This window comes from Elgaria multicarinata, chromosome 23 (assembly GCF_023053635.1).
Source record: "Elgaria multicarinata webbii isolate HBS135686 ecotype San Diego chromosome 23, rElgMul1.1.pri, whole genome shotgun sequence".
Taxonomy (NCBI): Eukaryota; Metazoa; Chordata; class Lepidosauria; order Squamata; family Anguidae; genus Elgaria; species Elgaria multicarinata.
Window position 1 is genome coordinate 4,204,963 of NC_086193.1, and position 286,278 is coordinate 4,491,240.

At 46.6% G+C, this 286,278-nt stretch overlaps 7 protein-coding genes and 1 long non-coding RNA gene across 15 annotated transcripts; 4 read left to right on the forward strand and 4 right to left on the reverse strand.

Moving 5' to 3' along the window:
- Window positions 1–18,718: 18,718 nt before the first annotated feature.
- LOC134413052 (uncharacterized) lies at window positions 18,719–24,609 on the reverse strand. Its single transcript, XR_010026451.1, has 3 exons — window positions 24,434–24,609; window positions 20,312–20,441; window positions 18,719–19,331 (listed from the first exon to the last, which is right to left on the reverse strand). It is a non-coding gene; the product is annotated as an uncharacterized LOC134413052 (long non-coding RNA).
- Window positions 24,610–33,254: 8,645 nt separating this feature from the next.
- On the reverse strand, window positions 33,255–33,518 carry TINCR (TINCR ubiquitin domain containing). Its single transcript, XM_063147225.1, has one exon. It carries the CDS (start codon window positions 33,516–33,518, stop codon window positions 33,255–33,257), a length of 264 nt encoding a protein of 87 aa, XP_063003295.1.
- A 17,825-nt stretch (window positions 33,519–51,343) lies between these two features.
- On the reverse strand, window positions 51,344–91,625 carry LOC134412979 (scaffold attachment factor B1-like). Of its 6 annotated transcripts, none has more exons than XM_063146991.1 (21): window positions 91,263–91,625; window positions 88,184–88,271; window positions 86,430–86,494; window positions 86,127–86,337; window positions 83,130–83,188; window positions 81,603–81,630; window positions 80,143–80,677; window positions 79,585–79,631; window positions 78,280–78,380; window positions 75,451–75,600; window positions 74,934–75,037; window positions 72,800–72,948; window positions 70,850–70,941; window positions 69,459–69,595; window positions 62,445–62,738; window positions 60,257–60,394; window positions 58,215–58,254; window positions 57,257–57,378; window positions 54,706–54,818; window positions 53,389–53,452; window positions 51,344–51,686 (listed from the first exon to the last, which is right to left on the reverse strand). In XM_063146991.1, the coding sequence occupies exons 1-21, from the start codon at window positions 91,473–91,475 to the stop codon at window positions 51,560–51,562; spliced, it is 2,877 nt and encodes a 958-aa protein (XP_063003061.1). In that variant the 5' UTR covers window positions 91,476–91,625; the 3' UTR covers window positions 51,344–51,559. The 6 variants fall into 6 exon arrangements, 4 of the variants coding, with proteins under 4 accessions (XP_063003061.1, XP_063003058.1, XP_063003063.1 ...); XM_063146988.1 differs by having other exon boundaries at window positions 83,130–83,192; window positions 86,059–86,337; XM_063146992.1 differs by having other exon boundaries at window positions 51,597–51,763; window positions 83,130–83,192; window positions 86,059–86,337.
- Window positions 91,626–94,244: 2,619 nt separating this feature from the next.
- On the forward strand, window positions 94,245–136,352 carry LOC134412980 (scaffold attachment factor B1-like). The gene is made up of 21 exons (XM_063146994.1): window positions 94,245–94,504; window positions 100,146–100,233; window positions 101,281–101,345; window positions 101,457–101,654; window positions 102,658–102,720; window positions 105,233–105,260; window positions 106,138–106,681; window positions 107,200–107,246; window positions 110,239–110,339; window positions 113,525–113,674; window positions 113,787–113,866; window positions 115,729–115,859; window positions 115,956–116,047; window positions 117,741–117,853; window positions 126,044–126,346; window positions 128,223–128,360; window positions 129,405–129,447; window positions 132,091–132,203; window positions 133,326–133,438; window positions 134,577–134,628; window positions 136,207–136,352. Exons 1-21 carry the CDS (start codon window positions 94,298–94,300, stop codon window positions 136,295–136,297), a joined length of 2,760 nt encoding a protein of 919 aa, XP_063003064.1. The 5' UTR covers window positions 94,245–94,297; the 3' UTR covers window positions 136,298–136,352.
- Window positions 136,353–139,526: 3,174 nt separating this feature from the next.
- On the forward strand, window positions 139,527–169,950 carry LOC134413185 (disintegrin and metalloproteinase domain-containing protein 10-like). Its single transcript, XM_063147314.1, has 16 exons — window positions 139,527–139,593; window positions 141,519–141,666; window positions 144,182–144,300; window positions 145,669–145,830; window positions 146,767–146,858; window positions 148,842–148,964; window positions 150,664–150,756; window positions 152,866–153,025; window positions 154,769–154,929; window positions 157,984–158,155; window positions 159,947–160,091; window positions 162,336–162,519; window positions 164,193–164,292; window positions 167,155–167,375; window positions 169,130–169,349; window positions 169,811–169,950. Exons 1-16 carry the CDS (start codon window positions 139,527–139,529, stop codon window positions 169,948–169,950), a joined length of 2,307 nt encoding a protein of 768 aa, XP_063003384.1.
- Window positions 169,951–172,330: 2,380 nt separating this feature from the next.
- Window positions 172,331–177,830, reverse strand: MICOS13 (mitochondrial contact site and cristae organizing system subunit 13). The gene is made up of 4 exons (XM_063146995.1): window positions 177,743–177,830; window positions 175,273–175,429; window positions 174,541–174,592; window positions 172,331–172,828 (listed from the first exon to the last, which is right to left on the reverse strand). The coding sequence occupies exons 1-4, from the start codon at window positions 177,769–177,771 to the stop codon at window positions 172,731–172,733; spliced, it is 336 nt and encodes a 111-aa protein (XP_063003065.1). The 5' UTR covers window positions 177,772–177,830; the 3' UTR covers window positions 172,331–172,730.
- Window positions 177,831–179,864: 2,034 nt separating this feature from the next.
- On the forward strand, window positions 179,865–195,926 carry HSD11B1L (hydroxysteroid 11-beta dehydrogenase 1 like). 3 transcript variants are annotated; one of them, XM_063147065.1, is made up of 9 exons: window positions 179,865–179,937; window positions 180,066–180,157; window positions 181,563–181,661; window positions 186,355–186,485; window positions 187,401–187,512; window positions 189,222–189,313; window positions 190,092–190,185; window positions 192,234–192,399; window positions 194,627–195,926. In XM_063147065.1, exons 3-9 carry the CDS (start codon window positions 181,577–181,579, stop codon window positions 194,817–194,819), a joined length of 873 nt encoding a protein of 290 aa, XP_063003135.1. In that variant the 5' UTR covers window positions 179,865–179,937; window positions 180,066–180,157; window positions 181,563–181,576; the 3' UTR covers window positions 194,820–195,926. The 3 variants fall into 3 exon arrangements, with proteins under 3 accessions (XP_063003135.1, XP_063003134.1, XP_063003136.1); XM_063147064.1 differs by having other exon boundaries at window positions 179,880–180,157; XM_063147066.1 differs by lacking the exons at window positions 179,865–179,937; window positions 180,066–180,157 and having other exon boundaries at window positions 181,607–181,665.
- A 50,600-nt stretch (window positions 195,927–246,526) lies between these two features.
- Window positions 246,527–262,132, forward strand: LOC134413186 (vomeronasal type-2 receptor 26-like). Its single transcript, XM_063147315.1, has 6 exons — window positions 246,527–246,573; window positions 252,356–252,647; window positions 254,937–255,245; window positions 256,509–256,718; window positions 259,176–259,299; window positions 261,231–262,132. Exons 1-6 carry the CDS (start codon window positions 246,527–246,529, stop codon window positions 262,130–262,132), a joined length of 1,884 nt encoding a protein of 627 aa, XP_063003385.1.
- Window positions 262,133–286,278: the final 24,146 nt, after the last annotated feature.

The following is a 286,278-nucleotide window of genomic DNA, read 5'->3' on the forward strand; positions in this document are numbered from 1 at the left end:
CGGAGCCTTGCTTTCTTCCTCGTGCGTTTGGCTACCGCCATTTGGCTTTCATAATTTACTTTTAATAACCCAGTGCCAAATGAGGTGGAGATGGAGGTCCGTCTCTTCCTGAATGGTGCGGAACACACTGTGTTCCATAATCACAGTGCTTGCTTCTCTCTCTCTCTCTCTCTCACTCTCTCCACCCGCTACTCTGCCTCGGAGGCATCTCGTAAACCGTAAAGGAACGTTGCGGAAAAACACTAAAAACTCTTTTATCTGTCAAGATTCAAGGATCAGTGCCGGGAGCGAGTCAATAATTAATGGGGCATGTTTACAATACATCACTATGGCTAGGCAGCGTGGATTCTCACTGGAAGGATTTCCAGGTTTTTATGGGAGAGAGGGAGGTCGGAGAGCCAAAGCAAACACCTTCTCTGCCACCTGTAGAGAGTACAGCTGCTGTCCAAAGCACCGGAAAGCCAAGATGTTGTTGCAGACATGCCATGGAGAACTGGGTTCAAATCTCTGTTCTGCCATCAAATTCGCTTGGGCCAGTCAACATCTCAGAGCTGAGCTACGTTCCAGGGTTGTAAGAATAAAATGGGAGAGTTCTCCTTTGTCAGGGCTGGGCTGTGTCTTGAGCCGGAGGCCAAAAACCATGGGACAACACAGTAGGACCGAAGAGCAAGTCAGGGCTGAGAGGAATAACAAGGAGGCAGCATCACACGAGGAGTCAGAACTGGATAATAATCAAGAACACACCAGAGCTCAGGAGGGAGGAAGCAGCAGCCAGGCACCTCTCCATCATGCCTGGGTCCAGCTCCAGCTGAGAGCCCCCTCCCTCCTGCTGTCAACTGTCTCTGGAGAGGCCACCAGTGAGGGAGGAAGCAGCAGCCAGGCACCTCTCCACCATGCCTGGGTCCAGCTCCAGCTGAGAGCGTCCTCCCCCCTGCTACCAACTGTCTCTGCAGAGGCCACCGGTGAGGGAGGAAGCAGCAGCCAGGCACCTCTCCACCGTGCCTGGGTCCAGCTCCAGCTGAGAGCCCCCTCCCTCCTGCTACCAACTGTCTCTGCAGAGGCCACCGGTGAGAGAGGAAGCAGCAGCCAGGCACCTCTCCATCGTGCCTGGGTCCAGCTCCAGCTGAGAGCCCCCTCCCTCGTGCTGTCAACTGTAACTGCTGAACTTTGCAACTAAGATTGTAGTGCCTGAATTTGCTTTCCTTTCCGCCCTCCTCCTCCTCCCTCCCAATCCCCTTTCCTTTTGTGTCATGTCTTTTAGATTGTAAGCCTGTGGGCAGGGACTGTCAAGAAATACTTTTGTAAGCCGCCGTGAGAGCCTTTTTTGGCTGAATGGCGGCATAAAAATCCTTAAATATAATAAATAAATAAAATAAAGACCTTGCTGGCCAAGCAAGGCTAGGCTGGAACAGGAAGCAATTTTATACTCCATTCCTGTTCAGGAGGTCCAGTGGCAAGCCTGTGGGTGGAGTCAGTCTGGGTCTTGCAGGTATTTAAGTGAGAAACTGCCACCTGCAATTCAGATGTTTACCACAAGGGGGCAGCTGCTCACAGATCCAACAGCTTCCAACCGGCGAGTTCCTTGGACAAAACGTTGGGATGTGACTAGAGTGTTGGCCTGAGACTTGGGAGATGTAAGTTCTAGTCCGCACTCAGCTGTGATGTTCACTGGGGGACTTTGAGCCAGTCACTGATTCTCAGACTGACCTACCTTACAGGGTTGTTGTGCGGATAACATGGGGAGCAGGAGTAGGACCATGTAAGGTGCCTTGGGTTCCCTCCCAGAGGAAAAAAGATGGGATATAAATATTATATAAAGAACCAGTGAGCCAGGAAGTCTCCTTATATGCCTTCCTCCCAGGAAGGAGCCACTGGTAAACCTGGGCAGGCAGAGCCCAATCAGAGCTGGAATGTTCTTTCCAGTGAGGCTGTAGTTACGCAGCCCTCCCCAAGGGGGCAGAAGACAGCAGTTCCAGAGTGGCTGCAGTTACACAACTTACCACAGGGGGCAGAAGACAGCAGTTCTTGGGTGGTTGCAGTTACACAGCTTACCACAGGGGGCAGAAGACAGCAGTTCTTGGGTGGCTGCAGTTACACAGTTTACCACAGGGGGCAGAAGACAGCAGTTCTTGGGTGGCTGCAGTTACACAGCTTACCACAGGGGGCAGAAGACAGCAGTTCTTGGGTGGCTGCAGTTACACAGCTTACCACAGGGGGCAGAAGACAGCAGTTCTTGGGTGGCTGCAGTTACACAGTTTACCACAGGGGGCAGAAGACAGCAGTTCTTGGGTGGCTGCAGTTACACAGTTTACCACAGGGGGCAGAAGACAGCAGTTCTTGGGTGGCTGCAGTTACACAGTTTACCACAGGGGGCAGAAGACAGCAGTTCTTGGGTGGCTGCAGTTACACAGCTTACCACAGGGGGCAGAAGACAGCAGTTCTTGGGTGGCTGCAGTTACACAGCTTACCACAGGGGGCAGAAGACAGCCGTTCTTGACACTTGGTACCCTGCGACATTTCATAGTAGGAAAACAGGGACCAAGATCACCATTATTTTTAACTATTTATTTCATTTGCACACCACCTTTCTGTGCTAAAATGGCACTCAAGGCAGCTCACAGTCTGAATTAAAATTGTCTGGAGAACATAACCTATATTAAAATAGAATAAAAGCACAAAAATACAAAATTAAAAACAGCACCTAACATTATAGGGTTGTTCACCTGCCTCTTGCTGTTGGAAAAAGAATAAAAGAGTCGGGGAGGGAGGGTCCGATGCTCCTTCCATGCGCAGTGCGCTTTAATTAGCATCGGTGAGGAAGAATTCACAAACACAAAGCAATTGATTCGTATTCTATATCTGTACCGTACAGGCAAGGCCTTGGAGAGAACTCACTCCAACTTCCCCTGTCATTCTCCGTGCAGTTTCATGCGCTGCCAGATGAAGCGCACAGCGCAAGGCAAACAGCCGAGAGCGGTCGCTCTGAAGTGCGCGAGCACACCAGGGGGCCAGTGATGGGGAGTTTTTTTTAAAAAACAAAACAAAACCACAAGTCACTGAAGAATGTGGCCAAATCCAGAGACGCAGAGGAGAGGCCCTGCCGCTTCTCCAGTATTCGAGGCAGTAAGCCTGTGTGCACCAGTTGCTGGGGAACATGGGTGGGAGGGTGCTGTTGCACCATGGCCTGCTCGTTCATCCCTGGCCGAGGGCTGGTTGGCCACTGTGTGAACAGAGTGCTGGACTAGATGGACCCTTGGTCTGATCCAGTGTGGCTCTTCTTACATTCTTATGTTCTCTGGGCTTGCCATCTTCCATTAGATGCTCCTGGGGGCAGGCAATTTCTTTACGGAAAAGAACCCCTATTTGGCACAAAATGGCGGCTCAACAAGAGATTGTTTCCTCACACCGAGCGGAATAATTCATCCTTCCAAGGAGCTGCTCCTCACATTTCCGAATGAGTCTGTGCAACTAAAATGATCTAATGAACACCTCCCTTGTGAGGGAAGATTACAACAGCTGGGATTGTTTAGCTTGGGGGGAAAAGAGGCTGAAGGGAGACATGACAGAGCTGTACAAAAGCATGCATGGTGGGAATGTGGAGAGGGGGGGGGCATTTTTCTCCCTCTCTCAGTATGCTAGACCCCCAATGGGGTCAATCCCATGAAGCCGATTGGTGGGAGATTCAGGATAGATAAAAGGAAGAACTTCTTCACACAGCGCAGGGTTAAACTATGGAACTCACTACCACAAGATATAGTGATGGCTACCAATTTGGATGGGTTTAAAAGGGGGTTAGATGCGTTCCTGGCGGAGGAGGCTATCCATGGCTACTAGTCCTGATGGCTGTGTGCTACCTCCAGTACTTGAGGCAGTAAGTTTATGTACACCAGTTGCTGGTGCCATTCTTCCTGTAATTCGCATATAGTAGTCTTGCCGTTGTTGTCATATATTTCTTCCTGTAACTTGAGACTATGATTCCATGTCCTGAACTCTGGGAGGATTCAGAAGAGCATCTAGTGTAAGCAGATGAGCTCTTGCAAAGCTTGTGATGTAAGCAACTGAGCTCTTGCAAAGCTCCGCTCAGTAGGGTGACCATATTTGGGAAACCAAAAAAGAGGACACCTAGTGTGTGTGTGGGGAAGCAGCTTTCTGAGTCCTGCAGAAAGTACGTTATTCCCCCGCCGCCTTAAAGAACCCGATTGGAGTGGAGGAGGGGAAAGGATTTCATTCTGCACCACCACCATCCACTCCAATTGGGGCCTTTTCTATAATGTCCACGAATGACCCACTTTCCCCTTTAAGACCTCAATTGGAGCTCGGGGTGGGGGACTGATGTGCCTCAAGAAAGCATGTCACTCCCTCCTGCCATGCTAATGGCAGCCTTAAAGGGGAAGGTGTGTCATTCCAGGACATTATTGAAAATTATAGAAAATCCCCCCTGACACCATGGAAAGAACAAAAACCAGGACAAATCCGGGGAAATCCTGACGGTTGGTCACCCTACCGCTCAGTCCCCTTAAGGGCCCATAAGAGTCAGGAAGTGGGGAAGACAGTCCTAGTTGCTCTTCTCAGTGGGCCCCTGCTGGCATGTGGGCTCATGGCAAATGTCCGACAGTGCCTACCCTTGACACCAGCCTGTTGCTGGTGCATATTATTATTTATGATCTTTTCTGAACATCAGAGCTCCCGCTTGGGATTCTCAAGCAGTTTGCCCTGCCGCTGGAGAAAGGCAGTGGGCCGCTGTGTGAGACAACCCTTTGGTGCATGGAATGCGATGCGTGGTTCTTTGGATCAGGGCCCAAATCTCCATTCCCCCCCTCTCTCCACCTAGAAGTAAGAGTGGATCCGGCTTCCCGTCCAGTCCAATTGTTATTCTCCAATGAAGGTTGCTACTGGATGCAGAGGGCTAAATGAGGTCAGACCTGGATAGCATGCAAAAGGGGGAACAGGAAGGAGGGGGAGCAAAAAGGATTTCAGATTGAACAATGCTAAGCACCGAGTACTATTACCGCCAAATGAGAGGTCAGGTCATTGGCTGTACAGTAATGGGAACATTTCCCAAAGGGTTGCTGAGCCAAGAGATGGGGGATCAGATTTTCCCCCAGTGCAAAGCCAGTCTTCCTTGAGATGGTGCAAAAAAGGAGAGAGAGAGAGAGAGAGAGAGAGAGAGAGAGAGAGAGAGAGAGAGAGAGAGAGAGAGAGAATCTGGTAGTTATGTTAGGGTGACCCTATGAAAAGGAGGACAGGGCTCCTGCATCTTTAACAGTTATATAGAAAGGGGAATTTCAGCAGGTGTCATTTGTATGCATGCAGCACCTGGTGAAATTCCCTCTTCATCACAACTGTTAAAGCTGCAGGAGCCCTGCCCCTTTCCCCCAAAATTACACAAATCCACATTCGCACAAATTCACGCTTGCAAAAATGCAGAAATTCTAACAACAACAACAACAACGTCAGCTAGTGCTTTTTTTAATTTCACATATTTTTCCATGAAAGATTATGCCTAAAATTCTGGAAACTAAAAAATGGTCCACAAGTCTGCAGGATCCATGTGGAATCCATGAGTCAGATCCATAGAAATACGTTTGCTTCCCCTGTTGATTTCTCTGACATCCCAAATTTCAATCAGCATTTTACTAAAAGTGTTTGCCTCAGACTTGCAGATCGTCGTCTTTTTTTGTCTTCTTTTTTTACTTTTCAGAATTTTATACAAATTTAGTCCTAGAAAAATATGTAGAATAATCCTCATAATTAACTGGCCAAAAAATGCACACTTCCCCCAACGTGAAAATGCGCATTTTGGGTGATATTTCTGCATTTTGTGAGGATTTGCGCATGCACAAATTTGGGAAATTGAAAAAAAAAATCTGATTCCATTAACGAGAAGATGGCAGAATGACTTTTACAAAAGCCATAAACCCTACCCAGAGATACATTCCCATGGAAGCCTTATTTAACCGTCAATGCTAGTAGCCATTAGGGCTGTGCTCCGCTTCACTTCAGAGCATAGAAGCAATCGTGAGGTGGCCTGATTCACCTTTGACAAAGGCAGAGACGAAGCGGGTCGGGGGGCTGCGGATCGAGATGAAGAGGATCGAGACCAAGCGGATCCTTCACCTTGATCCGGAGCTCCGAAGAAAAGGTAAGTGAGGGCTTACCTGGCACTGCCGCAGTCCATGTGGCCACGGCGGCAGAGCCAGGTAAGGGGGCAGAGGGGAGGGGGGGCTTACCTGCCTCTGTCACAGTCCGGCAGTGGCTTCAACTGAGCTCGAGGACTCAAACTGGAAGACCAGGCTGCAACAGCCTGGTCTTCTTGTTTGAGTCCTCAGGCTCAGGTTTTTTTTTTTAAAAAAGAAAAGCCATTCCACCAACTACAATGAAGGAGCAAGAAGACGCCACCACTGGATTAATGATTAAGGGGCTCATTCCTCCAAATTTTGTGGATAAAAGAATCGCCAATCTATATTCAGTAATCACAGTGAGTGAGGGAGTTTGCTTCCTACTTAAAACTGCCCTCCTTCCCTCAATCTTTCACCAACCTTCTTGAAATTTTCAGGGTATGTCAAACCAACATTTCTTTCTGGCATATGTAAATTTCAGGAAGATTGGTGAAACATTTTCAATTTTATGAATGTTAGAATGACCACCCCGCCGTTACCCCTTCATATTGGTATTATGCTTTTGCACGGGTTCATTATGCCTGGCCTCAGTTTTTCTACCTGCCCTAAGCTTTCTGTGACCTGGCAAGTCGCTGAAGGGTTCATTAGCCCTGCTACTTATTATTATTGCCACCACCACCATCATCATCTGGAATATCTCCAATGAAAAGCCTTCAGATTGCACGGAAGGGGCTTGGAGGCAGAGAGGTTTGGGAGCAGCAAGTGGATAATCTAGTCATTGATTTTAAAAGAGCTGTTTCAGAAAACTCCGCCAGGTCACTCGCACATGACGCTCTGCCCGTTTATATCCCAAATGGATGGGGCCGACGTTTTGAAGAATCAATTTCTGAGCAAATAGTTTGCCACTCACAATGACCATGTTCCCATGCCCAAGGTTTTATAGATGACTGTATCTTTACACACACACCTACCCAACTCCTCCAGTGCGGAAGCGATCAGCTGAGATGCATCAATGTGTCATAGCACCGGAAATTACAATTCAAACTGACAGCTCCTGGAGCGCGATGGTGAAAAGCGTGAGCAATGAACCGCAAATCTTCAGCCCAGGTGTGGGGCAGTTGTGAAAAAAGAGGGCACCACGAAAAGGCTATAGGCAACTAGCTCTGGTGCTATGAAATGTCAAAAAGGTCTCTTTATTTTTCTTATATGAAATATAAAAAAATGTTCTCAAAACTTTAAACCAAACTTGTACAACGCTCAACGTTTCGGATCTTGTGGGTCCTTCGTCAGGAGCTGTACAACGAAATGAATTACTTTTCTAAGTAATTATACATTCGAAGCCTTATAGATATTTTTTTTTTTACAAGATCGCAGTCATGTTCAATCTGTCTCCGTCAGAAGTCAAACCGTTCTGGTAGACCCCTTTGTCAACTTGTAGGATGTGAGCCAGGAACCGCAGGCCTGGGGACCAAATCCACCCTCTGAATTTCTCCAGATGTGGGGGAACAAGATGTAAACCTCTTTCTGTTTCTGCCAACCACCAATCTATCACTTTTGTGAAGTTGTCTCTTCATTCTGAAAAGTTGCAATGTTTCTCCTGAGGCTTAGGGTTTTTCTACAAGAAACATTTATTGCGCACTTTTAGTTCTTTAGATCCTCCAGTTTCTCTTGTTTTTTTCAGAGCACTTCTCAGATTATTATTTTTTTAAGAGTGGGGGAAACAGGGTGTTACTTCTGAAAGCGAAAGAAAGGGTATTTTCCCACTTGCAGAACTGTGATATTCTGCTAACGCACACTGCCACCTAGAGGTTATGTAGCAGAAACGCAGGGCTTGCACGAGAGGTTCCTTTCCTTTCCTTTCCTGCTTCACACAGCACAGAGTTAAATTGTGGAACTCACTACCACAAGATGTGGTGATGGCCACCAATTTGGATGGCTTTAAAAGGGGTGGTGGTGGTGGATCAATTCCTGGAAGAGAAGGTGACCCATGGCTACTGGCCCTGATGGCTATGTGCTACCCCCAGTATCAGAGGCAGTAAGCCTACATGCACCAGTTGCTGGGGAACATGGGGGGGAGGGTGCTGTTGCACCATGTCCTGCTTGTTCGTCCCTGGCTGATGGCTGGTTGGCCACTGAGTGAACAGAGTGCTGGACTAAATGGACCCTTGGTCTGATCCAGCAGGGCTCTTCTGATGTTCTTCTTATACTTTCTCAGCCTTTCCTACCTCACAGGGTCGTCATGAGGTTTTAAGGGTGAGGAGGACTGTATCTCCCTCCCCCAGCTCCCTCGGAAAAAGAGCAGGAGAGAAATGTCTCACACACACACACTCCCCCCCCCCCCCCCCCGGAGTAAATAAAGATGAGGAAGGATGTTCAACCGCAAACACAAATCCCCTCTGAAGCATTTGCTGAATCTTCTCTTTGAAACGGAGCTAACCTGTCAGGCTTCATCTGCCTGCATTTGTTTTGCTTTTGTTTTTTAACCTTCAAGTGTTCACTGCAGCTATTAGTATTAGGCTTGCTAATCGTCTTTGCTCTTTGTGTTTAAGAAAGCACTTCGTGGGCTCCCACAATGCCCTGCTCCTCCTCCTCCTCCGGTTCCATCTTGTTGTTTTTCAAACAAAAACAATCATTCGCTGATTATCAGGAGAATGATGCACCTGCAGACGGAAAACCAATATTGCATTTGGCTAAAGAAACCAAGGCGTTCTCCCTTGGGATGCAGCGGGACGCTTCCCCCAGGATGCGTCCCCAGGAGGCTGCCAACATCCCAGTTCTGGGAGATGCACAGAAAAAATACAGAAGCTCAACTATACAGCTTCTTTAACCTGTGTTAAAGGCGCATTTTCCCTGCTTCTGTTATTATTATTATTATTATTATTATTATTATTATTATTATTATTATTTATTTATTTATTTATATAGCACCATCAATGTACATGGTGCTGTACAGAGTAAAACAATAAATAGCAAGACCCTGCCGCATAGGCTTACATTCTAATAAAATCATAATAAAACAATAAGGAGGGGAAGAGAATGCACCAAACAGGCAGTATAAAAGTCAGAACAAAATCAAGTTTTAAAAGCTTTAGGAAAAAGAAAAGTTTTTAGCGGAGCTTTAAAAGCTGCGGTTGAACTTGTAGTTCTCAAGTGTTCTGGAAGAGCGTTCCAGGCGTAAGGGGCAGCCGAGGAACACATCTGGACACATGACGCAGCCGTCCATTCGCCACAGTGTCCGCTTTTGAATGCTATTATGCACATATTCAAAGCTGGGATTTAACGCGACTTTTGAGCAACATTGAATCATAGAATAGCAGAGTTGGAAGGGGCCTACAAGGCCATCTAGTCCAGCCCCCTGCTCAATGCAGGAATCCACCTTAAAGCATCCCTGACAGATGGTTGTCCAGCTGCCTCTTGAATGCTTCCAGTGTGGGAGAGCCCACCACCTCCCTAGGTCACTGATTCCACCGTCGCACTGCTCTAACAGTCAGGAAGTTTTTCCTGATGTCCAGCCGGAATCTGGCTTCCTGTAACTTGACCCCGTTATTCCGTGTCCTGCACTCTGGGAGGATCGAGAAGAGATCCTGGCCCTTCTCTGTGGGACAACCTTTCAAGTCCTTGAAGAGTGCTCTCATGTCTCCCCTCAATCTTCTCTTCTCCAGGCTAAACATGCCCAGTTCTTTCAGTCTCTCTTCATAGGGCTTTGTTTCCAGACCCCTGATCATCCTGGTTGCCCTCCTCTGAACCCGCTCCAGCTTGTCTGCATCCTTCTTGAATTGTGGAGCCCAGAACTGGACGCAATACTCTAGATGAGGCCTAACCAGGGCCGAGTGTGCATCGCATTAAACCTATGTGTCCTTGGAGGGGTTGAATCACATTTTGACAGGTGGGCAGACCTTGCAGGGCAGGACAGAGTGATTGGCCAAGCGCCCGCCTTCCCACCTATCCCGTCCTCTTCTGCCTCCCTCGGCCCTTCGCGCCCTTTCAGATTGAAAACAAACGGGGGAACGGCCAGCCAGAGGCAGGGGACGTATTCTTTTAAATGCTCTGCTTTCCCCCTCCTCTCCTATCCTGTGTTGGGAGTAACTAAGCATCCTCTCCCAACTGTGCCACCTCGTTCCTCCCCCCAACCCACTCGTTCCTTTCTTCTGGAGCAGTTTTAGTCGTCCCTCCTCCGTTGCAGAGGTGCGCAGCATCAAGCACACACAATAAAAGTATAAATCGCTGTTGCTGCTGTATTGTGACGCTCATTGACTAATTCGAAACAGCTAAAAATCAGGTTAAAATTTAATGAGACGCAATCCAGGTGTTGTATAGATGAGGGCCCGGACGTATTCAATTCTGCTTCCTAAGATTCTAGCTTTCTTTCCATCCCAGCTCCTCCGCAGGGCCATCCCTTGTCTACTCAGAGGTAGACATGGGCTTTCTATTAGGAGGGCTTTGTCCGCTGTGGCACCCCGGTTGTGGAATGAGCTCCCCAGAGAGGTCCACCGGGCACCTACACTGTACTCCTTTCATCGCCAGCTGAAGACCTTTTTATTCCCTCAGTATTTTAACACTTAATTTTAACTTAAATTTAAATTTTACTGTTTTAACTCTGTATTTTAATCTAATATCAATTCTGCTGCATGGTTTTAACCTGGTTGTGCTTTTTATACTGTATTTTGTAATTGTGCTTTTCACCTGTTGGTTGTTTTATTGTGGTTTTAATTTTTGTGAACCGCCCAAAGAGCGTCAGCTATTGGGCGGTATAAAAACGTAATAAATAAATAAATTAAAATAAATAAATAAATAAATAATTCCCACTGAGTTCCAGTTGGGCTTGATCCCAGGTAAGTCCATATACGATCAGCACGACATCAACATCTTCCGAGTGATACCTCTGAGGGAGACTTGGAAGGTTGCAACAAAGGAGAGGACCTTCTCAGTGGTGGCTCCCAACTATGGAATGAGCTCCCCACTGAGGACCGCCTGGGGCCGACACAGTCCCCTCTATGCCCAGGCATTTAATGGTACCTGATGAGGCATCTATTTCTGCTGTTTTAGAACAGGTCTATTAGGAAAAACTTTAGTTAAATTGTTTTTAGCTGGTTCACCTTGTTTTCATTTTTCAATGTTAAAATTTTTAGACTATTTTTATTATGCTGTATTTTGTATTTTTATTATGAATTGCTGTAAACCGCCCAGCGAGTGGTATAGACATGAAATAAATAAAATATAGGATTGCAGTTGACGATCGCAAATATATATCCTTGAAAATGGGTGGACAATGCTAGGTGAAATCTTAAGAGCAAAGGAAGCTAGGACAGTTGTCCTTCTAGCCCAGTACTGTCCATTCCAAGGGTGGGCAAAAGGTAGTTCTCTGGATGTTTGGGTACTTCAACTCCCAGAAGCCTCTTCAAGCTTGACCAATGGTCAGGAATGCTGAGATGAAGTCTGAAACATCTCTACTTTCTGCCTGTCCCTGGTCTGTTTCAACATTCCCCAACCTAGTGCCCTTGAGATTTTTTTGGGCTTCAACTCCCATCATCCCCAGGGCACTATATTGGGGGCAACTTTTTAACACCCCCAACTGGAGATGCTGGGGTTTGAACCGGTGACCTTCTGTAGGCAATCCCTGTGAGCTACAATTCCTTCTCTTCCTAATGTCAGCCCTGAGTACTATATAAACACGAAGTACTATATATTTTTTTCATTTTGTAAAGGAGGGAAAAAAGCATCAAGCTGTTCCTTTTAATTTATCTTCTGCACAGGATTATTGTTCTCCTTGCAGTGCAATTTGAAAACGTATTATGCTTCTTTGGTATCTGCCTCTCAGCTAAAGAAAAGAGGCAGGGCGAGGGGAGAAAAGATACTTCCAGCACAGTTCTAACCACATCTACTCAGAAGTAGGGCTGAACAAATCAGTCTAATTCCATCAACTTATATTTCTGCATCCGTCTGCCATTTTTTAAAAAACCTACAAAAATTCACTTTTCTTTTTGTACACAACTTTCCCCAATACACGCACTTTTGTAAGCAACATTTGAACTGGGAATAGTAAAGCAGCAGTTTCTGCAGGTGAAACTCTCCCCACGGTCTGAGTTCGATCCCAGCGGAAGCTGGTTTCAGGCAGCCGGCTCGGGTCGACTCAGCCTTCCATCCTCCCGAGGTCGGTAAAATGAGTACCCAGTTAGCTGGGGGAAAGGGAATAACGGCCGGGGAAGGCAACGGCGAACCACCCCGCTATAAGGCCTGCCAAGAAAACGTCAGCGAAAGCTGGCGTCCCTCCAAGAGTCAGTAATGACTCAGTGCTTGCACAAGAGGTTCCTTTCCTTTCCCTTCCAATTGAAAGGATAATTGTCTTCTGATCCACCTGGGAAGTGCAAACTAGAGATGCAATCCTACACATATTTGGACTAGACAGTCCTTTTGTCTGACACAAAATGGCTCCTCTTATGTTCGTATGTAGAAGGCTCTTCATTCAGATTTCATCCCCACTCTCGGATTTCCAGGAAGGTCTTAACCTGGCCATTTTAATTACTTTTAGGGTGCAATCCTATACAGGCCTAATTTGAAAAGCCCTCTGAAAGTGAACAGATCAGAGCAATAGCCAGAGTGATCAGTCTGCCCCCAGCAACCCCCTGGGAAGGAAGGAATTGAGAGAAAGGAATAAAAAGGTGGGTCTGAAAGAGAGAGAAAGAGAGAAGGGGTGACAGAGAGAAGGAGGCATCAAAGAGAGAGAGAGAGAGAAGGGGTGTTAAAGAGAAGGGGCATTAGAGAGAGAAAAGAGGTGTTAAAAAGTGGCATTAGAAAAAGAGAGGGGGTGTTAAAGGGGCATTAGAAAGAGAGAGGTGTTAAAATGAAGGGGCATGAGAGAGAGAGAGAGAGAGAGAGAGAAGGAGTGTTAAAGAGAAGGGGCATTAGAGAGAGAAAGGGGGTGTTAAAAAGTGGCATTAGAAAAAGAGAGGGGGTGTTAAAGGGGCATTAGAAAGAGAGAGGTGTTAAAAAGAAGGGGCATGAGAAAGAGAGAGAGAGAGAAGGGGTGTTAAAGAAAAGGGCATTAGAGATAGAGAAAAGGGGTGTTAAAAAGAAGTGGCATCAGAAAAAGAGAGGGGGTGTTAGAGAGAAGAGGCATCAGAATGAGAGAGAGAGAGAGAAGGGGTGTTAAAGAGAAGGGGCATTAGAGAGAGAAAAGGGGTGTTAAAAAGTGGCATTAGAAAAAGAGAGGGGGTGTTAAAGGGGCATTAGAAAGAGAGAGGAGTTAAAAAGAAGGGGCAAGAGAGAGAGAGAGAGAGAGAAGGGGTGTTAAAGAAAAGGGCATTAGAGATAGAGAAAAGGGGTGTTAAAAAGAAGTGGCATTAGAAAAAGAGAGGGGGTGTTAGAGAGAAGGGGCATCAGAATGAGAGAGAGAGAGAGAGAGAGAGAGGAGGGGCATCAGAATGAGAGAGAGAGAGAGAAGGGGCATCAGAAAAAGATAGAAAAAGGGGCAAAGATGCAGAGAAAAGTCATCAGAGAGAGAAGGGAGAGAGAGAAGGAGGCATAAGAAAGAGAGAGGAGAAAGGTGATCCCCCCATCCACTTTGGGCACTTATTCTACCTACTTCCAGCATGAACCCCCTGACAGATTGTGCCTGAGGCAATATGACCCCCAAAAGGAAAATCCTTTCCCACCCCTGCGCCCTAGTTTTTATAAACATTGAGGAGGAGTCTGCACCGCTGTGTGTGGAACATGCCCTATCCCCTTGAACTTTCCAATTAAGATGCTTACAAGAAGAAAGAAAGAGAGCAGAAAGAAGAGTTAGGAGGCCCTTCCAGGGCTGGGCTGTGGGCAGCAGGAGCCAGGAGTCATAGGGAAAGCCAGGAGGCAGGATTGAGGAGCAAGCGGGGCGTCAGGACCAAGCAGAGATCGGGATGACCTTTGCTGCTCCAGCAAGGCTCAGCTAGAACAGGAAGTCTTCTTCTGCTCCTTCCTGTCTGAGGATCCAATGGCCAGCCTCTGTGGGCGGAGTCAGGCCTCGCTAAGAAGCTGCTAAGTGCAGTTCAGTGATTCACCACACGGGGCAGCTTCACACGGACACATCTAAGCAACTCTGGACAAACTCTTGGGATCTACACTACTGCTTTAAAGCGCTTTATAACAGTTATAAAGCGCTTTAACTGCTTTAAAGCACTTTATAACCGTTTTATAGCGCTTTAAAGCAGTAGTGCAGATCCTCCAAAACGCATCAGGAGGAGAAAGAACACACCGCTTAAAGAACCCACCAAATAAAGGCTCTCGCCTGCCTTTTAAACAGCTAACCCAGAGCACATCCAAACAACTCCATATATTATCAATATTCAACCCAGGAAGCTTTTCTTTCAAGGTATCAAAAGAAAACCATTTAATCAAAGAGCTTTTTTTGTCTTTTTAATCACTTCTACTTTCGGCGCCTATATACAGTAACAGACCGGAGACAAAATAACCCACAAGAGTACTCTGCAGTCAGACACACCTTAAAACACACACGCACGCACACATTATAATGCCGTTGGGTTGAAAAGCAGCCCAGAAATGTGAAAAAAACCCCAAAAATTCAATGAAATAAACAAATAATACAACTGTTGTTTTTAAATGGATACTGTTGTTTTTATGTTTTTGATGGTTTAAAATTTTGTATATTTTTAATGTTTATCGATTTTAACTTTTGTAAACTACCCAGAGAGCTTTGGCTACAGGGTGGTATATAAATGTAATAAATAAATAAATAAATAAATAAATAAGCTTACCTTTAACTGGTTAAAAATCAGCCAGCTAAGCCACTAATATGCCTTAGGCAAATCAGTTTTCTCACCCCCAATCTTACCCTCCCTTTAATACTGGCCTACCTTAAAGGAGTGTTCTAAGCATTCTTGAGATAATAGACGTTAAGGTCTTACATAAGGCAAAACTCACCATACTTATTTCTTTGATTTGCATCCTGCCCAATGGGCAAATAAATAAATGGGCAAATAAATAGCTTCAGGGCAGTGAGGGAGGAAGCAGCAGCCAGGCACCTCTCCATCGTGCCTGGGTCCAGCTCCAGCTCAGAGCCCCCTCCCTCCTGCTACCAACTGTCTCTGCAGAGGCCACCAGTGAGGGAGGAAGCAGCAGCCAGGCACCTCTCCACCGTGCCTGGGTCCAGCTCCAGCTCAGAGCCCCCTCCCTCCTGCTACCAACTGTCTCTGCAGAGGCCACCAGTGAGGGAGGAAGCAGCAGCCAGGCACCTCTCCACCGTGCCTGGGTCCAGCTCCAGCTAAGAGCCCCCTCCCTCCTGCTGCTAACTGTCACTGCTGAACTTTGCAACTAAGATTGTAGTGCCTGAATTTGCTTTCCTTTTCCCCCTCCTCCTCCTCCCTCCCAATCCCCTTTCCTTTTGTGTCATGTCTTTTAGATTGTAAGCCTGTGGGCAGGGACTGTCAAGAAATACTTTTGTAAGCCGCCGTGAGAGCCTTTTTGGGCTGAATGGCGGCATAAAAATCCTTAAATAAATAAAAAAAATAAAATAAAAAATAATAATCATAAAAACCAAGCAACAACAAAATAACCATAAATAAATAAACATAATAATATTACAATGCAAGTATCAAAATAATAATGACGCATTAAAAACATTCAAAAAGAAAAAAGAAAAGTCAGGCATTAAAATTAATAAAGCAACAGATTAAAGGCAAAATGACAGCATCTTCGTTTTAACTTGGCATTTAAATACATACCGTATTTCTTCGATTGTAAGACGCCATTGATTGTAAGACGCACGCTAATTTCAGTATCACCAACAGAAAAAAACCCCACCTAAGACAGACCTGCGATTCTAAGACGCACCCCATTTTTAGAGATGTTTATATGGGGGGAAAAGTGTGTCTTAGAATCGAAGAAATAGGGTACAAGCAAAGAGATCAGGCCAATCTCCCTGAGAAGGGAGTCCACAGATGGGGGCCACCACAGAGAAGGCTATTTCCCTGTTGGCCGTCCATCACACCATTGTGGGTCGCAGAACCCGGAGAAGAGCCGCTGCAGAAAATCTTAGCAATCGGGCAGGAACATCCACATTGCTCTGCATTGCGATTGTACATGTGGGAACTGCAACAGAGTGTTGCAGTGTGAACTTTACCAGGGGGTCACTTTTCCTTCTGGTTTTTCCGTCCTTTGCTCCAACACACACTCCAGGGCTTTTTTTTGAGCTCTCCCCTTCCTTTTAGAGTCCCCCACCTAAAAAAAGATGCTCTTTGTACTTCTGCAAACCTCTGGGTACCCCTAAGTCTGCCAACTCCCCTTTCTAGTGTGTGGATCATGCTCTTTAAGTGACATAAACAATGGGAATGATTGCTGTTTATCAGACAGAAAGGAAATGACGTCGATCTTTGCCCCTTAATTATAGAACAACTTAGCCCAATGAGAGCTATCATTTTACTGATCCTTCATCCAGATTAGAAGCAGTGAGGATAAAATGTAAACACAAGGATGGATTAAATCATTCGTTTCCAGTCTGTGTCACCTTCGGATGTTTATACCCATCATTTCCTTTCCATGCCATTCCTACCTACATCTGCGCATGTGTCTGGGGCGTGTGTGTGTGTGTGTGTTAAATTCCTGTCCAAATAGGAATTTGCAAAAGTCAATACGCATTTGGAGGCGTGCTTGAACGCATCGCTCCTTTCAAAAACGCATATCGAAACGCAGCTTTTCTCTCGCCGTGTAAAGGTGCGGTTTGTTGCATCCAAACCACTAAGAAATGCATAGCGCCGTTGAGAGGGAGGCAAAATCTGGTGTGGGTGCCTAAATTCTGACTGCCATGCTGGCCCCAGGAGCATGCAACAAAATGTTTTGCGTAGAGATTCTTGGGCAATCTCTAAATCTTTATAGACTTCCCTCTGTAAACAGGGTAGGTGAATCGGAGCTCCATTCGGAAGGGGAATTTGAGATGTTTTATTATGTCCGGGAGCAAAAGCGGGTGTACAATTCATGCTTTTTCTTTATTTAAAAGGAGGAATGTTGAAAGCGATGCCCCATCTAGCAACTACAGCCTTAGCTTGACCTAGGGTTTATCCCGGGATTGTCCCGGGGTCATCCCTGTTCATGTAAATGACACACAGGATATCCCGAGAGCAGGCAGGGATGACTCCAGGATGACCCCAGGATAAACCTTAGGTCTAGCTAAGGCCTACATCAGGGCTAGGCAAAAGGTTTGTGGATTCTCCTTTCTTTGTTTTGTTTTTTACTAGAACTAGAATCATAGAATAGCAGAGTTGGAAGGGGCCTACAAAGCCATCAAGTCCAACCCCCTGCTCAATGCAGGAATCCACCCTAAAGCATCCCTGACAGATGGCTGTCCAGCTGCCTCTTGAAGGCCTCTAGTGTGGGAGAGCCCACAACCTCCCTAGGTAACTGATTCCATTGTTGCACTGCTCTAACAGTCAGGAAGTTTTTCCTGGTGTCCAGCTGGAATCTGGCTACCTTTAACTTGAGCCCGTTATTCCGTGTCCTGCACTCTGGGAGGATCGAGAAGAGATCCTGGCCCTCCTCTGTGTGACAACCTTTCAAGTATTTGAAGGGTGCTATCATGCCTCCCCTCCATCTTCTCTTCTCCAGGCTAAACATGCCCAGTTCTTTCAGTCTCTCTTCATAGGACTGTTTCCAGACCCCTGATCATCCTGGTTGCCCTCCTCTGAACACGCTCCAGCTTGTCTACAAGATCCAAAAACTGCAGCCTGGTGCAAAACAGATACACTTAGCATGAAGGGCACAGGGGGGAGTACTACAATTCCCAGCATTCCCTAGCCAGTTCCCTGTTCTGCTGGGAAATGCTGGAAGTTGTAGGACTTTTTTGGGTCTGAACATGCATAGAATTGTGCCCTGAATCATTCTCAACCCAGGGATTTGTTTTGAGGACCAGAACTGAACGAGGTTCATAGTCCTTCTGGACACAGGAATCCACTCTTTGGTTACCCCAAGGTTGCTTCACTTCAGCAGTATCATTTTGGTGCAAGGAGGAGTCATTTTCTGGCTGCAGTTGTTAAACAATTAAGGAGTCAGGAATCCTGGCTGATCTATGACATATAAACACCCAGAGATCTACCAGTAGATCAATATCTACCTTCTGCCCATCCCCGATCCACACCATCATTTAGACAACTTTTTAGATGCCGGATTGAACTTAGGCCATTTTGCCTCCAAAGCAGGGTCTCTGCAGCTGAGCTATGACTCAAAAAAATAAGGTAAAGTTCCAGTCCTCATGGATCTGAAGATGACACCTGCTGAAATTCCCTTTTCTATACAAATGTTAAAGATACAGGAGCCCTGCCTTCCTTTTCATTTGGTCACCCCAGCTAAGGCGATGTGTGGCATGGAGGTTCTGAGCTATGATATGCTATTGGTGCCGAGCTATGAGAAGAACTTTGAATGCTGGAAGTTCTGAGCTATGAGAAGAACTCTGTACACTAGAGGTTCTGAGCTATGAGAAGGACTTTGTGTAGCTAAACACAGCTGGGGACAGGGGGAGTGGCTAGGAGGGAGAAGGAGAGCAGCTGGGAGGGGGTTGCCCAGAGAGGAGGCCAGCAAACCGGTGTGCACGCAGACCTCAGGTAAGTCCTGTGGGTTGGTGGGCAGGTGACCTGGGAGAGAGTGGCTGGGAGTGGGGGGGAGCACCTAGGAGGGGGCAAGTCCAATGGATTTCCAAGTAGCCTCTCACCCGGCTTTTGGGGGCATTTACAGATAAGCCAGAAAAGTGTGATACTGAGCAATAGTGCTCAGATGCTCTGCGTGAGCTGAGATAATAGTAATAGTAATAATAGTAATAATAATAATAATACCACTGAGCTCAGGTCCCTTCCCAGAGAGTTTCTGCAGCATCCAGGAAACCAGTGTCATCCTCCGTGCAGAAGAGTGAAACCCTCCTCCGCCCCCACCTGTCTCTCTCACGCCCTGTGAGCTTGAAATTCCTCTTTTCCAAAAGGCAGCTCGCCAAAACCAGCTGCCAGAACCTGTTTCCCTCTCTCGGCAAGGAGGCGTTCTTCAGAAACCGGAGTCTCAAAGGAGGGGCCCAGCAGCCAGCTGAAATATTCTTCAAGGTCACCCACTGGATGCCCCGGCACCGGCGTTGCACCCTGGTCATGCCAACGCCTCCGCTCGGGTGAGGATGCGCTGGCACAACCTGCAGACTGGAGGCGGGTTCACCTGGCCTGCCTTCGTCGCCTCCTCCTGTTTGCACAAGACCTGTAATTTAGCCAGGAAGAGCCAGAAGAACTAATTAGTCACAGGGAATTAAAAACTCAAGAGCAAATTTTTATCCGGTCCAATATTCTGCTATGCTCAGTAGCCAACCAGATGCCTCCGAGAAGCCCATGAGCAGGGCAGGAAAGGAACAGCTCCCCTCCTGACAACCCCCTGCATTTATTAATCCAAGATAGACTACTCCGGGGCATGGAGGACCCATTTCAATATCCTAAACAGTGCCGTGATGAAATGTCCCCCTAGATTCCTGGGGGTTCCCTCTCAATCCCCACAGAAGCGAGGAAGAAACAGAGTTTCCCCATCAACAAGATTTTGCCTTGTTGTAATGCAAGATATTTTGGGCTTCCTGGGTCTCGAATGGGCAATTTGCTTTGCAGAAGTCCTGCTCCTGGGAGAAATGAAAACTGCTAGATTGAGTTTGTTGACGTGGATCAACACAGCTTCCTCCATTTTTGCAGCGCCTCTACATTAAGGGGAATTCATGTTGCTTACCTAGGGCATTACACTTCCTGCTTCTTTTGCGGGATTGTTATGGGCTGCACTACACAGGGGCAACCATGTGGTTTGAACTGAATGCTTCCCCTCCATTCACTTCTATTGAGACAGCGCCATCCAGTGGTGGAATATCCTGCTTTTTTCCAGGTCTTACCACATTAAGAGTGGCTCTTTTCATAGCGGGATTCCCAGGGGATAGTGTGGGAGACGCCCTGATTATTGACGGCATCATGTAATGGACCTGGAAACTGGCCAATCATGAGTGTGCAATAAATCTCTCATTTAGAGGAGCCCTTGAACTCTCCTTGGGGCCGTGGCTGCAGGGACTGCAGGGACTGCAACTTCAAAATTTACCACTGCACCACTGAGTGTGGGCATGATTGTAGGCCTCAGTTAAGCTGCATCTGAATGTTCACAAATACTTCAACTGTGCAAGTCAGGAGATGAGAGTCCTTCCTGGACTTTACCTTTGAATATTTCTTCGCTGCTTTGAGGGATGGATTGGGGAGGGGGGCTTCAAGAGAGATGAAAATATCTTCTTTCTGAATGATGGCACCATACCGGGTGTTTTCCTCAGACTCTCAAGACAAGCTTCACCTGCATTTAAAAAGAGGTGATTGTCAGGCAGCACCGAAGCATCAATCAAAAACTATCACCAAGGGGAAGAAAAATTCATCAAATCAGACCTGTGCCATTACAGTGAATTACTCATGCCTGCTATTTCTCCTCCCCTGTAAAGAAATATAATAATAAATTATAATAAATAACAATGAGGAGGAGGAGGAGGGCAGATTCCATAGCTACAGAGAAAATCTCTGCACTGTTGCTTTGGCTAAAAAAACCCACACCAGCAGATCCATCTCCATGGGGTTGAGCTATGGGAGAGCGTCCCCATTCCCCATTCCAGCTAACGACTGAAATGCTGTCACATCACGGAATATTCACAAACATTCTAACAACAGGGAGGGAAGGGGCGAGCGAAGGGTGAGACATTGGCTAATGTGAGGTATGGTGAGAAGCTGGTTTCAGGCAGCCGGCTCGGGTCGACTCAGCCTTCCATCCTCCCGAGGTCGGTAAAATGAGTCCCCAGCTAGCTGGAGGAAAGGGAATCACGGCCGGGGAAGGCAACGGCAAACCACCCCGCTATAAGGCCTGCCAAGAAAACGTCAGCGAAAGCTGGCGGCCCTCCAAGAGTCAGTAATGACTCAGTGCTTGCACGAGAGGTTCCTTTCCTTTCCTATGTTTTTAAACTTTGTATATTTGTTTTTAACGTTTACTGTTTAAAACTTTTGTAAACCACCCAGAGAGGTTCGGCTATGGGGCAGTTTATAAATGCAATAAATAAATAAATAAATAAAAGGCAAGAGCTACACTGCTGCTTTATAGCAGTTTTGAAGTGCACTGACAACTGTTGGGGCCCATAAGGCACACACCGTGTACTGCTTTCATACTACTTTCATAGCGCTATATGCTACTTGGTGTAGATCTGGCCCTGGTCTCACAAGTAAGGTGGGAAGGTGTCCCCATGTTGATGCACCTGCTTCTTGGCATGTTGAAATCCTCCTCCCTGCCATCCCATTCTGTGATTCCCTGAAACGCACAGGGGAATCATAGAATAGTAGCATTGGAAGGGGCCTAAAAGGCCAACAAGTCCAACTACGTTCAACATCTAAGGTCCTCCTCCGGGTGCCTACTCCGAGAGAGGCTCGGAGTGTGGCAACAAGGGATAGGGCCTTTTCAGTGGTGGCTCCCAGACTGTGGAATGATCTCCCTGACGAGGCTCGCCTGGCGCCAACGCTGCTATCCTTTCGGCGCCAGGTTAAGACTTTCCTCTTTGCCCAGGCATATGGCGGCACATCCTAATTACCCACATGTTTAATCGGTTTTTAATGCTTTATGTGCGTATGTTCTGTGTTTTAGAGTTTTAAATTTTGTATACTTGTTTTTACCTCAATTTTAGAATTTCTGTAAACCGCCCAGAGAGCCCTGGCTATGGGAGCAGTATATAAGTTTAATAAATAAATAAATAAAATTTAAAAACCCTGCTCAACTTGATAGCAAGATCAAAGCATCAAGGCTGATCAAGGCAGGCAGGCAGGCAGACCTTGGATATCTCCAAGCGGGTCCTACAAGTTGGAACTCTCCCCTACTAGGAGGATGTTGTCTCAGCAGGGAGCTAAAGCCAATGAAGCCTTATGTAGGCTGTACAGCACCATGTACATTGATGGGTGCTATATAAATAAATAATAATAATAATAACAACAAGGTCCTCATCAGTCTTCATACTGAAAGGCCTGGGAGCTGTAGGTCATGACAGCTACTACCAGAATGGGTCTTGTCAACAGAGCTGTGAAATATTACCCCATCACACCTACAGGAAGGTATCCCCCTTACACAAATGATAAGACATAAGATCATCTTCTTGGCTCGCCGCTCTGACCATGTAACTCCACTTCTGAAATCTCTTCATTGGCTTCCAATTCACTTCAGAATCCAATATAAACTTCTCCTGTTGACCTACAAAGCTTTTCACGGTCTAGCTCCTTCCTATCTCTCCTCTCTCATCTCACACTATTCCCCCGCTCGTGCTCTTCGCTCCTCTGATGCCATGTTTCTCACCTGCCCAAGGGTCTCTACTTCCCTTGCTCAGCTTCGTCCATTTTCTTCTGCTGCCCCTTATGCCTGGAACGCTCTTCCAGAACATTTGAGAACTACAAGTTCAATCGCAGCTTTTAAAGCTCAGCTAAAAACTTTTCTTTTTCCTAAAGCTTTTAAAACTTGATTTTGTTCTGACTTTATACTGTTAGTTTTACTCTACCCTGTGCCTGTTTGGTGCATTCTCTTCCCCTCCTTATTGTTTTATTATGATTTTATTAGAATGTAAGCCTATGCAGCAGGGTCTTGCTATTTACTGTTTTACTCTGTACAGCACCATGTACATTGATGGTGCTATATAAATAAATAATAATAATAATAATAATTCTGCCCTCGCCATTAAATGACTTCCTTGCCTACTCTTCATCAAAGTGAATGAACCACCGATGCAGAGATTTAATCCCCCTCATTACATCAACATTTTGGCTCCTTGTGGGCTGCCCACCAGTGTAAAACACCCAGTCCAAAGAGCCTTTTTGGACGAGCGGGATAAAAATATGTTAAATAAATATTCAATGATCTGCATGTGCTGATTAAAATTAATTTGAGCATGAAATGAAAATACATTTTCTAGCTATATCTATGCTTTCCTCTTTACCTAACACGAGTCAAGAGTTAAAAACTGAGAAACCAAGGTGATTACAACTTGGTGGGCTGGGTCCCTCCTTTAAAATATCCATCCTGGCTTCTTTCCACAGCCACCGTTCACCATGAAAACTGAGCAAACTCCTCCGTCTCCACTGCCCTACCAATGCTGCCTCCTGTTTTCTCGCCCTGTAGATGTGTAGCGTGACTACTCGTGCGTCACCCCCACCCCCATAAAGAGAGAACAAAAGCAGAGACAGATTTGCATCAACGTAGATGCTTGTTTAGACGTATTGATGCAGACTTGGAAAGCATTACCAATAATTCTAAATAAAAACTATAATCCATCTCACCCTGGCGGGGAAGCCAGATTTCAACCACTTCAAATAGAGGACTGTACTCTGCAACACAGGACACGTGGACGCCATGTGCTCATCAGCTTGATATACCTGAAGGTGGGTCAACAGTTCGTGGCAACGATGCCACAGGCCACACCACCGAGAACCAAAGATCTGAGAAGTTCCCTGGACATTCTAGGAATGCCTAGGACATTCCTAGACACCCTGGATTTTGTCCTCACAGGAAAAACAGCATGTAACGTACACGATTTGAAGATGGTCCCCCTTTATAATAAAATCATCAAGCTATAATCGAAGAAGTGGAGATTTCAGAATCTTGAAGTGTCAGGATTTAAATCCACGCTGGGTTGGTGTCCAGGCCAAAGCAGTGGCGGAATACTTTCAGGTTTGAATTTCACAGAGAACATCAGAAGAGCCCTGCTGGATCACACCAAGGGCCTATCGAGTCCAGCGCTCTGTTCACACAGTGGCCAACCAGCTGTTGACCAATGAAGCAGGAAATGGTGCAACAGCACCCTCCCACCCATGTTCCCCAGCAACTGGTGACACAGGCTTACTGCCTCAAATACTGGAGAAATTCTTCTCAAAATCATTTTGGCTCTAATGAGACACCCATCCATTTCAAACCAGGGGAGTTCCGAAAGATCAAATACCATCCCTCTGTGGAATCCATGAAAAACATTTTTGTGTGGGAGCGTGTGCCATCTTGTCCTTCGCAAAATATCTTGAGATGGCCCTGTTGGCCTGGCACTCTAAGCAGCACCACGTGACCAAATCTAGCCTCGCGTTTGATGTCCCACAATGCCCTGGGTAGGCCCAACATGGCCCACCGACAGGAGAGTTGGTAAGCCTACACTTTGCCCAGGAACACCCGCCTCCCTCAAACCTGGAGCTGATCCTGTCCATGAGGACAAGGAGTCGCCCACGTCATGTTGCCCTTTGATTTCCTCATTCATCCCAGCCACTCTGAAATAAGGCAGAAGTACTCACTGAACATGTCTCCCCCACACAGGCACAGCCGTGCCAAGCTGGCGTTCGCGAAGGAACTCGTCGTGAAACGGGCATTGCGCGAGGCAGCGGCTGCCAAGCCCTTTCTCCATCTGCTTCCCCTCAGCCTTCATCGCCTCCCCTCATTCCTCACGTCCTCCTTTGGCTCCGGTCGCAAGAGAAATGATTATCTGCAAGAGAAGGAGGAGAAATAACGCTGCGTATTCAGAACGGTCGCTCAAACACATACATCTGAGGGAACTCGGCGGGTTCCCTCAGGGCTGTCAGGCGACTCAACGAATCCATGCCGATTAATCATAGCAGTTTCTGATTCAGCCATCCATTGATTGAAGCGGCATAAATTTGTATGCAAATAGGCTGTTCATTCTGGAGGTGTGGAGGGAGACACTCGGTCTTCATTTTTAGAAGATGCACGAAAGCGTTGCAGCGGGCGCTGTTGTAAATGTGGTGTTTCTGGTGTAGCCGTGAAGGGCCATTTCTGTAGTTTTCAACCATAGATCTATGAAAATGACAGAGCCCCCATCTTATACTTAAATCACATTAATGGAGCAGGACAGATGGCAAAGTAAATCCTGTGGGCAGTGGCTCTGAGTTTGGGGGGAGATTGGAGAGGAAGGGAGGGGGTAAACAGGAAGTCTAATGGACTCCCAGTTGGCGTTACGCAGCTGCATGGCAAACATGTAGGAATCTGCAAGGAATCCACTTTGAGACAGGGCAAACCTCTCTTCGGATTCAGTTTCGAAGCAAGGCAGCCCAGCTCCAAAGCACCCGAGTTGAATCGGGGCTATTTCGGAAGTTCCAAACTGGCTGCTGAGGCAAGTCGGGGGCTAGCGGCCTAACCATGGCTTAGTGTGTTGTCTAGACAGGCTCCATTTGTATGTTGTACACTGTAGGCTACGTTACGTTTGTCTCCCCACTTTTCTCTTCTTTCCACAATGACTGCAATGGGTCATGCAACCTCACCCACCCCTAATTGATACCGATTGACCAGCCCCACAAGGGGTTGAAAGGATTACACACAGCAACGTCTCCGTGTGGGGCCCTGAACCTTGTACAATTGCTAATTACAATAATTTGGGAGGGGGGGGTGGACATGTTCTCCCCCACACACACATTGTAAAAACAGTTGGCACTCTGGATGAATCATAGGATCATAGAATCATAGAATAGTAGAGTTGGAAGGGGCCTACAAGGCCATCCAGTCCAACCCCCTGCTCAATGCAGGAATCCACCCTAAAGCATCCCTGACAGATGCTTGTCCAGCTGCCTCTTAAAGGCCTCTAATGTGGGAGAGGCCACAACCTCACCAGGCAACTGATTCCATTGTCATACTACTCTAACAGCCAGGAAGTTTTTCCTGATGTCCAGCTGAAATCTGGCTTCCTTTAACTTGAGCCCGTTATTCCGTGTCCTGCACTCTGAGAGGATCGAGAAGAGATCCTGGCTCTCCTCTGTGTGCCAACCTTTTAAGTCTTTGAAGAGTGCTATCATGTCTCCCCTCAATCTTCTCTTCTCCAGGCTAAACATGCCCAGTTCTTTCAGTCTCTCTTCATAGGGCTTCGTTTCCAGACCCCTGATCATCCTGGTTGCCCTCCTCTGAACCCGCTCCAGCTTGTCTGTGTCCTTCTTGAATTGTGGAGCCCAGAACTGGACGCAACACTCTAGATGAGGCCTAACCAGGGCCGAATAGAGAGGAACCAGGACCTCAGTACAAATACTTCACCAGGCTTTCTCCTCCGCCCCTTCCCAGATCCACGACGCAGTGACCTCGCCCTGCCAACAAAATGCACCCACCAGCTCGCTCAGGAACACTTCGGACTGCAAGGTCCAAATAAATTTTAAATATTAGCCAAAACGCTAAGCGTTCTCTCCCTCTACCCCCGCGGAGGCCCGGCCTTAAGTGAATTTTTATGGCGAACATTATCAAGCCCCAGGAAAGCAACGTGGGGGAAGGAAGGATGAGTCGGCCTCCCGTTAACTGCCAATTATCTACGAATGCATTAAAAAAAGGGGGACCAGGATGAAAAATAGGGTCATTCCGCTGTTTTTCTCGCGCTAGGTGGAAAACCGCCTTGCGAGCCGCTGGGAAAAATGCCCCTATGCTGGATGTCACCATTAATATTCATGGCCGTGACACGGGGTCGCCAACTTTGCTGTGGGGGAAGCAGTGCGGTGCTTGGAATGAATATGCAGCTCTGATTTTGCTCTCTCCGGTTCCAGAGCGCGAGGCAGCGGGCGGATGTGGATGGCTTAGTGCCTCAACCTTGTTTCAACCTTGAAGTCCAAACGGGTGGGAAATGGGCTGTGGCTATTTAGCGGCCATAAAAAAGACACTCTGCATATGCTCAGAGGCACAGCTACCACTCCTCCTCTTCCAAGGCTGAACCCTGCTTTCAAAAACAAACTGGACACCAACTGTCATTGCTGAGGCCACCAGAGGGAGTGGAAACAGCACCCCACTTCCACCGTGCTTCGACCCAGTTCCACAACCTGCTCAGCTTTGTAACTAAGAACTAATGACTGAGCGTGGGGTTTTTTTCCTCTTCCCTCCTCCTCCCTATTTCCTTTCATGTCGTGTCTTTTCAATTGTTTATTTTAATTAAAAAAATTTTTTACATCAATGCAATTAACAGAAAAAGAACATAATACATAAACTCAAAGTAACATTTATATCATATATTCACGCTTAATCTATTTAACATAATCATACTCAACATAAAAGTGCACCCCCCACCGCAGGATCTCATTCCTGTCTCCAAAAACTCATAGTTTCTTCTGCTGGCGGTTTCCCGCTTCCCTTAGAAAACACAAATACTAGGAACTTTTTCCAGATTCCCTCAAAATCATTCGTTTTTACTATACCTCTTCTCACTTTAATATTACATGTCAATTTATCATTAATAGCAATATCCCACACTTCTTTATACCATACTTCAATACAATAATCTCCTTGAGTCTTCCAGTTCCTATCTAAGATTAACCTTGCAGCTGTCAACAAATTCGTTATCAATTCCTTAATTTCTTTACTACATTTAAAATCTTCTTGCAGTGAGAGTAATGCAACTCTTGGTGTATCTTCTATATGTGTCTTTTCAGTTGTAAGCCTATGAGCTGGGACTGCCTTATTTCTAACCGCTGTAATAAACTGCACCGGTAGCTTTAAATGAATAATAAAATGGAATTAGCCACATCTTTGGCTTCACGTCTTTAATCTAAGAGGCGTAAGTCAGATGAAGGCAAGGCACAGGTTGGCCTGCATCCTGGAACCCAGGCGGCAAAAGGCTTCCCCCAAAGATGTGTGTGTGTGCGCACACAATCATTAGTCTCAAAGTCTGCTTCCCCCTCCAAAAAAAAAATCAGCAACCAGAGACTAAATCCGTCAGGGACACAAAAGGAGAACACTGCAACTCTGGAAGAACCGGCCGGGTTGATATGCAAAACATATCTGAGTGCTGAGTCAGGGGAGATGCGGCACAAGAGGCTGAACATTCAGCCGAGAAACATAATTACTGTTTATCCAAATGCTGCATGACAATCCTGCTCAAACATCCGGGCGTGCAGGGAGGGGGGGGCGCGGAGAGCAGAGATAATGATTTGGGTGTTCTCTCCTCTTTCTGAACACAATCAAGTTTCTCCAAGCTAGGAGAAACCTTGCAGGCCTGTCCACGGCCATGTCCCCAATCCTGAGCTAAATGGGCTGGTGGTGTGCTTGGTAGAAAGCAGATTCTGATGCGCCCAGTTAAACCAGCCCTTTGCTCAGAACCATGAGGACTGGGACCTTACTTTATTTTTATAGGGAGCAGCTTAGCGTCGCAGCTAGACGTCTCCAGGTTCCACACCCAGCCTCTCCAGGTGGAAAGAGAAGAATATCAGAAAAGACCTGCTGGATGAAACTTGGGGCATGTGTATTTATTTATTTGTTGCATTTTTATAACTGCCCAATAGCCGAAGCTCCCTGGGCGGTTCACAAAAATTAAAACCATTCAAAGCATAAAGGAAAAGGGAAGGAACCTCTCGTGCAAGCACTGAGTCATTTCTGACTCTTTTCTTGGCAGGCCTTATAGCGGGGTGGTTTGCCGTTGCCTTCCCCGGCCGTGATTACCTTTCCCCCAAGCTAACTGGGTCCTCATTTTACCGACCTCGGGAGGATGGAAGGCTGAGTCAACCCGAGCCGGCTGCCTGAAACCAGCTTCCGCTGGGATCGAACTCAGGCCATGGGGAGAGTTTCAGCTGCAGAAACTGCTGCTACAATATAAAAGCACAACCAGGATACACCATCCCTTTATCCCGGGGTCAGCTCGAAGTCATCCCTGTGTGTCTAAATGACACACAGGGGATCCCGGGATCAACCGGGGATGACCTCTCACTTTCCCCAGGATAACTGCAACCATGGATTTCCCAGATTTTCCTGCGGTCCTGGGACAGCCCCGAAGACCGCAAGCGGTGTGCCACCGGGCACGGGGCTCCGTGCCCATCGCGGGGTGAGAGGGGGAGTTTTTTTTTCCCATCGCAGTGATGGCTCTAATTTTTTTTTTATCACTTACTTTTTGGCGCACGCAAAAGTCTCCTTCAAAAAACTAAAACCGCCACTTCAGACGTCCTTCTTTCCTTCCGGGACATCACGCTGGTGTTTGGACGCTGGAGGTGGTGGCGATCCCAGAATCAGGAAAGCCCAACCTCAGAGAGGCAGCCGGAGCAGTTCTCTGCCCACCGGCCACAAGGGGGCAGGAGAGGAGGTTCGGCTCTCCAAATCTCCCTTCCGAATCGGAGCACCATCTCTGACCTCGGAGGGGGGAATCCGAACGATCCAGGCTCTCCCTCGCCGAGGTACCCTAAGATCGCTCTCTCGGAAATTTAACTCCTAGAGGCCTGGAGGAAGAAGCTGAACCTGGATGGACAGCAGTGCCAGCGATTCATCCTAGCAAAATTTTCATCAGTCACCTCATAAAAGGCCAAACTTAGGACAAGCGTATGACAGAGATTTACAGGGGTCATGTTCAGATGGAGCTTCTTTGGTGGATCTGGACCCAAGCACTGGTAGGCCAATGCCCAAAAGGGACCTGTCATTGAGAAGGAGGTTTCCTAGTTAGAATCATTGAGATGGAGGGTTTGCTAGAGGACATGTAGTCCAGCCCCTGCGTGAGGCAGGAAATCTGGAATTACCATAGCCCTAACACTTAGCTGACCAGACTCTGCTTGAAGACCTCCCAGCAAGGAGAAGCCCACCACCTTTCTTGGTCATTGGTTGCATTGTCAAGCTGTTCCTGCCATACAGACTTTTCTCCTGAAGTCCAACCAAAATCTACCCTCCTGCAACTTCAGCCAACGCAAGCTAGTGCCGCTGCCCTCTGGGGCGGCAGCAGAGAACAGGGTTTTTGCCCTCTTCTATGTGACATGTGGGATTTGAAGAGGGCAGCTGCTCAGGAAAGGAACCTCTCGTGCAAGCACTGAGTCATTACTGACTCTTGGAGGGACGCCAGCTTTCGCTGACGTTTTCTTGGCAGGCCTTATAGCGGGGTGGTTTGCCGTTGCCTTCCCCGGCCATTATTACCTTTCCCCCAGCTAACTGGGTACTCATTTTACCGACCTTGGGAGGATGGAAGGCTGAGTCGACCTGAGCCGGCTGCCTGAAACCAGCTTCCGCTGGGATCGAACTCAGGCCATGGGGAGAGTTTCATGAGAAAGCCCAGCACAGGAGCTTTTAGATGGTTCGAGGAGCATCCTATGACCTTCTTTGACCCGTTGTCATAAGAAAGGGTCATAACGAAGAGCCATACTGGATCAGAACAATCCTGTTAGCTAGGTGGTCAAGCAGCTGCTGGTGGAAGCCCAAAAGTAGGACGTGAGTTCAATTGCAGCCATTGATAGCCCTTTCCTTCTCCAGGAATTTATCTATTCTCCTTTTAAAGCCATCTAACTAGATCTTGCAGCAGGGAGTTCCGCAGTTCGGCTCTGCGCTGCATGAAGAAGTCCTTACTTTGATCTGTCCTGAATCTCCTGCCGTTCAGCTTCATGGGATGCCCCCTTGGGATTCCAGTTTTACTCCCTCAGCACCAGGCATGATTTTCTATGCTTCTATCACGTCTCCTCTCACGTGCCTTTTTCCTAAACAAAACGGTCTGGGCATTGTAACCTGTCCTCTTAGGGGAGTCACTTCAGCCCCTTGATCATTTTGGTTGTCCTTTTCTGTATTTCCCCCAGGTGCTACGGTCAGCACAGTATTCCAACTGTAGCCGCACCGTAGATTTGTATAAGGGCGGTATGATATCGGCAACTTTATTTTCGATTCCTTTTCCGGTTATGCCCAACATGGAATTTGCCTTTTTCATAGCAGCCACTTCCTGGGTTCCTTGACTTGCGTTTCTCCAGCCTCTTCCTTTCTTATTTATTTATTTATTATTTATTTATTTAGAGTATTTTTATCCCGCACCTCAGCCAAAAGGCTCTCGGAGCGGCTTACAATGTATCAATAAAGAAGACAGTCCCTACCCTCAGGCTTACATTCTAAAAAAAGACGTGACACACAAGGAAAAGTGGATGGGGAGGGAAGAGGGAGAAAATAAAAAGAAATTAAGGAGACTGTTTAGGCTGGTGGGAAGGCCCTGCTCCATCCTCTCATCTCCCAATGGAGGGGCAAACAACAGCTCCTTCTTCTCCACAAGGTGAAGATGTTAGCCCTGTGGGGGGGGGGGGGTCCAACTGAAGCAGGCTCCAATGGTGCCTGCCTGCTCCAGTCTCCCTCGCATCTTCTTCCCCACAGGGTGAAGATATCAAGTTAGCTTTCTTTGGCCCAATTCAGATGGTGAAGTCTAGGTTGAATTCCACATGGAACAAATGAACCTCTCCCTTCTGTTCTTCCACCCCAGGGATGATGCCATGCCCATCTTCCCCATCCTGGTGCACTCCAGATGTTTTGAAGTATAACTCTTGTCATCTCTCGCCATTGCCCATGCTGGCTGGAGCTCTTGGGAGCTGTAGTCCAAAACATCTAGAGGGCATCAAGTTGGGGGATTCAAAGTAGCGCTGTGCAGGGACCCCCACCGATCCACCTCGGAGGCCAATCCGGAGCCCCCAAAGCAGCCCCGATCTGCCTCGGGGCTGCCTCAGGGGTTCCCGACCCACCTTGGCGCCAAAGTCGAGGCGAAATTCGGACCCTCCGAGGCGACTCAGGAGTTTTCTGGGTGCCGGGCTGTGCAGCCGGCAGCCGGAAAACTGTCCTCACTTACCTGGTGCCTCTGCTGTCCGCCGCTGTGGATAGCAGAGGCACCAGGTAAGCCCCCCTCCTCCCCTTGCCTGCTCTGCCATCTGCTGCTGCTGCCACTCTTGCGTCCGGCGGCTTCCACATGTGTCAGCAGCAGTGGGAGATGCTAGATACAAGGGCGGTGGGGGGGGAAGGTAAGGAGACTGGGGGGGCTGGGGGGGGCTTCCAAAGCACTGAGACAGCCTGAAGCTTCAGAGCCAATTGGCTTCAGCTTCAGGCCACCTCAGACTTCGCCCGAACTGGTTCGGGAGGGTCAAAATCACCCCAATCTGCTTTGGATTCGGGGTTCGGACCAGAGGTGGTGCACAGCCCTAATTCAAAGGACTCAGAGGAAGAGCTGGAAGTCTCCATCTAGAGTATTTCTACACAAGGCTATTAATCGCTGGATCGACTTTCAGTTTTGTCACGGGACTGAGATAGATGCAAGCTCTAGGCAAACGCTTTTGGTTTCCTGCTTTTCTGCCACATAACCTCTAGGTGGCACTGTGCTATACTGGAATAATACATACACAAGTAGAAAGACGTGCTTTCTTTCGCTTCCAGAAATAATGCTCCATTTTCCCCACTTTAAAAATTCCTGGGGAAGTACACTTTTTTTAAAAAAAGAAGCAAAACTGAAGGACCACGACGTCTTCTCAAGAACCCATAAACAATCACGAGAAAAGAATAATCAGCCCGCAATAAATGCCTCACGTCGAAAAGCTCCAAGACCGAAGAACTCCATCACACCCCTTTTTATAGGCACTGACAAACGGCCTGGAAGTCAACAGCCGTCATATATTGACTGGCTAAATTATCCCCACACATGAGTCATGACGTCAGCCTTCTCAGGCATACGGCGGCACATCCTAATTACCCACATGTTTAGTTTTTAATCGGTTTTTAATGCTTTAGGGGTGTATGTTCTGCGTTTTAGAGTTTTAAATTTCGTATACTTGTTTTTACCTCCATTTTAGAATTTCTGTAAGCCGCCCAGAGAGCCCTGGCTATGGGAGCGGTATATAAGTGTAATAAATAAATAAATAAATAATTCTCCAGATGTTTTGCACTTCAACTCCTATCAGCCCCAGCCAGCATGGGCAATAGCTGGGAATGATGGGAATTGTAGTCCCCCAAAAAAACCCAACCAGAGGGCACTACATTTGGGAAGGACACATTACGTGAATTTATCAGCTCGCTAATAAATTGACATACGAGTGAACTCACTGCTCCCCCACAATGAGTTCTTAGAGATGGTTATTACGGCTGGTGGGTAACTTAATAAAGTGCAAATACACACACACACACACACACAAAACCATTTACAATCAAACACAGGAGGCATTTCCGTACTTCACAGCCAGCTCTAGCAGATTATTGTTCCAACACTTTAAAAATGTGCTCCAACTTGAATTTTGAGCATATCACACTGTTGTTTAATTTTTAAAAAAAGGGGAGGGAAGCCGGGGGAAAAACATCTCCTGCTTCGCCTCGTTGAAGGTCCTGGGGTCCACCTGCCAGTGCTGGATGACTTGGTCCACCATTCACAAGATCTCCCCAAACTTACCTTTTGTCATTGATGAGCAAGAGCACGGAGCCGTTCTGGATTTTGGCCTCCTTGACCGTCTCATCCTCCGCGAGCTGCCGGGCGTTGTAATAAAAGGTCTTCTTCCAGGAGGTGATGCCGTCCCGCACAAGATGAGCCCGCAAGTCCATCATGGTATCGGTGGGCCGCACCGTCAGCGGGAGAAGCAGGTCTTCCTCGGAGACGTGGACTTTGATGTGGTACCTCTTCCAGCGGGAGAAGCTCCGTCTCAGGGTCTCCATCCCCTCCAGCTTCGGAACGGCAGCCGAGACGGCAGCAAACAGGAGCATGAAGGAGCTCAGAGCGGAGGAAGAAGAAACTCCCAGCAGAGGTTTCGGAAGAGAACGCCGCCGCCACCCTCCGGGGCTGCCAAACCGGTTCCGGCCAGCTGTTGAGTCGCATGTTTCTCATTCCAGGGAAGAGCTCGCCTTGTCTCGGGAGTGTCACAGGCTGCTCTCCGTGCCTACAGAAAGGCCGAGCGCATGCTCCACATCCATAAAAGTTTGATCCACAACATCTCCGTCAGTGGGAGCCAAGAAATACCTCTGCTGTTACGCAGCAGGAGGGTCCTGAGGGACGCATGAGATTTCATTTTAGTTCCCAAATCATTGGAATTTGCCTCGTTGGCTAGGCTGAACATAAGAAGAGGGTCCATCTAGTCCAACACTCTGTTCACACAGAAGCTGTCAAGCAGGGCAACAATACATGATGCAACAGCACCTCTCTGCCCATGTTCCCCAGCAACTGGTGTACAAAGGCTTACCGATAGCCTTCTCCTGCAGGAATTTCTCCAACCCCCTTTTAAAGCCATCCAAATTGGTGGCCATCACGACATCTTGGGGTAGTGAGTTCCATAGTTTAACTCTGCGCTGTGTGAAGAAGAAGTCCTTCCTTTCATTTGTCCTGAATCTCCCACCCATCAGCTTCATGGAATGACCCCGTTGAGTTCTAGTATTATGGGAGAGGGAGAAAAATGTCTCCCTGTCCACCTTCTCTGTGCCAGGCATCATTTTGTACACCTCTATCATGTCTCCCCCTCACCCTCCTTTTTTCCGAGCTAAACAATCCCAGCTGTTGTCCACTTTTCTCATTTGAACGAAAAGAAAAAAGAAAGATTGCTAACGAAAATGGAAGTGGGGCGAACTGGGCTTTGAAGCAGAGACTGGGAAAATCTCGGCAAGTTTGAACATCCCTAAGAGCACTGTGGTTTGCAAGTTCAGTCCCCAGTAACTCCAAACAGAGTTGTTTAGCCCTGCAGTTCAAAACAAGGAAAGATCATCTCAACAGGGCTGGCCCTACCATGAGACAGTGTCCGGCAGTCGCCACAGGCCGCAGATCCTGGGTGTCATAAAAGGTCAGCCGTTTTTTAGAGAGCTTCATTATTATTGCATTCCGCCCTCCATCACAATGATTCTAACTAGCTTTGTTATTATTGCATTTCTACTGCCAAGGATGGAGAGAGGTGCTTACGGGATGTTCCGTCGTCCAAACCAAAATAACGTGGCTCTGGAGACCCTGAACCTTGGGTGCGCGGGTGGGTGTGCCAGGCAGCAAACTATCTTGGGATGGTTGTGAACCACAATGCATTCCGCTTTGATTATACTGTCAAGAGAACTGTGGAGTTTGGACATGAGGACATAAAAAGAGCCGTGGTGGCTCATTCCGAGATCTACCTAGTGTCGTATCCTGTTCAAATGAAGGAAGCGAGCTCATGTTCCCTGGTATTAGGGTGACCCTATGGAAAGGAGGACAGGGCTCCTGTATCTTTAACAGTTGCATAGAAAAGGGGATTTCAGCAGGTGTCATTGGTATATATGGAGAACCTGGTGAAATTCCCTCTTCATCACAACAGTTATTATATCTTTTATTTTTTGCATTTGTATACTGCCCCATAGCAGAAGCTCTCTGGGTGGAACACATAAGATAAAAGTACTTAAAAACCATATACAAAAATTAAAAACCACAAAAACATACATTTAAAATCACTATAACAAAGAACAATGAGTCAAAAAACAGACCCAGGCTCATTACAAATTGCTAAATGCCTGGGAGAAGAGAAAAGTCTTGACCTGGCGCCAAAAAGATGACAATGTCGGCGCCAGGCAGGCCTCGTCAGGGAGATTGTTCACAGTTGGGGGGCCACCACAGAGAAGGCCCTCTCTCTTGTTGCCGTCCTCCAAGCTTCCCTCAGAGTAGGCACCTGGAGGGGGACCTTAGATGTTGAACATAGTGTTAAAGCTGCAGGAGCTACGCTGGAGTGACCTGATACAAAAGAGGACAGAGCTCCTGCAGCTTTAACAGTTGTGATGAAGAGGGAGTTTCACCAGGTGCTGCATGCATACAAATAACACCTGCTGAAATCCCCCTTTCAATACAACTGTTAAAGATACAGGAGCCCTGTCCTCCTTTCCATAGGGTCACCCTGCGCCAGTATACAGAGGTGTGGAGCATCTGATACTGTCTAGAAGTACACAGATATCATAATAATTAGCTGCTGATAGCCTTATGTTCCATGAAAATGATGCACAATGCCTATGTATTTACAGGTGATGAAAAGAAAAATCAGAATCATAGAATAGTAGAGTTGGAAGGGGCCTATAAGGCCATCTAGTCCAACCCCCTGTTCAATGCAGGAATCCACCTCAAAGCATCCCTGACAGACGGTTGTCCAGCTGCCTCTTGAAGGCCTCTAATGTGGGAGAGCCCACAACCTCCCTAGGTCACTGGTTCCATTGTCGTACTGCTCTAACAGCCAGGAAGTTTTTCCTGATGTCCAGCCGGAATCTGGCTTCCTTTAACTTGAGTCCATTATTCCGTGTCCTGCACTCTGGGAGAATCGAGAAGAGATCCTGGCCCTCCTCTGTGTGACAGCCTTTTAAGTATTTGAAAAATGCTATCATGTCTCCCCTCCATCTTCTCTTCTCCAGGCTAAACATGCCCAGTTCTTTCAGTCTCTCTTCATAGGGCTTTGTTTCCATAAAATATTGCAACTGCCTTTGCATTTCTCAGTACAACAGAGCATGCGAATTATGGTTTAAAGCCCTGTTCCGGAGATAAACAGACATCCTGCAAAAACACCAGCACCAATTTGCAAAAGAAAGCAAAGTGCCCATGTATTTACAGGTGATTGGGGGAAGGGGGAAGAATCAGAATAAAATAACAAAATCCCCTTTGCATTTCTCAGTACAACAGAGCATGTGAAAGAATATTTTCTTCTAATCGTGGTTTAAAGCCATGTTCGGGAGATAAAGAGACTTCCTGCAAAACAACCAGCATCAAATTGCAAAATAAAGAGATCTCTCAAATATTTGAGGCAACAGCCCTGCAAACGCAGGGAGCACCATTGTTTTGTATTCTGATGCTATTGTAGTCATTTGGGAAATGAAATATGGGGGTGGGGGGGGGAGAGAAAACATTAAAGACGTACATGCTTCCCTTTCCAGCAATGATAGCAAGGTATGTTTATTAAAAGATCTCCTGCTTTCAGTGGGGACTTAAAGGGACTTAAAAGGATTTGCCACTAATGTGTGCCCCATTCATTTCGATGGGTCTGCTCTCAGTAGGGCTGATCACAGAATCATAGAATCATAGAATAGCAGAGTAGGAAGGGGCCTACAAGTCCATCGAGTCCAACCCCCTGCTCAATGCAGGAATCCACCCTAAAGCATCCCTGACAGAGGGTTGTCCAGCTGCCTCTTGAATGCTTCTAGTGTGGGAGAGCCCACAACCTCCCTACGTAATTGATTCCATTGTCGTACTGCTCTAACAGTCAGGAAGTTTTTCCTGATGTCCAGCTGGAATCTGGCTTCCTTTAACTTGAGCCTGTTATTCCGTGTCCTGCACTCTGGGAGGATCGAGAAGAGATCCTGGCCCTCCTCTGTGTGACAACCTTTTAAGTATTTGAAGAGTGCTCTCATGTCTCCCCTCCATCTTCTCTTCTCCAGGCTAAACAGGCCCAGTTCTTTCAGTCTCTCTTCATAGGGCTTTGTTTCCAGACCCCTGCCCTCCTCTGAACACGCTCCAGCTTGTCTGCATCCTTCTTGAATTGTAGAGGCCAGAACTGGACGCAATACTCTAACCAGGGCCGAATAGAGAGGAACCAGTACCTCACGTGATTTGGAAGCTCTACTTCTATTAATGCAGCCCAAAATAGCATTTGCCTTTCTTGCAGCCAAATCGCACTGTTGGCTCATATTCAGCTTGCAATCTACAACAATTCCAAGATCCTTCTCGTTTGTAGTATCTCTGAGCCAAGTATCCCCCATCTTGTAACTGTGCCTTTGGTTGGATTTGTTGGATTTTGCTTAATATCTCCAAATCAAAGACTTGACGATATGCCTATTTATTATTTATTTGTTTTAGGGCGTGGGCGAGCTAGACAGGTCTCTTTTGCAAGAAATGTACAGAGGTAGGGTGCAATCTTATCCAGTTAGCCACCAGCCTCAGCACCCTGGAGAGCTCATTTAGGGTTCTGACTGGTTTTGGCTGAAACCCAGAATAGTTTCACTGCCCCACTGACATCAGAGCCACCAGCCTCCGCTGGAAAACACACGTGGCTGAACTACGTAACTTGCCATTTGGGCCCTAAAAGTTCAGTCTACAAATCAGGAAAGCTCCCCAATCTTAAATCTCATCTCTGCCCTTCAGCTCCTCCACCTGCGATATCTACCTTACAGGTGTATTGTACAGGGCTAGAAACAAGGTAAGGTGTGTGCCGTGCTCGGAACACACCGTCTCAATGCTAAATATTATTACGTTTTCTATTTGTGGCTTCCAAGGCAGGCAGGCCTGACACAGGGAGGAATAAATAAAACGTTAAGCAACGAAAATGTATCTTAGCAGCGGGCGGGCTCTAGAAAACAGCGTCAAAGGGATCCGGCTCAGCTTGTTCTGTATGACCAATCTTCCTTTCGAGCTGATAAGCTTCTGAGGAGCCCCTGAAGGTATCTGGCCATTCACAAAACCGTACTCTCCAGTAGAAGATCAACGGGGAAAGCTTTTCTGATTGGGGGCTTGTTTGAGGTAGCGGAGGGGTGCCCCCCCGCCAAATATCATGCGTCTCGTTTCAAAATCCCTCTGCAGCTGATTCAGAAATGAGTGAGCTGCCATGCTACACAGGACAGAGGAGGAAAAGAGACACACACACAGAGAGAGAGATGGGGTAGAAGGAAGAGAGAAACTGGGGATCTACACTACTGCTTTAAAGCGCTTTAAAGCGCTTTATAACAGTTTTGACAACTGTTGAGGCCCAGGACACACTGCATATACAGTTTCCAAAACGTTTTCAAAGTGCTTTAAAGCGCTTCAAAAGCAATAGTGTAGATCCCCCCAAAGAGAGAGATAAAGGGGTAGCAGAAAGAGAGACAGAGAGGGAGGGGAGAGAAATGGAGTGGCACAAAGAGAGAGAGAGAGAGAGAGAGAGAGAGAGAAAGGTGGGGTGGCAGAAAAAGAGAAGCGAGAGAAAGGTGGGGTGTCAGAAAAAGAGAAGAGAGAGAAATGGGGTGGCAGACAGAGAAAGAGAGAGAGAAAGGGGGTGGCAGAAAGAGAGAGAGAGAGAAAGGTGGAGTGGCAGAAAAAGAGAAGAGAGAGAGAAATAGGCTGGCAGAAAAAGAGAGAGAGATGGGGTAGAAGAAAGAGAGAAAGAGAGAGAGAAATGGGGTGGCAGAAAGAGAGAGAGAGAAATGGGGTGGCAGAGAGGGAGGGAGGGAGTGACAGAAACAGAGAGAAAGAGGGAAAAAGAGAGAGAGATGGGGTGGCAGAAAAAGAGAGCGGGGAGGGAGGGAAATGGAGTGACAGAAAGAGAGAGAAAGAGGGAGAGTGGCAGAGAGAGAAAATGGGGTGGAAGAAAAAGAGAATAGAGAGAGAAAAGGAGTGGCAGAGAGAGAGAGAGAGAGAGAAGGGGTGCCCTCCACTTGGTTCTGCCCCCACACTGCTGACTTCAGCCCTGCCCACCACCAGCATGTGGCTATCAAAAGATTACTCCCGAGGAAATGTAACCCTCAACAGGAAAAGGGGCCCAAACCCTGGCATAGTGGTTAGAGTGTTGGCTTAGAACAAGAGAGCCCTGGGGTCAAATCCCGGCTCAGCTACAAAGCTCATTGGGTGACCTTGGGCCTTTCACCACCTCTCAGCCGACACCCCCCCCCCCCCACACACACACAGAGCTGGCGTGGGGATAAAATGGAAGGAGGAGAACTGGATCCGCAGCAAGAAGCGCCTCAGAATACAAAATGCAGCATATAAAATGCCATAAACCGATGCTAGAGGACACTGCACCTGTTGAATTGCTGCCTGGGAACTGGTAAAAGCAGGCAGAAGGCCTGCCAGGGGGAAGAGATTGCAAAGTGACTTTCAAGTGGAAGTTAGGACCATTTCTCCTCCCGCTCCTCGGATCCTGGAAACGTTCCCCTCTCCCCGTCGCGGCCTTGAAATGCCAAGGTGCCAAAACCCCGCGCGATTTCCATAGCGAACATCTAACGCCAGTCCCAATTAATTCTGATTTCCCCCACACACTAAACCATTATTAAAAAGCAAGAGGACAGCTGAAAGAAGGGGACTTGACTGGGGCGGTGGATTAAGTACCATCATTTAGCCTAAGGACATTTTATTATCTGTCCAAAGCAATTTCCGTCAGAATGTCCGGATGGTTTTCACAGGTTAACTGGAGGGACGTCCGGGAAGTGGGGGGTGACACATGGAATAGCAGTGGTAATTGAGATGCCATGCGTTGACAAGGGTTTAAAACTGTTTTCTGGGGAATCCCGGCCAGGGTGTGGGTGTGGGCAGGTGTCCCTCGGTAGCTTATCAGAAGTATCATAAAATCACAGCATGAACGCATGTGCTGGTTGTGAGTCTCATAGACCTGGTTCAGACAGCACACTAAATCATGACGCTTAACCACAAAATGGTTAAGGGAATGCCTGTGGTTAAGCAGCATGGTTTAGTGTGTTGTCTGAACCAGGCCATAGAATAGTAGAGTTGGAAAGGGCCTCTAAGGCCATGGAGTCCAACCCCTTGCTCAATGCAGGAATCCACCTTAAAGCATCCCTGACAGATGGCTGTCCAGCTGCCTCTTGAAGGCCTCTAGTGTGGGAGAGCCCACAACCTCCCTAGGTCATGGGTTCCATTGTCCAAGCTCTCCCATCAACTTGCAACCAGGATGATCAGGGGTCTAGAAACAAAGCCCTATGAAGAGAGACTGAAAGAACTGGGCATGTTTAGCCTGGAGAAGAGAAGATTGAGGGGAGACATGATAGCACTCTTCAAATACTTAAAGGGTTGTCACACAGAGGAATCATAGAATCATAGAATCATAGAATAGCAGAGTTGGAAGGGGCCTACAAGGCCATCGAGTCCAACCCCCTGCTCAATGCAGGAATCCACCCTAAAGCATCCCTGACAGATGGTTGTCCAGCTGCCTCTTGAATGCCTCTAGTGTGGGAGAGCCCACAACCTCCCTAGGTAGCTGATTCCACTGTCGCACTGCTCTAACAGTCAGGAAGGAGGGCCAGGATCTCTTCTCGATCCTCCCAGAGTGCAGGACACGGAATAACGGGCTCAAGTTAAAGGAAGCCAGACTCCGGCTGGACCTCAGGAAAAACTTCCTGACTGTTAGAGCAGTGCGACGGTGGAATCAGTTACCTAGGGAGGTGGTGGGCCCTCCCACACTAGAGGCCTTCAAGAGGCAGCTGGACAACCATCTGTCAGGGATGCTTTAGGGTGGATTCCTGCATTGAGCAGGGGGTTGGACTAGATGGCCTTGTAGGCCCCTTCCAACTCTGCTATTCTATGATTCTATGATTCTAAGACAATAGAGAGGTCTGCTGGGCAATCCACAAAGCTTTTTTCAGTAATCAGACACCTCTTCACACTTGAAGGGAGTATGGAGGCTGGGAGTTTTCCTGTAAGCTTAATTAGTCTAACAGAGCAAGGCACTTGCCCTTTCAACTATATGGACGGTTTCCCACTGTGCCTGACAGGCTTTTCCAGACACCTCCTTCAGGGAGGGTCTCCAAGTAGTAACTTCTGTCAGTTCTGATGCTCCTTCCTCCTCCAACAAGAACTGAGTTCCCAGGGCTGGGGAGGATGATCTTTGAGCCTGGGTTTCCTTTCCAATAAGCTCCTGGGAAGATTCCTCCTCGACTCCTGGAGAGTCTTTGACAATTTCTTCTACCCCCTCTCTGTCATCGTTGTCTTCTCCTTCTCCTTCTTCTTCTCTTTCTGTCTCCAAGTTCATGTGGGGATACAAACCAGAGAAACCCAGGGTTGATCCTAACAGTACCCCTGTAATTCAGGAGAGGTCGACTCAGCAACTCACGTTCTTATGCAAAGTTTTGATAGAACTTCTTCTATTAAAATTACCAGGAGAATCCAATGCTTTTGATGTCTTCTAATTTCTTTCTGACCAAAATGCATCCACTGCTCTTAGCATTGCCAAATTCTGTGTCCATGGCATGTAAAACTGGTCAAATACTGCTTCTCTAGTATTCGAGGTAGTAAGCCTGTGTGTACCAGTTGTTGGGGAACATGGGTGGGAGGGTGCTGTTGCACCATGTCCTGCTTTGTTGGTCCCTGGCCAGTGGCTGGTTGGCCATTGTGTGAACAGAGTGATGGACTAGATGGACCCTTAATCTGATCCAGCATGGCTCTTCTGATGTTCTCATGTTCTATTTCACTCTCACGTCACACATGTTGGGCCTCTGGTGGTGACTTGCCTTCTGGAGTGTATTTGATGAACACACACACACACAGAGACATATCTGAGGCTGGTGCAATTGTACGCCCCCCCCCCTCTATTTCTCTCTTCCCCACCCCTTCCTGGCGTTATTTACAAATCAAATCCAGCCTTATTTACTTAATGCTTTTCCCCATTCTCGAAGACAAACAGGAGACGGGGGCGAGCGTCGCAGGAGAAACATGCATTAGGAAAACAAGAAAAGCAATTTAAAGCAGAGGCAGCCTAGGAGAGAAAACACGCCGATATCTCTGAAGGGGGGGGGCGGGGAAAGAGCACCACATCAATATTCATCAACGCGACGTGTCTCATTACCCCATGGATGTCTCATTCTCCTGGACAAAGCCCTGGAAGAGGGGACTTCAATGTCCCTCACTAAACACTCACACACACACAGAGGATTTATTGTCACCACCAGGGAGCCTCTTGGGAGCTTTTTAGGAGTAGTGGGAGGGGAGGTAGGGAGAGGAATTTCATGGCCTAAAAAGGAAGACACCTTGAGAGGCAGTGTGGCGTAGTGGCTAGAGTGTTGGACTGGGCATTGGGAGATCCGGGTTCTAGTCCCCACTCAGCCATGGAAGCTCCCAGGGTGACTTTGGACCAGCCACAGACTCTCAGCCTGACCTACCTCACAGGGTGGTGGTGGTGGTTGTGAGGATAAAATGAAGAGGAGGAGGATTATTGGTTCCTTGGAGGCTATTTTATAGAGAGGAGTGTTCCACTGTACTTGCCCTCCCCCAACATCCAGAAGCAGCACAGAAAGATAGGTATATATATATCATTTTATTACATTTATATCCTGCATTTTTCCCCCTTTTGCAAGGAACCTCAAGGAAACGTACGTGTGCCTTCTTCATGTTATGCTCACATCAACCCAGTTGTGGTGTAGTGGCTAAAGTGTTGGTCAGGGAGTCAGGAGTTCCGGGTTCTAGTCCCCACTCAGCCATGGAAGCTCCAGGGTAACTTTGGACCAGCCACAGACTCTCAGCCTGACCTACCTCACAGGGTGGTGATGGTGGTTGTGAGGATAAAATGACGAGGAGGAGGATTATTGGTTCCTTGGAGGAAAAAAGGTGGGATATAAATGTAATCAATCAATCAATCAAGAACGTTTCAACTCACAAGCGTTGTGTTGAAGGTAAGGGGCGACATGACAGAGGTGTACAAAATGATGCCTGGTGTGGAGAATCTGAAGAGGGAGACATTTTTCTCCCTCTCTCTAAATACTAGAACACAGGGTCATCCCATGAAGCCGATTGGTAGGAGATCCAGGACAAATAAAAGGAAGGACTTCTTCACACAATACCAGGCTAAACTATGGAACTCACTACCCGAAGATGTATTGATGGCCACCAATTTGGATGGCCTTAAAAGGGGGTTGGATCAATTCCTGGAGGAGAAGGCTATCAATGGCTACTAGCCCTAATGGCTGTGTGAGGTCTCCAGTATTTGAGGCAGAATATTGGAGTATTGTCTGGCAACCCTCCATGCCTGTGTGCACCAGTTGCTGGGGAACATGGGTGGGAGGGTGCTGTTGCACCCTCTTCCTGTTTGTGGGTTCCCGGTTGAAAGCTGGTTGGTCACTGTGTGAACCAAGGCCTAGACTAGATGGACCCTTGGCCTGTTCCAGCAGGGCACTTCTGATGTTCTTATGTGCGCAGGTGCAAATTTAGAAACCACAACGATAATTTAAATAGAACGACAAGACATCTCACCATCACTGAGCAGTACCTTCTATGCAGCCCACCGCTCAGGTGTCGCCACCTGTTGATGGACAACTCCACAGCCGTTCTGTGCTGCTCTCTCTTCTTTTCGGTTCTTGGTTTGTCAACCGGATATAGAGTGGACAGCCCATCAATGAGAAGGAAAGGAAAGGGACCTCTCATGCAAGCACTGAGTCATTACTGACTCTTGGAAGGACGCCAGCTTTCGCAGACGTTTTCTTGGCAGGCCTTATAGCGGGGTGGTTTGCCGTTGCCTTCCCCGGCCGTGATTCCCTTTCCCCCAGCTAACTGGGTCCTCATTTTACCGACCTCGGGAGGATGGAAGGCTGAGTCGACCCGAGCCGGCTGCCTGAAACCAGCTTCCGCTGGGATCGAACTCAGGCCGTGGGGAGAGTTTTGGCTGCAGAAACTGTTGCTTTACCGCTCTGTGCCACATGAGGCTCCAAGCTGTGTGAAGAAGTCCTTCCCTTTATCTGTCCTGGATCTCCCACCCATCAGCTTCATGAGATGACCTAGGGAGGTTGTGGGCTCTCCCACACGAGGCTCTCCATCAATGAGAGGACACCTACAAATAGAGGACTTCAAAGTGGGACACCTGAAACCCACCCAATCCCAGGTGTCAGCATACTGTCTTTTAGTAGACAGGAGACCAATGCCTGATAATGCCTGACTCAACATCAGACTGACATTGGACACTCCCCGTCAAGTTCCCATGTTCCCCATCTGGGCTAGGAGGTGCTACCAGTGGGGTCTGGTGGCTCCAATTCCGATGGGCTGTGAATCCGCTGTGGGAGATTCTAAAGAACTCTAAAGGAGATATCCAAGATGCTGAACCTATTTGGGGGCTAGGATTCAGCACCGTGGACAGCTCCGCTAGAGCCAAGGGCCAGCAGGCCCTGAGCTAAGATGTGCCTGACCCCGAGTACAACATCAGGAATACCAGAAGCTGTGAAATCGTCATCCAACTATCCCAGGACTGTCTGCAGTGGGCCTCCAAGGTCTTGGGCAGAGAAGGGTCTTTCCTGTCCCCTCCTCCTCGATCCTTTTTAACTAGAGATGCCCATTAAAAACACAGAAATGTTCAGAGAACATAAAAAGCAGTCTTCTATTGAGTCAGAGCATGGATCCACTGACTGACAGTGGCTTTCCCCACAGGGTCTTTTGAGACAGGGGTCCTTCCCAGCTCTATCTGGCAGGATTGAACCTGGGATCTCATGCGTAAAAAGCATGCACTCTACCGCTGAGTTGCAGCTCTCCCCCTAAAATGGAATTAAGACTCTAGTCCCTATGGTTCTGAGAGGGGGGGGGGCTTTTTGTGCCTCTACTTGGAGCCAAGGCCAGGGAATTGAACCTGCCACCTTTTGAAGACAAAAAACACGTGCTCAAACACTGAGCTGTGATCCACGCCATCAAACCATATAGGCATATTCCTGTCTCTATTTATTTGTGCTATTTGTCTACTGCTGAATAGAACATAATCTCTCGGCGGTGCACGATAAATATTAAAATACAGACTCGTCGCCGCAACGTTCAAACGCAGCACTGAAAACAGTTCCAGCTACTGTAAAAAAATATATCAAATCAAGCAGCAGTATTTAAGAAGCTGTCTTAGAGAGACGCAAGATGTATTCGCTCATTTCACCCAGCATTGCCTAGGATGAATCGCAGCGGCTTTCCAGGGTCTCTAGGAGAGGTACTTTCCCACTTGATCTTTTTAACTAGAGATGCCGCAAATTGAACCCGGGACCCTCTGCATGGGAAGCAAGTGTTGTACCCATGATCTACGATCCCTCCGCAATCTGGCAAGGCTTAAGTATTGAAATGAAGCAAAAGGTAGTGTTTGAGCATTCTTGTTGCTGCAGCTCCTGTTGATTCCTTAAAAGGAAACCGTAGCGAAAGACTACAGGAACTTGCAAAGACGGCTGCAGCAGCTGTGAGATTTACGAAGGAGCCAAGATCACAGGGGGCAGCTGAGGGGAGAGAGAAAATTGCTCGCCATATTGCTTTAAAAAAAAATACCAAGGGGAAAAAAAAAGAAGGGGAAATAATAATTAAACAAAAAAAAAATCCTTAATCATTTGGCAAGGCTTACACAATCAACAACATATGTCTGACAGTGAACTTTGGACCTGGGTTTTTCTCAAAGCTAGGCAACGGCTTGAAATGCGGAAAATGAGAATACAGGACTGCAAGGAGAGAGAGGGGAACTGAAATGCAATTTATTATTAATTATTATTATTATTATTATTATTTACATTTTTATGCTGCCCCATACCTTCTTGTGTGGTAGCGACGACGACGTTTCACAGAATCCTGAAGCCGTCGCTCCGTCCGCGAGAAATCTTATTCAACCGTACCTCTGGCGAACCGCAATGGCAACCCTGAGAAGCAAGGGCTTCTCAGTCCAGAGGACTAGAAACTTGTTTTTAATAGAAAGGAAGTGGAGGTTCTCAAAAAGAAGAATTCTGTGTATAGCAGTATGTTCTGCATTCGTCTCCTCTGACGCAGAATCACTGCCCTAAATATTGGGATATTGATCTAACCTCGCAGGGTTGTGGTAAAGCTGACAAAATTTCTTCGATTCTAAGACGCACTTTTCCCCCCATATAAACATCTCTAAAAACGGGGTGCGTCTTAGAATCGCAAGTCATTTATTATTTCTTAGAATCAAAGCTTTTTTTCTGTTGGTGGTACTGAAATGAGTGTGCGTCTTACAATTGATGGCGTCTTAGAATCGAAGAAGTATAGAACCTGTCAAAGGACTATCAAATATGAAAGTTGTCTATAAGGAAGATGAGGAATAGGATAACGCCATTTTCCCCTTGCTTGCGACAGAAAATGAATTAAGGAGCTTCTTTTTTTACCTCATCTACATCCTTCGTCCTGTTTGTTGTTTGGTTTTTGGAAGCTCTCTTGAACAACGACTATTTCTGCAGTTTGATGGAGTACTTAGCTTGCTAATGCATCTGTGGGGAGGGGAACCGGAGAGAATTAGATTCTGTACTTTGCACACGCACAAAATCTTATTTTTCCCGTGGAACCACATTCGTTGATGCAGGCTGCCATCTGGTGGTGGGAAAAGAAATACAGCAAGGTGATCTAACCAACTGAAGACACTCGGAAGATGAGATCATTTGGTTTCGCTGAAGGCCAGCTCTGTAGTCTTCAGCTTTTTACATGTCAAAAGAAGGAAGAACAGCCTACTTGTAAAAGCTCAATGGTTAGAGCAGTTGCTTTATTTGTTTATTTAACAATAGCTGAAGCTCTCTGGGCGATTCACAACAACGGAAACCACAAAATGCATCACGTGCAAAAGGTCCCAGATTGCAAGCATAATGACACGGTGCAATAGCATCCTCCAACCCATGTTCCCCAGCAACGGGCATATATAGGTTTATTGCCTCTGATACTAGAGGTAGCACATATCCATCAGGACGGGTAGCCATTGATCGCCTTCTCCTGCAGGAATGTATCCAACCCCCCTTTTAAAACCATCCAAATTGGTGGCCATCACGACATCTTCCATAATTTAACTCTGTGCTGTGTGAAGAAGTCCTTCCATTTATTTGTCCTGAATTTCCCCTCAGTCAAGCTTCATGGGATGACCCCACTGGGTTCTAGAATTCTGAGAGAGGGAGAAAAATGTCTCCCACTCAACATTCTCCACACCAGGCATTATTTTGTACACCTCTGTCATGTCTCCCCTTAGTCCCCTTCCCCCCCAAACTAAACAATCTCAACGTCAACTAGATTTTGCGAAGTCTGGAAGGCGTTTGAGCTGCTTTGCGCTTCAGCCACCTGTCCGTTCAAGTGGTTCCACCTTTCACTCATGCCAGGTGCAGGGGATTTAAACAGAGGTTTAGGATTCTCGTTTCTATCTCTAAGAGGGAAGCCGTAGTCTACTTAAGAAGTAATCTGGCAGCACAGGTAATTCAATATAGTACATACATATAATTAAGTACTTAGAGGAGAGGAGACGCCTTATGAGAAGAGCTTTAGAGAAGTGGCTTCCATACCTGCAGGTTTTCAAATACAAAAAGGCAAGACATGGCACGAAAGGGCATATAGGTCACTAGTGAGCCCTGCTGGATCAGACCAAGGGTCCATCCAGCATCCTGTTCACACAGTGTCTACCCAGCTACCCACAAGCAGGACATGGTGCAACAGCACCCTCCCACCCATGTTCCCCAGCAACTGGTGCACACTGGCATACTGCCTCCAATACTGGAGGTAGCGTATAGCCATCAGGACTGGTAGCCACTGATAGGGGGGCTAACAACAGCTTCTTCTCTGCTGATGGCCTCAGCAAGAGCGGAGTCCAAGCACAATGGAAGTGTTGTCAGCAGCCTCCGCTCCAGAGGGATCTACCAGAAATCTATGGATCAAAGCCAAAAACTGCTTGGCAATCGTCCATAAGTGGAAATGTGTAAAGGTGTCCTGAGTCAGCTCCGTCTCAGCTTGCAGTCTGTTACACTGACCGGTCCTGTGGTTCCAGCATGAGACGCTGGGAACAGAAGCTGGCTGCTTTGGCTTGCAAAGCAGGGATTCTACCATTGAACTTCGGTCCCGGCAAATTATACAGTGGATCCATGATCTAGCTCAGGAGTAACTGCACCAGCCTTCCACAACAGGATGCCTTCCAGAGTGTTGGACTACAAGCCCCATCATCTCCAGCCATCAGAGCTATTGGCCATGCTCGCTGGGGATTCTGGGAATTGTAGAACTCATCTGGAGGACACCAGATGGAGGACTTCTGGTCCACGTTGGCTGGCAGCAACTCTCCAATAGCCGGGGGTCTTTCGAAGATCATGTTGGAGAAGCTATCGGGGACCTGATTCCAGCGATGCGGAGGAATGAAGGCAAAAGAGGAGGGTGCAAGAATACCGGTATATTTTAGCTTTCATAGAATCGTAGAGTTGGGCCTACAAGGCCATCGAGTCCAACCCCCTGCTCAATGCAGGAATGCACCCTAAAGCATCCCTGACAGATGGTTGTCCAGCTGCTTCTTGAATGACTCTAGTGTGGGAGAGTCCACAACCTCCCTAGGTAACTGTTTCCATTGTCGTACTGCTCTAACAGTCAGGAAGTTTTTCCTGATGTCCAGCTGGAATCTGGCTTCCTGTAACTTGAGCCCGTTATTCCATGTCCTGCACTCTGGGAGGATCGAGAAGAGGCATCTGAGTTACTGAGAGGCATTTGAGTTACTGCTTCTCAGTAACTGACAGGCAGTAACTCAAGAGGCATTTAGAAGACAGAAAACTACCAAATGATCAGTGGATGGGGAGGGAAAGGGGGTTTGGCCTTCTGGGAAAGTCAAAAGGGCCGAACTGGGACCCCAGATGAGGCTTTGGGCCTGCGATTCTGCTCCCCTCTTCTAAGCCCTAACAGGAGGCACCAGAATTGAACCTGGAATTTTTTTCTGCTAACAAAGTACGTTTTTTTACCACATACCCCCTCTTCACAAATAGCACAAATCCTTTCTCTTCTCCACACTCCACTCCAAAGCTTGCAGTGTCACTTCACAAGGTATCCCCCCCCCCATACCTAGAAAATCCCATGATTCTAAAAGGAGGTGGGGAAACAGCTCTGGCACTGCGTGACCCTTACTGAATGTGCTTCAAAAACGAACAGAATTATAAAGTTAGAACATGGAAGCATTCAATTAAAGAGTAATCCCACAGAAGGCATTTTGCAAAGTGCGACAACCACATTCTAGCAAGGTCTTGCGGCCTTCCTGAAAAATTAAAATCTTGACATCGGTCCAGCTTGTTATAAGCTCACGTAGACTCACTGCTCGTTCAGGTTTTAGCATCGTAGGTTAGGACAAGAGGAGGGAGTGGAAACCGGGGAACTCTCGGGTCTATGTTTCCTGGGGTTAAGAGTGACCTTGTCCGTCTGAGAACGACCTACTTGGATGACCAGAATGGATTTTCCATAGCAAGGCCGCCTTTCAAGTGTGATCAGAACCCAGACTTGAACCTCTTTCCAGGGTTAGTATTTCATCAGACTATTTCATCAAGTTCATTGGTTTACCCTCAACTTCGGTTGGCCAGGTAGTGACCGGGAAAGAGGGCCTTTTCGGTGGCGGTACCCAACTTACCAAACTCCCTCCCCAAGAAAGTATCGCGCCCTGGCACTAGGTGGGTTTTTATTTTTAATGCTCTCAGGCTTTTTAAAAGTCTCTGCCTTAATCTGTTTTAATCAACACTTTATGGCTTTTAGAATGATTAAAATTCCTTTTGCTATTCTGTGAACCACCCTGCCAATCTTTGAAGAAAAATAAGACAAATCTAAGAATGAAAAGAGCTGTTTTTCCTCAGGGTCGAATTCCAGGTGTTGGACTTCAATCTTTAAAAGCCCCAACAGATTCAAGACTGAGGACCCCTCCTTCCACGTGTTCTCCTTCCTATCCCCAAATCTGCCAATCACCTTTGGTGGTGGCAGATTGTAATACCTTGCCCAAGTATGCCCTCCCCAGGAATGACTGCCTGGCCATTTCCCAACCATGGGGGGCAGCGGTGGGGGGGGGAAGGTTTACTAAAAATTCCCATCGAGCGGAACAGTTTCAGGTTTCTGCTGTCGCTGGCTTGTTTTCGCTTCTCCCAACCCCATTAATTTTATATTTCATTTATTCTAAGCAGCCTGGGGAACACAGAACGGACTGGTAAGCACAGTGCACGTTTTCAAAATGAATTCAATGCTCCTGACAGAGGCTTGGTCCGGGTGGATTTGCATGGGTGAATTTTGCCAGACCTCCTCGTCCCAGGTTCAGTCCTCGACCTCTCGTTAAAAGCAGGGAGCAGGTGATGAGAGACTCATCTCTGCCTAAGACCCTGGAGAGCAGCAGCCAGTCCTGAGACAATCCCGGGCTCAGGAGACAAACAGCTTTCCTACGGATTCTCCACCACTTCCCACCCCTACCCCCCGGCTCAAGTTCCTTCTATTCACGTCTGAAATGTTAGCCATCTTCCTGAGCACCCCTTCTGATCCTAATGAGGGCTGTGTCTTCAGAGCCTTCTGGTGCCTCAACACCCATCTGCCTCTGCCTTTCATTCTCTACCTACCCTTCCGTCAAGTTCTCCTCTCTCACAGACAGTCCCCATTCAGCCTCTCGACTCCCACTAACACCTGATACTTTTTCCTAGTCCTCAGCCATGCTAATATTTTAATCCCAGCCAAAGTGATTACTTTCCCTTTCCTCGTGGAAGATGGACTGCGAGACCTTCTAAATCAGCGGTTCTCAACCTGTGAGTCGGGACCCCTTTGGGGGGTCGAACGACCCTTTCACAGGGGTCGCCTAAGACCATCGGAAAACACATATTTCCAATGGTCTTGGGAAACTGTATTGACTGAACTATGTCATGTATCATCTTTTGTATTATTAAAGCTATTGTTAGGTATTATTTTCATTAGCAAACCACCCCATGACAATGGATCGTGTAGAGAAGAACGAAAATAATTTAATGGTTGGGGGTCAGCACAACATGAGGAACTGTATTAAAGGGTCGCGGCATTAGGAACGTTGAGAACCACTGTTCTAAATCCTCCGAGCCTTCTGAGCCATCACAGGAGCTCAACCAATTTGCATCAGAGACTTCACCAACAGACGCGCAATACAATATAGCTTTATTGTTTATGGAAAATGGAATGTTTCCTCCGAAACAACTGAGCAGTGTCCAGATAAGCACATATCGGGGTTAAAAACACACACACTTGAGTTCACATCATATGCAAGCTAGGAGAGGGCGCTGTGGTTTTCCGTTTCAGTGGCAAATGTTCCAGGCGATGACCGGGGAATAACGCAGCATTAAGAAGGGAAGAGTTTTCAATAGTGCCGGGTGAAACGAGGGTCGCTGGGTTGGTTTGTTCTATCCTGACTTGCAAAGCTGCTTTGCAGACTGGCTCCTTGCGCCACTGGGTTTGGGGATCCACCTTGCACGAACCCTCCACGCCTACGGACAGAAGTCAAAAGATAACTCTCTGCAACGTCCTGCATTCTCTTAGAGGCGTCTCTCATTTTGTGAGCTGGCTGTGTTTGTTCAAGGGCGGATTGATTTAAAATCAGAAAGAAAAAAAAGGGGTTTGAATTAAAACACCAATTTAAGAGGAGTTTCCAACTTTCTGATGGGAATATTTATTGCCCCGGGACGCACGGTATTTGGCCGCAAGGACCATGAAAAATGTATCTGGTTTGCAACTGAACGTTGCCTTGGTAATACCCAGGCACATGATTTGAAACCTCTATCTATGCAATGCACCTTTCACGGCTTTCACAGCAAAACACAACACCAACCCGTCTCGCGAAGGAGAACTGTGAAATTAAAGGGTTTCGCTCAATAAACAACGCAAAGGACACCAAGAATGCAATCCTCTGCCGGTTTAGACAGAAAGACGTCCTACGACTCCTGGCTGGGGGATACTGGAAGTCGTAGGACTTTTTATTATTATTATTATTATTATTGTTATTATTTATTTATATAGCACCATCAATGTACATGGTGCTGTACAGAGTAAAACAGAAAATAGCCTAAACACACACAGGGATGCACCCTGAAGCAAAGTTATCGAAAGCACGCTTTTCAAGAGCATGGGTGGGAAATTACCCTCCGGGAATTACTCTCCCACCCAAGCGAGACCCACATAGTTACCGCTCTCCTATGCAGTTGGGGGAGTATTTACAGACTCACACCAGCAACATGAGATCACACCATGAAGAAGCTATTCTCATGGCCCCGGGCAGCTGTGTGGAAGGGGATGAAACCATCTGTTGCCAGATTTGGCTCCAACACAGTCAGAAACAATGAGGCACAAACATCAGGTAAGGAAAGTGAGCCGTCCAACGTTTTTAGCAGGGGACGAGGGGAGTACAACGTTAACCCACCCTGGCTTAGAGAGATTTCCCCAGCAGAGCCGTGGTGGTGACACAGGGAGTGAATCCCTGCCTGGCTTCCCTCGGGCCACTAGTTCGAGACCCACGGCTGCCTGCAATGCCAGCAACCAATGAGAAAGCTTGCACAGAGACTCCTCCCCCTTGGGAAAATGTCGCTCTGACCACTTCATGCAGGGCTCCTGCATGGAGTAACAAAATCAGATGTAAACACTGCTGTGAAAGAATTCCGGTGGTGGAAAATCCCCCAGAAGATAAGGGGGATTCGTCCAGAGATGCCAGACGAGATCTAAAACCTTCAAATGTGGATTCTGCTGCCAAAAAAAAACCCACAGGAGATCTGAGAGAGGGTGAGATCACGGCGTTTTTCAACTTTCTCTGATGGCTGTTTATGGAGCCTGGATGCCAGGAACCAAGAGCAGACAATTCTCATTGCTAAATTAGGTTTGGACTTTAGCCAACTACTGATTTTTGGCTGTCTCAATGCCAGCCACCAATGAGAAAGCTCGCACAGAGCCCCGAAGAGAAAATAATAGCAAGCACCAAACGGGGGCCGGGGGTGGGTGGGGAGAGAGACAAACTCTCGAACAAACTCTTCAAAAAGCGGCTAGTTCCGCACGCTCCATTTTTTCAGCTCATTCTCAACACACCGAATTTCGCTCTCGAGGTTGCAGAATTTCAACCGCGACCTGAGTTCCCTTGTTCTTGATGGAGAAAGTTGGGAGTGGCGGGAATGGGAACGGTGGGGTCCTTTAAGTCACTCTTACCCTGATATGCCTCCTCTGTTCATTACATGACTAGGCTCCAACTGGCTAGGACTCCTCTCACCACCTAGCAAATGAAAAGGAAAGGGGGGGAAAAGCGAGTCACTCAGGAATTCTCGTACCTTATTTTTTAAACCTTAAGATGCTAGGAGAGGGAAGGCAGGGTAACGGGTCTCGAGAAGCTTTCTATAGCCCTACTGAGCTCAACCCATCCAACTCATTATGTGGTCAACCTCTTAGCATCTCAAAGAAGCTGCCATTATAGACTCGGACGTATTTGTCCACTACGCCCGGAATTGTCTACTTTGATGGGGTGGGATACCTCCCGGGTATACCATCACCCGCTACATGAGATCCTTTTTCAACTAGAGATGGATTTGGAACCTTGTGTGTGTGAAGAGAGAGATCTGGTGTTCTAGCACCAATCTGTGGCCACTTTCCCTAAGAAACACGGGCTCCCCTCTTTGAGAAATGGCATCTGGCATATCAGGTGATGATGTTGGCCATGAGGGGTCCCCGGCTGAGAAGGTTTTTTCCAATCGCTTGCTATTTGGTCTTGTTCCAACTGGACAGAGAAGATGAATGCATGCAATGCAGGAAGCAACACCCCCTCTGCTTTAAGGAGTCACCTACCCACCTCCAGCTGGCCCTCAAAGCTCACAGGGGATATAAGAACAGTACTGCATCCCCATGGATCAGATTCACTGCAAGGCTGATGAATGGGGCTCATTTTCAGTTGAGACTTCTTCGTCCACAGAATACGGATGTGAGAGAAATCCATTGGGTCGGGGGTGGAATTCGATGGATTTGTTTTGGTTCCCACTGCAGCCTGCCTGGGAATTTTGCGCATTTTTAAGGTTCTGCCATTTCATGCAGGTTCCTCAGCAATTCGTGCACATTCTGGCCGCATTCACGCAAATTATTGCCAAGTTTGTGTAAATTCAGAGGCAACGCGCGCAAATCTGCTCGCAAATTTGTGCAAGTCGCAAAACCTGCCTCCCCCGCAAAATGCGCAAAAAGTTCCTGAAGTTCAGGGAACAGCCCGGAACTCCAATGAGCCAAAAAAGAAGGGGATTTCCCAGAGTCTGAGATCCCTACCACAGACCTGAAGCCATGCATGTTTTCAGCTGAAAGAAGCTGGGAGGGAGGATCATTTTCCGATAGAAAAGCTGCCAGGGATATGACTCTAACTCTTCCATCAGAACTAGAGGGGCAATTGGCTTTAAAACGCATGGCCCCACCTGAGTTTACCAGAAACATTTAGGAGCTGAAGAGGAGAGTGTCACAAAACTTGCTTGCGAACAGAAGCTGGGCTTCTACCTTGCCATCTTTCATGCTCCCGTCCCATGATCCCTCCATCCACGTTGCTTGGCCACGAACGATCTTGATGGCCATCAAGCTTGCGGCTGTGATCTCCCCAGTCACGCCCATCTCTGGGTGGAGAAGACAAAACCCCATAAGAACATGAGAAGAGCCATGCTGGATCGGATAGCTGGTCAGCCACTGTGTGAACAGAGTGCCAGACTAGACGGACCCTTGGATCAGATCCACCATGCCTCTTCTTATGTTCTTAGACCCAGGGTCCATCTAGTCCAACACTCTACTCACACAGAGGGTGGTAAGCGTGCTGTCTGGCCTGGGGATGCCGGGGATTGAACCTGGGACCCCTGAGCTATGGCCCTTCCCATAAATGTGATTCACACTGAACGTGAATCCTGCACTAAGGTCACCTCTGCTGGGGCAAAAATCCACAAGCAGAGAAAAGAATGGAAACGAGACGGGCCTCCTAGGTTGACCCAGCCAAGTCTTTCTTCAAAAGCACTGGTTAGGCCTCATCTTGAGTACCTCATCCAGTTCTGGGCACCACACTTCAAGAAGGATGCAGACAAGCTGGAGGGGGTTCAGAGGAGGGCAACGAGGATGATCAGGGGTCTGGGAACAAAGCCCTATGAAGACAGATTGAAACAACTGGGCATGTTTAGCCTGGAGAAGAGAAGGTGGAGGGGAGACATGATGGCACTCTTCAAAGACTTGAAAGGTTGTCACACAGCGGAGGGTCAGGATCTCTTCTCGATCATCCTAGAGTGCAGGACACGGAATAACGGGCTCAAGTTACAGGAAGCCAGATTCTGGCTGGACATCAGGAAAAACATCCTGTTAGAGCAGTACGACGATGGAACCGGTGACCTAGGGAGGTCGTGGGCTCTCCCACACGAGAGGCCTGTCAGGGATGCTGACAGGGATGCCTGCCTTGAGCTGGGGGTTGGACTCGATGGCCTTAGAGGCCCCTTCCAACTCTGCTATTCTGATTCTATGATCCTAGAAAATCTATCAGAGAGCGCACCAGAGTCTGGGAGGCTGCAGAATTTCAGGATCAAATTCTATCTGCCTTTCTCATAACTGAGTTACTTCAATATTGGAACTCTACACACAGAAGGGAAATGGGTGCGTATGGGAATATGTGGCACACAGGTGAAAGCCGCACAACGCAAAGCGGACTCATGGCAAAAGAAAAGATTGCTTCACGCAAGGAATTAAAATTTACGGAACTCATTGACACAAGACAGGATGACGGCAACCGTTTAAACGTTGATTAGGGAAATTTACGGAGCAAGAGGACTCATACAGAGAACCGTCACCCAGCAGCAACCACTCCATCTGGCTCTAGCAGAGGGAGTGAAAGGAAGCAGGTCTGCGTCAGATCTGCTCAGAAGCTGCCTCCGTCGGGATCCTCGTTCCATCAACTGTCGCTTGTTTATAGCCATTCCATCAGGTTGCAGGAAATGAAGAGGAGGGATACAGGACCACTCCCTCAGCTCTGCTGAGAAACCAGCAACTTCTGGCTCCTCTCCGCTGGTCATTATAAGAAGTTTTAACTAAGGACTAGAGGCCCAAGCTCACTTCCCCCCTCCCCGCCTTTCTCTTTCCCAAAGTCTTTTCCTTTCGTATCAGGGGTGAAAACGGTCTAGTGACTGATCTTTGTAAGCTGCTTTGGAACACTTTTGGGGGTGAAGGGAAGATGGTGGGAAGGAATAACTAGGGCTGTGCACTTTCGGATCGGGCTCGAACTGGTTTGCACCGATCCAACCCTCCCCCGACCTGCTGGATCGTGATTCGCCCACCATTTTGCCCCCCCCTTTCCCACTTACTTGCCTCCACGGCGGACGGCAGGTAAGTGGGGAAGGGGGGACAAAACAGGGGGCGAATAAGTCCCCCTCTCCCCCTTACCTGGCTCCACCGTCCACCGCCACACAGACCACGACAGCGGCAGAGCCAGGTAAGCCCCCCCCCTCCCCCCACCACTTACCTGCCTCTGTCGCAGTCCGGCAGCGGCTTCAACTGGGGGTCAGGCTTCAAACCAGAAGAGGAGGCCGTGGCCTGCTCTTCCGGTTTGAGGCCTGGGCCTCAGTTGAAGCCGCTGCTGGACCGCGACGGAGGCAGGTAAGCCCCGCCCACCGGCTCTGCCACCGGCGCTGCACGGACTGCGGCGCCAGTGCCAGGTAAGCCCCCCTCCGCCCACACTTAACTTTTTTTCGGAGCTCCGGATCGAGGCGAAGGATCCGCTTCGTCTCGATCCGCAGCTCCCCCGACCCAATCCGTCTCTGGCGGAGGCGAATCAGGCCGCTCCGCTATTGCTTCTATGAACCGAAGCGAAGCCCAGCCCTAGGAATAACCCTTCAAATGAAGGGTGGATGGATGTGAGCGTCAGGCTGGCCATCAGGGCTGACCTCACGCCCTCAGACCCCATTTCTCCACCTTCAGCACAACTGTTCAGACGCACTGGCTTGTCAAGGGTTTGAACGGCAGGGCCAGCACTCTGGAAAGCACTGCCATACCCAGCACAGGACTGCTTCCTTTTCTGTACACTCACCGGGACTGTGGCGGCAAGCCACGCCCTTTGCTCAGCCTCCTCTCGGATCCATAACCCGCCCAGCTGTCCCGGGAGTCCCGCGAGTGGCGATCAGGCCCTCCATGCCGTGCGTCAGGATAGTGCTGAAACGGAAGGCACCGCAAAGTGAGGCTGAAGCTTTGCCACGCAACGTGCCAGCCTTAAAAGCTGAAGAGAGACTGTACTGATGCGGGCAGGTGGCCGGTTCTGATCTACGGGCCACCGCTGCTCTAAGTCACCACACTGGGTAGAACAACTGTTGGCTACCTGACCGCAAAGACAGATTATTTTATTTTATTATTATTTATTTATTTAAGCATTTTTATGCCACCATTCAGCCAAAAAAAGGCTCTCACGGCGGCTTACAAAAGTATTTCTTATACACCTGACGAAGTTACACGCCTCGGAAGGGGACGCTGCCAAACGCTGCTCAAGCTTCCTTTACGTTTACACGGCGCTTAACTACCCACAGCAGACTGCGCAAACCGATACTGCGCTTGTTCATTTTTGGAATAAATTACTGTTATCGTTGGACCTACATCCATCAGGAACCCATTTCGGAATGCAGTCATTGGTTTTTGGGGGCCTGCTGCAGCCATTATTTCATCAGAGAGCTTCGGCTATTGGGCGGTATAAAAATGGAATAAATAAATAAATAAATCACAGTCTTGCAGCACCCCCTCAGCCTGACACATACACTTTAGGAACTCTCAAACTGGGTCATAAGACTGTGAGGCCTCCCAAACCTTGCACCCTCTGGATGTCTTGGACTGCAACTCCCAGAATTCCCAGCCAGCGCTGGCTGGGAATTCTGGGAGTTGCAGTCCAAGACATCTGGAGGGAGCTGGATTGGAGAAAGCTGCTGTAGACGACTGCATGGTGCCTTCCGAGGAAGGGAAAAGGCAGTTTTGACGACGCTACCCGCTTCACGTGCGCATACCTGTCCATCTCGATCAGGCACTGTCCTTGAACTTTCCCTCCTGGAAGAGAAAGAATTCAACATTAATGCACATAGTAAGCGAAGAAGCCTTGGAAACAACTTGTTAAATGGGGATAAATCAACAGAGGGGCTGTTACTAACACCCCATTCAAAGAGAAGAAGGCAGTAGTGTGAATGATTCAATATATACAAAGTGCCCGAAGCACACAACTACACAGTATACATACAGTGATGAACAGTAGCAAATAACCTTATTTATTTAAAATATATAACTCATGCATAACACCTGCACAGTCATTAATCACCAACTACCATTTGCCCGACAGAACTGTGCAAGAAACGTGCTCCTGAATAGTAGTCACTTTACAATTATTATTATTATTATTATTTCCATGTATAATATACAAAATCGCAGTCACAATGACTAAACATGACATAGTGTTGGTAATGACATCGGATAATACCCTTTTAAACATATATTTTTAGAATAAAAGGTTATATTGGTTGTTTTCTTGTTCTTATACGCATTGTAAGACTTTACGACAGGTCTCCGCGGTTTATCATTCCTGTTTGCGCAAGAGCTTCGTCAGAACGCCATGACGGCTCGGCTGTAAACCATAAGGTTATTGTGTGGTAGATATCTCCAAAAGTTATTATGGGGTAAACACCTCCAGAACGAAAAGCAGCCAGGAAAAAACACAACTCGCAGCTGAGGGAATGGCAGCGAATGGCAGCCATGTGGGCCACAAGAGCTTCAAACCAATCTACCAGGGACATGGCAACCGATAGTAGTTTCACACGTTACACAACGAGAGGCTAAGTCATCCCTGCTTCTCTGCTTCCTCAACACCTGAATGTCACTTTGCAGTTTGGGGTGTACACCGAAAACTGCAAACACAGTCAGGCAAGAGTCCAACAGCTTTGCAGCCGGGGTCAAGAAAGAGAAGCCGCCCTTCTGTCTTTTGTCTGTCTTGCCCAGTATTCCCTGCTCTGACTGGCAACAGCTTTCCATCTCGCCCAGTATTCCCTGCTCTGACTGGCAACAGCTTTCCATCTCGCCCAGTATTCCCCGCTCCGACTGGCAACAGCTTTCCATCTCACCCAGTATTCCCCGCTCTGACTGGCAACAGCTTTCCATCTCACCCAGTATTCCCTGCTCTGACTGGCAACAGCTTTCCATCTCGCCCAGTATTCCCTGCTCTGACTGGCAACAGCTTTCCATCTCGCCCAGTATTCCCCGCTCTGACTGGCAACAGCTTTCCATCTCGCCCAGTATTCCCCGCTCTGACTGGCAACAGCTTTCCATCTCGCCCAGTATTCCCTGCTCTGACTGGCAACAGCTTTCCATCTCGCCCAGTATTCCCTGCTCTGACTGGCAACAGCTTTCCATCTCGCCCAGTATTCCCTGCTCTGACTGGCAACAGCTTTCCATCTCGCCCAGTATTCCCTGCTCTGACTGGCAACAGCTTTCCATCTCGCCCAGTATTCCCCGCTCTGACTGGCAACAGCTTTCCATCTCGCCCAGTATTCCCTGCTCTGACTGGCAACAGCTTTCCATCTCGCCCAGTATTCCCCGCTCTGACTGGCAACAGCTTTCCATCTCGCCCAGTATTCCCTGCTCTGACTGGCAACAGCTTTCCGTCTCGCCCAGTATTCCCTGCTCTGACTGGCAACAGCTTTCCGTCTCGCCCAGTATTCCCTGCTCTGACTGGCAACAGCTTTCCATCTCGCCCAGTATTCCCTGCTCCGACTGACAGCAGGCTCTCCAGCGTTGGAAGGTTTTTCACTACTTGACCCTTTTAACTGGAGATAACAGGAAATGAATCTGGAAACTTCTGCAAGGGACAAGCCTGCCCAGGACCGAGCGATAAGGACATTAGCAGTTCCAATCTGAATTGCCCAGAGGACTGAAAAAAACACTCTTCTCCAGCACGGTGCTCTCCAGATGTGCCAGACTCCAGGTCCCATAATTCCCAGACAGCAGGGCCCAGAGTTTCCTCAGTTTCCCACAAACCAGGAGACAGAAGGAAAGACACGGTTACCTGTCCACCGGATGGTCCTGGTACCGGCTCCGATCTCTGTGGTCAAAGCTGTGGAAGCGATCCTGTCGACTGAAGTCAGAATGATATCGGTCGTCCATGGCCATCCGCTTCGCCTCTGGCCAGTACGAATCGTCACGCCTGCATGGAGAGCACATTGAACAACTCTGGATGGCTGATTGGTAGCTACTGGTTCAGTTTGGTTTCAAATATTATTTAAAAATATGTAAACTCCCCATTATAAAGCCTCGTCATTAACAGCAGGGAAGGAAAGGAGTCTCTCATAGGAGGAAAATGAACTACCCGCTATCGTATCTTGCTTTGCATTCCAGCACTGTATTAACACACCCACAGCGCCCACATTAATTTGCTTATTTTCAGCATTTGAGAACTCCTTCAGTTTTCAGCATGGATCCATCTTGTGGTCACGATCATAATAAAGAATGCCCTCTCTTCAGGTACGGTCTCTTTCATACGCCCCATGCCCATGCCAGATTCTGGCTCGTGTGGGTGGAAGAGATGCTCTGTGTGAGTGTGCCCAGTGATGGATACAGGTCCCATGGAGACACAATGCTAAGGAGATGCAGTGTCCTACCAGAAGTTAAGATTTCAGGCGGCGGTGGAAGGGGGGGATGAAAAAGAGAGAGAGAGAGAGAGAGAGAGGTAGCAGAGGCTTATTTCTGCTCCTGGTGATTCCACATGGATCTATGGCCTGGTTGAAGTTCACCAGGAGAAGAGTCTTCAGCATAGCGGCTCCCTTCCTATGGAATTACCTGCCTTTGGAGGCCAGGCAGGCACTAAGATTATGTTGTTTCCAGCGCCACCTGGTAACAGTTCTGTTCCTTAAATGGTCAGCCTCCGTCTTTATATTGGCACTCTGTTTTGATGTTTTAATCTTTTTTTTAAACTTTTGTACAATTGTACCTTTTGTTCACCACTCTGGAAACTGTATAGGTATAGAGCGGTATATTGTGTACAGTTCTGGTCACTACACCTAAAAAAGGATATTATAGGGCAGAAAAGGGCAACTAAAATGATGAAGGGGCTGGAGCATCTCATCTAAGAGAGAAGGTTACATCAGCTGGGATTGTTTAGCTTGGAAAAAAGAAGGCTACTGGAAGACATGATAGAGGTGTACAAAATTATGCATGGTAGGGAGAACGGATAGGGAGACATTTTTCTCCTTCTCTCAAAATACTAGAACCCAATGGTGTCATCCCATGAAGCTGATGGGTGGGAGATTCAAGATAGATAAAAGGAAGGACTTCACACAGAGCATAGTTAAATTATGGAACACACTACCACAGGATGTGGTGACGGCCACCAATCTGGATGGCTTTAAAAGGAGGTTGGATAAATTCCTGGAGGTGAAGGCTATCCATGGCTACTAGCCCTGATGGTTGTGTGTGTGCTACTTCCTGTATTCGAGGCAGGAAGCCTGTGCGCCCCAGTTGTTGGGGAACATGGGCGGGAGGGTGCTGTTGCACCATGTCCTGCTTGTGCATCCCTGGCTGACGGCTGGTTGGCCACTGTGTGAAGAGAGTGCTGGACTAGACGGACCCTTGGTCTGATTCAGCATCAGGGCACTTCTGATGTTCTGGAGGAGGAGGAGGAGAAGGAGAAGGAGAAGGATTGCACTATGTCCTGCTTGTTCATCCCTGGCCGATGGCTGGTTGGCCATTGTGTGAACAGAGTGCTGGACTAGATGGACCCTTGGTCTGATTCAGCATCAGGGCACTTCTGATGTTCTGGAGGAGGAGGAGGAGGGGAAGGAGAAGGAGAAGGAGGATTGCACCATGTCCTGCTCATTCATCCCTGGCCGATGGCTGGTTGGCCATTGTGTGAACAGAGTGCTGGACTAGATGGACCCTTGGTCTGATCCAGCATCAGGGCACTTCTGATGTTCTGGAGAAGGAGGAGAAGGAGAAGGAGAAGGAGGATTGCACCATGTCCTGCTCATTCATTCCTGGCCGATGGCTGGTTGGCCACTGTGTGAAGAGAGTGCTGGACTAGACGGACCCTTGGTCTGATCCAGCATCAGGGCACTTCTGATGCTCTTACACAAAATGTGTAAATAAAACAAAACCAAAGTAGAACAGAACGCAGGTAGCCTCCACCTCCGCCCCCCCTCCCCCTTCGCCTGCGAGACCCGCTTCCCCGCACCTGGGCCGCAAGCCCCCCCCCGCCTCACCTCCCGTCCGCGTCGTACGGCCGCCTGAGCGCTCCGCGCCTCTCCTGCTCGTAGCGCAGCTGCTCGTGCTGCCGCCGCAGCTCCTCCCGCTCCCGCTGGATGCGGTCCTGCTCCCGCCGCCGCTCCTCCTCGATGTGCATCCGCTCCTGCTCCAGCCGCTCCCGCTCCCGCCGCTCCCGCTCCAGCCGCTGCCGCTGGAACTGGAGCCGCTCCCGCTCCTGCTGCAGCTTCTGCCGCACGTCCCACTCCTGGGCGGCCTGGACGCGCTGGTCCCGCTCCCGCCGCTCCCGCTCCCTGGGTTGAAAAGACAGGCGGACTGTTCAGGAGAGCGAGTCAAGCGGCCACACCGGCCCGATCATGGGGCAGGGGGGGGGGGGAGGATGGCAAAGCGTAGCGACTGTTCAGGAGCTGCGACTGGTGCAAAATGTGGCAGCCAGATCAATAACAAGAAATAGGAACTCCTGTTCCCAAGCCACTCACACGGGTTTCCGAGCCCAATTCAAAAGGCTGCTTTGAAGCTGGGAAGTCTTATACGGCTTGGGACCGCGATGCCTGACAGAACAGCACTCCCAACCCGAATCTGCCCGGCCGCTACAATCAACATCTGAGGCCTTCCTCCGAAGGCCTCCTTCAAAAGAGGCTCAGAAGGCGGCACCAAGGGAGAGGGCCTTCACAGCGGTGGCCCCTCCGACTGTGGAATGAGGTCCCCATTGTAGCCCGTTCGTCAACGACACTGTCATAGAATCATAGAATAGCCAAGTTGGAAGGGGCCTACAAGGCCATCTAGTCCAACCCCCTGCTCAATGCAGGAATCCACCCTAAAGCATCCCTGACAGAGGCTTGTCCAGCTGCCTCTTGAAGGCAGTTGGACAAGCGCTCCTTCATCAGGAGCGCTTTAGACTGAATCATAGAAGCATAGAATAGCAGAGTGGGAAGGGGCCTACAAGGCCATCGAGTCCAACCCCCTTCTCAGTGCAGGAATCCACCCTAAAGCATCCCTGACAGAGGCTTGTCCAGCTGCCTCTTGAAGGCCTCTAGTGTGGGAGAGTCCACAACCTCCCTAGGTAACTGGTTCCATTGTCGTACTGCTCTAACAGTCAGGAAGTTTTTCCTGATCATAGAATCATAGAATAGCAGAGTTGGAAGGGGCCTACAAGGCCATCGAGTCCAACCCCCTGCTCAAGGCAGGAATCCACCCTAAAGCATCCCTGACAGAGGGTTGTCCAGCTGCCTCTTGAAGGCCTCTAGTGTGGGAGAGCCCACAACCTCCCTAGGTAACTGATTCCATTGTCGCACTGCTCTAACAGTCAGGAAGTTTTTCCTGATGTCCAGCTGGAATCTGGCTTCCTTTAACTTGAGCCCGTTATTCCGTCTCCTGCACTCTGGCAGGATCGAGAAGAGATCCTGGCCCTCCTCTGTGTGACAACCTTTTAAGTATTTGAAGAGTGCTCTCATGTCTGATCATCATCTTTTTGATGCCAGGTGAAGACTGACCTCTACTGACCTCTGTACGCCGCCCTGAGATCTTATTGATATAGGGAGGGATATAAATGTTTTAAATAAATAAATACTTCCAGGCATTTAATGGCAAGCGATGGGACAGTTATGTCAGCTTCTTTAACAGGTGTAGTATTTTACTAGAATTGTTTTTAGCTCTTTAAAGTGTTATAAATTTTGTATGTTGGAATTTTATGCTGTGATTTATTATCTTGTATCTGAGGTCTGCGAAGTGTTGTGAACCACCCAGAGACCTTCAGTTTTTGGACAGTATAGAAATGCAATAAAATAATAGCAATAATACTATTGTGCTATATATAAAAAGATACCGTACCCCTAGTAATCCAAATTCTGCAAACGATGAAATCTGCACTATCATTTATCTTATTTATTATACCCCTTTTCTTTCTTTTTTTACTATTTTGCCTTTCAGCTTTTTTATTGTGCATTCATCATTCAAGTGAAAGATCATTAAGACACAATAAATCTGGAAAATAATAATATTCAAGAGCAGAAACAACAGTTCAATAAAAAATAGCAGTATGGAAAAAGAGATTAAAAAAACCCCAAGCAACACATATCATGATATAACCAAACAACAATAATTATTTAGATCCATATTGTTCTCAGCTTATCAAAAGTTAAGAAATAGTATCAATGCTATTTCCAAAGTTTGCTGTGTGTGTGGTGGTCGGGATTTAGCTGAATGATTCATTATTCCAGAACTTGAACATATTCGCCAGACATAAGAAATGGGCCACTTAGAAGCATTTTTTGAAACAGCCCACAGATTTAAATTAAAGGGGAATATGAAGTCATCTTTGAGATCCCACCAGGATGTTTATGGGACTAAAGAAATATCAAACTCAGCCATTAACTTCATCACATAGAGTGCAATCCTATTCATGCCTACTCAAAAGTAATCCCCACTGAGTTCAATGGGACTTACTCCCAGGTAAGCATGTATTGTGTCCAGTTCTGGGCACCACACTTCAAGAAGGACGTAGACAAGCTGGGGCGTGTTCAGAGGAGGGCAACGAGGATGATCAGGGGTCTGGAAACAAAGCCCTAGGAGGAGAGGCTGAAAGAACTGGGCACGTTTAGCCTGGAGAAGAGTAGACTGAAGGTTGTCACACAGAGGAGGGCCAGGATCTCTTCTTGATCATCTCAGAGTGCAGGACATGGAATCATGGGCTCAAGGTACAGGAAGCCAGATTCTGGCTGGACATCAGGAAAAACATCCTGACGGTTAGAGCAGTACGACAATGGAACCAGATACCTAGGAAGGTGACTAGCTGTCCCACACTAGAGGCATTCAAGAGGCTGCTGGACAGCCACCTGTCAGGGATGCTTTAGGGTGGATTCCTGCACTGAGCAGGGGGGTTGGACTTGATGGCCTTAGAGGCTCCTTCCAACTCTACTATTCTGTGATTCTATGTATAGCAGCCTTCCCTACCTGGGTGCCCTCCAGATGTTTTGGACTACAACTCCCATCAGCCCAGGCCATCATGAACATCACTGTTGGAAGGCTGGCGAATGGGATTCCAGTCCTCAACTACTTATTATTATTATTATTATTATTATTATTTATATAGCACCATCAATGTACATGGTGCTGTACAGAGTAAAACAGTAAATAGCAAGACCCTGCCGCATAGGCTTACAATCTAATAAAATCATAGTAAAACAATAAGGAGGGGAAGAGAAGGCAAACAGGCACAGGGTAGGGTAAGCAGGCACAGGGTAGGGTAAAACTAACAGTATAAAGTCTGCACAACATCAAGTTTTAAAAGCTTTAGGAAAAAGAAAAGTTTTTAGTTGAGCTTTAAAAGCTGCGATTGAACTTGTAGTTTTCAAATGTTCTGGAAGAGCGTTCCAGGCGTAAGGGGCAGCAGAAGAATTCTATTCTATTCAATTCAATTCTCACTTGAATTCTATACCCCCACACCCTCAATCCGGCAGTTCCCAACGCCTTCGAAGGAGGGTTTTAGGTGAACCTTGAGGTCTGTCTGGAATCCAACAGGCAAGATCCCCTGAGAGATCAACATGCCCGCCTGCAACTGAGCTTCCTGTGTAACGTGAAGACCATGTGAACCTCTGCCCCCAAGCTACCATTTTGCAACTGTCTCCACACCCACCCATTACGCCCCTTGGCTTTGGCCAGCGGACCTTGGAGGTGAAATTCTTCTCCTTCCACGTAAATAAAAGCAAGCGTTTCGTTTGCATGTCCTCGATGGGACTTGTAAACCGTACATCTGATTGTTATGAAACGCCTAGGATTTACTCTCCCTTTATCTGGGATGGTTTTTCGGTACGGTCAAAATTCCGACCACTGTCTTGAACCAAAACAGCGGGAAGATCAACATTTGAGATATGCTGCTTCAATACCATTTGATCGATTTCAACCAAACTTCCCAGTGTGATTCAGAACTGCAGCGGGCGGATTTTAACCACACTGCATTCATTTTTCAAAAAAAAAAAAAACATTAAAAAAGGCCCAAATATTGAAAACAAAACATGTTAAAGTATATATATTGAACAAGCACAGCTTGAAGGCAGGGAAGATTAGCAGCCCAAATTATAGGCCTGCCCCCTCCCCTGTGCTGTGGGGCAGCTCCATCAAAGGGGGATGGAGTGGAGATACTTTTCTCAGGGGTCTAGAGGGGTGGACCATGGGAGGCGAGTGGGAATGCTGAACAGTCTTGGCCCACACCCTGCGGTAACTGATTGCATAGCACAAAATGCCACCCAGAATGCGGAGTGTGGGTTGCTACACAACAGAAAGAGGAACCTTTGGCAGGTGAGCCGGCGTGGAGCGAAAGATAGAAAGATGGAGACCTTCAAAGAAACCAAGAGCAAAAAACCACGCTCCTTCACACCCTAGAAACCCCAGCCCAGAGCTTGCAAGGTTTGACTGAGAAAAATAAACGGAGCAGGCGGGGAAGGGAAGCGCTAGAGACAAATGCAGAGGGAAATATACGGGTAGCGACGAGGGTGCGGAAAGAGAAGGAGACTTTATAGAGAACGCAATAATTACTTGTCAGAAAAGACAAAAAGGTACACTCTGTACAGCACCATGTACATCGATGGTGCTATATAAATAAATAAATAAATAATAATAATAATAATTTCATCAGCAGAACAACGGAAGAAAGAGCTTCACAAAACAATCTAAGCGCAACGCGCTCTTATATAACGAGGGGCCCCTTGAAAACGAGTACTTGGAACAATGGGGTTGGTGGAGGGGGGAGCCATGCTGGAGACTCCACTCTTGACTCCGAACGGTCCCCATTAAAACCGAGGCAAGAGCAGGGATGCCACGGCGAGCGACAACTGCATCACAGATAATGTCAACAGAGCACAAAGTCATCGTAGGATAATGATCTCCGGGCTGCTGCGCGAATGCAGGGATATTTCAAATGCTGAAGGGGTGGGGGGGGGGGGAGAGAAGCTCGGTGCCGTATCCTGCCGGAGCTCACCCTGTGCATGACAATGAGGGGCGAAGAAATGAGACGGCTTTTAGGAAGCGCTCGTCCCGCCCTGATAGGCTAGGGCAAGGCGGCTCTTTGGCTCCTTCCTGACTAGTTGTAGACTTGACTAAATAGGCTGAAGTTTTCTGCCCTACCCTGGCTTGGGGCCCTCCCGACGTGTTGGACTGCAGCTCCCATCATCCCGAGCCAGCTGGCTCGGGATGATGGGAGTTGCAGTCCGACACGTCGGGAGGGCCCCAGGTTGGGGGAAGGCCCCGCTAACGGATACTTCAGTGTACCATTTGCAAGGGGTTTCGAGCGACACCTGCTTTTCACACTCCTTCAAGAGGAAGTGAAGACTATCAATCTTCACAGGCCCACAGGCCAGCTGGGTGGCCTCGAAACAGTTTATCACCCCCACCCCGGGGGCCCTTCCAAATTTTAAAATCACTCCGGTAAAATATTTGCCCACAGCTTTCCATCACAGGGAGGGAGGGGGAGGATTTTTCGAGATGTAAGAGGTAGAAGTAGCCCATTCTCAGACGTGATGCCTCCCTTTATTTATTTATTACATTTATATCCCACTTTTTTTTCCTCCGAGGAACCCAAGGCGGCGTACATAATTCTCCTCCTCTCCATGTTATCCTCACAACAACAACCCTGTGAGGCAGGTTGGGCTGAGAGTCTGTGACAGGCCCAAAGTCACCCAGTGGGTTTCCATGGCCGAGTGGGGACTAGAACCCGGATCTCCCGACTCCCAGTCCAACACCTTAGCCACTATACCACACTGGCTTTCATTGTAGCCACATGGCACCTGAGGGGCTACTCTCAGGATTGGGCCCCGTGTCGCCACGCCAACAGTCCACGGCCCTGTGGATACAAGCGTGTCTCCTGAACCGAGTCCCGAGTCCCCTCCGAAGAAACGCAGCCAACCACCAGAGGAGAGACTCTGCTGTCGCTTTAATCTCCGCTCCCCTTCATAACGTGGGAGGTACGCCGGGGCAGGCGCAAGGTGGTTCGGGATCCACTGATAGCTCTTTGGGCGATTTGTAATAGATCGGCAAGGATTTTCCACTGGCGCTTTTTTAAAAAACAAGAGCCACAACGAAATCCGAAAGCAGAGTTAGTCTTTGTGAACCGCCCAGAAAGCTTATTGTAATTATAAAATAAAATAATAATAATAACAACAACAACAAAACCAATACAGAAATCCCCACTCTGTTCATTGGGGCTGACTCCCAGGTAAGCGTGTACAGCATGGTTGGCTGGGGGATGCTGGGAGTTGTTGTCCAACTCCCCCAGCCAGCATAGTTGTGTGGAAGTTGTAGTACCTGAAATAGAATCATAGAATCGCAGAGTTGGAAGGGGCCTACAAGGCCATCGAGTCCAACCCCCTGCTCAATGCAGGAATCCACCCTAAAGCATCCCTGACAGATGGTTGTCCAGCTGCCTCTTGAAGGCCTCTAGTGTGGGAGAGCCCACAACCTCCCTAGGTCACTGGTTCCATTGTCGTACTGCTCTAACAGTCAGGATGTTTTTCCTGATGTCCAGCCAGAATCTGGCTTCCTGAAACTTGAGCCTGTTATTCCATGTCCTGCCATCTGGGAGGATCAAGAAGAGATCCTGGCCCTCCTCTGTGTGACAACCTTCCAAGTATTTGAGGAGTGCTATCATGTCTCCCCTCAATCTGCTCTTCTCATAGAATCATAGAATAGCAAAGTTGGAAGGGGCCTACAAGGCCATCGAGTCCAACCCCCTGCTCAATGCAGGAATCCACCCTAAAGCATCCCCGACAGATGCTTGTCCAGCTGCCTCTTGAAGGCCTCTAGTGTGGGAGAGCCCACCACCTCCCTGGGTAATACCACCTTTAGTATTAATACTAGGCAGGAGCACTGACCATGAACCACCAATGTGTGGGGATTGAAGGCTGCCCGCTGCCCACAGGCCCATTTCCATTTTTTTTATGCCTGCTATTGTGGGGAGAACAGAATTCTATTGGAGGAGTGTGTGTGTGTTTGTGTGTGTGTGCGCGTGCGCTTCAACCCACCTTCGTCTCTCTGTCTCTCGGATTTCTCGCTCTCGTTGCCTCTGCCGCTCCCGCTCCCGCTGCTCTTTGATTTTATCGAAAGAGAGAATATCTTGTTTCTCTTTGCTCTCTGACTTGCGGTCAGGGCTCTTTGTGCTCTGCAGTTAAGGCAAGGGGAGGAAAAACGGCGTTATGGATTGGAAATTATGAGACACATCTAGAATCCTGCACCTATCTTCTAGCTGTGAGGATGAGCACAGGAATTAGGCCCCCGCCTGTCCTAGAGGTGATGGAGCAACCCATCCACACACTCTTAAGCAAGGGACAAACGCCACAACCTCAAGGGGCATTTGAGGACCTAAGACCAGCCCTACTGGGTGAGGTCAACAGTCCATCTAGCCCTGGGGTTGAAAACAGGGAGGCTCCAATCATTCATAAAACCTTAGAATTGGGGAGTGGAGAACCTGCGTCTCTCCAAATGTTGCTGGACTCCATCTCCCATCTGTCCCAGTCAGCATGGGCAGGGATTATGAGTGTTGTAGTCCAGCAACTGTGCAGGGGGGGCAGGATACTCTCTATATATATATATAAAAAACACTTAGGTATGTTTCCGTAAAGGCTTCAGCTGATACAGGTTGCTAAGCAACAGTAACAACGTGTAACAGCTGATACAAGTTGCTAAGCCCCTCGCCCGACTCCTCTGGGCTTTCCAAGGTAATCCTATCCCCCTTTCTGCCTCTTCGCTCCCCCTCCCCATGAAGGGGGCAGAGCCACAATCTGGAGCATGAGCGAGGCACGGCCGGGGCCCTTGGTGGCCGGGTGGGAGGCCGCTCGCCTGCTGCAAGCCGAGGCCCTGGCCTAAGCTCATGCAAGCTGGGCGGGTGGCCCAAGGCTGACAGGAACCCTGGGGAGAGGGTCCGGATCATGAGTGAGACATGGCCGGGGCCCTTGGTGGCCGGGTGGGAGGCCCAAGGCTGACAGGAACCCCGGGGAGAGGGGGACACCTGCTCCCCCTGACCTCCCTGCCCCCCAGGTCTACCAGACAGTGCTGTATCGGCGGCCTCCAAGCAGCCCCGCCCTCGCGATATTTAATTAATAAACTTTAAGATATGCTACAATGGCGTATGTTACGCCACGTACAGCTAGTAATGCATAAATCCTTAAACGTTAATCTCTGGATGCAGCCCGCCGAAAGGCACACCAGCCTGAGCTGGCTGTTAACGCATCCACTTTTCTCCTGTGACCCCGTGCCAATACACAAAGGTCGCAGAGTCATGCGACTTCGGGGCTCAAGCAGGGAAGAGCGTGCATCCTGATGCGCTGGAGCCACAACAACGCTGCGTGTGCCCCCCCCCCCCCCCGCTTTTCGTCCCGCCGTGTTCCAGAGACCGAAAGTAAAAAGGAAGACTTACTCGCTCTTTTGATGTAGAGGTGGTTTTCACGCTAATGACAGGCTCGCCTTTGGACTTATCCATGACTACCGTCCGCTCGGTTCCTTGGCTGGCTGTGTCGGCACAAAACAGTAGCTTATTAGGTCCTCCGGTTCTCGAGAACCTCAGAAATCAGGCAGATGTCTCTCTTAAAACACTAACGGCCAATTCATTTTTTTCAACTTCCTTTAAATATTTGATACAGGGAACAACACGGATGCAGCACCAGCAATTTCAGCAATGCTAATGCAGTGCTGTGACAAATTTTAAGATCCGGAACAGGGGACTGACGTTGCCTTTCTCAATCTTATACTTGACATAGTCTGGAGACAAAATTATGGTTCTTATCAGGGGAAAAGGCATGTTGAGAGGATTCCTATGACACATCCAATCATTGAGCACACCGCTTCTCAAAGCTCCAACCGCACCAGCACACTTTTAAAATTGGGAGCATAATTTAATGCCACACCTGAGAAGCTGGCTTTCGTAAATGAGATTTACCCGCCCTCAGATGCCCCTCCGTGACATGTTTCTGCATGCATCACTGTTCTGCATGTGCTTCTTGACTGGACGGAAGCAAATCTAGAGCCATGACTCATTTGGAGACTCAGCAAGTAGCATCTCCTGAGGGTATTACATTTGCAAGGCTGCCCAGGAACAAATATCCTCTGAGCGGCTTACACGTAAAAAAGAAAATGTTAAAAATAGAAAATAAAATAATTCAAACAACAAAAACGCAGCCTTAAAAAGGCTTTCCTTCCAATAGAAACAGCAGATGAAACAGTTAAGAACTCAGATCAAAATCTGTAGTAGAACGACGAAAGGCCTGTGTGAATAAAAAGGTCTTCAGCTGTAGCCAAAAATATTTATTTATTTATTTATTTAAGGATTTTTATGCCGCCAAGGCATAGAAATTGCTAAATTCCCCCCAGTGCCTAAATGGCTGCTGTAAAGGCTCCATTTATGCAACAGGGGAAATGCGCAATGTCTGGAGCCTCCTTTATTCACCACAACAGAGGCTCCGGACATTGCGCATTTCCTTCGATGCATAAACGGTGGCCATAAAGGCCCCATTTACACACCCATTTATGCAAGACTAAAGGCATGAATGCTTTGTTCATTCATTTACTCTTGTGTAAATGGGGACTTTACAGCCGCCATTTACACAACGGGAGAATCAGCCTCAGCTTACCAGAAGGCCAGCGAAAATGGGTGCTTCCTCAGAACCCAAAAAAGGCTCTCACGGCGGCTTACAAAAGTATTTCTTGACAGTCCCTGCCCACAGGCTTACAATCTTAAAGACATGACATAAAAGGAAAGGGGATTGGGAGGGAGGAGGAGGAGGGGGAAAAGGAAAGCAAATTCAGGCACTACAATCTTAGTTGCAAAGTTCAGCAGTTACAATTGACAGCAGGAGGGAGGGGGCTCTCAGCTGGAGCTGGACCCAGGCACGGTATCATCAAGATAACACACCCCGATCTTACTGGATACAGAGACATGACAAGCCAATTGGAAGGTGGCACGGCCAGAGACGTGTATCATGCAGGGACGCAGTGGGCAACCTCCTCTAGCAGCCTTTGAGTTCCCAGCAGCTCTTCAGTTGTTTAAGGGCAGAACAAAGCACTCTCCTGCTGCACACAGTCATTTGGGGAACTACTGCTGTCGCATGCGTCCTGACGACTGCTTCCATTCAGTTGCCAGGAGTGACATTATTATCCCGTCCTTCCTCTACCAAAAGCCTCGAATTGGTTAGCGAGAGCTCTCCGCCGACACAGGGGTGAGAAACCACCTACACTGTTTCCAGAGGCACGAGATTATTTGGAAAGTCTCTGTTTTACATTAAGGTGTAACCCTCCCACACTTGCCCTCTCATCAAGCTCACAGCAGGGCCTTACTAAAAATAAAAAAACACCTAACAGCAGCTCGACTTACCAGATTTAACAGACCGTGAACGGCCAGAGGTTCCCGTCTTGTGCTCCTCCGTTTCTTTCCCTTCTTTTCCTTCTGCGCCATCTTTCTCTTCCGACTTCTTGGGATCATCCTTTTTGTCAGCCTTTTCTTCCTTTTTAAGGCTGTGAGACCTTTAAGGGGGACAAGATGAGTTGCCTCCCAAAAAGGCCAGATACACACACACACACGCACACACACACCACTTTACTCAAAGCTACTGAAATCTCAAGGCACAGATAAAATGAGTCACAACATTAACAAGGGCAAGTAAACAACTTCTAAAAGTCTTTTTAAAAAAAACAACTGTTCAATTTGAATTTTTCCAATGCTTGCTTTTACTGTTTTTATTTATTTATTGCATTTATATCCCACCTTTTTTCCTCCAAGGAACCCAAAGGCTGCATACACATAATCCTCCTACTCTCCATTTTACCCTCACAACAACCCTGTAAGTAGGCTGGGCTGAGAGTCTGTGACTGGCCCGAAGCCACCCAGTGAGCTTCCATGGCTGAGTGGGGACTAGAACCCGGATCTCCCGACTCTCAGTCCAACACTCTAGCCACTACACCACATCACAATATATCCCTTCTTTTTTCATTTCATGTGTCAACAGAGACGGAAACTGATATTAAAGGGGAGCATAGAAGTGTCTTAAATAACTAAACTTGATGCTAAATATACAGAAGCCATTTGAGGGATTCCAGTGCAATGAGATTCTCATTCCTTACAGCAGGGATGGACAACCTGCAGCCCTCAGCCTAATTTTATGCCGGGGAAGCAGAAGTGGAGAAAGAGGGTGGAAGGGAAAATAAAAAGAGAGAAACGGGTCCTCAGGATGCAAAAGGATTTGTTTGTATGAAGCTGGATACAAATAAACCCTTTTGCATCCTGAGGACCGATTCCTCTCTTCTTTTGATTTAACTTGAACGCTTTCCTCCTTTGAGTTCCGGGAGGGGAAATAAACAGGAGAAAATGCCAAAAGAGGCAGAGCAATGAAGGGTGGAGGAGAAACCCTCTGCAAGAGGTCTACTCAGACTCTGACAAGGAGGGGTAAAACTGGGTGGGGGTGCAATGCAATGGAGCTCCCTTCCATTCTGCAAGCGATCAGTTCAGATGCCCGGCAGAAGCAATCTGTCCTTCCTCACGAAGCCTCTTGGGCACAGGAAAAAGAGAAAGAATAACATTGGGGCCTGCTCCTGCTGGACTCTTCCCCCCCCCCCCCCACAGGGCAAACTGCCATCTTGGCCCTGTGGGGAAGAAGAAGGACCAAGGGGACAGGAGCAGGCAGAAGAAACATCGGGGCCTGCTCCTGCTGGACTCTTCCCCCCCCCCCACAGGGCAAACTGCCATCTTGGCCCTGTGGGGAAGAAGAAGGACCAAGGGGACAGGAGCAGGCAGAAGAAACATCGGGGCCTGCTCCTGCTGGACTCTTCCCCCCCCCCCCCCCACAGGGCAAACTGCCATCTTGGCCCTGTGGGGAAGAAGAAGGACCGAGGGGACAGGAGCAGGCAGAAGTAACATCGGGGCCTGCTCCTGCTGGACTCTCCCCCCCCCCCCCCACAGGGCAAACTGCCATCTTGGCCCTGTGGGGAAGAAGAAGGACCGAGGGGACAGGAGCAGGCAGAAGAAACATCGGGGCCTGCTCCTGCTGGACTCTTCCCCCCCCCCACAGGGCAAACTGCCATCTTGGCCCTGTGGGGAAGAAGAAGGACCGAGGGGACAGGAGCAGGCAGAAGAAACATCGGGGCCTGCTCCTGCTGGACTCTTCCCCCCCCCCCCCACAGGGCAAACTGCCATCTTGGCCCTGTGGGGAAGAAGAAGGACCGAGGGGACAGGAGCAGGCAGAAGAAACATCGGGGCCTGCTCCTGCTGGACTCTCTCTCTCTCTCTCTCTCTTTCTTTCTCTCTCTCTCCTCCCTCCCTCCCACCTTGACTCCTTTTCCTTGTGTGTCATGTCTTTGTTAGACTGTAAGCCTGAGGGCAGGGACTGTCTTTTTTGCTAAGTGTAAGCCGCTCCGAGAGCCTTTTTTGGCTGAGGAGCGGGGTATAAGTATGATAAATAAATAAATAAATAATAAATAAAGAATAGAGATTGTTGCAACCAACACTGCTTTACCTTTCTGATCTAGAGTCTGCCGAATGGCGCCTGTCCTTCTCTTTCTTCACTTCGTTTTCTTTTTTGTCGGAGGTAGCCTTTTTCCCAGCAGGTTCATTTTTGGCCTGAAATTACACAGAGGGGACGGATTAAGGCTGGCGGGCCTGCGACAGCAGGAACAAGTAACGAACAGATTTTTTCGTGGACTGAACAACCTGCAAATACGGAGCAAGTGACTGGAAAGCATGCTTGAATCCTCCTCCACAAAACTTGCGCACAACTTTGCAGCCCGAAGCGGTACGGTCCAGGGAACCAGTGAGCATGATTCTGCTGACTGAAAAGGGAACCTCTGGCCCACCAAATGTTGCCTGTACTACAACTCCTATCATCCCTGACATGGGCCATGCTGGCTGGGGCTGATGGGAATCAGAGTCAAACAATATCTGGAGGGCCACAGGTTTGCCACCCCAGCCTTAGGCCAACATCAGTCATGGATTCCAGTGTCTCCTCTCACATTACACGGGGAAGGGAAACTTACTTTTTCCACGGAGATCATTTTCCCGTGCAGCTCCGTTCTGTGCAGGTGGCTGATGCATTTGGTGGCTTCCTCAGATGAAGACATGGTGACAAAGCCATAGCAGCGGGCGCCGGGGCTGCGGGCATTCGTCACCACTTTTGCACCCACCACCTTAGGGGGTAGGAAGTGGGGAGAGAAAAAGAGAGGAGACAGTAAGACGGGAAATTCCGGCAAATGCAGAACTTTAGAATTTGAAAGTAATTACTATCAAAGGTCAAAGGAGTATAAATTGGTACACGCATATAAAATTATTATTATTATTATTATTATTCCCAGTCATCAGCAACTAAACCATGATTCCAAACATCTCACATAGCCAAGAATTTTTTTGCTGAACTAATATTGGAGGCACTAATTAAGCAAGTATTGCACAAATCAGGGTGTAGTTCTGACTAAAGGCAAATATATTACACGGCTGAGGCCCGCCTGGACATGGTTATCTCTTCGACGCCAGGTCAAGACTTTTCTCTTCTCTTCCCCCAGGCATTTAGCAATATGGAATTAGGAGGTATACAAATGTAATAATTAATAATAATAATCAGTGAGATCAAGTCAAAACTTTTTAGCAAGAAGTTTCATTATAGTTAAGTTAAATATCCTCAATAGTCCTCCCACTAGAGCTAAATTATTTTCTTCTTAGGCTTCAAAAGAGGCATTGTAGCAAAATGCTACAAAATTCTTCTCTCGAAAGCTTTTCAATCATAGCGTGGTCATAGTAGTCTATATTTTACTTTTTAACGCCCCCTACCCTGGTTCGTTTTTCCCCTCCCTCCCCTGTCTGTTAAAGTGATTTTAGATTGTAAGCCATATGGCAGATTGTCTTGTTTTGTTCTGTACAGCGCCATGAAAATTGATGGTGCTTTATAAATAATTATTATTAATAATAAGAATGTCATTATTTATTATTATTTATTACATTTGTATACCGCCCCATAGCCAAAGCTCTCTGGGCAGTTTACGTATGATAAAAGCACTTAAAAACAATATACAAAAATTTAAAACCACAAAACATGCCATTTTAAACCACAAAAACATACCAAAACAAACCCAGGCTCATTACATATTGCTAAATGCGTGGGGAAAAAGTCTTGACCTGGAGCTGAAAAGGTAACAATGTCGGCGCCAGGCGCACCTCATCAAGGAAATTATTCCACAATTGAGTTTACAATCAATGTAATATTTGCCACAAGAATTGAAGCAGCCTAGTAAATGGAAGATAGCAGAGAGTCCATGGACTGCCAACTGGCTAAAAGACATTTTGCTTATAGTGAAACCGACACATCTGGTGAGTTGACAAAAGGCATTAATAAAATAAGGAGCTGTTAGATTAACTGGAGCCTGTCTGAGGTCTGCTGAAATCCATATTTTAATCAAAAACTATCTTTGATAATACTAGAACTTCTGAAAATATATGGCGTCATGGAGGAAGGTGAATAAGTACATAATTGTAGTATAGGACTACATAAATTATCTGTTTTGGAGAACCTTTTAAGAAACACACCCTTCCCACTCAAAGTCTGCTCCAGGAGGCTGGGAAACTCTCCAGAGCAAATCTTGGGAGGGGGGGGGGGGGGTTGAGGAAAGCTGCAGGGGGTTGGGGAGGGGAAGGAGGAGAGGAGGTCCCATTGTGCTAGCAGACTTCCACTAGCATAAAGTCAGATTTAAGCCATGCAAAGAAGAAAGAGCACCAGAAACGGAATCGTGGGTGAAGAAGCCAAAACGAGGTTGGGTCTCTTCCAACAGAAACTTAACAGCTTGCAGTGACTAACATCACTTTCTCTACTGAGGGAGAACTCCTCATGCTCAGGAGCCTGCTGCTTGTTTCTGTATGAGTTACTGACTAGGTGTGTCTCTTCGTTGGAAGGAGGCACGGCCAGAGGAGTGGAGAGTAAAGCAACCTCCTATGTGAGTGGGTGCTAGGGGCTCACGAGACCCTTTAATTTTCACCCTACACCGACGTATTTATTTATTTATTTATTTATTTAAGGATTTTTATGCCGCCATTCAGCCAAAAAAGGCTCTCACGGCGGCTTACAAAAGTATTTCTTGACAGTAGGAACTCATGTACTACTAGAGCGACTAGACAATGCAGCCAGCTAAGTCTTGAGAGAAACGAGAGAAAGGAACTGCTTTTGCAGCAGACGTTCCCAGCTAGAGGCACGTTGCTCCTACAAAACCAGTTGCTGCTCCCAGAACTTGAGGACGCAAGTTTTGTTCATTCAGCCAACGATTGATTGCCTTTGAGTAACACTGGTTAAATCCAAAAAAAGAGGATGGGATGGGGGGAAAAGGATGATGAAGGACGCCCAGCCTGAAATGTTTAGCCTGGAGAAGAGAAGATTGAGGGGAGACATGATAGCACTCTTCAAATACTTAAAAGGTTGTCACACAGAGGAGGGCCAGGATCTCTTCTCGATCCTCCCAGAGTGCAGGACACGGAATAACGGGCTCAAGTTAAAGGAAGCCAGATTTCAGCTGGACATCAGGAAAAACTTCCTGACTGTTAGAGCAGTGCGACGGTGGAATCAGTTACCTAGGGAGGTTGTGGGCTCTCCCACACTAGAGGCCTTCAAGAGGCAGCTGTACAAGCATCTGTCGGGGATGCTTTAGGGTGGATTCCTGCATTGAGCAGGGGGTTGGACTCGATGGCCTTGTAGGCCCCTTCCAACTCTGCTATTCTATGATTCTATGATTCTATGATTCTATGAAATGCATAAAAATGGGCAATCTGAACTAAGATGGACAAAATGCAATCCTTTCAGCCAACAGCTTTATTTTTTACATCTGTACCTTTCCATACTTGCTAAACAGATTCTTCAGATCCGTAGCTCTGGTTGAAGAGGAAAGACCGCTAACCCACAGATTTTTGCCAGAGCTACTACTGGAGCGACCTGAGTCAGGGGTGGAAAGGAGAGAAGAGGTTAAAAAAAATCTACACCTGAAAAGGAAACGGCGGGGAGTGGGGGGGTGGGGAGAAAAAGCAAACAGCCCTGAAAAGTTATGTTTGGTTATGGCCTGCTTGAAAGCCAGGCCTTGGTCTAATTTCAGATCGCAAACAGGATCGGAAGCAATGTTTAACGTTCAGAAAACAAGGACAGATGAATGTTTTTGCACATGTAATGCTGCCAAGGTAATTTTCAAAACCGACAAAGCGTTCAATGCATTTTTATCCATGGCGAACAAAAATTTTAAGAATCACTGGTTTAGGGAGAAAGTGTGATGTTGCGATTTCCAGAGGGGCAGCTGGCTTTGTCTATCGCGGGGGAAAAACAAGGGGACTTGAGGCAAATTAAAAACTAGCAAATTTATGCTGGCATAAGCGTTTGCGCATCTGACGAAGTGTCCAGAAAAGCTTATGCCAAAATAAAATTGTTTGTCTTTCAGGTGCTTCAAGACTCTTTGTTGCTTTTGTGGTGTAGTAGTTACAGTTTGGAACTAGAGTTCAAATCCCCACTTGTGACCGTGGGGCAGTCACACATCCTGAGAGAGAAAATCAAGGTCATCCAGCAAGTTCCATAGCCAAGTGGAGATTTGAAATCTCGTTACCCCCAATCTTTAGCATCAAACTCTATTACACCATCCCCCACAAAACCCAAAAGTCTTGTGGCCCTTTCTTCTGGTATCGAAAGCCGCTGAGAGGTCCAGGAGAACCAATGGGGTCGCACTCCCCCCGTCTCTCTCCCGGCAGAGGTCATCCCACAGGGCGACCAAGGCAGTTTCCGTTCCAAAACCAGGCCTGAAACCCAATTGAAATGGATCTAGATAATCCGTTTCATTCAAGAGTGCCTGGAGTTGTCCTGCAACCACCCGCTCAAGCACCTTGCCCAGGTGCATCCACACTGGGGTGACAACGGCTCACACCTGCAGGCAGCTATGCTGCATATTGGGTGCTTATTGGGTGACCTTTGGCAAGTCATCAGCTCCAGCCAACGTAGCCAAGGTTGGAATAAACAGCACAGGGCACAGAAGCACAAGGATTGGGTGTCTTGCTTTGTGAGACAAAACATCATTAATTTCCCAGGGCGTTCGCTGAAATCAGGAGATAAGTTAAAGCTGCCATGACCGGGACAAGAATTCTTACGGCTAAAAGCTTACCTTTCTCCTCCTTTGGAGCGCTCTTTGCCTCTGTATCCCCATTAGAGCTAAAGACAGAAAAAGAAAAGAGAAAAAGGAAGAACGTTACTTGAATCAGAAACAGGCCACACGGGAAAAGAGCAGGGCAGGGCAAGGCTGCATGTGCTATGATCAGATACCTACCAGAAAACTCAGTTCTGAAAGGAGAATTAACTCTTTCGGTGGGGTGGGGGGGGAGAAAGGCTTTCAAAAACCCAACAGGGAGGTCAGAGGTGACCAAAACAGAGCTAACTGCTTACACAGGATAAAGGTTAAGAATGCAACCTTGGAAGACCGAGATATAAAACAAACGTTTAAGAAAGAAAGGGGGAAAAACAAAATCAAAAATCAAACCATCTTCTACCAAAAAAAAGTGTGCAAGGACAAATAAAAGTAGCTTCTGCTTAGAATAATAAAGCCAAAATCTCGTTAAGGCCCTCAACAGGGTCACTGGAGGAATCACAATGCATTTGCATTCATACACGACCAACGGGGAAGAAAAAAAGACAGCATCTGGTCTAAAACGGAGAAAAAACAAACCTCGTGTTCTGATCACCACCCTCTTTGGCAGAGGACTCTCTAGTGGCAGAGGACTCTTCCTCACAATTAGCCTTGGCTTCCATCTTCTCGGCATCTTGGCTAACCACTTGGGGACCTGCGTCCGTCTCCGGAGTTTCCTCACTACCGGCTTCCACAGTTTGGGCTGCTCTGCTACTCTCACCTCCACCTCCTCCTCCTCCTCCACCACTCCTGCTCTCTACCGCTAAAGAGTCAGAGTCCAGCTTGGCTTCCTCAACTGTCTGTTCGCTCGGCTCCCCTTTCGCTACCACTAAGTGCTTCGCTTCTTCTTCCTCCTCCTCTTCCTCCTGGGTCTGGGCCGCAGCCTGGCCTGACTGGCTGTCCGTATCTAAGAGGTCTTCGTCCGGACGAACGGCGGCGGCAAGCGCATCTTCCTCGTCCTCGGCTGCCTTTTTGCCCGGCAACGGGGAATTCGCTTCCTCCGCTTCAGAAGCGTCTTCTTTAAGGGGCTCAGTTTTACAAGTGTCACCCAAAATGTCGAGCATTTTCTCATTTTCTATGGATTTAACAGGAATAGAATGGCACAAGGTTTAATCACCAGGGAAACATAGCAAAGACAAATGCGGAACGGGCATGGCTGCCAGACTAACCCGGAGAGAACGGCTCACGCTACACACAGAGATTGGAAAACCCTCGGGTATATCACATTCAAACGCCTAAAACTAACTGCAGTCTAACATGGCTATCGGAGCACCGCCTGAAAGAGAGAAGGAAGAAAAACCTTTATGCACGGCGTTCCCGGCTTGTCCTTTGGCTGTCTTCAGGCAGAACTTTTTCAGTCTTCCAGAACCTAACTTCCAAAGTCCAGGATGCTTATATAGACTGTGTCCATCCTTTCTGACAATTCAGCTTCCAGATTTTACTGACATTCCTTTAAGGAGGCTAGTCCACATGTGAACACCGGAACAACTTCAGAATGGAATTGGAATACGTTTGTAGTCCAGTAGGCAAAGTGGAACGAATTTCCATGACCAACCCATCTTCCGTCTTCAAGTATCCACTTACGTTTTCGGTCCCTACTTTTACAATTCAACTGCCCTTCTCTAGTCAAAGTTACAGTACTGAGGCGCTGTGTAATATCACAAGATCTGCTCTGCACATGGGCTCGCTCCTTGTAAGGCTCAGTTTGCTCCCCCCAATTAAGGGATTTAAAGCAAGTCACCTGTTCTCAAAAGACTGGTCATGTGAAATAAAAACAGAGGGTGCTGTTACAGATCTGGTGATATGACCAACCTTCCAATCTCTGTGGCTTTTCTCTTTTGTGTGTGCGCGTGATTTGGACTGTGCACCAGTTAGAATTATCTATAGATATTAACGGAATAAAACCAAAGAGAGTAACTAAAGGAATTTGTGTGTGGAAACCTATGCGGAAGGTTCGGGTCAGAGGACAGGTGGAGCCGCATGTTTTTAAAGAACAGTACCTGATTCCAAGGGGAAATCTTCAAGTTCCTATTAAAATAAACAAGAAAAATGTTTTTTTAAAAACCTCATCATGCGGCAAGATGAAAATCAAAGCTAGAGAGAGATCGAGAGATCAAAAGGAACCATTTGAGAACTCCTGGGTCGTCTTAGAAGAGTCAACAATAATAGTGACAGGCTGTCTCCCCAGCGTCTTACGAAGGAAAGAACAGCAAGCTGAAAAACCAGATCAGCCCCATCGGCAGGCAGGGGAAGCACAGCTGAATGGAGCGTGCTTCCTCCTCCCTCTCAGGAAAAGACACACTGATCCGAGTGCCAGATACACTGGGGAACGCAAAGCTATAGGAAGGCACACTCTGGCCTCTGCCGTGGGCCGCTGGGAGAATGAGCCCTCCGCTAATTACAGCTCTGCTCCAATGCTTGCTCTCGTCTTAACTCCTTCCTTTCCTTGTATATCGAGTCTCTTAGATTATGACCCGGCAGGCAGGGCTGTCTCATTCTTTTTATCTCTGTACAATGGTTTGAAAACGTTAGGCCCTTTATAAGTGGTGATTGACACAGACACACGGCACTTGTTTGTACCTGAGGGCCATGTCCTACTATAGAGGTGCAGGCTCTGTGCCCCCTGTAGAAATCCCCCAGGAGCTCCTGGGGGATTTCTACCTTCATTCCTGGTTCCTATGTAGATGCAGGAACATTCAGAAACTACACTTCCAGTTCTCAGCTTGGTTGCGTCGCTCATTCTAGATGTGTCCCTTTTGCAAAGACACAGAATCAGAGAAAAAAGGCGCATAGGGCTTGTGATGCAGAGGCAGAAGCCCACGGGGCGGCCCTGACAGCCTAACTGCAACGAGGCAATTACGCAGCATTACAGCTGCACCAGGACAGAATAACATAGCTGCCTTCAGATGGGGAAATGGAAAAGAATTATCCCCGATTCAGACTGAATTTTTCACTGCTTTTTTTTTTTAAAAAAAACCCAAATACATTTCAAACAGATATCTGAGGAATTCATTCCACAATTCACTTCTTCAGGGAATTTAGCCAATCCTCCCTCCACCAAGCCAAGAGCTCTCCCAATGACCAATAGCAACCAAGCTTCCATTTCTGACGTAGGTTATTAAAAACACAACTTGTTTCATTCAAAGAAACACAACTCTACAACATGCTCGTGACCCCAAAGCTCTTCTGCACCCCCCCCTTTTCTGCCCAATATGGATGTCAAAGCATCCGTCAGATCAGGAGCTGCCGAGAGCTTGCATACAGACACTGCGGGGGCACCGCATGGCCCCACATGTGCTCCTGGCTAACGAACATGCAGGTGCAGTTTTGCCCGATCTGCCGTTGCTCATGATCTGCTTCCTGGGGGCAGGGGTGAAGGAGGAGAGAAGGGGATGTGAACTGCAAGGCTCTAAACACGTCGGCTACGCTACTCGCTGCAGTCTCCAACCAGAAAGTCAACATTTAGCCTTTTCCTGTATTAGAATTTCAGATAGATAAAACCAAAGTGTTGGGTTTTTCCAGGTTACCTTCAAATTCGCAAAGTCAGAGGATGCCAGATTGAGAGTGCCTCCCGCATCTTCGCCCTCTACCTAAAAGAAGTAAAAGCAGCTTCAATCTTCTCAAAAAGCAACCATTCCTTTATTGAAAATAACCAAAGAAGGAACAAGCAAAGCCTTTTAGCCCACCCACGCCACCCCCTCATCCCTCCCACCCTCCGTGCAAAATAGCTGGGAGTCAATGAATATTTGCTAGCTCTCCCAAAACAGCAATGAATGGAGCTGGGGAAATTTAAAAACAAAAACTATGACAACAATGACAACAACAACTCTTTGGTGGAGGTGGAGATGGTTGTGTTGCTGCAATGGTTCATGATTCTCTCTCCAGGGAGCGCTTTGCTTCTGGATTACTACCCGCCTCTCTACACCACCTTTTACTTCTGCTTGATCCAATTTTTACAAACGCAGTCAGAGTAGGTTGTTTGGTGAGCAAGACGCATATCGTTGGCCAAACCCAGACACATATAAAAGATCCAAAAGATGCTGCTTTAAGAAGCAGGGGCCTAAAGTACGAAGACCGCATTTCGTGTGCATCTTCAGCGCGTTGACACAAGGGAGAATCCTGCCTACGCAAGTTGAGGGGTGGGGAAGCTTTGCTCAGCCTTCTGACAGCATGCAAGGGAAAATGAGGCAGATACAATCTCGACCCACAACCAGGTCTGACTGCAACGCCTTTCCTCTCCGTAGATTTGGACAACCTATTCTACTGCCAATTCCGCCCTGCCGCTGAGCCCGGCATTTGCAATTACAGTGAGAAGAGGATGAAACAGGACTAGATTGGCTGGAGGAACCCAGTGAGCAATAAACTCCGCAGCAAAACGACTGCGGTGTGGGCAGCAGGGAATCTGCCCAGCTCCCACAGGGCCCATGGTTTGAAGCTGCCATGAACTAATAAGCCTGATAGGGGGAGGAGAGGGGAAGACAGAGAAAGAACTGGGGGAAGACAGAGAAAGGTCATTATGGGCATGGTGCAGACTCCTCCACCCTCAACCCCATCACTCTCTCCTGTATCTGGCTTTCGTAGGTGTGAAAGAGAAAAGGGTGTGTGCTGTAATCTTATGGACAATAAGCCCATCAGAAGGATATATTTATTCTACAGCACCTAACGTACCTTTAGGTGCTTACTATTAACAGTAACACCAGTGTTTCAGTATCACTGGTTTCTACACCACTCAAGCATAGTGCGCTTCGTAGTCCTTTTCCCATTCATCCTCCAAAGACCCCTGTGAGTTAGGCTACGATTGCACTAATTCTGCAGAGGGAAATATTGCTCCAAGCCACCTAGGAAATGCATGGCTGGACAAGACAGGAACAGAGAGCTTGATGCCATGTTTTTATCCCCTAGCCGAAGAACAGTGAGCTCTTTTTTTCTTAGGCATATTCAACTCACCACACTTTCAGTCCTTCTACTTCTTGGGTCTCTCAATGAACAGAAAGAGCGCTGCTGGATCAGACGAAGGGTCTATCTAGCCCAGCTTTCTGTTCACACAGTAACCAAACAGATGCCCCAATGGGGCGTGAACGTAACTCTAGTACCCTTCTGCTCATGTTCCTCAGCAACTGGACAACTCCTCCAGCAAGGGACAACTCTTCTCCACCTACCAGTGGTATTTAAGACTTGTTGAGGTTTCAAAAACCCCACTCAACCCTCTCACCTACCCCCTGGCCAGGGAAGTTCCTTGCCTGAAGCTCTTCCAAAATTCTGAGGGAGCCTGTCCCTTCCAGGGGAAAGCCCAACACTTCTACAGGTCCTGCTTCAACTGGTGGATGGAAGAAATAACCCATCACGGGACACCCTGCCCTGTCCAAAATGAACGAGCCCTGGTGCCATCCACCACTGACCCTAAACACGTTGCAAAAGCCCATGATGCACATGTCTTCCTGACTATAAGCCTCAAACAACCTTTTCACCCTACGGAGCACATGCTTTCTGGCGCGGCCTCAGCATTACGCACGAACTGCCTCCCAGTCCAAAAGTGATGTTTCCGTAGCACTCTTAATTTGCAAAGGTGGAGACGTCTAGAAGTGGGACTTAAAGCTCACGTCTCCCAGATCCAAGTACAATTCTGTGTCCAACGAACTGGGCTAGCTCTCTCCCCTTCCCTGTCCCAAGATCTCAGGACACATTAAAACACTTTACAGGCTAGAGTAGTCACACTGAATTTGGGAGGAGCATCCCAATACAAAGCACTTTACTCTGGAATTGGTTCACAAAAGTACTTCCAAGTAAGCCTGTTTAACTTTGCAGCCTGAACTAGCTGAAACCTTAAGTACTTCTGCTTAATGGCATTATAAACTGTGGACATAGCTAGACCTAAGGTTTATCCCTGGATCGTTCAGGGGTCAAACCTGTTCATCTAGGTGACACACAGGGGATCCAGTGCTCAGGCAGAGGCGAACCCTGGTCTAGCTGTGGCCTGTGTGTCTGGTCCCTTTTGTTTGCAGTGTACTGTGTAGCTAAGGTGGCTTTTATGAGTTTCCTCATGGATCCTCAGTCAAACACACAGAGAATGGGGCTACATAAATATTTGAGTCCAACCAAGTCACGAGCTGGGCTGCAGTCAACCCAGGGTTCCACACGCTTTTCTAACACACAGGACGATGAGCAATGGGAATGCATATGGCAAAAACAAAGCTTTTAACCTTGAAATCAAAACTCTCTCTGGATTCTTGTCACTAGGGACGGTGTTCATGACGCATGCATTTCAAACTTATCAGTTTTAGTCCAGAGTGCCATGGCTGTACACCGCAGTACACACACACACACACACACAAAAAGGATGCATCTCATGGAGTTTATTTTTAGCTCCCCAGATTATTTCGGCTAATTTAATTTGGAGAAAGAAACGTTTGGGGTGATTTAGCGATGCGATTGCGCCCATTTTTAAGAGATGCATACCACGGCTACGGGCATTTCCCTCGATTCTTCGTTAATATCTGACAAGGGTGGAGGTGCCTCCGGGTTACCTACAGGACATTCTGCAAGCTGTTCAGGAACTTCTCTCCTTTCTGCACCAGCATTTTCTTTACTATCAGAGAGGGAGTCAAGTCTACTATCAGCACTCCCATCCTCCTGGCAGTCTATACCACTGCCGTTATCTATTTCAGCTTCATCTAACACACTAATATCCATCATGTCAATATCCTGCAAGTTATCCAAACTTGCTTCAATATCCTCCTGCGAAAAGAAAAAAAGCCACATATATAATAGTTGTTGGGACTTCAACGCAGAACTGCTACTTTGCGGCGGCAACAGCCGGCCAGACATACCTGCCCGTCTCCAAAATCATCCTCAAGTCCGTTGTCTTCAACTCCCTCTTCCTCTGGCCTGCGCCCTGAAAAGGTCAGAGGCATTAACTACATGTACACATCATAAGCCTCAGGGCAGAGACGGTTTTAATGTTGGTCTTTGTTAATTGTTTGCAGAGCCTTTTTCAGCTAAAGGGCTTCTGGGGAACATCTTGCCCTACGGGGATGGGAGACGCAACTTGGGGAGCTGCCGTTGCCCATCACCCAGGGCTGGACCCTCCCCTTCCCCAAGTGCTACCAGGGCACCCAAGAAACCATCTTGCCTCGAGGGGATGGGAAAATAAACTGATTAGGCTTCAACTCGAAAGAAGAGAAACCGCAGAAGAGAAGGAAGGAAAGAGGAACATGCCAGCAAAGAACAGGCCAATAGATGCAGTCCGGAGCTAATATATCCCCTAACCTACCTTGCAGGGTTTTATTTATATATTTACTGCATTTATGTCCCGCCTTTTTCCTCCAAGGAACCCAGGGGGGTGTACACGATCCTCCTCCTCTCCATTTTATCCTCGCAACAATAACCCTGTGAGGTAGGTTTTGTAATACTTTTGTAAGCCGCCGTGAGAGCCTTTTTTGGCTGCATGGCGGCATAAAAATCCTTAAATAAATAAAAATAAATAAATAAATAGGTTAGGCTGAGAGACTGTGACTGGCCCAAAGTCACCCAGTGAGCTTCCATGTCTGAGTGGGGACTAGAACCCAGATCTCCTGACTCCCTGACCAACCCTTTAGCCACTACACCACAACTGGGTTGATGTGAGCATAACATGAAGAAGGCACACGTACGTTTCCTTGAGGTTCCTTGCAAAAGGGGGGAAAAAGGCAGGATATAAATGTAATAAAATGATATATATATACCTATCTTTCTGTGCTGCTTCTGGATGTTGGAGGAGGGCAAGTACAGTGGAACACTCCTCTCTATAAAATAGCCTTGTATTCCAGCACTCATCTGGTAGTCACTGACTACAGAGAATTCCATGCAGCAGAGTAAACTGGCCGGCCGAGGGGAGCTGGGGTGCTCCGTCCCTCCCCTGCACCCAGTACAGAAACTAAGTGGGCTGCCAGCTGAGGGGAAGACGTGCTCTACCACCACCAGCACAGAAATGCAGCAGGCTGCTGGAAGAAAGATGGAGCTTTTTGCCTCTCCTTTGCCTGCCCCCTAGCAAGTTAGTCGAAACTTTTTGCAGGCTAGTAATTCATTCATCGTTCACATTATTATTTTATTATTATTACAGCAGTGCAGCCCTGACACACGTTTGCTTGTGAGAACAGGGCCTCCGGTTGCAATTCTACCCATACTTTCCAGAGAGTAAGGCCCTTTGAACACAGTGAGGTTTTTCTTTTGAGTGGAGATGCATTTGGACTCAGCTTCCAGCTACTTCTGCTGAGATGCCAAAGGAGTAAAAAGCACAGTTAATTAGTTATGGCCTTCAAGCCAGCTTCGACTTATGGCGACCCTATGAATCAGAGACCTCCATCCGCATCTGTTGTTAACCAACCTATTCAAAAAGCACAAGAAAAGCGGATCTGATCCGATATGTAAATTTTGAATACAGCTAAAGCTGTGGGGGGTGGGGGGGTGTTTCAGGCCGCCTGTTTGACAAGATATGGCTTCTTTGTTCGGAGGGGTGGGGGACTGGGTTTGCCCTGAATCTGTATTTCCACTAAGTTTAATTCCTCACTTAACCAAAGAAATGGAAATGTATTCTTTTGCATACCTTTGCTGCTTCTCTTGGGCGCCTTCTTAGGGATTATTTCTGACACCATGGGAATTTCGTCAGGGTCTCCCCCCTCCTCCTCAATAGCCTGTTAAAGAGACACAACGTTGCTGTTTTTAAACCGAGCGACCTTGCGTTTCACAGAGAATGTACTAGAGGGAAAACACAGGTTTTAAAAATCATTTTTACTTACTGCATTTCTATACCGCCCAATAGCTAAAGCTTTCTGGGAAGTTAAATAAAAGTTACAGTCCAAAGATACAGCTGTGTTTAACCCATAGAATCATAGAATAGCAGAGTTGGAAGGGGTCTACAAGGCCATCTAGTCCAACCCCCTGCTCAATGCAGGAATCCACCCTAAAGCATCCCTGACAGATGGCTGTCCAGCTGCCTCTTGAAGGCCTCTAGTGTGGGAGAGCCCACCACCTCCCTAGGTCACTGGTTCCATTGTCGTACTGCTCTAACAGTCAGGAAGTTTTTCCTGATGTCCAGCCGGAATCTGGCTTCCTTTAACTTGAGCCCGTTATTCCGTGTCCTGCACTCTGGGAGGATCGAGAAGAGATCCTGGCTCTCCTCTGTGGGACAACCTTTTAAGTATTTGACTATCATTCATCTAGAGCAGGAGCACAAACATCATGGCTTGTAAATACCAACTGTTGAAAATTCCTCGGGGCTATTCCCTGGCCAAAAGAGCTATAACGCACCTGAATTTTAGCACAGCTGTGACTGGATGGCATTGTGTCCACCCCAGAAACAGAAGGTTGCAAAGGCAGAAGCTAGAGTAGTGTAGCGGCTAGGAAATTGAGCTACGAATCCCAGTTCAAATCTTGCCTCGGCCTTTTCGCACCACTGACTAGCATGCATATACACTGTACTTTTACATACTTCATCTCCTAAAGCCCTCTCACTTTTTGGTTATGATATAAATGCAGAAGGCTTGGGAATTCCTATATTCTCTGCTACCTTTTGGTGGAGTTGGTGTTGAGAATCTGCCGCGCTAAAATCCTAGATTAGACAGATTCATAAAGGGTAAGGTCATCAGTGGCTACTAGCCATGTTAGCTACATAATCCCTCCAGAATGAGAGGCAGTGTGCTGTTGAATACCAGTTGCTGGAGAACACCCTAATGTTCTGCTTATGGGCTTCCCAAGATGCACCTGGTTGACCATGGTGGGAAACAGATTTCTGGGCTATATGGATCTCTGGAGCTGATCCAGCAGCCTTCTGCTTATGTTTTTATATTTCACTGTTTCCTGCAGCCTGATGGAACGGGGAGACTGCTCTCACCTCTATCCCAGGAAGACGAGCAAATGAACACACGCAACCACAAAGAGTCATGGGGCACTTTAAAGACCGACACATTTATAACAGCAGTAATTATTATTATTATTATTATTATTTATATAGCACCATCAACGTACATGGTGCTGTACAGAGAAAAACAATAAAATAGCAAGGCCCTGCCGCATAGGCTTACATTCTAATAAAATCATAATAAAACAATAAGGAGGGGAAGAGAATGCACCAAACAGGCACAGGGGAGAGTAAAACTAACAGTATAAAAGTCAGAACAAAATCAAGTTTTAAAAGCTTTAGGAAAAAGAAAAGGTTTTAGCTGAGCTTTAAAAGCCACCAGTGAGGGAGGAAGCAGCAGCCAGGCACCTCTCCACCGTGCCTGGGTCCAGCTCCACTGAGAGCCCCCTCCCTCCTGCTACCAACTGTCACTGAAGAGGCCACCAGTGAGGGAGGAAACAGCAGCCAGGCACCTCTCCACCATGCCTGGGTCCAGCTCCACTGAGAGCCCCCTTCCTCCTGCTACCAACTGCCTCTGCAGAGGCCACCAGTGAGGGAGGAAGCAGCAGCCAGGCACCTCTCCACCGTGCCTGGGTCCAGCTCCAGCTGAGAGCCCCCTCCCTCCTGCTACCAACTGTCACTGCAGAGGCCACCAGTGAGGGAGGAAGCAGCAGCCAGGCACCTCTCCATCATGCCTGGGTCCAGCTCCAGCTCAGAGCCCGCTCCCTCCTGCTGTCAACTGTCTCTGCAGAGGCCATCAGTGAGGGAGGAATCAGCAGCCAGGCACCTCTCCATCGTGCCTGGGTCCAGCTCCAGCTGAGAGCCCCCTCCCTCCTGCTACCAACCAGTGAGGGAGGAAGCAGCAGCCAGGCACCTCTCCATCGTGCCTGGGTCCAGCTCCAGCTGAGAGCCCCCTCCCTCCTGCTACCAACCAGTGAGGGAGGAAGCAGCAGCCAGGCACCTCTCCATCGTGCCTGGGTCCAGCTCCAGCTGAGAGCCCCCTCCCTCCTGCTACCAACTGTAACTGCTGAACTTTGCAACTAAGATTGTAGTACCTGAATTTGCTTTCCTTTCCCCCCTCCTCCTCCTCCCTCCCAATCCCCTTTCCTTTCGTGTCATGTCTTTTTAGATTGTAAGCCTGTGGGCAGGGACTGTCAAGAAATACTTTTGTAAGCCGCCGTGAGAGCCTTTTTTTGGCTTAAATAAATAAAATAAATAAATAAATAAAAGCTGCGATTGAACTTGTAGTTCTCAAATGTCCTGGAAGAGCGTCCCTGGCGTAAGGGGGGGCGGAAGAAAACGGACGAAGCCGAGCAAGGGAAGGAGAGACCCTTGATTTAACTTAATCAAGCTTTAAAAGCTTTAGGAAAAAGAAAAGTTTTTAGCTGAGCTTTAAAAGCTGCGATTGAACTTGTAGCTCCCAAATGTCCTGGAAGAGCGTCCCAGGCGTAAGGGGCAGCGGAAGAAAACGGACGAAGCCCAGCAAGGGAAGCAGAGACCCTTGATTTAACTTAATCAAGCTTTAAAAGCTTTAGGAAAAAGAAAAATGTATTATTTTTATTATTATTAATCATAATACAAAACGGAGGCACCTCTGCTAACAACCCCTCCTCCAAAAAGAGGGAATGGTGCCCAAGCACAATTCCACAGCGAACCCGGAAGCGCAGCTGCGAGAAAGGCTCTAATTTGGAGTCTATGGGCCACGCGAGGCCTGCACGGCGGCGCATGCGCAGAGCGGGCTTAACCCTTCCCGCGCCGCCCTCCTCCCCCCCGCCCGTTTCTTCACCTTCTTTAGCCGCTCCAGGAGGACGCTCTTGTTGCCGCCGCTGTCCAGGTTGCGGCGCTTCAGCTCGGCCCTCAGGTCGATCACCCGCAGCTCGCTCAGGCGCCGCGTCGTCGTCGTCGCCGCCCCGCCGCCGCCGCTTCCCAAGCTCTCCGAGCCGCCGCTGAGGGGAAACGTCGCCTCAGCGGCCAGCCCGGCCTGGCTGTCCGCCGCCATAGAAGCCCCCGCTGTGGAAAACCGGGACTTTATCCCTCCTCAGGAATCACTTCAGCCTCCCAACCAGTAAAATAATAACAATCACGAAAGTCGGCTGGAAAAGTCAGTTTGTGCCTGGCGCGCAAGTCCTCCCTCAGCGCACAAAATGGCGGCCGGGGTGCTCAGCGCGCACGCGCGGGGTCGCCCCGCCCCGGACGGAAAAGTGGAGAGCGAGAGAGAGTGTGAGTCTTCTGCGCGTGCGCATTTATCTGGGCAAGACGCGCATTCGTCGTTGGGAAGGTGAAAGGGCGGAGCCATTCGTCTGCGGGTGAGGCGGAAAGATGAAACAAAGGGGGAGGAGCCGCGCCTGCGCAATTTACGTTCGATTATTACGCAATGCGTAGCCGCGACTATAAATGCAGCAAAATTATAGAAAGGACGGAGTTACGAGTTTATTCCTATATATATATATATATATATATATATATATATATATATATATATATATATATATATATGTATATATGTATATATATACACACACACACACACACACACACACACACATACACACACACAAAATTTATTTTATTTATTTATTTATTAAACTTCTATACCACTCCCATAGCCAGGGCTCTCTGGACGGTTTACAGAAATCCTAAAATTGAGATAAAAACAAGAATACAAAATTTAAAACTCTAAAACATTTCCCCCCCTTCTTTTTAATTCCATATACCTTGAATTCCATCTCCAGGATCATAGACAGGATGCCTATGTACACTAGTAGCTGGGGAACATGGGCAGGAGAGTGCTGTTGTACTCGTAATGTTGTAAATTGCACATAGTAAGAAGAGCGTTCCTGGATCAGACCAAGGTTCCATCTAGTCCAGAATTCAGTTCTTAACAGTGACCAGCCAGCTGTTGTCAAGGTACCCACAAACAGCACCCTCCCACCCATGTTCCCCAGCAACTGGTGTACATTCATGTTCTGCTTGTGGGTTTCCTGTGGGCAGCTGGTTGACCACTGTGCGAACAGAGAGCTGGGCTAAGATGGACACTTGGTCTGACCCAGCAGGGCTCTTTATGATTAAAAGGTACTTTTAAAAAAGGCAACACCAGAAACTATTAAAAACATTAGATGCATTGAATTGAAGATAAGCCCCTCCAAAGCTGAAACATTTGGCTTCGAGGATGCAGTGCAATCCTAAGAAGTAAGACCTGAACTCTATGGGTCTTATTCCCTAGTAAATCTGCATAGGATGGCAGTCTTAGGCCAGATCTACACCAAGCAGAATATTGCACTATGAAAGTAGTATATGAGAAGCAGGAGCCACACTACTGCTTTATAGTGGTATTGAAGTGCACTGACAACCGTTGGGGCCCATTGACACATACCATACACTGCTTTCATACTGCTTTCATAGTGCTATATCCTGCTTGGTGTAGATGCGGCCTTAGTACTTCTGTTGTTAAGCTTTGTAATGAAGTATTCCGAAAATTTGCTACCACTACTAATAAAAGACACGCATAAAAAGAATCACAGAATAGTAGAGTTGGAAGGGGCCTATAAGGCCATCCAGTCCAACCCCCTGCTCAATGCAGGAATCCACCCTAACGCATCCCTGACAGATGGTTGTCCAGCTGCCTTTCGAAGGCCTCTGGGGGGTGGGGGGGAAGAGCCCATGACCTGCCTCTTCCATTGTCGTACTGCTCTAACAGTCAGGACGTTTTTCCTGATGTCCAGCTGGAATCTGCCTTCCTGTAACATGAGCCCAATAACACCACATCCTTATAAAATAAAATTAATCCTGCTTTAAAAGCATGTATTCTTCTATTTTGCGGTTATTTTATTTTAATTTGCTTCCCGTAAACATGATACCGACAGCTCTTAAGACAAGAGTTTGGACACACGACCTGTGCCGTTTTACAAATATAAATATTCTAAATAAATAAATAAATAAATAAATGTTACAATCCCTTGTAACGTAAGTATGTTCCACTATGTTCAACCTCCTTATTGTTTTACTATGATTTTATTAGATTGTAAGCCTATGCGGCAGGGTCTTGCTATTTACTGTTTTACTCTGTACAGCACCATGCACATTGATGGTGCTATATAAATAAATAATAATAATAATAATAATAATTAAAAAAAACAACAACCAAGTCTAAGGAAACTTCTACTAAAACGAGAAATCATCCAAGTATTTCGTTTATAACTCTCATCGTTTCTATCTCTAGGATGCGGGCCTGAATAGAAGAAATCTTGCGCTCTTTGGCGCGTGCGCATTGCTGGGTTTTTTTTTTTTTTTTACCGACCCACCCCACCCCGTTCTTCCTTTGCGCGTGCGCAGAACTACCCCCTTTCCCTGCTTCTGCGCGTGCGCCCTCCGTGCCTCACGCACCGCCGTCGCTCTTCTTCTTTTTTCCTTTGCAAGTATTCTCTCTTTTTCCCCCCACTCCCATTTTGCGCGTGCGTCGTTCCGTTTCTTCCTCCCCCCCTCCTTCAGCGCGCGCATGCGCAATGCTACCTTCCCGCCCCACCCGTCGCTGTCCCCTTTAGCGCGCGCAGTACCATCGTTCCCTCAGGTCTCTCTCTCTCTCGCGCGCTCTCTTTTTCTTGCGCACGCGCGCGGCTCTTCGCCCCGCCCCGTTCTTCCTTCTCCCTCTGCTCCGTCGACGTCCTCCGCAGGCGCGCGCAGGCGCAGTGCGAGCGCTCTCCCCTCCCCCCCCTCGCTCGGCGGTGCCTTGTCTACGGGTCGAGGCCTTCCCGCCATTTTGTCTGAGGGGACCTCGCGGAGCCGCTCTTTTCCGCGCGCTGTATGAGAGGATAAGCGGCGGGGATGGCGGGCGCTGAGGCGGGCGCGGGCCCGGCCGGAGACGAGGCGCCGGCGGCGGCGGCGGCCCTCTCCTCTTCCCCTTCCTCCGCTGCGGCGGGGTCGACGCGGCGCCTGAGCGAGCTGCGGGTGATCGACCTGAGGGCCGAGCTGAAGCGCCGCAACCTGGACAGCGGCGGCAACAAGAGCGTCCTCCTGGAGCGCCTCCGCAGCGTGAGCGCCGCCCTCTGCCCTTCCCCGTCCCCTTCCCCACAGCCTGAGGGGCCGGACTCCAGTTCCCATCATCCCCACCCCCGGGAGGGGGGACGTGGCTGGGCGGGCAAGGCCCAACGCCTCTGCAGGGCGCCGGCTTGGGAGCCTCTGCTTTCAGTATATATCGGGCCCAGGGATGATGGGAGTTGCAGTCCATTCCGTAATGGGGGGCGCCGGCTTGGGGGAAGGCTGCTCCATATTATGGGCTGGCAGGCCAGACTTCCCCCGCAGAGAATCATTTTATACTGGGCTACCGTGTTTTCTGGGAGTTGCACCTAGTACCAAATTCCCCCTTCCTAAGCCTGAAGGGATGGACTCCAGTTCCCATCATCCCCCGCACACACCCAGTATGGGGGACGTGGCTGGGCGGGCAAGACCCAACGCCTCTGGAGGGCGCCAGCTTGGGAACCTTTGCTTTCAGTATATATCGGTCCCAGGGATGATGGGAGTTGCAGTCCATTCCGTATGGGGGGCGCCGGCTTGGGAACCTCTGCTTTTATATATCAGGCCCAGGGATGATGGGAGTTGCAGTCCATTCCGTAATGGGGGGCGCCGGTTTGGGAACCTCTGCTTTTATATATCGGGCCCAGGGATGATGGGAGTTGCAGTCCATTCCGTATGGGGGGCGCCGGCTTGGGGGAAGGCTGCTCCATATTATGGGCTGGCAGGCCAGACTTCCCCCGCAGAGAATCATTTTATACTGGGCTACCGTGTTTTCTGGGAGTTGCACCTAGTACCAAATTCCCCCTTCCTAAGCCTGAAGGGATGGACTCCAGTTCCCATCATCCCCCGCACACGCCCAGTATGGGGGACGTGGCTGGGCGGGCAAGGCCCAACGCCTCTGGAAGGCACCGGCTTGGGAACCTCTGCTTTCAGTATATATCTGGTCCAGGGATGATGGGAGTTGCAGTCCATTCCGTAATGGGGGGCGCCGGCTTGGGAACCTCTGCTTTCAGTATATATCAGGCCCAGGGATGATGGGAGTTGCAGTCCATTCCGTATGGGGGCACCGGCTTGGGAACCTCTGCTTTTAGTATATATCAGGCCCAGGGATGATGGGAGTTGCAGTCCATTCCGTATGGGGGGCGCCGGTTTGGGAACCTCTGCTTTTATATATCGGGCCCAGGGATGATGGGAGTTGCAGTCCATTCCGTATGGGGGGCGCCGGCTTGGGAGCCACTGCTTTTATATATCACGCCCAGGGATGATGGGAGTTGCAGTCCATTCCGTAATGGGGGGCGCCGGCTTGGGAGCCACTGCTTTTATATATCACGCCCAGGGATGATGGGAGTTGCAGTCCATTCCGTATGGGGGCGCCGGCTTGGGAACCTCTGCTTTTAGTATATATCGGGCCCAGGGATGATGGGAGTTGCGGTCCATTCCGTATGGGGGGCGCCGGCTTGGGGGAAGGCTGCTCCATATTATGGGCTGGCAGGCCAGACTTCCCCCGCAGAGAATCATTTTATACTGGCCTACCGTGTTTTCTGGGAGTTGCACCTAGTACCAAATTCCCCCTTCCTAAGCCTGAAGGGATGGACTCCAGTTCCCATCATCCCCCGCACACCCCCAGTATGGGGGACGTGGCTGGGCGGGCAAGACCCAACGCCTCTGGAGGGCGCCGGCTTGGGAACCTCTGCTTTCAGTATATATCGGGCCCAGGGATGATGGGAGTTGCAGTCCATTCCGTATGGGGGCGCCAGCTTGGGAACCTCTGCTTTCAGTATATATCGGGCCCAGGGATGATGGGAGTTGCAGTCCATTCCGTAATGGGGGGCGCCGGCTTGGGAACCTCTGCTTTCAGTATATATCGGGCCCAGGGATGATGGGAGTTGCAGTCCATTCCGTATGGGGGGCGCCGGCTTGGGAACGACTGCTTTTATATATTGCGCCCAGGGATGATGGGAGTTGCAGTCCATTCCGTATGGGGGGCGCCGGCTTGGGAGCCACTGCTTTTATATATCTGGCCCAGGGATGATGGGAGTTGCAGTCCATTCCATATGGGGGGGCGGCGGCTTGGGAACCTCTGCTTTTATATATCACGCCCAGGGATGATGGGAGTTGCAGTCCATTCCGTATGGGGGGCGCCGGCTTGGGAACCTCTGCTTTTATATATCGCGCCCATGGATGATGGGAGTTGCAGTCCATTCCGTATTTGGGGCGCCGGCTTGGGAACCTCTGCTTTTATATATCGCGCCCATGGATGATGGGAGTTGCAGTCCATTCCGTATGGGGGGCGCCGGCTTGGGAACCTCTGCTTTTAGTATATATCAGGCCCAGGGATGATGGGAGTTGCAGTCCATTCCGTAATGGGGGGCGCCGGCTTGGGGGAAGGCTGCTCCATATTATGGGCTGGCAGGCCAGACTTCCCCCGCAGAGAATCATTTTATACTGGGCTACCGTGTTTTCTGGGAGTTGCAGCCCAGCGTACCTAGTACCAAATTCCCCCTTCCTAAGCCTGAAGGGATGGACTCCAGTTCCCATCATCCCCCGCACACCCCCAGTATGGGGGACGTGGCTGGGTGGGCAAGCCCCAACACGTCTGGAGGGCGCCACTTTGGAGACGTGTGCTTTTGTATCGGGCTGTCATATGGCCCAGGGATAATGGGAATTGCAGTCCAGTATGTATGGGGGCACTGGGTTGGGGAAGGCTGCTTCATATGGGCTGGAAGGTCAAAATTCTCCTGCAAAGTAGCATTTTAGATAGACTTGCAATATTTATTTTTATTTATTTATTTAAGCTTTTTTATCCCGCCATTCAGCCAAAAAAGGCTCTCGCGGCAGCTAACAAAAATATTTCTTGACAGTCCCTGCCCACAGGCTTACAATCTAAAAGACATGACACAAAAGGAAAGGGGATTGAGAGGGAGGAGGAAGAGGGGGGGAAGCATAGCAAATTCAGGCACTACATTCTGTATTGTCTGGGGATGATGGGAGTTACAGTCCAGCATGCCTGGAAGGCCTCTTCGTATTATGGACTGGCAGGCCAAGTTTCCATCCCCTTCTCAAAGTATTATATTGGTCTGCCACGTTGCCCGGGGTTGATGGGGCTTGCAATCTAGGCTATCTGGAGGGCGTGAGGTTAGGGGAAGGCAGCTTCATGTTTATGGGCTGGCATAGCAGTTGTCCTCACAAATAAGTAAGTTTATACCAGCCTGACATGTCAGGGGATGATGGGAGCTGCAATCCAGCATTTCTGGAGGGCGTCAGGTTGGGGAGGCCTGCCTTATATCGTGAGTTGGCATAGCAGATGTTCCAAAATGGGGTGACGGGAATTTGTGGGGTTGTAGGGAATAGTGGGAGGGGGCCAAAATGGGAAAGAATTGAGGAGGGAGCTTTGCTAAGGAGAGGAGGGATGGAATTAGGAGGAGAGGAGGGGCACGAAGGCAGCGGAAGCAGCCCTCCCCTGTTAATCTTTAGCATTTAACCAGAAGTGCACTGCCCCTGTGCATGGGGGTTCTTTTAGCTGCACTAATTAACAGCCATTGATGGATCTGCCCTGGACCCCCTCCTGAATAAGATCATTGATTTTGTCTGATCCTGCTTCCCAAAGTGGCCAAGGCAAGCTCCTCTGGAAAGCCCATAACCGGGACATGAGGGTCTCCCGTCTTTCATGACGACAGTGTTTACTCAAGACTGCCCTTGTGCATGGAGGATCCATTTTGCTGTCAAAATCGTCCATCATAAGAGTCTTCTGGATCTTACATGCACCAGTTGCTGAGGAACATGGGTGGGAGGGTGCTGTTTTACTCACATCCTGCTTGTGGGTTCCTGGTTGACAGCTGCTTGGCCACTGGGTGAACATATTGCTGGACTAGTTGGAGCCTGGGTCTGATCCAGCATCAGGGCTTTTCTTATGTGCTTAGGTTTCTCCCCTGTCTCATAGTGGTAAGATCCAGGGTCATCCAATGAAGTGGGAGATTCAGGACAGCCAAGAGGAAATATTTCCTCATGCAGTACACGGTTTGCTCATGGGATTTGCTGCAATAGGATAGAGGTTTTTTTATGGTGCTTATATAAATTTATATTGAGTTTTACTCATTCGTATTATAACCTGTTTTGAAAAGCTGCTAAGAAATATGATACGTAAAAATAAAATCACTTTGCTGGCTTTAGAAGGAGTTTGACATGTTCTAGAGAACGAGGCTATCAAAGATGATGAGTCACGATGACCATATGTGCTGCCTTCGGGGTCAGAGGCAGGCTGTGTCTGAACACCAGCTGCTCGGCAGCAGCAATAGTAGAAGCTTGTTGCTCTTGAGGCTTCTCATGGCCACTGCGGGAAACAGGGTGCTGGGCTAGGTAGGCCTTGGGCCTGATCCAGCATGGATCTTCTATTCGTCTGAGAGACCCAAGAGAGTATTCCCTAAAGGTAGAAGGGCTGAAAACGTGGCAAGTTACATGTGCCTAAGAAAAGAGGAGTTGGCTGTCCTTAGGCGAGGGGATAAAAAAATAGGGCAACAAGCTCCGTGCCCATCTTGCCCCAGCCGTGATTTTCCCAGGTGGCCTGGATCAATCTTCTCCCCTGCAGAATTAGTATAATGGTTTTATCCAGCATGGCTGCTTTTACCTTATGACAATAAGGAAGTGCTGAGGGAGGGGAATGATACGTGCTGGGGGAAGGGGATTAAGCGGAGGTGGGGGTTAAAGGGAGGATAGGCTGGGATAGAAGGGGGGTTTGCTACAGAAGGGAAGGCTGAGGGGGGTCGTCAGATGAAGGGATGGGATGGGAGGAGGGAAGGGGAGAGCTCAAGCCAGCATAAGCTGGGGCGGAAAAGGGTGGTGAATGGTGGAGGCATAGGGAAAGTATGGGGAAATGGGGTGTGTGCATTGCGTGGGGGGTGAAGGGAATGATTTGAGCGGAGGGAAGAAAGAAGAGGAGGAGGAGCTAGATGGAAAAGGAGGACTAAAGGGATGCTGTGCGGGGGGAGAGGGGTAGTGAGCGAGGAAAAGTGGAAAATTAGAAATTCTGTAGTGGGGAGGGAATTTGGGGTGCAGAGTAAGTAGTGGAAGGGTGAGTGGTGAGTAAGGGAGCGCAGTGCGGTTAAGGCCCATATGAGCATGAGAGGGGGGAGATGGGGTAAAGGGGAAATGGGGGTGGTAGGAGGAAGCTGTATTTGGTGAAATATTGAGTTAGAGGGATTGGGGGGTACTGCAGAAAGTTTGCCATGGGGTGGTGGGGCAAAGTGAGCATGAAGTCATGTTGATATTCTGCATTTTATCGTAAAACGGCAATAACAAGGCAATGATGGAAAGACACCCAGGAGGTGAATTGGGGAATGATGGGGTGTTCACGGGATGCATGGGAGGGAAATAAAGGGAGAAGGAAGATGGATACTGAGGACATTGGGAATACTTTGCTGATGGGAGGGGGGGGAACAAATTGAAGTTAAAAGGCGGGAATGCGGGGGTGGGGCTGTGGTTATAAAAAGCGATTAACTGAAAGGGATGAGCAAGGATTAGGAGTGAAAGGAAGAAGAGGTAAAAACTAGGGAGGCACGATGGGACCTGGGCCTCCTTATGGGGCAGATGTGCAGGAAGTATATAAAACAAAAATAGACACTTGCTCTTCCCAAGATGCTCACAGTTGTTCCTTCCTAATTAGGCCATTGAGGAGGAAGGAGGGAATCCTGATGAAATCCCAGTGGCTTCGGAGATCACTACCAAGAGAACCCCCAAAAGAACTGTGAAAGGTACAGAGTGGCTCTCGCTCCTGGCTTGCTATTCAGATAGAATGTGCTTTTAAATTGTGGGCACCTGCTTTCTTTCTAGATCGATTCCTTTGCACAGATGTAAGCATATGTTTTAAACTAGTACCAAATTTCTGGCTTACAGAGGAACCCTATGGTCCTAGGTTAGGTGTCCCAGGGACCATAAGGATATAGTGGCTTTCCCCTTCCAAGGCTGTGGACTCAGCTAGAATCTCAGGAGGGAGAAGTACACTTCTGCAAACCTCAGGATTCACCAGAGCTTGCTGATTGTCGCTCTAGTTTCTTAATGCCCTAATTTTTGTCTCCAGTCTTGTTTGCACTCACCACTGGAGTTCACCGTCGGTGGGATTAATGATCATGATGGCTTTTGATCAACTAATTCATGACATGTCATGTTTGCTCCTTCAGAGTCAGTGTGGCCAATCATGCCAATAATTCCAAGTTAGGAAGTTGGAGTGGGGTGATATTGTCCATACAAAAATTAATTCCTCAGTGGTGAGATAGTGTGAACACTTCTAAAGGTAAAACCACATTTGTTTTGTTCTTGAGATATCTTTGAGCTCACATTCTGTGCTTTAAGCCAGGAATTGAAACTTTTTTTATTCTTGGGAACTGTTTTGTTCTCCAGGCAGTGGTCTGGGAACCAGAAACTGAACATTCTTACCAGCATAGGTGGCACAACAAAGTTAGCGCTATCTAGCAATCAGTAATTCAGAACTGTAGTGTACAAATGTATAGTTTGCAAATACGTCTAATATACAAACCCCAGGGTGGAATACATATATTTTTACCACTTGCAAACTCCCCCTCCCTCCCCCCGTAGTCAGTGAAGCTTAGGTAACCCTTTTACCATACTGGGATTAAAATGGGGAAGGACAAAATAACTGCTTTTGGCCTTGCTTTCAGCTTATAAAGCTGCTGGTGAGCCATCCCTGTTTTTAAACCTTAGAACATTGTCTTGATGTAAAGTATTTGTAGAAATATATATAGCAAGCAAACTGTCAATATTGAATTATGCACTGTTTTTAGGCCGTAAACCTGAGGAAGAAGGTGGCGATGACAATGGACTGGAAGAGAACTCAAGAGATGGACAGGTATGGGAGAATAGGATGCACGAATTCAGAGTTTCTTTTAAAAACCTGTTTCAAGAACAGTGACAATGGTCTGTTATAATAATAATCTTGTCCACCCCATCCCCATTACAGGAGGATATTGAAGCAAGTTCGGATAACTTGCAGGATATTGACATGATGGATATTAGCATTTTAGACGAAGCCGAAATAGATAACACCAGTGCCGTGGATTGTGGAGATGACTACAGTTCTGAGAACATTCTTGACTCTGACAAAGACAATATTGATACTGAAATGAAAGAGCCTCCAGAGCAGCTGATGGAAAGCGAGGTAGATAATTGGTGTGTTACATGCGGAGATTCACAACCAAAGTTTTGGGCTGCCTAGTTAAAGCCAGTATGTGAAATTCATCCCCTTGCAACCTTACATGGTCATCATTCTTTCCTTGCAGTTTTGGGCATATATACCTCTCCTAACTGCCAGCATCACACACTTTCTTTCATTCTCCAGTCCCTGTATGTCAGCAGTCTATCACTGGCACTTACACTTTAGAAGTTGGAACGTTCATGAACATCCCCTGCCCTCACACAGACTAAGCCATTGTTGGGGAAAGCTGGCTGGTAACAGGCAGTCATGAACTAGTTCTATAAAATATTGTGTGGTTGGTTCAGCAGCTGGCTGATATGATTAACTACTCCGCAATTAGAGTCCTAAGAAATCAGTTGTTCATGTTTTAGCCACAGTTCATAGGATCATAGAATAGCAGAGTTGGAAGAGGCGTACAAGGCCATCGAGTCCAACCCCCTGCTCAATGCAGGAATCTACCCTAAAGCATCCCCGACAGATACTTGTCCAGCTGCCTCTTGAAGGCCTCTAGTGTGGGAGAGCCCACAACCTCCCTAGGTAACTGATTCCACCGTCGCACTGCTCTAACAGTCAGGAAGTTTTTCCTGATGTCCAGATGGATTCTGGCTTCCTTTAACTTGAGCCCGTTATTCCGTGTCCTGCACTCTGGGAGGATCCAGAAGAGATCCTGGCCCTCCTCTGTGTGACAACCTTTTAAGTATTTCAAGAGTGCTCTCATGTCTCCCCTCAATCTTCTCTTCTCCATGCTAAACATGCCCCGTTCTTTCAGTCTCTCTTCATAGGGCTTTGTTTCCAGACCCCTGATCATCCTGGTTGCCCTCCTCTGGACACGCTCTAGCTGGTCTGCATCCTTCTTGAATTGTGGAGCCCAGACTCCACAAGCCCAATTCAGTTATTCTTTTTGCTCAAGGGAAATAAAGTTAACAACTTTCTGTAGTGAATACGTATCACTGTTTGTTTTTCTTAGGAGAATGGGGAAGAACTTGATGACCAGCTCGATGCTGCTTCACCTGATTTAGCTGCAGCGAAGGTAACATGGCAGTCTCTTCTCATGGCCTTTTCTTCCTTTTCTGGAGTTGGGGTGAACAGACGTTAGACTTGTGCGTGCTACAATCCCAAAATTCACCAACCAGCGTCATATCCTTAGAGTTAAATCACTGGGAGCCCCTTGAGCACGTTCCGAACCCAGGAATTTGTTTTCAGTTCTAGAACTGAACACAGCTCACAACCCTTTCATACAGAAGTCCACTCACCTGAAGCTTTCCTCATTTCAGTACCCTAATTTAGATAGAAAATGTCGTTGCTGTTAAACAATTGGGAGTCAGAAGCCTTTGCTGAAATACCTCAAATCACCTAGAGAGCTGCTCAACCTGCCCTTTGCCCGTTCCTGTTCTAGAGTCAACAATTTATTGGTTTTTTTTTAAACAATTTGTTGCTTTCAACATGGGCTCTGGCTGCCGACTAACTCATAAAGTCAAAGGCTACTTAACCCCCCGTCTCTCCCAGTGTGAATAGTGTCTTCGTTGGGCACCTCAGCTGCTCACTTCAATTTCCATGACTCTTGGCTTGTGCATAATGTGTTTTACAGCTTAAAGTTGGCAACACAGGAGGGCTGTTTTGCTTTCCATTGTTTTTGCTGGGCCTTCAGCTGCATCTCGCCATGACAGCCTTTGCATAAGCTGTTCCAGCTTTAAAAACAAAACAAAACCCTAAACTACCCACCAACCCATTTCAGAGTGAGTAGCTCTCATGCCAGATGGCTCACTGTTCTGGAAATGTTGGCCTCTGGGACAGGAGGCCCTCTTCTCTCTGTCCCACCACTATTGGTGGCACATTTGGCGGGAATGCAAAACGGGGCTTCTCCGTGGTTGCTCCCAGGAGACCTTAGAACTCCCTGCCAAAGGAAGCCAGGCTGGCTTTATCTTTGACGTTTTTCCACATACTGTATTTTCTGGCGTATAAGACTACTTTTTAACCCAGGAAAATCTTCTCAAAAGTTGGGGGTCGTCTTATACACCCAGTATAAGATGACTTTTTAACCCAGGAAGATCCTCTCAAAAGTTGGGGGTCGTCTTATACGCCCAGTCATCTTATACGCTGGAAAATACGGTACTTTTTAATAAGGCTTTTGGCTTTTATGATGTCCTATTTGCTGAAAGGGTTTTAGCTAGTGGGTGCAATGTATTTCTTCATTTTATTGATCTGTCTTTGATTCATTTGGTTTTATATAAGTAGCTGCTGTGTCGCTTTTTTCCAAGCACTCTGGCCATAGGTTATCAATGCTGCTTTCTCCCTCTTAAAACTCAGCAGCAGATATACGCTCCTACTGATAATGCATACCATTATTCTGTTGCTGATGCCTTCATGCCAGGCATTGGGGACGTTCACAAATGCCATATACCTTCACATCAGACCCAGCAATGATTAATTGCTGCAACAAACCCTGCAGATTGCTGTCGCACGTTGCTTTAACATGGGCCTTTTGATTGAAACTTGTATTTTTGCTTTCAGTTTGGTTGTGGCCAAGGTTGATTTCACTCTGCACTGTAGAAAACGTTGAGGTGGGGGAGTCACCCACATTTTGCACCAAGAAATGCTGGATTTTGCCACTTGCATCAAGGTGGAAAATGTTCAGTCTCCCCCCCCCCTTTTATGGTTTAATTTATTCTGCCTATGATGAGATGCAGAGGGGACCAATAAATTTGTAGGACTCCCCAAAGTCCTGTTCATTGATTACTGGAAATGTTATTCAGAGATGTAACATGCAATCCCCCCCAATTCAAAATATATAGTTTCTCCACATCCACAAGGCCTAAAAGCATCCACACTACCCTGTTAATAACTCTTTGAGCAATTATAACTAAGGCTGGAGAAATCCTGGACGCTTACAAATTAAGTGTTGGCTAATTGGGACATTCGAAGCCCTCCAGCCTCACCTCCCTGCTCAATGCAGACTCTGCCATGTCGATTCTTGCAACGAAACCATCTTCAATTCATGGCCATCCAGCATCTGTTTAAATTCCTCCAGCAACGGAGAGCCCACCAGTTCCGGAACACATTGTTCCACTGTCGAATGTCTTTTACAGTTTCGAAGTTTCCCCTCATCTTTAACCTGACAGCCCTTGGTGGTGAATTTGTTTTCCTGTTGGGATAGCAACAGTTTTAGGCTGCAATCCTGAATGCAATCACTGGCACAACTCCCTGGTTTCTGTGCCCTGGTGTAACTAAGCCTGAAATAATGCTATATTCTTCCCCTGTTTACCCCTTCCTCTATTTTTCTCCCCTTTCTCAGTTGCTTTTCCATTGTCGAATTTTAAATTATAAGCTCCTCAGAGTAGGGACCTCTCCTTTTGTACAATGTAAAACTCCATGCACATTGGTGGCAGAGTGTAAGTAACAAGCTGGTAGTAAGTCCTATTGAATTCTGTGAGACTTCTAAATAAACATGCTTAAGATTTCACTATTAATATAGTGTTAACTACTACAGACATTCATTGCTCTATTTAACCTTTCTCTCCTCACCCCTTCCATTTTTGCTACAGGACTTGGAAGAGCAACATTCAGAGCCAGGTACTTTTCAATCTATTTCTTCTAGCTTTTTCTTTTTTAAATGAGGTGGAGGGAAAGACCCAGGACTTAAACTTATACTGCACGTCTTAATTTTGTAGTGGTCAATCCACATCATTCGAAAGTGATATCACTTAGCAAATGTTTTTTTCTAGTCCTGACAAAAGTTTTTTTTTTATATATATATATATAAAAACATCTGTTTAGCTTCGCAAATGCACTAGAAGAAAGGTTAATGTCAAGTTTGAAAGCAAAAGATTTCTACCCATAGACATATGGCATAAAACATATTGTAATATATGATTGCGTGATTAGGCAGTGTAGCGAAGCCACCTTAAAAGTTATCGTAGAGAAATGCAAAAGTTTTAAGTGAGTTACGGCATAACAGAAGAAGGATGAAGAGGTTCCACGTGGAAATTGCATAAAATGCTATTTACTTTCTTGGACTTTCACATGTTGACACGCCATCAGAAGATATTCCAGTTTTCACATTGGACTGCCCTGCTTTAAACAAAAACAAAAGAGAAAATGAAATTCAAACTTTGAAATGGAATTTTGTGTTCTTTGATTCATTCCGTTTAAGCCTCTTGGAATTTGGAAGAATGAACCTCTAGAAGACCTGTCAAGATCAAGCCAGAAGGTTTTCATTAAAGTAACAGGGTCATTTTTCGCTTCGTAACTTATGATCTTGATACAGTAAACCATGTCTAGTTAGTTTTAGGCGTTTGAATGTGATATACCCGAGGGTTTCCAATCTCTGTGTGTAGCGTGAGCCGTTCTCTCCGTGTTAGTCTGGCAGCCATGCCTGTTCCGCATTTGTCTTTGCTATGTTTCCCTGGTGATTAAACCTTGTGCCATTCTATTCCTGTTAAATCCATAGAAAATGAGAAAATGCTCGACATTTTGGGTGACACTTGTAAAACTGAGCCCCTTAAAGAAGACGCTTCTGAAGCGGAGCGGGCGCAGGAAGCGAATTCCCCGTTGCCGGGCAAAAAGGCAGCCGAGGACGAGGAAGATGCGCTTGCCGCCGCCGTTCGTCCGGACGAAGACCTCTTAGATACGGACAGCCAGTCAGGCCAGGCTGCGGCCCAGACCCAGGAGGAAGAGGAGGAGGAAGAAGAAGCGAAGCACTTAGTGGTAGCGAAAGGGGAGCCGAGCGAACAGACAGTTGAGGAAGCCAAGCTGGACTCTGACTCTTTAGCGGTAGAGAGCAGGAGTGGTGGAGGAGGAGGAGGAGGTGGAGGTGAGAGTAGCAGAGCAGCCCAAACTGTGGAAGCCGATAGTGAGGAAACTCCGGAGACGGACGCAGGTCCCCAAGTGGTTAGCCAAGATGCCGAGAAGATGGAAGCCAAGGCTAATTGTGAGGAAGAGTCCTCTGCCACTAGAGAGTCCTCTGCCAAAGAGGGTGGTGATCAGAACACGAGGTTTGTTTTTTCTCCGTTTTAGACCAGATGCTGTCTTTTTTTTTAAAAAAAAAAATCTCATTGGTTTCTAAGACATTAGTCAGTGTGTCACTTCAAATTGGCCCGCAAGACTGCTGAAATTGTTACCTTGCTCTAAAAAGTCATCTTCTAGGTTTTATTTCCCCCCACCCACCCCCGCTCCTTGTACATTTAAAAAAACTAAACAAAAACCAGTTTGGTTTGATTTCTTTTTTGCAACCTTCCTAGGTTAGGTTGTTTTTCTTAAACCTTTATCTTTTTAGTTGTTTGCAAGATGTTCTGTCTTTAAGGTTGTTGACCCCATACGTGTTGCTTATCTTAAGTAAGTCGTTCTTATTACTGGCTTTTCTTACAAACACACACACACACATACACACACACAATTTTACAACTTAAATCTGGTAGGTATTGGATTTTAGTCTGTTTTATTTATTTAATATCAATTTGCCTTTTCTCTTCTGATCAATTTTTCTTTTCTTTTTTTTCTTTTCTGCCCTTAGTTCGGAGGAGACCAAAGATGGGAAATTGGCTTCAAAAGAAGAGAAAGGTATATATTTTTAAATATTCATATATATGTGCTTGTGCAGGATCATGACTCTTTCATGATGACAGCCGTTGTGTATTCATTTAAGATATTTATATCGCACCTTTCTGCCTGGCAACAGAAGTAGCTCATCGAAAGAGAAAATAAGATTTGTTGCTGGGCTCCTTCCAGTAGTATGAGTGCTTGTAGACGTACGGTGCTTTAAACCATTCCCAGACGGTAAAGCTATTTCATTTGTCTTTGAGGCCCAGTATTGGGCAAAAGGCAGGATACAAATAAATATAATAATAATAATAGCCATCAAGAAACCAAAATGTAGTCTTATTTTTGTGAACCGCCCAGAGAGCTTCGGCTATTGGGCGGTATAAAAATGTAATAAATAAATAAAAATAAAAATAAATAAAAATTACGTCCAGCTTTTTTTTTAAAAAAAATAGTAATAATAATAACTCCAATATTTGTCGCTGTATGTTCTGCTTGCTGGTGTGCCATAAAAAGCTTCACGGTTTATTTTTGTTTTACTGAGAGTATTTACATACTACTTTTCTTTAAAAAAAAAAGAGAGATTTGGCTCTTGGTCAGTATAAAAATTTAATAATTTTTTTTATTTATTTACAATATTGATATACTGCTCCCCATTCAAAATTTTAGAGATAAAATAAAAAACAGAAAAAACACCTTAAAATAGATTTCCAAAAGAAGCAAAATGAAAAGTGAACCATGGCTGATCGTTAAGGAAAGGCTTCCTGGAACAATGATGTCTTCAGGAGGTGCCGAAAGGAATACAAAGTTGGCTCCTGCCTGACCTCCAGAGGCAGAGAATTCCATAGGAACGGGGCCACCACACTGAAGGCTCTTCCCCTGGTGGACTCCAATCGGAAGATGGGTCTATAAATATTTCTCAAAGCCATAGGTAGTTTACAAATACATTTCAGTGAAGTTGTTTACTGTCTCCGCAGAGACACACTTCCATCTCTATGTCTTCTTCTTTCAAATAAAGGAACACCTGATTATCTACCTAGCGTCTGGGTGTCTTGGAAAGAGGAGTCAAATCTATACCTACCCACACCAAAACAGATAAAATAATGCCCAGATCACACAGCCTTCCTTCAGACAGCTGAGTTCATGCCAGTGAGAACCCTCACAGGAGCATGGCATTTTCTGCCTCCCTTAGTTTTCTTATCTGCCTTCCAGTAATGCCACTTTAGCCAAGAGGAGGAATTCCAACAGTTCCTGGCCATAAATCACAGGAACTGAGAGCTGTATTCCCAAAGTTCTTCTTAGAGTAGACTCATTGGAATCAATGGGACTTACGTTAGCCAAGTTAGTAAGTGTGTTGAATTTTACCCATTGGAAGGAAAATATCGATAGGGCCTGGTGGTCTTTTACCCAACTTCAGGGGGGCCCGTTTCTGTAAGAGCTGCGGCACTGTAGTTGTCAGTTTTTGTCAAATTCTCAATCCTACTGACTTTTACGAGACATGACAAGCTTCATTAAATAGGTTCCTGCTGCTATTATGTTTCTATACTGTCCCATAGGAAAAGTTCTCTGGCTCTCCTCTCGTTGCCATCTTCCAAGCCTCCCTCGGAGAAAGCACCTGGAGGACGATAGATGTTGAGGTTTACAAAGATTAAAACATTAAAAACAACATGCAAAATTTGAAAACGTAAAACACACCAAACAGGCAGTATACGCAGAGACAACATACATCTAAAAACAACTTTTGAACTTTCAGCCAAACTTAAAAACAGATCCGGGATTGATTAAAACTCATCACGTGCTGCCAAATGCCTGGGAAAAGACCAAAGCCTTGACCTGGTGCTGAGAAGACAGCAATGTTGGCAGCAGCAGGCAGGCCTCATCAGGAAGATCATTGTATAATTGGGGGAGGGGGCACCACAGAGAAGGCCCTCCTCTCGTTGCCATCTTCCAAGCCTCCCTCGGAGAAAGCACCTGGGTCAGGACGTTAGATGTTGAGGGTGGTGTAAGGGTAGGTTCATGTTGGGAGGGGTAACGTTCACCTTTCTGCCTATAAAAAGAGAAATTTACTACTCTGGGTTGTCGTTCCATACCATCGGGGCCAATACCTGTAATGGCCCTGGTCCTGCAGCTGTAAAGTCTCCCATCATGACCAGGTACATCCGAGCTTGTCCTAAACAGGGGGCCTGAGAGACAATCGCAAGAAATCGACTCAGTAAATCCGAGGACTCCAAATCCGAGTAGGAGAGACTGCCCAGTCCTTGCTAAATGCCAGTCGGCTGCTAGTCCCTGAGGTTAAGCATCAAAATTACTCCTTGGGGGTTCAGCTCAGTTCAGTAGCAGAAGTCAACTCCTCCTTCCTATGTAAGGAGCCTGCCGTGGACGCCCAGCGTGTGAGATCCAGAGACTCCCGGCATCCTCCCAAATCCACCCCTGCTCCCCTGCCTATGATTCCCCCATGATCGCGTCCATCCCGCTGAATCATGGCAAGAGCTCCTGTGATGGGTGGGCAAGTTGTGGCCCTCTGGATCTTTTAGCCTGCAACTCCCATCACCTTTGGTTGTGCTGGCTAGGGCTGATAGAAGTTGTAGGCCTGAACATCTGGATGGCTGCAAGTTGCCTGCCCTATGAGGTAGGATGCAGTCCTGCAAACACAGTGAGCCCTGAAAATCAAAGAGGGATGGATCAATTGGAGCCGTCCATGAAACTGACAAGGCACTTGCCTTATATGTCACAGCAAACGTTCCAATATCAGCAGTCCCAGGTGCATTTTGCAAATGTCCAGAAACTTACTGTCAACCCTCACTGTTGAGTATAAATGAGACTGTTGGCATTCATCAGCAGATGTTTGACAACCAGGTGCGTACCCCCAACGAAGGCTGACGTGCTCAAGTCCATGGGGGATTGTTACCAAATGGCTGGACGCCCACTAAAATCTGCATATTTTCCTAGGGCTCCATCCTCCTCAGCAGCCAGGTGGATGGCTTGCTAATACTCCCTTCCTGTTTCCAACCAGGTCGCAGTAGCACCAGTTCTGGTCGGAACTTCTGGGTGAGCGGCCTTGCTTCCTCCACCCGAGCTACGGATTTGAAGAACCTCTTCAGCAAATATGGAAAAGTAAGGCTGTGTTGGTGACTGTTTAAGCTGTACAATAAAGAAACAAGTGAGATGCGGCGGGTGGGGTGGGGTGGGGGCCTTGGAATGCTGCAGTGAAGTTTACTCCTTAGCAGGAATGTTCTTGTGTGGGGGGGGTTTCATTCCCCTTGCTCTCCTTTCTCCCTCCATGCCCATTTTCAAGGTTTTGTCTTCCAGTTGACACTCAACGTTCTGTGGTATTATTATTATTATTTATTTATATAGCACCATCAATGTACATGGTGCTGTACAGATAACACAGTAAATAGCAAGACCCTGCCGCATAGGCTTACAATCTAATAAGTTGTAGTAAACAATAAAGAGGGAAGGAGAATGCAAACAGGCACAGGGAAGTGTAAACAGGCACCGGGTAGGGTGAAGCTAACAGTATAGAGTCAGAACAAACTCAATATTTAAAAGCTATAGGGAAAAGAAAAGTTTTTAGCTGAGTTTTAAAAGCTGTGATTGAGTTTGTAGTTCTCAAGTGTTCTGGAAGAGCGTTCCAGGCGTAAGGGGCAGCGGAAGAAAAAGGACGAAGCCGAGTAAGGGAAGTGGAGGTCCTTGGGCAGGCGAGAAGCATGGCATCAGAGGAGCGGAGAGCACGAGCGGGGCGATAGTGTGAGATGAGAGAGGAGAGATAGGCAGGAGCTAGACCGTGAAGAGCTTTGAAGGTCAGCAGGAGAAGTTTATATTGGATTCTGGAGTGAATTGGAAGCCAATGAAGAGATTTATTAAATACGTGTCTTTGTTTTTATGTTTAAAAGACTTTTTTTGTACTTTTGTAAACCTCAAGTTCCCTTGATCGCTCCCTTTTTCGCCCCCTCCACCCCTGTTTTTGAGCTTTATTTCCCTTGGCACTCACCACTTGAGATTACTATTATAATAGAGCAGACGTTAGAGAATTGTTACTTAGAACTGAACTGCATAACAGCACCCAGGAGTTCTACTGTTGTGTGACGCAGGGTGTAATAAGACCTGCTGTCCTGCAATGTGCTGTTGCAAATGGTTTTGCTGTTGAGTCTTCAGCTGTGTACAAGACACCACACTCTCCCCTGAGTGTGTGTGAACGAACCAAGGTAGTTTTCCTTTGAAAGTGAACTGGCTAGTTGCCAGGAGGGTGGGCGGCATAGGATATTTCTGATTCCGAGATACGAGATCGGTGACAGTGCTTTAACTTTAGGCGTGGGAATCCACATGGCCGCTCCCTCTCACAGCTGGCACAGAGAGAACCAGACTGGCTGCCTCTCTGAGGTCTCGAAACTGACCTTGGAAAGGCGGTGAAGGGGGCATTTCTGTGGGCAAAAAAGGGGGGTGGGTTTGGAGAGGCTAGTTTACTCAGAAAAAGCCCTTCTAGCTAAGATGCGGAGTGGGATATGTGGTGGAAGTGGGAATCGCCTCCACTGTGCCTCCTACTCTGCATTGAACTCTTGTAACCCTCTGAGTTCAGAAGCTTTTTATGAGCAGCAAGATCACATCTCAGGATTGTGCCCTTAATCTCTTTGTCCTCACTTCTATTGGGTTGGGTTCTTTTTACCTTGTCTTTCGTCACAGCTGCTGTTTGAGCTCCTGTTATTCTCTCTCTGCTGACCAGAATAATATAATCTGTTTTTACCTCACCTATTTTTCTCTCGTGGTATAGTCAGCCTTTCCTCCCCCCCCCCCCCCTCAATTCTGCTGTGCTTTGCGCCAGTGGAGAAAACTTTGACACCTAAGCCTACAAAACAGAAAAGAAAAAAGGCTGAGCCTCAGCACGCTAGGGTGTTCCGGAGTGTCACTCCTGCTGCCAAAGCTACCAGGAGACGCTCCAATCTGTTGGCAACCCAAGGCGGCAGAGATTCACATTCCCTCTCTGCACACCCCGTCCAGCCATCAAAAACTCCCTGCATGTAGAAAGCTAGCAGAAGCAGGCCATCATGCTTTTGTTGAGTTATGGCTTTAAAAGCTGATTAGTTATGGCACAGACTGGGTTTCTGGCACATAACCTTTTGTGTTCAGTCTCTGTCTGGGCCTTCCAGAGACTAGCAGAGATTGCAGCGGTTCTCAGCCAAGTCAGCAAAGACGTGAATTAAGACAGAGATTCATGTAGGTTAAAATAAACCATTTACTGGCAAATAAATATATAATTTAGTTATGGCAGTACAGATACAAATACTTACAAACGGTCAGTCAATACAGCTCACATCAAGTTGGGTAAGGGACATGGAAGTAGAGTGAACATGAAAACACATTTACTTTTATAGACAACCTGTACAATGATGCAACTCCTTGCAACCCTTAATTGAAGACAATCAGTTAGACAATTATTCAGTTATGACACTCAATGTCCAGGTGTAGAGTTGACCTTTACGTTTCTGCTGAGTCTTCTGTTCCTCCAGATCCTCAGCAATTAACAAAGCAATGGAAAACATAACCAAGATCCATTCCAGGATCCAACAGCTTTCCCCTCAATGTTTAAATAGGCTTTTAGGGATTAAATCCCGACAAAAAGCTGTGTCCTTTCTTTCCTCTAGCTGGCTAGAAAGGAGGGAGTTAGTTACCTCTCACGCTCCAATCATATTGCGTGCAGTATGTGTAAAACTCTCCAACCTGGAGCTATTTGGGGCGATGGGCACTAAAATGCCTTTTTAAAAAAAGAGGACTAGACAAATGAATCATAGAATCATAGAATAGCAGAGTTGGAAGGGGCCTACAAGGCCATCGAGTCCAACCCCCTGCCCAATGCAGGAATCCACCCTAAAGCATCCCTGACAGAAGGCTGTCCAGCTGCCTCTTGAAGGCCTCTAGTGTGGGAGAAGAGCCCACAAACTCCCTAGGTCACTGGTTCCATTGTCGCACTGCTCTAACAGTCAGGACGTTTTTCCTGATGTCCAGCTGGAATCTGGCTTCCTTTAACTTGAGCCCGTTATTCCGTGTCCTGTGCTCTGGGAGGATCAAGAAGATCCTCCCAGAATCTTGCTGAACAGGACTACCCTGACCTCATTGGGAGAAGGACTGAGGGAAAGAAAACTGAAAAACCTCCCCAGTACAATGACTCCTGATTTCCCAAACAGTGGGGGCAGACGAGAGGGACTGGCTGTGTGCCGCAGAGACATTTAGCAGAGGCCGTAGTCGGAAGCAAGATGCTAACCTGCAAAACATTTAGATGTTCTGTGCTTCCTTTACTCCAGGTGGTTGGTGCAAAAGTAGTGACCAACGCCCGCAGTCCAGGCGCTCGGTGTTACGGTTTTGTGACCATGTCCACGGCTGAGGAAGCCACAAAATGCATCACCCATTGCCACAAAACAGAGTTACATGGGAAAATAATATCTGTTGAAAGGGTAAGTGGTCACTCTATTCCACCCTCGCCCACCCCCACCGCCCTTTTTTTCTTAAAAACAAAACAAACCCTCTTTTAACGTTTGGCTTTTCTAATGATAAACATAATTTCAGGCAAAAAATGAACCTGCTACAAAGAAACTTCTGGATAAAAAGGACAGTGAGGTGAAGAATGAAGTTTCAGACAGTGAAAGGTAACGTTCTTTAAGCTTCCCTTCTTTTCTTTTCTTTTTAAAAAATGCCTTTTCATTTTGAAGCAGCAAATGTAATTTACATTGGCAACACACGTGCACCCCTACAAAACTCCTGAAAGTTCAAGATAGGTGGTAACATGTTTCAGAAAAGGCAAAACTGTGAAATGTAAAATACCGTGTCGGCAATGTGGGTTGAAAGCACCATGGGAAAATATGTGTTGTTGCATAAAACTGATGAATAGCCTAATGTATGGCCTGGTTCAGATGTCGTAATATACAAGGTTTCCAGAGAATCTAGGCTTAGCAGGTTTGAGTTGATGTGTTGGTCCGTGCTGTGCAATCGCTCCCACTTGGCTTCCCTGGCAAGGGGAGGAACTAAAAACCACCCAGAGTTTATTGTGACATCCAAACAGGAGGTTCTGGTTTGTTTATCCCTATGCGTCCCCTCTTCCCCAAACAAGCCAGAGTCATAAGCCAACAAAAAACCATGGCTCATGGTTCTGGCTATCTTGGGGAGAGACAGGCCACATTCCCAGTTCAGACATTACAATAAACTTTGGATGAAGGGGTCCTGGTTTGTTTAGGAGGACCCACGCAGAGGCAGTTGGACAGCGTACAGTGCGGGGAGCAGCACCGCCTCAAAATGTGCCTAAGTGTTTAGCTGCTGCAGGGCCCTTTCTATGTTGTGAAAGCACGTGGTGCAGCCCTCCCAAGATTTGCTCCGTCCGCATCGGAAGCTCCTTGCCTCCCAAAGGCTTTCATGTTGGTAGAGAAGGCGTCTGGCTCAGCCTTCTCTCCACAGAGGTGTATTTGTGTTGATACAGAGAGTTCTTGACGCGGGGCGATCGTTCGGGCGTTGTAATCCTCTGCCTCCATTCTGAAAATGGAGCACTGCCAAGAGAGGATTCATATGTGGGTGTTTTATGGATGGAATTTGCACTCTCTGTTCTGAAATTGCCGGTTAGCTCTGAGCTTCAGGAGGTGGGAGGCTTCTATGTATTTAGTGCTAGAGTCCTGCGGACAGAGGTTAGACTGCTTCAAATCAAACATATCAACCTATATCCTAAAATTAAAGAATAGTAGAGTTGGAAGGGGCCTATAAGGCCATCAAGTCCAACCCCCTGCTCAATGCAGGAATCCACCCTAAAGCATCCCTGACAGATGGTTGTCCAGCTGCCTCTTGAAGGCCACCAGTGTGGGAGAGCCCACAACCTCCCTAGGTAACTGATTCCATTGTCGTACTGCTCTAACAGTCAGGACGTTTTTCCTGATGTCCAGCTGGAATCTGGCTTCCTGTAATTTGAGCCCATTATTCCATGTCCTGCACTCTGGGAGGATCAAGAAGAGATCTTGGCCCTCCTCTATTATTATTATTTATTTATTTATTTATTTATATAGCACCATCAATGTACATGGTGCTGTACAGAGTAAAACAGTAAATAGCAAGACCCTGCCGCATAGGCTTACATTCTAATAAAATCGTAATAAAACAATGTGACACTGTCTCATGTCTCCCCTCAGTCTCCTCTTCTCCAGGCTAGTCATGGCCAGTTCTTTCAGTCTCTCCTCATAGGGCTTGGTTTCCAGACCCCTGATTATCCTCAACCTCCCTGCCCCCTTGACTTCCTTCCCTCATGGTCTTCTTTCCATTTTGCAGTAAGTGGACATCCCTAAGATTTGCAATTTCTCTCTATCAAATTGACCCCTTTTTGCACCTGTTCTGTTGTTAATAAATTCACCCTGGGCAATTTTTTCACTAATGAACCCATAACCTTGCAACAGCTTAGTTAATGGCTGGGAAAGGGATTGCGTTGTTACCTCGCTTTCCTCTCCCTCCATTCTGAACTCTACCATTTTTGCAGGTCTGCCAGCGTAAAAAAGAACGAGAAGGCTGACCCCAAAGAAGATGCGAAGAAAGCAGACGAAAAGGATGAAAAGGGGAAAGAGGATCAGAAATCGGGAACTGCAGATCAGTCTAAGACTGGAAAATCAGGTCATATATGGTTCCTGTTTCATTGGGGGGGTGGGGCGGATGGGGGTGTAGATGGCTAGGTGCCGTTAACGCCTGAAAACCTAATTCTCTTTTTAGGAAGCAAAGGAACAGAAAGGACTGTGATAATGGACAAATCCAAGGGCGAACCTGTTATTAGCGTGAAGACAACAAGTAGATCAAAAGAGAGAGTAAGTGAAACAATGACATTTTGAATGCTATTTTAATGGTTTGGGGGGCTTTTTATTGTTATTACTAAACTGAAAGTGTTCAACCATCCAACCCCAGCTGCACAAAAGATGAGAGGCTCCGTGTGATTAAACAGGCAGGCCCCTAGAGTAGAACTTGAGGAGTAGGAAGAACAACCATTTAGATTAGCTTTCTCCTCTCAAAGTGTTCAACACAGGAAGGAAGCTCAGCAGCATGGCAATGGCCTTGCACCGTCCTAGCCATCACCAAAGGCTCTTCGGATGGAACCTTTTACCCTCATTTAACGGAGAAGCTTCTTCTCACTAGTGACTTGTTGCGAAAAAGGGCAGCTCAATACGATCAGGCTGTAGCATCTTCCCTATAAGGCAGTGGTTCTCAACCTTCCTAATGCTGCGACCCTTTAATACAGTTCCTCATGTTGTGGTGACCCCCAACCATAAAATTATTTTCGTTCTTCTCTACACGATCCATTGTCATGGGATGGTTTGCTAATGAAAATAATACATAACAATAGCTTTAATAATACAAAAGATGATACATGACATAGTTCAGTCAATACAGTTTCCTAAGACCATCGGAAATATGTGTTTTCCGATGGTCTTAGGCGACCCTTGTGAAAGGGTCATTCGACCCCCAAAGGGGTCCCGACCCACAGGTTGAGAACCACTGCTATAAGGGAAGGCGAAAAACGTTTGAGGCCTTTCAGTCACGATGGTTCTGTGCTACTTCCAGGATCAGAGGCAGTGTACCTCTGAATATCAGTTGCTGGGGAACACAGATTGGAGGGTGCTGCTATTGTGCTTCTGTCCTGCTTGTGGGTGCCTCAATAGACATCTGGTTGGCCACTGAAGGAGCAGCGTGCTGGGATAGAGAGCCCTTCGGGTTGATCCCACACAGCTCTTCTAGTTTAGTTAAAAGGGGAGGGGTGTGATTGAAATTTACAATGCGGGGAGAGAGAGTTTTTTCCTCCCCGCTTCTCATAATACCAGAACTTGGGGTCATCCACGGAAATGGCTTGGCCAGAAGGCAAGGCAGGCGAAAGGGAAGCCCTTCTTCACCCAGTGTGTAACCGGTCTGTGGGATTCCCTGCCTCAAGGTGTGGTGGTGACCACCGGCTTAGATAGGTTTAAAAGGCAAGATTCATGGAGGATAAGGCCTAAGTGGCACATCAAGGTTCAAAGGCCCTCTCCCGCTGAATGCCAGCTACTGAGGAGCAACATGCCTTCATGCCTGTCTCGTAAGCTCAGAAATATTTTTCATGAAACTTAGGAAGGGATCAGATCCACATTTCCCCCCTTTTATGACACAGCAATAGGACTCTCATTACTCTCACAGTTTACATTTTATTAAGATGAAAGCAGAGACTCTCAAGATAGCTCTCTCGCTTCTCAAACAAAGGCTGTTTCTTAGAGCCATCTTGGCACTGACAGAGGCATTGAACGCGAGACTAAATGTGTTGCGTCTCACGTAGATTTCGCAGCAGCCTTTGGAAGTGCGCTTGGGGAAAGGCAAATGGTGGTGTGGCAGGGGAGACACCTCTTGCAGCCGTGAACAGTTTTGTTGGGAGTCGGCAAGTTGGAGGGATATTCTTCGTTTTGTATTGATTCTAAAAATGAGATTTCCTTGAAACAATACTTCCGATATTGCCTGTACAACTGTGGGTGTTCAATGCAGAGCGTGAAGAGCCAGGATCGCAAATCGGAGAGCCGGGAAAAGAGCAAAGAGAGGCAAGGGATCGTGCCCTTCAACAAAATCAGAGAGAGGCGACAGAAAGAAGAACAACGCCGGTAAGATCCTTTATCGAAGGGAGATGGGAGGAATCCGTTTGCCAGTGCTTAGTTTGGAGTGTGTGGGTTCTACCACACCTAAGTGTGCTTGTGGTTCTGGCTCAATCTCTTCTAATGGCTCAGGTCCAGGTTATCTGAAAGACCGTATCCTCCCTTATGAGCCTGCCCGTGCTTTGAGATCTTCTGGAGACGCCCTTCTTTCAGTCCCACCTTCTTCACAGGCGCGCATGGTGGGAACACGGGAGAGGGCCTTCTCGGTGGCTGCTCCGGTGCTCTGGAACTCTCTTCCCGGGGAAGCTAGACTGGCTCCCTCCTTGATGGGCTTTCGGAAGCAGGCTAAAATTCCCTTGTTCCAGCAGGCCTTTGGCAAATAATCTGGGCCTCTGCCTACGCTAAGGACTTGTAAAATTGTCGTGTATTTTACTTGTTTAATGTTTTAATATCGGAATGTATTTAATATATTTTTAGCTTTTGTACATTTCTTTTCATAGGTTTTAAAATGTATATGTTTAAAATTTTGTAAGGACCCAGTATTGGGCAAAAGGCGGGATACACATCATCATCATCATCATCATCATCATCATTATTATTATTATTATTATATGAAAAAGGCCTACTCAACAGCAACCACAGACATGTGAAATGATGGAGTGCCTTTATGTCCTTCATCTTCAACTTGGTGGTTGACATGTCTCAACACACCAAGCTGCCTGACTTCCCCCAAAACCTAGCAGGAAGCAGTGGTGTTGCTGTCCATCCTCAGAATTCTCTGGGGCTCACTTCCTGGCCTGCCCTGCCTTCTTCCTAGGGACACAACAGCGTCACTACCTTCTTGAAGCCCCACTAAATGGGGGGATAAGTAGAGATGTAAAATTTCCGGAAATTTTGAAGCCATGGGGTGGGGGGGACGATTCCCCCCCCCCAGGGGGTTTTGTGGGGGACACACACAAATTTTCAGAAAAATAGCAGACAGTATTAGCACTTTTTATGGATAGAAAGTCACTTTCTTACTTTAGGAACATAAAACGTAATTACATACAAGTCGTTTTGGCATAAAAACGTCACATTTGGTATATTAAAAATACAGCGTATTAAAGCAATTATTACAAATGTAATTTACTTTAAAGTTTTGCTTTTCTTTCTTTTTTTTGGTAACAAATGGAGCTACAAGCTCCTGAACTGTAAGGAACCTCTTTAGTTTTGCCAATTTATGAGGAGCAGGTAAAAAACAATATTAAAAAAAAATAGAAGAAACCATCAACACTACTGTATTTCTTCAATTCTAAGACACACTTTTTTCCCCATATAAAAATCTCTAAAAATGGGGTGCGTCTTAGAATCGCAGGTGTGTCTTATGGGTTTTTTTTTTCCTGTTGGTGGTACTGAAATTAGTGTGCGTCTTACAATTGATGGCGTCTTAAAGTCGAAGAAATACAGTAGTAACAAAGAAAATTATTTCCACAGTGTCAAGCAGACAGAAAGCACCCATTCCCATAAAAAGAACTGAGAAAGGGGAGGGGGACCAAGTTTCAATGAATATGCATGCAATTTAATCCGACTCATTTTTGTCTCTGCTTCAGTGGCCGTGCTGCCCCCTAGAGGCAGAAATGTGTCGTGCTCTTGCACTTGAGAGTTGTAGTCTCAGTTTGCAACCTAGGGCTTGCTTGTCCTTGGTGCACAGACACTGTAATAATCTGATACTGTACATAGTTTTTAGAAATCATTTGCAGAAGTAAATATATGAACACCTTGTCTTAAAACATTTTATTCATCTTGCTAGATTAAAACATTCCATAATCCGTTTTTTCTTCGTTCTTTTCAATTTTTGGGGAGAAAAACAAAAAAGGCTTCAGAAAAGAAACGCTCCCCCCCCTTCCAAAAAAAATTTTTCCATTTTTTTTACGGGCCTTCACATCTCTAGGGATACGGAAGGGGAACCCCCCCTCCCCACTTCATTAGCAAGCCCCAAACATGATGAGAAAAAGATTTTTATTATTATTATTATTTATTTATTTATTTATATAGCGCCATCAATGTACACGGTGCTGTACAGAGTAAACCAATAAAATAGCAAGACCCTGCCGCATAGGCTTACATTCTAATAAAATCATAATAAAACAATAAGGAGGGGAAGAGAATGCACCAAACAGGCACAGGGTAGAGTAAAACTAACAGTATAAAAGTCAGAACAAAATCAAGTTTTAAAAGCTTTAGGAAAAAGAAAAGTTTTTAGCTGAGCTTTAAAAGCTGCGATTGAACTTGTAGTTCTCAAATGTCCTGGAAGAGCGTTCCAGGCGTAAGGGGCAGCCGAAGAAAATGGACGAAGCCGAGCAAGGGAAGGAGAGACCCTTGGGCAAGTGAGAAACATGGCATCAGAGGAGAGAGAAAGATTTTTACACTACCCTTAGCATCAAATGAACTTGAGGCAGCGGACGCTACTTAAAATTAAGTAAATTATGCTAATAAAAATACACCTAAATAGACTTTTAATGCAACATGGCCACAAAGGTAAGCATTAAGATAACAACGCACCTGAAAGCCCTGGGAGAATAAAAAAAAATGTTTTTATCTGGCACCATAAAGGACAACAAAGAAGGTGCTCCATTCTCCCTGGCAATGGAGTTCGAAAGATGGGGTGCTGCGGCCGAGAACACACACCCCTCTGCTCTCCACCTCTGGCAGCAGGGGCATCCAGAGGACGGCCTCAGCAAATGACTGTAGCATCTGGGCAGGTTGATATGGGAGTCTCCCCTCCTTTAGGGCTTTATAAGTAAGCATCAATACTTTCCATTGCGCCTAGAAACAGGCCAGCAGCCAGTTCGTTATTTAATAACTGGTGAGAGAAGTTCCTTCCAGGCTTCCCCAGTTGAAATAGTAGCTGCTGCATTCTGTACCAGCCGTGGTTTCTGGACCGTCTTCGACAGCAGCTCACTTGTACGTGAAAACTGTGTCTTACTTTGGAGGACTGGGTTCTAAGGGTGCCTGTGGCAACTGGTTAAAAGACCAGAGGGGTCGTCTTCTGCCCATAACCAGTCGTCTGTAGCGGTATGTTTTCCTCGCCTTATGCAGTGTGTTTGTTCAGGTGACAAGAAGATTAATTCCACTGACTTGATGTCCCCTCTGGAGGGGTGAAGCCTTGCTCTCTACCTTCAGACAGAAAGCAGGATTGTTCTGCTGCCTCTGGTCTTGAGCCCAGAGTGCAGCTTGGGTGTATATGTGTTTCCCTTTCTATTCCTCACTCTTCGATAAAAGGATTATATCCTAGATAAAAGGATTTTCTTAGTGCAGGCACAGCACCTCCGTTGGACATTGGCAATGGAGCCATCCCTACTGACTGCATCCTGATCAATCCCATTCTGCACCAGGTGCAGCCAGACAGACTCCGCCATTCTCCTCAGATGGGTGAGGTCCTCTTTGCACTCAGGACATTCATGCAGGGATCAAATCCTACAGATTCTCTGAAGTGCTTCCCTGAGCTATCCAGGCGTAGTGCCTTGTCCTGTAGAATATTGCTGAAGAACTCTGGAAAAGTGGAATAACCCAGCCTAGTCCAGGGAACCCAGTATTCCGGTCAAAGCTCAACTCGTTTCCTTCTGGTTACGGGCAGAATCCCCAAATTGCCTCTGTTGATGCTCCAATAGCTTCACTTAATCTCTGGGGACAGGAAGAATAGACCGGTCTTGTGCAGAATTCATTTTTGTGAACCGCCCAGAGATCTTCGGCTATTGGGCGGTATAAAAATGTAATAAATAAATAAATAAATAAATAATCATCCTTATCCATCAGGGTGGCCACCTCCAGTTTGGTTCTGGACGAGTAAGATCTTCTGTGCTTTGGGCTCAAGATTTTACTTTGTTACATTTTCCTAGTCTCCAGGCATTTTAAGGAAATGCTCAACAAATTGGTCAAGGCAGCACAAAACGTAGGGCCAGCCTTCTGGCAGCCCCTTGTTGAGACTCTGGGCTCCAGTGTTGTGGTTCAGAGGACGTTGTGATGAAAGCAGTGGCATGTTGATCAGAAATCCAAGGCTAAGCTATCCACCTTCTACAGGGGTGCACTCTTCAGTGAGATGCTTGCCCTAAGGTCTCCTTCAACTGCTTCACTGTGTGTAGGAATGACCTTCAACTGGTGAGCTCACCAGGGCTACACGTTCAAACTGAGCTCCTTCTTGAGAGGCACCTTCTTCCCCACCATCTCCTGCAACCCAGCTAAGCATCAGCAGCTCATAACTACCATTGCTCAGCTACCGCTGCATGGTTCTCTCACCTCACCCCCAAATATTCTTCACAGTTCCTCATTAAAATGGGCACTGAAGAGCCATATGGGATCTCTGAATTCTCAACCCATTTCTGAGGAAGGGAGTTCTGGAGACCTCATGGTGACTTGTTGATGGAACTGAAGTGTACTTAGACCATCAATTACTGATGGCCAAAAGATATCGGTTCAAGGTGGTCCCATTTGACCTTGCTTCCACTGCCATTTGGGACAGGGGTGGGTGGCTTATACATTTCTATCATTGCTTAGGTTTGTTGTCAAGAGAACCATAGCTAAAAGCACCTCTTTGCATACAGAAAGGCCCAGGTTCAATCTTCAATATCTCCAATTGAAGGCATCAAGTAAGAGGTGAACCACTCAGAGAGTTTTGACTATTGGGCAATATAGAAATGTAATAAATAAATATCTCTACTCCCATCAGTGGAGAGCAACTGCCAGTCAGAGGAGACCGTTCTAGGCTAGGTGGACAAATAGTGTGACCTGGTGTAAGGCAGCTTCTGGTGTTCTCAGTGGGTCATAGTCTGCCGGGGATATGATTGTTTCATTTCCCTGTTTAGTGTCTCATGTCCGGGAGCTCTTCCCAATTCAGAAATTCCGTCAGAGTAATCAATATTGGACACCGTCTCAAAGGAAGTCTTTCTGAGTCATGAACCCACTCAAGTTCCCATCAACTCTGTGCCGGTCTGCAAATTCCGTGCACCACGCTCATGATTTCAGTTCCATTCCAGGTCCCTTGGCTGCACCAGATCTGTCTCAAACAGCCCCTTCAGTTGGAGAATCCACCTTCTAGTAGCAAGAGACTCACTAGCTAGTTCCCACTCATCGAGCCAGAGGGATGCTGCTGAGGGGACCACTTTTCAGAGGGAGGCACTGTCAAGAGATTGTGGTCCACGTTCAGTGGTCCTGCAAGGTAGCCATTTAAGCACCTCAGCTGGCTAGGCAGGCTCTTTCTCTGTGTGTGTCACTAGTACTTCCTCATTAGGACAGGAAAGATGGTCACCAAAACTCAAGTTGTGACAGCCGGGCAGCAGGCCCACCAATGTCTTTGCCATCTCCTGCCTTGCGCACAGGAGTGTCCCGCACAGGAGTGTCCGCCTGGACCCATGAGATTGATGTGATGACATGGAAGCCTTCTCAGAGAAGAAGCAGATGCAAGATACTTCGAGATAGGTTTGAGATTTCCTCTAGCCAAGCTTGAATCAGGGTCTTCGAATGACCATCCTGGCAAGGCAAGCCTTAGCCCTAATGTGACTTGCAGGGAATGAGAAGGTTTTTCCCTGCTTTGAGTACACACCTGTTAAATGATTCCTCCCTTATCAGTCCTGCTGTCCACAGATTCCCCAGCGGGAACTTTTTTCTCAGTGTTGAAAGACTCTCAAGGGACACTTCTCCAAAGACTCTGAGCCCTTATCCTGTTTTAGAGAGCTTAGCTGGGAAGTGGTGGTTTTGCTGACCCTCAGCAGAAGGTTAGATAACTGACAGGCATTTCCCGTTCAGAAAAAGAGTTTGTGCTCACCCATTGTTTTGTCCCCCAAAGTGAATGACTCCACCTCCCAAGAGAAGCTGTCACCTCACTTGTGTCCTAACCCTTCCTGTCCTACAGAGAAATTGTGGTATAAGTCAGAGCTATGCCGTGCCTTCAGAATACGTATTTCAAGGTTTCAAGAGTTGAGAATTCAAGGGTTTTGACATTCTATATCCTATCAGCCTGTTCTCTGGAAGCCAAGGCAGCTAGGCCCATGCTTAGCAAATGATTATGAACATATTGGTTTTGCATGCCATACAACTTCCACGACCAAGTTGAGTTTCCATACTCCGCAAGAATATAGAAACTCCACTTGGCTCAGCAATACTACAAACGAGAAAGATCTTGGAATTGTTGTAGATCGCAAGCTGAATATGAGCCAACAGCGCGATAGGGTTGCAAGAAAGGCAAATGCTATTTTGGGCTGCATTCATGGAAGTAGAGCTTCCAAATCACGTGAGGTACTGGTTCCTCTCTATTCGGCCCTGGTTAGGCCTCATCTAGAGTATTGCGTCCAGTTCTGGGCTCCACAATTCAAGAAGGATGCATACAAGCTGGAGCGTGTTCAGAAGAGGGCAACCAGGATGATCAGGGGTCTAGAAACAAAGCCCTATGAAGAGAGACTGAAAGAACTGGGCGTGTTTAGCCTGGAGAAGAGAAGATTGAGGGGAGACATGAGAGCACTCTTCAAATACTTAAAAGGTTGTCACACAGAGGAGGGCCAGGATCTCTTCTCGATCCTCCCAGAGTGCAGGGCACGGAATAACGGGCTCAAGTTAAAGGAAGCCAGATTCCGGCTGGACATCAGGAAAAACTTCCTGACTGTTAGAGCAGTACGACAATGGAACCAGTTACCTAGGGAGGTTCTGGGCTCTCCCACACTAGAGGCCTTCAAGAGGCAGCTGGACAACCATCTGTCATGGATGCTTTAGGGTGGATTCCTGCATTGAGCAGAGGGTTGGACTAGATGGCCTTGTAGGCCCCTTCCAACTCTGCTATTCTGTGATTCTAAGACGACCTCAGTGGGGTTCCCACCTGGGCTATGCCCTCTCCTTGTATCAGACATGGCATAATTGGCTTTCTTGCCTCTTCAGAGACTTCCAATAGCAGGAAAGATCACTTAAAGTTCTATAAAGGTGAATGTCTTTTCTCCTAGCATATTCTAGGATAAGGCTACCTATGGCTACTAGTCGTGATGGCTCTAACGTCACCTTCGGTATCAAAGATGGTGTGCTTCTCCTATCAGTTGCTTGGGAACAGCAACGGGAAGGTGCTGTGGCGCTCCTGTTCTGCTTGCGGGCTTACCAGTGGGGCATCTTGATCAGAATGTGGCCCTTGTTAGACCTTTGACCCGATCCTGGCTTTGGTCTTCTTGCGTTCTCAGCCCACACTTCTCTTGCTGCCTGCTCTCTTGTCGGCTCAACGAGAATGGGAAGTTGAGACTTTTACCATGAGGTTCCCTTCTGCTTAGTGTGCAAGAGAGCAAGCGGACTAGCCCTGCTATTCTGTGAAGATTCTAACTTCTAGGCTAAAGACTGTTCTTGCAGATGTTTTCCTGTATGTCTCAAATAACCAGAGTGACCACAGAAACAGAGAACTCTTAAAATAGCTACTGTTTGTGTGTGCGTTAATGTAAACGTATCCCAAAGCCGTTTGGGAGTGGACCTCATTGAGGCGTTAAGTTCTGTATGTTTATTTAAAATGTTTAATTGTTCCTATTCTAAAAGCAAGTGTTTGGTCTGGGAGGACCTGAATGCTGCAGTAACTGATCAGTTGTTGTTATTATTATTATTATTATTATTATTATTATTATTATTATTAATTTATATAGCACCATCAATGTACATGGTGCTGTACAGATAACACAGTAAATAGCAAGACCCTGCCGCATAGGCTTACAATCTAATAAATTGTAGTAAACAATAAAGAGGGAAGGAGAATGCAAACAGGCACAGGGAAGTGTAACCAGGCACCGGGTAGGGAGAAGCTAACAGTATAGAGTCAGAACAAACTCAATGCTCGGGATGAGAGTATAAAAAGTGGGGCCTGCAACAAAATGTTGCAGTATGTTCACTGTTCCAGTCGGCCAACCATGCCCTCCTGCAGGCTATGAGTAAAAACCAGGGTAGTTTAAAAACAAGACACCGCTCTGTGTGGGCAAGAAGCTCAGGAGACTGGTGAAAGAGGGGCAGAATACTTTGTTTCCCTTTCGCCACCTGCTGCGTTACCACCCGGAAGCAGAGAGAGGCTGCTCTGTCCCTCCTTGGCCGGCCTGCTCGCTCGCCTGCGTGGAATTCCTGCTCACCCGCGGTGACCAGGCGAGTGGTTTTAAATCCGAGGCCAACCTGCATTGTTGGGCTTTACGCATTCCTGTCCCCCTCCTTTAACAGCACCCGTGAACACCAGGCGAAACAGGAGAAACAGCAGCGCCTGCAAGCCATCTGGGAGCACGAGGAGCGGGAGCGGATTGACATCGCCCGGGTGAAGCTGGAGTTTGAGAGGCGGTGTCTGGAGCGGGAGCGGCTGGAGCGGGAGCGGCTGGAGCGGGAGCGGATCCACATCGAGCACGAGAGGCGGAGGGAGCAGGAGCGCATCCAACGGGGGCGGGAGGAGCTGCGGCGGCAGCACGAGCAGCTGCGCTACGAGCAGGAGAGGCGCGTGGCCCCGAGGAGGCCCTACGACGCGGACGGGAGGTGAGGGCGCGTTGACGGCCACGTTCCTAGGAGCAAACTTCGAGCGAACCTCGGGCGGGTTCTCTCGTCCCCAGGGGTGCATTTACAGAAAGCTGTATCTTGTGGGGAAGTTACGTGCAGGTGTGCAGGGTCGTTTTTGACTACAACGCCCTCCGTCCCCATCCAGCATGGCCCCACCCTAGCTTAGGATGACGAGAGCTGAAGTCCAACACCAGTTACCCGGTTGTGGAAGGCTGGTCTACCCCGACCCGGCAGCAAATGAAACTCCTATCTTTTAATTCAGCGTTTTCCCAACCTTGGTCCTCCTCAGATCGTGTTTATTTGTTCTTTATTTATTACATATTTATACTGCCCAACAGCCTAGGTTCTCTGGGCAGTTTACAGCTAAAACCATAATATAGGGATCCAATTTAAAACTTTTTTAAAACCACATAAAAACCAGAAAACGTTACAGTCCAGGGAAGGCTTGCCTAAAAAGATACGTTTTTAGGAGGAGTTTAGAAGAGATTACGTTTTCTGCCTCCTGAACTGCACGAGGGAGGGTTTTCCAGAGGGTGGGTGCCACTCCAGAGAAGGCCCCACCATTGAGGTTCTTCACGACAGCATTCTTTTCGTCTCGCAATGACGAGCAGAGCTTCCTCTGGAGGTCGTAAATGGAATGACTTCTCCCATTATTCCTGTCCACTGTCCATACTAGGTGGGGATGATGGTGTTGTCGTCCAGCAGCATCTGATTGGGAAAGGCTGTTCCAAATGGAGATGCCAGAAATTGAACCCGGCACCTTCAGCATGCAAAACATTATTATTATTTATTTATTTATATAGCACCATCAATGTACATGGTGCTGTACAGAGTAAAACAGTAAATAGCAAGACCCTGCCGCATAGGCTTACATTCTAATAAAATCATAATAAAACAATAAGGAGGGGAAGAGAATGCAAACAGGCACAGGGTAGGGTAAACAGCCACTGGGTAGGGTAAAACTAACAGTATAAAGTCAGAACAAAATCAAGTTTTAAAAGCTTTAGGAAAAAGAAAAGTTTTTAGCTGAGCATTAAAAGCTGCGGTTGAACTTGTAGTTCTCAAATGTTCTGGAAGAGCGTTCCAGGCATAAGGGGCAGCAGAAGAAAATGGACGAAGCTGAGCAAGGGAAGTAGAGACCCTTGGGCAGGCGAGAAACATGGCATCAGAGGAGCGAAGAGCACGAGCGGGGCAATAGTGTGAGATGAGAGAGGAGAGATAGGAAGGAGCTAGACCGTGAAAAGCTTTGTAGGTCAACAGGAGAAGTTTATATTGGATTCTGAAGTGAATTGGAAACCAATGAAGAGATTTCAGCAGCGGAGTAACATGGTCAGAGCGGCGAGCCAAGAAGATGATCTTAGCAGCAGAGGGGTGGACAGAAACCAACGGACTGATGTGAGAAGAAGGAAGGCCAGTGAGAAGAAGGTTGCAGTAGTCCAACCGAGAAATAACCAATGCATGAACAAGAGTCTTGGCACTCTCCCTTTGCCAGAAAAAGGACAGCTTCCAGAAGAGGGATAGTTTTTTTTTTTTTCAATTCTCAAATTGTAATTTACCATTTCATAGCCTCGTTAAATGGCAGAATAAGGAATTAATAGGTGATTAAAGCATTCAGTCACCTTTAGATTCCAGCTAGGCGGAATAAACTTATTGCAATCCAGCAGGGAGAGGTATTCTATATATTTCTGGGGTTGCTATCTTTCATCAATCTCTGATTTTTATCAAAGCGTATTGTGGTCCATTTTCTTTCTTTTTCCCTCGGATCTCATCAACTTGTTTTGGTGCAGCGAGAACAGAGGGAGTTGGGTAGAAGGAACCTTCTGTCTTGATCTCTTCATCTAACTTTGCCTCGCAGGAGGGATGACCCGTACTGGCCCGAAGCCAAGCGGATGGCCCTGGAGGACCGTCACCGCTCGGATTTTACCCGCCAAGACCGGTTCCATGACTTTGAACACCGAGATCGCGGGCACTACCAAGACCATTCACTCGACAGGTGAGCCCCGTGGGGAGATTTCACTTACAGGACTTAGGCTCCACTCTTCAACAAAAACGTTCTCAAAGCATGAGTGAAGGATACAGTTCTGTTCCAGCCTTCTTCTATGTTCAGGCAAACACTTGTGGAAAGATTGTCTTAGGAGGGAAAAGGGTGGATGTGGGGGGATATAGTGACCCCCCCCTTGAGGTGCCAGTTGAAAAGGTATGGGATTTACTTGACAGTCTCCATAGCGAGGCTTTGATCTTCATCAGCAAAATTACTATTGTCATGATGGGGGAGAGGGAGGGAGGGGAACAGATCTATTTCTTTTCAGACAGGGCTGCACTTAATAGCACATTTTAGGTTCTGTATCAGAGTCATGGACTGTTTCTTTACCAGACTTAAGTCCATCTGCAGCTGTGTCTTTATCTCCTCCCTTTGGAGGGACAAACTCTTTCATCAAGGGACCAGAAGGGAGAGGGAGAGAAAAAGGGGTGGTGTTCAGATGACCCAACACCCCACATTCGGAGCCAGTCAGAAGAGGCTCCATGTGATGGGAAACTCTGGCTCATGTAAGGTGTTCTCCCCTCTCCCCCAGCAAGTTCTGAATGGGCAGATACTGGGATGTGGAGCGAGGCCTCACAACCTCCTCATGCATTCCTTCAGTGCACACACCTTTATCGCTTCCTGCAGAATTTAATTTTAAGCTGCCCTGAAAGCCGTTCTTGGATAAAAAGCATTTATATAAATTTCATTCTCAAGTCCGCATTGCAGTGGAACAGGGCCGGTGAACCTGTGACCCGACGTGTGGTGATGTGCTACGACTCCCATCATCCCCGACCAAGGTCCACGTTGGCTTGGAGTGATGGGAGTTGTCGTGCAACATCTGGAGGCCACCGGGTTCCTCAGGCCCACAGTAGAGTGAGTGAATGTGTTGTGAATCTCCTTCTGGCCCCCTTCCTCAAGAACAGGATGCTCCTAGAAACGGACTCTTGGTACCCGTTCCCTTGCAGAGAATAACCTAGAGCAAGAACTTGACCTAGCTTATCTTCCTCTTTCCAGGAGAGAAGGGTCACGAGGAATGATGGGAGACAGAGACGGACAGGTGAGTAGGGTTGGTTGCCGTGAAAACATTTAAAGCTTGGGCTGCTTGCATTTTGAAACCTCAATTTATTTATTTATTTATTTATTACGTTTTTATACCGCCCAATAGCCGAAGCTCTCTGGGCGGTTCACAAAAATTAAAACCATCATAAAACAACCAACAGGTTAAAAGCACAAAATACAGTATAAAAAGCACAACCAGGATAAAACCACGCAGCAAAATTGATATAAGGTTAAAATACAGAGTTAAAACAGTATAATTTAAATTTAAGTTAAAATTAAGTGTTAAAATACTGAGTGAATAAAAAGATCTTCAGCTGGCGACGAAAGGAGTACAGTGTAGGCGCCAGGCGGACCTCTCTGGGGAGCTCATTCCACAACCGGGGTGCCACAGCGGAGAAGGCCCTGCTCCTAGTAGCCACCTGCCTCACTTCCTTTGGCAGGGGCTCCCGGAGAAGGACCCCTGTAGATGATCTTAAGGTCCGGGCAGGTACATATGGGAGGAGGCGTTCCTTCAAATAACCTGGCCCCAAACCGTTTAGGGCTTTAAATGTCAATACCAGCACTTTGAATCGGGCCCGGACCTGGACTGGCAGCCAATGAAGTTGTAAAAGGACTGGCGTGATGTGATCTCGTCCGCCAGTCACTGTTAGTAACCGTGCTGCCCTGTTTTGTACCAGCTGAAGCTTCCGGACCGTTTTCAAAGGCAGCCCCACGTATAATGCATTGCAGTAAGACTCCATCCTTAACGGACAGGCCTGTTTTGCAAAGGAGATTGAGTTTGTTTGTCACTAGAGGTACCAGTCAGAAATAGACTTAATAGCTGTTCGTTCGCAGATGCCAGATGTTGAGCTCGCTCTGAGATTTAGGGACAAAAAATGTGCTCTCCTCTCAAGGTCATCCACATTTTGCATTCAGAATAAACAGGATGCCATCTCAGTTGGCCTGCATGCATCTTCGCGTTATTTGATGGCCAAATAGCAGGGAGTTTGGTGAATATTTATTTTATTTATTTATTGCATTTCTATACCGCCCAATAGCTGAAGCTCTCTGGGTGGTTCACACGTTTGGATTCGGAGAACTGAGCTGATGGAAAGAAGGGTGTGTGTGTGAAGCTGACAGGGCTGTGTGGCAAGTAAGCCCCCACCCCCACCCCCCAAAAAAAGGCAGGAGGGAAGGTCAGCAGAACGCTCCTCTTCAAAGGTTCAGAACAGGACACGGGCTGTCAGGGTTGAAATGAATCTGGGTGCCTGCCCAGCAGTTACAAAAAATGGGCGCGTACATTTAGAGGCGTAAAAGTATTTTCACTGGGCATTAGGGAAACCCTGCCAGGGTAGGGGTCGAAGTAGGGCCTGCTATGAGAGAGTTTATCGAGCACATCATAAGCACATAAGAAGAGTCCCAAGGCTGGATCAGACCGAGGGTCCATCTAGTCCAGCACTCTGTTCACACAGTGGCCAACCAGCCGTCGACCAGGGACCAAAAAGCAGGGCACCTTCCCACCCATGTTCCCCAGCAACTGGTAAAATCTCTCCTCTCTTCCCTTTCCCCCCCCTTTTATTGAATTTTTAAATTCTTCTTCTTCTTTGGTTTCTTGTTACATAAGTCAAATATTACATCATTCATATATTCACTTTCGATACAGATTCCCGCCGGGATTTAATATTATTAGTCATTAACTTAAGACATTCTGTTTCCTTTCTTCCCCCCCTCTTAAACCCTGGATAACGCTATTGCAGACCATATTTTCTTTCATCTTTGTATAGAACGGGGCTTCCATTCTTTAAACCTATGCTTCCATAACTGTGTATGCTGATGGAGGAATTCTCCCTCCTCCTCCTCCTCCTCCTTCTTCATGAAATCCATAAATTTCCTTCACACCCCTTCAAATTTGCTCTCACTTAGTTGTCCTCACGCTATCCTTAATTTTTGAGTCAGTTTTTCTAAGAGGACGATCTGCCATACGCTCTGAAACCAATTCCCAATACAAAGCGCTTTAGATCTTTCCAATGCTTGGCTATCAACCATCTTGCCGCTAGCAATTATTATTATTATTATTTATTTATTTATTTATTTATTTATATAGCACCATCAATGTACATGGTGCTGTACAGAGTAAAACAGTAAATAGCAAGACTCTGCCGCATAGGCTTACAATCTAATAAAATAGATGCCAAGTAATTCCTTACTTAGCACGTTAATATCTAATCCTATATATTAATTTAGCAAGGCTAGGTGTTGGGACGGGTGAACCCGTTGTTCGGTTAGAGACATAGAATCGTAGAGTTGGAAAGGGTCTCTAAGGCCATTGAGTCCAACCCCCTGCTCAATGCAGGAATCCACCTGAAAGCATCCCTGACAGATGGCTGTCCAGCTGCCTCTTGAATGCCTCTAGTGTGGGAGAGCCCACAACCTCCCTAGGTCACTGATTCCATTGTCGTACTGCTCTAACAGTCAGGAAGTTTTTCCTGATGTCCAGCCGGAATCTGGCTTCCTATAACTTGAGCCCATGATTCCATGTCCTGCACTTTGGGAGGATCGAGAAGAGATACTATTGAACTAATCTCGTGGAACGCTGATGTCCAGAAAGTATTTACCTTAGGGCAAGACCCCCACATACGTCTATCTCTGTCCTCTCTTCCAGCGCTACAGTGACGAACGGCACGGGGGACCAGATCGACACTCTCGGGATGGCTGGGGAAGCTATGGTTCAGATAGGCGCATGAGCGAGGGGCGGGGAATACCCCCACAGTCACGGTGAGTGCTTACGGAGTGGGGGTAGATCACCTCGCAGCAGTGCTCAAACCTAGATACTGCTCCCTTTGAAATGTGGGCATCCTGTTCCCGAAAGACCAGGGCATGGAATAAGGTTTTGCCAGTGCGCAGATGCTGTCTGTGTTAAAACCCAGCTCACAAGGAGGAGAGCATCCAGGTCAGGACAGAAAAAATGGGAGAAACAGGTTCTCAGGAGGCTTAAAATACTTTATTTCAAAGGCCTTCCTCAGGGGGCTATAGTATTAAAAATGCATTGAATTACACTTTTTTGGACAACACATAACATAGGACTGTAAAACGATGAAGGTTAATAATGAAGTTAATTAGTCATATCGCCGCAAAGGCCTATGCGTGTATTTAATATTGATACTTCATGAAGGCTCTAAGGCCTATACATAAAAGCTTGTATAAATCATATAAAAAAGCTTTTAACAAAAGTATAATATACAGATTCTTACTTGATAAGAGATGTCTGCAGAAATACTCCTAGCAAGGTGATTGTCTCCTTAGATCATTGGTGGCGACTGAGAAAACTAGAACAGAAACTATTAACACTCATACTGATAGCCAGTGTGGCGTAGCGGCTAAAGTGTTGGACTGGGAGTCGGGAGATCCGGGTTCTAGTCCCCACTCGGCCATGGAAACCCACTGGGTGACTTTGGGCCAGTCATAGATGCTCAGCCCAACCCTACCTCACAGGGTTGTTGTGAGGATAAAATGAAGAGGAGGATTATGCACACCGCCTTGGGTTCCTTGAAGGAAAAAAGGCGGATACAAATGCAATCATAAAATACTGTGCCATAACCAGTCAGTCAGAAAAGCCATTCAAAGGAGTCGTTAAAGACCTGTTTGTTAATGAGGTGCCAGATGACCATTTCTAAAGGGTGTTTGTGTGTGTGTGTGTGTGTGTGTGTGTGTGTGTGTGCGTGCACGCACACAGAGTTACATTTTCAGAAAGCACAGCAGGGTGCAATGGATAACAGAAGTCTCACACGCCGCCCATGATGAGTTTGTCGTGAAAGATGTATGTGTTTTTTGGAGGGATTTCAGCTTCCTCTGTAAATGGATTAAGGCTATGCCTGTAAGTGATCACTTCTTTTGCAGGGATGGCCGTGACTGGGCAGATCACACTAGAAAATTCGAAGGCCCCCCGGATCGCTCCTGGCAAAGCAACAGCGACGGGGAACCAGTGGGGCGGGACCAGGAGCGGTGGCGAGGTAATGCATCCCAGCTCAGCACTTGCTTTTTTCCTGTTGTTGTTGTTATGATATTTGTATCCTGCCTTTTGCCCAGTGCTGGGCCTCAAGGCAGCTTTACAAAACTAGGAAAGGAAAGGAACCTCTCCTGCAAGCACTGAGTCATTACTGACTCTTGGAGGGACGCCAGCTTTCGCTGACGTTTTCTTGGCAGGCCTTATAGCGGGGTGGTTCGCCGTTGCCTTCCCTGGCCATGATTCCCTTTCCCCCAGCTAACTGGGTCCTCATTTTACCGACCTCGGGAGGATGGAAGGCTGAGTCGACCTGAGCCGGCTGCTGGAAACCAGCTTCCGCTGGGATCGAACTCAGGCCGTGGGGAGAGTTTCGGCTGCAGAAACTGCTGCTTTACCGCTCTGCGCCACACGAGGCTCACCTTACAAAACTAACACGTATAACTTAGGCATATTTCTATTTAGAGGTTTTAATTGTATATTTACAAAACTAACACGTATACAATTAAAACCTCTAAATAGAAATATACCTAAGTTAAAATTAGAATTAAACGCCTTTCAATATTAAAACATTTAAAGCATTCAAAATACGTCACAGAGTCCTAGGCATAGTCGGAGGTCCAGATTACTCTCCGAAGGCCTGCCAGAACAAGGAAGCATTTTCCTGCCTCCAAAAGCACATCAAGGAGGGAGCCAGCCTGGCTTCCCTGGGAAGGGGAGTTCCAGAGCGCTGGAGCAGCCGCTGAGAACGCCCTCGTGCCTGTGATGGTAGTGGAACTGAGAGGAGGGCTTCCCCTGAAGGAGGCCTATTTTATTTATTTATTACATTTCCGGACTGCCCAATAACCAACTGACGTTGTTGCAGCTCAAGCAGCTCCCTGTGAAAACTGCTAAGTAGCTTGGAACAAGCCATGGTCCTTCTCCCCAGTTCCTCATCCATGAAATCAAAGCATCGCTGTCCTTGACAAGGATTTTGGCTCCCAGCACCTTTTAGCCTCTTCGCTACTTGGTTCTCAGCCCCCTGCTTCTAGAGCTCTCTTGCCTGTCCGTGATAATTCTAGGGGGAGAAAAAAGAAGGGCTACATGATTTGAAAGAACTCCCGATTTGTAGTAGGAACATGTCTTTAAAATTCTCGTGTCCTTTCTAGGTGGGGGCAGAGGGCGACGTGGCCACTTCATGCCGCGAGGCAGAATGTCTGGGTAAGAAGCTGCTTGCCGTCTGAATTCAGAATTCCTCTAGCCTTTTTCTCATTCTGCATCTGGTGTCTAGTTTCTCCTGCTTCTTCCTTCCCTTCCTTCCTAACTCAAGAAAAAAAACTCATCTCCAGCTCTGTTAATAACGCAGACTACTTTTGCATGACCTCGTTGCGTTGCATTGCATTGCCCAAAGTGCTCCCTTGCAAGAATCCTGTGAGGCCCAGTATTGCGTTAGAGGTGGGAAAATCCCTTTGCAATTTAACTTTGAACCCTGGCTGAATATTAACTTGTTAGAGGTTTCTTTTTGCCTCTCGTTCCGGGGGGAGAGAAGGACTGTGCAACCAACGAAACCTCTTTCGATCCAGTTACCACTATTCTTCCTTATTATTATTATTATTATTATTTATTTATATAGCACCATCAATGTACACGGTGCTGTACAGAGTAAAACATTAAATAGCAAGACCCTGCCGCATAGGCTTACATTCTAATAAAATCATAATAAAACAATAAGGAGGGGAAGAGAATGCACCAAACAGGCAGTATAAAAGTCAGAACAAAATCAAGTTTTAAAAGCTTTAGGAAAAAGAAAAGTTTTTAGCGGAGCTTTAAAAGCTGCGATTGAACTTGTAGTTCTGAAATGTTCTGGAAGAGCGTTCCAGGCGTAAGGGGCAGCGGAAGAAAATGGACGAAGCCGAGCAAGGGAAGGAGAGACCCTTGGGCAGATGAGAAACATGGCATCAGAGGAGCGAAGAGCACGAGCGGGGCAATAGTGTGAGATGAGAGAGGAGAGATAGGAAGGAGCTAGACAGTGAAAAGCTTTTTAGGTCAACAGGAGAAGTTTATATTGGATTCTGGAGTGAATTGGAAGCCAATGAAGAGATTTCAGAAGTGGAGTAACATAGTCAGAGCAGCGAGCCAAGAAGATGATCTTAGCAGCAGAGTGGTGAACAGAAACCAACGGACTGATAAAAAGCAAAAAACCTTCAGCATTACCCAATTAACATTAAAAAAAAACCCACCACTTTTTAAAGAAATTGCTTTTGATCTACGCTTGGAGAGTTCAGTGCCATTTGAAAGCTTGCTTTTGACCCCTCTTTCCGCCGGATCGTGTGTTGAAAGAAACGAGGCCTGGAAATGCAGAATTCTGTCAGGCACGCCTCCTGTAAAGTGGAGGGCGAAGTGAGGCAGTGTGCTGGAGTGGTTAGAGTGTTGGGCTGAGATTAGGGACACCCCGACCCGAGTTCAAGTCCCCGTTCGGCCACAGAGCTCCCTGGGTGACTCGACTCTCAGCCTAACCAACCCCGCAGAGTTGTTGTGAAAACAAAATGGGGAGGAGGAGGGTCATGGGCTCCACCTTTATTCTGAGTTAGGGAGCAACGCCAAACTGACTTATTAGGATGGAGAGGTTTCCTGCCTTGGAACACCAGCGGGCTCTACAGCCTCTACCTTTGATGGACCACTGAACACCCTGCCAGTCAAGTCCTAACTCCAGGACCCGTTATAGCTTTGAGTCTGGGCACATTGTGTTGTCCAGGGCACGGCGGCTCACGGAACGTTTTGTTTCTGCTCTCTTTCTAGGAGGGGGGGATTCATGCAGAGCGATCCGCAGGGCCAGGCATCGCCCGGCGAAGGCTTCTCGGGACAGGACAGGTTCAGCCGCCGCTATTGAATGTTTTAGCATTTTTTTAACTGTACAAATGGCAACAGAGACGCGGGGAGATGGGGGGGGGGGAAATGCTACACTACTGCTCAGTGTCCCACTGACTGTGACTTCTTTGAGTTTAACCTTCATTGTTTTACTTCATCGCTCGATGTGTGAAGCCGTTCGGTTTTTCGTAATGTGTTCCTGTATGTGTTGCCCCCCTACGCCCACTCATCCCCCGCCCTCCCTTTAAAAGAAAGTGTGTTTCTTTTATGAGGCATTCCATTTTCTATAAATAAACCGTTTACAATTACTTGGCTGTCGTTTCTGAGTTCTTTTTATTATTATTATTATTTATTTATATAGCACCATCAATGTACATGGTGCTGTACAGATTACACAGTAAATAGCAAGACCCTGCCGCATAGGCTTACAATCTAATAAAGTTGTAGTAAACAATAAGGAGGGAAAGAGAATGCAAACAGGCACAGGGAAGTGAAAACGGGCACTGGGTAGGGTGAAGCTAAACAGTATATAGTCAGAACAAACTCAATATTTAAAAGCTATAGGGAACCAGAAAGGTTTTTAGCTGAGTTTTGAAAGCTGTGATTGAGTTTGTAGTTCTCAAATGTTCTGGAAGAGCGTCCCAGGCGTAAGGGGCAGCAGAAGAAAATGGACGAAGCCGAGCAAGGGAAGTAGAGACCCTTGGGCAGGTGAGAAACAGGGCATCAGAGGAGCGAAGCGCATGAGCGGGGCAATAGTGTGAGATGAGAGAGGAGAGATAGGCAGGAGCTAGGCCTTGAAAAGCTTTGAAGGTCAACAGGAGAAGTTTGTATTGGATTCTGGAGTGAATTGGAGGCTTGAAGGTAGCCTATCAGAGAGATAACGAGGGCTAGGGTGGGGTGCTTCTCCCAGGCACACTAGATTTCTGTGTGCAGAGAATTACGATTGAAAGACTGTGTGCACTTCTGGTCCCCACGCCTAAAAAAAAGATATTGTAGAGCTGGGGGGGGGGGGAGTGTAGAAAGGGCAACAGAAATGATCAAGGGGCTGGAGCATAAAGGAAGGTTACAAGAGCTGGGATTGTTCAGCTTAGAAAAAAGGCTGAGGGGAGACCGGATAGAGCTGTACAAAATCACGCATGGTGTAGAGAATGTGGAGAGGGAGGCATTTTCCCCTCTCTCCCTTAATGCTCAAACCCGATGGGGTCATCATCCCATGAAGCCGATTGGTGGAAGACTCAGGAGAAATAAAAAGGACTTCTTCACACAGCTCATAGTCAAACTATGCAACTCACTGCCACAAGGTGTAGTGATGGCCACCAATTTGGATGGTTTGAAAAGGGAGGAGAAGGCTATCCATGGCTACTCGCCCTGAGGGCTCTGTGCTACCTCCAGTATCAGAGATAGTAAGCCTATATACACCCGTTGCTGGGGCACATGGGTGAGAGGGTGCTGTTTCACCATGTCCTGCTTTGTTGGTCCCTGGCCGAGAGCTAGTTGGCCCCTGTGTGGACAGAGTGCTGGACTAGGTGGACCCTGGGCCTGATCCAGCCTCAGGGATCTTAAGAATTCCCAGCAGCCTGCCAGGGAAAAAGTGAGACTCTGACATATCCCACTGCCCCCACCACTAGCAGCTCTAGAGACCAGAGCTACAGAGGAATTGGTCATGTCAGCCCCCTCTTGCAGTCCGATAGGGTGAAAACTAGGGGTGTGCATGGACGACACCCACCACCACCCCCGAACCGCTTTGTGACCCGATCCGCAACTTTCAGATCGGGCCAACCCTGCCCCGCTCCACGGAGCAAGATCCGGAGGGGCGGGTTGACATTTTGCCCCCCCCCTTCCCTACTTACTTGCCTCCACAACGGGCGGCGGAGGCAGGTAAGTGGGGAAGCGGGGGCAAAATGGGGTCTGAATAAGCCCCTCGCCCCCTTACCTGGCTCTGCCATTACTGCATGGACTGCAGTGGTGCTAGGTGAGCCCCCTCCTCCCCCGTGTTCAGAGCTCCGGATGGAGACGAACCGCTTCACCTTGATCCACAGCTCCCCCGACCCAATCTGGATCTGCCTTTGGCAGAGGCGGGTCGTTCCGCTCCGGATTGGCTATCCGAATCGGAGCACAGCCCTAGTGCAGACCACACAAAACAGACATACATACGGCGGAGTCAAGATTTGGCCTGTAGAATAAAGGATCTCTTAGCCTCTCGGAGATTTAACATCAAGTGACCCAACATCTCCCCGAGAGGTCAACTCATAATCAGAATTCATCTCCCTGGTCCCTGTATATACTGAAGCCAGCTGTGAGTTGGTCCACCTCTCAGGAGCGCTCCTGCGATGACGTGGCAGGATGCAGCAACACGGAAGCTGCCTCTGGCAAACCCGGGGCGGATGGCGCATGCGAATCCTTTGCAAACTGCAGCGGCTTCGCTTTGCTTGTCATTGCATATAAACCTTGGCAGATCAACTGCATTCGTTCGTCATGGAGACGTGTCACTGCACCACGTGTAGCGCATGAGCCGTGGGACAGCTTGGGCCGGACCTTGGGGGCAAAGTCCAGAGCCCAGCAGAAGCAAATGTCATGTTATTCCTAGTCGTGATGGTAATAGGACTTTAGATGAACTTGAAAAATGCAAAATTGCACATGCTCAGAGTATTGAGGGGGTTTTATCAGGGTTGAAAACATGCTAATGTTTCAGGAAGGGAAAAGAGGTTATAAATGGTGTGGGGGCAGGAGAGAACCCAATGGGGTCACCATCCCAGGAAACTGATTGGTGGGAGATTCAGGACAGATCAACAGAAGAACCCCATCACAGCACAGAGTTAAACTCTGGAATTCACTACCACAAGACGTAGTTATGGCCAGTTTGGGTGACATTAGGCTTGAAAGAGCAGAAGTACGGAGAGTGTAGCAACGATTAAGGAGGGATGTCACACGGACATGGGGAGGGGGGGGGGAGTTCCTTTGAGTATTATTTTTTATTAGTACTGAGGAGCATTAAAATTTGTCAGACCTGAGGGACCCTCTCCGTGAGAATTTCCGTTGTTTCCTGGTCTTCCCACCCCAAAGAAGTGGGGACGAATGTGACTAGGCTCAACTGTTCTAAGAGGCCCCTCCAGGCAGCCTTTTTTGATGAAATAACAAGTCTGTGCTTGATGCTTCCTGTGCTCAAGAGCCATTTTCCTCCCATGACGAATCTTCGTTGAATTTGACACACCTTAATCCGGGGAGCAAAAGAGAGCACTCTCTCTCGAGCCATGGCATTTTTCTGGTGTTTAAGTTTGCCTTTTTGGCACACGGTTCTCTCTCAAACCACTGGCACAGGTAGGATTTTGGGTTTTTTCATTCTTTGTGACTCGATAACCTCCTTTGATTCAGTCCCAGAAATCTGCAGGCTTTATTAAACTCTTGATTAATCAAGGTGAGATCTTAAGATCATGTTATTCCTGCAGTCCATAAAAACACCCCCTCGGATTTACTGTGTCTATGTCGGGGCCGGCAAAGATGTTTAGTTAGAAAACTTCCAGAGTTTTAGTTTGCGGCTGGGTTGTGTTTGTTATTTGTGTAAGGAATGGCTTGGGGCCAGGCTATCCGAAGGAACGCCTCCTCCCATATGTTGCTGCCTAGACTCTAAGATCATCTTCAGGGGGTCCTTCTCTGTGAGCCCCTGCCAAAGGAAGTGAGGCAAGGGGCTACCAGGAGCAGGGCCTTCTCCGCTGTGGCACCCCGGCTGTGGAATGAGCTCCCTAAGGAGGTTCGCTTGGCACCTACATTATATGCTTTTAGATGCCAGGTGAAGGCCTTTTGATTTTCTCAGCATTTTAACAGTCTAGCAACTGAATTTTAACTCTGCTGTTTTAAATTTCATAGAATCATAGAATAGCAGAGTTGGAAGGGGCCTACAAGGCCATCTAGTCCAACCCCCTGCTCAATGCAGGAATCCACCTTAAAGCATCCCTGACAGACGGTTGTCCAGCTGCCTCTTGAAGGCCTCTAGTGTGGGAGAGCCCACAACCTCCCTAGGTCACTGGTTCCACCGTCACACTGCTCTAACAGTCAGGAAGTTTTTCCTGATGTCCAGCCGGAATCTGGCTTCCTGTAACTTGAGCCCGTTATTCCGTGTCCTGCACTCTGGGAGGATCGAGAAGAGATCCTGGCCCTCCTCTGTGTGACAAATCTGTATTAATTTCTGCATTGCTGCTTGATTTCATCCTGCTTGTGTTTTTCTATCGTATTTTATATTATGCTTTTATACTGTTTGTAATTTTTGTAAACTGCCCACAGAGCTTAGGCTATTGGGCAGTATAAAAATGCAATAAGGGAAGTTACTTACAAAGTTTAAAATGAAAAAAAAAAAGTCAAAACTCAAGCTATATTTGCAAAACCATTCAGATACTATTCTCGTTCACACTTTTTATAATGCCCCCTAGTTGTGAATGTCATTGGAATTGGGATATTTAATTTTAAAAGCTTGTAAGCCGCAGTGTGTTTGTGCATTTGTGTGTCTGGCTCAATCACTGATTGTTGAATCCCTCTCACCCATTGGCTAGGCTGCTGTGACATCACAGAATGCCTGTGAATATTCTTACTGCTTTTGGGGGAAGGTGTCAGCAGTAGAATTCGAGTGTGAATCGGCAAGAAAGAGAACACATCACCCCAAAAAGAGGACAAAGGCAGATATCAATTTGCATATGCTAACGTTTTTGTGTAGATGTAAATTTGGAAATCATTAGTACATTTGAAATAGAAATACAGGATGTTCCACCGTAGTTTTGAAGGCTTTGAGTAGGTGTGCTGTGTGCCTTGCTTCTTTTGGATGGTTCTCTTTAAACTGGACTTGCACTGGCCAGCCCTCCAAATAGAGGACTGTTCTCTGTCAAAGAAGACACGTGGCCACCCTACATCCTGCATCTTCTGCAGTCTAACCCAGCCAAAACAACAATCACCTTTCATTTCTTTCACCAAAGATGCACAATTTAGGGTGGCCATATGTCTTTTTTTTTTTTTTTACGGAGAACAGTCCTCTATTTGAAGTCCATATCTGAGGACCGCCTCTGAAGCTGGGAAAAGGGAATCCAGAGGGCTGTGAGTTTGAAGCCAGTGAGGCACTGGACGCCGTGTTTTGAGACGCAGGGACTCGAAGAGCAGACAGATGGAGGAGGCGTGGAGTTCTGGGAAAGAGCAGCTGAGGAAAATGGTTGGGGGATTGGACACGCTTGCTTCCTCTCTTCTCTTCCTCTCCTCTTCAGCCAACGAGGCAGGGCAGCGGAGGGCCTTCGTAAAGTACCAGGAGAGGCTTTCTTACGACAGAGGCGCCTTGGAGAGGATGCACCGTGAGGCGAGGGAGGAAGACGACGACGGGGGACCAGTTTTGCTGGAGTTCCAAGCCTACCAAAGGTCCGGTTGCACCATCGGCCGTTCTGTAGCCTACCTTTTGAATGAGGGGAATATAAATAAATAAATAAATATCCAGTGACATTCCACCGGAAAACCAAGAGTATGCTAGTAACGCCCACTGTTTAAAAGCCCAGAAGATGTGCTGTTTTCAGCCTCTTTCTAGATGTGCTGGACTGCAACGCCGACATCCACGGCCAGCGTGGCTGGGGATAATGGGTGTTGTAGTCCAACATATACCACCGGGGAAGGCTGCTCCCGGAAGTACACAAACGGGAGGAAACACGTCCATTTTGCCCTGACCTGTAGTTCATCCCTCTTCCCCGTTGCTGGACCTCTGGGGTTATTATTATTATTATTATTATTATTATTATTATTAGTAGTAGTAGTAGTAGTAGTAGTAGTATCCCACCTTTTGCCCAATGCTGGGCCTCAAGGCGGCCTTACAAAGTTTAAAATATACATGGAGGGAGGGGAAACAAAACCATAAACATTTAAAATACACAACAAAATTATAAGACATTGACATAGATGGAGGGCCGGATTATTCTCCAAAAGGCCTGCTGGAACAAAAAAGTTTTAGCCGGCTTCCGAAAGCCCATCAAGGAGGGAGCCAGCCTAGCTTCCCCGGGAAGAGAGTTCCAGAGCACCGGAGCAGCCACCGAGAAGGCCCTCTCCCATGTTCCCACCAAGCGTGCCTGTGAAGAAGGTGGGATTGAAAGAAGGACTTCTCCAGAAGATCTCAATGTTGGGTCACTGGGGTTACTAGCACTTTTCACATGGCCAAAATCCCAAACTGAAGAACGTTCGCTAAGGCTGCCGGCTTAAGCATGCTCGCTCAGACGCTGGAACCCTATCAGAGAAGACCCATTTCTGAAATCCTGGCGAGACGGAGCCAGTCACCGCCTAGACTCCTGGGCTCTGGACCCATTTCAGCCCAAAGGCTGAGTTCTAGTCTAAAAGCAAATGCATGAAGACCAGAACTATGGAAACTACCAGCCTGGTGTAGCTTTGAGCTCTTCTTGCCCATCACTAAACCCGTAGCAGAAGCATTTAAACTTTTTAGAACGGGGTGGAAGACACACAAAAGCTGGGGAAATGCCAGATGATTGGTGGTCTTAGAAAAGGGGTGTGTGACTATCTAGGGAACTTCACGGACAGCCAGTCCAGGCCTGATTCAAAGTGCTGGTATTAACATTCAAAGCGGCTTGGGTCCAGGTTACCTGAAAGATCATCTCCTCCCATATGTACCTGCCCAGACCCTAAGGTCATTGATCCAACCCCCTTTTAAAGCCATCCTGGTTGGTGTGCATCACTACAAGCGCCATCACACCTGGGGAAAAACGCTGGCGACCGTGGCTTTTCCGCTCCTGGTTTCGTCACTCAGTTACTTCCCGTTTGAAAACAGGAAGTAAACAAGGAGCACGAGGCTCATTCAGTCAGGCATTGTGATCATGCTACTTCTCTCCCACACAGCAGGAGAGAGCAGCAACTGGACTTTTTCTGGTTTTTCTTGCGGCACAAGGAGGGGCAGAAGGCGCACGGTAGGCAGACAGTGTCATAGGAGGGACCTCCAGGAAATCCATGAGTGCCCAGTAAAGAGCGTGTAATAAAACATGCATTGGATGGAGCTCTACATCTTGCAGAAGTGACTTCCATAGTTTGATAGAGAGACACCTCTTCTCCATGAATTTTTTTTCCTATTTTTTTTCTCCACCATGCCTGGGTCCAGCTCCAGCTGAGAGCCCCCTCCCTCCTGCCACCAACTGTCTCTGGAGAGGCCACCAGTGAGGGAGGAAGCAGCAGCCAGGCACCTCTCCATCGTGCCTGGGTCCAGCTCCAGCTGAGAGCCCCCTCCCTCCTGCTACCAACTGTCTCTGGAGAGGCCACCAGTGAGGGAGGAAGCAGCAGCCAGGCACCTCTCCATCGTGCCTGGGTCCAGCTCCAGCTGAGAGCCCCCTCCCTCCTGCTACCAACTGTCTCTGGAGAGGCCACCAGTGAGGGAGGAAGCAGCAGCCAGGCACCTCTCCACCGTGCCTGGGTCCAGCTCCAGCTCAGAGCCCCCTCCATCCTGCTACCAACTGACACTGCAGAGGCCACCAGTGAGGGAGGAAGCAGCAGCCAGGCACCTCTCCATTGTGCCTGGGTCCAGCTCCAGCTGAGAGCCCCCTCCATCCTGCTGTCAACTGTAACTGCTGAACTTTGCAACTAAGATTGTAGTGCCTGAATTTGCTTTCCTTTCCCCTTTCCCCCCTCCTCCCTCCTCCCTCCCAATCCCCTTTCCTTTTGTGTCATGTCTTTTAGATTGTAAGCCTGTGCGCAGGGACTGTCAAGAAATACTTTTGTAAGCCGCCGTGAGAGCCTTTTTGGGCTGAATGGCGGCATAAAAATCCTTAAATAAATAAATAAATTTACTTGCAAACGATAAAGCCACCCAGTACTAGCGGTGGCTTTTGCCACATTTTGTGAAAATGAATTCCATCAGCTCATGGCGTGTTCTTGGGACACCGTGTTGCAGGGTCTTCAGGCTGAGACTCCGACGGGACACGAGTGCTTTTGCGAGGGGCTTTGAAATCACCAGGAAGGGTACCTCAGGGCCCATGGATGTCTCTTTCATTTACTCTGGTGACTTGGAAGGTAAAAAAAGAAAAGAAAAAAGTATAAAATAGTTCTTGGGAAGATACCAGTTTCTCAAAAAGTCAAAGATGTCTGTCTTCCCTGTCTGTCTCTCCGACTCACCTTCCTTCCTTCCTTTTCCTTCCTCCATATTTCTTTTCTCTTCTCTCCCAGGACAGAACCTGCTACAGGGCCTTTTCTGTGGGGGCACCCAGCTTATAGAACTCCCTCCCTAACGGCATCAGGCAAGCTTTGGCAAGCACGGCAGACCCTCTTGGTTCTGCCGTGCTTTAACGAAGAGCTGATAGCTGGTTTCACTCTCGCATATTTTGTTGCTCTGCTTTTAAGTTGATTTTAAAAATAAGTATTGTACACTGACTTGAGGGGCATTGGCTGAAAGATGGCATAGCAATCTTGTAAGGAATACATATTGGGTACAGAATTTAGCAATCTGAACATCTCTTCTTTTCTTTTCTTAAATCATGCTTCTAGTCCCTAAGTCAGTGAAAATGTGAGAGTGTGTTTGTGAGAAGTCAGGGTGGGGGTTAGCTTGCACAGCACTTCGCCTCTTTCCATGAATACTACAAACGAGAAAGATCTTGGAATTGTTGTGGATCGCAAGCTGAATAGGAGCCAACAGTGCGATATGGCTGCAAGAAAGGCAAATGCTATTTTGGGCTGCATTCATAGAAGTATAGCTTCCAAATCACGTGAGGTCCTGGTTCCTCTCTATTCGGCCCTGGTTAGGCCTCATCTAGAGTATTGCGTCCAGTTCTGGGCTCCACAATTCAAGAAGGAAGCAGACAAGCTGGAGCGTGTTCAGAGGAGGGCAACCAGGATGATCAGGGGTCTGGAAACAAAGCCCTATGAAGAGAGACTGAAAGAACTGGGCATGTTTAGCCTGGAAAAGAGAAGATTGTGGGGAGACATGAGAGCACTCTTCAAAGACTTAAAAGGTTGTCACACAGAGGAGGGCCAGGATCTCTTCTCGATCCTCCCAGAGTGCAGGACACGGAATAACGGGCTCAAGTTAAAGGAAGCCAGATTCTGGCTGGACATCAGGAAAAACGTCCTGACTGCTAGAGCAGTACGACAATGGAATCAGTTACCTAGGGAGGTTGTGGGCTCTCCCACACTAGAGGCCTTCAAGAGGCAGCTGGACAACCATCTGTCGGGGATGCTTTAGGGTGGATTCCTGCATTGAGCAGGGGGCCTTGTAGGTCCCTTCCAACTCTGCTATTCTATGATTCTATGAATGATACAAGCAGAATGAACTCTGCAAAACATATGTGCTTTTGTGTGTGACCTGCAGCTTGTAGGATTTAGGCACAGAATACTGATCTTTTTAGCCCGTGCTATGCAACCTGACTGGTATGATCTTTTAAACAGGAGAGCCGGGTTCCTCCTGCCATGGTTCCATTATTGGCGGCCTTTTTGAAGGGTGGATCCGGACGCGGGACAACGGGACATTTTACATCGAAACTGCTGGAGCACCTGCTGCCAACCAGACTACGCCAGGTCATTCGTTCATCCACCACGAGAACGACATAGGTGACTCCAGCTTCTTTTGCAAACTAGAGCTGTATAAGGGGATTTTTCAGGTGACTTTTATTTTAAGAGGTACAGAACATAGGCTGCTTGGAAGCGTGAGTTTCCTGCAGTACCTTGCATCAATGCTCCTTAAACTCCCCGCTATAGTAGGTGAAAAGGAAGATCCAGAGATAGACACTCAGAATGATTGACTTCACTCAGACCAACAAACTCAATGAAACTTTAAAACATTTATTAGACAATTTAAAGAAAGTTAAAGTCAAACAGACATATGAACCTCCATTCAGCGAAGCAGATTAAAAGAATATACTCGCAAGTCTGGCAGATTTCTGTCCTCTATGGGTGGACAAAAGGGTTAGGGTCAATGGCTAGAGATTTCTCTCTGGCTTTTCACCATCTGTTCATATGGGTTGGATCTGGGTAGAGAGCGAATAGAGTTGGGAGTTTAGCTCGGGCTGGCTCAATTCGTAGGACCCTCCACTTTGCTCTGCTCTCCCTTCCTAGGGTAATGATTTTAATTTCCCACAATGCACAGCAGTGAAGCTACATCAGGAGCATTGTAGGAAATCAAAATGGCGGCTCCCAGACTCAGCTGCCCATCACTCTTTGGACTGGAGTGCTGCGAGGGTTGATAGTGATCTGGAAGCTGCCATTTTAATTTCCCACAATGCCGTGCAGCTTTGAGGGCATTGTGGGTATTCGGAGCACTGCTGACACTACCACCAGGGGGGCACTTTGCTGAGGAACCCCTCAGACCCGGAGCTGTCCCTGCCCAGTGCATGGTCTATGCAGGAGTCAAGATGTTGCATGTGTCTACTCCTGTCTTTGGCAAGGGATGGAGGGCAACCCCAGGATGGTTTACTCTACAAAACATTTGCTACATCATGTCAACTTGATACCGCAATGCCGTCCTTAAATACTGCTTTTCGCTGTTAGACTATCAACTTTGGGGAGGTTCCGAATCTGCATCTTTGGCTCAGAGAATGCACCAACATTTACAGGATTTCCAGCGGGAACTCACAGCAAAGGTGAGGAATAGTTTTCTCCGTGGCGGTGGGTGGTCCCTCAATACTCTGAGCATGTGCAATTTTGCATTTTTCAAGCTCATCTAAAGTCCTGTTATATGAGCCTCGTGTGGCGCAGAGCGGTAAAGCAGCAGTTTCTGCAGCTGAAACTCTCCCCACGGCCTGAGTTCAATCCCAGTGGAAGCTGGTTTCAGGCAGCCGGCTCGGGTCGACTCAGCCTTCCATCCTTCCAAGGTCGGTAAAATGAGTACCCAATTAGCTGGGGGAAAGGTAATCACGGCCGGGGAAGGCAACGGCAAACCACCCCGCTATAAGGCCTGCCAAGAAAACGTCAGCGAAAGGTGGCATCCCTCCAAGAGTCAGTAATGACTCAGTGCTTGCATGAGAGGTTCCTTCCCTTCCCTTCTAAAGTCCTATTACCATCATGACTAGGAATAACATGACATTTGCTTCTGCTGCGGCCCCCCTGGGCTCTGAACTTTGCCCCCAAGGTCCGGCCCAAGCTGTCCCACAGCTCATGCGCTACACACAGAAAATAGCGACCACGTGGGAGAGCGAGCAGTGACAGGTCTCCATGACGAACGAATGCAGTTGATCTGCCAAGGTCTATATGCAATGATAAGCAAAGCGAAGCCGCTGCAGTTTGCAAAGGATTCGCATGCGCCATCCGCCCCGGGTTTGCCAGAGGCAGCTTCCGTGTTGCTGCATCCTGCCACGTCATCGCAGGAGCGCTCCTGAGAGGTGGACCAACTCACAGCTGGCTTCAGTATATACAGGGACCAGGGAGATGAACTCTGATTAAACCCCCTGAATCTACTTCCCTGTTCCCCATAAGATCTTGTTGTGAGTTGACCTCACGGGGAGATGTTGGGTCACTTGATGTTAAATCTCCGAGTGGGGAAGAGATCCTGATTCTACAGGCTAACTAGACCCATGGTTTGATCCATCAAGGCTTCTATTCTGCAAGTCTATTTTGTTGGGAATATTGCAACGTCATCTGCAAGTTACTGACAGGGGGCAGTGTTGCCGTTAGTTAGTTCATGGGGATTTAGGCCACAGCTAGCCTTTGGATCTCTATAGCCAACAGTGTGGTTTCCTGTGATTGCTTGGTTTTGCTCCTCCCCTTCCTTCCTCTGTCTTTCCCTCTCTCTGACCTCCCCCATTGCTGGGAGCACTTGGGGGTTTACTCGATCCTCCCAGAGTGTATGACACGGAATAACGGGCTCAAGTTAAAGGAAGCCAGATTCCAGCTGGACATCAGGAAAAACTTCTTGACTGTTAGAGCAGTGCGACAATGGAACCAGTTACCTAGGGAGGTGGTGGGCTCTCCCACCCTAGAGGCCTTCAAGAGGCAGCTGGACAACCATCTGTCAGGGATGCTTTAGGGTGGATTCCTGCATTGAGCAGGGGGTTGGACTAGATGGCCTTGTAGGCCCCTTCCAACTCTGCTATGCTATGATTCTATGATTCTTGCCAGTGTTCTAGATCACAAATGGGCTAAACAAACTGTCTTTTGAAACTGTACCTGCAATTTTATGCAAGAATATTGTGGGTAAACTAATCTTTTTTACGTCTTCTTCGCTAAAGAATATTGCGAGGAAACTATTTTTTTACCTCTTCTTTGGTAAAGAACGCCTTGTGCGCATGTGGGGCTGGTAAATGCTTATTCTTTCCTGCCTTCTGCTTTTTGCTCTGCTTAATTGCCTTCTTAAAGTGAGGCATCAATTCTAAATAATTCCGCCAGATTTTTTGGCTGTTGACCTTGTTAGCTAAATTGAACCTCTGTGGTCAGATGCACACTACCTCTAAATACCAATCGCTGGGCATGGTGCAAAGATTGGGGGCGGGGGGCTTCCTAGAGGTATCTGACTTGCCACTGTCAGCTAAATGGACATTTGCCCTGATCCGTCAGCGCTCTTCTCATGCTCTTTAATTCTCTGCAATGCTTCCTTTCCCCGCCTGACCACCTCCATCTTTTCCCCACAGATGGACAACTTGCAACGGCAGAAGAGAAGCTGGGATTATTCAAGGACCTCTTGCTTGCTTCACCTTCAAGCCGACTATCTGTTCTACCGACGGTTCGGCTCTGTGGAAGCTGTGATTGCCCAGGTAAGAGAACGACCAGCCCCGGGAAAGTGTCGGTTACAGGTGAGCTGGAATTTCTTAGACAACATTTTTTTTACGGAGCAAATCTCTGTGATTTTTCCCCCCTCCCCCAAAAGGCCACTTTGCACAAGCTGAACATTCTCCACCTGTTTGTGGCTGCCATTCTGTACCCCACCCCACCCCACCCCAAATGCCTTGGAATAACTCTCTGTCCAGGTCGTTGTTGCAACGACCCTGGTGGAAAGTTCGGTTTTCTTTGGAAGTCAACAACAACAAAAATACTGCATTTTCCCCACTCCCCAAATGCCCATGAAAGTGGTGGAAAACATGGAATGGAAACTGGAGGATGACATTGAGCATCTACAGACAGGGGGGGGAATCATGATTCCTTACTGTCGCATGAATTCACTCTTGCTTCCTGCTTTCTTCCGCATTGGGAATGAGCTGAAATAACACATGGAAAGAGAGCCGATAAAGATCAATGTAACATCGCCCGCTAGTGGGCATTTTACGGCGCAACTTTCCTGCACATGGCCCATAAAGATCAATGTAACATCGCCCTCTAGAGGGCATTTTACGGCGCAACTTTCCTGCACATGGCCCATAAAGATCAATGTAACATCGCCCTCTAGAGGGCATTTTACGGCGCAACTTTCCTGCACATGGCCCATAAAGATCAATGTAACATCGCCCTCTAGTGGGCATTTTACGGCGCAACTTTCCTGCACATGGCCCATAAAGATCAATGTAACATCGCCCTCTAGAGGGCATTTTACGGCGCAACTTTCCTGCACATGGCCCATAAAGATCAATGTAACATCGCCCTCTAGTGGGCATTTTACGGCGCAACTTTCCTGCACATGGCCCATAAAGATCAATGTAACATCGCCCTCTAGAGGGCATATTACGGCGCAACTTTCCTGCTCATGGCAGGAAATCTCAACAAATACTGTCTTATTTTTTAAAAAATCGGCTTTTCTGCGGATTAATTTGCAATGCTAAAACTGGGGAAACAGAGCAGGAGACGTGCAGGAGGAGCATTGCGCCATCAAAATGACCCTCGAAGATCTGTGCGAGGCCAGTTGCGAGCATAATAATAATAATAATAATAATAATAATAATAATAATAATAATAAATTTATTACCCGCCTCTCCCTCTGGATCAAAGCGGGGAACAACACCATGTGATAAAACACTTACATAAGAACAGAAGAGGAGCCCTGATGCTCGATCAGACCCAGGGTCCATCGAGTCCAGCACTCTGTTCACACAGTGGCCAACTAGCTCGGCACTGGAGGCAGCACATAGCCATCAGGGCTAGTAGCCATCAATAGCCTTCTCCTCCAGGACTTGATCCAACCGCCCTTTTAGAGCCATCCAAATTGGTGGCCATCAGCACATCTTGTGGTAGCGAACGTCATAGTCTAAGTATGCGCTGTGTGAAGTAGTCCTTCCTTTTATCAACTTCATCAGAAGATCCCGTTGGGTTCTAGTATTTTGAGAGGAAGAGAGAAAGAAATGTCCTCCTATCCACGTTCTCCACACCATGCATGATTTTGGAGACCTCTGTCAGGTCTCCCCTTAGCCTCCTTTTCCCCCAAACTGGACAATTCCACCTGGATATGACCAAGAATGAAGAAAGGTGAGGGCACAATAGAAAATCTCTCTCTCTCTCTCCCTCTCCCTCTACTGTTCTCCTTAGATCGCCAGCTACGTAAAAGCCGCCAATGCTATATACGAAGGGGTGGAGTTCGACGAAATCAGGAACATTGACTTCAAAGTTAAGACCATTCATGTAAGTTCGACCCCAGCCCAGTGCGCTTGCCATTGGGGCTCCCTTAAAAAGGTATATCCTGGGATGAGAAGACGCAATCTGCCAAAGCTGGTAAGCAACAGGGCGTTTGCTACTGCAGGGTTGGACCACTGGTGGTCCTCCAAAGGTCGCTCAGCTAAAATTCTCGCAAAACAGAAGAGAAATAAAGTTTTCGGGTGGCCGGGAAAAAATTAAATCATTCTGCTCAACGCGTTTCGGAAATGTCCTTCCTTGGGGAGCTTTCTTCAGATGTATCGAAGAGAATACTTCCAACATTACTTCTGTCTTGAAATGAAATATTGGAAGGGATTCTTTTCGATATGGCTGGAGAAACCAGAAGGAAAAAGCACAACAGTGATGCTTGATTCAGTGGGACGGGGGAAAGTTTTAATACGGCGTCTTATTCTTTTTATCTTTTACTGTTCACCCCTCCAGAATCTGTCTATATTTCTGGTGGAGTATATAAATGTTGCAATAAGTAAATAAATAAAGTGGGATGCTCCTGGTGGTTCCACATGGACCTATAGCCTAACACAGCCTTCCTCAACCTGGGGCGCTCCAGATGTGTTGGACTGCATCTCCCAGAATGCCCCAGCCAGCTGGCTGGGGCATTCTGGGGGTTGCAGTCCAACACATCTGGAGCGCCCCAGGTTGAGGAAGGCTGGCCTAACGGGAGTCCACCAAGAGAAGAGCCTTCCATGTGGTGGCCCCCTTCCTACGGAACTCCCTACCTCTGGAGGTCAGGCAGGCCTTACCAATGTGTTGTTTCCAGAGCCTCCTGAAAACATTGTTATTTCAGGAAGCTTTCCTCGAGTGACCAGCCGTGGTTTGATCAGAATATGATTTTATCAGAACTTTTTTTAAAAGCATTATTTTAATCTAGAGTTTTTATTCTTTCACGCTGTTTGCTGTTCACCACTAGGATACAAATATTGTAAATAAAAAACAACAACTCAATGAATGGGAATCTATCAATTGAACTCAGGTTGACACTTCGTCTTCCTTGGCAAAGTCTAGCTGGCCATCTCTACTTTATTTGGGGATTAAAAAAATCAAATTTTGGCTCAGTTCAGACAACACATTTCTCTACACAGTGGGAAAACTCCACTCATCTATTGAGTTTGCGGGGGCTACACCCGACACAACTGTTCTAACACCACTGCTGCGTGACTGTGGGCTACCGTGGAGTTGAGTAAAAGGCAATGCAACATTTGATTGGCAGTTCATGATAGCACTCTTCAAATACTTAAAAGGTTGCCACACAGAGGAGGGCCAGGATCTCTTCTCGATGCTCCCAGAGTGCAGGACGCGGAATAACGGGCTCAAGTTAAAGGAAGCCAGATTCCGGCTGGACATCAGGAAAAACTTCCTGACTGTTAGAGCAGTGCGACAATGGAACCAGTGCCCTAGGGAGGTTGTGGGCTCTCCCACACTAAAGGCCTTCAAGTGTGGACAGCCATCTGTCAGGGATGCTTTAGGGTGGATTCCTGCATTGAGCAGGGGGTTGGACTCGATGGCCTTAGAGGCCCCTTCCAACTCTACAATTCTATGATTCTACTCTCCTGGACAACCATCTGTCAGGGATGCTTTAGGGTGGATTCCTGCATTGAGCAGGGGGTTGGACTCCATGGCCTTGTAGGCCCCTTCCAACTCTGCTATTCTATGATTCTATGATTCCTCCGCCCTCTCTCCGCCCCAAGTCCTTCTGATGGTATCCCATCACCCATTGCTGCAAAAGAAACCCAATCCCAGCAGCTCTCCTAGAGCGGCACTCCATCCTTTTGCCGCTCTTGCCAGAGAACACTGTCGTCAGTGGGAAAAGTCAACTCAATGCCTCAAAAATCTCCAGGGAGCCTACCACGCAACACAATGGTTGTGCAGGAACTCTCCTCTGCACAACGTAGATATTCAGTGTGGAGAGTTTTCTAAAAAAAAAAAACCACAACTCCACTGTGGGGTGGTGTTTTTCCTCCAGATGACACATTTCTCAACGGTGATGTAAAAATTCCACCGTGGAGTTCTACAACCATCATAAAGAAACGTGTGGTCTGCAGCTCACTTGACTGGTTTAGGGTTACTCCTGTTCTGCAGATTGTCGAAGAGGACGACCCTTCGCTGCCTCCGTTCATCAGCCCGGAGATGCTTCTGATGCTCCACTCCAAGTCCAACTGGAACAACTACTGCTTGGCGTTCCTCTTGACCGACAGGGACTACAGTGGCATTCTGGGGATTGCTTTTAATGGGCAGCCTGGTAAGAAAATTAGGAGACTCTGACTGGGGATGGCTCTCGGTGGTCTCATACTATGGGAAAAGAAAGATGATTTTAATCTGGGCTTTATTCCTGTGAGGACCAGTTTGGAGGGAGAAACGCAGGGGATAAATAAAATAAAACAATAATATTAAAGCTCCATCTCAGGAAATAGCTGGGGTGAAGGAAATTCCACACCCCCAGCAAGGGCTACAACAGAGTCCTTGCTGGGGGTGGACTCCCCAACCCTCCAGCTATTTTCAATGTGCAACCTTGATTTTTCCTCCTGGACAGCTCCGCCCGTCTGTGTGCCTTCAGAGTAAGGATGTTGGATTTTGTAAAATCAATTCCGCCCGCGATTTGTGGACGGTCAGGTGACTTTCGTTCCGTTGTCTGCTCATTGGTGGAGTCTGATTTCCCCCCAATTTTCCAAATTTGAGTAAATCCAGATTTGCGCAAATTCGCACTTGTGAAAATGTGCAAATCCCCCCCACTCCAAAATGTGAATTTTCATGCTTTAACCTACGGGGGAAATGTGCATTTTAGGCAGGTGTTCCCCCCTCCCTTATTTCACATATTTTTCAAAACCTAAATTTATATAAAATTCTGGAAAGAAAAAAAAAAGTTTCTCAAGTCTGCAGAATGCATGCGATTCGGGCAAAGCTGACCTGAGAAATCTGTGGGCTGGATTCATAGAAATCCAAACATTTGATTCCATTGCGGGTTCCTATGACATCCCTACTTTGGAAAAGTCCCTGTTGACTTTGACAACAACAGCTGTGTTATGTTGTCATTTACCCGGGAGGCACTCGAAGCTTCAGAAAGTAAAAATGACATTTTGCTTCGAGCCCGAAGCACAGCAGGTTTTGTCCGAAGTACATAGAATGAATTTAAATGCCCCCCTGTCCGAGCCCCTGAAGTGGGTTCTGAAGCTATTTTGTCCCCAGTGCTCACCCCCAGTAAACAATCAAGTTTTGGGGGTCTTAAATCTGATGGACTAATCCAGACTTCCAGGGTTCCCCAGATGGCCACACCTCCTTTTCTGGGCACCACCCCTTCCCCCCCCCCGACCACCAATCATTTGCATTTTTGAAGTCCTTCCCCCAATTCTTCAAGGTTGAAATGCTTCTCCTACAGCTCAGTTCCTGGCAGCAACACCTAATCTATGACACGCTTGCATTTTGGCCTCGCCCATTTTGGCTTTAGCCCCGCCCACCACTGGAATGGGAAGCCCAAACGCTTCTCCAAAATGGAATTTGGCCCTTGGAGCAATGGTTTAGCTGAGAAATAAATGGCCTGCCTGACTCAGGGGTAGAAGCTTATTCGCTGACTATGCCAGCCCAGCACCACTTTCGCGCTGCGGCTGAGTTCTGGGAGTCCAAGCCGAAAGGCGCAACCCACCAACCAGCTGTGCACTCCCTTGGCTAGAACCAGCACAGCAGCAGCAGCCAGTGGTTCCAATGCCTCGTGATGGAATGTTATCAAGGTGTGCTTTATTAGTTGTGTACTGCTTGTACAAATCCACAAACACCTTTGGATGGTTTGATTCAGCATAAGGCAGCTTCGTGCAAGAGGCACGAACGGGACCGTTGCACCTGGTCCATCCTGGTCTATACTCCCTACGTACTGCTGCGTGCAGCCTTTCGGAGGTGAGGAAGGGAAAAGGAGGGAGGCAGAGAAACCCAGCGTTGATGTTTGCAATCGAGTAATCCCTCAATCTTCTTTAAATTGCTGCCCGCCTCCCAGACGATTCCGGAGGAATTTGCTCCAAGCACCGGGATTTCCAGGACAAAGAGGTCTCCCTCAACACGGGGCTGATCACGCTGCAGAAGTATGGCCAGCTCTTGCCTCCCAGGATGATCCACGTCACGCTTGCGCACGAACTTGGACACAGCCTGGGAGCGTATGTGAGTGCCTGATTGATTGATTACTTAGCTATTACATCGCCATAGTACTGTATGCGCTCTATGTGGAGCTGCTCTCATGCGTGGTTCAGAAGCTGCAGCTAGTGCAGAACACAGCAGCTAGGGTGCTCACGGGGACATCCAGTTGTCCTCACCCAACACCTGTATTAAAAGAACTGCACTAGCTACTGAGCCATCTACAAGGTTATGTTTGTTATTTATTCGTTCAGTCGCTTCCGACTCTTCGTGACTTCATGGACCAGCCCACGCCAGAGCTTTCTGTTGGCCGTTGCCACCCCTAGCTTCCCCAAGGTCAAGTCTGTCACCTCCAGAATATCATCCATCCATCTTGCCCTTGGTCGGCCCCTCTTCCTTTTGCCTTCCACTTTCCCTAGCATCAGCCTCTTCTCCAGGGTATCCTGTCTTCTCATTATGTGGCCAAAGTACTTCAGTTTTGCCTTTAATACCATTCCCTCAAGTGAGCAGTCTGGCTTTATTTCCTGGCGTATGGACTGGTGTGATCTTCTTGCAGTCCAAGGCACTCTCAGAACCAACACCACACCAACACCCCAGTTCAAAAGCATCTCTCTTCCTTCGCTCAGCCTTCCTTATGTTCCAGCTCTCGCAGCCATAGGTTACTACGGGGAATACCATTGCTTTAACTATGCGGACCTTTGTTGTCAGTGTGGTGTCTCTGCTCTTAACTATTTTATCAAGATCCTCATTGCTCTCCTCCCAAGAAGTCTTCTGATCTCCTGGCTGCAGTCAGCGTCTGCAGTAATCTTTGCGCCCAGAAATACAAAGTCTGTCACTGCCTCCACGTTTTCTCCCTCTATTTGCCAGTTATCAATCAAGCTGGTTGCCATACTCTTGGTTTTTTTGAGGTTTAACTGCAACCCGGCTTTTGCACTTTCGTCTTTCGCCTTCGTCACAAGGCTCCTCAGCTCCTCCTCGCTTTCAGCCATCGAAGTGGTGTCATCTGCATATCTGAGATTGTTAATGTTTCTTCCTGCGATTTTAACTCCAGCCTTGGAGTTATGTTACTGTCATATAAAGTCCTAAACAACTTGGGACCAAGATACCTAGCTGACCGCCTTCCCGTCTATATCTATATCTATATCCAGGTGACTTTTAAGATCAGCAGAGGAGGACTTGCTGGGCATTCCAAAATGGACGGAATGTCATCATGAAATGCCCAGATGGCAGAGCCTTCTCTGTAGTGGCACCCACCATTCAGAAAAACCTCCCTTGTGTAGTTCGGGAGGCAGAAAATGCGGCGTCATTCAAACACGTCCTGAAGACACAATTGTTCACCCAGGCCTTCCCTGGGCCTTAAATAAATTTACTATGCCGCTCCATTTTACTGCTCTTTTATGGTTGTTAGAAGTTTTTTCATAACATGTTTTTTTTTTTTTTTACTATGTTTTAACACTGCGTTTTAATATTGCATTTCTAATGTTGTGAACCGCTGAGAGATTCTGTTATATCCAGCGGTACATAAATGTTACCAATAAATAATAAAAATAAATACTGCCCGAAGACAAAATGTGTACTATCTCTAGTATTAGAGGCAGTAAGCCTGTGTGCACCATTTGCTGGGGAACATGGGCAGGAGGGTGCTGTTGTACCATGTCCTGCTTGTTCATCCCTGGTCAACAGCTGTGTGAACAGAGTGCTGGGCTAGATGGACCCTTGGTCTGATCCAGCAGGGCACGTCTTATGTTACATTTGAGGAGAGGAAACTGCCTGGTTGCATGATGCTAGGAATATTATTATTATTATTATTATTTATTTATATAGCACCATCAATGTACATGGTGCTGTACAGAGTAAAACAGTAAATAGCAAGGCCCTGCCGCATAGGCTTACAATCTAATAAAATCATAGTAAAACAATAAGGAGGGGAAGAGAATGCAAACAGGTACAGGGTAGGGTAAGCAGGCACAGGGTAGGGAAAAACTAACAGTAGAAAGTAACAGTATAAAGTCCGCACAACATCAAGTTTTAAAAGCTTTAGGAAAAAGAAAAGTTTTTAGCTGAGTTTTAAAAGCTGTGATTGAGTTTGTAGTTCTCAAGTGTTCTGGAAGAGCGTTCCAGGCATAAGGGGCAGCGGAAGAAAATGGACGAAGCCGAGCAAGGGAAGTAGAGACCCTTGGGCAGGCGAGAAACATGGCATCAGAGGAGCGAAGAGCACGAGCGGGGCAATAGTGTGAGATGAGAGAGGAGAGATAGGAAGGAGCTAGACCGTGAAAAGCTTTGAAGGTCAACAGGAGAAGTTTATATTGGATTCTGGAGTGAATTGGAAGCCAATGAAGAGATTTCAGAAGCGGAGTAACATGGTCGGAGCGGTGAGCCAAGAAGATGATCTTTGCGGCCGAGTGGTGAACAGAAACCAACGGACTGATGTGAGAAGAAGGAAGGCCAGAGAGAAGAAGGTTGCAGTAGTCCAACCGTGAAATAACCAGTGCATGAACAAGCGTCTTGGCAGAAGAGACAGACAAAAATGATTGAATCCTGGCAAAATTATACAGGAAAAATCGACAGGATTTAGCTACTGCCTCAATATGAGGAATAAAGGAGAGTGAGGAGTCGAAGATAAAGCCAAGGCTACGAGCTTCCTTGACCGGAGGAATATATGATGTTATTAAATCCATTTCGCCTGAGTTTCTCAATTTGTCAGGTGTCTTTTATTCCGTCATCCCCACATTGACAAAATTGGATATGCATATATTTTAAGCAGAATTCCGACTTCTTCTACATGCACAAATGCATCATTAAGTGGTATTTAATGCGAATTACTGCGGGTGCTAATTGACTAAAGCACATCGCCGCAGTTGCGCAAATGTGTGTTACTAATGCACAACTGCAATGATGCGCTAATGTGAATTTGCTCAAATCCCCCCCCCCCCTTCAAAGTGCAAAACCGGTCCACACGTTTGCGGAAGCCATCTGACTCGGAAAAACCAGTCCATTGCGGAATCCACAGGACGGATTCATACAAGTTCTAACCCACTGGAATCCGTTGCAAATTTCTTCAGCGTGTGTTTCCTTTGGTAGCACGACGAGAGCAAAGAGTGTTCCCGTTTTGACATCGACACCACCAATGGAAAGTACCTGATGTTCGGCTACGCCTCGGATGGGGGTGAATTCAACAACGACAAATTCTCCCCGTGCAGCATGGCCTACATCGCTAACATCCTGAGACTCAAGAAACACAACTGCTTCGTTGGTAAGGAGACCTGGCTTTCTTTGCTTTGCTCGCTGTTTCTTTGCTTAAGGCTGCAAACTTCCGTCGGGTGCATTGCTAGAGTAACAAACTAATTAAGAATCTGGGGCTATCAAATCTAAGGCATGGGGAGGAGGTGGAACTCTTGTTGGTTAGGATCCTGGATTATGGTATCCTGATGGTTCTGGATGGGCCTGCTCTGCCCTAGAAACAAGAGGGCAATACTCCTGGATCGAGGCCTGCACTATGGATGCATCCTAGGTAAAGAGCATGCTAGGTGATGGCAGTGGATAGACTACTACCATGCACCTTACGTGGGTCTGCCCTTGAAGACAGTCCAGAAACTGAATTCTGGACCAGACATTAGCTGCGAGTGTTCTGGGGTGGGTGGGTGGGTGGGAACTGGCTGTTCAGACCATATTGCACCAATCTTCTGTCAGTTTCATCTGCTCCTGGGCTCCATTCGTGGTTCTAGGCTTGTCCTGTTAAAGCCATAAGTCAGGGTGGGGGACAGAAAGAAAATTAGGATCTATTGGTGGATCTCTGGGTGGTTGGCAGTAGATTGGCAAGGGTTTTGGATTCCCCCTTTTTATTGAACTACAAAAAGACAGCAGGGGTGTTCAACCTCTTTCACTCTGAGGGCCAAATTCCATTTCAGAGAAGCGTTCAGGGGCCACATTCCAGTGGTGGGTGGAGCCAAACTACCCCAAATGCCAGCCTTAAAGCTCTTATTACCACTAAGTCTTAGGGGAAGCAATTCAGGCTTTGAGAATAGGGAGGGAGGATGCACAAATTCTGGGACATCAAATGCTGGGATTGGTGGCTGGGGGAAGGGGCAGGACTTCGCAGGCAGAAGGTCCCAGGTATGTTTCCTGGCGTATCCAGGTAGGTCTGGAAAAACTCAGGCCTGAAACCCTGGGGCTGTCTATACGTGGTCAGAGCCCTGCGGTGTCTGTGAATCTGCGCTGCGTCAGTTATAGGACACAGCCGCGGATTCACAGGCTTTCCCGTGACGCTGCGCAGTTTTTTTTAAAAAAAGTCAGGGACTTATCCCGACTTCTTCGGTGGGAGCAAGTTCACCTCGGCTCTTCCGCCGTCTGATCCAGAGGGTGATCCTGGTGGAAGGCGACCCATGATTGGTTGCCAGAAGGGAGGAAGGTGGAGCGACTCCAGTACCCGGATGACCCCCGGAAACCCATTGCTTCTTCCTTGGCATGGGGATTACCCAGTGCAACCCCACGTTACCCCACACCACCCCGGGTAAGACAAACTGCAGGATTTGGGGGGAATGCAGCACCAACTTGGTGCTGTGAAGACAGCTCCGCCACCCTGGAGAATCATAGAATCATAGAATAGCAGAGTTGGAAGGGGCCTACAAGGCCATCTAGTCCAACCCCCTGCTCAATGCAGGAATCCACCCTAACGCATCCCTGACAGATGGTTGTCCAGCTGCCTCTTAAAGACCTCTAGTGTGGGAGAGCCCACAATCTCCCTAGGTAACTGATTCCACTGTCGCACTGCTCTAACAGTCAGGAAGTTTTTCCTGATGTCCAGCCGGAATCTGGCTTCCTTTAACTTGAGCCCGTTAACTTGAGAACTGCTGCTGCCAGTCTGACAACCCTGGGCTAGATGGACCCAGGGTCTGATTCTGTAGAATGCAGCTTCCAGTGTTCAGTTGTGTACACCAAGATCTGGGCTCTCTTGCATCTTTTCTGTTGAGCTCTGGCGGATGTCCTTTAGACGGACCTCCCTTTCCCTCCTGCCACAAGCTCTTCCTTCGCCATTTCTTTCCAGAAACGGACCGCCCCATCTGCGGGAACCGCATTGTGGACCCGGGCGAGGAGTGCGACGTCGGCAGTGATGCCGCTGACGCCTGCTGCTTCAGTGCCGGCGAGTCAAACGGGATCCGGTGCCGGCTGAAACCGGGAGCTCTGTGCAGGTAACTGAATATGAGCCAACAGTGCGATATGGCTGCAAGAAAGGCAAATGCTATTTTGGGCTGCATTCATAGAAGTAGGGCTTCCAAATCACGTGAGGTCCTGGTTCCTCTCTATTCGGCCCTGGTTAGGCCTCATCTAGAGTATTGCGTCCAGTTCTGGGCTCCACAATTCAAGAAGGACGCAGACAAGCTGGCGCATGTTCAGAGGAGGGCAACCAGGATGATCAGGGGTCTGGAAACAAAGCCCTATGAAGAGAGACTGAAAGAACTGGGCCTGTTTAGCCTGGAGAAGAGGAGATTGAGGGGAGACATGAGAGCACTCTTCAACTACTTGAAAGGTTGTCACACAGAGGAGGGCCAGGATCTCTTCTCGATCCTCCCAGAGTGGTTGGATAAATTCCTGGAGGCGAAGGCTATCCATGGCTACTAGCCCTGATGGTTGTGTGCTGCCTCCAGTATCCGAGGCAGTAAGCCTGTGTACAGCAGTTGCTGGGGAACATGGGTGGGAGGGTGCTGTTGCACTGCGTCCTTCTTTGTTCATTATTTTGAACTTTTTAAAATAATAATAATAATATGCATACATAGATTTGTGTATATCCACAGCAATGAATACCTATGAAATGAATATGTATGAAAATACAACTTACTAGCAATTATACATAGGCTTCAACGAAAGTGGGCCAGGTATCCAAATAAAGGTGCAATCCTATGTGTGTTTAGACAGGAAAAAGGTTGCAGAACTGTTTTCTGCCTGTGGACCAGGTATCCATTTGAAGGTGGTGTCTGTCTGCCACCCGTTCAAATGCTGAAAGTGTTACAAGGTCCTCAGTCCATACCATTTATCCTTCCAATGTTCTAAGCTCAGCCTTTTAGCTGTCATTTTAGCTGGATTCCTGCATTGAGCAGGGGGTTGGACTCGATGGCCTTGTAGGCCCCTTCCAACTCCGCTAGTCTATGATTCTGTGATTCTATGAAAAGGGCAGAGGGGAATCCTTTTATGCTGGCCGTTCATTAATTTCCAAGAAGCAGGTGGATAATTTAAAAGAGCATGTACATCAGTGAATATTCAAGCCTGTTCCAGTACAAAGTTTATCCGTGCAATAACTTCCCTGAAAACAACAACTAGCGGACATTGCCAAAACTGTGCGTTTAAAAGAAACGTGAGCTGCCGTGCACCGCCGGCTATCAGCTGAATTTGATGGTTTCATGTCCCGTATTAAAGTTTTGGGCAGAATAAGATGCAGCCTAAGATCCATGGACCTGACAGATAATAATAATAATAATAATAATAATAATAATAATAATAATAATAATAATAATAATTTTATTTATTTCTTATCCGCCTCTCCCTTTGGATCGAGGCAGGGAACAACATTAGAACAGGAATCAATACATCTTAAAAATTCATCATTTAACATTGATCTGGATAGGCCTGCTGGAAAAGGCTAGTCTTTAAAGCTGCCTTAAAATCACACAGAGAGTTAATTTGACGAATCTCCTCCGGCAGGCCGTTCCACAATCTGGGGGCGAGAGAAGAAAAGGCCCGCTGGGAAACTGATGTCAGCCTAGTTTTAGCTGACTGAAGTAAGTTCACCCCAGAGGACCTGAGTGTGCGGGGCAGACTATATGGGAGAAGGCGATCCCGCAGGTAACCTGGACCCAAACCATTTAGGGCTTTAAAGGTGATGACCAACACTTCGTACTTTGCCCAGAAACTAATTGGCAGCCAGTGGAGTGATTTTAATGTTGGGGTAATATGCTCACCCCTAGATGTACCGGTGAACAACCTGGATGCCCTATTTTGAACTAGTTGACGTTTCCGAACTAGGTACAACGGTAGCCCTATGTGGAGCGCATTGCAGAAGTCAAGCCTTGAGGTTACCAGCGCATGCACGACCGTCTTTAGTTCTTCTGACTCTAAGAAGGGGCGCAGCTGGCGTATCAGCCGAAGCTGATAGTAGGCACTCCTGGCCGTCACATCCATCTAGGCTGTGATTTGGAGCGACGGATCCAGGAGCACCCCCAAACTGCGAACACAGTCTTTCAGGGAGATGCCGAAGGGGGGATCCGCTGATTAGGCAGAATGGGGAGGTCAAATTCCTTATTCCAGTCCTGCGTAAATCCCTGTATATTGTATTTAGTCACCAATAACAAGGATGTGTAGGATTTTGGACCCTCTCGTTTTGGCCAGCCTGTTTGGTGGTGGCTCTCTCTTTCACAAAAGCCCCTTCTTTCTTTCCACAGCCCAAGTCAGGGACTCTGTTGCAGCCATAAGTGTATCCCTAAACCCCAAGGACAGCGATGCCAGGAGGAGACCGACTGCGCCTTGGAAAGCATCTGCACCGGATCAGCGCCCGAGTGCCCCTCCCCACTTCCGAAAGCCAACTTCACCGTCTGTGGCATGAACTCCCGGGTGTGTCTGGACGGGGTGAGTTCTGGGGCTCAATGGCTGTTTTACCATGACTTCTAAATTAGGGTGACCCTATGGAAAGGAGGACCGGGCTCCTGTATCTTTAGCTAGGGTGACCCTATGGAAAGGAGGACAGGGCTCCTGTATCTTTAGCTAGGGTGACCCTATGGAAAGGAGGACCGGGCTCCTGTATCTTTAGCTAGGGTGACCCTATGGAAAGGAGGCCAGGCTCCTGTATCTTTAGCTAGGGTGACCCTATGGAAAGGAGGACCGGGCTCCTGTATCTTTAACAGTTGCACAGAAAAGGGAATTTCTGTGGTTGTCATTTGTATGCATGAAGCACCTGGTGAAATTCCCTCTTCATCACAACAGTTAAAGCTGCAGGAACTATACCAGAGTGACCAGATACAAAAGAGGGCCGGGTTCGTGCAGCTTTAGCTGTTGTGATGAAGAGGGAATTTCACCAGATGCTGACCAATAGTCTCTTGTTGGGATATTGCTGGCAGCTGCTGGGTCAAATCAGGTCCTTAGACTGGATGCTACATGTCATGGAGAGCCAGTGTGGTGTAGTGGCTAAAGTGTTGGACTGGGAGTCAGGAGATCTGGGTTCTAGTCCCCACTCAGCCTTGGAAGCTCACTGGGTGACTTTGGGCCATTCACAGACTCTCAGTGCAACCTACCTCACAGGGTTGTTGTTGTGAGGATAAAATGAAGAGGAGGAGGATGATTATGGATGCCGCCTTGGGTTCCTTGGAGGAAAAAAGGTGGGATATTATTATTATATTATTATTTATTACATTTATATACCGCCCCATAGCTGAAGCTCTCTGGGTGGTTTACAATAAATAATAATGATAATAATTGTCAGGAAAAAGAGAGAGAGGAGAATAAGGAACACAATGGAATGTGGGAGAAGGCGGGATGATAGTCAAGGGTCTTCAACTTCCCCCTCCAATGTTACGAGAACCCTCTAACAAGCCTAGTTGCCAACTAGAGTTTGTTATAGTCCCATGTGGGTCATCCTAAAATCCCTTCCCTTCTCTTCCATCACTGGGCATCACAGAGTGAATTTTGCGCGAACAAACTCTAATTTCCGCATCCTCACATGCAGTGCTTTAGTGGAAGGGGGAACGTAGCTCTGGGACTTCTTTTCAGAGCAGGAACAGTGAGGTGATCTGCTAGAATACTAGGGTCATTGATGGACCCTCCTTGCCCTGAATGAGGGAATAAGAAGGCTTTGAGGTTTTACTGTTTGTGACCCACCAGCATAGGATAAGTCAAAGAATGAGGAAAACAAGAAAGCAGAGATGAGAGGCTTCTTTGCTTTCCTTTGATGGAGCCTCTACTTCATCTAGCTGTTTAAATGGTAGCACGTCTTTGCAAGATGGTTTGCATTTCTCATTCAAAGCAAAAGCTTGCACTTGGGCTTGGCTGAGGATCTTTGGTGAAAGCCCGTTGTGTTTTACAAACTGAGCCTCTGCAATCTGGAGTAAGCACAGCTGAGTTCAGTTAGTGTTTACTCCCAAGTAACTACACGTAGGATTGCTAGCATGAGTCCTGCTGCTGCTGTGAAGGAGCTGGGCAGTCTCCCAAACTCCAAAAGCTGAGGCGAATGATGAACCACCTCCGCTTTGAAGTCTTCCCTATCTCTCTCTGTTCTTGAATTTCTCTCTCCCATTCTCACCCCTTAGCTCTGCGTGGGCTCGCTCTGCATGCAGCACGGGTTGGAACAGTGCGATTGTGTCTCCAGTTCCCAGCGAGAGAGATGCCAGCTCTGTTGTCAAGCGCCAGGTCTTCATTTCATCTTAAATTTCTAACCCGCCCTTAAATTTCTAACCCAATGCAGGGTGGATTGCTGCACTGAGCAGGAGGTTGGACTTGATGGCCTTATAGGCCCCTTCCAACTCTACTATTCTATGATTCCATGATTCTATGATCCCATGATCCCGGCAGTTCAGGGCAGAGTGGTGAAAACGGCCTCGGAAAACCCGGACTGAGGAACCCTGTGCTGCTGGGCTGTATCTGGCCCAATGCTCAACTTCTGCCAGCCCGCAGCTGAATTTTGAAGGATATATTCTGGCCCGCTTCCAAAATATGCAGTGGCAAGGTGCTCAGGAGCAAACCAGCTGTGGGCCATGTGTCAGGTACCATCGGACCCAGCACTCATGATTGCGCTTGGCTGGGGGTTTCCAGAGAAGTGAAAAAGTTCCTCCACCCCTGGGGTATTATTATTATTATTTATTTATATAGCACCATCAATGTACATGGTGCTGTACAGATTACACAGTAAATAGCAAGACCCTGCCGCATAGGCTTACATTCTAATAAAATCATAATAAAACAACAAGGAGGGGAAGAGAATGCAAACAGGCACCCGGTAGGGTGAAGCTGACAGTATAGGGTCAGAACAAACTCAATATTTAAAAGCTATAGGGGAAAGAAAAGTTTTTAGCTGAGTTTTAAAAGCTGTGATTGAGTTGGTAGTTCTCAAGTGTTCTGGAAGAGCGTTCCAGGCGTAAGGGGCAGCAGAAGAAAAAGGACGAAGCCGAGTAAGGGAAGTAGAGGCCCTTGGGCAGGCGAGAAGCATGGCATCAGAGGAGCGGGGCAATAGTGTGAGAGGAGAGAGGAGAGATAGGCAGGAGCTAGACCGTGAAAAGCTTTGAAGGTCAACAGGAGAAGTTTATATTGGATTCTGGAGTGAATTGGAAGCCAATGAAGAGATTTCAGAAGTGGAGTAACATGGTCAGAGCGGTGAGCCAAGAAGATGATCTTAGCAGCAGAGTGGTGAACAGAAGCCAATGGACTGATGTGAGAAGAAGGAAGGCCAGTGAGAAGAAGGTTGCAGTAGTCCAACCGAGAAATAACCAATGCATGAACAAGAGTCTTGGCAGAAGAGACAGACAAAAATGGTCGAATCCTGGCAATATTATACAGGAAGAAACGACAGGATTTAGCTACTGCCTCGATATGAGGAATAAAGGAGCGAGGAATCAAATATCAAGCCAAGACTACGAGCTTCCTTGACCGGAGTAAGCGTGACAGTAAGGAGTAAGGGTAGACTCTTGAATCTGCAGTGACCTCTGCCCTTGAACGTCTTTCTTCAATGCCCGGCAGGCTAGAAAGCTGAGCCGGAGATGCTAAAATTAAAAATGCCTGGGCAAATCTGGGGTGGGGTGGGGAGGAATTAATGCTTAAAACTGGGGTCCCCGGCTTTTCTGAGGTTAGGGTTCACAGCTATAATTTTGAGAGGGCGGTGGGCACTCTCACAAAATGGCTGCCATGGCAGCGGGACTTGCACGTTCATAAAACAGTCGGGCTTCCCAGGAGGAAAACAGGTGAAAAATGAGTGAAAAACAGAGCCCGGAAACCCGCTTCTCAGAACGCAAATCGAGATGGCACTGAAGGGCAGAATGTCATTGTGCAGTATCCATTTTCTTCTTCTTTTCTTTTCAAATGAAGATCTTACAAAATAAAATGAAAATCAGAAGGGGCAGAGAATCTGGTGGGCAGGCCGCCAAGAGAGTTGTCCCTTGGGTACATCAGTAGCTGTGAGTGCCATGTTGGGGAGCCCAGGTTAAACTGTTGATTGGGTCTGACTCCAGCGACCGGATTTCCTCTCCATGTGTCTCTGCCCCTTTTTAGGGAGAAAGTCCCCTCCTGTGGTGACTAGGCCTGTACCCCTTAGGCTGGGGGAAGGAGTTTGAGGCGATCAATCGGAATCAGATTCTGAAGCAGAAGAGGCAGCACCAGAAACGTACCGGCCTACACGGGAAGTGGGGGAGGTGATTCTCACGGGCTCGTCACCAGCTGGGGATGAACCTTCGCCAGACCTTATCACTGAAAACGTTCACAACACACAGTCTGTGGGAAATCAGTATTCTTCAGACGGGGAGGGCACTTTAGGGCTGGCTGACTCAAACGGGCAGGTGAGAGAAAGTCAGCCCGGCTAGCTTCTCGCCAAAGCCTTCCTCAGAACCAGCTTCCTTGAAGCTAAGCATTCTGGGAAAAGGGTTTCCTGTTCTTCTTGAAAGGACAATTGTCTTGCTTACTTTGCATAGTTTTGCCTAGAGAAATGTTCCTAGAGGTTGGACTCTCTTCAGGTGGGAAGAGATGTTCATTGCCTAAATAAAGCTTTGTGGATCACGTGGCAGACCTCTTTACCTAAAAGGCAGGATGTTTTGGGAAACCCAACACCTCCTCTGATTCAACCATATTCCCTAGCTTTTCCAAAGGCACAGGGGACAAAATCAGGATTGCTGATTTATTTATTTTTAATATACAAAATATTTTTGAGATGGCTTTGGATTTTGTGCCACGGCGCCTCAATTTATTGGAGCACTCCATCCAAGCTGCCCAGTGGCTAAAGTGTTGGACTGGGAGTTGGGAGACCCGGGTTCTAGTCCCAACTTGGCTATGGAAACCCACTGGGTGATCTTGAGCCAGTTACAGACCCTCAGCCTGACCTACCTCGCAAGGTTTTGGTTGTTGTGAGGATAGAAATGGAGGATTAGGTATGTCGCCTTGAGTTCCTTGGAGGAAAAAAGGTGGGATATAGATTCAATCAATGTAAGAAAGACTGCTTCAAAAGAGAGCTGACCCAGTGCCGTATTCATTCAACGCAAAGCATTTTCTCCCTGAAATTCGCTCCTCCAGGGCAGGCCGGGAGCTGCACCGGTACCTCTTCCCCTGCGTGGTCCCTCTTCTTCAACGGCTCCGAAATCCCACTGCTCCCGGGATCGCCGTGCAGAGACAAGAGCGGCTACTGTGACAAGTTCCACATCTGTCGGTTTGTGGATGAAGATGGGCCTGTGGCCAGGGTGAAAAACTTCATCTTGGACTTCATTGAGATGGAGGACGTGGCGACCTGGATGAAGGTGAGGACTCCCCACCTTGGAGGGACATAAGAACATCAGAAGAGCCCGGATGCTGGATCAGACTGAGGGTCCATCTAGTCCGGCACTCTGTTCACACAGAGGCCAACTGGTTGTTGACCAGGGACCAACAAAGCAGGACAGGGGAGCAATAGCAAGATTGAATGATCTCGACTGCATGTTACGGAACTCCCTACCACAAGATGTAGTGAAGGCCGCCCATTTGGATGGCTTTAAAAGGGGGTTGGATCAATTCCTGGAGGCGAAGGCCAACGATGCTTATTAGCACCAACACTGCTTAACATCTACATTAATTGTTTAATAACTGACTTAAGTAACAATTATTATTATGTGCCCCCCAAAATGGGCCCCAGGACAGTTACAGTTCTAATGTATGCTGATGACACTAGTCTACTTTCCCAGACTCAACAAGGGCTAAGGAGATTATTAAAATCTTTCAATCAATTGGCTTCCGTCAGATTCCTTATGAACAAAGAGTCTACCCATGTGGGGCCAATGTGCCTGGGGATCTCCCTCATTATCTGATTCATTGTCCAATATACGAAGATCTATTATTATTATTATTATTATTATTATTATTATTATTATTATTAATTTATATAGCACCATCAATGTACATGGTGCTGTACAGAGTAAAACAGTAAATAGCAAGACCCTGCCGCAGAGGCTTACATTCTAATAAAATCATAATAAAACAATAAGGAGGGGAAGAGAATGCAAACAGGTACAGGGTAGGGTAAGCAGGCACAGGGTAGGGTAAAACTAACAGTAGAAAGTAACAGTAGAAGTCTGCACAACATCAAGTTTTAAAAGCTTTAGGAAAAAGATAAGTTTTTAGTTGAGCTTTAAAAGCTGCGGTTGAACTTGTAGTTCTCAAATGTTCTGGAAGAGCGTTCCAGGCGTAAGGGGCAGCAGACGAAAATGGACGAAGCCGAGCAAGGGAAGTAGAGGCCCTTGGGCAGGCGAGAAACATGGCATCAGAGGAGCGAAGAGCACGAGCGGGGCAATAGTGTGAGATGAGAGAGGAGAGATAGGAAGGAGCTAGACCGTGAAAAGCTTTGAAGGTTAACAGGAGAAGTTTATATTGGATTCTGAAGTGAATTGGAAGCCAATGAAGAGATTTCAGAAGCGGAGTAACATGGTCGGAGCGGCGAGCCAAGAAGATGATCTTTGCGGCAGAGTGGTGAACAGAAACCAACGGACTGATGTGAGAAGAAGGAAGGCCAGTGAGAAGAAGGTTGCAGTAGTCCAACCGAGAAATAACCAATGCATGAACAAGAGTCTAAGATGACAGTGTTGGTGCCAGGCGGGGAGCAACACTGGGGAGCTCATTCCGTTGTCAGGGGCCACCACTGAGAAGGCCCTCTCCCTTGTCACTAGCTTCTGAGCCATCCCTTGGAGGTGGCACTCAGAAGAAGGCTAGAGATGTTAGATGCAGTGTTCGGGAAAGTTCAGGTTGGGAGAGGTATTGCAGTCAGGTCCTGCAGTCTGGAGGCTTTATAGGTTAAAACTGGCACCTACAAAATGCTATTTTTCTATCCCACTGTTTTTCCACCAAGGATCTCCCCAGTCCTCGTCCAACACTCTAACCATTACACCACACTGCCTCGCCTAGGCTTAACCCAGAGCACAGCTCCAAATTTTGACTTTCGTGGACCTTTGACTGTAGGACACACCCTCCAAGTCTGAATTTCGGAACGGTTTTTTCATTGACACAAACTCTCTTCTTCTTACAGACGCGCTGGTGGGCCGTTCTTCTCATGGTTTTGACCTTGTCTGCCATGATGGCTGCTACTGTTTTCCTCTTTGGAAGGACGGTTGACACCGAAACTGAAACCGGTAATGTTTGCGAAAAGCACGTCTACACTGTACGTTTTAAACCAGTTTCAGACCTTTGTGGCTCCCGCCACAAAGAAACATTTGAGATTTTATGCTTCAGTAAAGGGATGAGAATAGGTGTGTTTGTGATATTCGGCAGAGAATGCACCTTCTTGCTTTTGCACCTTTTCCTTAAAAAAATTAAAAATATTTATTGTTGCTCATGCCATCTATTTGGCCGCAATCTTGAGGGGGAAAGTAGCAGACCGATAAACGGATGAAAGCATGAACGATGATGTTGAATGTATGCAGGAAGAGGGTCTCCGGGTTTTGCTGTCATTCTTCTAGTTTGAACATCCTGAGCGTTTTTCTACCGTACGAGTAATACATGTTACAGTATATATTATATACAGTATGAATCAATCGATAAGAGATCCATTTTCAGAATGTGTCTGTTTGAAATGTAGTTTTTTATATATATATATATATATATAAAAAATACTTCCCATGATTCTTAGCACCTTGAGCACCATTTTCTTGGTAGAAAGGCAGGGTCCGCATCAAAACAATGAATGAATAGACAATTTAATTTCTTGTAGATGAAAGGCCGCCGCCGTCGCCTTCCGATAAGAAAATATCCGGCGGCCATGATGCAGAGAAACAACATTCGTTCTTCTACTGGGAACGCGAGGAGATCTACATCGAAACGATGCGCCAGGAATACGAGACCATTATCTAGCGTGTCTCCGTCCGCCGTTCGTCAGACCTTATGTCACGCTCTGACATGACCCACGAAACAGAACCCAGGGGGTGGGGCTATGCAAATAGCAGGGCGGAGCTATACAGAGAGCAGCAGGCTTGATTCAGTTTAAGTTTCATGGAAGGCAAGCTGATGCTGACCAGATGTTTTGGACTACAACTCCCATAAGCCCTAGCCAACATAGCTCAGTGGTCAGGGATTAGGGAAGTGCTAGCCCCAAACCGCTCATTGGCACCAAGTTGCCTACCCTACACCCAAATATTTCTCCTCCACCTCTCATACAAACAAGTGGCTGAGATTCATTCCTCGGGGTGGAAAGGAAAACTTCTACCTTGCAAATGTTCTAGTCCTCAAGACAGACTTGACCTTTGGTAACCACATCGCTTCATGTGTGTGTGTGAAAAACTTTGCCGGATAGCCTTCTGAGTCCGACCTAAAATCCCAGGGATTTGGCTGCATCATTTTAGGGAGATGGGGTGAGAATGCTGCTAGTTTTCAGCTGGTTCAAAGAGCTGCAGCCAGATTGTTGACCAGGGCTGGTTACAGGGAGCAGAGAACTCCCCTGTTAAAACAGCTCCCCTGGCTTCCAGTCGGTTTCCGGGCACAATTCAAAGTGCTGGTTATCACCTATAAAGCCCTATATGGCTCGGGTCCAGGTTATCTGAAAGACTATTCTCCCTTATGAGCCTGCCCATGCTTTGAGATCTTCTGGGGAAGCCCTTCTTTCAGTCCCACCATCTTCACAGGCACGCTTGGTGGGAACATGGGACAGGGCCTTCTCGGTGGCTGCTCCGGTGCTCTGGAACTCTCTTCCTGGGGAAGCTAGACCAGCTCCCTCCTTGATGTGTTTTTGGAGGCAGGCGAAAACTTTATCCCGACAGGCCTTTGCTGAATAACACAAACCTCCATTTATGTTTTAGACTTTTACAATTTAATATGTATTTTAAGTGTTGAAATGTTTTAATATTGAAAGATTTGTATATTTTTACTTATAGCTTTTACTTCTATTTAATTTTATAAAGCTGCCTTGAGGCCCAGCCTTGGGCAAAAGGTAGGATACAAATAAGGAAAGGAAAGGAACCTCTCGTGCAAGCACTGAGTCATTACTGACTCTTGGAGGGACGCTGACGTTTTCTTGGCAGGCCTTATAGCGGGGTGGTTTGCCGTTGCCTTCCCCGGCCGTGATTACCTTTCCCCCAGCTAGCTGGGGACTCATTTTACCGACCTCGGGAGGATGGAAGGCTGAGTCGACCCGAGCCGGCTGCCTGAAACCAGCTTCCACTGGGATCGAACTCAGGCCGAGGGGAGAGTTTCAGCTGCAGAAACTGCTGCTTTACTGCTCTGCGCCACACGAGGCTCTTAGGATACAAATAAAGATGATGATAATAACAACAACAATAATAGTCTCTTTTCTCCACCATGGCCACAGCTCTTGAGTTGCCCAACGCAGCTAGGATGGAAGGGAATGTCGCATGAAACTCCTAGGAGGCAGGGAGAGAAAGACGAGTGGGGAATGAAGCTCTGGGGTGAAGAGTGGGGAGAAATACCACCACCCCATATTTGGAAGAATGGAGCACGTTATTCTGTGTCCTGCACTCTGGAAGGATCGAGAAGAGATCCTGGCCCTCCTCTGTGGGACAACCTTTTAAGTATTTGAAGAGTGCTATCCTGTCTCCCCTCAATCTTCTCCAGGCTAAACATGCCCAGTTCTTTCAGTCTCTCTTCATAGGGCTTTGTTTCCAGACCCCTGATCATCCTGGTTGCCCTCCTCTGAACACGCTCCAGCTTGTCTGCGTCCTTCCTGAATTGTGGAGCCCAGAACTGGACGCAATACTCTAGATGAGGCCTAACCAGGGCCGAATAGAGAGGAACCAGGACCTCACGGGATTTGGAAGCTCTACTTCTCTTAATGCAGCCCAAAATAGCATTGGCCTTTCTTGCAGCCCTATCACACTGTTGGCTCATATTCAGCTTGCGATCTACAGTTTCGTCCTTTCAACTAAAGGGATTATTCGTAGTTGAAATGGTTGAAAAAATTAAAAATATTAAATTCTGCTCCGTCGTTGAAAAGGAAAACGGAGGCAGTCCAGCTCCTGAATTCTTTCAGGACTATTTACCTTTTTAATTTGTACAAGTGGGGATGACACAACCTAATAGGTGTGCGTGTGACACTGAGCCTAATGGCAATCCCGCCATCCCATTGATACAACATGTACTCGCAGTTGGCACTTCAACCGTGCCACATACTCCCTTTTCTGTTGAACGAAGAACGCACAGCCACCGAGATGTTGGAATGTTCATAAGCATTCCGTGGCACAAAACTCTAATTTCAACCAACTGAAGTAAGGGCTTACAGAGATTTTGAGTGTTGCAACCTGAATTTATTACAAATTCCCACCCCGTTACCATTTTATCCATTTTTGAGGCAAATGGGCAATGCTGTTTCCCCCGCAAATCCACATAGTCCAAATTTAATTGTATAACATGGTAGAAAGGAGACAAATTACATTAAGGGCTCAAAGATATTATCCAAAAGTAGCTTCGACTTTGCTATAAGTTGTGTCCAAGAACACTGAAGAGGACTATTAAACAGAAGCAGAGATGAGCAAGTAGCTAACACATCTGGTCATCAACACCACCCAGGGCTGTTTCAGAGTCTTTATTTCAGCCCTTTAGAAATGGGGCTGTCCTCCACTATCAGGTGCTGAGAACTTCCCCATTAAGATGGCAAGAGAAAGCAGAGGCCTCTTGGGTTGGTTTCATTTGACGAGGTCTTTCATGTACTTCCATCCATGCTGGGTATACTCACAGGCCCTGGTGGGGGCCACAGAGAGACCTCCTATGACCGTCCGGACCCCTGCAAAACAACGAAGAGTAAAAATAAACGCAACGAAACTTTGCCCCAATTTGTGGCAGCTTGGAGTGCCTGCCAGCCAGCCCCTTTTCCGTGACACTCCGTTCCGCTCACACTCCTCCCTCTTCCCCAAAATGGAAGGGCTGAAATGAAGTAAAGTACAGCAGGAAGGAAACTGGGAGAACATATTTGTGTCTGATCGGGCTGCCAGCTCAGTTCCAGGCCTGGAAACCAAGTCCTATGAGGAATGGTGGAAAAGGGATTGATGGCTCTGTGCTGCCTACAGTATCCGAGGCAGTAAGACTGTGTGCACCAGTTGCTGGGGGACATGGGTGGGAGAGTTCTGTTGCACCCATGTCCTGTTGTGGGTCTCTGATCGACAGCTGGTTAGCCTCTGGACTAGATGGACCCTCGGTCTGATCCAGCATCAGGGCACTTCTGATGTCCTTATATTTCACCTGGGTGGAGGAAGATTCAGGGGAGACCTAGCAGCAGCGTTCAAATACCCTTAGGGCAGTCACACAGAAGATGGAGCAGAGCGGTTCTTTGCTATCGCAGACGGCAGGACCAGAAGCAAAGGGCGGAAATTGTCAGGAGGTGGATTTCAGTTAAATATTCAGAGAAACTCCCTAACGGTTTGTTGCAGTGTTGGCTAAACTGGGCAGCAAGCACAGGCCCGACAACTGGGTCTATGTCATGTGGGCGACCCCACACCCCACCAGCTGTGGGGAGGATGCGGAGGGGAGAGGGAGGCCCCACATTTTGCTCAACACTGCCTGGGGCTCGCTGCAGCCCTGCAACACCCTTCTCTAGTTCAGCCTTCTCCATCTAGATGCCTTGGGACTACAGCTCCCATCACCCCCAGCCACGATGGGAGTTGTAGTCCCAAAATACATTTAAAAGACCACCAGTACAGAGAAGGTCGAACTAGCTTAATTTTTGTGAACCGCCCAGAGAGCTTCGGCTATTGGGCGGTATAAAAATGTAATAAATAAATAAATAAATAAATAGCTTTCGTGTTTCAAAAGAGGAGTGATTGAGCGGGTCACAATTTTATATTGCCTTTTAAACGTTTTATTTTATGTTTTATAGAGTCTCGTGTGGCGCAGAGCGGTAAAGCAGCAGTTTCTGCAGCTGAAACTCTCCCCACGGCCTGAGTTCGATCCCAGCGGAAGCTGGTTTCAGGCAGCCGGCTTGGGTCGACTCAGCCTTCCATCCTCCCGAGGTCGGTAAAATGAGTACCCAGTTAGCTGGGGGAAAGGGAATAACGGCCGGGGAAGGCAACGGCGAACCACCCCGCTATAAGGCCTGCCAAGAAAACGTCAGCGAAAGCTGGCGTCCCTCCAAGAGTCAGTAATGACTCAGTGCTTGTACGAGAGGTTCTTTTCCCTTCCTCCCTTTAAACTTTTTAATGTTTTAAATTTATATGGGTTATATTTTATGGTTTTTAATTGTGCACTGCCCAGAGAGCTTTGGATTATGGGCAGGATAACTGATTGTAAGCTGCTCTGAGAGCCTTTTTTGGCTGAGGAGCGGGGTAGAAATATGATAAATATAAAAATGTAAATAATAATAAAAATCCCTTGCAGGATTACCCCTTGCGGTAATAATAATAATAATAATAATAATAATAATAATAATAATAATAATAATAATATAAAGAGCAGAGGGGAAGGACGCTGAGTGGGGATACGGTGTGTGTGTGTGTCACTCACCTGAATTCCAGGAATTGCAGAGAGAGAATTCAGTTTTGGGAATTGTGGGAAGCTGTTAAAATGAAAGAACACACATACAGGTATCAACAAAGAGGTACGGCAGCATTGGCTAGGGAAATGAACCCACGAAAGGAACCCATTTTGCTTTAGACCTATGTATTATCACCAGTCAGCCCAACCCAGCTGCTTCGTTGCTTGACCTCAGGAAAAGTCCTAAATTCTGTGCAGCACCTTGGCTAACTGCGGGAGCTGGCAAATCCCAGGTTCCAATGTATTTATTTATTTAGTTAGTTCATTTCTAATCCGTCCAATAACTAATGTTTTCTGGGCGGACTGCAAACCGTTAAAAAACTAAAATGCCACAGAACAGGTAAAAATGCTCAAAAGAATAAAAGACAGCGTGCAAAGCAACGGACAGAGCAGGAACTGACAAAACAGCTAGAACCGGGTCTCGGAAATCCCACTGCTGACACCAATTCTCCATAAGAAGGGGTCATAGCTGCAGAGCTACTACTTCGCATGTAGGAAGTCCCAGGTTCAATCTTCAACGTCTCCAGTTATCAAGGAGCAGGGGAATGAAAGCCCCTTCCTGTGCCCGGGACCCTGGAGGGAAGCTGTTAGTCAAAGTCAACCACAGACAATCGGTTTGATCTATTAAAATGGATTTTGTTAACGCCTCCCTGCTGCCGGCTGAGCGTCTTAAGCACAACCCAACCTCTCCTTCACACTCACCTGCCAGCCGAAATATTTCGCCCATTCTTCCACGGCCGGAGGGAGAGCTTCTTGCGCTTTCCGGAGGGCCTGGGCCCCCTGGTCGCCCCCACTTAGCAGGCCTTGGTTGTAAACTAAGTAAATGGCACCTCCGGCCAAGCCTCCTTTGACCAGCAACCTGAGCGGAAAAGAAGAGCGGCAGAAAGCATCATTTGAGAAGGATTTTGCTGCTGCTCTTAGAGGCCCTAGAATTGGAGGGGACCACGGAGGCCATCTAATCCAGCCCGTTTGATGCAGGAAATCCAGAACAAGAAATCCTACCTCGGCTGCCCAGCTTGTTTGAAGACATCAAGTGAGGGAGAACTCACCCAGTCCTCTAGGTCATTGTCAAACAGCCGCTACCCCATCAAGACGTTCCTCCTAATGTTCAACCACAATCTATCCTCCTCTATCCAATCTATCCTCCTCTGTCTGGGGCATGCTGGGAGTTGTAGGACTTTTTTTCTGTCTAAACAAAATAGGATTGCACCCTAAATGATGGCTGTTAGATCTCGTCCTTTAGCCTCTAGAGCAACAGAGAAATTTTCTTTGATGTGAATGAAGAAAACTGAATTTCTTGGGAAGGATGTTTTTGAAAAGTATAAAGCCAAAGAATCAAGTAGAGGAATTATTTAATGGGACAGGGGACAATTCTGTTACACCTCACCACACACCCCATCCGAAATAAACATGCTCAGAGGTCTGGCTTTTGCCAGCACCCTAAGACCAGTGAAGACCAACAACCTCAAAAGTTCAGCCAGTGTGATGTAGCGGTTAGGGTGTCAGCCTAGGTTCGGGAAGACCTGGATTCGAATCATGCCTGAGCAGGTGACAGACTCTCTGTTTCTCAGGCTAACCTTCCTCACAGAGCAGTTGTGGGGAGAAATTGCAGGGAGTCACAGAGCTCTTCAGCGGGACGTAAACGTGAGAAACACAACGTATAATGAACGTTTTCACTTTGAGCTGCTAAGATCAGGGGAGAATCCTTGCCTTGATCACCCACCTGCCAAACCTCATTTTCTCTGGGGCAACGGAGGGAAGGAACTCTGCACATGGTCAAAGGTCCTCAACCCAAGACATCAGAAATTTGGTTAAGGAACAGTGGCACAACCACCATGCAATTTGGATCGCTCAACTTAACTGCTGCACGACAGGCAGGTATCTAACAGGGGAAACACAGCCACCCACCCTACTTCCCTCCCCAGCCTGCAAACCTGCTGAGTTTTTAGCCTGTATTGAAGCTTTAAAACGACGCCCAAAGCCTCTACTATGCTTTAGGATGGATTCCTGCATTGAACAGGGGGTTGGACTAGATGGCCTTGTAGACCCCTTCCAACTCTGCTATTCTATGATTCTATAGAATTCTTCAAATACTTAAAAGGTTGTCACACAGAGGAGGGCCAGGATCTCTTCTCGATCCTCCCAGAGTGCAGGACACAGAATAACGGGCTCCAGTTACAGGAAGCCAGATTCCGGCTGGACATCAGGAAAAACTTTCTGAGTGTTAGAGCAGTATGACAATGGAACCAGTGACCTAGGGAGGTGGTGGGCTCTCCCACACTAGAGGCCTTCAAGAGGCAGCTGGACAAGCATCTGTCAGGGATGCTTTAGGGTGGATTCCTGCATTGAGCAGGGGGTTGGACTAGATGGCCTTGTAGGCTCCTTCCAACTCTGCTATTCTATGATTCTATGACTAGCACGAGTGAAATCCGAATTATTTTTATTTTATTTATTTATTTAAGGATTTTTATGCCGCCATTCAGCCAAAAAAGGCTCTCACGGCGGCTTACAAAAGTATTTCTTGACAGTCCCTGCCCACAGGCTTACAATCTAAAAGACATGACACAAAAGGAAAGGGGATTGGGAGGGAGGAGGAGGATATTTAATATTTGCATTTGGTGCTGAATGGGGGGAAAGCATTTTGAGCACAGACCAAGGGGCAGCTGAGACAGAGAGAGAGACCCAGGGATCATTTTGCAAAATATAACAACTTTTCATTATTAAGGGTCACCCCCCCCCCACCCCCCAGATTTCCATGTGTGTGTGTGTGAGAATATTTCAAAGATGTCCATGCATTTATATATTCAAAAGGAACAGAGGCTGGATTTTTTAAATTCCTTCCTTTGCTGCAAACCTTTTTGCAAATGGGTAACCTTTTTGCAAATGGGTTATGTACATTGATGGTGCTATATAAATAAATAATAATAATAATAATAATAATGTATACATGTGTGCAGGGGTGGGTAGGGTTGCAAAAAGGATTTTGCAATCCTTTTTAGGATTGCAAAATAGAAAGGCTCCAAAACCAAGGAGATTCCTTCTGGCCACTAGCTGGGGGAGAGGATCCCCTAACTGCTTCCCTCCCTCCCACGTTCTCCCCATTTTTGCAACAGAAAAACAAACCAGAGTTGAAAATAATCATCAAGAAGCCCGCCCGCCCGCACGAACTCACTTGACCACAGGGAAGATCCGGGGCGCCATGATTAAGCGATGTCTCCCAAGGGCAGCTTGGCGCCCGTCCGCACCCGCTTTCAGCCGGCGGCCCGCCTCTCGCGAGGCCTTTCGGGAGTTGTAGTCGGAAGCCGGCAAACAGAGCCGGGCGACGGCCGCCATTGTTACCGAGGCAAATCTCTCCTCGCTCACCGCTTGAGGTGGGCCCGAATTTGAGCCAGGAAAGGAACAGAGAGCGAAGGAACGTAACTAAGGCAAAGATTCTCACAGGGAAAACCTGAAGGGTTACAATTTAATTTTTGTCACGGTAACTGTCATGGCGGCCTGGAAGAAGCGGCCGAACCTCTCTCTGCGCATGTGCGGATTAAATCCCCCCCCGTCAAGCCCGAGAGGTAAAAGGCGCATGCGCGGGCCGCATCTCCTTCTCCTGCTGAATGATACCAGGTTGTCAAATGCGGGGTTTGCAGATTTTTAAAAATAAAAATATGTGCAATTTTTTTTTTGCATTTTCTTTCTCTTTCTTTTTCTTGCAAACTCTTCTTCTTGATTTCCATTGCACGGGATGCAAAGTTTGCAAAGTTTTGTCTTTGTGTGTGTGTTGGGGGGCGGGTAGGGGAGTTGGCATTGCAAATTTATTGTGTGCGGAATTTTTTTTCTTTTAATTTATCATAGAATAGCAGAGTTGGAAGGGGCCTACAAGGCCATCTAGTCCAACCCCCTGCTCAAAGCAGGAATCCACCCTAAAGCATCCCTGACAGATGCTTGTCCAGCTGCCTCTTGAAGGCCTCTAGTGTGGGAGAGCCCACCACCTCCCTAGGTAACTGATTCCATTGTCATACTGCTCTAACAGTCAGGAAGTTTTTCCTGATGTCCAGCTGGAATCTGACTTCCTGTAACTGGAGCCCGTTATTCTGTGTCCTGCACTCTGGGAGGATCGAGAAGAGATCCTGGCCCTCCTCTGTGTGACAACCTTTTAAGTATTTGAGGAGTTCTATAGTTGTTTTAAAGCTCAGCTAAAAAACTTTTCTTTAGAAAGTTTTAAAAGCTTTTAAAACTTGATTTTGTTCTGACTTTATACTGTTAGTTTTACCCTACCCTGTGCCTGCTTGGTGCATTCTCTTCCCCTCCTTATTGTTTTATTATGATTTTATTAGAATGTAAGCCTATGCGGCAGGGTCTTGCTATTTATTGTTTTACTCTGTACAGCACCATGTACATTGATGGCGCTATATAAATAATAATAATAATAATAATAATAATAATAATAAAAATCTTTCTCTCATCTTGGTTGGGGCTTGCTAATGAAGTGTGTGGGGGGGTCCCCCTTCCATATCCCTAGAGATGTGAAGGCCCGGAAAAAAAATGGAAAAATTTTTTTGGAAGGGGGGGGGAGCGTCTTTTTCTGAAGCCTTTTTTGTTTTTCTCCCGAAAAATTGAAAAGAATGAAGAAAAAATGCATAATGGAATGTTTTAATTTAGCAAGATGAATAAAATCATTTTTATTCATTTAATAATAATTTATCATTTAATAATATGATTTTATTAGAATGTAAGCCTATGAGGCAGGGTCTTGCTATTTATTGTTTTACTCTGTACAGCACCATGTACATTGATGGCGCTATATAAATAAATAATAATAATAATAATCATCATCCCTGACAGATGCTTTGCAGACTTTCGTCCTTGATTCATATTTGTAGTGTTTGAAACATGCCTCATCACATGCCATTCAGTGTTGATGCCAGTGGGGTTTGGGGCAGAACCAGCCAGAACTCTAAAGGACGCTCTCCAAAGTGCTGAGCCTACTTTGGGGAGTTCTGGCTGAACCCCCCGAATGTATTCCCAGCTCCAGTGACATCAGAGGCACCGACCTCCACTGGTCCCAAGTAAGTGTAACATTGCAGCTTGAAATGACAGTAGCTGTAAATTCTTAATAAACATATTAACATATGTTATATAAACATATAACATATGGGGGGCACCAGGTTGGGGAATGGCTGCTCTACTCTGACTATCTCTATGATTCTGCCTTTGATGACAGTGGGGCTGAAAACCGCATGCCCTTCCTAATCGAGCCTACTCTATCCTCAGATCTCTATGGCTAGACCTCCTGGCTTTTGCTCCTTGTAGGTGGCTTCTCTTTGAAGGCAACACCTGGTTCTACCTGGCGGAAACAGAAGAGACCTGATCCAACAGGTGTGCTTCGAATTTTGCAAGCTAGTTGAACACCTGGAGGCTGTGCCAGCTTTCCATGGGAGCCTGGGGTTTCTCATGTGTGTGTCTGCATTTTCCAAGCTGTGTTACTATTTCTTTTGCAACCAAAGGACACCAATCAAGACAGAGTAAAACGTTTGGGAGCCGTGCACGGGCCGGCAAAAAGAATTACATCACTGTCTTCAAAGCAACTTCTGCTCAGGTAAATCAGCTCTTGGATTTTACAGCCCTGGAGCTATATTTGAAGCTCTAATAGGTTTTTTTGTTGTGGGTAGCTGGGTTTATTTATTTATTTTAAATATAAATACTGTGATGGCATATTATGGTAAGAACATCCCTCCCTGAGATATGTTGTACGAAGGGTGGTGTGCAAATATCCTGAAATGCAAATAAATAAGATAAACAATAGGGTGGAAGTTTCCGCCCAGGTAAACAGCTGTTGGATTTTACAGCCCTGGAATGATATTTGAAGCTCTGAATGTGGTTTCGTTGTTGTTTGTTTTTAAAGTAATGATTCTGTGATTGTATGTTATGGTAAAAAAAAAAAAATGAAGTTCTGAATTTGAGTCCTTGGTTCAAATTCTGCAATTTGGAAAGTGCCTCTGTTGTGGCTAGGTAGGTTTTAAAATAATAATAATTAATAATAATAATAATAATATTACTGTATTTTCTTGGGAAAAACCGTCCTTCCCTAGGGTATGTTGTTATTATTATTATTATTATTTATTTATTTATATAGCACCATCAATGTACATGGTGCTGTACAGAGTAAAACAATAAAATAGCAAAACCCTGCTGCATATTTATTTATTATTTATTTATTTATTACATTTTTATACCGCCCAATAGCCGAAGCTCTCTGGGCGGTTCGCAAAAATTAAAACCACAATAAAACACCCAACAGGTTAAAAACACAATTACGAAATAAGCATAGGCTTACATTCTAATAAAATCATAATAAAACAATAAGGAGGGGAAGAGAATGCACCAAGCAGGCACGGGGTAGAGTAAAACTAACAGTATAAAAGTCAGAACAAAATCAAGTTTTAAAAGCTTTAGGAAAAAGAAAAGTTTTTAGCTGAGCTTTGAAAGCTGCGATTGAACTTGTAGTTCTCAAATGTTCTGGAAGAGCGTTCCAGGCGTAAGGGGCAGCAGAAGAAAATGGACGAAGCCGAGCAAGGGAAGTAGAGACCCTTGGGCAGGCGAGAAACATGGCATTAGAGGAGCGAAGAGCACGAGCGGGGCAATAGTGTGAGATGAGAGAGGTTGTAAGGAGGGTGGTATTCAAATACCTTAAAATGCAAATAAATAAGATTAATAGGATTGTAGCTTCAGAATCTCCTGTGGGGTTTAATCTGAAGGAAGTCCCAGTGTGTTCAGTGGGCTTACTCCCAAGTAAACCGCCCAGAGAGCTTCGGCTGTGGGGCAGTATATAAATGTAAAAATTAAATAAGTAAACGCAATCTGCACTCTCTTTCCACCTCCTTCCATGTTTGCCCAACCCGCTGCTCCTTTCAAGTTCCGATTTTACCAATGGACTTTGCTCTTACCCTAACGTTAACCTTCTCATATAGTGCCAACATTCCCTTCTCGCCTCACTTTTCCAGCCGAGAAGGCAAAGATGAGATTCCTGCATTTGTTGCTGGGCGGACTCCCCGTCGCCATTGGTTTGGTGGCTTTCATGTGGAGAGATACCTTCGACCCAGGTAGGTAAGGATTGTCAAGGATAAAAATCCACTTTGGTGGTTTTACTGAGCGTAATACAGCTGTATGGAGAGAGTCCTACAGACAAAGAACTTCTCAACTGGCAGTGTGAAAAGCTGGTATGTTTATCTAGGGTGACCAACTGTCAGGATTTCCCCGGATTTGTCCTGGTTTTTGTTCTTTCCATGGTGTCAGGGGGGGATTTTCTATAATTTTCAATAATGTCCTGGAATGACACACCTTCCCCTTTAAGGCTGCCATTAGCATGGCAGGAGGGAATGACATGCTTTCTTGAGGCACATCATTCCCCCACCCTGAGCTCCAATTGAGGTCTTAAAGGGGAAAGTGGGTCATTCGTGGACATTATAGAAAAGGCCCCAATTGGAGTGGATGGTGGTGGTGCAGAATGAAATCCTTTCCCCTCCTCCACTCCAATCGGGTTCTTTAAGGTGGCGGGGGAATAACGTACTTTCTGCAGGACTCAGAAAGCTGCTTCCCCCCCGCCCCACACACACACTAAGTGTCCTCTTTTTTGGTTTCCCAAATATGGTCACCCTAGTTTATACACAGAATAAATTAGCAGTTGGCAAAATTCTAAAGAAAAACAAAGACAGTTCAAAGAAAACTTCATTATGCCTGATCAGCAGGTGACCCATGTCAGTCCTGGATGGTCAGTCCTCTTTATCAAGGAAAGGAACCTCTCGTGCAAGCACTGAGTCAGGCCTTATAGCGGGGTGGTTTGCCGTTGCCTTCCCCGGCCGTGATTACCTTTCCCCCAGCTAACAGGATACTCATTTTACCAACCTCGGGAGGATGGAAGGCTGAGTCGACCTGAGCAGTCTGCCTGAAACCAGCTTCCGCTGGGATCGAAATCAGGCCGTGGGGAGAGTTTCAGCTGCGGAAACTGCTGCTTTCTAGTCTGTGTTTTATACTATATCAAAAAGGTCTTGACAATAATAAATTCCAGTTAAGCATTTCCTTCCAATTAAGCAGTTTTAGCGTACTGCACATCCAGGCGCAGACATCATTCCAATCCCATCATGCCGTTCACTTGCCAGAGCCAAACTGCGTACAGAGGCCTGCATACAGAGCAGGTCTGTCAAGACTTGTGGCTTTGCTTACTCAGGACCAAGCGTTCAAAATACCCTGCCCACAAACACACAATTAAGGAAGAAAGAAAGATCTTCACACATGATTTTAAAACACACATACATTCGATTTAAATCTGCTGTGATGGAATACTGGCTGGGGAATGCTGGGGGTTGTATTTATTTATTTATTATTTATTTATCATATTTATCAGATTTTGTTCTGACTTTTATACTGTTAGTTTTACTCTACCCTGTGCCTGTTTGGTGCATTCTCTTCCCCTCCTTATTGTTTTATTATGATTTTATTTATTATTATTATTATTATTATTTATTTATATAGCACCATCAATGTACATGGTGCTTGTAAGCCTATGCAGCAGGGTCTTGCTATTTTATTGTTTTACTCTGTACAGCACCATGTACATTGATGGTGCTATATAAATAAATAATAATAATAAATTATAATGATAATTATATCCCGCTCCTCAGCCAAAAAGGGCTCTCGGAGTGGCTTACACTTAGCAAAAAAGACAGTCCCTGCCCTAATAAAGACATGGCACACAAGGAACAGGAGTCCGGGAGGGAAGAGGTAAAGAGGTAAAGAGAGAGAGAGAGAGAGAGAAATTAAGTGGACTGGGAACAGGGCTGATGGGATTGTCCTGCTCCCGAAGGAGGGGAGTCCAACTGGAGCAGGCCGTGATGGGGATTGTAGGACTTTTCCTGTCTAAATCCTTCATAACATTTCAACCTCGCAACATCAGCATTTTTTGGGTTGGCCTTCATGCGGCGACGTTTTCTTGCAATGGATGTATTGATATGCCTTCTGGGTTTTGTGTGTCTGCTGCGCTACCCGCCACTGTGGGCTCGTGTTGTAGGAATATTTGGATTCAGGTTTCTAAAGAATCAAAGCCACACTCAGATCTTTATTCATCTCCCGCCTTTCAGGGTCAAACCACCCAAAGTAGTTAAGAAAGGTGACCGAGCAATAGAGAGGTACATTTAAAATGCAGTTGAAACAGCCATGTTAAAAACAAAAGCAAAAAACAAAATCGTGAAGGATACAGGCAGCTAAAACGCCAACCGGTCGGAATTCAAGGTGCTGGTAATGACGTTTAAAGCCCTAAACGGCTTGGGACCTCAATACTTGAGGGAGCGCCTCTCCTTAGATATGCCTGCCCAAGATTTGAAGTCAGTTGGAGGAGCCCTTCACCCACGTCCCACCAACACAAGACATACGCTATGGTGGGACATGGGAGAGGGCCTTCTCTGTGGAGGCACCCCGGCTGTGGAATGCCCTCCCCTTGGAGGCCCGACTGGCACCGGCACTAGTTTTGTTTCGGTGTCAAGTTAAGACATGGCTGTTTAACAAAGCCTTTGGTGGCTTACATTCACCAAGCCTGTACATTGTTTTAGCTGGTTTTACTGTTTTTAAATTTTGTACTGGTTTTAGCTTATTAATGGTTTAATTTGTTTTTCGCTGTGTATATTCATTGTTTTATATCGGTTGTATGGTTTTACCTGAGAGCCTTGTGAAATAGGGCGGGATACAAATGTCTTAATCAATAAACAACCCTGGCAGAAAATGGAGAAGGTTGCAAAAAATGCTGAGCGACGTAACAAAGAAATATTTAAGGTCTGCTTAAAAAGTCATCAAAGGGGTCATACATAATTCCCAGAGGAAGCCATTCTAGATTTATGGGGCCACCGCTGAAAAGACTGTGTCCTTTGTAATTAGTGTTTTACAGGGTAACATGAAACAAACAAAAAATTGGGTCCCTGCACTCAAGGAGCTTACAGTCTACACGTTGAGATTCCTCATATTGAGGCAGTAGCTAAATCCTGTCGTTTTTTCCTGTATAATATTGCCAGGATTCGCTCATTTTTGTCTGTCTCTTCTGCCAAGACTCTTGTTCATGCGTTGGTTATCTCTCGGTTGGACTACTGCAACCTTCTTCTCACTGGCCTTCCTTCTTCTCACATCAGTCCGTTGGTTTCTGTTCACCCCTCTGCTGCTAAGATCATCTTCTTGGCTCGCCGCTCTGACCATGTTACTCCACTTCTGAAATCTCTTCATTGGCTTCCAATTCACTTCAGAATCCAATATAAACTTCTCCTATTGACCTACAAAGCTTTTCACTGTCTAGCTCCTTCCTATCTCTCCTCTCTCATCTCATACTATTGCCCCGCTCGTGCTCTTCGCTCCTCTGATGCCATGTTTCTCACCTGCCCAAGGGTCTCCACTTCCCTTGCTCGGCTTTGTCCATTTACAGCACCATGTATATTAATGGTGCTATATACATGTACATTAATGGTGCTCTCGTACACTCCCCCCCGACCGCCCCTCGACTCCATCATAGTTAAACATGATGTGATTGAGGAATTGAAGCCCATGACACCTGGTGAGCGGTGTCTCCTTCTCTAGGACGGTGAATTTGGATTAGCTCATTATCTGGTTCAAGATAAAGATCATGAAAATTGTCTGTATCTTTTCTACGCCTTGGTTATCACTACAGCGAAAATTTGGTATCTTGTGTCTCATTTCTTAAAGTAAAGTTTAGTTGCTAATTTTTTTTTTAAAAAAAAAATTAGTTAAGTTTTAGTTTCTTTGGGCCTGTTCAGAAGACACCTTAAACCATGGTGGTTAAGCCAGAAAGCCAGGCCGTGTTCAGAAGACACCTTAAACCATGGTGGTTAAGCCAGAAAGCCAGGCCGTGTTCAGAAGACACCTTAAACCATGGCTTTAACTATGGCTTTTTGCTTTATTCACCATGGTTAAAGCCGTGGTTTAAGGTGTCTTCTGAACACAGCCTGGCTTTCTGGCTTAACCACTGTGGTTAAAGCCATGGTTTAGGGTGTCTTCTGCACACGGCCTGGCTTTTTAGTTTATTCACCATAGTTAAAGGCATGCCTTAAGGTGTCTTCTGAACATGGCCTGGCTTTTTGGCTTATCCACTGTAGTTAAAGCCTTGATTTAACATGTCTTCTGAACCAGGCCTGTAGTTTGTTGATGAATAAAAATAATGTCCTTTATGATTGCGTATTCAATAAATATTTGCCTTTAAAATAATAATAATAATAACTCCAGGGCGTACGCCCTAATGAAATGTGCTGTGCTCGGCTTTGGGTTCAGGCATAAGGGGTAGTGAGGGAGAATGGGGAGAGTCATTAAGGCCGCAATCCTATGCAAAAAAAAATGTCCTACAGTTCTGCAGCCTGCATAACACAGCTGCCTGGGGCATGCTGGGAGCTGTGGGACGTCTTCCTGGCTAAACATGCACCGGATTGTGCCTTAAAAGTTAGCAGGTGGGGCAGGGGATATGCTTTGGGATATGGATTCAGCAATGGGGGGGGGCGTCATTTAAAGGGACAGGAGGCTTTGGGGTTGCCAATGGGTGGTAAAGCTGGAGGAACCCGGCCTCAAGCAGGGCTATGAAAGGGAAGTGAGTCAATGGATGTCCTTTAATACCATCCAACGGCTGCCATTGAAAGCATCTTTATAATTCGATTGGTTATCCGTACTGCCCCCTGCTGGTTTTGGATCACCCTGCATCTTGCTTTCTCTCCTGTGTGTGTGTGTGTGTCTCTCTCTCTTTGTGTCCCTTAGAAAGTCTCATGGGCGCCCGTGTTCTCGTGACTGGTGCCAGCACTGGGATTGGAGAAGAGATGGCCTATCATTATGCCAGATTCGGGGCTCAGATTGTCCTGACGGCCAGGAGGGAGGCAGTCCTGCAGAAAGTAAGCGCAAATTTGAAGTTAGAGATGGAAAGATTTATTTATTTACTTATTTATTTAAGCATTTTTATGCCGCCGTTCAGCCAAAAAAGGCTCTCACGGCGGCTTACAAAAGTATTTCTTGACAGTCCCTGCCCACAGGCTTACAATCTAAAAGACATGACACAAAAGGAAAGGGGATTGGGAGGGAGGAGGAGGAGGGGGCAAAGGAAAGGAAATTCAGGCACTACAATCTTAGTTGCAAAGTTCAGCAGTGACAGTTGGTAGCAGGAGGGAGGGGGCTCTCAACTGGAGCTGGACCCAGGCACGATGGAGAGGTGCCTGGCTGCTGCTTCCTCCCTCACTGGTGGCCTCTCCAGAGACAGTTGGTAGCAGGAGGGAGGGGGCTCTCAGCTGGAGAGGTGCCTGGCAACGAGGCCACACCCCCTTCAGCAACGAGGCCACACCCCCTTCAGCAACGAGGCCACACCCCTTCAGCAATGAGGCCACACCCCTCCTACAAAAGCAACAAGGCTGCATTCATGGTTGCAAAGAAAGCAAGAGGGCTGTTTCAGAGCATGTAGGGAAACTATGAGCTTTGCAGAAGTACCTTTTTAAACATCAAACCTAAGGTTTTGTAATTCCCCTCCTTCCCAGATTTGTTGCCAAAAATCCTGACAAATCCCTGTCATATGGTCACCCTAAATAGCCTCTCAGGGGAAAGGTTAGCCTTCCTTTTCTCAATGTGCCATGCATAGAAACACGCAGCATAATTAGATAAGTGTGCATTCAGGGACACATCGGTTCAGCAGGACCTACAAGTAAGCATGGTGAGGGTTGCAGCTTTAGTGAGTGTATTTTTAGAAAGTTTAAACATGAATTCTTTCATTGGTTTTGTTGTTGTGTTTGAAAAACCCCTCTTTCCTTTCCTCCATTGAGGTGATGGAGAAATGCCAGGAGCTGGGAGCAAAGAAAATCTTCTACTTCCCCGCTGACATGGCTTCTCCAGAGGAGGCTGAAAAGCTGGTCCGGTTTGCATTGGAACACCTTGGTGAGTAACTGAGAAGTGCGGCTATGCAGCAAAAGATTGTGGTTTGGAGCTGTTCCTTTTTGGGTGCCGGGCAGTCAGCCCTGCCTTTTTCAGGGTACTCCATTCCATGTCTGGTTTTTCAACTCTCCATTGCCTGACAGTCAGTCAGCATTTTGAGTCTGCTGAGCACACTTTATTTATTTAATTAATTATACTTTTAATCCACCTAATAACTGATATTTAGGGTGCCAGCCAGTCATCCCTTTGTACTCCATTTTGGGTGCCGGGCAGTCAGCCCTGCCTTTTTCAGGGTACTCCATTCCCTGTCTGGTTTTTCAACTCTCCATTGCCTGACAGTCAATCAGCATTTTGTGTTTGCTGAGCACACTTTATTTATTTAATTAATTATACTTTTAATCCACCTAATAACTGATATTTAGGGTGCCAGCCAGTCATCCCTTTGTACTCCATTTTGGGTGCCGGGCAGTCAGCCCTGCCTTTTTCAGGGTACTCCATTCCATGTCTATTTTTCCCACTCTCCATTGCCAGTCAGTCAGTATTTTGTCTCTGCTGAGCACACTCCCTTTCTTTAATTTATTAATTTACAAGTAAACCTTTGAATGTTTTTATATAAAAGCCTTTAAACTATACTGTCACTGCTGTTTGATTTTTAAAAAGAATAATAATGCATTCCTATATATTGCATCCCTATACCCAGAAGTAGGACCTATTGATTTCAATGGGACTTATTCCAAGGTAAGTGAGTATAGGATTGCAGACTAAATCAAATATTTTGACACTGGGAAAAATTAAATAAAAAGTCAAAGTTCATATTGCACATAAAATTAACATGATATACTCCTGACCTCCTTGTTCTAAATATAAGTTAAATACACACATCAGAAAGCCATGAATTTAGGATATTTCCCAGATAGTTTTCCAGTGCTAAATTTTCTGTAAAATCCACATTACCCTGCATACCGTAAATAGACCAACTGTCTGAATCTGGACTGATTCACACATGACGCTGCTCCATTGTGCGGTTTGTTTAAATCTGGGTTGTCGTTGGGCTGGTTTGCGCGTAACGTTGGCAAATTTTGGGTTAATTAAGCCACGATTTGCCAGGGATGTCAGGAGCACCCATTTGTAGGTTGCTAGCGTGATGTCAGAACCTGGACACTTTGGCTGAGTTCATACAACACGCTAACCCACACTCAGTATTTGGGTGTGGGTGGTTGTTGTACCATGGGTTATTGTATTGCCTCATTGCAGCGTGTTTCCCACGGGGTGGCTTGTTAACCATGCAGTGTAGCTTGTTAACCACCCTGAATAACCCAGCTACAAACCATGGGTTCTTAAGATGGCTTTTTTAAAGGAAAATAAGCCACACAGCATGGTTAAAAAGCCACCCTGCAGAACATGCGCTGTGTTCAGACAACACAGTAACTCATGGTACAACAACCTGCACCCAACCATTACGCGTGGATTAGCGTGTTGTGTGAACCCAATCTGTGAGTTTTGTGGGGTTAAATAAGAACAAATTGTAGGTTTAACCACCAACAGCCCAAAGTGTCCAGGTTTAGACATCGCACTAACATTTATTATTTTGTTTTTCTTTATGGTGTTTGTATACCGCTCCACATCCAAACAGATCCCATGGCTTAGTTTTATGTGCAAATGCGACCTGTATAAGGCGATCTTATATGTTCATCCATTTCTTGTGCTTTTAGGAGGCTTGGATTATGTGGTTCTTAACCATATCGGCTGGACCCCTTACGTGATGTGGGCTGGAGATTTGGACCACACACGCTGGCTCATGCAGGTGCGATATGGGAGCCTTCCTAGCTGGGCGAACGGCATGTTTAAACAGCGTGCTGCTCCATATATATAAAAACCTCCCTTTATTTGAAAAATGAGCGTGCAAGGAATATTTACAGCTCTGGGCTTTGCAAAAACACGCACAACACATATAATGTTGCAGTGCCTTCTCCCCTACTGTTTAGAATTCTAGCCATGCTCCAGTTCTTCTCCAATGCCATTCTGTGGTTATTGAACCTACTCAATCCTCATTGGACTGCTGGTTTCAGAAAGAAATACCTTTAAGAAAAACATTATTTTTTTTTTATCAGGAAGGCTGCCCCCTTAGATTTGATGTTTAAAAAGGTACTTCGGCAAACCTCATAGTTTCCCTACATACTCCGAAGCAGTTCTCTTGCTTTCTGTGTGCTCGTGTTTCCTCATTCACGGTAGTTTGTGGGTCTGTTACACGACGCCCTCCCCCATGCTTTGCAACCATAATAGCATTTTTTCCCTAAGTCTGGTATTTTTTCTGAATGGTGGCATGAAACCCTCTGTGTATTGGCACAATTCTGCTATACCACACCGCCACCTAGTGATCATGTAGTGGAACATATAGAAAGGCGCGGTGCGGGGGGGGGGGGGGAACAGGGAAAAGCACATGTAAAGGAGCCTATCTTAATCCCTGAAACAATCTGGAGCCTCATCTAGAACTCACCACCTGTATTTGGTATTAGTGGGAGTAGAACAGATCCAAACTTGTGACTTCATAGTTGGTCTTTTTCCTTTTTTTCCCCCCTCAGGTAAATTTCTTTAGCTATGTTTCGATAGCATCAGCAGCCCTGCCTGCCTTGACGGTGAGCAAGGGATCCCTCGTCGTCGTCTCCTCCCTTACAGGTGAGTAGCAGGCTGGATTATGAAGACTACCATTCCCAGCAGGCACCAGGACTAAATTTGGGGGTCATGGTGAGGCAGTGTTTGTCCCAAAGAATCATGGTTTTTTAAAAAAAGAAATTAACTCTCAGGTGCCAAATCGGCCAATAAAGTGGGACTTTTTCGCTGTTCAGAGCAGGATTGAAAATGAAACCTCATGGCTTCCTTTATCTATCACTCCCTTTACTAGAGAACGCAGGTGCTGAGTGCTGAAAGGAATGGAACGAAAGTGGGGGCACAAGATGGAGGAATCGGCATGTTCAGGGGAACCCCAATGTCAGCAGAAGTAAAATAACTCTTAAATGCACACACACACAGACACACACCAAAGGGGAACAACCCCTCCCTCCCCCCAAAAAATCTCTAGTCCAATGAGGATTGAGCATGCTCCCCGCTGACCAGGAGGGTTGGACTTGATGGCCTTTTAGGCCCCTTCCAACTCTGTGATTCTATGAGACTGAATTGGCTTCCTTGAATCCCTAACAATATTCTAGCTTGTCTGTCTCGAACCCTGAACAAGAAGTAAAGATATCCTGCCAAACTTTTCTTGCAGGGCCCACTTGGTGGTAGTGGCAGGGAGCGTGTAAAGGATACACCTTCTCGACCCGACCACTCAGCCTCCCACGGTGAATCAGCCAATTCACCGTGGGAATCAGCCGATTTAGCACCTGGAGTTCCAATCAACCAACCAATCAGATGATGCCATTCACACTGCTCTCCAGTCTAACTCCCCCTTCCCACTTCTTCACCATTTCCTGAAAATAACAGAATTGGTCACAGAGAATCCAAACCTGAACCAATCACTTAAACATTCACATAGAAACAATAACAGAAATCATCATTTCATCCCACCGGTCTTCCTCGGTGCTGAGAAGAATTCTCTGTTACCCTGAAGTCTGCTGACTGTTTATTTCTCCTTTCTTGAAACTCCCGCCTTGAAACTGCAGAAAAGGGCAACTCAAATGATGAAGGGTCTTAAGCATCTCCCCCATGAGAGACGGTTACAACAGCTGGGATAGTTTAGCTTGGGGGTGGGTGGGGGAAAGGAGGCTAAGCGGAGACATGATAGAAGTGTCCAAAATGATGCCTGGCACGGAGAAGGTGGACAGGGAGACATTTTTCTCCCTCTCAGATAATACTAGAATCCAGTGGGGTCGTGCCACGAAGTTGCTTGATGGGAGATTCAGGAGAGATCAAAGGAAGTAGGTTTATATAATATATCTTAAATTGTATTGTATGGCTTTAATGGTTGTGAACTGGCCAGAGAGCTCCGGCCATTGCAGTAAATAAATAAAGATGCAACTAGTGATTTGATTCTTTGTTCAGAGCTGCAACAAGTGACTCGCTTTTTGGGTTAGAGCTGCAACTTGCAATTTGCTTTTTTTGTTATTTATTTATTTATTTATTTAAGGATTTTTATGCCGCCATTCAGCCAAAAAAGGCTCTCACGGCGGCTTACAAAAGTCTTTCTTGACAGTCCCTGCCCACAGGCTTACAATCTAAAAGACATGACACAAAAGGAAAGGGGATTGGGAGGGAGGAGGAGGAGGGGGAAAAGGAAAGCAAATTCAGGCACTACAATCTTAGTTGCAAAGTTCAGCAGTTACAGTTGACAGCAGGAGGGAGGGGGCTCTCAGCTGGAGCTGGACCCAGGCACGATGGAGAGGTGTCTGGCTGCTGCTTCCTCCCTCACTGGTGGCCTCTCCAGAGACAGTTGGTAGCAGGAGGGAGGGGGCTCTGAGCTGGAGCTGGACCCAGGCACGGTGGAGAGGTGCCTGGCTGCTGCGTCCTCCCTCCAAACTCTAAACTTGCGTCTCTGTTTAGACAACCATCTGTCAGGGATGCTTTAGGGTGGATTCCTGCATTGAGCAGGGGGTTGGACTCGATGGCCTTTTAGGCCCCTTCCAACTCTGCGATTCTATGATTCTATGAGAGCGGTCGGTGGCAATTCACGTTTTTTTGTTTAGGGCTGGAAATAGCGACTTGCTCATTAACTGAACATCTTATTGCAGGGAAAATCGGGACGCCCTTCACAACCTCCTATTCCGCCACCAAGTTTGCCCTGGACGGCTTCTTTACTTCCTTGCGCCATGAGCTCATCATGCAGGAGAAGGACGTGAGCGTGACGCTCTGTATCCTGGGCCTCATTGACACGGAGTCGGCTTTGAACAAAACAAGGTGAATTGTTTTGTTCCTGCATTGAGCGGGGAGTTGGACTCGATGGCCTTGTAGGCCCCTTCCAACTCTGCTATTCCATGATTCTAGGAATGCAGACAGAGCTGGTTTGAACTATTGAAATGACTGTGAGAGTCCATGTTTATTTATAGCCCCCGTGTCATCAAGCGACTCTTTTGGATCGGCAATCCCAGCATGGCAGCTGTGCCGTAAATCGCTGAGATGCCGGTATGGCTGCTATCAACTGACTAGGGCTTAGATCTGTCCTAGAGGCAAGAAGCAGCTTCTGTTACCCCCTGGCAGGGCCACCTTTGATGCCACTTGGCTCACTTGGTCTCCTGGCCACTAGGTTGATCTGCTAGCAGCAGATGGAAGCCATCCGCCATTTTAAATTTCCCACAGGAAATTTAAATCAGGAAAAACGTCCTGACTGTTAGAGCGGTATGACAATACAACAGGAAAAGCTTCCTGACTTTTAGAGCAGTACAGTGGAGCCAAAGACCGAGGGAGGTCATGGGCTCTCCCATCCCAGAGGCCTTCAAGAGGCAGCTGGACAAGCATCTGTCTGGGATGCTTTAGGGTGGATTCCTGCATTGAGCAGGGGGTGGGACTTGATGGCCTTAGAGGCCCCTTCCAACTCTACTATGATTCTATGATAACAGATAACCATCTGCTAAGGATGCATTGAACAGGATGCTAGATGACCTCTGAGCTCCTGTTGTTTCTTATGCTTCAATGTGGCAGGTTTCCATGAGAAAAAGTGGCGACTAGCTCTGGTGCTATGAAATGTCAAAAGAGGTGTCTTTATTTTTCTGATGCGAAATATAAAAATGTTAAAAAAAAAAAACCTTTCAACCAAACTTGTACAACGCTCAACATTTCAGATCTGGAGATCCTTCGTCAGGAGCTATAAAACATTCAAGTAAAATATATAGAGAGTCATATTACATTGTAAACAAGTTCATCCAACTTAAAATTTAAGTAAAAGGAATGTTGGAGCATGTACGACAATGACTGTTCCTGACTGTTAGAGCAGTACGACAATGGAACCCGTGACCTAGGGAGGTGGTGGGCTCTCCCACACTAGAGGCCTTCAAGAGGCAGCTGGACAACCATCTGTCAGGGATGCTTTAGGGTGGATTCCTGCATTGAGCAGGGGGTTGGACTCGATGGCCTTGTAGGCCCCTTCCAACTCTGCTATTCTATGATTCTATGATTTTCATACAAAGCTTTGTGCCTTCTCCCCAAAAGAAATTAAGATTATAGTCCTAGGCCTCATCTAGAGTATTGCGTCCAGTTCTGGGCCCCACAATTCAAGAAGGACGCAGACAAGCTGGAGCGTGTTCAGAAGAGGGCAACCAGGATGATCAGAGGTCTAGAAACAAAGCCCTATGAAGAGAGACTGAAAGAACTGGGCATGTTTAGCCTGGAGAAGAGAAGATTGAGGGGAGACATGAGAGCACACTTCAAATACTTAAAAAGTTGTCCCACAGAGGAGGGCCCGGATCTCTTCTCGATCCTCCCAGAGTGCAGGACATGGAATAAGGGGCTCAAGTTAAAGGAAGCCAGATTCCATCTGGACATCAGGAAAAACTTCCTGACTGTTAGAGCAGTACAACAATGGAACCAGTGACCTAGGGAGGTTGTGGGCTCTCCCACACTAGAGGCCTTCAAGAGGCAGCTGGACAACCATCTGTCAGGGATGCTTTAGGGTGGATTCCTGCACTGAGCAGGGGGTTGGACTTGATGGCCTTAGATGCTCCTTCCAACTCTACTATTCTATGATCCTATGATAGTCATAAATAACTTCTTTTATTTATCCTTTAACACTCTACCACTCATCTTCATTATAGTCTGTTATGTATCAGGACAACATTTTGCAGTGGAGGCTGGTGACTCCTGTGTCAGTTCCAGTGAGAGCCCTAAAGAAGGTATCTGAGGTGCTGAACCCATTTTGGAGAGAACCCGCAATACCTTGGACAGCTCCTTTAGAATTGTGACTGGTTCTGACTGAAACCCGGAGTGGATTCATTGCTCTACTGACGTCAGAGCTACCGTCTCCACTGGACGGCGATTTCGAGAGATCCCTGTCGCACGGCTGATTTGTAAATTGCCGTCTTTTGGAGGCAGGGAATTTCTCTTTCGTTTCTTGATCTGTAAAGTGCTGTGCCCAGTGATAACTCTTCTCTTTCTCCCTCAGACGATTGTGATGTTATTTGCTCTCTTCCAGGGACTTGGTGACCATGACGGCTGCTCCAGCATCCGAAGCTGCCTTGGCCATTGTGAAGGGTGGAGCAACCCGGGCCATGGAGATCTTCTACCCCTGGACAGTCAGAGTGCTGTATTTCATCCGAGATTGGTTCCCGGAACAAAGGGACATGATCCTACGCAGTAAATATAACTACAAACCTCCCAGGGACTAGATGCTTTGCTAATTGGGGGGGGGGTCTCTAGCGATGTCAGGACCGTGACTCCCTGCGTGGGGATAGTGGGAGTTGTAGTCCTGACACATCTGGAGCCCCCTCCAATTGGGGAAGGCTGGTCTCAAGCAGAAGGTAGATTTCCAGACATTTTGGACTAATTTCCAACATTCCGCACATGCTGGTTGGGGCTTCTTAAGAACATCAGAAGAGCCCTGGTGGATCAGACCAAGGGTCCATCTAATCCAGCAAGCCAGTTGGCCACTGTGTGAACTGAATGCTGGACTAGATCAACCCTTGGTCTGATCCACCAGGGCTCTTTGGATGTTCTCAGATCTTATCCTGTCTTCTGCCCACTCCTGCACTAAAGGATTATGGGAGAAGAGAGCAACTGTCATCCTTGATGCTCACCTGGACTTCAAACCAGGCTTTTGTGCGGAGATGGAGATGGAACCATCATCACACCCTAAAGGTGTCTCACAGTTGAAAGCCACCCAAGGCAACACACTCACACACAATGTCCATAATCCATAAGAACATAAGAACTGCCATGCTGGATCAGACCAGGGGTCCATCTAGTCCGGCACGCTGTTCACACAGTGACCCACCAGCTGTTGACCAGGGACCAACAAGCTAGACATGGTGCAACAGCACCCTCCTGCCCATGTTCTCCAGCAACTGGTGTATACAGTGACCCACCAGCTGCTGACCAGGGACCAACAAGCTAGACATGGTGCAACAGCACCCTCCTGCCCATGTTCTCCAGCAGCTGGTGTATACAGTGACCCACCAGCTGTTGACCAGGGACCAACAAGCTAGACATGGTGCAACAGCACCCTCCTGCCCATGTTCTCCAGCAACTGGTGTATACAGTGACCCACCAGCTGTTGACCAGGGACCAACAAGCTAGACATGGTGCAACAGCACCCTCCTGCCCATGTTCTCCAGCAGCTGGTGTATACAGTGACCCACCAGCTGTTGACCATGGACCAACAAGCTAGACATGGTGCAACAGCACCCTCCTGGCCATGTTCTCCAGCAACTGGTGTATACAGTGACCCACCAGCTGTTGACCAGGGACCAACAAGCTAGACATGGTGCAACAGCACCCTCCTGCCCATGCTCTCCAGCAGCTGGTGTATACAGTGACCCACCAGCTGTTGACCAGGGACCAACAAGCTAGACATGGTGCAACAGTACCCTCCTGCCCATGTTCTCCAGCAGCTGGTGTATACAGTGACCCACCAGCTGTTGACCAGGGACCAACAAGCTAGACATGGTGCAACAGCACCCTCCTGCCCATGTTCTCCAGCAACTGGTGTATACAGTGACCCACCAGCTGTTGACCAGGGACCAATAAGCTAGACATGGTGCAACAGCACCCTCCTGCCCATGTTCTCCAGCAACTGGTGTATACAGTGACCCATCAGCTGTTGACCAGGGACCAACAAGCTAGACATGGTGCAACAGCATCCTCCTGCCCATGTTCTCCAGCAGCTGGTGTATACAGGCTTACATCTGGAGATCTGTTTGCTGCCCAGGATGAATGAGGTGCTCACCTTCTTGCACTACTGCCCTGCAGTAGCTAAGACTAAACCTCCTAAGTTGGGTCTTACGGCTTCTCTACACCAGGCTTTTTATCCCCAACTTTACCAGGACTTCTGCTTCCAGAGTCTTCGGAGGATTAAGAGCAGTGTTTTACACACGTCACCCCACCCCCTTTCCCCTTGGGATTTCATTTCTCTGCAAGTTCTGTATGATTCCTTAGATAGCCACTGCCTGGTGCTGTCATTGTAGTGCAACTCCGTAATAACACAGCAGGATTCAAATTGCCATTTTTGATACTGCGTTTTCCCTGTTACAAATAAAGTCGGGGAAATGGTTGCAAAGCACGGGAGTAAAGGGCTCCTAAACGTCCATGAGTAACCCATCTCAATCACAGAATAAAAGCCTGGTCTAGTCAAACCTCATGTTTCTCAGGTAACTATAGTCAGGCCCACCTTACCACCGCAGATGTGACTGCTCAGGGTCCAGCTAGCTGTACTCTCCTACAGGAATCTGTAACACAGACATGGGCAGACTTAGGTTTGTAGGTTGACTTAGAACCCTCTGGTCCACCAACTGGATCCCTACACCAGGCTGGGGCGGAGCCAGATTCAAAATGGCAGTCCAGAAGGCTGAGCTAACCTACTGTACACAACGAATCCTACACTGGGATGAGTACAAATGTATATCTGATTTATTTTATTATTTATTTATTTATTACATTTTTATACCGCCCAATAGCCGGAGCTCTCTGGGCGGTTCACGATTCAGATCAGGGACTTTAATTAACTCTTTAAAGAGCGGGGGAGCCCTTTTATTGGTGCTTTGAAATGATTGGGAGGTGGAACCCCATGCTGATGTACTGCAAATCACCCAGCAATCCATTAGTGGATCTTGATCCAGCCCTCATAGATTTTGTACTTCTGCAAACCTTGAGCTTCGGCCAAGCCTGTTGCGTGGATTCTGGGATCCCGATTTACTTAGGTCCCAATCAAACCAGATTGGAAGATTGCCAAAGTGAAACCGATGCCCCAGCTAGGTCAGATGAACAGTTTACACAGATGATAAAGGGGTGCAGCAAGAAATGCAAAGATAGCTCACACCTCCCTTCAGAAGACCAGAACAGTCCCCTATCACAGTTGTCTGCATGCTCGGGTCCCCACGGCACATGGTCATTGCCCCAAGTCCAACAGATTCCTCCAGGCTGATAATGCACATTTCCCCCCTTGGAGCGAGATCAAAGAGCAAAGCCAGCCCACTGGATTGTATACGCTACTAGACCTGATGGTTGTGTCCTATCTCCAGTATTCGAGGCAATAAGCTTGTGTGCACCAGTTGCTGGGGAACATGGGTGGGAGGGTGCTGTTGCACCATGTCCTGCTTGTTCTTCCCTGGCCGATGGCTGGTTGGCCGCTGTGTGAACAGAGTGCTGGACTAGATGGACCCTTGGTCTGATCCAGCATCAGGGCACTTCTGATGTTCTTAAGGAGAAGGAGGAGAAGGAGGTGGCAAAGAAGAGGAGGAGGAGGAGGAGGAGGAGAAGGAGAAGGAGAAGGAGAAGGCTTGCACCATGTCCTGCTTGTTCATCCCTGGCCGATGGCTGGTTGGCCACTGTGTGAAGAGAGTGCTGGACTAGATGGACCCTTGGTCTGATCCAGCATCAGGGCACTTCTGATGTTCTGGAGGAGGAGGAGGAGGAGGAGGAGGAGGAGGAGGAGGAGGAGGAGGAGGAGAAGGAGAAGGAGAAGGAGAAGGAGAAGGCTTGCACCATGTCCTGCTTGTTCATCCCTGGCCGATGGCTGGTTGGCCACTGTGTGAACAGAGTGCTGGACTAGATGGACCCTTGGTCTGATCCAGCATCAGGGCACTTCTGATGTTCTGGAGGAGGAGGAGAAGGAGGAGAAGGAGAAGGAGAAGGAGAAGGAGAAGGCTTGCACCATGTCCTGCTTGTTCATCCCTGGCCGATGGCTGGTTGGCCACTGTGTGAACAGAGTGCTGGACTAGATGGACCCTCGGCCTGATCCAGCATCTGGGCACTTCTGATGTTCTTACGGAGAAGGAGGAGAAGGAGGTGGCGAAGAAGAGGAGGAGGAGGAGGAGGAGGAGGAGGAGAAGGAGAAGGCTTGCACCATGTCCTGCTTGTTCATCCCTGGCCGATGGCTGGTTGGCCACTGTGTGAACAGAGTGCTGGACTAGATGGACCCTTGGTCTGATCCAGCATCAGGGCTCTTTTTATGTTCTTTTAGGCATCTCGCTTAAATTCTGTCATCCGTCATGAGAAACACAGGCTGGGCACTCCCTTCTTATGAGAAAGGGAGGGGGCTCTCTTTCACTTCTCATGGGAGAGAACAACAGTGTCCATATTTCAAAGGATGAGATCACTTGTCATAGGTCCAAGAGCTCTAACTGTACTTGCTTAGTGCCAATTAACTCGTGTGAGAGGTCCACTAAAAAGCTGCCTGTTATGAGAGACCTACTTGGTTACTAAAAACTGCCTGCCATGTTAGCTTTATACATTTAAAAACAGCATAGAGGACACTGGATAAGTTCAATGCCTGATTTCTTGCTAGTCTTCCAAAACCAAACGAATAGAATGTCACCATGAAGAACCTCGATGGCGGGGCCTTCGCTGTAGCGGTCCCCCACCCTCCGGAAAACCCACCATCGTGCGGCACAAAATGAAACCTCTTTCAAACGCCTCCAGCAAACATACCTTTTTACACAGGGATTTCCCTGGATTTTAACGTAGTTGGTTTTATATCGCCTTTCTAAACTTTTAATATTTAAAATTTATCTGATGCAGTTGTATTTTATGATTTTAATGGTGCACTGTCTAGAAAGCCTCGGCTGATGGGGCAGTATAAAAAAAAGTAATAAATGAATAAATAAATAATCAATCACACTTGAATTTTCTATTAGAATAATAGTGAAATTGGGACTGCAATGTGGAATCGGTTGACCAATAAACTCAAGTTAGTGTTGATTAGTCAGTCGGTAGGTCAGAGAGATATAGGCATGGTTACTATATTTTCAAAGAATAACTTGTGGGCTGTAAAAGGGAATGCAAATGAAATGTTAAAAAGGGCCTCTCCTCCTGACACCTAAGCTGTAGCTATTGTTGATGGGATGGTAAGTCTCTTTTGCCTTTCTTTAAAAGAATGTTCAATGGCCAGAGAAAGTTGTGAAGGAAGAGAAAAAACAGAAATCTGGTATGTCACAGTGGAGAGAAAGACGCTCTTCTGGCAGGGAAATCAATCACTGTACAGGAAAGAGAAGAATGCTCTCTTTTCTTGGGAATCAATCTCCATAAAATATACGATCACAGAAGACAGCAAGACTGTCTGGCAGGAAACCTTAACCCTTAGGAGTTCAAGATGAACTGCAACATTTTGTTGTAGTGCCATGTGTTCCATACAATGCCAATTCTTGATAATGCATGGTCACCATTTTTAAACACTTCAGCCAATGGAAGATTTTAATGTGGAGTGTACAGACATACATTTCCAATGTGGAAGGTGCCGCATTGATTGAAAAGAACTTAAGCACGTTAAACTTTGAGTAATTCTATTGGTGTTCCTAACTAGATATACTTGACAGGAAACTAGACGAACACAGCATGCTCCAAAGTGTTAGACTCCTTCCTTCTTCTTCCTTATTAATTGCTCTCTGGTGTTGAGATTGGGCCTCAACACAATAATGTAGCATTTGGGGAAAAAGATGCAACCCAGGAGACCAGCTCCAGAAGCCAAGATGGAGAAGATCTCCACGGCCACCATGGACTTCCCCTTGGTGCTCAGGTAGGTGGGCACAAAGGAGACCCAAACACTGCAGAACACCAGCATGCTGAAGGTGATGAACTTGGCTTCATTGAAGCTGCCGGGCAAATTCCTAGCTTGGAACGCCACTGTGAAGCTGATGAGAGCCAGGAAACCCATGTAGCCCAAGACAGTGTAGAACATGGTGACCGAGCCTTCATTACATTCCACTATGATTTCTCCAGTTAGGGAATGGAAGTCCAAGTTTGGGAATGGTGGAGAAGTTACCAGCCAGACAGCACAGATAAGACCTTGGATGAGGGGACAGATCAGGATAATGGAGTTGGTCATTTGTCTCCCCAAGAGTTTTCTTGCCATGTTTCCTGGCTTGGTGGCCATGAAGGCCAGAACCACAGTGAAAGTTTTGGCCAAAATGGAAGAAACGGCAACAGAGAAGACGATGCCAAAAGCACTTTGTCGGAGAGGACAGATGACCTTCGTGGCTTGCCCGATGAAGGAGAAGGAGCAGAGAAAGCAGAGCAGGAGGGAGATGAGGAGGATGTAGGTGAGTTCTCGATTGTTGGCTTTGACGATTGGCGTGTTGCGGTGTCGAATGAAGGCTGCCAGCACTAGAGATGTGCTTAGGAACAGGGAAAGGGCTAGAGAAGCTAAAATGTAGCCCAGTGTCTCTTGATAGGAAAGGAAGTGGATCTTCTTGGGAATACACTCATCTTGGTTCTTGTTTGGATAGTGATCTTCTGAGCACAGGACACAGCGATCTGCATCTGGAATGAGTAATGTCTATTGAAGCATCTCAAACATAACAGAAATGTTCATTTTGTCGGGGCCAGTTGGACCCCCCAAAGAAAAGGATGAAAATATCAGTTCTTTAGGTCATTGTAGATCTAGTGGTTCAGGGTCTGCTACACTCTGAGCCAGGGAGAGAGACTGTGAAACTATCGGTAGCATGTTGTGACAACTTTGCACAGCACTTTGAAGACAAAATCATGGAGAATCATCATGAATTGGACACCACGATTATAGAATCATAGAATAGCAGAGTTGGAAGGGGCCTCCAAGGCTATCGAGTCCAACCCCCTGCTCAATGCAGGAATCCACCCTAAAGCATCCCTGACAGATGGCTGTCCAGCTGCCTCTTGAAGGCCTCTAGCGTGGGAGAGCCCACAACCTCCCTAGGTCACTGATTCCATTCTCGTACTGCTCTAACAGTCAGGAAGTTTTTCCTGATGTCCAGCTGAAATCTGGCTTCTTTTAACTTGAGCTCCTTATTCCGTGTCCTGCACTCTGGGAGGATCAAGAAGAGATCCTGGCCCTGATTAATGTAGTTCCATTATAAGAGGTGTCCACAGCATTGTCTGGTCCAGTTTTATTAGGCGAGTTTCAGGTATTGAGCCCTTTTTATTTCCCCAGCATTTTAGCAATTTACTATCCTAGTCTTTCAACTCTGCTATTTTAAATCTGTATCTTAAATCACTGCATTGCTCCTCAGTTTTACTCTGATGTTCCTTTTTTATGGTGGTTTTAAGCTTTTAATTAATACTTTATGGTTTTAACTGTTGTGAACCGCCCAGAGAAATTCGGCTATAGGAAGGTATAAAAATGAAATGAAATAAATAAAACTTTGCAACTACAAATGAAAGCCATGTAAGCCCTGAACTACAATGTGTAACTTGCAGATCCTATGGGTGAGCATCAATCAATCACGAACTGTCATTTTCTTCAGAGTCTGGGGTGCGCTCTGAGGAGATGTGTTGGTGCAAAGGCTGGGAAACAGATTAATAAAATTGCTATAGATAAAAAGGACAATATCTTTGAGTGTTGTGTAACATGCTCCAGTTCATAGAAGGATGAACCAGGAAATCATGATCCAAAATAGAATTTATAGAAATTAATATTCTTAGGGAAAATGACAGACTCTTCTCTTACTCTATGACCTTCCCCTATGACATGCTCCAATCCGAACCCAGTACATTTTGCTCTGTAATAGGGCTCGTAATATTTGAGGTACCTGTCTGGTTAGAAATGGTCCCTTCTGGACAATGATCACATGTGTAGCAGCAAACCGGCTTCCCCTCTGGAACTCTTCTCGTGTACCCTGGAGAGCACCTCTTCACACACCTGGCAAAAGGCATCTTCTGAAAGGGAAAGGACAGACAGTTGAGGATATCCAGTGAATTGCATTTCATGGAGCGACTCAACAGAGTTTCCCATTATCTGATGAAACACCAATTTAGGAGGGGCAAAATACCTTCTGGATGTCTGTAGGTTACGTAGAAACATTATACATGTGGCCCATATAAAATACATTCCGAGACAGAAAGAGGAAGACTGGAATATGCCTTCTCATGAGTCAAACCCTTCATCCACCCTATCCAGTATTGTCTGCTCTGACAGGAAGCATCTCTCCAGGGTTTCAGAGACGGAACTTTTTCCCAGCCCCACCTGGAGATGCTAAGGAAAGACTTTTTGCATGGAATGATTGTAATTGACAACTGGGTAATAACTACCCCTCACTACAACCTCACCTTTGTAGCCCACACGATCATATCAGAGTGAATTGTAAAGTCTTGGCTTGGGGGAGCCAATGAATTCACTCCTCCAACTTTCACTGGATAAAGAGATCGATTTGGAAAATACATGCAGTTGAGGACGTCATATTTCTTGCCATTTTCAGTGAAAGAGACGTCATCTCCAGCACTGTTAAAGCGGATGTTTCTCAAAGAGGCAAGAGCCTGAAATGGAAGAGAGACTTAAAAAACTGGAAAAGAGGGAGTGAGTTCAGGTGTCTCCTTAACATATTCTATCTGCCATCAGGTTTGGAGACAGCTTTCCCCCCTGAACTCTGTTCTTTGATTAGAGATGGCTGAACCCACCCCAGTTCACTCTACGCTCCATGTGCATCCCAGCTGAAGCTGTGCACTTTATGGAAGAGGATGAGAATCCCAGATAGAAGGAGTGTACCGTTCTTCGGTTCACGATTTGTTGTAATGCCCATTTATGCAAATGCCAATCGCAAAGCACCGTTTAGGCATGTTGACAAGTTAAAATGGTCTCTTTAAATCTAATAGAAATGGCTGCTATATGTGCAGATGGCCTTTATAAAAATGTCCAAGCCAGCATTTTTACACAAAGTGGTGGCTCAGTGGACTAGTGGGGACCACCACCCTTGCCTGGCTGGGCACATGCTGACTGGGGACAGCATGGCAGCCCATGGTTTGGAGTCTGCGAGGCCAAGCGAGGGGATGTCTGATGGACTCCACCGCCTTCCCAGGACTTCTGTGAACTCCTTATACTATCAGCTCAAATATGCCTGCCCATTGGTTTGGAGTTTTGGGGTTGGGGTCTCCTTGGTCCAACACACCCAGTGGTCATGAGTTTGGGGGCTACAGGAGATTTGCTCATAGCTGCAAAGAGACCATGATCTGGAGGTCATCAGGTGACTGTCAAGGAGGAACATGGTCCCGGGGGGAGCTGCCTCCTGTATGCTTCTGGGGTGGTGGTGGTAGAACTGTGCAGACTAGAACTTTGTCTATAGGGTAGAGACTTGCTTGATTCCTCTCTCCTGATTATTCACAGTCTTAAATGCATACTAATTATGGAAGCTCTAGAAGTCTCCTCTATTTCTTACTCATTTCTAAAATAGTCCAAGGAAATGAAACCCATGGAAGAATACGCACAGGGAATGTCTTTCTTTGGAGATTCATGGTGGACTAATAGCCCTTCTCCAGGGCTCAAACTTTGCTTCCGGGATCAGACCATTGAGAAACCACCAACATACCTTTAATAAGATTGCCAGATCTGAAAAAGGATGTTACCTGCCATGGGTGAATATTGAGGAGGCTCTTGCTGTCCCCTGTCACTCCACGTTTGGATCCAGATGAGGACACGGCTTGTAGAGCATGTGCCAAGGAATAGATAGCATTGTAGATGCTGTAGCTGTGACGGGACATGCTGATTTCCATCTTGAATTCTATCAGGTCCTCTGGTTTCTCTTTCCCCGTACACATTCTCTTTCTCTGTCGAGAGGGTTGGCCTGATCTCAGAAACTGGCATTTAAATGCCTCTTCCCACCACTCATGGAGAAAGATGTCTCCTTGTGGTTGCAGTGGATCTGAAGCCAGGCGAAATTTGTTAAATTCTGGCACATCCCTTGTGTGGACTTGCAAGTATAAAGCCCCATGGAGGGGTTTTAAATGCCCCGGAGCAAAAGGTGACGGCACCACTGGAATTATGACATGGGATGTCAGGATCCAAACCTTCCCAAATGAGGACTTGGTCTTTCTTTCATGAATAAACAACAACGCTGTTAATTGTTGTATAACAATGGGGATCGCAAATGCAATCATCACTTGGGGCTCAAACCAAGAATTAGGAATTGAGCCCGTTTGCACTTGAAGCTGATGATGTGGGTCTGTTGGGTTCAACGTGTCGGTGACCGCCACACAGATGTCCTTCTGCTTGAGCATTGGTATCAGGGTCTGGATGAAATTTTCACTATTCTCATCACTGGAAGCAACCAACCCAACCCAGTTCCATTGGAAATGCAGGAGCATCCGGACTATGCCCACATACTGAGGAATGTCATTGGGATCAATCCGGAAGAAGGAAGGAAATTCCTTGTTCTCTCCCTGATCAGGGTTGAGCAAGCCATAACCGAGCTGGAGGAAAGAATTGCCTGTCAGTATTGTGGCAGAATTTGATAAGGTTTTAAGATTAGCATGTTCATTTTATGGTATAGGCTTCCCTGGGCTATTACAGCAGACTTCAGATGCATAAAGCACTATCCAAAAGGAAGACGCCGTGATGTTCAGAGGCCTTAAATGTAAGTATTTGTAAAGTTATTGTCTATATTATGCATACTGGAATGTGTATGTCTTTATCCAGGAAGTAAGTAGGCCTAAATGTACTTGCAGTTTGAATTTACACGTCGGGTAAGTATTTATTTATTTGCATTTTTATACCGCCCAAAAGCTCCCTGGGCAGTTCACATGGAACAGAAGAAGGGGGAATGAATGCCTGAGTGCTGATTGGATGGTGGCGGGGGGAACGCTTGGATTGGCTGGCAGAGTGAGAGTGGGAGAAATGTGTTATATGCATATATAGCCTGAGCTGACAGCTGATGGGAGGAGGAAAAAAGAGATGGATGAGAAGAGTGGAGGAATATATGAGAGTGGATGTGGAGAGGAGGTTAAATGGCAGAGTATTATTATTATTATTATTATTATTTATTTATATAGCACCATCAATGTACATGGTGCTGTACAGAGTAAAACAGTAAATAGCAAGACCCTGCCGCATAGGCTTACAATCTAATAAAATCATAGTAAAACAATAAGGAGGGGAAGAGAATGCAAACAGGTACAGGGTAGGGTAAGCAGGCACAGGGTAGGGAAAAACTAACAGTAGAAAGTAACAGTAGAAGTCTGCACAACATCAAGTTTTAAAAGCTTTAGGAAAAAGAAAAGTTTTTAGTTGAGCTTTAAAAGCTGCGGTTGAACTTGTAGTTCTCAAATGTTCTGGAAGAGCGTTCCAGGCGTAAGGGGCAGCGGATGAAAATGGACGAAGCCGAGCAAGGGAAGAGTGTGAAAAGATTGATCAGTAAATACTGGATAGGAAGGATTGGAGTGGGATATTGTGTTAGGAATATAGACATTAGGAGAAAGAACAGTAGTATTCTGTGATGAAGCCTACTAAGAGAAACCTTACTGAAACCAATACGCATTGAACCCTTGTAGCCCTGTGCACTGCAACTGAGGAAACCAATAGGCTGTTAATAAATTCCAAGTAATTTCAAACGACTGGTATGATCCGTGGAGGGGAGTGACTGAGGAGGGTGCAATTAATGGTGGCAGCAGAGTAGGAAACTCAGGGCTGGTGTGCTGGGCTGTGGAGCCTAAAAGAGTAAAGGCGAAACAGGAGTAGCAGCAGCAGTAAGCCTAAACCCTCAAGCACCATCAGCATAAGGGGGGATTGAGTGAAGTCCTGAGAGCGAGTGGGGTAGATAGTCCTGACAGGTAGCCTGTGAGTGGAACAGGTAAAGGCAAGGCATCACAGACGCCTACTTTAAAATGGATGTCTAAACATCCCATGAAGTTGCTTGGTGGGAGATCCAGGACAAATAAAAGGAAGGACTTCTTCACACAGCGCATAGTTAAACTATGGAACTCACTGCCACCGCACGATATTGTGATGGCCACCCATTTGCATGGTTTTAAAAGGGAGTTGGATAAATTCCTGGAGGAGAAAATGATCAGTGGCTACTAGCCCTGATGGTTATGTGCCAACTCCAGTATCCATGGCAGTAAGCCTGTGTGCACCAGCTGCTGGGGAACATGGGCGGGAGGGTGCTGTTGCACCATGTCCTGCTTGTTCGTCCCTGGCCAATGGCTGGTTGGCCACTGTGTGAACAGAGTGCTGGACTAGACGGACCCTCGGTCTGATACAGCATCAGGGCTCCTCTGATGTTCTTAACATAAAGTGAAGCTTTATGATGTCTGCAAGGTTCCCACCCCAATGCAGACACCCTCAAAAGACAGGGGTGCCATATATGTAATCCTGACAGAATTCCTAGCCATAGCAACCAATAGGCCTATTCAAGAAATGAGATCTTTTATACCTATACTAGCTGTACCCGGTGTAACATACGCCGTTGTAGCGTATCTTAAAGTTTATTAATTTAATTTCATTGCATTTTATTTATTTATTCATTCGCAGCAGGCGAGCGGCCTCCCACCCGGCCACCAAGGGCCCCGGCCGTGCCTCGCTCATGCCCCCTTCGTGGGGGGGGGGAGCAAAGAGGCAGAAAGGGGGGTAGTATTACCTTGGAAAGCCCGGAGGAGTCGGGCGAAGGGCTTAGCAACCTGTATCAGCTGATGTTACACGTTCTTACTGTTGCTTAGCAACCTGTATCAGCTGAAGCCATTCTAGAATTCCTGAAGGCAAAGTGGGCGGGGCAAAACGGTAACATACTTAAGCGTTTTATATATATAGATAGATAGATAGATTGGGGGCTTTCTTATTAGCTGAAGTCTAAATTTGTGTGTTCTTAAAGAACAATATTAGAGAAAATTCTTTAATGGTAGGGAACAATAAAATTGTGAATTACTTTATTGTTATAACAAATATCAAAACATTAATAAACCAGGAATGGTGGAGAGATAAATAAAACAAGACCGCTTGGGGACTTCTTATCAACTGTCAACAGAAAAACATAACTCTCATCAGAGCGAGCAGTTAGAACCAGGAAGCAAGCCTGAGAACTGCATCATGGGACACTCATAGAATCTTCTGTTTATTATTTATTTATTTATTTATTTATTTATTTATTTATTTATTTATTTATATAGCACCATCAATGTACATGGTGCTGTACAGAGTAAAACAGTAAATAGCAAGACCCTGCCGCATAGGCTTACATTCTAATAAAACCATAATAAAACCGTTTCAAGAGATATTCTCAGGATGAGTTTCTTGGACAGTGGATGTTGACTACATCTAACATTTCTGTCTTGAGGGCCCCTCCCAAAAGACAAAACTTTGGTCCAATGACTTGCATCCATGGGGAAAATGGATCCGGACCCATTGCTAGTGGGGCTGAATAAAACAAAAAGGAAACTCTTAGCACCTTGTTCGTTTGTGAGACTTTAAGGCAAAACAAAACACCTTATTTCTCCCAATACGAAACCTTTGCTCAGTGGGATTGGTCACGCAAGAGACACCTGGGATTCCTGGCTATCACCACAGTTATTCTATGGCAGGTTAGCCAAATTCCCCCTGACTCTTGCCATCTGGAATTGAGGCAAAACACCTAATGTTTGGGCAAATTTTGAGAGATTAGCATGTCCACCTGAGATCTGCAGGTCCCCCACATCCATACCCAGAAGAATCCCCTTACCTGTGGGATCTTGAAGATGCCCATTAAGGATGCGATCTCTCTTGAGGATTTGGAGTCGAGGCCCCCAATAACAGAGACCAGTTGATCTTGCCTGTCACATTTATAATTGGGAACCATTCGCCCCCGAGTGGAAAGCAGAGCGAGGCTGTTCACATGCATCCATCTGGCAAGGTCCTTGTGTTCATAGATGCGGAAGCCGAGCGTTGTGTTGGGAAGGAGAGATGGATCCTTGTTGATCTCAGTGATGGTGAACACCACGGCCTGGATGTTCTTGTAATTCCTGTATAATGTCCTGAAATTATGAGAGCGGAATTGGGAGGTGGGTGAGGATCACAATGGAGCTGGTGAGAAGTAGAGGCTTAAAATGTCTGTCTGGTTCAACCTGCTCTGAACAAAGATAAATCCTTCTAGACCATCAATGTGATGGATTCCAAGAGAAATTCAGATTGCTGCATTGACACTCTGGTCTTAGCTAGATCTAAGGTTTATCCCAGGATCATCCTGGAGTCATCCCTGTTCATGTAAACAACACACAGGGGATCCCGGGAGCAGGCAGGGACGACCCCAGGATGATCCCGGGATAAACCTTAGGTCTAGCTAAGGCCTCTGCCTTGCTAGAAGCTTTTCACAGGAACATCTGAAGATGCCTGCTAGACCTGAGATATGCTTTTCCACATTGAAAATTGATTGATGATGTAAGAGAATATTACTTAAAATTTGTAATTTTGCATTGCTGCTGTTTTTATCTGGTTGAGCTTTTACGTTGTATTTTATATTATGGTTTTATCCTGTTCTTTTATACTTTGAATGTTTTCCATTTTTGTGAACCGCCCAGAGAGCTCCGGCTATTGGGCGGTATAGAAATGTAATAAATAAATAAATAAAAATAAAACATGAATGTTTGCCAGGAAAAGTTTCCCACAGGAAAGCTCTATCAGGATTAATAATGGCCTGTCACTCTTCATTGAAACAGCCTCCTCCATAAATTTGTCCATGAAGATCATAGTAAAAATAAAACCAGAAGAGCCCTCCTGGATCTGACCCAGGTGGTTCCATCTAGCTCAGCATCTTGTCTCCACCTGTGGTCAGCCAAGAGGCTTCTTGGGGCCCCACAAGAAAGGAATGAAGGCAACAGTTTCCCTTTCTTCTTCTGGCCTCCATTATAACTCCAGTGGTAGACTGCCTCTGATCATGGCATCTCCATTTAGCTGTCATGGTTAATCACTGCCTATAGACCTGTCCTGCAGTAATTTGCCTGATCCTTTTTAAAGCAATCTTAACTCAGCAATGAATCAGTTTAGGAAACATTAACCAAATTACATCTAATTGACGACATGGTAATCTTTGTTACCATGAGGACTGGAAACTTGTTCTGTTCTTAGAAGACATCCGTAGTTCGATTTTGGAGCAACTCCTTCTAATACTACTGGACCCAGTAACAATCCTGGGCACATACAGTGAGCCCTGGGAGAGCGAGACCCTCTCTAACCAGAAACAAAAACAGGGAGAAAAGCACTCAAATCAGATGAAAAGAAGGGAGAAACAAATTATTAAGTTGAAGAGCTCTTCAAATTACACACAAAAAAAGTTCAGCATCCTGAGAATTTGTTACTCTCTTCTTTTCACCAGACCCTGGGTAACACCATACGGAGGCTTCTGCTAAATATACTAAGCCAGAGAGGACTGATGGAGTGACTCACTGTGAGGCAGCCCCCTGCGTTCCTGTTTTAAGCAGCTCCTGTATTCAGGGCCATGAGGACTGGTACCTTTATTTTCCCAACAAAACTTCATCTGCACCATGCAAACATTTGAAGCATCCAGCCATGGGAATGCTTTTGGTGTTTCCTTAGATTGAGTCGCTGGCACAACTCCTGTTGTCCCCAGCATCTGCTCAGGGATGATGGGTGTTGCATTCCAAAGAACATCTGGGAACGCCAGGGTGGGGACGAGATCAAGAGTGGGCAGACTTCAAGCTTGCAGGATCTACTTCCTTTTTTTATGAAAACCTCGAGATCCCACCCACCTGAGCCTGTACGTATGTGGTATGTATGTGGTTTGAATTAAACTATTCAGAGCTCAGGAGCTGGTCTTGAGTACCAGACCTGAATGGATCCCAGAGCCCTTGGACACAAAACGCCACACCAGGTTACCCCCAGGTTTTCTTCATTTCAGCTGTATAATTGAGGGCAGAGGGAGCCATTTGTTGCTTGTAGTATTACATAATAATTGGGAGTCAGAAATCCTTGTTAATCCACCACCTATCACCCACAGCTACCAATAGATCCAGACCCAACTTCCTCACCCCAATCTTAGATGAGGACTGCTTGGAGAACATATTGGGGGACATTACTAAGACAGTCAGTATGGGTGAGACCTGGGACATTTAAGTTCTAGTCACCCCATGGTCATGAAGCTCTCTGAGGGACTTCGGACCAGTCACTGACTCTCAGCCTAACCTACCTTGCAGAGTTGTTGTGAGGAGAATATGGAGCAGAGGAAGACAATGTGAGGTGCTTTGGATTCTTTGTAACATGGAAAAGGTAGGATAAAAATGTAGCAATAATAATAATAATAATAATACGTCAACATAAAACCAAATTATTGATTATCTCTTCCTGTGTTCTTTGCACAAAAACCCTCAGAAGGAGAAGAATTCTCAAGTCTACGACACTCATTACGGGTGAAAGTTGCTCCTGACAGACCACTGAGACTTGTATATCAGACCAGAATATATTTAATGCCAGCAGCATCACTGATGCCTTTCCCTGGAACGAGCTTTCCAGTCCGAGTGCAAAGCAGGCAAGCAGCTATCCCAGAGCCCTCTGGTGGAAACTTACGCTGAAATATAGGACATTTGTAATCGGGGAAATCTATGGAAGTCGGCTGCCTCTTTATAGGAATAAGTGCCAAGTGGTAAATTCCCACCAACGATGAGGTCTCCTGGCCTGTAATAGTCTGCTTGCAGTTCATAAGGACTGGTCATGCGGGACTTGGTCCTCAGCATCCTCTGGGTGGATTGAGGAAGGAACCAAAATAGCATCAGCAGCCACATCAGCAGTGTCACTGAGAGACCTTCCTGCCCAACTCAGTGGCAAACAGAACTTGAAGGAGAGCGGATTTTACAAGCCCCAGAAGGGAAATTCAACCTTAGCAAGAAATAAATGGCCGTTAAGTGATCAGACACCACCCCTGCCCCACTTGAAGGGCTCAAGGCATATTTATAGGAAACATGTTTTCTTCATGGTTTCTTTGTTATTGACTGGCTTGTTGGAAATCCGTGGGGATCTCTGAAGAATTGTTGTCATTTTGATAATTTCAAGGTAGAGAACAAATTGCAAACCTATAACACTTAGCTCCCTCTGCACACTGGAGGGAGACAAACAGGTTTGCGTCACCCTTCACTTCTCTGTAGGCTAGATGGACTTGACTTCAGTTGTCATGTTCCGTCCCTTGGCCTGTGTAAACCTGAGCACCCAAATCCAAGGTGAAGTTCAGGCCTGTGCCAAAGTTCATCAGCCCAGATTGATGCGTGGGAAAGAAGGATTTAGCCCTGGCTATAGCAGTGTAAGGCTAGGCAATAAGGCCCAGTTCATGACTCCAGCCAGGGCTAGATTTGGGGTCAGATTCAACAATGGCCATTGCCTTGCTCAACAGACCCCTAACACAGCTCCTAGGCTGAGTGCTGGACAGAAGATTCAATATCACCTACTTTGTGGGGAGTTTAGCTCATGGTTTTTTTGTGCCAGAGCCCAATGTCAATACTGCCACAAATGTCCATTTGTAGTGGTCAACATGCTTGTACCAACTACCCCAGAACCATGGGATGGAAGGGCCCTGGTCAAGATAGACTGAAAAGGAAGAAGAAGAAACGGAAGCACACCACAAGAATGGATTCAGTTTAGTTTTATTTTAAAATAAAACAGGCAGAATGATGTTAACTCTTGAATTGATCTATATGATTGGGAATTATAATTGATTGTCTGGAAAATGGATGATCAGGTAATCCCTCAAAGCAAAGATTCAGAGATCATTTTTCCTTATGAGCTGATCTCTGCAATTGAGATTGGGCCTCAGCACAATAATGTAGCATTTCGGGAAGAAGATGCAACCCAGGAGACCAGCCCCAGAGGCCAAGATGGAGAAGACCTCCACGGCCACCATGGACTTCCCCTTGGTGCTCAGGTAAGTGGGCACAAAGGAGACCCAAACACTGCAGAACACCAGCATGCTGAAGGTGATAAACTTGGCTTCATTGAAGCTGTCAGGTAATTTCCTTGCTGGGAAAGCCACCATGAAGCTAATGAGAGCCAGGAAACCCGTATAGCCTAAGGACATGTAAAACATGGTGACTGAGCCTTCATTGCATTCCACTATGACTTCTCCAGCCAGGGAATGGAAGTCCAAGTTTGGGAATGGGGGAGAGGTCCCCAGCCAGGCAGCACAGATCCCAGCTTGAATGAGGGGACAGCCCAGGACAATGGAGTTGGTCAGTTGTCTCCCCAAGAGTTTTGTTGCCATGTTTCCTGGCTTGGTGGCCATGAAGGCTAGAACCACCATGAGAGTTTTTGCCAAAATGGAAGAAACAGCCATAGAGAAAGTGATACCAAAAGCAGCTTGCTGGAGAAGACAACTAAGTTTTGTGGGTCGGCCAATGAAGAGGAAGGAGCAGAGGAAGCAGAGCAAAAGGGAGATGAGGAGGATGTAGGTGAGGTCTCGGTTGTTGGCTTTGACGATTGGGGTGTCGTGGTGTTTCATGAAGGTTGCCAGCACTAGACACGTGATCAGAGGGAGGAAAAGGGCCAGAGAAGCTAAAATGGTTCCGAGAGTCTCTTGATAGGAAAGGAAGTGGATCTTCTTGGGGATACACTGGTCTTGTTTCATGTTTGGGTGTTGATCTTCTGGGCACAGGTCACAGTGATCTGCATCTGGAAGGAGCAACAATGATTGAAGTATCTCAACCATGACACAAATGTTCTTTTTGTGGGGTTCCAGGTCATCTCACAAAACCAGAGGTTTAGGAGTGAGCCAATCTGCATATGATTGCACATCCAAAATTCAATCCCCTTTTTGCGCCTCAGTAAATTATTTCTTAAGAAAAGGGAGTGAAAACATCCTGTACCCTTTCCTAAACTCATGTTCCATATTCTGCAGGGTGGAAAGGACCAAGTTCTGTAACTAGGAATTGAGCTATGATCTCCAGAATTCTGTAACTGATGAAATAAATAAATAAATGAAGTTCTGGATAGAACACATGATGTTTAAAAAAAGTAGGGAAGTTCAGCAGGAAGCATTTGGAAGAATAGCCAATGGAGTGAGTTCTGGCTCATAAATGTTAACGATTGGCCGACTTGCTTCTGATTATAATTATAATTATAAATTATTAGATCATTTCTTCAGAAAAGTATGAAATTATGAATTCTCTGCAATCAAATGCGACACTCAAACTGAATGCTATCCGGAGAGAAAATGGCAGCCTCTGTCCCTGATCCATGATGGGTCCCTCTCCTCTCCCATCTGCGTCCTGGCATATTATGCCCCACTTGGAGATGGCTCATAAGAGTTCAACTACCTGTCTGGTTAGTAAAAGTCCCTTCTGGACATCGGATACATTCGTAGCAGCAAACCGGCTTCCCTTCTGGAACATTTCTCCTGTGCCCTGGAGAACACCTCTCCACACACCTTGCAATGGGGGGAGTCTGAAATGGAAGGGAGAAATAGTTGAGGTTTCCCACAGGAGAGGAATTGCCCGAAAAAGAGTTACTCAAAGGCGATTCCCATTGCCTGGGCAGGAGAACGGATTTGGGAGGCCAAATCTCATCTTCGATGGTTGAATGAAAAGGATGTTGCTTGGTGCCGAGAAGTCAATGAAGTAGGAGGCAGGTGGACCTATCTAGGAAGAATGTTTAACCATTTGGAGGGCCCAAAAGATCCGAGACTTATATTCCACATACCTGAGCCAGGAAGACCCTGAAGTTTGGATTCTTTGCTCATTGACAGAGAACAAGTGTATAAAAGCACAGGGAGCGAACTTTGTAGCTCTTGACTTTTTGGTTGCTTCGCCTCAGATTTCCTTTGGACCAACGACCCACGGATTCAGGAGACTATGGATCTCTTTAAGCTTTTAGACTTTAGGAGTTAGAATGTTTTGTGAAGTTAGAACTTATTCTAAGTTTAGCTTTGACTTAATTTAGCTTAAAACCACAAGTAGTAACCAGGAGAGGATAAGAAGGAATCTTAACAACATTAGAACTCAAGCTATACCTCATTAGCTAAATTTGAACCAACTTTGGCAATTGCAGTTCTTTTAATTAAGCTTATATGTTTGTTGCATTTTCTTTCCTGGTGAAAGAGATACTTTACTCTCATATAACCACCGTGCCACTGCTTACTTTTAATTCTGTAGTATTCTCAAATAAATATTCCTATTTACAGTTATGTCTGTGGTGATGTTTGTGGGTTTTGGAATAGCACCTCTGGGGTGTTCTGGATCCATTTTGAATAGGTTCTGAAGTTAAACAGGACCAAATTTACAACCTGGAATTGGCTCAAGAAACCAGCTAGCAGACAGTGAAAAAGGTGTTAGAGCAGTACGACAATGGAACCAGTTCCCTAGGGAGGTTGTGGGCTCTCCCACCCTAGAGGCCTTCAAGAGGCAGCTGGACAACCCTCTGTCAGGGATGCTTTAGGGTGGATTCCTGCCTTGAGCAGGGGGTTGGACTCGATGGCCTTGTAGGCCCCTTCCAACTCTGCTATTCTATGATTCTATGATCAGGAAAAACTTCCTGTTAGAGCAGTACGACAATGGAACCAGTTACCTAGGGAGGTTGTGGGCTCTCCCACACTAGAGGCCTTCAAGAGGCAGCTGGACAACCATCTGTCAGGGATGCTTTAGGGTGGATTCCTGCCTTGAGCAGGGGGTTGGACTCGATGGCCTTGTAGGCCCCTTCCAACTCCGCTATTCTATGATTCTATGATAAAGGTAGTACAATGCAGGTATGATGCAATCACAAAGCCCAGATACGGTCATTGACCCAGCAACCTCGGTATAGAAATGTAATAAATAAATAAATAAATAAGTTCCCGTACCATCTGCAAAGGATTGCAGTAGTCTAACTGGAAGGTTAAGCCAAGCTGTTTCTATGCAGACTGGACGGAAGCTGGCATTCCACCCTAAACTGGTACAAGGCGATCCATGCCCCAGAAGGGACATTTGCCTCTAGGGACAACGTTGGATCTTCAAGCAACTCCAATCCATAGACTTGATCTTTTAGGAGAAAGCCTAACCTCTTCCAGATAAAATGATGAACAGAGCTCAACCACCTGCCAGTAGCATCTATATCTTGCTTGGATTGAACTAAAGTTGATTGGCCCTGATCCAGTCCACTGAAGTCATGAGACAGTAAAAGGGTGATGAAATGAGATCAAAGAAGCACGTGCCAGATCAGTTCCCAGCCTAGCTGGAAATTCCAGGATTGGATCTGGGACCTTTTTCATTCAAAGCAGTGATTGAACCACAGGGCAGCAGCCCCTCCAGGAACTCAATAGGCCTTTGGATTGATCTAGGGCAGTGGTTCCCAAAGTGGGCGGTACTGCCCCCTTGGAGGCGGTGGGATTGCATAGGGGGGGCATTAAGAGGCAATGGGGGTGGCAGGGGGGCGCTTGAGGTGGTCTTTTCCGAGAAGCACCTCTCCATTAGGTCTTAAGACCCAGGGACATTTTTATGGGAGAAGGTAGTTTGGTCCCAAGCCAAACAGGGGAAGAATCCACACATGTATTAATACCATTTAAGAAGAGTCCTTTTAACGGTGAATTGAAATGTTTCAAAAGCACCAAAACACTAATGAAGAGACATACCCTGCTTGGTGTGCCCCGCCATGCCGGCTGCAAAACAGAGGTGTTTGCTCTCTTTTTCCTCCCTCCCTTGGCAAGTCTGCGGTGGGTGCTTCCCATTTAAAGGGGCAGTGTGCAGGGGGCACTGGGCATGAGTTTGTGGAACCAAGGGGGCGGTTACTTGAAAAAGTTTGGGAACCACTGATCTAGGGAGACACCTTCTGTTCTCAAGTGACAGACCTCCTGCAGTTCTCCCACAACCCCTGAACATTCATTCCATGCCCACCTCTGTAGCCCACATGATGGTCTCTGAGCGGATGAGGAAGTCTTGGCCTGCGGGAGCCCCTGGGTCGATCCAACCAACTTCCACAGGAGTCATAGAGCCATTTGGGGAGAAGACTATGTTTCGGATATCATATCTCTTGCTGTTCCTCATAAGAGAGACTTCATCTCCAGCACTGTTGTTAAACCAGATGTTCCTCAAGGAGGCAAGAATCTGAAATGGAAGAGATGCTGAGGAAAGAGGGTGACGGATTTGGGCTCTGCATGGCTTCCGGTGCCTTCTAACGTACTGTGGTGGGCATCAAGGGTGGAGGGGGTCTTCCTCTGGACTCCATCGATGAGTTCAGGAGTGGGCAACACCTGGCTAATGAGCCCAATGCAGCCTCTGCCAGCCACGAAATTCAGGAGAATATTATTTATTTATTTATTTATTTATTTATTTATTTATTTATATAGCACCATCAATGTACATGGTGCTGTACAGAGTAAAACAGTAAATAGCAAGGCCCTGCCGCATAGGCTTACATTCTAATAAAATCATAGTAGAACAATAAGGAGGGGAAGAGAATGCAAACAGGCACAGGGTAGGGTAAACAGGCACAGAGTAGGGTAAAACTAACAGTATAAAGTCCGAACAACATCAAGTTTTAAAAGCTTTAGGAAAAAGAAAAGTTTTTAGCTGAGCTTTAAAAGCTGCGATTGAACTTGTAGTTCTCAAATGTTCTGGAAGAGCGTTCCAGGCGTAAGGGGCAGCAGAAGAGAATAGACGAAGCCGAGCAAGGGAAGTAGAGACCCTTGGGCAGGCGAGAAACATGGCATCAGAGGAGCGAAGAGCACGAGTGGAATAGAAAAAGTAAAGGTGTCTATAATGGCTACAGAGCACAAAAAGACTATTTCCTTCCTTTCTTTTTTTAATACTTCCTAGCAACTACAGGCGTTGTCTTGTGTTAATTTATTTTTCATTTTCCTTCACCCACAAAGGTGTGTGTGTGAAACTGGATAGTCGACTGCACTTCCCCAACTGGCCAACCCATGGTTTAATTGCAAACTTAAGGTACTTCTTCTTTGGGCAGTAACCATTGGAAGCCGCTTCCCCACTGGGTGCGTGGGCTTAGCCAAGACACTTTCACTACTTGCTCCAAGACACTCTCCCGTCTTTGGTGGGCATTGACATCAGCAGAAGTCGGCTCATGCCCCAAAAGAGACTAACATCAGGCGTTGAAACATGGGCTGGTGTTAGCTTCGTGTCATTGGGCTCTCTGGGATGAGGGCGAACACCTCCTGCTTCATAGATTGGGACCGTTTTCAGGGCTTGCTTGAAACTTCACTCCTTGTTTATTTATTTATTTGTTTATTTTATTTTATTTATTACATTTTTATACCGCCCAATAGCCGAAACTTAGCATGTTCAGACTCCGTGCTAAGCCGTGTTTAGGCCACTAACCCTTTCGACCACTTATGTAGCCACCATTTATTTATTTATTTAAAAAAATATTTAGAATATTTCTATCCCGCCCTATATCACTAAGATCTCAGGGCGGCGTACAGATAAAAACATACATGATAAAACAATAAATATACACAGTTAAAAACAAATTAAACCATGATCCGAGTTAAAACAATATATAATTTAAAAGCAATAGGTACAGTTAAAACATTTAGAACTGTTAAAACAGTTAAAACAATGTGCCAGTGAGTTTAACCATGAAAGGCTTTGTTAAAAAGCCATGTTTTTACTTGGCGTCGAAATGTCTTTCACTGTCTAGCTCCTTCCTATCTTTCCTCTCTCATCTCACACTATTGCCCCGCTCATGCTCTTTGCTCCTCTGATGCCATGTTTCTCGCCTGCCCAAGGGTCTCTCCTTCCCTTGCTCGGCTTCACCCATTTTCTTCTGCTGCCCCTTATGCCTGGAACGCTCTTCCAGAACATTTGAGAACTACAAGTTCAATCGCAGCTTTTAAAGCTCAGCTAAAAACTTTTCTTTTCCCTAAAGCTTTTAAAACTTGATTTTGTTCTGACTTTTATACTGCCTGTTTGGGGCATTCTCTTCCCCTCCTTATTGTTTTATTATGATTTTATTAGAATGTAAGCCTATGTGGCAGGGTCTTGCTATTTACTCTTTTACTCTGTACAGCACCATGTACATTGATGGTGCTATATAAATAAATAAATAAATAAATAAATAATAAATGAAATCAATGTTGGCACCAATCGGGCCTCCAGGGGAAGGGCATTCCACAGTCGGGGGCCAACCACAGAGAAAGCCCTCTCCCTTGTCCCATCATAATGCATATGTTGCATTGGTGGGATGCGGAGAAGGGCTCCTCCAATAGATCTAAGGTCTCGGGCAGGTATATATAAGGAGAGGCGCTCTCTCAAGCTGTTTAGGGCTTTAAACGTTATTACCAGCACCTTGAATTCCGTCCGGAAGCATATAGGCAGAAACCTATATGGTTCACACAACACACAAAGTTTTGTTCACATGACATGCGAGCCATAATGCTTATCTCAAAATGCTTAACCAGCATTACAAAGTGTCATCTGAACACGGTCACTGTTTTAAATTCACAAGGAATGATAATTTTTCACTGCTGTTCCTTGCTCCCAAACCTTTGGCTATACAAATATTGTGAATATTGCAAATAAGTAAATACAGTACTGTAAGATGGGAAGGTCATGGTAGAGAGGTCAGACTAAATACGATCCCTGGGGAAGGTCATGGCAACCCACCCCAGTATTCTTGCCGTGAAAACTAAATGGATCAGTACAACCAGAGATATGTCGGTATACCATCGGAAGGTGGGACCCCCAGGTCGGAAGATGGTCAAAATGCTACTGGGGAGGAACAGAGGATAAGTTCAACTAGCCCCAGATGTGATGACGCAGCTAGCTCAAAGCCGAAAGGACGGCTAGCGGCCGACGGTGCTGGTGGTGAACGACGAATCCGATGTTCTAAAGATCAACACACCATAGGAACCTGGAATGTACGATCTATGAGCCAGGGCAAATTGACCTTGGGGGAGCTAGGGGTGGCGACAGCCGACAGAAAGCTCTGGCGTGGGCTGGTCCATGAAGTCACGAAGAGTCGGAAACGAGTGAACGAATAAACAACAAGTCCCTGCTACTCTTTACTGACATTGTATTTTAAAAGGCACTTTTTAGAACATGGCCAAATTTGAAGGAGGGGATTACCTGCCACGGCTGGACATTCAAAAGCCTCTCGCCTTTCCCTCTCATTCCAAATTTGGATCTAGATGAGGACACGGCATGTAACGCGTGTGCCACGGAATAGGCAGCATTGTAGATGCTGTTGCTGTGACTGGTCATGCTCATTTCAAACCTGGTTCCAGCCAGGTCTTCTAGCTTTGTCTTAGCACAATTTGCCTTTCCCCCTTGAGAGGTCCGGCCTGATTTCGGAAACTGACATTCAAATACTGCTTCCCACCAAATACGGAGAAAGACGTCTCCTTGCGGTCGGAGTGGATCTAAACCCCGGAGAAAAGGCTTGAATCCTGGCACCTCCCGTCTGTGGACTCTGAAGTACAAAGCGCCGTGGAAAGGATTTAAGTACTCCCAGCCGAACTGGGAATCTGTTGCAGCAATTTCAAAATGAGACGTCAAGATCCAAACCTTCCTCATGGAGGGATTGGTGTACTGGAGAAGAACAAATACCTCTACAATTCCTGAGTGCCCAAAGAGAATCACAACTAAGCACTCCAGCCAAGAACTAGGGATATAAAGATGGTGCAGTTCTGTGTGTACGAGCTTCTCTGTGGGCTCCATCATTCTGTAGAAGAGCAGGCAGATGTCGTTCTGCTTGAGCATCGGGGTCAGGGTCTGGATGAAATGTTCACCTCTGTCATCATTGCGGGAAACCAGCCCAATCCAGTTCCAGTGGAAATACAGGAGCAGCTTGACTAAGCCCACGTATTGACTGTCTTCATTGGGATCAATCTGGTAGAAGGTAGGAAACCCTCTATTCCCTTTCCGAAGAGGGTCATCCAAGCTGGAACCGAACTGAAGGAAGGGATTTTGAGAGGGGAAACCCATTAGTGAGTTCCAGCGAAGACAGCGCCAGCCTTTGCGGCAGTTGAAAGACAAACATATTTGTTATGGCATAAACATTTGTGGACTTCTATTGCCTATTTCAGCAGAGACATGGAATCTTATTATTAGGGATGTGCTCCGCTTCTCCCCGAACCGGAGAAGCAGGAGCGGAGCGGGGGGCTTCGCCTACCCTTAAGGCGGAGGCGAAGAGAGTCAGAGGGGCAGCGGATCGAGGCGAAGAGGATCGCCTCAATCCGGAGCTTCGCCTGAAGGTAAGTGGGGGGGAGGGGGACTAATTTGGCGCTGCCGGCGCCGCCATCCATGTGGCGGCGGCAGCACCAGGTAAAGGAGCAGGGAGGAGGGAGACTTACCTTCCTCCGTCGCCGGCTTCAATTGAGGCCCCGGTTGAAGTCGGAAGTGAAGGCCGAGGCCTCTTCCAGCTTCAACCGGGGCCTCAATTGAATCCCACGACGGAGGAAGGTAAGGGGGCGGGGTGGGTGGGTGGGTGGTTTCTCTTGCGCCGCCGCCGCCGCCGTCCATATAGTGACGGCGGCGAAGCCGGATCTCGCTCCGCAGGAGAACGGGAGACGGGCAGAGCGGCGCGAAGAGGATCAGGCCCGATCCGGATTTTCCAGCTCGGGCCACGAAGCGGATTGGGGGGGTCCGTGCACACCCCTACTTATTATACAAAAGGAAGATCTTCAAATGCAGTCTGAAGCTTTACTTAAAGGCAACCACCCCCAAATCTAAGGCTCTCAAGTTGTCAACACCAACACAATTGCCCCCCCCCCAAAAAAAGATCTATTTTGTATGGAAATGTATAAATGTCTCTCAATACATATTGATGCATCCTAAGGTTGTATTTGCTTTTTTTTGCAGTCAAATCACACTGCTGTCTGATATTCAGTTTGTGATTGACTACCACACCAAGAGCTTTTTCACACATACTATTGACAAACCAGGTATCCCCCATCCATCGTTTCAAATGATTGGTCTTTCCATCTCTGTGTTCCTGAGTTCTGAGACTTAAAGGCAACTACCGCAAATCCAAGGCTTTCAAGCTGTCAACACCAATACAATTACCCCAAACAAGATCTATTTTGTATGGGAATTTGTCTCAAACATGACAGTGTGTAAATGTCTCTCACCAAGAGCTTTTTCACACATACTATTGACAAACCAGGTATCCCCCATCCATCGTTTCAAATGATTGGTCTTTCCATCTCTGTGTTCCTGAGTTCTGAGACTTAAAGGCAACCACTGCAAATCAAGGCTTTCAAGCTGTCAACACCAATACAATTACCCCAAACAAGATCTATTTTGTATGGGAATTTGTCTCAAACATGACAGTGTGTAAATGTCTCTCACCAAGAGCTTTTTCACACATACTATTGACAAACCAGGTATCCCCCATCCATCGTTTCAAATGATTGGTCTTTCCATCTCTGTGTTCCTGAGTTCTGAGACTTAAAGGCAACTACCGCAAATCCAAGGCTTTCAAGCTGTCAACACCAATACAATTACCCCAAACGATCTATTTTGTATGGGAATTTGTCTCAAACATGCAGTGTGTAAATGTCTCTCACCAAGAGCTTTTTCACACATACTATTGACAAACCAGGTATCCCCTATCAATCGTTTCCAGTGATTGGTCTGCAGAACCCCCACATCTGTCCCCATATGGGTAGCCTTACCTGTGGGATCTTGTGGATGCCCAAGATGGAGGCCATCTGCCTTGAGGATTCAGAGTCAAAACCTCCAATAACAGAGAGCAGTTTATCCTTCGTGTCACATTTATAATTGGGACACATTTGCCCCCGTGTGGAGAGCAGAGACAAAGTGCTCCCGAATACCCTTCTGCCAATGTTCCTGTAGTCATAGATGCGGAAACCAAGTGTGGTGTTGGGAAGGAGAGTTGGATCCTTGTTGAGCTCAATGATGGCGAATGTCAAGGCGAGGATTTGCTGGTAGTTCTTGGGTGTTATCCTGCAGGGGGATGGAGATTAGGAAGTGGGTGAGGATCTCAGCAGGATAGTTGAGAAGTGGGGGGTTAAGAAATCCACCTGGAGGGTTAAGAAATACAAACGCTTCCCGACAAAAACCACCTTCAATCGATATGAAAATGCACAGAGAAATTCTCATAATAAAATCACTATAAGTATATTATAAAAGAAAGGAATGAATATTGACATTTCACCAGGAAACATCCTGGAGATCAATTTTACCAGGCACAGCACTTGCAAGGAGCTCTCAATAGACCTCGCCTCAGCCTTGAATTGAATTTATGCATTTATTTGTTTATTACATTGTTATTCTGCCCAATAGCTGAGTCTCTCAGGGGAGTTCATAACTAAAAACATGTGTGGAGAACATAAGAATGGAAACCTCCAGAAACAGACCAAGGTGGATCCATCTAGATCAGCATTCTGGTTCCAGTTTTGGTCAGCCAAGATGATTCCTGGGAGCCTCCCAAGGAAGAAATGAAGGCAAAAGCCATCCTTTCATAGAATCATAGAATAGCAGAGTTGGAAGGGGCCTACAAGGCCATCGAGTCCAACCCCCTGCTCAATGCAGGAATCCACCCTAAAGCATCCCTGACAGATGGTTGTCCAGATGGTTGTTCATTGTCTCCCTGCTCTCAGAAACTTCTATTAAACTTCTATCCTCATAGGGGAGATGCTTCAGCTGCTAAATCTTTTGAGTTGCCCTTTTCTGCACTTTTTCCAGCTCTGTAATATCTTTTTTTTAGGTGTGATTGCAACATAGATTTATATAAAGGCAGGATGATACTGGTTGTTTTAATCTCAATTCCTTTTCTTATAGTGCCTAACATGAAATTTGTCTTCTTTACAGTGGCCGCACACTCGGTTGACACTTTCATCATCTTCTCCACCACAACCCCAAGACCTCTTACTTGTTCAGTCACTGCCAGCTCAGTCCCATCAGGTTATATTCCGCAGGAGTGAGTTGTGAGTTGCTGCTTTTATTAAACAAACAGAAGTCCTCACTGATCTACTGCAGAGATCTCCCAGTAGATCCAGATCTTCTGCCTACCCCTGTGAAAGATGAAGACGGATGGGAAGGAGGGGAGATTTCTCAGTCATTATATAATTCCTAAGATAAAACCAAAATGCGGCTTCGATCGTTCTCTGCGACTCAACAAAGCCCCATTTGTCCCAATCATCTGAAAATAGTTTATCCCATACTCAGTAGATGACCCTCCAGAGACTTCATTGGGGGTCGGAAAGTGCCTGAAGTTTCCCCCTAGCCCTTCAGTTGACAACGCTGACGTTCCCCTCCATGTTCCTGCAATTGGCCTTGCACAAATGCACACACTTCTTACATATCTTGTCATGCAGCAGAAGATGCAACAGTGATCACTGGGCCTCCTCCGCTCTGTCCAAAGATCACTTCCCAGGATGCCTGTGAGTTTCCTGTAGAGCCCTTGGTCATGCCAGAGAGGGAAGGAGGAATTCTCTTCCAGCTCAGGATGAAGCCAAAGAGGAACCCTCAAATCTCTGACCATGTTCCCAAATGACCCTTGCTTGCTCTGGCTTTTCATTACATGTGAACCCAGTGTGGATGTGCATGGTGGGGCTGGGAGTGGTGGTGAACTAGCTGCCTGATTCTTATTACAGGTTGAAAAAGTCATGACAAGCCTCTGAGGCCCATTTTTCACAAATGAACATTTCAATCCTCAGCAGCATTGCTGATCCATTTCCCTGGAAGGAGCCCGCGAATCCAGAAGCAAACCAGGCAAACATCTGTCCCACACCTGTCTCTTGGAAACTTACATAGGAAAGCCAACGAATGACATTTCGGACAATCTTGTGAAGTCCTGTGTCTTTATGGGGAAAAACAGATGAATTGCAATGTTCCCACCGACAATGAAGTCTCCTGTCTTGTAACAGTCACCTATCTGTTCATATGTCCCGGACAACTGACACTTGGTTGTCAGCATCCTCTGCGTAGCCCAAGGCAGGAGCCAAAGTATTAGCAGCAGCTGCAGGCAAACCATCAGGGCTTTTGGGAGACCTTCCCTTCTCGGTCAGCGGCAAAGAGAACCTGAAAGAGAGAGAAATATTCTGGCCCCAGAAAGGGAAGTAGATCACAGAAAGAAATGACCAGACACAACGATATCACCCACTGCCCCCCTCCCCAGCGTGGAAGGGCTCAGGGCATATTTATATCGAGCTTGTTTTCTCCTGGACTTCTTTGTTATTGCTTTGAAGGATGGAAATCCAGGGGGATACATCAAGAATTATTGGTGTCTCCTCATAATCACAGGGTAGCAAAATAACTGCTGCTACAGAGCTCTGGGCTCCTGTTGAACTTTGGGAAAAGGAAAATCAGGCTTGCATCACGCTTTGCTTCTCCATCGGCCAGTCAGACTTGACTTGACTCATCTGGGGGGGGGGGGAATCTACACCACTGCTTTTAAAGCGCTTTAAAGCACTTTGAAAACGTTTTGAAACCTGTATATGCAGTGCGTCCTGGGCCCCAACAGTTGTCAAAACTGTTGTAAAGTGCTTTAAAGTGCTTTAAAGCAGTAGTGTAGATTCCCCCTGATTATGCCATGTGTTACTCTCAGAGCCTAAATCCAAGATGGAGTCCTGGTTTGGCCAATATTCACAAGCTCAGATTGATGGCTGGGAGAGGGAGGAATGGGCACCCGGTTATCGCAGTACAAAGCTGGGCATTTACCCATCGCTGGTCCGTTTGCAGTCACTTAACCCTGCAGTGGGCAGAGATCCTATAAGGGTGGTCCACCCCAAAGACCGAGGGAATTGACTTGCAGTCCAACACATCTGGAGGGCATCATACATGGGAAGACAGGTCTATACCAGTAATACCTGGGATGTGAATGGTGTCCATGTACAAGTCTAGTGGCAGCCCCAGAAAGTCCAGAGCTCTGTCCAAGGAGGGAGGCCAGATGTGGGACCATCAGGGATCATCAACCGTTCCAGAAGCAAATGGAGACATCTGAGAAGGATGGAACCAAAGCCTACAAGATCAGTCTGTGCATTAAAGCTCATCATTCTAACATGCCCTCATTGGCAAGCTGACTTTGTTATCCAACTCCTGGTCACAGAGGAGGGAGGAGTTGAGCATTGAGGACAGGTGTGCATGGAAGGGCTGTAGTTCACTGGTGGAACACACGGCACACAGTAGGTCCCACGTTCTGTCCACTCCATTTCCCAGCCAGGGTTGGCAGAGTCCCTTGCCCGAAGCGCCAATGCCAATCAATGTCAACCAGGAAGGAATCCACACACAGTCTTCGGGGCGCCTGGAGTGCGGTTGCAGTGCGCCCCGAAATCGATGCTGTAGACAGTACCTTAACCGTTCCAGGAGGAGGAGGAGGAGGAGGAGGAGGCCCCGCATCGCCCCTCGCGGGGACGGGGTGAAGAGTTGCCGGGCCCAGCGGCTTCACCAGGGAATCGGCTGCGTCCTTGGCCGGCGAAGCAGCCACCCGGGCCCACCCAGGTCGGAGAGCTCTCTGACCCGGGTGGCTCTTTCGCCGGCAACAGGAGGCCGGCGGGCAGGTGGGCGGCGTCAAGGACACAGCCGATTCCCCGGCGAAGCCGCCGGGCCCGGCAACTCTTCACCCCGTCCCCGCGAGGGGCGATGCGGGGCCTCCTCCTCCTCCTCCGCCTCTTCTTGGAACGGTTAAGGTACTGTCTACAGCATCGATTTCGGGGCGCACTGCAGCCGCACTCCAGGCGCCCCGAAGACTGTGTGTCACACTCCACGTGGCACAGATGTGTATCTGGCACAGACGGGAGCTTATGGACAAATGAGCTGTAAGAAACGGGGTGATGAACCCCCCCTTCCCGACATTCCACTGCTGGATATTCGGTCAGTTCTGTCTCCTGCGAACAACTCTATTCTCACCCCAGTACACAAATACAAACACACAGTTAGACTTCGCGAATGGCTCTTTTCCACCTACTCTATGGTGATATTGAAACCTCTGCCAGAGCCGGTCCTGCATTTACATCTGAAACAGAGGAGCAGTTGTAATAAAATGCATTAAGGTCAATGTCCTTTTATATCTAGAGGTGCAGGCCGAGTTCAGGGCCGGAATCATAAAAGACTTATGCTGTCGTTGCATTTCAGCTTCTATTTTTTTCTTATCATCCAGTTGACAAAATGTAAAGCAATGTCAAAATGGAAAAAAAACTGGGGGAAGGGAGGGAGGGAGAGATGGAGGGAATTGTGTCTTGCTTGTGGGTCCCTGGTCGGCCGCTGGTTAGCCACTGTGGGACCAAAGTGCTAGACTAGAGGGACCCTTGGTCCATATTATTATTATTATTATTTATTTATATAGCACCATCAGTGTACATGGTGCTGTACAGAGTAAAACAGTAAATAGCAAGACCCTGCCGCATAGGCTTAAAATCTAAGGCTTTTTGCTTTATTCACTGCGGTTAAAGCCATGGTCCAAGGTGTCTTCTGAACAGGGCCAATAGGAGACAGGGCAAGAAGAGGAAGGGGCTGCCAGAGATGCGAGGAGAGACGTGTTGGGGGGAAAAAAGTCAAAGGCAGGAAAAACGTTTCTGGCAATTGAAATAATGGGATAATACAATGCAAAAGAAATCTTAGAATTATTTAGCTATTTTATTTATCTTAAAAATGTCACAATTATTGCAGCACATTAACCATATAGCTGAACTTTGAGATTTAAACTATAATCTTGCACCTTCTTCTTTGGGAGTAAGCCATATGGAACTCAACGGGACTTCCTTCTGAGTAGATATGTCTAGGATTGCATGGTGCCCCCACCCCAATATTCAATAAAAGATCTCAAATATGGAGTAAGCCATATGGAACTCAATGGGACTTCCTTCTGAGTAGATATGTCTAGGATTGCATGGTGCCCCCACCCCAATATTCAATAAAAGATCTCAAATATGGAAGGAATCTATTATGAAGTCCCTATGAAGAGTGACTGAAAGAACTGGGCATGTTTAGCCTGGAGAAGAGAAGATTAAGGGGAGACATGAGAGCACTCTTCCAATACTTAAAAGGTTGTCCCACAGAGGAGGGCCAGGATCTCTTCTCAATCCTCCCAGAGTGCAGGACACGGAATAACGGGTTCAAGTTAAAGGAAGTCAGATTCCAGCTGGACATCAGGAAAAACGTCTTGACTGTTAGAGCAGTGTGACAATGGAACCAGTTACCTAGGGAGGTTGTGGGCTCTCCCACCCTAGAGGCCTTCAAGAGGCAGCTGGACAAGCATCTGTCATGGATGCTTTAGGGTGGATTCCTGCATTGAGCAGGGGGTTGGACTCGATGGCCTTGTAGGCCCCTTCCAACTCTGCTATTCTGTGATTCTATGATTCTATACCATTGATCCTTCTCGCCACCCAATTATCCATTTTCCCATGACAGCATACTCATACACTTTACATTCTCATCCTGCAAATATGGGGGCAGCTGGCACTTCCCAAAATTTGGATAACATATCATTCCCTCAAATAGCAAGCACAGTAGGTGAATGCCAAGGAAAACATGAGCCAAAATGCAGATGCTGAGAAATGAAAGGAAGATCTAAGCCAGCTTGGTGGAAACCTGAGTTTTGCAGAAATCCCCCAAATATATTTTGAAATGTTTTGAGGTCAACCTCGCAAAAACAACACAATGGTTATGTTCAGAAGGCACCTTAAACCACAGCTTTAACCATGGTGAATAAGACAAAAAGCCTTATTCACCATGGTTAAAGCCATGGTTTAAGGAGTATTTGGAACACAGCCAATGAAAATAATGGAGCACGCTCAATAGCTACAGACCATTGTGTCAGTTGGAAGTGAAAAACAGAAAATTGGGAGATGTGGAGGGACTGGAATTCTCTGGCTGAACTCTTTACAATCTATACTGGCCCAGGGCAGGATCAATGAACAGCAACACTCTTGTTGCAGGGAGAGCGTATACTGCGACATTTTGTTGCAGATGCCACTTGTAAGAGATATCTAAAGAACTTGTTCTTGATTGGGATATCTGACAGTAATTGCTAATAGTGGATGGAAATTCAAAGAAATTCAACCACTGCAGGATGTTTAAGGGGAACAGCGTCCCATGCAGACAACTGCTTCACTTCCATTTCCACTGGAGTGGGAATGAGGAAATCCCTCAGCAGTGTAGAAAGGACCCTGCTTCTTAACCAACAACTCTACACATTAATTTTTCTGTAGTTTTATAGGCCTCCCGAACTAGCTATACTTAAGTGGAAACGAGATTACTAGGACATACTCCAAAGTATTATATTCCTCAATTATTTTTCCTTATGAGCTGCTCTCTGGTGTTAAGATCTGGCCTCAGCATAATAATGTAACATTTAGGGACAAAGATACAACCCAGGAGACCAGCCCCAGAGGCTAAGATGGAGAAGACCTCCACGGCCACCATGGACTTCCCCTTGGTGCTTAAGTATGTTGGCACAAAGGAGACCCAAACGCTGCAAAACAACAGCATGCTGAAGGTGATGAACTTGGCTTCATTGAAGCTGTCAGGCAATTTCCTTGCTAAGAAAGCCACCATAAAGCTAACAAGGGACAGGAAACCCATGTAGCTCAAGACAGTGTAAAACATGGTGATTGAACCTTCATTACATTCCACGATCATCTCCCCAGCAAGGGAATGGAAGTCCAAGTTTGGGAACGGGGGAGAAGTTACTAGCCAACCAGCACAGATAACAGCTTGGAAGAGGGGACAGGCCAGGACAATGGAGTTTGTCACTTGTCTCCCCAAGAGTTTTCTTGCTATATTTCCTGGCTTGGTGGCCATGAAGGCCAGAACCACAGTGACAGTTTTTGTCAAAATGGAAGAAACGGCAACAGAGAAGATGACACCAAAGCCAGGTTGTCGGAGAAGACAGGTGAACTTCATGGGTCGACCTATAAAGAGGAAGGAACAGAGGAAGCAAAGCAGGAGGGAGATGAGGAGGACATAGGTGAGGTCTCGGTTGTTGGCTTTGACGATTGGTGTGTCACGGTGCTTAATGAAGGTAGCCAGCACCAGAGATGTGATCAGAGAAAGGAGAAGAGCCAGAGAACCTAAAACAAAGCCCAATGTCTCTTGATAGGAAAGGAAGTGGACCTTCTTGGGGATACACTGGTCTTGGTTCTTGGTTGGGTGTTGATCTTCTGGACATGGAGTGCAGCTCTCTGCATCTGGAGGGAGCAAAAGCTACTGAAATATCTCACACAAGAAACAGATGTTGATTTTGCGACGGCCAGTTCAGCCCTTAATGAATGAGCAAACACATAGTTAAGTTAATGTCATTTTCTTCAGAATGTGAACTACTATCTATGGACCTATTATTGCAGATAGATTGGTGGACAGGTTGCAGGAGACACAATAGCCAAAAAGGCAAGCTATTGGGAAATGGTGTGAGGAAAAATGGGCCAATTGTTACAAGGAAGACCGACAACCTGCCCAGATCTGGTTCTATCCCAAAGAGCTCCATAATGGTGGTCCCATGAGGTGGATGGATATCTTCTGCTCATGCAACAGATTGGGACCAGGTCCTCCACCACACAGCGGCCAGTCAGCTGAATCCCATGGTCACCAAAAGCAGTGGTGTAGCAGTAAATTTGGAAGTGAGGGTGCTTATCAGGACTGTCCCCACAGCAAATGGGGATGGAGATTTTGAGCATGGTAGTGGATGAAGAACAGGCTCAACTCTAGACTGCATAAAGCATATATTGGTGGGGGAGGGATCACTAGAAGATACAATAGAACAGATAAGCTAGTTGAAACTAGGGCTGTGCTCCGCTTCACTTCGCTTCATAGAAGCGATAGTGGAGCAGCCTGATTTGCCTCTGACAAAGATGGAGACGGGTCGGGGGGGGGGGGCTGCGGATCGAGACAAAGCAGTTTGCCTCAATCCGGTGCTCTGAACGCAGGTAAGTGGGGAGAGGCGTGTGGCGTTACACCCCACAAGTCAATTCCCAAAGGTATGTCTGCAGTTTGTAAGTCTGTGGTTTTTAGAATGTTGGCCTGAGTGGGCGGAGTTAGAATCTCTTGGGAGGAGTGATATATAAGGGAAGGACGGAGGGGATTGAGTAGAACTTTTCGGGGGGACTTGTTAGGTACTTTTAGAGTCTGTAGTGCTCTCTGTATTTATGGTACTTAAGTTTTGAGAAATTTGAGAGTCAGTGTAGTGAGTGGTGTCTTTAGAGTGTGGTGTGCACGTAGTGGAAGTATATTAATCAATACTGAGAATAAATAAAGTTCAAGAGTGATTGGGTGAGAGAAAGGAAAGCGCGAATGTGAGAGTGACAGGATTGTATGGAAGGTTTCAAAAAGGTTTTTAAAGGTTGTTATTGGAAACAAAGCTTATGAACTTTTAAAAATAAATTTTGATTGGTTTGTTTTAAGACTACCACAAAAATCCCACGTGTCTGTTTGGCATTTAGCATATTAAGTTTACATCATTCAGCACCCACTCTGACAATCATTCATCTCAGCAGATATAACTCACAGCGCATTATTATATATATTAAAATCCATTCTCCATTTTAAACCCCTTTCTCCACATAGTTTGGAGGAAGGTGGGCTTTATCCCTTGCCTCAGGCGTATCAAGTGGTGTTGCTTGGCTTGAGCGGGGAGCAGCCTCGGCCGGGTCTGGTGTTCAGAGCCTGTGTCGCCCCATAAGAAGTGGTGGCAGACGTGAGGTCTGGTGTTCAGAGCCTGTGTCGTGGCAAGGCGGACTCACTTCACGCCACCACTGGAGTCCATGCAGCAATGGCGATGGAGCCAGGTAAGGGGGCAGTGGGGAGGGGGGGCTTACCTGTGTCCATCGCGGGCTTCAATTGAGGCCCCAGCTTCAAGCCAGAAGAGGCCACGGCCTCCTCTTCCAGCTTGAAGCCAGGGCCTCAACTGAAGCCTGCAACAGACCGCGACAGACACAGGTAAGGGGGCGGGGGGGGAGTTTGGCTTACCTGGCTCCGCTGCCGCCGCCCCCGGATCATGATGGAGCCAGGTAAGGGGTGTGGGGGGAATTTCACTTACCTGGCTCCGCCGCCGCCGCAGTCCATGTGGCGATGGCAGCGGAGCCAGGTAAGGGGGCAGGGGGGATGGGGGCTTACTTGTGCCCATTGCAGTCCATTGCAGGCTTCAATTGAGGCCCCAGCTTCAAGCCAGGGCCTCAATTGAAGCCCGCGACAGACTGCGATGGACACAGGTAAGGGAGGGGGGAGTTTGGCTTATTGGCCCCCATTTTGTCCCCCCTTCCCCACTTACCTGCCTCCGCCGTCCACCACGGAGGCAAGTAAGTAGGGGAGGGGACAAAATCTCGATCCGCCACTCAGGATCTTGCACCGCAGAGTGGAGTGGGGGATGGGCGGATCGACCTAAAGCGGTTTGGGCCCAATCCGGAAGTTCTTGATCAGGCCACGAAGCGGTTTGGGGTGTGTGTGTCTGTGCACAGCCCTAGTTGAAACTATATCAGGCATTTACCCCTGTAAGGCCTAGACCAACTGTTTTAAATTTGTATTTTAAATTTGTATTTCTGCACTGCTGCTCATTTTATCCTGGCTGTGCTTTCATATCGTATTTTATATTATGGTTTTATACTGTTGCTTTATACTTTGAATGGTCTTAATTTTTGTGACCCGCCCAGAGAGCTTCGGCTATTGGACGTTACAGAAATGGAATAAATAAATAAATAAAAATAGACCCACCAATATGGAGGCAGCTGTAAGTTGAAATAGTTGCCAGATGTGTGTTCCCCTTCAGCTAGAACGACCTGATAGGGAAAAAGCTCGTTGGACAGAGGAGGCGGGAAGCCTTTAAGGCAAGGATGAAAAGTCACTGGGCTTCATTGCTGTTCTCTTGTCGAGGGGCTACTTGGGTTCATGTCTACATGTGCCCGTGACACTTGGACTTGCTGTGCTGCTTAATGATCTGTTGGGACCAGGAAGATGGAGAGCCAGAAGAGGGAGAGATCTGCACGTCGTACTGAGGCCGCTTCTATGCGACCCCAGTGCGACCCGAAACCGATCATGTAACCTGCCTGGATAAGAGACGAGGAAGAGGCGAGGAGAGCTCGGCGGAAGAAAGCGGGGTGGAGAGCGGAAGAAGCTCTCCACCCCGCCTTCTTTTGCCGAGCTCTCCTCGCCGGCCGGCGAGGAGGGAGGTGGGTGGCAGCGGCGGCAAGGACGCCTCTTCCTCGTCTCTTATCCAGGCAAGTTACACGATCGGTTTCGGGTCGCACTGGGGTCGCATAGAAGCGGCCTCAGTACGACGTGTGGATCTCCCCGAGATCTCTCTCCAAAGAAGCGACTGATGGTTTACCCAATGCTGCTCCCAATACCGTAGGTGTAGGAATATGTGAACGAAAACTCTCCTTCCCCCGCCCTCTCCTTCATGATCTCTGTCTCACCCTATCCTACTTTTGTTTTGACATCTTCTCAAAGTTTCAGCTACCTGTTTGGTTAGAAAAGGTCCCTTCTGGACAATGATCACATCCATAGCAGCAAATGGGCCACCCCTCTCGTGCCTTTCTCCAGTGCCCTGAAGAGCACCTCTTCACACACGTTGCAGAGGGCAGCTTCTGAAAGGGAAAGGAGGAATTCTCGAGTTTTTCAGTGTGGCACAAATTGCTCCAAATAGGACTTGGAGTTAGTCAGCAGAAATCCCATTTGATCCTTCTAAACACCAGTTTAAGAGGACCAAACCTCCTCTGAATGTCTGCAGGTTATATCTGTGCACATCATGATGACAGAGGCTCATAACAAATCTATACTGCTTGGAGTCGGGAGACATGATAGGAACATCAAAGGTGCTTTATACAGAATCAGACCATCGGCCTGTCTAGCTCCAGGTGGTCTGTGCTGAGTAACAACATATCTTCAGAACCACAGGCAGCGATCTTCCCCAGCTCCACCTGAAACTGCTGAGGACTGAAAACAGGACTTTCTGCATACGAAGTACCTGCTCTGCTACTTTCCCAGGAAGATAAAATAAGATTCCACTCCTCATCCTTCTGAATAAAGATTGATCTTAAAAAAGAACACAGTAAGCTGTCTCGAGTCAGATCTTTGGTCTGTATACAGCAGGGTCATCTACAGTGACCAGCAGTGGCTCTCCAGAGATTTATTTATTTTTATTTATTTATTTAAGTATTTTTATGCCGCCATTCAGCCAAAAAAGGCTCTCACGGCAGCTTACAAAAGTACTTCTTGACAGTCCCTGCCCACAGGCTTACAATCTAAAAGACATGACACAAAAGGAAAGGGGATTGGGAGGGAGGAGGAGGGGGGAAAGGAAAGCAAATTCAGGCACTACAATCTTAGTTGCAAAGTTCAGCAGTGACAGCTGGCAGCAGGAGGGAGGGGGCTCTCAGCTGGAGCTGGACCCAGGCACGATGGAGAGGTGCCTGGCTGCTGCTTCTTTCCTCACTGGTGGCCTCTGCAGAGACAGTTGGTGGCAGGAGGGAGGGGGATCTCAGCTGGAGCTGGACCCAGGCACGGTGGAGAGGTGCCTGGCTGCTGCTTCCTCCCTCACTGGTGGCCTCTGCAGAGACAGTTGGTGGCAGGAGGGAGGGGGCTCTCAGCAGGAGCTGGACCCAGGCACGGTGGAGAGGTGCCTGGCTGCTGCTTCCTCCCTCATTTAGACTTGCCCCTCCAAGCTGGAGATGCCAGGAATTGAACTTGTGGCCCATAGTATGACATACACCACTGGGCCAAGTCCCCTTTCTGAACTCAATACGCCTTGGCTCTCTTCTAGGAAAACACCTTGCACTGTCAAAGGTAATGAAGGCAACACTCTCTAGTTCAACCTCAACCTTAGAACATTCTCTTCCAACTCACCTGCTTGGGCCATACGATTGCATCAGAGTCAATGGTGAAGTCTTGGCCTGGTGGAGCCCCCGGATCCAGCCCCCCAACCTTTGAAGTATGAAAAGAACCATTTGGGAAGAAGATCCAGTTCAAGATGTCAAAAGTGAAGGCCATCTCACCGTTTTTGGTGAAAAACACTTCCTCTCCAGCATTGTTATTAAACCGGACTTTCGACAAAGCAGCAAGAATCTGAAAGGAAAGAGACAATGGGATGACTGGCCATAACTGGGAGTGAAAACTGGTGTCTTAAGTAAGGGTCAAGAAGTAGGGGCTGAATCCCCACATGATGGAAGTGCTGTGATACTTGGTCCAAATCTGGTAGAACGTGGTTGAGTTTAGCTATGGATCTCTCCTCCATCTGACATTTGGGTGTGTCTCCCACACTTGTAACCTTATGGCATCACCTGGAAGCATTTCTAATTTAACTGGTTTGGCAGTTGGTATGCTCTCTCTCTCTCTCTCTCTCTCTCTCTCTCTCTCTCTCTCTCCTTAGGGAACTGAAGGCAGCATACATACATTGGGCTGAGAGTCTGTGACTGGTCCAAAGTCACCCAGTGAGCTCTCATGGCCAAGTGGGGTCTAGAACCGAGATCTCCCAACTCCCAGTCCAGTCCTCCAGCCACTATACCACACTGGATTTATTTATTTATTTATTTATTTATTTATTATTATTATTATTATTAATTATTATTATTATTATTATCCCACGTTTTGCCCAATACTGGGCCTCATGGCAGCCTTACAAAATTTAAAACATATATATATATATTAAAACCTATGAAAAGAAATATACAAAGTTAAAAATATATTAAATATATTACATTGTTTTAGCTGTGACGCCTTTTGATTATTAATTTCTGAGCCTTAAAATATGCTATATGTATTTTTTTTTATGGTTTTTATCTGTATGAGCCATTGTGGGCTCCATTTAGGAGAAAGGAATTAAGAAATATATGGAATGCCTATGGATAACCTAGACAATTTGGGTTTTGGATATAAGAACAATAAATCAATCGGTAGGTAAATACACAAGCAAACTCAATAAATGCATAAGGATGGATGTTCAGTGAGCACGAATTGCTAGGAGGAACATTCAGCTGCCTCGTATTTGCTTCTTCACTTTGAAGTGGTGGTGGGTGTGGGTGGGTATGCATGAGAGGGAGAGAGGGTGGGGAGAGAGAGAGAGATTTATAGGTCTGTGATATTCTGAGTAAATAAGGCCAGATTTAGAGTTTAGAGCCCTATTTTAAGAAGGATGGTGAGCACTTGGAGCATGTCGAGACAAGAGAAGCTAGGATGATGTGGAGTCTGGAAGCCAAGTCCTAGGAGGAAGGGCTGAAAGAGCTGGGTAGGTACAGCCTGGAGATGAGAAGGTTAAGGGGAGATGTAATTAGATCTTCAGCTATTTGCTTTCATGAAGAAGATGGAGCAGAATTGATCTTTGTTCCTCTAACCAAAGGCTGGAAAATGCATGGAAATAGGGGTGTTTTTTGTTTTGCTAAACATAGAATAGAATAGAATAGAATAGAATAGAATAGAATAGAATTTATTTATTTATTTATTTATTACATTTTTATACCGCCCAATAGCCAAAGCTCTCTGGGCGGTTCACAAAAATTAAAACCACAGTAAAACACCCAACAGTTTAAAGCACAATTACGAAATACAGTATAAAAAGCGCAACCAGGATAAAACCACACAGCAAAGTTGATATAGGATTAAAATACAGAGTTAAAACAGTAAAATTTAAATTTAAGTTAAAATTAAGTGTTAAAATACTGAGTGAATAAAAAGGTCTTCAGCTGGCGACGAAAGCAGTACAGTGTAGGCGCCAAGCGGACCTCTCTGGGGAGCTCGTTCCACAACCGGGGTGCCACAGCGGAGAAGGCCCTCCTAGCAGAGTTGGAAGGGGCCTACAAGGCCATCGAGTCCAACCCCCTGCTCAATGCAGGAATCCACCCTAAAGCATTCCCGACAGATGGTTGTCCAGCTGCCTCTTGAAGGCCTCTAGTGTGGGAGAGCCCACAACCTCCCTAGGTAATTGATTCCATTGTCGCACTGCTCTAACAGTCAGGACGTTTTTCCTGATGTCCAGCTGGACGTCCTAATGCTCAATGCTCTCACAGAGATAATGACCACCAAACAATAAAACCCTACCAAGGCGGGTTTTGCCATTAAGAATGCCAAATTTGGAAAGGAATGTCAAATCTGAAGGTGAACATTACCTGCCATGGCTGGATATTCTTCGCATTCCGCTTCCTTTGAGGAGCAGAGCCAACTGAGGATGCGGCATGTAATGCTTGTGCCAGCAAATAGATGCTGTTGTAGATGCTGTAGCTGTGACGGCTCATGCCCATTTCGCACACTGAGGGTGGCAAGTTCTCTCGCTTCTCCTTTCCAGTACATTTAGGAGTATCCTTGTAATGGATTCGGTGTCTTTCTGGAAAGAGACAATCAAATGCTGTTTCCCACCAGTCAGGAAGGAAGACATCTCCTTGTGGCCGGATTGGATCTGAAGCCTGGAGAAAATGCCTGAATTCTGGCACATCCCTTCGGCGGACTCTGAAGTGCAAAGCCCCATGGAAACGGTTTGAATACCACCTGCTGAAGGTTGATCCCATTTCAGCAAATTCTGAAAGGGGTGTCAGGATCCAGAGCTTCCCTCTTAGGGTCTCACGGGAAAAGCTGATTCGGCGAAGAATCAAGACTGTATCAACCACTCTCAGGATGTCAGACTCTCCAGAGAGAATTAGCACTTGGGGCAGAGACCAAGAAAGAGGTTTCTTCTGAAGTACTGATTGCAATGCATGAGTGGCTCCTCTGTTGATTTTCACGGTGAAGGCCACACAGATGTCCTTCTGCTGGAGCATTGGCGCCAGTGTCTGGATGAAGTGTTCTCCAATGACATCCTTAGAAGTTAACAGCCCAACCCAGGTCCAGTGGAAATGCAGGAGCAGCCGGACTATGGCCATATATACGAAAAGTTCATTGGGATCAGTTTGGAAGAAAGAGGGAAACACCCTTTTCTCTCTCTGAAGAGGTTCAAACAAGCCATAAGCGAGCTGAAGGAAGGAAGTTGCAGAGGAATAGCCCAGTTAGTTTTGTGGGATTTAAACTCCCTTGAGTAGTTTTTGTGAAATCCAAATGCCCATTTCATTAGCTACGTGAAATGTCATGCCAAAGGAAGATGTTAATTCATCTTCAGTGTTAAAATGTGTTTGAAAATATGAGACGAATCTCTGTGATTACTTCAGTGCTCCCCCAGGAGTGAGGTTTTCACCCCAATATTCAGGGTTTCTATGGAGGTATCACCAATGTTTTTTCTAACATTTGCAATGAATACATCTTTGTGTGTTTAGTCAACTAACATGACTCTTCACAAAGAACTTGGGTGCTTTTGATTTTATGGCTCCTGTTGAACTACCTCTGAATTACCTCCTGAGGCACATGGCTCAAACTGGTTCCATTTCAGGTAGACGTGTGTCAGGACACAAACAATACAAAATGTAACACAATGTCCCGGAGGCTTCGTGACACATCCTGAAGTGCCCTCCCTTCAAAGACTTCCTGCTTACATCCTAAAGCACATGGCTCAAGCCAAAGCCATTTTGTGTGGAAATGTGTTCCAATGCCTAAAATGTGTGTGTGTGTGTGTGTGGGGAGGATAACTAAATTCTTGGAGGGGTATCTGTGTTAGCCACTTAGAATCATAGAATCATAGAATAGCAGAGTTGGAAGGGGCCTACAAGGCCATCGAGTCCAACCCCCTGCTCAATGCAGGAATCCACCCTAAAGCATCCCTGACAGATGCTTGTCCAGCTGCCTCTTGAAGGCCTCTAGTGTGGGAGAGCCCACAACCTCCCTAGGTAGCTGATTACACCGTTGCACTGCTCTAACAGTTAGGAAGTTTTTCCTGATGTCCAGCCGGAATCTGGCTTCCTTTAACTTGAGCCCGTTATTCCATGTCCTGCACTCTGGGAGGATCGAGAAGAGATCCTGGCCCTCCTCTGTGTGACAACCTTTTATGTATTTGAAGAGTGCTATCCTGTCTCCCCTCAATCTTCTCTTCTCCAGGCTAAACATGCCCAGTTCTTTCAGTCTCTCCTCATAGGGCTTTGTTTCTAGACCTCTGATCATCCTGGTTGCCCTCCTCTGAACACGCTCCAGCTTGTCTGCGTCCTTCTTGAATTGTGGAGCCCAGAACTGGACGCAATACTCTAGATGAGGCCTAACCAGGGCCGAATAGAGAGGAACCAGTACCTCACGTGATTTCAAAGCTATACTTCTATAGCTTGTAGGAAGAAAAACAAGGAGGCATTTGGCAACTTGTTCAAATGCCTCCAATTCCTAAAGCACAAACAGATTTTAAATTGTAGGGGAGCTACCCTCAATTCCTGGAGAGCTCTCTCTGGAAGGATTCCTTTGGCAACTTGTTCATTAATGATGTTCATTAATGAACCAATCACCAGACTCTTGGTTATTTCTCCCATCTGTTCATAGACGAGCTAGTGCTGTGTGGATTTTACTCATGCAATATCATCCCAAAACTCTTGGCTACCACCAAGGTATTGTGTTAACTCCTCCTGACATCCAGAATCAAGGCCACACATGACCAGTGCATGGAGGAAACTGGTTTTGGAGACTGGCCTCCTGCATCTCTCCATGCTTGGATGTTTCCTGACTCCACATACCTATCCCCAGATGAACCCCCTTACCTGTGGGATTTTGAGGAGGCCCATGAGGGATGCCATCAGCCTGGAGGATTTGAAGTCGAGACCTGAAATAACAGAGAGCACTTTCTCTTCCCTGCCACATCGATAATTTGGAAAGCTTCGCTCCCGTGTGGAGAGCAGAGACAGGGCGTTTGCGGCGACTCTGGTTGCAATGTTGCTGTGCTCATAGATGCGGAAGCCAAAAGTGACATTGTGTAGTAGAATTGGATCTTTATTGAGCTCATTGATGGTGAACGCTATGGCCTGGATATGCTGGTAATTCAAAGATAGTGAGCTGTAATGAGAGTAACATTGGTGGGTGAATGCTGACGCAATTGTCCAGAGTTGGCAAACAAATAAGTCACTTTTGGTAAACCCTTTGCCAATAAGTATAAAACCTTCTAAAATGAAGCCACTTTCATTTCATAAACCAAGGATTCACAGACAAACTCAGGCTGTTCTTTTGACACTCTTATTATTGTACTGATACCAACACGTGCTCAGGGGTCTAGAAACGAGGATGATCAGGCATCTGGAGGCAAAGCCCTATGAGGAGAGACTGAAAGAACTGGGCATGTTGAGCCTGGAGAAGAGAAGATTGAGGGCAGACATGAGAGCTCTCTTCAAATACTTGAAAGGTTGTCACACAGAGGAGGGCCGGGATCTCTTCTCGATCCTCCCAGAGTGCAGGACATGGAACAATGGGCTCATGTTTCAGGAAGCCAGATTCTGGCTGGACATCAGGAAGAACTTCCTGTTAGAGCAGTATGACCAATGACCTAGGTAGATGGTGGGCTCTCCCACACCAGAGGCATTCAAGATGCAGCTGGACAGCCATTATTATTATTATTATTATTATTATTATTATTATTAATATAGCCATCTGTCAGGCATGCTTTAAGGAGGATTCCTGCATTCAGCAGGAGGTTGGACTCATTGGTTTTAGAGGCCCCTTCCAACTCTTCTATTGTATGATTCTATGGGGCCAAACAAGATCAGCCAGTTTTTATGAGACTGGGCAGCCGTCTATTGAATCAGTAAATACGAATACATCTTTTCTACACCCACCAGCTTCTCATGGTCAACTTTGGAGAAACTTTTCAAACTGAAATAGTTTGTAATGCCTTACACAATCTGAACTGGACATCATGTTCTCCCCTGTTTGATCATTCTTTATAGGCCAATACTCCAATGATCAATGTTAATGCTGTTGGTGTCCTGTTCGTTTATAAACTTTTGTAATGAACATACAACAAACTCATGACGATTCCCCAGAATTCTTCCCAGGTGCCACCAGGCTCAACAATGGGTAACAACCCTGCTGGATCAGACCAAGGTGGTTCCATCCAGAATACAAGGATTTGCTCCCCAAATTCTGAGATTAATTTATCACTCTGCAGACATGCCATGGTGTATGTGTGTGTGTGTGTATGTGGGGGAAATAAAGTCTGAAATCTTCTCCCAAGAATTGTGATGAATTTTCTATCCACTGCCTCTAAATTCCTGAAGCCCTATGCCTCTAAGTTCCAAAGCTCTATGAAGAGTGACTGAAAGAACTGGGCATGTTTAGCCTGGAGAAGAGAAGATTGAGGGGAGACATGAGAGCACTCTTCAAATACTTAAAAGGTTGTCACACAGAGGAGGGCCAGGATCTCTTCTCGATCCTCCCAGACTGCAGGACACAGAATAACGGGCTCAAGTTAAAGGAAGCCAGATTCCGGCTGGACATCAGGAAAAACGTCCTGACTGTTAGAGCAGTGCGACAATGGAATCAGTGACCTAGGGAGGTTGTGGGCTCTCCCACACTAGAGGCCTTCAAGAGTCAGCTGGACAACCATCTGTCGGGGATGCTTTAGGGTGGATTCCTGCATTGAGCAGGGGGTTGGACTCGATGGCCTTGTAGGCCCCTTCCAACTCTGCTATTCTATGATTCTATGATTCTATGATAATTCTGCCTTACACATAGAACATGAACAGCCTCTAAGACTCATCTACCAGACCAGGAAATAATGAATGTCACCAGCATGGCTAATTCATGGCCCTGGAAAAGCCCCCCACCCCAATGTGAACCTCATCCATTCTGTGGAAACTTACTCAACAAAAAAGGACTCCCACCATGGGTCTTTCTTAAATTTTGATGTCATTATGGGCTGAAACTGGTCAAGGGGTACATTTCCGCCAATGATGAAGTCCCCTGGCCTGTAATAGTTTTGGAATTGATGAATTCCCAACCGTCTGCCCCTCGGTCTCAGGCTCATGATGACCGGAGGAAGGAGCCAAACCATTAGTAGCAGCAGCAAAACCGTCAGCTTCACACAGTCATTTTTCATCTTAGGATGACAACTGAACTGTACCTGACTGCAGAGTTTCCTGACTGAGACTTAGAGAGCAAGGAGAAATCATCACACTGTCCATCCCCAACCCAGCCCCGCAAGGGAGAGCTGAGGGCATATTTCTATTGCGGATGTTTTCTCCATAACTTTTTTTTTTGTTATTGTCTTCCTGGATGAAAATCCATAGAGGATTCGTCACAATTACAATCATTTCCATTATTCCAGGCTATTTAGCTTTAGGCTCCCATCGCACCTTAGAGGGAGAAAAATATCCTTGTGTCACTCTTGTCTAGGGTGACCATATTTGGGAAACCAAAAAAGAGGACACCTAGTGTGTGTGTGGGGAAGCAGCTTTCTGAGTCCTGCAGAAAGTACTTTATCCCCCCGCCACCTTAAAGAACCCGATTGGAGTGGAGGAGGGGAAAGGATTTCATTCTGCACCACCACCATCCACTCCAATTGGGGCCTTTTCTATAATGTCCACGAATGACCCACTTTCCCCTTTAAGACCTCAATTGGAGCTCGGGGTGGGGGAATGATGTGCCTCAAGAAAGCATGTCACTCCCTCCTGCCATGCTAATGGCAGCCTTAAAGGGGAAGGTGTGTCATTCCAGGACATTATTGAAAATGATAGAAAATCCCCCCTGACACCATGGAAAGCACAAAAACCAGGACAAATCCGGGGAAATCCTGACAGTTGGTCACCCTACTCTTGTCCATGGGGCAGATGGGCTCAGGGAATTGACTTGAGTTGTCAGGTTTGGGCCTTGTGCCTGAGAAAAAGGGAGAGGCGGGTAATAAATTCTTCTTCTTCTTCTTCTTCTTCTTCTTCTTCTTCTTCTTCTTCTTCTTCTTCTTCTTCTTCTTCTTCTTCTTCTTCTTGTTCTTCTTCTTCTCTTAAATCCAAGATAGAATCCAGACTTGGGCCAAAGTTCCCTAGCCAAGATTGATGGCGGGTGAAAACAGGGTGACCATATGAAAAGGAGGACAGGGCTCCTGTATCTTTAACAGTTGAATAGAAACGGGAATTTCAGCAGGTGTCATTTGTATGCATGCAGCACCTGGTGAAATTCCCTCTTCATCGCAACAGTTAAAGCTGCAGGAACCCTGCCCTCTTTTAAATCTGGTCAAGAAGGCAGCGTTCCTGCAGCATTAACTGTTGCGATGAAGAGGGAATTTCACCAGGTGCTGCATGCACACAAATGACACCTGCTGAAATTCCCTTTTTGATCAATTGTTAAAGATACAGGAGCCCTGTCCTCCTTTTCATAGGGTCACCCTAGTGAAAAGGAGCCATTGGGTGTGGCAGCGTCATCTTGATTTTCACAGTGTGGAGAAAAAACGGTAACGGCATTCCTGGATTGAATGGCTGGTTTGTTTGGCCTGATAAGATTCTTCCCGGGTTCCTTTCTCACCCTGATGTTTGGGGTTACCTATGACATTTAAGATGGAACAAAAGAGCTGGGGGTTCGTGTGTGCAGACTCCCCACAGGTGGTGTTTTGGAGTTGCTCCTCAACTAGGCAGTGGGCTCAAAGTATGACTCAGGGAGGATCATGGCCTCCTCCAGCTCATCTAGGGCACCCTGAAGGCAAGGAAATTGCCCATCATGGACACAGCAGCATTGTTTCTGGTCCAGAGTGATTCACCTCCCAGCTCTGTCCAGTTGGTGTTTGATGTGTGCATGGTGTATGCATTAGGGTTGCAAACGGACCCCCCCCCCCGATCCGCTCCGGATCCTGATCTGCACCTTTCAGATCAGGTGCACTCCACTTCAGGTCGATCTGCCTCTCCTCTGCTCTGCTGCAGATCCAGATGTGGATCTAGAGCTCCATTCCCCCCGCCCCCAGACTTGCATTGCAAATGTAAAATGCCTATAACATTTTTAGTTTTCAAGTTGTTTGTTGTTTATTCGTTCAGTCGCTTCCGACTCTTCGTGACTTCATGGACCAGCCCACGCCAGAGCTTTCCGTCGGCTGTCGCCACCCCTAGCTCCCCCAAGGTCAAGTCTGTCACCTCCAGAATATCCTCCATCCCTCTTGCCCTCGGTCGGCCCCTCTTCCTTTTGCCTTCCACTTTCCCTAGCATCAGCCTCTTCTCCAGGGTGTCCTGTCTTCTCATTATGTGGCCAAAGTACTTCAGTTTTGCCTTTAACACCATTCCCTCAAGTGAGCAGTCTGGCTTTATTTCCTGGAGTATGAACTGGTTTGATCTTCTTGCTGTCCAAGGCACTCTCAGCATTTTCCTCCAACATCACAGTTCAAAAGCATCTATCTTCCTTCGCTCAGCTTTCCTTATGGTCCAGCTCTCGCAGCCATAGGTTACTACGGGGAAGACCATTGCTTGGTGCCCATTTTCATGTTTCTAAGTTTTCAAGTTAGAAACATGAAAATGGGCACCATGATAGCTTCTAAATAGATCCTTAGTCATGGCCACTTTGAAGGAAATGGGATCATGCCCTGATTTGGGGGGAATTTTAAAAAGATCCCCCCCCCCATTTACAGAAATGTAGTTATCGCTGTTATTTTTTTTTAAGATACACAGGCACCATGATAGCTTCCACACAGGACCGTAGGATTTCAAAGGAAATCAGATCATGTCTTGATTTTTGGGGTGTTTTTAAAGTTAAACCTAAATCAGAATCTTCCTCTCAGGTTAACCACTTCAAAAATGAACACAGGGAACTTCAAGATAGAAATATTAAACTGGGTGAGCGTACAGCACATAGCTGGTCATGTGAGAAACAACTCAGAACTTGCGTTGCCATGCTTGTGTCTCAACACTTTCTAAAAAACTTACTTTTTTTCATGCCATCCACTCATTTCAAAGTGCTAAAACGTGTTTGTTTTTCAAGACGCACCCACTTCAAACAGAAATGCCATTGAATAGACGATCCTTTCAGGGTCTGACAGAGTTCACACACTCCAGGGTATGCCCAGCCAATAATTGTAATAACAATAACAATACTAATAATGATGATGATGAGGCTACATTGTCACAGAGGATTCAGTAATCATAGCAGCAGCACATACAAAATGCAGCTACCTTTTCATGACGAGGAAGGATTAATGCCCTGAGTCAAAGCAAGACATGAACAAACCGGCCCTCTGAGGCGGGCACAGAGGAGGAGAGGCAGCAGGCGGCTATGCCCCTGAAGCACTGAGAGCAAGCATGCCATAGGCTTGTGGGTTGACCCACCCGGCCCATCTACATCTCCCAGGCACCAGGAGAGCAGAGAAGCAGGCAGGGAGGTGCTACACGATGTACGACTAAGCCATAGATCTCTGGGGAAATAAGTCCCAGCAGATCCCGCTACCCCACAAAGCGGGCACAGAGAGGCATGCAGAGAGGTGGCAGGTGTTAGCTGGTGCTAAAAGGGTTAAATTATGCTGCAAGAAGAAGGCTACTTCAAGTGAAATATGGATGATCTGAGCTGGAATGGGGTGGCTTGAGTGAGAGTTTTGGAGAGATTTACAAGAAGAACCCCTAAAAAGACCCCAGACTCATATCTGAAATAGCCCCAGAAGTATATTCCAGACTCCTGAGCCATGGACAGGAAGACCTTGAAGTTTGATTCTATGCTAATCAATGTTATACCAATAAGTAAGACTTTAAAGACGTGCAGGGCTGTCTTTGAAGAGGGGGGGGGGAAGCAACACAGTGGACATTTTAAAAAGCGTCTTCTCAGAGTACAGTCAAAGCCACAGTATGCTGAGAGAGTGTGTGAGTGTGCTAGCAAAGAGCTGAGCATGCTCAGATGGTGTCCACTAGGAGGGAAAGTTGTTTTGAAATCTTGTGGTAGCACCTGCTGATAAGAAATGTCCTAACTCGAAGTTAGGCATGAGAAGCGACAATGCTGAGCAGACAGGACACCTGGAATATGACCTAACATGACCGAATGAGGAACACAAGTTCAAAGAAGATGTCTTATGCGCCAATCAAGATAAGACACCCATATAGCAGCCATGTTGTCTAGGACCCCATGAGTATCACACATGAAATATTGGGAAGGGGGGACACCTAACTTCTAATTGGTGAATGGGTGGTCTAATCACTTATTCATGCCAATTATGATTGGAAGATGGTGGTCTCATCACTCATTGACCCCCACCTTTGAGCCAGAACAAGTGTATAAAAACACAGGTAGTGGAGCTGTAAGTTTAGAATTTTTTTATTTTCTCTTCAACTTCACCTTGGACTGGAACTTGATGGAGCTGGGTAATTATGAATCTCTTTACAATTTTAGACTTTGGGACTCAGGGTATTTTCCTGAAAGTTGGGACTTAGAGTACCATTAGCCTCTAAGACTTGGATTTAGTTTCTGAAGCTGGAACTTGAACTTATTTCCAAGCTGTCTATCAATGCCAAAAAATGCTTATTTCCTCCTCCCACTTACCCATTAAAAAAAATTCATTGCAACCCAACCGCTGAATGGATATTTCTGAAAATCTACACAAATTACCCCCAATGAGCTCAGTAATTTTCAGGGCTCTATCTTTAAAAATAAGGAAATTATGGGCATTTTATCGCCCAATACAAATCAATGTGGAAAAAACGCTCAAAATGGTGTCCGGAGCTCCTGATTGACGCAAAGCGATCTGAAATGAAGCGAAGGTCCGAAGATCCCTAGATCCGATCTGGATCTGAATTTAGCAGGTCCAGATTGGGTCGCTCCGCTCCGGATTCGGGGATCCGAAACAAAGCGGAGCACAGCAATCCAGACCAGAGATAGGATGGGAAAATAACCCTACTCCCTTATCATGGGCCATTCCTACTCCCCTAATTGTTGTTTATCTTCAAAAAAAGTCAGGACAGAGCTGCTAGTCACATAATTGTTGCATCAACCTTGACCCTTAAACCAAAACTTGTTTGATCCTAGCATTCTCCATTAGCTGAGAGGCTGGATGACAGTAAAAGACACAGATTGGGCAAAGACCACATGCAATTAATGCCAAATGATTCATGAATGCTGCGTATGTAACCACTTAAAATAAAACAGAAGAAGGGAACTGACCACAGGTTTAGAATAAATATTGTCAAAATGTATGACTTTTCCAATGACCGTACTTCTGCTTTCCTTTAAATCCTGTGACTAATTATTACCTCCTCTTGACTTTCAATACACACATGAGAGGAGTTCGCAAGATGTCCCTCTCTGGATTTTTAGAACTCCTTAACATAAATTAAATGCACCAAGGGGGAAAAGAAAGAAAGAGCAAGGATGGATATGATTGGCTAGTTTTATTATAAAATAAAACAAACAAGACCACATTAATTCCTGTTTTGATAAATATGATGGCAGATTCATAAGCAGGGGATCCTCCAATTCTCTAATTCACAGATTTTTTTTCCTTATCAGATCTTTACAATTGAGATTGGGCCTCAGTAGAATAATGTAACATTTAGGGACAAAGATGCAACCCAGGAGACCAGCACCGGAGGCCAGGATGGAGAAGATCTCCACGGCCATCATGAACTTCCCCTTGGTGCTCAGGTAAGTGGGCACAAAGGAGACCCAAACGCTGCAAAACACCAGCATGCTGAAGGTGATGAACTTAGCTTCACTGAAGCTGTTGGGCAATTTCTTCGCTAAGAAAGACAAGCTGGAGCGTGTTCAGAAGAGGGCAACCAGGATGATCAGGGGTCTAGAAACAAAGCCCTATGAAGAGAGACTGAAAGAACTGGGCAGGTTTAGCCTGGAGAAGAGAAGATGGAGGGGAGACATGATAGCACTCTTCAAATACTTAAAAGGTTGTCACACAGAGGAGGGCCAGGATCTCTTCTCGATCCTCCCAGTGTGCAGGACACGGAATAACAGGCTCAAGTTAAAGGAAGCCAGATTCCGGCTGGACATCAGGAAAAACTTCCTGACTGTGAGAGCAGTGTGACGGTGGAATCAGTTACCTAGGGAGGTTGTGGGCTCTCCCACACTAGAGGCCTTCAAGAGGCAGCTGGACAACCATCTGTCGGGGATGCTTTAGGGTGGATTCCTGCATTGCGCAGGGGGTTGGACTCAATGGCCTTGCAGGTCCCTTCCGGCTCTGCTATTCTATGATTCTATGATACAGAAAGCATTGAAACAAAGAAGGCAGTCTGGCCAGACCGATTTCTTCCACAAACCAATGTCCTGTCTGATGCCCAAATATCTGAGGTTGGGAACATGATTTTTATTCAATTATACCTGAAACATTGAGCCATTGAGGAAAACCACATGAAGATGGAGATAAAAAGAGCCATGCTGGACCAGACTAAGATTTCTTCTAGCCCCTCCCTCCCATTTTTACATTCACAACAACCCTATGAGGTAGATTAGGCTGAAAGGTAGCGACTAGACCCAGATCACCCAGTTTGCCTCCCCTTCCCCACTTACTTGCCTCCACAGCGGACAGCTCCCTCCCCTACTTACCTGGTGGCGGCACCACTGTCACAGCACGGGTGGTGGTGCTGGTGGTGGCAGGTAAGCCCCTCCCCCCCCACTTACCTGGCTCCGTCGTGGTCCAGGCAGTGGCTTCAGCTGCGGCCCAGGCCTCAGGCTGGAAACAGGCCCCACTTATCTGGGTCTGGAGCTTTGGAATGGTCCAAATCACTTTGGACCATTCCAAACTGCTTCGAGCCGATCTGGACTTCCGCTGATCCACTCCGGAACTGGGCTTCAGAGGTCCTGATCGGCCCACTCCACTTCGGATCCGGGGATCCGTAACAGAGCAGAGCACACCCCTATTCAGAATATATTTGATGTGAACCCTATATTACACAGTTTCAGTCTGTGTTGATTTGTGATTCTGTTCATCATCTTATGAGAGCCTCGTGTGGCGCAGAGCGGTAAAGCAGCAGTTTCTGCAGCTGAAACTCTCCCCATGGCCTGAGTTCGATCCCAGCGGAAGCTGGTTTCAGGCAGCCGGCTCGGGTCGACTCAGCCTTCCATCCTCCCGAGGTCGGTAAAATGAGTACCCAGCTAGCTGGGGGAAAGGGAATCACGGCCAGGGAAGGCAACGGCGAACCACCCCGCTATAAGGCCTGCCAAGAAAACAGCAAAAGCTGGCATCCCTCCAAGAGTCAGTAATGACTCAGTGCTTGCACGAGAGGTTCCTTTCCTTTCCTTCCTCATCATCTTATGACAAATTTTGTCGAGTAAGTCTGAGTACCCTGCCCTGAGTGCATTTTCTCATCCTTTTCCCTGTTAGAAGCCCCCCTTTGCCAGGTGTGTGGGGAGGTGTTCTCCAGGGCATTGGAGAAAAGTCCCAGAGGGGAAGCTGGTTTGCTGCTACAGATATGATCCTTGTCCGGAAAGGACCATTTCTAACTCAACAGGTACGTCAAACATTAACAGTCATATAAAAGTGCAGAATGTACTGGGGCCAAGGGAAAGATCATGGACAGGAGAAGAGTCCCCCATTTCCCCCCAGTAATATTTCCCCTCTAAATTCCAATGTATACTGTGTGGTTTATTGGTTTGCAAAGGATCCCCATTGTGCTGGAAAAAATAATTTCCTCTCAATAAGTTATTAATAGTCCCAATTCCAGAAACCTTTAGGGGTTTTCCCCTCCATCTCTGCATTTCCTTGACTTTTCATACAAAATTTCAGAGCTGGAATGGTTTTGGCGGAACGCTGATCGGAACAGTTGTTTGGTCACCATTATGCGCGTTGGAGCATGGGACCCAAATATCGCACACATCCTTATTTATTTATAGTGATATCAGTAACATGTTCCCCAGCCTCTGCACCAGCACTCTTCAGAGGACAGTACATAATCTTAAGAAAACGATGGCTTGTTTGCCTATTCAGACTTCTCTTTCTAGTTCCAAAGTTTTCCTCCTTGCAGAATATAGAACATGAGCCTGGTACAGAGACCATTAAATGGGGATGGAGAGAAATATTTTGTACATATACTGCCACTGGTCTTGTGATTGCCAAAGTTTAAACAGAAAATAAGCAATACTGGAAAATAAGCTAGAGAACTGATATTTCCATCTTTAGGGCTGAAATGGCCCCACAGAAAGAACATCTGTGTCATGTTTGGGAAAGTTCAAAAGTTGTTGCTCATTTCAGATGCAGATCGCTGTGTCTCATGCCCAGAAGATCAGCAACCAAACAGGAGCCAAGACCAGTGTGTGTCCAAAAAGGTCCACTTCCTTTCCTATAAAGAGACACTGGGCTTTGTTTTAACGTCTCTGGCCCTTTTCCTCTCTCTGATCACATCTCTTTTGCTAGCAATCTTCATTAAATATCATGACACTCCAATTGTCAAAGCCAACAACCGAGACCTCACCTACGTCCTCCTCATCTCCCTCCTGCTCTGCTTCCTCTGTTCCTTCCTGTTCATCGGACAACCCACAAAGGTCACCTGTCTTCTCCGACAAGTTGCCTTCAGTATCATCTTCTCTGTTGCTGTTGCTTCCATTTTGGCAAAAACTGTCATGGTGATTCTGGCCTTCATTGCCACCAAGCCAGGAAACATGGCAAGAAAACTCATGGGGAGACAATTGACAAACTCCATTGTCCTGGCTTGTCTTCTCATCCAAGTTCTTATCTGTACTATATGGCTGGTGACCTCACCTCCATTCCCAAACTTGGACTTCCACTCCTTGGCAGGGGAGATCATAGTGGAATGTAATGAAGGGTCTGACACCATGTTTTACACTGTCTTGGGCTACATGGGCTTCCTATCACTCATTAGTTTTACTGTGGCTTTTCAAGCAAGACAATTGCCTGACACCTTTAATGAAGCCAAGTTCATCACCTTCAGCATGCTGGTCTTTTGCAGTGTTTGGATCTCCTTTGTGCCCACCTACCTGAGCACTAAGGAGAAGATCATGGTGACCATGGTGGTTGAATCATAGAATAGTAGAGTTGGAAGGGGGTTATAAGGCCATCGAGTCCAACCCCCTGCTCAATGCAGGAATCCACCCTAAAGGCTCCCTGACAAAGGGTTGTCCAGCTGCCTCTTGAAGGCCTCTAGTGTGGGAGAGCCCACAACCTCCCTAGGTCATTGGTTCTACTTTCGTACTTCTCTAACAGTCAGGAAGTTTTTCCTGTTGTCCAGCCAGAATCTGGCTTCCTGTAACTCCATAGCCAGCATTGACTTTCTCTTCATGCTCCTGTAGTTTGGCTCAAAGGGGACCTAAATTCTGTAAATCGCCAGCATGCCAAAGGTGATGAATGTGGCTTTGTTAAAATTGTCATGCCATTTCTTTATTAGGAATGCCATCATAAAGCTATGGATGGACAGGAAGCCCATGTAAGCCAGGACAGGGTAAAGCAGGGTGAATGAGCCTTTGTTTCATTCCACTATGATCTCCCCAGGGAGGGAACAGAAGTCCAAGTTAGGGAACGGGGAAAAGTTACCAGCCAGAAAACACAGATCACAGCTGAGATGACAGGACACACCAGTGCCAACGGAGTTTGTCAGAGGCCAACTTCCAGAATGTGACAAGTTAAGTCAAGTTCAACCGGCCCAAGGAGAAGCAACCAACATCGCAATCCTGTTTTTCTCTTTCATAAGTTCAACTTCATCCCCATGCGCTTGGGCTACGGTTCTTTCTCTATAGCCTGGAATTATCAAAATGACAGTAATTCTGGAGCAATCCCCCACGGATTGCCATCCAGCAAGTTCATAACAACGAAATCCACCAGAAAACATGCTTTATATAAATAGAGGCTGATTCATTCCATGTGGGGCTGGGGCGGTGCCTGATCTCTTGGCATCTTCTAATTTTAGGTGAAGATCTAATTCTCCTGCTGCAACCTGCAAAGGCAGCTCTTTTTCAGCTTCTCTTTGGTCACCGATATCCAAGGGGAAGTGTTTCTGTGAACGTGATGATTTTTCTGCTGCTGCTGCTTTTGGCCCTGCCTCGAGCCACCCAGGGGATTCTGAGGACCAGGTGCCTCTTGACCAGACCTACTGAATGGCAAGATTATTACAGACCAGGAGACTACATTATTGGTGGGAACTTACCACTTGGCAGTTATTCTTACAAGGAGACGGAAGACTTCCGTAGTCTGGCTGCATTAGCGATTGTCGCTCTTCCAGTGTAAGTGTTCACAGGAAGGATCTCGAATAGATGCTTGCCTGTTTTTCTTTCAGTTTACAAGTCTCCTTCCAGGGATATGTATCAGCAATACTGCTGATGTTCAAAATGTCCTGTTTTGATTTGTAAATCTCAGAGGCTTGTCATGATTTGCTCTGACCCGTAATGACAGTTTCAGACGGAGCAGTTCTTCTTCGGCTTCATACCGAGGGGTTTTCTCCAAGGAGCAGAGGCAGAGCTCACTGAGAATTGGGTTTCAGGCTGACAATCTGGTACTTACTAAGAAACGTCCCCCATCTTATGATCACCCCATTGTTGAGTAAACTGTCCAGAAGTTCAGACAAATTTTATGTTAAGTTTCTGTTGGAAGATAAGTCCTCAAGAGTAACTTTGGCTGTTGCTAAATTTCTTACAGTGGCAGCCAGGATTAGAGCTCTCTGTGTATTAGACGAAAGTTGATAATAGCTCTAACTGTATGATTTCATATTTGATTCTTGTTTTTTTCATGGATCTATGGATCGCAATAAAGAAGTATGGTATGGTATTTTCAGCTGTTAACTATGATAGAGTAATAGAGATCCCATTATGGGAGTTTTCTGCCACTGAACAAGTGTTGTGGAAGGGTGGGGTGGGGTGGAAGAGAAGGGACAGCTGTTGCCTTCATCTTGTTCTAAGGTAGCATCATGGCTGACCACAGATGGAAACAGGATAGTGAGCTAGGTGGAGCCTCATGGCTTTGATTCAGTAGGGGTCATCTGATGTTTCTCTTATGAAGTACTTCTTCAACTAAGTCATGGAGGGGCCTGGTCAATCAAGTATTGTTAGCCAATGTTAAGCCTGAGAAATCTGCATTGTGGGAAGGATCCTGGCAGAAACATTCTCTTATTTTGATTATATTGGTTTTACCTGTTAGCCACCATGGAAGCATTTCTATCCTGTAATGTGGAAAATAATAATAATGAAAGTAAATGTTAAAAAGTACTTTTTCAGTGTACTGAATTAGATCTCTGATCCAGCAGGGCTCTTCAGACATTCCCCTGAAATGCATCTAGCAAGACCTTGCGCCTCTGTGTGCTCATAACACAATCTGAATTTGTCTGGGAATCCTTCATGGAGATGTCTTCAGTCTAGATGTTGTTGTTTTGGTTCAAATGGGGCTCAACTAGATGGACCTTTGAAGTTTCCACTTCTCATCAGTTCCACTGGGATCCTCATCTACCTCCCAATGTCACTCTCACCATTGCAGGACAATACTTAAGAACTACCAGCACTTCCTCGCCTTTGTATTCACCATCACTGAGCTCAACAATGATCCAACCCTCCTTCCCAACACAACACTCGGCTTCCGCATCTTTGAACACAAGGATATTATCCGAAGGATGCATGAGAACAGCCTCTCTCTGCTTTCCACTCGGGGACAACGGATTCCCAATTATAAATGTAGCAGGAAGGATAAACTCCTTTCCATTATTGGGGGACTCGACTCCCAATCTTCAAGGGAGATCGCATCCTTAATGGGCATCTACAAGATCCCACAGGTAAGGATTCATCTAGGGATCGATAGGTGGGGGTCCTACACAACTCAAGAACACTAAGATGGACAGGCTGATCTCTGAAAACAAAGTAGACAGGGGAGAGTAGTGGATCAAATTTCAGAGGGTTAGAGATTGCATTCTGGGTTTTAGCTACAAACATCCATGTTCTTAACAAAGGTTTGTCTAACTCAGCAAATTGTTGGAGGTGTCGTACAGTTAATGCTTCTTTAGTTCATATGTTCTGGAAATGCCCAATAGTTGCCTCCTGTTGGGAGGAAGTCATCAGACGGATAAACTTTGTATTGGAACGCTTTTTCCTGATGTACATTTTCTCTTAAATTATGTACCTGTTTCTTGGAATATAACACATGATTAGCATAAATGGATTTTTCACACCCCCTTGACTGCTAAAAGACTGATACTGCAGCACTGGAAAGATAAAAGTTCACCACCTATAATGCAATGGATTGAAGGCCTATCAGCACTCACAACATTTGAAAGAGTGGCATATAGGCGGCATTCATGCATGGACTTGTATTGGGATATTTGGTCTGTTTTTACTGATGTTTTGGTTATTATTATTATTATTATTATTATTATTATTATTATTATTTATTTATTTATATAGCACCATCAATGTACATTGTACAAGGTTACTCAACTCCTTTTTCATTTTTTAAATCCAGTAAAATTTAGGATGTTTTAAGGATGTTTTATTAGCTATGTTTTTAATCAGTTTGTAATGTGTTTTATATTCACTGTTGTTGCCCGCCTCGATCCAGGTGGAGAGGAGGATAAGAAGTAAATTATTATCGATGTTGTTGTTGTGTAAACCAGCTATTCAAGGTGCTGGACACATTAGTTCCTATACACTTCCGGCTGGTTGTAATTAAGACCCAGAATGGAATCCCCACCGCACCAAATTCAGATCCACCAGATAGATTGCCTCAGTTCTTGAGGGCTGGAATAGGGGCTTTGTAACTTTGGCCATTTCTACACCTGCTTTTTGACCCAGGATCATCCCTGTGCATCCAAATGACACACAGGGGATCCTGGGAGCAGGCAGGGATGATACCTCCATTTTCCTGGGATAATCCTTAGGTGTAGAAAGGGCCTTTGACGAAGTTGCGTATTGATGCCTATGAATTTTGATGCCTATGAATTTTGATGCCTATGAATTTTGATGACAGAGGCATGGACACTAGTTAGTGGGGGAAATGACCAGGTGGGTGATGTTGCATACATGTCTTTCTAGTCTTTTCCCCAGGGGCAACTGGTTGGCTCTTTGTATGTTCCTATTTCCTTATCAAATTAGCCTATACTTCAGCCACACACCTTCCGATATAACCAGGATCAGAATTAATTTCTACATAGAGTTGCACGTGGAAGGTAAATAGTTGTGGCATCAGGATGATTTGCTGTGGAAGTGGGGCAGTCTTTTCTTGCCCAACTGGAATTCTCTCCTTCCTGTCTGCTGCTGTCTCTAGGGGAATATCTCTTTAGCCATTTCTAGCAGCTGGTCCTTTGATTCAGCTCCGTGGCCGCCTTCTTCTTCTTCTTCTTCTTCTTCTTCTTCTTCTTCTTCTTCTTCTTCTTCTTCTTCTTCTTCTTCTTCTTCTTCTTTATTTATATAGCACCATATAAATAGCAAGACCCTGCCACATAGGCTTACAATCTAATAACAATTCTTATTAACTCACTGGTCCTTTTTCAGTCCTGCTTTTTTTTTTTTTTAATGCCTTCTAGTCTTTATTCCTTGCTGTTTGCTCCTGCCATCCATTCCTACTGGGGGGGGGGAATCCGCACATCATTCTCAGGGTGCTTCCATCCGCCCCCAGTGCACCCCGAAAACGATCGTGTAACTTGCCTATAAAAGAGCCGAGGAAGAAGTGTCCTTGCCGCCGCCGCCACCCAACTCCCTCCTCGCCGGCCGGCTGGGAGACCTAGGCAGAAGAAGGCGGGGTGGAGAGCGGAAGAAGCTCTCCACCCCGCCTTCTTCCCCCGAGCTCTCTGTCCCAGCCGGCGAGGAGGGAGTTGGGTGGCGGCAAGGACGCCTCTTCCTCGGCTCTTCCAAACGCAAGTTACACAATCGCTTTCACGTCGCACTGGGGTCGCTTAGAAGCGGTCTTGGTACGACGTGCGGATTTCCCCTGGGTCTCTTTCTTCATGCCTTTTCTTCCTGCTTTCCCTGGGCTTTCCCCTAGGTTTTTGCCTTGTCTCCTTCTTCTCTTGTGGGCTCCCTGAGCCATTTAAAGTCACCTTGACCTCATTCCCTTTCCTTCCTTTCTTTAGCTCGGTTATGGCTTCTTTGACAATACTGAGGAAGAGAAAAAGGCATTTCCTTCCTTCTATCGGATTGATCCCAACGAAATTCCTGAGTATGTGGGCTTAGTCCAGCTGCTCCTGCATTTCCACTGGAACTGGATTGGGCTGGTTGCTCCCAGTGATGAACGTGGTGAAAATTTCATCCAGTCCCTGATGCCAATGCTCAAGCAGAAGGACATCTGTGTGGCCTTCACTGAAATGTTCAAGTCAACGGACCCGCACCATCGTCAGCGAATCAAAACTGGGTCTATTCCTAGTTCTTGGTTTGAACCCAAAGTGATTATTGTCTTTGCAGACACCTTTACTATACTACAATTAACAGGACTGATTGGCCATGATAAAAATATCAATACCCCATTTAGGAAGGTTTGGATCCTGACATCTCATTGGGAAATTGCTCTTACGGGATCCCACTTGGGCGAGCGCTATCTCAAAAGCATGCATGGTGCTTTGCACTTCAAAGTCCATAGAAGCGAGAAGCCAGAATTCAAGCGTTTTCTTATGGCTTTAGATCCACTCCAACCGCAAGGAGATATCTTCCTCCGTCTCTGGTGGGAAAGGACATTTTTCTGTCAGTTTCTGAAATCGGGCCAAACATCTTCAACTGGAAATAAAAAGTGTACTGGGAAGGAGAACCTAGAGGATGTGCCATACTCCCTGTTTGAAATGAGCATGTCCAGTCGCAGCTACAACATCTACAATGGTGTTTATTCTGTGGCACACGCCTTACGTGCCGTACCTGGATCCAAACGTGCAATGAGGAGAGAAGGCAAGAGGCCTCTGGCTATTCAGCCATGGCAGGTAACATCCTCCTGCAGATTTAGAAATCTTTTAAATGGTGCCTTCATTGCTTGATCTATATGTTTATTTATATAACACCATGTACATCGATGGTGCTAAATAGATAAATAAATGAATAAAAAGTAAAGGATGAGCCTGGGGAAAGGGCGGTACATCCCTTGTAAAGATGGTGAGAAAGACATTCTCCATGGCTGCCATTTCCCTTAAGCAGCATTCAGAAGTGAGTGAAGAAGAGGGCAGAGTTACAGCGCTCCTTTAAAAACTGAGTGTTTACATTTCTGAATATTGAGGAGGGAGGAATCAGGCAAGCCTTTATATGAAATAAAAAGTACTAGACAACAAATTGGTATTTGTCCCCTCCACAAGATCCCAAAACATTCTAAACATCCTAAGAAAGACATTTCCCATGGAGATGCTTTCATGACAATCATTTATTTATGTATTTATTTTATTTACTACATTTTTATACCACCCAACAGCCGAAGCTCTCTGGGTGGTTCACAAAAATTAAAACCACGAAAAGCACAACAAAAGAATCAACAATCTAAAAACACAAATACAAAATACAGAAGCCCAAACCACTGAATAAGCATATCTGAGCATAATGTTCAGTATTAATCATTAAAGTAAACAATGGAGTATGAGGAAAAGCAATTTGCAAAGTTAATGGCAGTCACAATATATTAGGAGATGCCTGAACTCACTCACTCTGATTTCTCTGTGCATCTTCCATTTCAGATTCTTGTCCCTTTGGTGACCGTCCGGTTTAATAACAGTGCCGGGGACGAAGTCTCTTTCACAGAAACTGGCAAGAGATACAATATCCTGAATTGGACCATCTTCCCAAATGGATCTGTTTGTCCTGTGAAAGTTGGAGGAGTGGATTCAGGGGCACCCAAAGGCCAAGAATTAATCATTCAGCCTGATGCGATCGTGTGGGCTACGGAGGTGGGGTTGAAGCAAATGTCCTGGGGTCATGGGAGAATATTACACTATTTATTTATTTATTGCATTTCTATACCGCCCAATAGCCAAAGCTCTCTGGGCAGTTTACAAAATTAAGACAATTCAAAGTATAAAACCATAATATAAAATACAATATAAAAGCACAACCAAGATAAAAACAGCAGCAATGCAAAAATATAGTTTTACTGCTTTTAAATTATATATCGTTTTAACTTGGTTTATGATTTAATTTGTTTTTAGCTGTGTATGTTTACTGTTTTATACTGTATGCTTTTATCTGTACCTTGAGATCTTATTGATATAAGGTGGGATATACATGTTTTAAATAAATAAATAAATAAATACAAAGTTAAAATACAAATTTGAAACAGCAAAGTTAAAATTAATTTATAGACTGTTAAAATACAAAGAGAATGAAAAGGACTTCACCTGGTGTCTAAAAGAATATAATGTAGGTGCCAAGCGAACCACCTTAGGGAGCTCATTCCACAGCTGGGGTGCCACAGCAGTGAAGGCCCTCCTCCTGGTAGCCATCTTCCTCACTTCCTTTGAAGGACCCCTGAGGATGACCTTAGGGTCTGGGCAGGTACATACGGGAGGAGGTGTTCCTTCAGATAGCCTGGCCCCAAGCTGTTTAGGGCTTTAAATGTTAATACCAGCACTTTGAATTGGGCCCGGACCTGGATTGGCAGCCAATGAAGCTGGAAAAGGACTGGCGTGATGTGGGCTCATCAGCCAGTCCTTGTTAGTAACCGTGCTGCCCTTGTTTTGTACCAGTTGAAGTTTCCGGACCGTTTTCAAAGGCAGCCCCACATATAATGCATTGCACTAATCTAAATGAGAGGTTAGTAGGTTGACCATATGACCGGATTTGCCCGGATTTGTCCAGGCTTTCGATGGCCAATCCGGATTTTTTTCAAAGAGCAGCTCTAGGTACCCGCTAACAGTACCTCCGTCTTGTTTGGATTGAGTCTCATCCAGTCCATTACCGTGCTCAGGCACTGATTCAGAACAGCCACTGCCTCACCTGAAAAGGAGAGGTAGAGCTCCTTCTCACCCTTGAGAACAAAAGTGGTCTTTCTAGATGAGATCAAAGGCCTACTGAGTCCAGGGAGGGGCTGTTGTCCATTGATAACCCCCCCCAAAAAAACCCACCTTTGCATCCTGGTGTGTGTGTGTATATGGCATATTTATCCCCATCGTGGCTGTGCAGTGGTGCTGCATTGGTTAGACGATGCAGCCTCCAACTCGCAGCAACATCAGGCTTCCCCCACCCCTGAAATTGCACTTTTTTGCAGTGTGGTTTTACCATGCCTTGTTGTGGTGGTGGTTCTGAGGTCACCACGTTGTTTTCCCCTCTGACATTGGTGGCCTCGGTTTAAGCCCAGGGTGTGTGGTTGGGTTGGAAATTCAAACCCAGTTGTGATTTTTCCTCTATACAGGGTAAGCACGGGAACACAGGGCAGTGGGCAGCCTAGATGAACCAAACAGTCACCACTGCTGCAGTTTTCCAGCCAGATAGGCCACACCCCCTCCTGACATCTATATTTATCAGCTCTGCTGCACAACAACAACAACAACAACAATAATAATAATAATAATAATAATAATAATAACTTTTCTTACCTGCCTCTCCATTTTGATCAAGGCTGGGAACAACAGTAAACAGTAAAATACATAAAACTGAATTAAACGTAATACACATTGTTAAAACATCCTAAAAAAATTCTAAAAATTCTAAAATCATCTTAAATGCCGATACTGCAGCATTTTGAGGGAATCAGCCACAAAGACATGTTGCATAGACACCTCCCTGATGTCCCAGATTTGGATCCTGACATTTCATGGTAAGGCTGAAAAAAGTGCCCGGTCTGTGGGCCAAGGGATGTGTGAATCAGCAAACCCAGAGCTTGTTGAGGTTCTCCAAGTTCCATCTCGAAGCTTGATCCATCTCATGCCCATATCATCCTGCAAGCTGTCTGTTTACATGAATATTTCAGCATATTTTCAGATATATTATTCAAAACGTACACATCTTTGGTACACTTCTTCTCCCATTAATTAAAGCAGATTTCTATGCATTTTTCAAAGGAACACAGTTTCATGTATATTTTCATATGTACTCCTGCTGTCAAAAGCATTTGGGGTGGGGTTGCAAGTATGACATTGAAAACTTGAAAATGCACAGACTTTGGCCACAATTGTGTTTCAGTCCAAGTTCACTCTGAAAAGTGCAGACTGGTAAATCCAATTTCTGTCTTCCAATTTATGTGAGCTATTTAAATGTTATCTCTAAGTAACTGCAGACACTTGGAAGATATTTGGCCCTCCTAAACTGCTGATCCTATCCATCATGTGATGGGAAACTGTTGAGTAACTCTGTTTGTGCAATTTTCTCCCCATAAAATCCTTACCTGTTTGTCTTTCCCTCTTTAAAAGACACCTTTTGCAAGGTGTGTGGAGAGGTGTTCTCCAGGGCACAGGAGAAAAGTTCCAGAGGAGAAGCAGGTTTGCTGCTACAGATGTGACCGTTGTCCGGATGGGACTATTTCTAACTCAACAGGTACCTCAACCTTTGAGAAATATATACGAGGGCAGGAAGTGCTGGGACCTGGGGAGTGGACCTGGGGAAACCCATAGACTAAGGGCCTTGCTAGACCTACCTTAAAATCCTGGCATATGGAGGGGCCAGTCTGCACTAGAAGTAGCGCAGGCTGTCTCTCCTTTCCACACACCAACGCGATGGGGTAAACGAAAGCCCCATCGCATCTGCCATTTTGTTTGGGAACTTAAAGGAGCCATGTGCTCAGGAATGCACCAATGATAAAGGTAGGTGTTGTTGTTGTTTTTAAAAAAGGGTTCCCCGCTCTCCCCTGCCCCCAATTCCGCCCCCCTGGACACGATCCCCCCCGCCTGCCCACAATCTCCCATTCCCCCCGTTCCCCCCTGGCTCTGTTCCTCCCCAGTTCTCCACCCTGCCCTGATGGTCGCAGTGCTCCTGTGGAGTGCTGCATGCTGCTTTTTCGGCTATTCGCAAGTAAATGCGGTAGCCAGGAAAAGTGGCAGAACAGCCTACACGCCCGTGGTCTTGGGCTCAGCCCAAGACTGCGGGAAATACCGGGCCACAACTGGTGCCAGTTATCCCAGGCCAAGAGAGGGATACCCCTGCCTGGGCCCGGGATCCCCTGTGCATCATCTGGACGGACAGGGGCCAGCCTGGGGCTCGCACTGGGCTACCCCATCATCTAGCCAGGCCCTAAGGGACATGTCTATGCTAGTCATTTTTCCTGGGGTCATCCCTGGTTCCTGGGGGCAACCAGGGATGACCCCTCCATTTTCACAGGATAACTCGTTGCCTAGGTATCCCTATTTTCCCTGCTGTCCCGGAACCATCTTGAGGAAAATGGGAGGTGCGGTGCACGATCCCCCTCATCATGGAAATGGGCACGGAGCTGTGGGGAGACGTTCCATGCCCTTTGGGGGGAGAGCATTTTCACCATCCCTGCTGTGATGGGGGTTGGGCACAAGTCTTTTTTAAAAAGTTATCTTTTTCAATGTGCACACGTACGTCTCCTCATCTCAAAAAAGTATGGTGGCCATGACAGCCCTCTTCCCTTCCAGGATGTCACGTGGTCGTCTAGATGCTGGGGGGAGGATCACGGAAGCAGGGAAGTCTGCGATCCTCCCCCTTCTCTCCCTCTACACCCTTAGGTATAGACGTGCCCTAGGAGAATAGTTTGCCATTTCCCTTATGAATATTTTGTCTATAAATCTCATTTTGAACTGCATACTTCAATTGTTTACTTGTTTGCAAGGTATTCACAATTTCCTGAAATAATCTTCTGAATCATCATCATCATCATCTCAGAAAAGTATTAAAGTTGCAAATACAGAATCTATTGTGTTTTGTTTCATATTCTCATTGGCTCACCTTTATGTGAATAACTTTTATCCAATTTATCCAACCTTGGGTTGTTTTGATGTCAGACCTGAAGCTGTTTGGAAAGAAAGCTGATCTGGGCAGGTGGTTGGTCATTCTTGTATCAATTGAAACTTTGATATCTACAGTGATTTCTTTAAATTCTTCCTCAGACTCTGCAGCAGAACATCTCTTCAGAAGAAAATACATAATCCCAATATAATGAATAGTTAGATATACAATAGATACAATCCGTATGCCCATTTAGAAGGCACCACAGGTATCAGATTGTGGTTCAGTTCTTACTGGATTTTATTTCTACTTAGAGAATGTTCTTCATTGCAGAATATTGAACATGAGTCACGTACAGCAGCTATCAAATGGTTGAAAAAATAATTTGTACCTTTTCTGTCTCTGAACACGCACATGCCAACGCTTAAACAAAACATGAAATGTGTTAAATAAGCTAGAGGATGTATATTTCCATCTTCTGCTTTGAGTACTGAACCGTTCCCCCCCCCCCAAGAACATCTGTGTCACATTTGATATACTTCAATTGTTGTTGCTCATTCCAGATGCGGCTCGCTGTGTCCCATGCCCAGAAGATCGACATGCAAACAGGAACCAAGACCAGTGTATCCCCAAGAAGGTCCACTTCCTTTCCTATCAAGAGATATTGGGGTTTGTTTTAGCATCTCTGGCTCTTTTCCTCTCTCTCATCACACTCCTTGTGCTAGCAACCTTCATTCAACACCGTGACACACCAATTGTCAAAGCCAACAACCGAGACCTCACCTACGTCCTCCTCGTCTCCCTCCTGCTCTGCTTCCTCTGTTCCTTCCTGTTCATCGGACGACCCACAAAGGTCACCTGTCTTCTCCGACAAGTTGCCTTCGGTATCACCTTCTCTGTTGCTGTTGCTTCCATTTTGGCAAAAACTGTCATGGTGGTTCTGGCCTTCATGGCCACCAAGCCAGGAAACATGGCAAGAAAACTCATGGGGAGACAATTGACAAACTCCATTGTCCTGGCCTGTCCCCTCATCCAAGTTCTTATCTGTACTATATGGCTGGTGACCTCACCTCCATTCCCAAACTTGGACTTCCACTCCCTGGCAGGGGAGATCATAGTGGAATGTAATGAAGGGTCTGACACCATGTTTTACACTGTCTTGGGCTACATGGGCTTCTTGTCACTCATTAGTTTTACTGTGGCTTTTCAAGCAAGAAAATTGCCCGACAGCTTTAATGAAGCCAAGTTTATCACCTTCAGCATGCTGGTCTTTTGCAGTGTTTGGATCTCCTTTGTGCCTACCTACCTGAGCACTAAGGGGAAGACCATGGTGGCCGTGGAGGTCTTCTCCATCTTGGCCTCTGGTGCTGGTCTCCTGGGTTGCATCTTTCTCCCCAAATGCTACATTATTGTGCTGAGACCCAATCTCAACACGAGGGATCATCTAATAAGGAAACAGAATTGAGGAACCTAACACTTAGAAGCATGTCCTACTAGTCTAGTTTCTAGGGCTGTGCTCTGCTTCTCTTTGGGTCGGAGAAGCAGAAGCGGATCAGGGTGGCTCCCCTTAAGGTGGAGGCAAAGAGGATCGGGGGGCAGTGGAGTGTCGTGGAGTGGATCAAGATGAAGGCGGATCCTTCGCCTCAATCCGGAGCTCTGAAAAAAAGGTAAGGGGGCCTTACCCTGCACTGCCACCGCCCGTGCAGCGATGGTGGCAGAGCCAGGTAAGGGAGCAGGGGGGAGGGGGGTCTTACCTGGTCCATCGTGACCCATCACCAGTTCCAGGTTGAGCCGCAGGCTCTAGTGAAGCTGGCAACGGGCCGTGATGCGCCAGGTAAGTCATGTGCGCGAGGGGGGGTTACCTGGCCCTGCCGCCACCGCCGCCCATGCAGCGACAGCGGCGGAGCCAGGTAAGGGGGCAGGGGGGAAGGGTCTTACCTGTGTCCATCTGCGGTCTGGCCTGAGGACGGATGCAGGTAAGGGGGGAGGAGGGAGGGAGGCCTTACCTGGCGCCACTGCCGCTGCGGAGCTCCAATTTGGATCCGGCGCAGAGCGGACCTGATCTGGAAATTTTGGATTGGGATCCGAAGCAGATCGGGGGGGGGTCTGTGCACAGCCCTACTAGTTTCCTGTCAAGTCTATGTATTTAATGAATTGAATAAAAATAATCAATATGTAATGTGCTGAATTATTTACTAAACAACAGGGAACTTTTCACATTGTAACCTCTGTGCTCTGCTGAGCGATTTGCTCTTTCGCAGTCAACTGGAAGAGAATGTTAAATTGATGTATCTGTGGCAGTAAATTCCCTAACAGTTATAGGATAAATTAAAAAAAAATAATCATGCCAACACCACTAGGAATTTGCGTCATCTATGATGGATGGTGGCTGCGATGGTCCAGTCATGCCTGTTTCTAGAGTAGTATAATTTGTATGGATTTCAATTCCGCCTAACAAGAGCATTCTCTGTTCTGCTCCCAGGATTGTTTTAAAGAGGCAGGTTTCATTTTGGGGTAAGTCTGCAAGCCTGAGATTTCCCAGAGCATGCTGGTACCTCCCTCTTTTCCCTCAGGAGTCCTGGGTATAGGTCAGTTTCTCTGTGCCCTTCTCACCTGTGCTCACTATTAGAGGGAGGGAGTCAAACAGGAAAAATATACTATATACAGCATACATAATCCTCCTCTTCCTCCCCATTTTATGAAGATAGTTAACAGATTTCAGAATTTTGTTGGATGTTTCTCCGACACAGTGAGTTCCTTGTCTTCCCATAACTGTAAATGATCTCTGGATTACCTCTTGTGTTTTATATTGGAGTTGTGCATCAACCACAAGATGGGACTCAGACTCCAATTCAGCACTTCAGAAAAGGGCCGATTTGGCACACACCAATGCGCCAGGCTTTAGCACCATCTCAATTGGATTTCTCCATTTCCTTTGGAAGACTCAGTAATCCCTGATGGCCACACAGCTTGCATCTCCTAATTGACAGGGACAGTATTTGTTGGGGCAGAAATTTTAGTGGTACCTGGATACATTTTGCATCCCAGGTATAAATGAAAAAGTCCTGACTTCCCCCATCTAGTGCTCTTCAGATTCTCTTCCATCATTTACAGTCACCAAACTTTTTAAGAATGATGGAATTGCAAGTCTAAAATATTCGGAGGGCATGTCCTCCCAAGACACAGGGTTGTCCTAAGTAACCTTCTGCAGGATCTCATTCAGGCTGCAGTTCTAACTCTAAACCAGACCATCTGTGGCATGGGAGTGAAGGTAAGGTCCATGCTGCTCCATGAGACGTGAACCTCTCTCTCTTTTTTTTCTCTCCACTTGGCAAAACGGTTGACAAAACGTCTGCGCGATTTGTGACTTGAGCTTTAACTCAGGCAGTGAATCTTCAAAGCTAAGGAAGGCATTTCTTCCGTGAAAGTGGGGTTCTACATTTTCTAATTATCTGAGGTTTGTGAAAGGCAAAATACACAAAGTCTTCAAAATGTTTGGACTACTTTCACTGAAAACAAAACATTCTTTCTGCTTATCTCTAGCTGCTAAGCACAGGAGAAGCAGCAAACACTAGGAAGGAGGAGGCGAAGGGGGATATAACACTAAGGGGAATCTAGCCGCAGGAGAGGAAACAAAAGCTTCAAATTTCTTTCACTTGGGCCGGGTGGAAACACAAACTGACAATTCTTTTTCTTCTACTTTTAACACAAACATTAACTTTTCTGTAATTCACATTCCAACACTCAAGGGCGATCCTTTGAGAGGTACATTTATTTAATTACATGTCTATGTTTGCAAATTGATTCCAATGACACAGCTGAAATTAACTTTGGATCAAAAGATCCACAAGGGGGCAATCTAACAAAAAAAGACGTTCACAAAACTTTTTTTAACTCATTCATACACAGTTTCAAAGTTTCTTTTTTCAATTTCAATGAAAGCTTTCCCAAAGACAACAACCTTAACCAATGGGCTCGGGGACTCTTTTCCAATACGGACTATGAACAATGGAGTTACCACCCTCCCTCTTTTCCCTGTCAGGGGGGCTTTTTACTCACGAAATAGCTGTCTCCCGTCTTCGCCCTTTCTTATCACGTCTGATTGCAATTTGTTGTTGCCTGTTCCCTTCCATCTGTCGGGGTGGAGTCGGTTTCGTAACCTTGGCTCGAATGGTCCCGTCAATTCGGTCTCCATGTCTGCACAGTGCACGATTCAACCTACTAGAGGCAAGAGAAATCTCTTGGCGATCGCTTCCTCAATCAAGGCCCTCCGTTCCACTGGCAGGCATGGATCCGACATGGGTTACATCCGAGTCACACGCCATTTGTTAGATCAATGTTCTTTTCACCCAAGGACGAAATCCAAACAGCCCTTAAGCACGACTCCACCATTCCAGCGACAGAGGGTTCAAAAGCGCTTTATTGATTAGTAATCAAGGCCTGGTCTCTTCAAAGACTGGGCATGTTTAGCCTGGAGAAGATAAGATTGAGGGGAGACATGAGAGCACTCTTCAAATACTTAAAAGGTTGTCACACAGAGGAGGGCCAGGATCTCTTCTCGATCCTCTCAGAGTGCAGGACACGGAATAACGGGATCAAGTTAAAAGAAGCCAGATTCCAACTGGACATCAGGAAAAACTTCCTGACGGTTAGAGCAGTACGACAATGGAACCAGTGACCTAGGGAGGTTGTGGGCTCTCCCACACTAGAGGCCTTCAAGAGGCAGCTGGACAACCCTCTGTCAGGGATGCTTTAGGGTGGATTCCTGCCTTGAGCAGGGGGTTGGACTCGATGGCCTTGTAGGCCCCTTCCAACTCTGCTATTCTATGATTCTATGAAAGGGAGCAATCAGAACATAACACTGGGGCATAGCTAATTATGCTAAACAATTCTCTCTGTTCTATAAACAATACCTTTGGCCTTACAGTAAGTTACAGAAAGTTAACTTTGACACAGGAATACTGGAGCCGGAGCTGTTGTTTATATTAGATAAGACAGATGCAAGGATGCACACAAGGAGATATTTTTGCATACATGACATTATGACATTTTGCCTGCAATTTGATGGCTACTTTACAGTTTCCTGTTAAAAATGGAGAGACTTCTCTAACACTAACAGTCATGAAGTTTTTACTGATGTCCAGCCAGAATCTGGCTTCCTGTAACTTGAGCCCATTATTCCGTGTCCTGCACTCTGGGATGCTCGAGAAGAGATCCTGGCCCTCCTCTGAGTGACAACCTTTCAAGTATTTGAAGAGTGCTCTCATGTCTCCCCTCAATCTTCTCTTCTCCAGGCTAAACCTGCCCAGTTCTTTCAGTCTCTCTTCATAGGGCTTTGTTTCCAGACCCCTGATCTTCCTGGTTGCCCTCCTTTGAACGCAATGTAAAGGACCCAATTTGGAAAGGAGTCCGTTGTTTAAAAGATCTCAGCGCATTAATTTTTGAGTCATTTTATAGGCTGCCTTAAACAGATACACTTGAGAGGTAAGTAGCCTAGCAAGGCACATTCCAAAGTCTTTGGCCAGATCTTCACCTTGTGCCAAATCATTATGAATATGGAACATACATCTGCAGCTCCCAGATTATGGAATGACCTGCCAGGAGAGATTCATCAGCTTAACAGTCTTCCGGATTTTATGAAAGCTATAAAGACTGATCTCTTCTGGCAGGCCTACCCAGTTGAATTTTAAGAGGCTTTTTAATAACATGCTGCTTTTAATAATGTATTAGTCCAAGACGTTGTAAATGCCTCCTTGACAGAGGGAGTGGTACCGGCCTCTTTAAAGGAGGCGGTAATCAGACTACTCCTGAAAAAGCCAAACCTGGACTGGGAAGATGCTAAAAACTACAGGCCGGTGGCAAACATCCCCTTCCTGGGCAAGGTGCTTGAGCGGGTGGTTGCAGGACAACTCCAGGCACTCTTGAATGAAACGGATTATCTAGATCCATTTCAATCAGGTTTCAGGCCTCGTTTTGGAATGGAAACTGCCTTGGTCGCCCTGTGGGATGACCTCTGTCGGGAGAGAGACAGGGGGAGTGCGACCCTGTTGGTTCTCCTGGACCTCTCAGCAGCCTTCGATACCATCGACCATGGTATCCTTCTGGATAGGTTGTCTGAGCTGGGAGTGGGAGGTACTGCGTTGCAGTGGTTCCTCTCCTACTTGGATGGCCGATTCCAGAAGGAGGTGCTGGGGGATTATTACTCTGTCCCATGGCACTTACGCCATGGGCTTCCACAGGGCTCTATTTCATCTCCTGTGCTGTTCAACATATACATGAAACCGCTGGTGGAGGTTATCTGGTGATGTGGACTGAGGTGTCATCAATATGCAGATGATACCCAGCTCTACCTCTCCTTTTCATCAAACCCAGGTAAAGCAGAAGAACCCACAGGGGTCCTTCTCCATGAGCCCCTGCCAAAGGAAGTGAGGCAGGTGGCTACTAGGAGGAGGGCTTTCTCCACTGTGGCACCCCGGCTGTGGAACGAGCTCCCCAGAGAGGTCCGCCTGGCGCCTACACTGTACTCTTTTCATCGCCAGCTGAAGACCTTTTTATTCACTCAGTATTTTAACACTTAAATTTAAACTTTGCTGTTTTAATTCTGTATTTTAATCCTATATCAATTTCTGCTATGTGGTTTTATCCTGGTTGTGCTTTTTATATTGTATTTTGTATCTGAGTTTTTAGATTGTTGAATGTTTTATTATGTTCTTAATGGTTTTAATTTTTGTGACCCACCCAGAGAGCTTCGGCTATTGCATGGAATAAAAATGAATAAATAAATAAATAAATAGTTTTTAGAGTTAATTATATGTATTTTATGGCGTTTGCATTCGTGTTGTACCCCACCTCGATCCGGAGGGAGAGACGGGTAACAAATAAATAAATAAGTATATTATTATTATTATTATTATTATTATTATTATTATTATTAGCAGGATATAACACTATGAAAGCAGTATATGGAATGTGGATTGTGCTCCAATAGTTATCAGTGCACTTCAATACTGCTATAAAGCAGTAGTATAGCTATAGTCTTAGCTACCTTAATTTCCCCCCCCCTTCTTAGATGATCTGTATAAATGAGATTGGGCTTCTGGAGCATAATGTCACATTTGGGGAGAAAGTTGCACCGCAGGAGACCGTCCCCAGAGGCCAAGATGGTGAAGACCCACAACCTCCCTAGGTCATTGGTTCTACTTTTGTACTTCTCTAACAGTCAGGAAGTTTTTCCTGTTGTCCAGCCAGAATCTGGCTTCCTGTAACTCCATAGCCAGCATTGGCTTTCTCTTCATGCTCCTGTAGTTTGGCTCAAAGGGGACCTAAATTCTGTAAATCGCCAGCGTGCCAAAGGTGATGAATGTGGCTTTGTTAAAATTGTCATGCCATTTCTTTATTAGGAATGCCATCATAAAGCTATGGATGGACAGGAAGCCCATGTAACCCAGGACAGGGTAAAGCAGGGTGAATGAGCCTTTGTTTCATTCCACTATGATCTCCCCAGGGAGGAAACAGAAGTCCAAGTTAGGGAACGGGGAAAAGTTACCAGCCAGAAAACACAGATCGCAGCTGAGGTGACAGGACACACCAGTGCCAACGGAGTTTGTCAGAGGCCAACTTCCAGAATGTGACAAGTTAAGTCAAGTCCAACCGGCCCATGGAGAAGCAACCAACATCACAATCCTGTTTTTCTCTCTCATAAGTTCAACTTCATCCCCATGCGCTTGGGCTACGGTTCTTTCTCTATAGCCTGGAATTATCAAAATGACCGTAATTCTTGAGCGATCCCCCACGGATTTCCATCCAGCAAGTTCATAACAACGGAATCCATCAGAAAACATGCTTTATATAAATAGAGGCTGATTCGTTCCATGTGGGGTTGGGGCGGTGCCTGATCTCTTGGTGTCTTCTAATTTTAGGTGAAGATCGAATTCTCCTGCTGCAACCTGCAAAGGCAGCTCTTTTTCAGCTTCTCTTTGGTCACCGATATCCAAGGGGAAGTGTTTCTGTGAACGTGATGATTTTTCTGCTGCTGCTGCTTTTGGCCCTGCCTCAAGCCACCCAGGGGATTCTGAGGACCAGGTGCCTCTTGACCAGACCTACTGAATGGCAAGATTATTACAGACCAGGAGACTACATTATTGGTGGGAACTTACCACTTGGCAGTTATTCTTACAAGGAGACGGAAGACTTCCGTAGTCTGGCTGCATTAGCGTTTGTCGTTCTTCCAGTGTAAGTGTCCTCAGGAAGGATCTCGAATAGATGCTTGCCTGTTTTTCTTTGAGTTTACAAGTCTCCTTCCAGGGATATGTATCAGCAATACTGCTGATGTTCAAAATGTCCTGTTTTGATATGTAAATCTCGGAGGCTTGTCATGATTTGGTCTGACCCATAATGACAGTTTCAGACTAAGCAGTTCTTCTTCGGCTTCATACTGAGGGGTTTTCTCCAAGGAGCAGAGGCAGAGCTCACTGAGAATTGGGTTTCAGGCTGACAATCTGGTACTTACTAAGAAACGTCCCCCATCTGTGCTCCAAGCAGTCTTCCTCTAAGGCAGGGGAGGGAAAGCTAGATCTACTAGTAGATCTCCACATAATCTTTAGTGGAGATCAGCAAGCATTCCAGACTCCCAATGGTGTAATAATAGAAGCAGCGAATGACTCCCGGTGATGTGAAAAGCAGGTGCTTTTTTGACCCTTTGGCTAAAACCAAGGCACGATGCCAGTCTGCATGGCTGTCAATAAAGGGCTGCTTTAAGCATGGACACTGGGAGATGCCTCATATTGATCCACACCATTCGTTACAGGAAGACAGATAGCACTCTTCAAATACTTAAAAGGTTGTCACACAGAGGAGGGCCAGGATCTCTTCTCGATCCTCTCAGAGTGCAGGACATGGAATAACGGGCTCAAGGTAAAGGAAGCCAGATTCCAGCTGGACATCAGGAAAAACTTCCTGACTGTTAGAGCAGTGCGACAATGGAACCAGTTACCTAGGGAGGTTGTGGGCTCTCCCACACTCGAGGCCTTCAAGAGGCAGCTGGACAACCCCTGTCAGGGATGCTTTAGGGTGGATTCCTGCATTGAGCAGGGGGTTGGACTTGATGGCCTTATAGGCTCCTTCCCACTCTACTATTCTATGATTCCTCTCTAGCTCAGCATCCAACAGAAGCTCTCCAGGGTGTTTAATGGGGTCTCTCCCTCCCAGGGTTGCCTGCACATGCCAAGGACTGGTCCTGGAACAGTTTGTATTTGAATGAGGTGCTGCAACGTAAAACTATAGTCCTTTCTCTAGGTTTAAAACAAGTTTCCTGTTCTCATAGAGGCCTCCTTGAAGTCAGAAACTGTTTTATATCGTGTTAGAGATTTGGGCGCAAATAGCTCAATATTGTCTGCAATGATTTGCTGCTAGGTTGTCATTTGACATATATGGTAACTGTAAGATATGTTTTAGACCACAAAAGGCTCAGTGGTTCTTCCTTGTATGCTGTGTCAAGGAGGGAAACCTAAATGCATTGAGAAAACCAGAAAGCTTCCTTTTACTGAAACAGAATATCTGTCCATCTAATTCAGACTCCCCTGTTCTGAGTAGCTGTGGATTTCCTGTCTGTTAATTCTGTTGTGGGTTGAACTCTGTGGCTTCCATTTGCTTTGGTTAAAACTAAATCAAGGTGCCAGTCCTTATGGCTCTAAATCAAGAGCAGATTTAAAGAGGAAGCTGATGCAATTAGCTCAATATTGTTTGCAGTCATTGGCTGCTGGGTTTTTCTCTCTCTTTAAAATAAGAATCAGATTAATTCCTGCACGACATGTCTATTTTCAGCTGTTAACTATGATAGAGATCCCATTATGGGAGTGCTCTGCACTGAACAAGTGTTGTGGAAGGGTGTGGTGGGGTGGAAGAGAAGGGACAGCTGTTGCCTTCATCTTGTTCCGAGGTAGCATCTTGGCTGACCACAGATGGAAACAGGATAGTGAGCTAGGTGGAGGCTCATGGCTTTGATTCAGTAGGGGTCATCTGATGTTTCTCTTATGAAGTACTTCTTCAACTAAGTCATGGAAGGGCCTGGTCAATCAAGTATTGTTAGCCAATGTTAAGCCTGAGAAATCTGCATTGTGGGAAGGATCCTGGCAGAAACCTTCTGTTATTGTGTTTATATTGGTTTTACCTGTTAGCCACCATGGAAGCATTTCTATCTTGTAATGTGGAAAATAATAATAATGAAAGTAAATGTTAAGTACTTTTTCAGTGTACTGAATTAGATCTCTGATCCAGCAGGGCTCTTCAGACATTCCCCTGAAATGCATCTAGCAAGACTTTGCGCCTCTGTGTGCTCATAACACAATCTGAATTTGTCTGGGAATCCTTCATGGAGATGTCTTCAGTCTAGATGTTGTTGTTTTGGTTCAAATGGGGCTCAACTAGATGGACCTTTGAAGTTTCCACTTCTCATCAGTTCCACTGGGATCCTCATCTACCTCCCAATGTCACTCTCACCATTGCAGGACGATCGTTAAGAACTACCAGCACTTCCTCGCCTTTGTATTCACCATCACTGAGCTCAACAATGATCCAACCCTCCTTCCCAACATAACACTCGGCTTCCGCATCTTTGAACACAAGGACATTATCCGAAGGATGCATGAGAACAGCCTCTCTCTGCTTTCCACTCGGGGACAACGGATTCCCAATTATAAATGTAGCAGGAAGGATAAACTGCTTTCCATTATTGGGGGACTCGACTCCCAATCTTCAAGGGAGATCGCATCCTTAATGGGCATCTACAAGATCCCACAGGTAAGAGGATTCATCTAGGGATCGATAGGTGGGGGTCCTACACAACTCAAGAACACTAAGATGGACAGGCTGATCTCTGAAAACAAAGCAGACAGGGGAGAGTAGTGGATCAAATTTCAGAGGGTTAGAGATTGCATTCTGGGTTTCAGTTACAAACATCCATGTTCTTAACAAAGGTTTGTCAAACTCAGCAAATTGTTGGAGGTGTCGTACAGTTAATGCTTCATTAGTTCATATGTTCTGGAAATGCCCAATAGTTGCCTCCTGTTGGGAGGAAGTCATCAGACGGATAAACTTTGTATTGGAACGCTTTTTCCTGATGTACATTTTCTCTTAAATTATGTACCTGTTTCTTGGAATATAACACATGATTAGCATAAATGGATTTTTCACACCCTCTTGACTGCTAAAAGACTGATACTGCAGCACTGGAAAGATAAAAGTTCACCACCCATAATGCAATTGATGGATTGAAGACCTATCAGCACTCACAACATTTGAAAGAGTGGCATATAGGTGGCATTCATGCATGGACTTGTATTGGGATATTTGGTCTGTTTTTACTGATGTTTTGGTTGTTATTATTATTATTATTTATTTATATAGCACCATCAATGTACATTGTACAAGGTTACTCAACTCCTTTTTCATTTTTTAAATCCAGTAAAATTTAGGATGTTTTAAGGATGTTTTATTAGCTATGTTTTTAATCAGTTTTTAATGTGTTTTATATTCACTGTTGTTGCCCGCCTCGATCCAGGTGGAAAGGAGGATAAGAAGTAAATTATTATTGATGTTGTTGTTGTGTAAACCAGCTATTCAAGGTGCTGGACACATTAGTTCCTATACACTTCCGGCTGGTTGTAATTAAGACCCAGAATGGAATCCCCACCGCACCAAATTCAGATCCACCAGATAGATTGCCTCAGTTCTTGAGGGCTGGAATAGGGGCTTTGGCCATTTCTACACCTGCCTTTTGACCCAGGATCATCCCAGGATCATCCTTGTGCATCCACATGACACACAGGAGATCCTCACTGGTCCTTTTTCATTCCTGCTTCCTTTTTTTTTTTAATGCCTTCCAGTCTTTATTCCTTGCTGGGTGCTCCTGCCATCCATTCCTACTGGGTCTCTTTCTTCATGCCTTTTCTTCCTGCTTTCCCTGGGCTTTCCCCTAGGTTTTTGCCTTGTCTCCTTCTTCTCTTGTGGGGTCCCTGAGCCATTTAAAGTCACCTTGACCTCATTCCCTTTCCTTCCTTTCTTTAGCTCGGTTATGGCTTCTTTGACAATATTGAGGAAGAGAAAAGGGCATTTCCTTCCTTCTATCGAATTGATCCCAACGAAATTCCTGAGTATGTGGGCTTAGTCCAGCTGCTCCTGCATTTCCACTGGAACTGGATTGGGCTGATTGCTCCCAGTGATGAACGTGGTGAAAATTTCATCCAGACACTGATGCCAATGCTCAAGCAGAAGGACATCTGTGTGGCCTTCACTGAAATGTTCAAGTCAACGGACCCGCACCATCGTCACCGAATCAAAACTGGGTCTATTCCTAGTTCTTGGTTTGAACCCAAAGTGATTATTGTCTTTGCCGACACCTTTACTATACTACAATTAACAGGACTGATTGGCCATGATAAAAATATCAAGACCCCATTTAGGAAGGTTTGGATCCTGACATCTCATTGGGAAATTCCTCTTACGGGATCCCACTTGAGCGAGCGCTATCTCAAAAGCATGCATGGTGCTTTGCACTTCAAAGTCCACAGAAGCGAGAAGCCAGAATTCAAGCGTTTTCTTATGGCTTTAGATCCACTCCAACCGCAAGGAGATATCTTCCTCCGTCTCTGGTGGGAAAGGACATTTTTCTGTCAGTTTCCGAAATCGGGCCAAACATCTCCAAGTGGAAATCCAAAGTGTACTGGGAAGGAGAACCTAGAGGATGTGCCATACTCCCTGTTTGAAATGAGCATGTCCAGTCGCAGCTACAGCATCTACAATGGTGTTTATTCTGTGGCACACGCCTTACATGCCGTACCTGGATCCAAACGTGCAATGAGGAGAGAAGGCAAGAGGCCTCTGGCTATTCAGCCATGGCAGGTAACATCCTCCTGCAGATTTAGAAATCTTTTAAATGGTGCCTTCATTGCTTGATCTATATGTTTGTTTATATAACACCATGTACATTGATGGTGCTAAATAAATAAATAAATAAAAAGTAAAGGATGAGCCTGGGGAAAGGGCTGTACATCCCTTGTAAAGATGGTGAGAAAGACATTCTCCATGGCTGATATTTCCCTTAAGCAGCATTCAGAAGTGAGTGAAGAAGAGGGCAGAGTTACAGCGCTCCTTTAAAAACTGAGTGTTTACATTTCTGAATATTGAGGAGGGAGGAATCAGGCAAGCCTTTATATGAACAAATTGGTATTTGTCCCCTCCACAAGATCCCAAAACATTCTAAACATCCTAAGAAAGACATTTCCCATGGAGATGCTTTCATGACAATCATTTATTTATGTATTTATTTTATTTACTACATTTTTATACCACCCAACAGACGAAGCTCTCTGGGCGGTTCACAAAAATTAAAGCCATGAAAAGCACAACAAAACAATCATAGAATCATAGAATCATAGAATAGCAGAGTTGGAAGGGGCCTACAAGGCCATGGAGTCCAACCCCCTGCTCAATGCAGGAATCCACCCTAAAGCATCCCTGACAGGTGGTTGTCCAGCTGCCTCTTGAAGGCCTCTAGTGTGGGAGAGCCCACAACCTCCCTAGGTAACTGGTTCCATTGTCGCACTGCTCTAACAGTCAAGAAGTTTTTCCTGATGTCCAGCCGGAATCTGGCTTGCTTTAACTTGAGCCCGTTATTCCGTTTCCTGCACTCTGGGAGGATCGAGAAGAGATCCTGGCCCTCCTCTGTGTGACAACCTTTTAAGTATTTGAAGAGTGCTATCATGTCTCCCCTCAATCTTCTCTTCTCCAGGCTAAACATGCCCAGTTCTTTCAGTCTCTCTTCCTAGGGCTTTGTTTCCAGACCCCTGATCATCCTGGTTGCCCTCCTCTGAACACGCTCCAGCTTGTCTGCATCCTTCTTGAATTGTGGAGCCCAGAACTGGACGCATTACTCTAGATGAGGCCTAACCAGGGCCGAATAGAGAGGAACCAGTACCTCGCGTGATTTGGAAGCTCTACTTCTATTAATGCAGCCCAAAATAGCATTTGCCTTTCTTGCAGCCATATCGCACTGTTGGCTCATATTCAGCTTGCAATCTACAACAATTCCAAGATCCTTCTCGTTTGTAGTATTGCTGAGCCAAGTATCCCCCATCTTGTAACTGTGCCTTTGGTTTCTATTTCCTAAATTTAGAACTTGGCATTTATCCCTATTAAATTTCATCCTGTTGTTCTCAGCCCAGCACTCCAGCCTATCAAGATCACTTTGAAGTTTGTTTCTGTCTTCCGGGGTATTAGCTATCCCACCCAATTTTGTGTCATCTGCAAATTTGATCAGCGTTCCCTGCACCTCCTTGTCCAAATCATGAATAAAAATGTTGAAGAGCACTGGGCCCAGGACTGAGCCCTGTGGAACCCCACTCGTTGCCTCTCCCCAGTTTGAGAAGGTTCCATTGATAAGTACTCTTTGAGTTCGATTCTGTAGCCAACTGTGGATCCACCTAATAGTTGTTCCATCTAGCTCACTTTTAGCTAGTTTGTTAATCAGAATGTCATGTGGTACTTTGTCAAAAGCTTTGCTGAAGTCAAGATATATGACGTCCACAGCGTCCCCACGGTCCACAAGGGAGGTTACCTTATCAAAAAATGAGATCAAATTTGTCTGACAGGACTTGTTCTTGACAAATCCATGTTGGCTTCTAGTGATCACCGCATTGATTTCAAGGTGTTTACAGATTGACTTCTTTATAATCTGCTCCAGAATTTTCCCAGGGATGGATGTCAGACTGACTGGTCTGTAGTTCCCAGGTTCCTCCTTTTTGCCCTTTTTGAAGATAGGGACAACGTTCAACAATCAACAATCTAAAAACACAAATACAAAATACAGAAGCCCAAACCACTGAATAAGCATATCTGAGCATAATGTTCAGTATTAATCATTAAACTAAACAATGGAGTATGAGGAAAAGCAATTTGCAAAGTTAATGGCAGTCACAATATATTAGGAGATGCCTGAACTCACTCACCCTGATTTCTCTGTGCATCTTCCATTTCAGATTCTTGTCCCTTTGGTGACCGTCCGGTTTAATAACAGTGCCGGGGACGAAGTCTCTTTCACAGAAACTGGCAAGAGATACAATATCCTGAACTGGACCATCTTCCCAAATGGATCTGTTTGTCCTGTGAAAGTTGGAGGAGTGGATTCAGGGGCACCCAAAGGCCAAGAATTAATCATTCAGCCTGATGCGATCGTGTGGGCTACAGAGGTGGGGTTGAAGCAAATGTCCTGGGGTCATGGGAGAATATTACACTATTTATTTATTTATTGCATTTCTATACCGCCCAATAGCCGAAGCTCTCTGGGCTGTTTACAAAATTACGACAATTCAAAATATAAAACCATAATATAAAATACAATATAAAAGCACAACCAAGATAAAAAAAGCAGCAATGCAAAAATATAGTTTTACTGCTTTTAAATTATATATCGTTTTAACTTGGTTTATGGTTTAATTTGTTTTTAGCTGTGTATGTTTACTGTTTTATACTGTATGCTTTTATCTGTAGATCTTATTGATATAGGGTGGGATATAAATGTTTCAAATAAATAAATAAACAAATAAATAAATAAATAAATACAAAGTTAAAATACAAATTAGAAACAGCAAAGTTAAAATTAATTTATAGACTGTTAAAATACTAAGAGAATAAAAAGGTCTTCATCTAAAAACATATAATGTAGGTGCCAAGCGAACCTCCTTAGGGAGCTCATTCCACCGCCGGGGTGCCACAGCAGAGAAGGCCCTCCTCCTGGTAGCCACCTGCCTCACTTCTTTTGAAGGACCCCTGAGGATGATCTTATGGTCTGGGCAGGTACATACGGGAGGAGGCGTTCCTTCAGATAGCCTGGCCCCAAGCCGTTTAGGGCTTTAAATGTTAATACCAGTACTTTGAATCGGGCCTGGACCTGGACTGGCAGCCATTGAAACTGGAAAAGGACTGGCGTGATGTGGTCTCGTCGGCCAGTCCCTGTTAGTAAACGGGCTGCCCTGTTTTGTACCAGTTGAAGCTTCCGGACCGTTTTCAAAGGCAGCCCCACGTGTAACGCGTTGCAGTAATCCAAGTGAGAGGTTATCAGAGCATGGATCACTGTAGCTAGGCTATCTCTGTCCAGATAAGGGCGCAGTTGGTATATCAGCCTAAGCTGATAAAAGGAGCTCTTTGCCACTGAGTTCACCTGTGCCTGAAGTAACAGTTCTGGATTCAAGAGCACCCACAAACTATGAACCCGATCATCACCCTATTTACCCCCATTGTGGCTGTGCAGTGGTGCTGCATTGGTTAGACGATGCAGCCTCCAACATCAGGCTTCCCCCACCCCTGAAATTGCACTTTTTTGCAGTGTGGTTTTACCATGCTTTGTTGTGGTGGTGGTTCTGAGGTCACCACGTTGTTTTCCCCTCTGACAGTGGTGGCCAGATAGGCCACACCCCCTCCTGACATCTATATTTATCAGCTCTGCTGCACAACAACAACAACAACAATAATAATAATAATAATAATAACTTTTCTTCCCCGCCTCTCCATTTTGATCAAGGCTGGGAACAACAGTAAACGGTAAAATACATAAAACTGAATTAAACGTAATACACATTGTTAAAACATCCTAAAAAAATTCTAAAAATTCTAAAAACATCTTAAATGCCGATACTGCAGCATTTTGAGGGAATCAGCCACAAAGCCATGTTGCATAGACACCTCCCTGATGTCCCCGATTTGGATCCTGACATTTCATGGTAGGGCTGAAAAAAGTGCCCGGTCTGTGGGCCAAGGGATGTGTGAACAAGCAAACCCAGAGCTTGTTGAGGTTCTCCAAGTTCCATCTTGAAGCTTGATCCATCTTGTGCCCATATCATCCTGCAAGCTCCTTTGTCTGTTTATTTATTATTATTTATTTATATAGCACCATCAATGTACATGGTGCTGTACAGAGTAAAACAGTAAATAGCAAGACCCTGCCGCATAGGCTTACAATCTAATAAAATCATAGTAAAACAATAAGGAGGGGAAGAGAATGCAAACAGGTACAGGGTAGGGTAAGCAGGCACAGGGTAGGGTAAAACTAACAGTAGAAAGTAACAGTAGAAGTCTGCACAACATCAAGTTTTAAAAGCTTTAGGAAAAAGAAAAGTTTTTAGTTGAGCTTTAAAAGCTGCGGTTGAACTTGTAGTTCTCAAATGTTCTGGAAGAGTGTTCCAGGCGTAAGGGGCAGCAGAAGAGAATGGACGAAGCCGAGCAAGGGAAGTAGAGGCCCTTGGGCAGGCGAGAAACATGGCATCAGAGGAGCGAAGAGCACGAGCAGGGCAATAGTGTGAGATGAGAGAGGAGAGATAGGAAGGAGCTAGACCGTGAAAAGCTTTGAAGGTTAACAGGAGAAGTTTATATTGGATTCTGAAGTGAATTGGAAGCCAATGAAGAGATTTCAGAATATTTCAGCATATTTTCAGGTATATTATTCAAAACGTACACATCTTTGGTACGCTTCTTCTCCCATTAATTAAAGCAGATTTCTATGCGTTTTTCAAAAGAACACAATTTCATGTATACTTTCATATGTACTCCTGCTATCAAAAGCATTTGGGGTGGGGTTGCAAGTATGACATTGAAAACTTGAAAATGCACAGACTTTGGCCACAATTGTGTTTCAGTCCAAGTTCACTCTGAAAAGTGCAGACTGGTAAATCCAATTTCTGTCTTCCGTTTTATGTGAGCTTTTTTAATGTTATCTCTAAGTAACTGCAGACACTCGGAAGATATTTGGCCCTCCTAAACTGCTGATCCTATCCATCATGTGACGGGAAACTGTTAAGTAACTCTGTTTGTGCAATTTTCTCCCCATAAAATCCTTACCTGTTTGTCCTTCCCTCTTTAAAAGACACCTTTTGCAAGGTGTGTGGAGAGGTGTTCTCCAGGGCACAGGAGAAAAGTTCCAAAGGAGAAGCAGGTTTGCTGCTACAGATGTGACCGTTGTCCGGATGGGACTATTTCTAACTCAACAGGTACCTCAACCTTTGAGAAATATATACGAGGGCAGAAAGTGGGAGGAAGCAGCAGCCAGGCACCTCTCCACCGTGCCTGGGTCCAGCTCCAGCTGAGAGCCCCTTCCCTCCTGCTGTCAACTGTCTCTGCAGAGGCCACCAGTGAGGGAGGAAGCAGCAGCCAGGCACCTCTCCATCGTGCCTGGGTCCAGCTCCAGCTGAGAGCCCCCTCCCTCCTGCTGTCAACTGTCACTGCTGAACTTTGCAACTAAGATTGTAGTGCCTGAATTTGCTTCCCTTTTCCCCCTCCTCCTCCTCCTCCTCCCTCCCAATCCCCTTTCCTTTTGGGTCATGTCTTTTAGATTGTAAGCCTGTGGGCAGGGACTGTCAAGAAATACTTTTGTAAGCCGCCGTGAGAGCCTTTTTTGGCTGAATGGTGGCATAAAAATCCTTAAATAAAATAAAATAAAATAAAAAGTGCTGGGGTAGGAGTGGACCTGGGGAAACCCATAGACTAAGGGCCTTGCTAGACCTACCTTAAAATCCTGGCATATGGAGGGGCCAGTCCGCGCTAGAAGTAGTGCAGGCTGTCTCTCCTTTCCACACTTCAACGCGATGGGGTAAAGGAAAGACCCATCGCGTCTGCCATTTTGTTTGGGAACTTAAAGGAGCCATGTGCTCAGGAATGTACCAATGATAAAGGTAGGTGTTGTTGTTGTTTTTAAAAAAGGGTTCCCCGCTCTCCCCTGCCCCCAATTTCCCCCTCTGGCCACGATCCCCCCCCGCCCGCCTGCAATCTCCCATCCCCCCTGCCCGCCCGCAATCTCCCATTCCCCCCGTTCCCCCCCTGGTTTTGTCCCCCCCCCCATTTCTCCACCCTGCCCTGATGGTCGCAGTGCTCCCGTGGAGCGCTGCATGCCGCTTTCCCCAGCTACTCGCAAGTAAATGCGGTAGCCAGGAAAAGTGACAGAACGGCCTACACGCCCATGGTCTTGGGCTCAGCCCAAGACTGCGGGAAATACAACTGGTGCAAGTTATCAATTGAAACTTTGATATCGACAGTGATTTCATTAAATCCTTCCTCAGACTCTGCAACAGAACATCTCTTCAGAAGAAAATACATAATCCCAATATAATGAATAGCTAGATATACAGTAGAGATAATTCGTATGCCCATGTAGAAGGCACCACAGGTGTCAGATTGTGGTTCAGTTCTTACAGATCCCGGATTTTATTTCTACTTAGAGAATGTTCTTCATTGCAGAATATTGAACATGAGTCACGTACAGGGGCTATCAAATGGTTGAAAAAATAATTTGTACCTTTTCTGTCTCTGAACACACACATGCCAACGCTTAAACAAAACATGAAATGTGTTAAATAAGCTAGAGGTGCTTTGAGTACTGAAACGTCCCCCCCCCCCCAAAGAACATCTGTGTCACATTTGATATACTTCAATTATTGTTGTCCCAATATAATGAATAGCTAGATATACAGTAGAGATCATTCGTATGCCCATGTAGAAGGCACCACAGGTGTCAGATTGTGGTTCAGTTCTTACAGATCCCGGATTTTATTTCTACTCAGGCCACAGCTAGACCTAAGGTTTATCCTGGGATCATCCAGGGTTCACCCCTGCCTGAGCACTGGATCCCCTGTGTGTCACCTACATGAACAGGTTTGACCTCTGGATGATCCAGGGATAAACCTTAGGTCTAGCTACGGCCTCAGAGAATGTTCTTCATTGCGGAATATTGAACATGAGTCAGGTACAGCAGCTATCAAATGGTTAAAAAAATAATTTGTACCTTTTCTGTCTCTGAACATGCACGTGCCAACACTTTAACAAAACATGAAATGTGTGTTAAATAAGCTAGAGGATGTATATTTCCATCTTCTGCTTCGAGTACTGAACCGTTCCCCCCCAAAGAACATCTGTGTCACATTTGATGTACTTCAATTGTTGTTGCTCATTCCAGATGCGGCTCGCTGTGTCCCATGCCCAGAAGATCAACACCCAAACAGGAACCAAGACCAGTGTATCCCCAAGAAGGTCCACTTCCTTTCCTATCAAGAGATATTGGGGTTTGTTTTAGCATCTCTGGCTCTTTTCCTTTCTCTGATCACATCTCTAGTCCTGGCAACCTTCATTCAACACCGTGACACACCAATTGTCAAAGCCAACAACCGAGACCTCACCTACGTCCTCCTCGTCTCCCTCCTGCTCTGCTTCCTCTGCTCCTTCCTCTTCATCGGACGACCCACAAAGGTCACCTGTCTTCTCAGGCAAACTGCTTTCAGCATCATCTTTTCTATTGCTGTGTCTTCAGTGTTGGCAAAAACTGTCACAGTGGTTCTGGCCTTCATGGCCACCAAGCCAGGAAACATGGCAAGAAAACTGTTGGGGAGGCAACTGTCCAACTCCATTGTCTTGGCCTGTCCCTTCATCCAAGCTCTTATCTGTGCTGTCTGGCTGGTGACCTCTCCTCCGTTCCCAAACTTGGACTTTCATTCACTCGTTGAAGAAATCATCGTGGAATGTAATGAAGGCTCCATCACCATGTTTTACATTGTCTTGGGTTATATGGGCTTCCTCTCACTTGTTAGTTTTATGGTGGCTTTCTTAGCAAGGAAATTGCCCGACAGCTTTAACGAAGCCAAGTTCATCACCTTCAGCATGCTGGTGTTTTGCAGCGTTTGGGTCTCCTTTGTGCCCACTTACCTGAGCACCAAGGGGAAGTCCATGGTGGCCGTGGAGGTCTTCTCCATCTTGGCCTCTGGGGCTGGTCTCCTGGGTTGCATCTTTCTCCCCAAATGCTACATTATTGTGGTAAGACCCAATCTCAATACCAGAGATCACCTAATAAGGAGAAAGAATTGAGGAATCTAATACTTTGGAGCATGTTCTGCTAGTCCAGTTTCCAGTGAAGTATATGTATCTACCGAGTCCAATAAAATTATTCAAATTTTAACATACTGAGTTGTGTGTTTTTTAACCCCAATAGGGTCATTACTACACTGGAGCCTTTGTCCACTGCTTACACATTTGCTTTTTCCAAGTCAACTGGAAGTTAATTTAAAGTGGTTTATAGGGAATGATTTATATTCCCTATAAATCTACTTCAGTTGTAGAATTTTTTGTAACTGTCAGGTATTCATGTTATATATGGTGGATGTCAACTACAAGAAAACGTTGTTGTATGGGTCCTGCCCACTTCTGAGATACAATATATCATATAGATTTCAATTCCCCGAGAAAGACAGCATTCTTTTCTCCCCCCCAATGACATTCTCGTGAAATTCTGAGGAGTTCAAGGGCAGGCCGGGTTGACTGTTAGTTTATTTATTTATTTCATTTATATCCCGCCTTTCTTCCTCCAAGGAACCCATACATAATTCTCCTTTCCATTTTATCCTCACCAAAAACAAAATAAGGAGAACCCTGATCTGCCAACTCTCTGTCCAGCACTCTAACCACTACACCACACTTGCTCTTGTTCCAAAGCTATGGATACAGATCAATCTCAGCCGTAGTTTTCTAATAAGATTTTAAGTCTGCGTCACATCAAATAAGAACCAGATGGTTGTTTTTTAACAGTAAGGTGGAAAAGAAGCAAAAGTAACATTGGAATTGATAAACAATAAAGTCCCTAAACTTTTTGCTTTTCATTTTTCTCCATTGTTGTAATGGAGTGCCCCTCTGCCACACCAACCCCCACTATTCAGCTTGCGTCAAGGAGAAGACGAGGTCTATGACCCCCCTGGAAAAAGTGAAGCAGAAGTTGAGGGGGCAGGATTACAGTTTGAGATTGATAAACAAATGGTCAAAGAACACCTAATTTCCTTGAATGAGTTCAAATCTCCAGGGCCCGATGAACTGCATCCTAGAGTAATGAAGGAGCTAGCGGAAGAACTCTCAGAACCTTTGTCTATTATCTTTGCAAAATCATGGAAGACGGGTGAGGTGCCGGATGACTGGAGGAGGGCTAACGTTGTCCCTATCTTCAAAAAGGGCAAAAAGGAGGAACCTGGGAACTAAAGACCAGTCAGTCTGACATCCATCCCTGGGAAAATTCTGGAGCAGATTATAAAGAAGTCAATCTGTAAACACCTTGAAAACAATGCAGTGATTACTAGAAGCCAACATGGATTTGTCAGGAACAAATCCTGTCAGACTAATTTGACCTCATTTTTTGATAGGATAACCTCCCTTGTGGACTGTGGGAATGCTGTGGACGTCAAATATCTTGACTTCAGCAAAGCTTTTGACAAAGTGCCCCATGATATTCTGATTAACAAATTAGATAAAAGTGGGCTAGATGGAACAACTATTAGGTGGATTCACAGTTGGCTACAGAATCGGACTCAAAGAGTACTTATCAATGGAACCTTCTCAAACTGGGGAGAGGCAATGAGTGGGGTACCACAGGGCTCAGTCCTGAGCCCAGTGCTCTTCAACATTTTTATTAATGATTTGGATGAGGAGGTGCAGGGAACACTGATCAAATTTGCAGATGACACCAAATTGGGTGGGATAGCTAATACCCTGGAAGACAGAAACAAACTTCAAAGTGATCTTGATAGGCTGGAGTGCTGGGCTGAAAACAACAGGATGAAATTTAATAGGGATAAATGCCAAGTTCTACATTTAGGAAATAGAAACCAGAGGAACAGTTACAAGATGGGGGATACTTGGCTCAGCAATACTACAAACGAGAAGGATCTTGGAATTGTTGTAGATCGCAAGCTGAATATGAGCTAACAGTGCGATATGGCTGCAAGAAAGGTAAATGCTATTTTGGGCTGCATTAATAGCTTCCAAATCACATGAGGTACTGGTTCCTCTCTATTCGGCCCTGGTTAGGCCTCATCTAGAGTATTACGTCCAGTTCTGGGCTCCACAATTCAAGAAGGACGCAGACCAGCTGGAGTGTGTTCAGAGGAGGGCAACCAGGATGATCAGGGGTCTGGAAACAAAGCCCTAGGAAGAGAGACTGAAAGAACTGGGCATGTTGAGCCTGGAGAAGAGAAGATTGAGGGGAGACATGAGAGCACTCTTCAAAGACTTAAAAGGTTGTCACACAGAGGAGGGCCAGGATCTCTTCTCGATCCTCCCAGAGTGCAGGACACGGAATAACGGGCTCAAGTTAAAGGAAGCCAGATTCCAACTGGACTTTGGGAAAAACTTCCTGACTGTGAGAGCAGTATGACAATGGAACCAGTCACCTAGGGAGGTTGTGGGCTCTCCCACCCTAGAGGCCTTCAAGAGGCAGCTGGACAAGCATCTGTCGGGGATGCTTTAGGGTGGATTCCTGCCTTGAGCAGGGGGTTGGACTCGATGGCCATGTAGGCCCCTTCCAACTCTGCTATTCTATGATTCTATGATTCACAGTATATAAAGTGATTTTCTAGATAAAGCGTTTATTGTGTGTTCCTGATTCCATACTCATGTTGGTTTATGAGTTCTTTTTTATTATTATTAATATTTATTGTTTTGCAAACATTCACGACATAAAAGCATTACATGAAAACATTACATCCGGGGGGGGGGGGGGAAACGGGAAAAAGGGGGGAAGGAAGGATGGGGGGGTGAACCCACACAAAGGTTAAGGTGTATTTTTGACTCTCTATGCATCCCAAATGTGAACAACTCTCCTCATTTAATTACATTTAAGACAGTAATCAAATTCTTTTCTTTCTTCTATGTTAACTATGGCCTTAGATAGACCTAAGGTTTATCCCGGGATCATCCCAGGGTCGTCCCGGGATAAACCTTAGGTCTAGCAAAGGCCAGAATCTCATACACTGAGATAAATACATCATTTTTCTCTGTTTCTTGCAAAAATTCTATCAGAAGTTTCCATTCAGATATGAATGTGGCTGTTGATTTATCTTTCATTATCGCTGTAAGTTTTGCCATCCTTGCCAACTCCAATGTCTTCAGTAGGCATTCTTCCATTGTTGGCATTGCTTCATTCCCCCACTTCTGTGCATACAATAGTCTCGGTCCTATTGTCATGTATAAAAACAGAGTTCCCCCTTCTCTTTCAGTTGATTGTCCATTAGTCCCAATAGAAAGGCTTCTGGTTTCATTTGTATATTAGTCTTTAATATTTTTTGAATTAAAGAATGTATTTGTGTCCATAGAATCATAGAATCATAGAAGCGAGAGCAGAGCGATCTGCTTCACCTCCGCCAAAGGTGGAGGCGAATCGGGTCCAGGGGCAGCAGAGCGACATGGGATGGTTTGCTTATTTGTGGAGCGCTCCACATGATCTATGAGATGGAGGGTGAGTGACCACCTTGCTCTGGAGAATACAGGTATCTCAAGTAACAGACCAGAATAATCTACGTGTGATAATCGTCACAGTTCCATATGAGGACTTTAATGTTCTGCGGCTGAGCCCAGGGTGGGGTTCAGGAAGTTGAAAGAGCTGCTGGGTCTTGCTATGCCATTAATTAGGTGGAGGAGCTTTGTTCTGCAGTATTCTTGCTGTGACTTCTAAAAATTAGTGATCCATTGGTCTGTCTCCAGTCCTTTGGTAAAGAAGCTGTTCTTAGTTTTTTGTTAGAAGATCAATTTCACATATGATTTTTTAAAGAGCACTAGGGTGGATACCATCTGCTTCTGGTGATGTATTTACTTTCCATTTGTCAATAACATTGAGAATTTTGGTCACCACTATTTGTCTCAGTTCCTCAGGCCTTGTTCCTGAAAACATTACTTCAGGCACAGGGGGCTGTCCTATACCTTCTGCAGTGAAGACAGATAGAAAGAATTCATTCTGCTTCTCTGCAATCTCCTTATCCTCCTTAAGTACCCCTTTAACACTTTTGCCATCCAAAAGTCTGACTGCCTCCCTAGATGGTTTCCTATTTTTGATTTATTTATTTATTGTTGCCCTTGATGTTCTTAGCAATATGCTGTTCAAGATGCTTTCTTCCTTTCTTTTTTTCTTGGCTCTCTTATTGGATGGTTGGATCTCCTTTGTGAAAGTATGTGCTCCTCTTCATCCTCCTCATTTGAGAAAGACTTCCATTTGCTGAAGAAAGCCCTTGATTCTCTAAAAAATTCCTTGACAACAGTCTTTAACCATGATGATGGCCCCTTGGACTTGGCAAAACTTATCAAATAACTATGCTCCTGCATTCATCTAATTTTCTGAGTAATTTTAATCTAATCACTTTCAATGCACATATTCCATGTTAGGCATTATAAGAAAAGGAATTGAGAAGAAAACGGCAGGTATCATATTGCTCTTATACAAATCTATGGTGAGACCACACTTAGAATACTGTGTACAGTTCTGGTCACCACACCTAAAAAGGGATGTTATAGAGCTGGGAAAAGTGCAGAAAAGGGCAAAAAAATGTTTAAGGGGCTGGAGCATCTCCCCTACAAGAGAAGGTTACATCAACTGGGATTGTTTAGGTTGGAAAAAAGGAGGCTAATGGGAGACATGATAGAGGTGTACAAAATTATGCATGGTGCGGAGAATGTGGATAGGGAGACATTTTTATCCCTCTCTCAAAATACTAGAACCTGGGTCATCCCATGAAGCTGATGGGTGGGAGATCCAGCACAAATAAAAGGAAG

Bases quoted from the DNA above. Each gene is read 5' to 3' on its own strand.
- HSD11B1L (XM_063147065.1), top strand. From the start codon at position 181,577: ATGAGATTCCTGCATTTGTTGCTGGGCGGACTCCCCGTCGCCATTGGT. The intron at 181,662-186,354 runs GTAGGTAAGGAT...TGTGTCCCTTAG, and splicing joins GAGAGATACCTTCGACCCAG to AAAGTCTCATGGGCGCCCGT. The intron at 189,314-190,091 runs GTGCGATATGGG...TTCCCCCCTCAG, and splicing joins ACACACGCTGGCTCATGCAG to GTAAATTTCTTTAGCTATGT.
- TINCR (XM_063147225.1), bottom strand. From the start codon at position 33,518: ATGGAGACCCTGAGACGGAGCTTCTCCCGCTGGAAGAGGTACCACATC.
- LOC134412980 (XM_063146994.1), top strand. From the start codon at position 94,298: ATGGCGGGCGCTGAGGCGGGCGCGGGCCCGGCCGGAGACGAGGCGCCG. The intron at 117,854-126,043 runs GTAAGATCCTTT...CTCCTTTAACAG, and splicing joins CAGAAAGAAGAACAACGCCG to CACCCGTGAACACCAGGCGA. The intron at 129,448-132,090 runs GTGAGTAGGGTT...CCTCTCTTCCAG, and splicing joins TGGGAGACAGAGACGGACAG to CGCTACAGTGACGAACGGCA.
- LOC134412979 (XM_063146988.1), bottom strand. From the start codon at position 91,475: ATGGCGGCGGACAGCCAGGCCGGGCTGGCCGCTGAGGCGACGTTTCCC. The intron at 81,631-83,129 runs GTAACCTGGAAA...TTATTTTAATAG, and splicing joins CTGACTTTGCGAATTTGAAG to GAACTTGAAGATTTCCCCTT. The intron at 80,678-81,602 runs GTACTGTTCTTT...TTAAATCCATAG, and splicing joins AGATTTCCCCTTGGAATCAG to AAAATGAGAAAATGCTCGAC.
- MICOS13 (XM_063146995.1), bottom strand. From the start codon at position 177,771: ATGGCGCCCCGGATCTTCCCTGTGGTCAA. The intron at 175,430-177,742 runs GTGAGTTCGTGC...TTTTCCGCTCAG, and splicing joins CGGATCTTCCCTGTGGTCAA to GTTGCTGGTCAAAGGAGGCT. The intron at 174,593-175,272 runs GTGAGTGTGAAG...TCATTTTAACAG, and splicing joins CGAAATATTTCGGCTGGCAG to CTTCCCACAATTCCCAAAAC.
- LOC134413186 (XM_063147315.1), top strand. From the start codon at position 246,527: ATGGAGAAGATCTCCACGGCCATCATGAACTTCCCCTTGGTGCTCAG. The intron at 252,648-254,936 runs GTAAGGATTCAT...TCCTTTCTTTAG, and splicing joins GCATCTACAAGATCCCACAG to CTCGGTTATGGCTTCTTTGA. The intron at 259,300-261,230 runs GTACCTCAACCT...TGCTCATTCCAG, and splicing joins GACTATTTCTAACTCAACAG to ATGCGGCTCGCTGTGTCCCA.
- LOC134413185 (XM_063147314.1), top strand. From the start codon at position 139,527: ATGGCATTTTTCTGGTGTTTAAGTTTGCCTTTTTGGCACACGGTTCTC. The intron at 145,831-146,766 runs GTGACTCCAGCT...TTTCGCTGTTAG, and splicing joins CCACCACGAGAACGACATAG to ACTATCAACTTTGGGGAGGT. The intron at 158,156-159,946 runs GTAAGGAGACCT...ATTTCTTTCCAG, and splicing joins GAAACACAACTGCTTCGTTG to AAACGGACCGCCCCATCTGC.